General features: G+C 40.0%; 3 protein-coding genes across 3 annotated transcripts; all 3 read right to left on the minus strand.

Moving 5' to 3' along the window:
- Nucleotides 1–9,645: 9,645 nt before the first annotated feature.
- On the minus strand, nt 9,646–52,710 carry CCDC34 (coiled-coil domain containing 34). Its single transcript, XM_061151025.1, has 6 exons — nt 52,332–52,710; nt 47,574–47,709; nt 28,046–28,153; nt 12,706–12,864; nt 12,067–12,208; nt 9,646–10,635 (listed from the first exon to the last, which is right to left on the minus strand). Exons 1-6 carry the CDS (start codon nt 52,667–52,669, stop codon nt 10,421–10,423), a joined length of 1,098 nt encoding a protein of 365 aa, XP_061007008.1. The 5' UTR covers nt 52,670–52,710; the 3' UTR covers nt 9,646–10,420.
- A 3,647-nt stretch (nt 52,711–56,357) lies between these two features.
- Nucleotides 56,358–158,583, minus strand: LGR4 (leucine rich repeat containing G protein-coupled receptor 4). The gene is made up of 18 exons (XM_061151039.1): nt 158,384–158,583; nt 104,037–104,108; nt 86,167–86,238; nt 84,583–84,654; nt 76,818–77,033; nt 75,851–75,922; nt 73,951–74,019; nt 72,784–72,855; nt 72,531–72,602; nt 72,139–72,207; nt 69,257–69,328; nt 68,103–68,168; nt 66,833–66,904; nt 65,090–65,161; nt 64,710–64,835; nt 63,809–63,924; nt 63,459–63,542; nt 56,358–59,552 (listed from the first exon to the last, which is right to left on the minus strand). Exons 1-18 carry the CDS (start codon nt 158,566–158,568, stop codon nt 58,276–58,278), a joined length of 2,856 nt encoding a protein of 951 aa, XP_061007022.1. The 5' UTR covers nt 158,569–158,583; the 3' UTR covers nt 56,358–58,275.
- Nucleotides 158,584–174,166: 15,583 nt separating this feature from the next.
- LIN7C (lin-7 homolog C, crumbs cell polarity complex component) lies at nt 174,167–185,101 on the minus strand. The gene is made up of 5 exons (XM_061151053.1): nt 185,030–185,101; nt 181,546–181,664; nt 181,218–181,289; nt 178,354–178,563; nt 174,167–177,587 (listed from the first exon to the last, which is right to left on the minus strand). The coding sequence occupies exons 1-5, from the start codon at nt 185,064–185,066 to the stop codon at nt 177,432–177,434; spliced, it is 594 nt and encodes a 197-aa protein (XP_061007036.1). The 5' UTR covers nt 185,067–185,101; the 3' UTR covers nt 174,167–177,431.
- Nucleotides 185,102–288,358: the final 103,257 nt, after the last annotated feature.

The following is a 288,358-nucleotide window of genomic DNA, read 5'->3' on the forward strand; positions in this document are numbered from 1 at the left end:
GTCCGATTTGCATTTCTGAGAGGTCAACAGTGACTGAGGATAAGATAAACAGGAGGGAATAAGATACAAGCACTGTGAGCAGATAGGAAACTGGTGGGTGCAGTCATTCACATGAGAAATAACAGGAAGAAGGGATGAGAGATGTCAGATTGGAAAAATATTCAAGACAGTGGTTTCCAAACTTTTCTTCATATTGGAATCTTTGGGGGAGCTTCAGAAAAAGCTTATGATTTCATTGGTCTGGACTTTGGAATTTTTAAAAGCTCCCTGGATGATTCTAATGTACGGACACAAGACGGGAATGGTTGATTCATGGAGTAGAATCAGCAGAAATCAGTGACCGATTAGACAGAGTTGAGAATGTGGGAGAGGCATGTGAGGGATGGCTGAAGCCTGGGATTCTAGCACTGGGCACCTGGCAGAGTTGGGAGAATAGGACCAAGGCCTGACCCCTACCCAAGCCTCAGCTTGCAATTGAAAGTGCTTTTAGAATTGTCAAGCATGTCACAATACAGCAATGTATGTTCCTTTTCAATTGTGTTGTGACTCTAACACTTGGGGAAAACAGTAACTGCCAAGGCCACCCTTCCCACATGCTGGTCCCTCCCGACCAAACATGGCAGGGCTTCTAAGGTCGATCAGTAACCGCAGTTGTGGACTTCTCTGCAGGGCAGTTAGGAGTGGGGGATTCACTGTCCTCACTAAACTTTTCTTAGAACTGCAGTGCAACCTAAGATCCTTCCTTCCCTCTCTCCTCCACAGCGGTCAGACCTACATCATGGTGTGATAGCTTTCCTGGCCAACTCTGAATCCTTCCCTGTTTTCTCTCATAGGCTATTACTCAAATAATCCCTTGCCTAATTATGTCTTGGTGTCTATTTCTCAGAATCCAAACTAACATAAGATTATAACTTTATTAAATTTTAATTTTTCTCTTTGAATCTTAATGAAATACGGGAAACAACTCTCCCTCATTTCAGCCAAAGACAACCTAAATAAGTTTCCAAGGAGCACATTGGCAGCACTTCAAATTTAATTAGGCAAACCAACCTAGCCAGAAAAAAACCAAGACATACCAAGACTTTCCCTCATCAGAGTCACATGGAAGATTTCTGCAGTCTTAACAAAGAAACCAATTACATTAAAGTCTCCACATCTTGAAACGACTGACATCCCATAAAACATACACGTATCTGAAAGTACTTCTGCAACTTTCAAAGACCAAATGTTTCATAAAGCATTGGCAAAAAATGGCACCACAATGCAGAAAACATCACAGGGAGAATTCCACGAAGAATTCTCCTTAATTATGCAACTTGTTAGAAAATTTGTAGCCTCATATACTGCCAGGAAGTATGTTACTTCTACCCATAAGTAAGTACACATAAGTAAATGATATATGAAGCATCTTCCATGTGTCAAACATTGTACAAGGTACTTTACATGGTATACTAATCCTAGCAACCGACTTATGGAGAAAGGATTATTAAGTCCTTTTTTTTTTTTTTTTTAAGAAGAAAAAACTGAGGCTTAGAGAGGTGGAGATACATCTAGTTCCCATGGCCTAGGTACCAGAGCATATATTCAAACTCAGGGGGATCTCTATTGCTCCCTGCAGTCAGGCTGCCTTCTGGCAGAAGTTGGACATAGCCCATAGGAAGGCTTCCTGAAAGCAGTAGTTTCTAGGTCACATTCTATGAAGGAAGGGACGTTGCCCTCATCATCCTTACCAGGGAATAAGCAGTGACCTAGGTCCACACTCTAAAAATACAAAAATGAACCACACAGAATAATAGAAGCCTGGAGCAGAAAAGAGCCTTCAAGATCATCTAATGTTAGACAGTGAAAGAATCTGAGAATTTCCTCTAGATTATGAGACAGACATCTTTTAGATTTACCTCTGTGAACACTTTGCATCTCAGCCTGTACCCGGAGGGGAAAGCCCTTGGCTGATGGAGTGGGAGGTACAAACCGGTAGGCGCTGGATGGCTGTTTGGGTAAATTTATTCAAACTAAGGAAACATTCTGCTCCCACGCTACCCTGCATGGTGGCCACCAAAGAGAAACAAAGATGGCTCCAATCTCCTTCTGGCCCTTGGGTGGTTCTCAGGACTCGAGTTGGTGGCAGGGGACAAGCTCCTCCTTTTTTCCAGGTTCCTATGCTACTTCTATCAGCTGAGAGCATAAGAGTGAGAAGAGGAAGGGAGGTGGCTCTGTGGTTTCAGGGAAAGAAAAGGGCAGTGTTCCTTGCTGACTTTTTTCTCCTGCCCATGAGCTTTCTCCCTACTGACAGATAATTGAGTATTTTCCCTTCTCCACTGCTCCTACCTCCCCTTCCAATTTTAAAAGGAAATTCAAGATACCACCACCCTTTCTGAAAAATTTTCTTTCTCAGGCAGGCTGCCATTATCAACAGTAGTAGGTAAATATTCACTATAAAGCTACTTTGTATTTTTTTTTTTTTCTCAAGCCAACTTATGAATTTAATTTAGAATATTAATGGACATGGTAAACACTTGAATATATGTTGTGTTTTCTTTTTTGGATCAAAAAAAATTAAGTTTAAGACATAAAGTATAATTTATGAGCATAAACTACTCGAAGCTTTGTTATGCACCTGGGCCATGGGTAGCAGGAGAAGAAAGTCTGAAAGTCCAGTCTTTGAATTGCTAATGAGATCACCAGTGGTTTATTTTTTAAATAAACAGCCCCATCTGTATTCAGATGCTGAGGCCACAGAGGGTGCATTTTTATCATCAAACTTTAAGGTTTACTTTCCCATGGAAGTATAAAGATTTTCTTTAGAAATGACTAAGATTTTAGAAATTTCCCTTGTAACCTTGTAGCTGTGTGTTCATGTATATGAGCCATCTGAAAGCCCCTTTGATGTTCAAAAGCTCTCATATCACCTGTCCTTGGTCTTGGAAAGAAAGGTTACACATGGAATCACCATTGTTCTAAACCCATTTCTTACTCTCCAGCGCCAACATGATTAAATGCTGAGCCTTGTTTATTCGGGCTATTTATTTGAGCCTGCAGTCAAAACTGAGTCTCAGCTTAATCACTTCCTCCTGATAGTTTTTCCTGACCCCAATAAAGGTTAGTTTCCTCCTGAGGTAGCCTCAAAGCTTGTGTTTTAGGATAAGGACTGGTTTACTGGTCATCTCCACTAGACTATAAGCTCTGACAGATTCAAGATTAGGCCTTGAATTAGGTGTTGACCACTGCATCCCAGAATCTAGCAGTGCTAGAAATGCAATAAACACTAGTGGAATAAGCAAACAGAAGGCTTCCCATATTCCATCCAAACCCTTAGGCAGCATTTAAAAAATAATTTTATCTTTATTTACCGCTCTGCTGGGTCTTCGTTGCTGTGTGGGCTTTTCTCTAGTTGTGGCGGGTGGGGGCTACTCTTTGCAGTTTGCGGTTTCTCACTGCAGTGGTGTCTCTTGTCGTGGATCAGGGGCTCCACGGCATTTGGGCTTCAGCAGCTGTGGTGCATGGGCTCAATAGTTGCGGTTCCTGGGCTCCAAAGCACAGGCTCAATAGTTATGGTGCACGGGCTTAGCTGTTCCAGGGCATGTGGGATCTTCCTGGATCAGGGTTTGAACCTGTGTCTCCTGCATTGGCAGGTGGATTCTCTGCCACTGAGCCCCCAGGGAAGCCCCACAGCATTTGATATAATAGAACCATGAACTCTGCCTTAAAACTTCCCTGTCTCACAGTGAGAGCACCTCCTTGTACCCTCTTCCTGCCTTCCCCATTGATTTCCCAGTGGCTTCTCCTCTTCTTTATATCCAAATCCCTACATTTTAAAATTGAAGTATAGATGATGCATAATGTTATAGGTGTACAATATGGTGATTCACAATTTTATGTTCCATTTATAATTATTATGAAATGTATAGTATATCCTGCATACTGTACAATATATCCTTGTAGCTTATTTTATACGTAATGGTTTATTCCTCTTTCTCCTCTCCTCGCTTCCCTCTCTTGACTGGTAACCACTAATTTGCTCTCTGTATCTCTGAGTTGCCTCCTTTTTTGTTATAGTTCCTAGTTTGCTGTATATTTTAGATTCTACACATAAGTGATATCATACAATGTTTGCCTTTCTCTAATTTTACAGCATGGTGCCCCCAATTTCATTCATGTTGCTACAGGTGACAAAATTTCATTCATTTTTTATGGTTTTTTTATGTGTGTGTGTATACCATATTTTTATCCAATCATTGCTTGATGGACATTTAGGTTGCTTCCATACCTGGGCAACTGAAAATAATTCTGCCATGAACACTCAGGGGCATGTTTATTTTTTAATTAGTGGTTTTTTTTTCAAAAATATATACAAAGGAGTGGAATTGCTGGGTATATTTAGAAATTAATGGTATTTGGAGGGCCCTCCACAGTTTTCTATAGTGGCTGCATCAATTTACATTCCCCAAAACAGTGTCCTAGGGTTCCCTTTTGTCTATATCCTCACCAGTATTTGTTACTTGTGTTCTTTTTGATAAAAGCCATTCTGATCTGATGTGATATTTCACTGTGGTTTTGATCTACACTTTCCTGCAATGTTGACCCTACTATTCATGTGCATGAATATTTTTGAACCAGTCATGGAACAATGAACTGGTTCAAAATTTGGGAAAGGAATATGTCAAGGTTGTATATTGTCACCCTGCTTATTTAACTTACATGCAGAGTACATCATGTGAAATGCCAGGCTAGATGAAGCACAAGCTGAAACCAAAATTGCTGGGAGAAATATCAATAACCGCAGATATGCACATGATACTACCCTTACAACAGAAAGCAAAGAGGAACTAAAGAGCCTCTTGATGAAGGTAAAAGAGGAGAGTGAAAAAGCTGGCTTAAAACTCAACATTCAAAAAACAAAGATCATGGCATCTGGTCCCATCACTTCATGGCAAATAGACAGGAAAACATGGAAACAGTGACAGATTTTATTTTCTTGAGCTCCAAAATCACTGCAGACAGTGACTGAAGCCATGAAATTAAAAGACGCTTGCTCCTTGGAAGAAAAGCTATTACCAACCTGGACAGCATATTAAAAAGCAGAGACATTACTTTGCCAACAAAGGTCCACATTGTCAAAGCCATGGCTTTTTCCTAATCATGTATGGATGTGAGAGTTGGACCATAAAGAAGGCGAAGTGTCAAAGAATAGATGCTTTTGAACTGTGGTGTTGGAGAAGAGGTTATTGATATTTCTCCCAGCAATCTTAATTCCAGTTTGTGCTTCCTCCAGACCAGCGTTTCTCATGATGTACTCTGCATATAAGTTAAATAAGCAGGGTGACAATATACAGCCTTGATGTACTCCTTTCCCAACTTGAAACCAGTCTGTTGTTCCATGTCCAGTTCTAACTGTTGCTTCCTGATCTACAGAAGATTTCTCAGGAGGCAGGTAAGGTGGTCTGGTATTCCAATCTCTTTAAGAATCTTCCAGTTTCTTGTGATTCACACAGTCAAAGGCTTAAGCATAGTCAATGAAGCAGATGTTTTTCTGGAATTCTCTTGCAAGCTTTTTCTATGATCCAACGATTTTGGCAATTTGATCTCTGGTTCCTCTAAATCCAGCGTGCACATCTAGGAGTTCTTGGTTCAAGTACTGTTGAAGCCTAGCTTGAAGGATTTTGAGCATTACCTTGATAGCATGTGAAATGAGTGCAATTATGTGGTAATTTGAACATACTTTGGCATTGCCTTTCTTTGGGACTGGAATGAAAACTGACTTTGTCCAGTGCTGTGGCCGTTGCTGAGTTTCCCAAATTTGCTGGCATACCACATAGAGCACTTTCACAGCAGCACCTTTTAGGATCTGAAACAGCTTACCTGGAATTCCAGCACCTCCACTAGCTTTGTTCATAGTGATGCTTCCTTAAGGCCCACTTGACTTCACACCGCAGGTCTGGTCTAGGTGAGTGATCACACCATCATGGTTATCTGGGTCAATAAGGTGTTTTTTGCACAGTTCTGGGTACTCTTGCCACCTCTTCTTAATCTCTTCTGCTTCTTTGAGGTCCATACCGTTTCTGTCCTTTACTGTGCCCATCTTTGAATGAAATCTTCCTTTGGTATCTCTAATTCTCTTAAAGATATCTCCCGTCTTTCCCAGTCTATTGTTTTCCTCTATTTCTTTGGATTGGACATTTAAGAAGGCTTTCTTATCTCTCCTTGCTATTCTTTGGAACTCAGCATTCAAATGGGTATATCTTTCCTTTTCTCCTTTGCCTTTCACTTCTGTTCTTTTCACAGCTATTTGTAAGGCCTCCTCAGACAACCATTTTGCCTTGTGTTTCTTTTTCTTGGGGATAGTTTTGGTCACCGCCTGCTGTACGTTACGAGCCTCCATTCAGAGTTCTTCAGGCACTCTGTCTATCAGATCTAGTCCCTTGAATCTATTTGTCACTTCCCCTGTATAATCATAAGGGATTTGATTTGGGTCATACCTGAATGGTCTAGTGATTTTCTCTACATTTTTCACTTTAAGTCTGAATTTGGCAATAAGGAGTTCATGATCTGAGCCACAGTCAGCTCCCAGTCTTGTTTTTGCCAACTGTTCGGAGCGTCCCCATCTTTGGCTGCAAAGAATATAATCAATCTGATTTTGGTATTGGCCATCTGGTGATGTCCATGTATAGTGTTGTCTCTTGCACTGTTGGAAGAGGGTGTCTTCTATGACCCATGCTTTCTCTTGGCAAAACTCTATTAGCCTTTGCCCTGCGCTTCATTTTGTACTCTAAAGTCAAACCTGTTTCTCCAAGTATCTCTTGACTTCCTACTTTTGCATTCCAGTCCCCTATGATGAAAAGGACATCTTTTTGTGGTATTAGTTCTAGAAGGTCTCGTAGGTCTTCATAGAACCATTCAATTTCAGCTTCTTCGGCGTTAGTGACTGAGGCATAGACTTGGATTACTGTGATGTTGAATGCTTTGCCTTGGAAACAAACCGAGCTCATTTTGCTGTTTTTGAGATTGCATCCAAGTACTACATTTTGGACTCTTATTGACTATGAGGGTTACTCTGTTTCTTCTAAGGGATTCTTGCCCATAGTAGTAGATATAATGGTCATCTGCATGTGAGCTTCTTGATATTTCTCCTGGCAATCTTGATTCCAGCTTGTGAGTTATCCAGCGCGGCATTTCCCATGATGTACTCTGCATATAAGTTAAATAAGCAGGGTGACAGTATACAGCCTTGATGTACTCCTTTCCCAATTTTGAACCAGTCTGTTGTTCCATGCCCAGTTCTAACTATTGCTTCTTGACCTGCGTACAGGTTTCTCAGGAGGCAGGTAAAGTAGTCTGGTATTCCTATCTCTTAAGAATCTTCTGCAGTTTGTTGTGATTCACTCAGTTAAAGGCTGTAGCATAGTCAATGAAGCAGTAGTAGATGTTTTCCTAGGATTCTCTTATTTTTGGTGTGATCCAGTGGATGTTGGTAACTTGATCTCTGGTTCCTCTACCTTTCCTAAATCCAGTTTGTACATTTGGAAGTTCCTGGTTCATGTACTGCTGAAGCCTCGCTTGAAGGCCTTTGAGCATGCTAGCATACCTTGCTAGCATGTGAAATGAGTGCAATTGTGCAGTAGTTTGAACTTTCTTTGGCATTGCCTTTCTTTGGGATTTATCCCACTACTCTGTTTTATTTTTTTTATAGCACCCAGAGACAAATAATTTGTTTACATATTTTAATATCTGTTCCTTATCACTGTCATATAATAACTTTTGGGCAGCAGGGATCCTCTCCTATTCACAGATGAACCTTTGACATCTAGAATACTAACGTGCACAGCATTCAGTAAATACTTACCAATGCAATTTGAAGACATCTTCACTTTTTGCCCTTAGCACAGTTGTTAATGAAGTTCACCCTAAGTGCTAACAAGTTAACTTATTTTTGATATATCAAGAGTCAAGATTGGTATGTTAACCAAAGTCAGGTATTATGTAAATCAATGATCACTAAAGAAAGAATACTGGTGCATCTTATCAGAATTGTCACCATCCAAAAAGAAACAAACTTGCATTTTTTGGTACTTCCACATATTTTACATTCCCACAGTAAGCTTCTATAAATTAGATAAGGTATTGAACATTGAAAAAAACAAGGTACCTTTGAGATAAGCAAACATAAAGCCAGGTCTGTAATGCCTGTATTCTTTTCTACCAGATCACGAATTTGCTGACGCTATAGGTTATCTAGATATTTTAGAGCAGTTCCAATCAAAGTAGTAGTAGAAGTCAAAGAGACAGTTTAAAAACCTCAATAGAACTTTCAAATATTGTTACTATAGTTTAGAATGCCTATTATACCAAGTATCTTGACTTTAAGAAAAACTGATTCCATTTAAAAACACTAATCTAGTATTCGGTGTATTGACTGAAGAAGTCTTTGATTGAACACAAATGGACTTTCAGTAATAAATGTTTGGCAGTCAAACATCTTTTAAAAATGAACCATTTCGGTAATAAAACAGGTTATAACAAGTCCACAGGATCAAGCCCAAATTCTGCAGTATACACAGCCTTTTTACTCTGAGCCCTGCTTCTTCCCCAGCTACTTCTTATCACATGTTCATGAATGTGGTCAGCCTCATAACCATCTAGAAAATTCCTGCTTATCTTTCACCAACTCAAATGTTACCTTCTCTCTGTAGTTTTTCTTAATCCTGTCTCAAGCTGAGCTATCTTCTATCTGTGTTTCCAGTTGAATTCTGAGAATGATTTTAAGTAAACAGTATTATAGCATTTACTCTGTTTTCCTGGCTAGGTTACAAATGCTTGCCAGATAAAATATATCATTCCAATTGCTAAATCAATATGCAAACATCTGCCTCACATGTTCAACTAATATTGGTCAAACTAATACTGACTGAATGAAAAGTGTTAGTAGGATTAAGGTTATATCTAAAAAGAGCCTAAACGACTTAATCTGCTGTGTGAAAATAAAGATTGTTTTTTAGATAGAACAACTATATCTAAAACCCCCAGGAATACTGGCCTATGTATGCTATTTTTCACATGCAAGTTTATTGCTACCCTGGCAAATTCTATAGTCTCAGTACACAGGTGAATTTAGTTGAGTAGAATGATCACCTGGAAGTTGCACTGTATCTAAGAGGTTATGAGAAGGATGGTCAGGTCTCTAAATTTCAGCAACATTTTGACGCAACAAACTCGACTGATTTCCTCCTAAACTGTTCTCCACTTAGAAGTGAAAAAAATAAAACAAAACCAAATGAAGATGGCTGAATTGAATGATCATTCAGGCTGAGTGCTCAATCCTTATGGGGCTCACAGACGTACATGAACAAGAAATTTTTTTAAAAGTGCATTTTTCTAGATTTCTGATGATATGAATATCCTTCAAAAGATCCCATTGCTGTTTCCTGGCATTGACCAATACCACTGCAGGTTAATCACCAAAAACTTGGTAGATGACTAACCTCACAGAAACATGGAATGTATTCTAAATAAGAATCACTTTTAAATGAACTTACTGAACTTTTATATTGCCACCACAAATGTTCATTTCTTGATGGCCCCCTAAAAAAAGATACAGACTTTTAAAATTTAATAAGGGCTGAGTGTTATTTTAGTAATCTTTTGATCTACTTTCCTTAACAAGTATTTATTAATAAAGATTTTTTATTTCAACTTTAGTAAAACATGACTTAACATTTTACATTAAAAAATAAAGCAGACATTCCTAATTTCAAAATTAACAACCTAATTATAATGTGTAAGTATACGTACAAAGTATAGCAAAATATATTAGTGTCCAAAGATTACTACAATCAATTAAGATTGAGAGCCCAAAACAATGTTTGTAAATGTCCTTTCAAAACCCAACTCTCCATTACCAAACATGATTCCAGTTAGTGATTTACAAATATTTATAGAGGGAAAAACATACTAAAAGTCATCAACAAAGGCTGTTTTTGATTGCTCCAGGATTCTAACTTATTTTAGATTCTTCTAAGAATTGTTTTGAGCATACAGTTTAGAAATGCTTGTTTCAATGACTTATTCTTACTATGTTCATAAACACAAACACATAATGTGTGTATGAAAGAATACATGAAAAATTGTTTTATTGGTACTTAGAGGGTAGTTTTAATATAAGCTAAATATAAACACAATTGTTAGATATTCTGTCACTTATCTTGCAAAACAATATTCCAAGATCAACCTTGAAGCATTTATAAAAATAAAAATGAATAAAATATCTTCCTAAATTAACTCTAAGGACTCCATATACAAATGCAAAAATGTGAACTTAACAATAATACATCAAATGCTGAGCTACTAATAGTAGAGCAACAAAACAACAATTTCTGATGTTAAAATTAAGTGGCTCCAGGTAAAAGCATGCAATTTCCCACATCTACTATCTTTGTATTCTGCATAGAGTTCCAAGGCAAAGATTGCTTCTAGCTTTATGCATTACCAGAGAGGATGCCCTATGAGGCTGGCTTATCACAGGCCTTTTAGTCTTCTTTCCTGATAGATCCTTCACTTCTTTAGAAGGAGGCATAGGAATTGGTTTCCATGGAATTGGGTTATAAAAGGCTGGTTCTGGATAAGAATTCCCACTGTAAAAACCTAAAATTATTTAAAAATCAGAATAAAACAAGAAAAACTTTTTGAGATCAAAGAAACTATTTTAAAATTCATAGAAAAATGTTAAAATGTTAAAAGGGCAAAAATATCACTGACAAACCTGACTCATTTAAAACTTGAACTCAAATATTTTCAAACAATGCTTTTCAAATACAGTTAATATTGTAGTATAAGTTAAAATATAAATGACAATTCTGAAAATTCAAAGAACATTAATGTTCAAAACTAAAAACTCATATAAAATTTCTTCTAAGAAGTTAATTTTAGAACCCTTAAATTGAACAAAATCTTCATTTTCTTATTTCAGTCTAGGAAACTTCTGATTATGTACTAGTTTCCCCTAGATGGACACTAAAGCTTGCAGGAAAAAACGTATGTTGCATATGTAGCTAAAGTGAATCAAGACTGTGGTTCAGAACCACTGAAATTCTAAATCATTGTCGCTCATTAAGCAGATTTCATACACTCTAGTTTTGTAATTAAGAGCAGTAGGGCATTTTCAGACTATGATGTTTATTATAATACTTATTTAAACACAAATTTGGTAAAATAATCCATTATTTAGCAATTAAGTTCTAGTCAATACATATATTCCATCTAGGTTTTAACTTTACTATCCAATCGTTTTGTTGAAACCACTACTTATTTCAAACAAGAGAGCAAAATAAAGGAGCAGACTCTGCTCAGTAGCTGTAATGGATGACCTCTGTGACATGTGGGAGAGGCCTAAATCCTGACAGAAGGAATGTGTCATTCAGACACTGGCAACCCACTTTGACTGCATACATATGTCAACACACACTTCACCACGATGGTCAAAACAAAGTCTGGAATATGTTCTATTGTGTGAACAAAACAGAATGGGAGTATTTTTAATAATAAATCACTTAAACAAGTGAAGGCAGCTGTCAGCAAGGTATGAGCTTCCAATGTGGAAGTACAAAGGAAAACACACATTGCCATTTATAATCAGACCCAGCCAAAAAAGCCAACCAGGTCTGTGTCTGGCTGGTGTGCCATCTAGTATTCCACCCTGCAAAAATAATGAGCCAAAGACACTGGGAACTCTGCCTCAGAGAGGCTTAGAAAAGGGAAAGAAAATGACCCCTTAAATATATCCTGATTAAGGCTTTAAGATCCAAGGAATGTAAAAATTTTACTTATTTCTTAACGTTAGAAATCATTACTTTGCAGTTTTGCCACTGTTGCCTTTAAAATGTATCTGATTTTAGAGAATGACAACAAATTTGTAGTATCTCCACAGGAACACAATATGTTATAATCTTCCAGAAAATAGTAATTTGAAAGAAAAATGATTTTTACACACTTCTATTTCTGTCAAAAGGAAACATAATGTATAATATTCGCTCCTGCAAGCCATATTTATGTAAGCCACATAACATAAAAACCAACCTGTGAGTTTTCCATTGGCATAACCATAGCTCTTTGCAGCTGGACGAGGTTTATTTTTTGCATTTTCCAACCATTCCTTAAACTTTTTTTCTGCTATTTCCTTTTTCTCCTGTAATTCAGCCTGCCGTTGTTTTTCTTTTTCCTTAAAATGACAAGACCAAAGAATCTCCAGGGATATTCTGTAACTAAAAGTTCTATTCAGAGTCTACTGACTTGCTCCCCAGTAGCTCCCCATCCCAATGGCTTACTGATCAGAAACACTGAATCATATTTCTATAGAGAGCAAAATTTAACATGATCAGGGATGTGATATGAAAGTGGCTGCCTCTCAACAATGATATTAAATCCAAGAAGAAAAAAGCAATTTGTTGTTTTAAAATAGAACAGTAATTTACAATAATGTAATAAAACTTTCCATAAAAGTACACTGAATAATATTTAAAATCATAAACAACAGTAAAAAGCTTGCACCTGACTGCAGGAGTATCAATAGGCTTATTAACAATTTTCACTCTAGCTACATGTATTTATATTACGCTAAGATAATGCCAATTTTCCATTAGAAATTCTTTACACAATATAGTTGGCACATATAAACACCAAGTCATGTATTCTAACTGATCACCTTAGTGAAAATACCTTTTCTTTCTTCTTCTTTTCACATTCTTCAGCATTTTTTTTCTTTAACCATTCTTGGTATTTTTCCTTTGCTTTTTCTTGTAAATGTTCTTTCTCCAGTTCCTTTGCTGCTTTTTCTTTCATTTCTTTATTAATTTTTTGTTCCCTTTCTTTTCTTTTCTTAAATAAAAATGAAGGAATTTTCATTGGAATCTGTAATCATTCTCATACAAGGAAAGTGTTATAGACAGTAATTTTCTAAAAACAGGTGGTAACATAGTGCTTGACACAATGTGGCTTATGAAAATATATAACATGCATGAACTTACCTGACCAATTTTAGTGTACCAACTTGAGTATGTATTTCATGATGGCCTAACAAAGATCTTGTTCAACAAAGTATATTCAGAGCCTGGAACAGTGTTAAGTAAATAGTAGGTGTTCTATAAAGATTTGCTGGATAAATTAGTGAACAGAAATGACAACTTGTTAGACTGTCTTGAATCTTAGTGGTTTTTTTCCTTAATATATATATTTTATTGAAGTATAGTTGACTAACATGTTTCAAGTGCACAGCAAGGCTATTCAGCTATACATATACACATATATTATTTTTGAAATTATTTTCCATTGTAGGTTATTACAAGATATTGACTATAGTTACCTGTGCTATACAGTAAACCTTTGTTGCTTGTTGCATATCTATTTTTTAAAATTAGAAATCTAGCATTCTAGTCATACTAAGTCAAACAAGTGGAATCAAAATGGCATAAATTTTTCAGTTCAGCAAAAATTTGTAAATTTTCTAAAATATATATATATTATACATATTATGAGAAAGAACATCAAAAAAAAAGAAGAGATGAAGAAATTGGAAAACAAACTAAATGAAATGGGAACCCTGAATATGAAACAGAAAAAGTGAACAAACTAGATAAAAGTAAAAGATCATCACATAGTCCAGTTGCTTTTAAACATGACTGCTTATTAGAAACATATCTGGAGCTCTGGAGAAAAAAAAAGCAATACCTGGGCATTTGTATTTTTCAAAAAATGGATAATTCTGATTTTAAAAAGTGATTACAGGTTTTTCTATTGAATCCTAGTTTTGGTGATATAGGTTCTATTATTTTTCTGTTGACCAATCATGATACAATGGTATTAAATAATAGCTACATAATCACAACAGTAAAGATGTTTATCAGTTTTCACAATCAACAGCCAGACAAAAAAATAAAAGGTAATTACAACTGCAAGCCATAATTGGAACATGATTAGCTTAACAATATAAAATACATACATACATTTGGGAAGTCAAGCAGAACAATGTGGTAAGTGGAAATGCATACATGCACATGTTTTCATCCACCCAGCCAGTCTGTCTTTTGGTTGGTGCATTCAATCCATTTACATTTAAGGTAATTATCGATACGTATGATCCTGTTACAATTTTCCTAATTGTTTTGGGTTTATTTGCTGTAGGTCTTTTCCTTCTCTGTGTTTCCTGCCTAGAGAAGTTCCTTTAGCAACTGTTGTAAAGCTGGTTTGGTGGGGATAAATTCTCTTAATTTTTGCTTGTCTGGAAAGCTTTTGAGTTCTCCATCAAAACTGAATGGGTCTTGGTATTCTTGGTCGTATGTTCTTCCCTTTCATCACTTTATATCATGCTATTCCTTCTGGCTTTTAGCATTTCTATTGAGAATCAGCTGACAGCCTGATGAGAGTTCCCTTGTACATCATTTGTCATTTTCCCCTGTTGCTTTTAACATTTATCTCTGTCTTTATTTTTGTCAGTCTGATTACTCTGTGTCTCGGTGTGTCCTCCTTGGGTTCATCCTGCTTGGGACTCTCTGTGTTTCCTGGGCTTGATTGAATATTTCCTTTCCCACGTTATAGAATTTTTCAGCTATTATCTCTTCAAATATTTTCTCAGGAACTTTTTCTCTCTTCTACTTCTGGGACCCTTAAAATATGAATGTTGGTGTGTTTAAGGTTGTCCCAGAGGTCTCTTAGGCTGTCTTCATTTCTTTTCATTCTTTTTTTTTTTTTTTTATATTCTGTTTTGTGGCAATGATTTCCATCATTCTGTCCTCCAGGTCATTCATCCATTCTTCTGCCTCAGTTACTTTGCTGTTGATTCCTTCTATTGTATTATTTATCTCTATTTGTTTTTTAGTTGTTATAGGTCTTTAGTAAACATTTCTTGCATGTTCTTCATTGTTTTCCCCAGATCCTGGATCATCTTCACTACCATTATTCTGAATTCTTTTTCTGGAAGGTTGCCTATCTCCACTTCATTTAGTTGCTTTTCTGGGGTTTTATCCTGGCCCTTCACCTGGGACATAACTTTCTGCTTTTTCATAGTGATTGACTTTCTGTAATATGGTTTTTGTTTTAGCTACTGTGGGATTGTGCTTCTTGCTTCTTCTGTCTACCCTCTGATGGATGAGGCTAAGAGACTTGTGTAAGCTTCCTGATGGGAGGGACTGGCAGTGGGAAAAACTGGGTCTTGCTCTGCTGAGCAGGACCTCGCTCAGTAAAGCTTTAATCCAATTATCTGCTGATGGGTAGGGTTGCACTCCCTCCCTGTCAGTTGTCTGGCCTGAGGCAACTCAGCCCTGGGGTCTACAGGCTGTACCGTAGGTTTAATGGAGAAGTCCAAGAGGGTTTACACCAAGGGGGGCCTTCCTGGCCTGCTGCTGCCAGTGCCCCTGTCCCTGGGGTGAGAGCCTCCTGACCCAGGCCTCTGCAGGAGGCCCTCCAACACTAAGCAGGTGGTTTTGGTTTAGTTTCCTGTGGGATCACTGCTCCTTTCCCTCTGGCTCTTGGTGCATGCAAGGTTTTGTTCATGCCTTCCAAGACTGGAGTCTGTTTCTCCCAGTTCTGTGGAAATCCCATAATTAAATCCCGCTGACCTTCAAGGCCAGATTCCCTGGGGATTCCCAGTCCCTTTGTCAGATCCTCAGGCTGGGAAGCCTGACATGGGGTTCAGAACCTTCACAACAGTGGGAGAACTTCTTTGGTATTATTGTTCTCCAGTTTGTGGATCACCCACCCGGCAGGTATGGGATTTGATTTTATTGTGATTGTGCCCTCCCTATCACTCGCTGTGGCTTCTTTGTCTTTTGACATGGGGTATCCGTTTTTGGTGGTTCCAGCATCCTCCTGTCTATGGTCGTTCAACAGCTAGTTGTAATTCTGGGGCTCTTGCAGGACGAGATGAATGCACATTTTTCTACTCTGCCATCTTGAACCAGAAGCCTGAATCTTAGTGTTTCTTAATGGATGTCTACCCTCACTCTAAAATAGGAGCCACATAGGTATATATTTCCCAGACAGTTTGCCAATACTTGGATAAATCTTCACCACAAAAGAGTTACAAAGGACAAATTTTAGCCCATTAAATACTGTTATAAAGGCACATACAGACAAATCTCTGGCTATGCAATTCTTGTTAGTCTTACACAGATCAAGAGTTGGCAAATTATGGCCTTCAGGCCTAATATGGTCCATTACCACCTGTATTTGTAATAAAAGTTTTATTGAAATGTGGCCATACATATTTATTTACATATTTATTGTCTATGGCTGCTACTGCACCACAACAGCAGAGTTAAATAGTTACAACAGAGAATGTATGGTCCACAAAGCCTAAAACTTTATTTGACCCTTTGCAGAAAAAAACCTGACACGGATTCTAACTGAATATTTTTTCCTTTTCTCACTCAAAAGATAATCTTCCAACACAGTGAAATTCTAAACAACTAATAACATGGCTAGCTCTCTTTATCAAAGGTTTAGAAAATAATCTGCAAGGCATAAAGTGTACATAATATGAATGCCATATATATCACCCTTCATGGAGCAGAGAAATATGAGCCAAGAAATTCTTCCCTTGAAAGCATCTTGTAGAATACTTCAATACAAGCAATTCAAATAAGATCCAAGTAACAAACATCAGTTATATTCAACAAATGTGCAGTGCTGTGCAAGAAAAAGTGAAAGTGAAAGTCACTCAGTCATGTCTGACTCTTTGCGACTCCATGAACTACACAGTCCAGGGAATTCTCCAGGCCAGAATACTGGAGTGGGTAGCCTTTCCCTTCTCCAGGGGATATTCCCAACCCAGGGATAGAACCCAGGTCTCCCGCACTGCAGGCAGATTCTTTACCAGCTGAACCACCAGGGAAGCCCAAGTATACTGGAGGGGGTAAGCCTATCCCTTCTCCAGTGGATCTTCCTGACCCAGGAATCAAACCAGGGTCTCCTGCATTGCAGGCAGGTTCTTTACCAGCTGAGCACCAGGGAAGCTCCTGTGCAAGAAAGGCAAGGATTAAAAATCAAAGCTCAGGAATCCCCTGGCAGTTCAGGGTTAAGGCTTTGAGCTTTCACGCTGAGGGTGCAGGTTTAACCCCTGGCTGGGGCACTAAAGGTCCCCCAGACCTCGCGCCAAGGCCAAAAAAAGGAAAGAAAATCAGAGCCCATCATTCCCCAAGTTGCTATATTTCCTTACTGTTGGGCAGCCAATACCTGTAAAAGGAAATCCTTTCTTGCTGAGAACTCAATATCCATTGAAATAACACTGGAATTTAACTACTTTCTACAGTCAGAAAATCCACAAGATTAAAAAGGATCTTGCAGCTCTATCTGACTCATAAGACTCCTCCACAAGCTCATCAGCAAGGAGTCATCCAGTCTCTACACTATTTTCAATTTTTGACAGCTAACATTTATTCAGTGCTAACTCTGCCTGTTACTATTCTGTACATTGTATACATATACACCATGTCAGCTAATTCTTAAAACCACAATATGAGGAAGATACTATTAAAATCTCATTTTATAAATGAGGAAACTAAGGCACAAAGAAGTTAAGTAATTTGCCCAAGGTCACACAAATGGTAAATTAAAGATCACTACAGATCTCTCATAAACATATGAGATAACACTGAAAACAACTTTTTTTTGGCCAATAAATCCAATTTAAATGAGACATTAAAATTCCTTAAAAATACACCACTTTTCAAAACTGATTCAAAAAGAAATAGAGTAACTGAAGTAACTATTATAAGTAATTCTACTTAGTAAAAATAATTGAGAATTAAAAACTTTCATATAAAGAGAACTCCAGTAACCAGACAGTGTAGTACTGCCATAGATCAAATGACCAGAACAGAGTCTAGAAATAGACCCAAATATATTGCTCAATTAATTTTAAATGAAAGTGCCAAGATAACTGAATAGGGAAAAAGATTATCTTTCAATAGTGTTAGAATAACTGGATATCCACACCCTAAAAAAATGAACCTTGACCCTTAATGCATGCTATCATTAAAATTAACTCAAAATACAAACACAGGCAAATGCTGAAGTTATAAAACCTCTAGAAGAAAAAATGGAGAATATTTTTACAACCTTGGCACAGGCAAACATTTCTTCAACAGAAAGCAAAACCCACAAACTATAAAAGAAAAAACTGAAATACAGAGCCTACCAAAAATTTTGTTTTTGCTCTTAAAAAAAATACCATTAAAAATTAAATGGAGGAAATATTTACATTACATGTTACAGGACTTAAAGGAATATAAAAAGAACTCTTACAACTTACTATTAAGACACACAAAATGGGTAAAAGTTTAAACACAAAACAAACAGAAACTCCACAAGAGACAGAGAAATAGTCAATAGTGTTATGGGCTGAAATCTGCCCAGCCAAAATTCATATATTAAAGCTCTAATCCTCAATGTACTGGCTTTTGTTTGGTTTTAATTGGAGTATGAGTGATTTATAATGCTGTTCAGTTTCAGGTGAACAGATGAGTGATTCAGCTCTACATGGACATACACCGTTTTTTAGGTTCTTTTCTCACACAGGTTATCACAGAATTTGAGTATGGTCCTCTGTGTTACACAGTAGGTCCTTATTATATATAGTAGCACGTGTATGTTAGTTCTAAGCTGCTGATTTACTGTCCAACCCCCAGGTTTTACCTTTGGTAACCACAACTTTGTTTTCAAAATCTGTAAGTCTGTTTCTGTTTAGTAGTAAGTTCATTTGTGTCTTTTAAAAAAATTTTGATTCAACATATGAAAATATGTAAATCTTTAGGTCCGAGCATGTTGTTTCAAACAGCATTATTTTATTCTTTTTTATGACTGAGTAATATTCCATTGTAAATATATACCACATCTTCTTTATCCATTCATCTGTCAATCGACATTTAGGTTGCTTCCACATCTTGGCTATTGTAAATAGTGCTGCAGTGAACACTGGGGTACATGTATCATTTCAAATTATGATTTTATTCAGATATATGCCCAGGAGTGGAACTGTTGTATCATACAGTAGTTCTGTTACTAGTTGTTTTTTTAAGGAACCTCCCGTACTGTTCTCCACAGTGGTTGTACCAATTTACAGTCCTACCAACAGTGTAGGCGGATTCTCTTTTCTCCACACCCTCTTCAGTATTTTTATTTGTAGACTTTTTGATGATGGCCATTGTGACTGGTGTGAGGTGATATCTCATTTGTAGTTTGGATTTGCATTTCTCTGATAATTAGTGATGTTAAGCATCTTTTCCTGTGCTTTTTCACAATCTGTGTATCTTCTTGGGAGAAATGTGGCTGGCACAGGTGATTCTCAGGTCTGTGAGAATCACTTGGGGCCATCTATATATCTTCTTTCAGTCTGTATGTGTCCCTAGATCTGAAGCAGATCTCTTATAGATAGCGTATATAAGGGTCTTATTTTTGTATTGATTCAGGCTGTCTTTTGGTTGGAGCATTTAATTCATTTACATTTAAGGTAATTATCAACATGTATTAATAGGTTCTTATTGCCATTTTGTTAATTGTTTTAGATGAGTTTCTGTTGGTCTTTTTTCTTTCCTTCCTCTTTTGTTCTCTTGTGATCTGATGACTAACTTCAGTGTTGTGTTTGGATTCCTTTTTCTTTTTTGTATATCTCTTGTAAATTTTCAGTTTTTGATTCCCATGAGATTTTGATATAGCAGTCTATACATATATAAGATTGTTTTATGTTCCTAGTCTTTTAATTTCAAAATGCATTTCCAATATCCTCCATTTGTACTGTCCTCACAATTGCTGGTTATGGTATCATATTTGTGTGTGGATGATTTCCTATCTTTACTGTAGTTTGCCTTTACTGGTGAGCTCTCCCATTCATAATTCTGTTTCTAGTTGTTGCCTTCTATTTTTCTCCTAGAGAAGTTCCTTTGGCATTTGTTGTAAAGCTGGTTTGGTGGTACTGACTTCTCTTAAATTTTGCTTGTCTGTAAAACTTTTGATCTCTTCGTCAAATCTGAATGACAGCCTTGCTGGGTAGAATATTCTTGGTTATAGGTTTTTCCCTTTCATCAATTTGAATATACCATGGCATTCCCTTCTGGCCTGCAGAGTTTCTGCTGAAAAATCAGCTGATAACCTTATGAGGATTCCCTTGTTGCTTTTCCCTTGTTTCTTCTAATATTTTCACTTTGTTTTAATTTACGTCAGTTTGATTAATAGGTGTCTTGGCATGTTCCTCCTTGGTATAAGCTGGGACTCTCTGTGCTTCTTGGATTTGAGTGGCTGTTTCCTTCCCATGTTAGGGAAGTTTTCAGCTATTTTCTCTTCAAATATTTTCTCAAGCCCCCTCTCTCTTCTCCTCCTGGGACCCTTATGATGCAAATATTCATGCTTTTAATGTTGGCCCAGTGGTCTCCGAGACTGTCCTTCCTTTCATTCTTTTTTCCTTTGCTCCGTTCCACAAGAGTGATTTCCAACACTCCATCTTCCAGCTCACTAAATTCATTTTTCCGCCTCAATTATTGTGCTATTGATTCCTTCTCTTGTATTTTTCATTCTAGTTATTATATTTTTCATCTCTGTTCTTTAAATCTTCTTGCTCTTCATTAAATATCTTTTTGTATCTTCTTAATCTGTGCCTCCATTCTTTTTCCAAATTCTGGGATCATCTTTACTATCATTACACTAAATTCTTTTTCAGGTAGGTTGCCTATCTCCATCTAGATGTCTTGTGGGTTTTTATCTTGGTCCTTCATCTGGAACATATTTCTCTGCTCTCATTTTTGTCTGACTTTCTGTGTTTGTGGTCTCCTTTCTGCTGGCTGCAGGATTTTAGCTCGTCTTACTTCTGGGGCTTGCCCACTGGTGGGAAGAGTTGGGTGTGTCTCTCTGGTGAGCAAAGCCATGTCAAACTGTGTTCAGAGGGAGCTGTGAGCTCAGTACAGCTTTAGATAATTTGTCTGCTGATGGGTAGCACTGTGTTCCTATCCTGCTGGCTGTCTGGCCTGAGGCATTCCAGCACTGGAGCCTGTAGGTTGTTGGATAGGGCCAAGCCTTGATGTCAAAATGGTGACCTCTGTGAGAGCTCATACCAATCAATACTCTCCCGGACCACTGCCTCCAGTGTCCGTGCCCCCAGCTCAGTGATCTGTGGCCAACCCTCACCTCCCCAGGAGACTCTCCAAGACTCACAGGGAGGTCTAGCCCAACCTCTTCTGCTTTGTGTGGATCCCAGTGTGTGTGAGCCCTCCAAGAGTGGAGTCTCTGTTTCACCCAGTCCTGTGGAGCTCTTGCACTCAAGCCCGCTGTTCTTCAAATCCAAGTGCTCTGGAGGGCTTCCACCTCCTGATGCCAGACCCTCAGCCTCAGGAGACTAAGATGGGGCTTAGGACTTTCACTCTGGCAGGAGAACCTCTGCAATGTAACTATTTTGCAGTTTGTGGGTCTCTCACTCATGATGTCACTAAAGCATCTCTTATTGTCTCTTTTCACTTCTTCTGTGTCTCTGAATGTAAAATACCCTCTCTGGTAGTTTCCAGTCTTCTTTGTCAGTGGTTGCTCAACAGTTTGTTGTGCTTTTGGTGTTTTCATGAGAGTAGGTGAGCTCAAGTCCTTCTGCTCGGCCATCTTTTCCGGAATCAAGGGGCTGCTTTTAGTTTGGATGTCTGCTGTCTCTCTCCTCAGGATGAGCTGGATGTTATCCCCTTGATATGGGGGGTGCAGGCGTAGCAGCCCTTGCACACTCCCGGGACAGCAGGGGCAGTGCCTGGCATCAGCCTGCAGATCTCATAGTGGTTGCCCAAGCCTGCCTCTGGAGCCTACCATGGCCGTGATAATCGCGCCCACTCCCAGAGCTTCTGTGAGGTGGTGTCCTGTTGCCTGGGAGCACTTATAGGGGGAAAAGCTCTCATGGTAACTGTCCCCCCACCTTTGTGTGCTGCTAGAAATGGCACCTTGTCTCTCAGGCAGGTGCTGGCTGCTACTGAGCACACCCTCAGGTACCACAGTCCACCCTCTTCAGGCTGTCTCCACACAGCCTACCCTGATCTTTTCCCTGGATCTGATCTCTGAAGCCTGGGCTTCAGCCCCCAGCCCTCTCCTGTATCAACAGAGGAGCATATTAGGCTGCAGGACACAGGGCAGTGATGCTGACCTTCTGTGCAGGTTACTCTCCATTTTGCCTTCTGCAAACCAGCTGCTGCGCTCTCCTCCTAGGCTTGAGTGTCCCTCTGCACCCAGGCTGATCCCCTGGTGAAGGCTCTCCCCAGGGTATGGGAATCTTTCCTCATTCATAGCTCCCTCCTGGGGGCGCAAGCCTGTCCCGATTCCTTTCCTTCCCTTTTTCCTTTGTCCTACCTGGTCACGTGGAGGCTTTCTTGTCCTTTGGATGCCTGAGGTCTTCTGCTGGCATTCACTAGATGTTCTGAGTAAGTCACTCCACTTACTGAGGTGTTAATACTTTTGTGAGAGTAGTGAGCTCCCCTACTCCTCCTCCACAATCGTGATCCCCTGGCCTGATGTTGTATTTTGAGATAGGACTTTTAAGTCACTCAATCTGTGGTATTTTTTTATGACAGCCCCAGTAGACTAATAGAATAAACGTATGAAAAGATGTTAAATATCATTAGATTTCAGGAAAATGGAAATGAAAACAATGACATACTGCTGCTACTTAGCCAGTCATGTCTGACTGTCTGTGATCTTATGGACTGTAGCCTGCCAGGCTCCTCTGCCCATGGAATTTTCCAGGTAAGAACACTGGAATGGAGTGCCATTTCTTACTCTAGGGGATCTTCCCGATCCAGGGATTGAACCTGCATTTCCTGCACTTGCAGACAGATTCTTTACCACTAGTGCCTCCTGGGAAGCCCAATGACATACTACATGTAACAGAATGATTTAAAATGAGAAAGACTGAGAATCTGGCAAGGATATGGTACACTTGGAACTGTCAGATATTAGTGGCAGGAATATAAAATGGCAGAAGCACTTTATAAGAAATTGCCAATTTTTTTTTTAACTTAAAAACCTACCATACAACCCAGCAATTCAGTTCCTAGGCATCTACCCAAGAGAAATGAAAGCAAGTATCAACAAAAAGACTTGTACATAAGTGGTCACAGAATTTTACTCATATCTCCAAACTGAAAACAACCTAATTATCCATCAGCTAGTGAATGGATACATAATTTGTGACACTGAGCAATAAAAAGGAACAATCTTAATACAAGAAATATTAGTAATTTTTTAAAAACAAAAGTAGCCTGGGACTACCCTGGTGGTACAGTGGATAAGAATCTGCCTGCAGGGGACACAGGTTTGACCCCTGGTCCGGGAGGATTCCACTTGCAGAGGAGTAACTAAGCCCATGAGCCACAACTACTGAGCCTGCTGGCCCGAAAGCCCGCACTCTGCAATAAGAGAAGCCACTGCAATGAGAAGCCCATACACTGCAACAGACAGTAGCCCCTGCTTGCCACAACTAGAGAAAGCTCATGCACAGCAATGAAGACAGAACACAACCAAAAATAAAAATATTTTTTTTAAAAAGTAGCCTGATGCTAAGGAATATACATTTAGTGACTCTATCTGAAATTCTAGAAAAGGCAGGTCTTATCTATAGGAACAGAAAGCAGATCGATGGCTTCCTTGGAGCTGGGGTTAGTTGGGGGTTAGGAAGCAGGGGTTAAATGCAAAGGAGCACAACGGAGCTTTTTGGAGTGAAGAAAGAGTTCTCTCTTTTGACTGTGGTGCTAGTTTTACAGGTACATATCTTGTCACACCTCATCAAACTTAAAATAGGTGTATTTTATTGTATGTAAATTATAGCTCAATGAAGTTGATTTTAAAACATCATCAGGCTCTCTGCAGCATTTAAACTGCAGAAGAGGGAATGGAATGTCTTTAGTTAGCAAAAGGATACCAGAACAGGCACTCAGAGAGAAGTACCGAGAGGCAACAGCCAGCCACTAAGTGGCTTCAGATTTTCTGGCACTCCATTTCTATACCACACAGAGCACAACAATCAATCTTCCTTTTTTTTTTTTTTTTTTTAAAGATGGTGCCTTGAGAGAACCTTTGTTTCTTCCAACTAAAGGAAACTAACAAACCTGAATTTCTATTTTGATTCCTTCAATAGTACCTGGCACATAATAAAAGTGTTGAAGGCATGAATGAGAACTGATGACAGTTATCAATCATATGCTTGTTGGCTTGAATTAATTTTTTACATTAAAAAGCAGTTCCTTGGTTTAAAAAAAAAAACTTTAAAAATAAATTTACTTTTAATTCTCAATGAAGGCAAATACCCTTTTACAAAATATGTGGTAACACACAGTAAAAAACAATCTAAAAAATAAATTAGTATGACAACACAAATATCAGAGTTCCAGATGAGACAAGCCCTTTATTTGAAAAAAGATTTACAATAAAAGAAACCAGTCACAATAAAAGAAACCAGCTTTGTTAATGGATACATAAATTCTTTTTGTCTGATTTTTTGATAGAACACAGTGAAAATGACTTAGAGAAAATAATGCCACAGATATAGCTAAAACGTGAATGAGGCTGGAGGCAGCAGAGGACCACACACCATGAAATGTAAACAGAGGAGAAAAAAGCTAGATGCCAGACAGGAAGAGAAGAACCAGAGAGCAGTCTTTACAAATAGAGGTAAATGTAACCAAGCCTGAAATAAGAAATCTGAGAGTTCTTAAAGAAAAAAAAAAAAAAGAGTATCCTAATTATTCCTTAGCATGCATAAGAATTCTGCAGAATAATTTAATTTTAATTTCTCAAGGTTCATTTTTAAACTCTTCTCAACCTTATGGAATCTTACGTTTGCTAATTAGTGATTTATGTCAGGACAAGCCATTTCCCTCCAAAAGAAAAGAAATTTTTTTCTCAAATAATTGGATTAGATCTACCACCACTAATTAAAACAGGGAATGTATCATCTCTGCATTCTTAGACAAACAACAACTATGTTTGATTGGCATGGTAAAATGAGCTTAATGGAGTCAGAAGATAAGAGAAGCTTTTAGAGGAGAGAATATACTTATACAATACACACAAAACTGTTTTATAATTATACACTTCAAAAAAGTATCACTCAAGGCTTAGTAGTGGTCACACAGGCTTATTTTGATTTTGGCATTTATTCACAAAGAACTCTCTTATTGTATTACGGGATATAGCAAACTTTAAAAAATAATTTACTTAAGAACAAATATATTTATGGTTATAACACACACGTCTAGTCAATTCCTTCTTACAATACTTGGATGAAGAATGCTATGCAATCTTCAATTTACTGGGGAAGTATTTACTAGGTACTCTTATTAATAACACTAGGCATTACATTCAACAATAGCTAGGAACCAAAAATTAGAAATAAGTTAAAACTTTTGGTTTACAATTTCAACATCTAACTGCATTCATGAAGCTGGACATCAATAATAAAAGCAGTACCATTCCAAATATGCAAAAACTCACAACAGGAAACAAAGTGATAAGATAAATATGTTTTAAATTTCTAACCTGTGATCCAATACAAGAATGTATTAAAATTCAAAGGAAGATGATACATTCATTCATTCAATAATTTATCACCTCCAAAATGCTCTGTATATGTTTGCACAGTACTCTCCCAATTCGACCCACCCTGCCCTTCCCCACTGTGTGCACAGGTCTGTTCTCTGTACGTCAGACAGCCGGTGGGAATTTCCTGTGTGACACGGGGGGCTCAACCCAGAGCTCTGTGACAACCTAGAGGGCTGGGATGGGGTAGGAAACGGGAGGGAAGTTCACAAGGGAGATGACATATGTATACCTGTGGCCGATTCATGTTGATGTATGGCAGAAAAAGCATTATGTCAGATCTTACACTAGATAAAAAGTAATACAAAAATAACTCCTTAGTTGCAAAACAGAGACTCACAGAGAACAAACTTATGGCCTCCGGAGGGGATGAATGGGGGGAAGGGATGTTAGCCAGTTTGGGATGGACATGCACACACTGCTGTATTTTAAGTGGATAGCCAACAAGGACCTACTGTATAGGGAACAAGGAACTCTGCTCAATGTTATGTGGCAGACTGGACGTGAGGGGAGTTTGGGGGAGAATGGTTACCTAAATATGTATGGTTGAGTCTCTTTGCTGTTCACCAGAAACTACCACAACATTGTTAATCAGCTATACCCCAATACAAAATAGAAAGTTAAAAAGAGGGGGGAACCACCTAAAAAATAACTCCTATCCTGAAGAGTCTTAAAATTACATGAGAACTGAAGACATATGCATAATACAAAGCAGCCACAAAATATATACACAATACATGGCAGTATATGATAAAGTGATGTCAATTAAACAAGGATTCAGAGAAGAAAAGAATTTCCAGCATGTGATCAGAGAATACTTCATGTAGGAAATACTCTGAGTTGGATAACAAAAAGAGGTGAGTGAAAATCGGCTCAGTCGTTTCCAACTGTTTGTGACCTCATGGACCAGGCTCCTCTGTCCACGGAATTCTCCAGCAAGAATACCGGAGTGGGTAGCCACTTCCTTCTACAGGGGAACTTCCCAACCCAGGGGCTGAACCTGGGTCTCCTGCACTGCAGGCAGATTCTTTACCGTCTGAGCCACCAAAGGTAGGGGGGAAAATGTGATAAGATCCCACATCGAGGAGATAATTATTTAAAAAGGTAAGAAATAGAACAGAAATGTTCTCAAAAGTTCTTGTGAACGTATCCCTAGGGGCTGGGGAGCACAATCCAAAGCCCAATATTTCTTTGAATTCTATTGTGTATTTTAAAAATACTATAAAATTTATGTTCTATACTATTAAATATCTGTGCTTGCTTTAACATAAAAATAACATTCTTCTTCTCAATATTTTCTAGCAAAACTAATACGCCAAGAAGATGGGCCATGCTTATCCTGAACGTGTTCCCCATAGATGCCAGTCAGAGGCTGCTAGTGTGGAATGAAGAATAGCACGGGTGAAGGAGACATGGTTCAGAGAGCAGAATTTAACCAGCCAGGTATTTAACCAGCCAGGCCAGAACAGTTCAAATGTTATTCAGAGGAGAGTAGGGAATGACAAAAGATGTATTTTTGAACTGAGGAATGACATTTGGCTTTTTGGCAAGATTTCTCTGGCAAGGATACAGAGGATGAAGTCAAATCTTGGGTGGCTTTTAAGCATCAAGATACTGATTTATCTGCTGGATAACTGAACAAAGAGGCACAAATCCCTGCCCTCATGGGGCTTACATTCCAGTATGGGAAATAAACAATGAAGTGAAGTGAAAGTCTCTCAGTCATATCCGAATCTGAGACACCATGGACTGTAGCCCACAGGCTCCTCTGTCCATGGAATCTTCAGGCAAGAATACTGGAGTGGGTAGCCATTCCCTTCTCCAGGAGATCTTCCTGACCCAGGGATCCAACCCAGGTCTCTTGCATTACAGGTAGATTCTTTACCATCTGAGCCACCAAGCAAGCTAATAAACAAAAAATAAACTGAAAAATGTAATGAGTCCAGGCAAGAAGAAAGCACAAACAGGAGAGAGGTGATCATAAAGGAAAGCCATCGGCAATTAGAAACAAGAGAATTCCAATTACGTCTTGGTGCCTGAGAAGCTACACTAAGGTCAGAAATCAAGGAGTCAGGATGATGGTTCTGTCAGAGAAGAATGGGTAAAAATGGGTTATTTTAGATTTGCAGGCCCAGAGGTGCCTACATACTGAAGAGGTGAAAATCCAAGGCTCTGAGAGGTCAGTTCTGGAGATAACAGACTTCATGACTACCTGCAACCACATCCAAATGGAAGCCACATGATGGAAAAGGGAGAGAGCAGAAAGCAAAGGACAAAAGATCTGACAGATGTCCCTGGTGGGGAGAGGGCTGGGGTGGGGTGGGGAGGGGGCAGAAACTAGGTCAGAAAAGAAAGAATCTAAGAGAAAATGAGAAATACGTGGGTAATGACTAGCAGTAACAGGATGAAGACTATAAATGAGATGCAGTATGTGTGTGCCCTTTTTTCTCCTTACCTGTTCATTCTTTTTCTGAACCCATTCCTTGTGCTTTTCTTCAGCAATTATCTTTCTCTTTTCACGATCTTCCACTTCTTTCTTTTTTTCTAGCTGTTGATTTAATTCCTATAGATTTTATTCAAACAAAAGGCAACATTTAATAGAAGTATTCAACCTTGCATATTAAAAATAAACGTCTGAGGTTAACTGAATTAAACAAGAATATAGTATCCTTTATAGAAATACACCATTAGTGACAATAACTTACTTAAGTAACTAGTTTATGATGAAAGGAAAGCACTGGTAAAAAGTATAAGTCATTTTTTAGAAATGCAAATAATTGCTTGGCAGCAAAACACTAGTTTCTTAGACTAAACTTCAGCTAAATTACCCTCATTGAAATCAACTTTCCCACACATAAATTTTGGCATCACCGTATGCTACTGGCAGAAGCTCAAGAGAGTTACAACTTTTTTACAGTTATAAAAAGCTTCTAGATTCTTGATGAAGATAAAGGATAGGAATTAAATAATCCCTAAATTAAACTTTTAATTCAGAGTTATACCAAAGAAGAAATGTAAAGAAGCCATTCAATTTTTTAAAGGGAGTTAAAAAAAAAAGGATCCAGATTTTCGTTCACTGATTTTATAGCTGTTGGAGTGTAAAACAAAACCACATTCATATCCTAGATGGTTTAACTGCCTTGCTGTCACTCGAATCGACACGTTTGGGCATTTCCTCAGGAGAAAGAATGTGGGAAGTATGGCCAAATAAAACTACAAGCTGAATGCCACCACTCTGTCACTCATCAGTTAAATTACTGCATTAGCTGAGAATGCTGTTCAAACTAGACTCCTAGGACTCTACTACCATAATTACCAGTTATTTTCCTTCTCTCTCCTTAGATACCAGCAATCGGATACTTTTACATGTCTTCCACTGGACCTTGCTCCCCATCCTCATGCCTCCCTTTCCCAACGACCTACTTACCTCAGCAATGGGTGGCAGTGGGAAGGACATTTTTTCAACTCTCAGACAATTCCAGTGTGTTAAATGAAACGAAGATAAAACTTGACATCAAGAACATTTCTTATGCATTTTAGAACAACTGGTCTCAGGATACCTGTCTTCCATGATCTCTCATCCCCAAATCCTTCAGCATAGGTAACAGCTGTCCTCACTCATTCAGTCTTCCAACTTTTCAACACTGTACTCCCCTACCCACCAAGTTAAATATCCATCTTGGTTTTTAAAGGATTCTTCATTACCTCTGTGGCTGCTATCCCTTGATTATCCACTTAATTTTTTTTTTTTTTTTTAATGGAGCACCTACTATAATGATAGCAAGAACTGAGGTGCAGGGATGAAATTCCAGAAGTCTCTGACCTAATCTGATTCTGTATACACAAAAGAATTAAGTGCTATGTTGTGAGGTACTGTGTAGAATAAGAGGTCAGAAAAGGAAAAGGAAGATGAGAGGAGAGAGTATGAGAGTACTTTTACCGAAGTAGTAAAAGAAAAAAAAAAAAGCACCATGAGAGGAACAATGAGGAAATAGCTTGACTACAAGGGGGAGGAGAGATGACTAGAAACTCAGAGTGTGGTATTAATACTAACTAGACAGGAAAAGGTCTTTTGAGACAGGAAGAGTAAATTAAACACTGTGGAGCAGGAATATTTGGCAAAGGGAATGATTCAGAACTCTTAATGAGAAAGGATGAAAACTGCATTTGAAGGGATCAGAACTATTCTGAGGGAGACAGACTAGGAGGTTGCCACAGTATATGAGTCAGAAGGAGATATATATGAGTCTGGACTTGGGTCAGAAAACAAGGAGAGGATATACTTCTATGTGTATGAGAGGCCAGATATAGATTTGACAACCACATTTTCCAAAAAAAGTCTTAAAATTTTATCATAAAGAAAAGTAATGATTTAAATATACAACTAAAACTAGGATTGATTACTTTTATGAACCCTTTCAGATTCTTCATATAATTAAGCTCAGAAGTAAGGAAAAAAATCAGACTTTGTATTCTGAATTTATGGTTCACAAATTTTAAAGTTGCTATAAGAGCTAAAGATGAAGGAAGGGTCAGAAGTATCTAGAAAATGCTGCCATTGACCCAAACAGTGCTCTAATCTCAGGGTGTCTGTTCAAGTAATTTGCCACCTCAGAATACACATCACATTCTGAGAAACAACCCTTCTTCCAAGGCTGGCCCCTCTTAGAATTTCCCACCCTGAATGCCTCCATCTGTTTGCCACCAAAGCAAGTCTCTACCAGACACTGCTGGAGCCTTTTCTCATAAGGCCCTATGTCGTCTTCTGGTACACCACTGAATTTCAACAGAATTATGCATCTTCCCACAGAGTCAACACTTGATTACAGGAAACCAAAATCCAAAGAGGATCCTATACATGGATTTGTTATTTCAATAACTTTTGCCAACTAAGGTAATAATCAGAAAAACTGAGTTTCTAAGTCTCACCAACTCTATATCCTGCTCTATTCCTTAAGCACTGATGAATGAAAAGGGCAAAAGCAAGATGGTGGGGAAAAAAAAAAACCTGGATTATTCACAAATTAGATAACTTTTATAGTTTAGAACAGACTGTACTAAAATGTTAAAGCAAATGTTAAAAACAAAAATTATCCAGAGGCCATAGAGAATTTAGGTCAGTCTGCTAAAGAATTTTTTTTAAATAATAAAATTTAAGTAAAATTTATATGCCCTACAAAAAACAATATACTAGCTTTTCACAATACTAATGTTAGATATTTACTATTTTTATCACTTCAACAGTTACAAATATTAAAAAAAAACCCATAAACATAATTTTGATGCGTTAACTCAATCTTACAGGGACATGTGAAACAAATCAAAACATTGCTGAAATCAAATTTATGAAAGGCGATGAACTTTTTAATGATTTAACTACCTTTAAATTTTCCTTTAAGATTTCAAGGAAGAATATATGAAAACCAGTGTACACTTAAAATTAAACACTGGGTCTGACCCATTTATTTCTAAAATGTGCCTTGGTATTGTGGAAAGAACACTTATTAAGTTGGAAGTCAAAAGAACCAGGATCCAGTCCCAGTTTTGTCACTAACTGAAACACTGGCAAAGCTACTCTCTGGCCTTCATCTTTTAATAGGGTTCTGAGATGAATTGTTCCTTGTGGTTAAAAATCTGAGACTTTAATGATATGACTTATAAATAAACCAGAGAATACAGTAAATAAGAACAGAAAAGTAAGGAAAGCATGACTTAGAAAATTAAAAGGAAAGGCATGAAAAAAAAAAATGTGAATACCACAATAGCTCAAAATAAGTTTATACCAAAGTGAGTAATTTATCTGTATGTTATAATATCTTTGGAATGACTGATAGTTAAGACTCATGCTAACATACTTTAACTGCTTCAGAATTAAGTAATGATGTAGCCATACGAAATGTCCAGCTACTAAATATATGAAAAGGTTTTAATCTTTCAACCAATTATACTCTGCTACATGCTTAATCACTGAGGTAGGAACTTTTCTTATTCATTATTCTAAACTGTTCTCAAGTCTTCAGCAGTTATTATCATCTCCTTTAACACATAACAACAACTGACTTTTACTAAGTGATTCCTATATATTAGGCCACATCCTGCTGTTCACTTAGTTCCCAAAACACTATGAGGTGAATGTCACTCTCCCCTTTCACTGATAATTCGGCAGAGAGAGGTTAAAGATCCAAGATCTTAGTTTTGAATCCAGGATGTACGACTTAAGAATTCATGCTTTTAACCACTCTTAATATTGTCTAACATCTGGCTTATAGATGAAGATACTGAGGCTCAGAGAAGCAAGACTAGAATTTCAGCCTAGTTCCATGTTATTTCAAAGTTCAGAGTTTCTTATAATTTCTGTAATTTAATTACATTCATTCATGGTATGCTGACTCTAAAAATGGCTTGAAGTGACCCTCCGTTTCTTAGGATAACAAGTGACTTCTAGTGAGGCTGGAGATAAAGCTAAATAACATAAACTGAGCTCCACAATACCACTGATTCACTAGATCAGTGTTTTGCAAAACTGTGAGTCTACAATCAATGCATAGGTTATGATTAGCTTTAAAAAAAATTAGCATATTTCCAAGTTCTCCACAAAATTAAGATATTTCAGATATGTACATAAGTGTATATATGTATGCATTTGTGTGACATGAAGAAAAGTAGATTTCTCAGTGTGAACAAATATTTTGAAAGCTACTAAATTAAATAATTCCAATAGTCATGTATGGATGTGAGAGTTGGACCATAAAAAAGGCTGAGAGCCAAAGAACTGATGCTTTTGAATTGTGGTGCTGGAGAAGACTCTTGAGAATCCCTCGGACAGCAAGGAGATCAAACTAGTCAATTCCAAAGGAAATCAAGTCCTAAATATTCACTGGAAAGATTGATGCTGAGGCTGAAACTCCAATAGTTTGGCCACGTGATGCGAAGAGCCAATTCATTGGAAGAGACTCTGATGCTGGGAAAAACTGAGGGCAAGAGAGAAGGGAGCAATAGAGGATGAGATGGTTGGATGGCATCACTGACTCAATGGACATGAGTTTGAGCAAACTCAGGGACAGTGAAGGACAGAAGAAGCCTGGCGTGCTGCAGTTCATGGGGTCACAAAGAGCAGGACTTAGCAACTGAACAACAACAACAAACTAAACAATGGAATTAGTAATGTTAAAACTTAAGATTGAAGTAAGAAAATTAAGTCTGGGGCCTTAATAACAAATGAATTCTGAAAATAAATGAAAAAGCATTAAGAAGGCTATGACTAAAGAGAGAGGCCAAGATGGTGGAGTAGAAAAGCCCTGGGCTCACCTTTTCTCATGAGTACAGCAAAAACCACAACTGTCTACAAAAAAACTGTAGATGAAAAAGACTGGAACCTAAAGACACAAAGAAGGAACCATAACGAGACCGGTAGGAGGGACAGACTCATATTACCCCCGAGGATGGGCAACCCACAAAGTAGAGAATAAGTATACTGCAGAGGCTCTTTCACAGGAATGAGAGTTCTGAGCCCCATGTAAGGCTCCAAGCCTTGCAGTCCAGCACTAGGAAGACAAGTCCTGAGAACATTTGGCTTTCAAGGTCAGTGGACTTACTTGCATGAGCCCCACAGAACTAGGGGAAAAGAGATTTCATTCTTAAAGGGCACATACAAAATATCATGTACAATGGGACCAAGGGCAAAAGCAGTAATCTGAAATTAGCTTGGGCCAGACCTACCTACTGGTCTTGGAGAGTCCTCTAGGCAGGCATGAGGTGGCTGTGACTAACCCAGGGACATGGACACTGGTGACAGGCATAGTTGGGGCATTCAGCTGCATGAGCTGATGGCGGCTGCCATCTTGGCTCACTATCGCCAAGACCTGGACCCACCCAACGGTCTGTAGGATGCCTTAGGCCAAACAACTAACTGAACAGAGACACAGCCTCACCCACCAACAGGCTGCTTAAAGACTTCCTGAGCTCACAGTCACCACCAGACAAGGCCCTAAACATAGATTTCCTCACCAGGGGGCCAAGAACTCAGTCTGGGCCCTTTGCACTGGGAAGCTCACACGAGCCTCTCGACCACCCTACACACCAGCAGGGCAGACACCAGAAGCAAAAAACTATACCACAGCTTGCACACTGAGTCCAGCAACAGCAGGTCAGACCCTACCCTGGGACCAGCTGGGCACTGGCCCTGCCCACGAGCAGGCCAACAACCTTTGGGACACCCAGGCCCCATATCCAACTGTGTCAGGAACCAGCCTCCAACACCAATCATCTAAAATGAGCTCTGGGATCCCTAGGCCCTAAAGCCAGGCTCGAGGATGCAGTTCTGCCGGCCAGTGGTCCTGCACTAACCCCAGGATCTGGCTTCACCTGCCAATAGGTGGGCAACAGCCCCAGAGTCTTCAGGATCCTAACTCTAGCCACCAGTGAGCCAGCACTCCCCAGGGTTCTGCAACAGCTGCCTCATGGCCAGCTGACACTAAAGAGTAGCCAGCAGCATTCACACAAGGCAGTGCCTGGCACCCAACCAGACTAGCAGCCAACCAAGCCTACCAGACCACTCACAGTCAGCCTGCCACAGCAGAAGGGCCTGTGCAGGTATACGGCTTAGCTAACAGGAGGAGAAGGCACTGCTGGAACAAGAAAGACATCTCCTACAGAAGGCCACTACTCCAAAGTCCAGAAAGGTAACGGAGCTGCCACATACACAAAAATACAAATACCAACATAGACAAAATGAGACACCACAGAAATATGTTCCAGATGAAGGAAAAAGATAAAACCCCAAAAGCAGAACTAAGTGAAGAGGAGACAGGCAATCTACCTGAGAAAAAGTTCACAGTAGGATCGTAAAGATGAGGGAAAGAATTGGGAAGAAAATGGATGCACAGAGAGAGAGAAGTCAGAATTTTTTTTAACAAAGAGAAAACATAAAGAACAGCTGAACAGAGGTGAAGAATACAATAATTGAAATAAAAAATACACTAGAAGGAAACAACAGTACACTAAATGACATGGAAAAATGAACTGGTGAGCTGGATGACTGAGTAGTGAAAATCACTGCCATTAAACAGACATCTGGGACAACATCAAGCATACAAATCCTCATACTATAGGGGTCACTGGAGGATAAGATAGAAAGGGCCAGAGGAAATATTTGAAGATGTAATAGCTGAAAACTTCCCTAACCTCAGAAAGAAAAATGTCACACAAGCCCAAAAAGTGCAGAGTTGTCTCATACAGGATAAACCTAGAGGAACACACTAAAACACATTGTAACCAAAATGACAAATATTAAACACAGAATATTAAAAGTGGCAAATAACATACAAAGGAACTCCCATAAGGTTATCAGCTGAGTTTTTGGCAGAAATTCTGCAGGCCAGAAGGGAGTGTCATGATATATTTAAAGTAATGAAAGGGGAAAACCTACAACCAAGAATGCTATACCCAGCAAACCTCTCATTCAGATTAGATGGCAAAATCAAAAGCTTTTCAGACAAACAAAAGTTAAGAGGATTCAGCACTACCAAGCCAGCATTACAACAAATGTTAAAGAAACTTCTCTAGGCAAAAAAGAAAAGGCCACTACTAGAATCAAGAAAATTACAAAATGAAAAGGCTCATTGGTAAAGACAAACATACAGTAAAGATAAGAATCCATTCACAAAGTCAGTAGTGAGGTTACAAGACAGGAGTAATAAAGTTATCTGTATCCACAATGAGCAGTTAAGGGATACAAAAACCAATTAGATGTAAAATATTACATCAAAAGCAGTAATCATGAGGGAAGAATACAAATGCAGGGTTTTTTAAATGCATTTGAAATTTAAAAATCTGTAACTTAAAAAAGACTGCTACACAAAAACTTCATGGTAACTGCAAACCAAAAACGCATAATAGATATATATGCAAGAAATAAGATGGAATTCAGACAAAACACTAAAAACAGTCATCAAATCAAAAGAAAAGGGGAAAAAAGACCTACAAAAACAAAAACAATTAACAAAATGGCAATAAGAACATATATATCAATAGCTACCTTAAATGTAAATGGATAATATGCTTCAACCAAAAGACACACAGTGGCTGAATGGATACAAAAACAAGAAGCATACATATGATGTCTACAAAAGGCTCATTTCAGAATCAGAGATGCACGCAGACTGAAGGTAAGGGAATGGAAAAACATATTCCCTGCAGATGGAAATCAAAAGAGAGCCAGAGTAGCCATACTCATATCAGACAAAACAGGCTTTAAAAGTAAAGAGACAAAGAAGGATACTACATTATAATCAAGGGGTCAATCTCAGAAGTAAGATATAACAATGGAAAATACATATGCACCCAAAATAGGTGCACCTTAACATATAAGGCAACTGTTAATAGCTATAAAAGGAGAAATCAACAGTAACACAATAATAGTGGGGACTTTGAAACTCCACCTATATCACTGGACAGATCATCCATACAGAAAATCCACACAGACCATTAAAGATATATTAGACCAGACAGCCTTAATTGATATTTATAAAACATTCCATTGAGAGCATCAGACTACACATTCTTCTCAAGGGCACATGGAATATTCTCCAGGGTAGATCACATGCTAGTCCAAAAAGCAAACCTCAGTAAATTTAAGAAAACTGAAATCATATCAAGCATTTTTTCTAGTCACAACACTAAGAGATTAGAAATCAACTATAAGAAAGAAAACAAAAAAACACAAATACGTGAAGCCTAACAACATGTTACTAAACAACTAATAACACTGAATAAATAAAAGAGAAAATTAGGGGAAAAAAACCTAGAGACAAACAAAAACAAAAACATGATGATCCAAAAGCTCTGAAGCTTTCTGCTGAAACAAAAGCAGTCATAAGAGGAAAGTTCATAGTGACACAACTGTACCTTAGGAAACAAGAAATATCTCAAACAACCTAATCTTACACCTAAAGCAACTGGAGAAAGAACAACAAACAAAACACAAAGGAAAGAAATTAAATAGATCAGAATAGAAATAAATGAAATAAACATGAAGAAATCAATTAAAAAAAAGATCAATGAAACTAAAAGTTGGTTCTTTGAAAAGATAACAAAATTGATTTAGCCAGACTCATCAAGAAAAATGAGAGGGATTTCCCTGGTGGTCCAGCAGCAAAGACTCCACACTCCCAAAACAGGCAGACTTGCTGCGGGAACTAGATCCCACACGCCGAGTTTACATGCCACAAGTAAAGGGTTTGCATACCACAACTAAAGATCCTGTATGCTGAAATAAAGACCTGGCATGCTGAAATAAATATTTTTTAAGAAGAAAGAAAGAATAAAAAGATAGAGGGCTGAATTCAATAAAATTAGAAAAGAAAAAGAAATCACAACTGACAAATACAGAAGTACAAAGGATCACAAGAGACTACAATAAGCAACTATATGTCAATAAAATGGACAACCTAGAAGAAATGAGCAAATTCTTAGGTACAATCTTGCAAGACTGAACCGGAAGAAATAAAAAACATGAACAGATCAATCACAAGTACTGAAATTCAAAACCATGATTTAAAAACTCCCAACAAACAAAAGTCGGGACAAGATGAATTCACAGGTGAATTCTTTAGTATTAAACATTTGTGGCTGTTTAGTCACTAAGTCATGTCCTCCTCTTTTGTGACCCCCATGGACTGTAGTCCACCAGGCTCCTCTATCCATGGGATTTCTCAGGCAAGAATACTGGAGCGGGTTGCCATTTCCTTCTCCAGAGGATCTTCTCAACACAGGGTCAAATCCAAGTCTCCTGCATTGGCAGGCAGATTCTTTACCACTGAGTAAACATGTAAAAAGAGAGTAAAGAGTTAAACTAATCTTTCTCAAACTATTCGAAAAAAACTGAAGAGGAGGGAACACTCCCAAACTCATTCTATGAGGCCACCAAATACCAAAACTAGACAATGATACCACCAAAAAAAACTTACAGGCCAATATCACTGATGAACATAGATGCAAAATCCTCATCAAAATATAAGCAAACCAAATCCAGCAACACATTGAAAGGATCATGCATCAAGATCAAGTGAGATTACCCCAGAGATGCAAGAATTTTTCAATAACTGCAAATAGTGTTAACATTAACAAATTGAAAACTAACAACCATATTATCATCTTAACAGATGCAGAAAAATCATTTGATAAAATTCAACATTCATTTATGATAAAAAAAAACTCTCTAGAAAATGTGCTTAGAAGGAACCTACCTCAACATATTAAAGGTCATATATGATAAACCCACAACTAACATCATACTCAACAGTGAAAAGCTGAAAGCATTTCCTCTAAGATTAGGAACAAGATAAGAATGACCACTCTTGTCACTTATTCAACAGAGTTTTGGAAGTCCTAGCCATAGTAATCAGAGAAGAAAAAAAAATTAATCCAAACTGGAAAAGTAGCAGTAAAGCTGTCACTGCAGATGACACAAGACTACACCTAGAAAACTCTAAAGATGCTACCAGAAAACTACTAGAGCTCAGCAAGGAATTCAGCAAAGTTGCAGAATACAAAATTAATACACAGAAATCACTTGAATTTCTATACACTAACAATGAACTATCAGAAAGAAAAATTCAGGAAGCAGTCCCATTTACCATCCCATCAAAAAGAAATAAAATACCTTGGAGTAAATTTTCCTAAGGGGGCAAAAGACCTTTGCTCTGAAAACTGTAAGAACCTGATGAAAGAAATTGAAGATGACACAAAGAGGGAAAGATATACCAAAAGTATGTTGTTGGATTGGAAGAATCAGTATTGACCAATTGATTATACTATCCAAAGCAATCCACAGATTCAATTCAATCCCTATCAAATTATCAATGACACTGTTCACAGAATCACATCAAACAGTTTTAAAATTTGTATGGAAATACAAAAGACCCCAAAGAGTCAACAAAATCTTGATAAAGAAAAATGTGGCTAGAAGAATCAGGCTCCATGACTTTAGACTGTACTACAAAGTCACAGTAATAAAAACAGTATAATACCTGAACAAAACCAGAACTACAGATCAACGGAACAGGACAGAAATCCAAGAAATAAACCCACACACCTATGGTCAATTAATCTATGACAAAGAAAGTCTTTAATATATAATGGAGAAAAAGTCTATTCAGTAAGTGGTGGTGGGAAAACTTGACAGCTACATGTAAAAGAATGAAATTACAACAATCTCTAACATCATATACAAAAATAAACTCAAAATGGATTAAAGACCTAAATATAAGACTGGATACTATAAAACTCTTAGAGGAAAAGAAAGGCAGAACACTCACTGACATAAACTGCAGCAAGCTTTTTTTCAATCCACCTCCTAGAATAATGAAAATAAAAACAAAAAGAAACAAAAAGCACCTAATTAAACTTAAAAGCTTTTGCACAGCAAAGGAAATCATGAACAACAAAAAACCACACAGAATGAGAGAAAATATTTGTAAGCAAATTGACCAACAAGGGATTAATTGCCAAAATATATAAACAGCTCATGTAGCTCAATAACAAAAACTAAATATATAAACCAATCAAAAAATGAATGGAAGATCTCAATAGACATTTCTCCAAAAAAGACATACAGAAAGCCAAAAAAGCACATGAAAAGATATTCAACATCACTAATTATTACAGAAATGCAAAATCAAAGCTACAATGAGGTATACCTAATACCAGTTGGAATGGCCATGATCAACAGGCTGAAGCATCATCAATAAACGCTGGAGAGGGTGTGGAGAAAAGGAAACCCTCCTACTCCGTTGGTGGAAATGTAAATTGATACAACTACTATCACAAACAGTATGGAGGTATCTTAAAAAACTAAAAATATAATCATGTGACCTACCAATCCGATTGTTAGGCATATAATCAGAGAAAACCATACTTTACAAAGATACTTGCACCCAATGTTCACTGCAGCACTATTTACAATAGCCAAGACACGGAGGCAACCTAAATGTCCATTGACAAATGGTGCTGCTGCTGCTGCTAAGTCACTTCAGTCATGTCCGACTCTGTGCGGCCCCATAGACGGCAGCTTACCAGGCTCCCCCATCCCTGGGATTCTCCAGGCAAGAACACTGGAGTGGGTTGCCATTTCCTTCTCCAATGCATGAAAGTGAAAAGTGAAAGTGAAGTCACTCATTCGTGTCCAACTCTTAGCGACCCCATGGACTGCAGCCCACCAGGCTCCTCTGCCCATGGGATTTTCCATGCAAGAGTACTGGAGTGGAGTGCCATTGCTTTCTCCACCAATGACAAATGAATGGATAAAAAAAGAGGTAGTACATATACACGATGGGATATTACTCAGCTACATAAAAGAGTGAAATAATGCCATTTGAAGCAACATGGATGAACCTAGAGATTATCATTTCAAGTGAAGCAAGTTAGACTGAGAAAGACAAATATATGATATCACTTATATGTGGAATCTAATAAAAAAGATGATACAAATGGACTTATTTACAAAACAGAAACAGAGTCACAGTCTTTTGAAAACAAACTTATGGTTACCAAAGGGGAAAGAATAGGGGAAGGGATAAATTAGGAGACTGGGGTTAACAGTCTCCTAATTTATATACACGCTAGAATATTCAAAATAGCGATCAACAAGCATCTACTGTATAGCACAGGGAAATTTACCCAAAACTGTGTAATAATTTATAGGGGAAAGAATCAGAAAGAGAATGAATATAAAGTATAACTAAACCACTTTGCTGTACACTTGAAACTAACACAACGTTGTGAATCAACTATACCCCATAAAAAACAAAGAATAAAAATTAAGGATCAGACACCATAATCAAGGAATACTTTTCCCAGCTATCCAAGGACTTTCGAATATCCACAAATCAATTTGATACACCCCACTAACAAATTAAATGATAAAAGCTTTATGATCATCTCAGTAGATGAAGAAAAATCTTCCGATTAAATAAAACATCCTTTAAAAAAAAAAAAAAACTCTCTAGAAACTGGGCATGGAGGGAACATACCTTCAACATAATAAAGGCCATGTGTGACAAACCCTTTCATCAAGAGCCTCTTGATGAAAGTGAAAGGGGAGAGTGAAAAAGTTGGCTTAAAACTCAACATTCAAAAAACGAAGATGGCAGCATCCAGGCCCATCACTTCATGGCAAATAGATGGGAAAACAATGGAAACAGTGACAGACTTTATTTCTGGGGGCTTCAAAATCACTGCAGATGGTGACTGCACCTATGAAATTAAAAGATGCTTGCTCCCTGGAAGAAAAGCTATGACCAACCTAGACAGCATATTAAAAAGCAGAGACATTACTTTGCCAACAAAGGTCCATCGAGTCAAAGCTATGGTTTTTCCAGTAGTCATGTATGGATGTGAGAGTTGGATTATAAAGAAAGCTGAATGCCAAAGAATTGATGCTTCGAGTTGGCGAAGACTCTCAAGAGTCCCCTGGACTCCCCGCAAGGAGACTCAACCAGTCCATCCTAAAGGAAATCAGTCCTGAATATTAATTGGAAGGACTGATGCTGAAGCTGAAACTCCAATACTTTGGCCACCTGATTGGAAGAATTGACTCACTGGAAAAGACCCTGATGCTGGGAAAAACTGAAGGTGGGAGAAGAAGGGGACAACAGAGGATGAGATGGTTAAACGGCATCATTGACTCAATGGACATGAGTTTGAGCAAGCTCTGGGAGTTGGTGATGGACAGGGAAGCCTGGTGTGCTGCAGTACATGGGGTCACACAGCGTTGGACACGACTGAGCGATGGAACTGAACTGAATGACAAACCCACAGTTAACATCATACAAAATGGTGAAGATCAGGAAGAAAACAAGGATGTCCATTCTTGCCACTTTTATTCAACACAGTTTGGAAGTCCTTGACATAGTAATCAGATAAGAAAATGAAAGAGAAAAAAGGGGAGGGGGATTTGAATTGGAAAGGAAGACATAAACTGTCACTGCTAATGACAAGATATTATACATAGAAAACCCTAAAGATGCTATTATACCAGAAAACTACTAGAGCTCAATGAATTCAGTAAAGTTGTGGACACAAAATTATTATACAAAAATCAGTTGCATGTCTATATACAAACAAGGAATTATCAGAAAGTGGAATTAAGGAAACAATCTCACTTTCCATCACATCAGGAAGAAAAAAATACCTAGGAATAAGCCTACCCAAGGAGGCAAAAGACCTGTATTCTGAAAAGTATAAGACATTGATGAAAGATACAAAAATGACACAAACATATTGAAAGATACACTGTGTTCTCTGATTGCAAGAATCAATATTGTTAAAATCGCCATATTACCTTAGGGAATCTAAAGATTCAATGCAATCCCTATCAAATTACAAATGGCATTTTTCAAAGAACAACAACAACAAAATTAAATTTATATGAAAATACAAAAGGCCCTGAATAGCCAAAACGATCTTGAGAAAACAGAACAGAGCTCGAGGACTATGCTCCCTGATTTCTGACTATACTACAAAGCCACAGCAATCAAAACAGTACTGCACTGCGGCAGAAACAGACTCAGAGCCACAGAAGAGAAGAGGCTGAGGAATAAACCAAAATACCTAGGGTCAATTAATGTATGACACAAGAGGCAAGAATACACAATGAAGACATTCCTTCAGTAAGTGCTGCTGGGAAAACTGGATAGCTATCTGTAGATAAATAAAATTAGACCATTCTCTGATACGATATACAAAAATTAACTCAAAATGGATTAAAGACCTAAATGTAAAGCCAGATACTATAAAAACTCTTAGAGGAAAATGTAGGTAGAACACTCTTTGATATAAATTGCAGCAATATTTTTTTAGATCCATCTTTTACAGTAATGGAAATACTAAGCAAAATGTAGTAATAAGCAAAAGCAATTGTTTAAACTTAAAACCTTCTGTACATCAAAGGAAATCATACACAAAATGAAAAGACAACTCACAGAATGAGAGAAAATATTTGCACCTGATACAACCAATAAGGGATTCATTTCGAAAATATATACAAAGCTCATATAGCTTAAAATAAAACAAAAAGAAACAACCAAATCAAAATATGGACAGAAAATCTAAACAGACCTTCTCCAAAGATATAAAGATGGCCAGCAGATACATGAAAAGATGCTCAAAATCATTAATTATAGAAAAATAAAAATCAAAACGACAATAACATATAACCTCACACTGATCAGAATGGCCATCATCAAAAAGACTACAAATAATAGATGCTAGAGAAGATGTGGAGGAAAAGGAGAGAATAGAATAGAGAGAGAGAGAATAGAGAGGAGAATAGAATTGTTGGGGAGAATAGAATTGGCGTCCCCACTATGGAGAACAGTATGGAGGTTCCTTAAGTAAAAATTGAGTTGCCCGCAATTCCGCTCCTGGGTATATATCCAGAAAAGATGAAAACTCAAATCTGAAAAGATAACACATCCCAATGTTCACAGCAGCACTATTTACAATAGCCAAGACATGGAAGCAATCTAAATTGTTCATCAACAGATGTGTGGAAAAAGAAGATGTGGGGGGTGTGTGTATACACACACCAAGGGGGTATTACTCAGCAATAAAAATAAATGAAATGCCATCTGTAGCAACATGGATGGACCTAGAGATTCACTAAGTGAAGACAGACAGACTCGGAAAGACAAATATCATATGATACCACTTATATGCAGAATCTTGAAAAATGATACAAATGAATGTATCAGTCTGGTTAAAAGGTTTATTCAGGTTTTCCATAAAATGTTATGGAAAAATCCAAATGAAATTTTTTGGCCAGAACAATATTTACAAAACAGAAATACACAGAAAACAAATCCATAGTTACCAAAGGGAAGGCAGGGGGAGGGAAAGATGTGAAGTTTAATTTTAATATACACACTACTATATACAAAACACATTAACAGCAAGGATTTACTACATAACAGAGGCAGTTATAACCAGTATCTTATAATAACCTAAAAGCAAAATGCTTGTCTGAGGAAGCCTTACGAATAGCTGAGAAAAGAAGAGAAGCTAAAGGCAAAGGAGAAAGGGAAAGATACAAGCATTTGAATGCAGCATTCCAAAGAATAGCCAGCAGAGATAAATAATAAAGTCTTCCTCAGTGATCAGTGCAAAGAAATAAAGGAAAACAACAGAATGGGAAAGACGGGAGATCTCTTCAAGAAAATTAGAGACACCAAGGGAACATTTCATGCAAAGATGGGCACAATAAAGGACAGAAATGGTATGGACCTAACAGAAGCAGAAGATATTAAGAAGAGGTGGCAAGAATACACAGAAGAACTATACATAAAAGATCTTCATGACCCAGATAACCACAATGGTATCACTCACCTAGAGCCAGACATCCTGGAATGCAAAGTCAAGGGGGCCTTAGGAAAGCATCACTATGAACAAAGCTAGTGGAGGTGATGGAATTCCATTTGAGCTATTTCAAATCCTAACAGATGATGCTGTGAAAGTGCTGCATTCCATATGCCAGCAAATTTGGAAAACTCAGCAGTGGCCACAAGACTGGAAAAGGTCAGTTTCTATTCCGATCCCAAAGAAAGGCAGTGTCAAAGAATGTTCAAACTACTGCACAATTGCACTCATCTCACACGCTAGTAAAGTAATGCTCAAAATTCTCCAAGACAGCCTTCAACAGTTTGTGAACTATAAACTTCCAGATGTTCAAGCTGGATTTAGAAAAGGCAGAGGAACCAGAGATCAAATTGCCAACATCCGTTGGATCATCGAAAAAGCAAGACAGTTCCAGAAAAACATCTATTTCTGCTTTACTGACTACACCAAAGTTTTTGACTGTGTGGAATACAACAAACTGTGGGAAATTCTTAAAGAGATGGGAATACCAGACCACCTGATCTGTCTCCTGAGAAATATGTACGCAGGTCAAAAAGCAACAGGTAGAACATGGAACAACAGACTGGTTCCAAAACGGGAAAGGAGTACATCAAGGCTGTATATTGTCACCCTGCTTATTTAACTTATATGCAGAGTACATCTTGAGAAACACTGGGCTAGATGAAGCACAAGCTGGAATCAAGATTGCCGGGAGAAATATCAATAACCTCAGATATGCAGATGACACCATCCTTATGGCAGAAAGTGAAGAATTAAAGAGCCTCTTGAGAAAGTGAAAGAGGAAAGTGAAAAATTTGGCTTAAAGCTCAACATTCAGAAAACTAAGATCAAGGCATCTGGTCCCATCACTTCAATGGCAAAGAGATGGGGAAGCAATGGAAACAGTGATAGATTTCATTTTCCTGGGCTCCAAAATCACTGAAGATGACTGCAGCCATGAAATTAAAAGATGCTTGCTCCTTGGAAGAAAAGCTATGACCGACCTAGACAGCATATTGAAAGCAGAGACATCACTTTGCCAACAAAGTTCCGTCTAGTCAAAGCTATGGTTTTTCCAGTAGTCATGTATGGATGTGAGAGTTGGACTATAAAGAAAGCTGAGTGCTGAAGAATTGATGCTTCTGAACTGTGGTATTGCAGAAGACTCTTGAGAGTCCCTTGGACTGCAAGGAGATCAAACCAGTCCATCCTAAAGGAAATCAATCCTGAAGATTCATTGGAAGGGCTGATGTTGAAGGTGAAACTCCAATACTTTGGCTATCTGATGCAAAGAACTGACTCACTACAAAAGACCCTGATGCTGGGAAAGAATGAAGGCGGGAGGAGAAGGGGATTAGAGAGGATGAGGTGGTTGGAGGGCATCACCGACTCAATGGACATGAGTCTGAGTAAGCTCCAGGAGTTGGTGATGGACAGGGAAGTCTGGCATGCTGCAGTCCATGGGGTTACACAGAGTCGGACACGACTGAGCGACTGAACTGAAAACAGAAAAGAATCTAAAAATGTATGTGTGTGTGTGTGTGTGTGTGTAAAGAGAGGCTTCAATGTATATGTGTGTGTGTGTGTGTGTGTGTGTGTGTGTGTGTGTGTGTGTGTGTGTGTGTGTGTGTAAAGAGAGGCTTCCCAGGTGGCTCAGTGGTGAAGAATCCGCCTGCCAATGCAGGAGACGCAGGAGACATGGGTTTGATCCCTGGGTCAGGAAGATCCCCTGCAGGAGGAAATGGCAACTCCAGTATTCTTGCCTGAAAAATCCCGTGGACAGAAGGGCCTGGCATGTTACAGCCCATGGGGTCACAAAGAGTCAAATACCACTGAGCAACTGAGCACACATGCATGCATATATCTATAAACTGAATCAGCTTGCTATAATATATCTGAAACTAACACAACACTGTAAATCAACTATATTTCAATTTAAAAGATGGAAAAAAAGACTGTGACTAGCAATGATATCAATAACACCACCAATAAAATCACTAGCTATCCTTACACTTTGTCTCATTTAATCCTCTAAAAAACTGTGACTGGGTAGTATTATTTTATCTTTACTGTAAAGATGAGGAAATTGAAGTGTAAAAGTTTAAATAAGCCTATCTGACATCAAACCATTAGGTTTTTCTCAAGTCCTAGCCCTTCTAAGTAGAAACAAGCACTACAGTGTGCTTTTCCAGGAATAAATTTATATTTAGAATACAGAGTATACTGCAGTAGGGAAAAAGCAGAATGTATTGGTTTCTACAATTATCTGAATCATGTCAAGAGCCTGGCTAGAAAGCCATCACAGAAAGAACTAGTTTCAAAACTGAAATGGAAAATTTACTCCAAAAAGATCATGGAGGGCAAAGCTTTAATTCCAAGGATTTTTACAGCAATAGGGATACTAATAGGTTAGTTGTTGTTTTTATCACTGTGTTTTTATTTTGTGACCCCCATGGGCCGTAGCCCACCAGGTTCTTTTGTCCATGGGATTTCCCAGGCAATAATTCTGGAGTGGGTATTGCCATTTCCTTCTCTAGGGGATCTTCCCAACCTAGGAATCGAACCCATGTCTCCTGCATTGGCAGGTGGATGAGCCACCCGGGCGCCCCTAACAGATGAGACTAAACTTAAACACACAACAATAGTGAACAGGTTAATTATGTTCTATTATACATATGATACATTTTAAATATATTTTAATAATCAGCCATTTTAAAATGATATGAAAATATTTAATGATATAGAAACATATTAATAATGTAATAGGCAGAAAAAAAACAGGTTACAAAAGAGTGATTCTATTTATTAAAAACAAGATATATCCCTCACCATGCGCATCTACCTGGTTTCTGTGTTTGGACAGAGAGAATTCAGATAACCCAGATACTGGAGGATTTCAAACTACCCAAATCTATTTGGCTGCTAGGTTCTAAAGAGCAAATAGTAAGAGTTGAAAGAATGACGGATTCATGTGAAAATGTATTTTTTTGAGTTTGGAGAGGGAGAGTTCAGAGAGAATTAAAAATAGAAAAATGTCCAGAAGCGAGGCAGGGAGGTAAAGAGAAACTAAGAAAACCTGAAAGCCCCTCACACTTCCTTCTCCCAGCACAAATCACTCTGGGGCACAAGCTCTGAATCGTATAGGGTAGACTTCCTGCCTCTACCTCAGTTTTTATTTCTCTCCTCTCTTAAAAATTTTACCTAATATATGAGGCTGACTGTACCTTAGTTAAACATACATATGGTAACTCTCTGTACGAATATACATTTGCACGTATGTTTTAAAAAAATTTACAGAGAAGAAAATCTGGAAGGCTACACGCCATACTACTAACATTAGTTGTTTTCAGGGAACGAGGTTGATTTTAATTTTCCAAATTATGCTTAGCTGTATTTTCCAAATGTTCTTATAATCTGCAACACGTATCATTTCCCCAGTAAGCTATAAACATGGATATAGCAAACTGATACCAAAATATGCTAAAACTTTGTGGTGAGGGATAATAACATCCTGATAATAACATTCTGATTTTGACAACAGCTCAACTTTGTGAGCTTGTGGATTAAGTAGAAAGAAGACTGTCTAGTTTTACCTCTAGAGCCTTCTGTTGCAGACGGTCACGTTCTACTTTTTCTTTGCCAACAAACCACACTTCCCACGGTGTCAGGCTGCCTTCTGGTAAGTGCACCTGCTTCTGTTCTTCTTGGTTATCTTCGGATCCAACCGTACTATTACAAAAGAGAGGATACTATAGACCTTGCACTCAAAGCTCTTTTACTTAGCAGTCAAAATGATTTAGCTGCACAATAAAAGTAGAATTCCATGATACACTGACAATACTGTGATTTTTATATGTAAATGTACACTTAAGAAACTAAGAACAAAAGAGCCCATTGTTTAAATTAGTTTATCCTTTAGACAGCCTCTGAACTCTCTCGTCTTCTAAAATCACACTCCGTCCACTTGCCTTAATTACAGTAATTTTTTTCATTCTAAAACATCTTATGCCTGGACAACTAATTACAACACATGATCCTAACCAAATCCTGGTGCAGACTTCTCCCTTTTCCTCCCTTAAGTAGTTCACAAGGAAAGAATACATATCTACACAGTGAGGACGGTAATGCCAATGTGGTTAACAATTACGGTTTTGGTGTGAAGGGTGGACAGAGTTCTTTACACCCTCGATTTTTCTGTAAGCTTGAAGTTGTTTTGAAATAAAAAGGTACATAAAATATACGGCCTTGTGTTCTTTAATGGTTTGGTGGACTCCATTTTGCCAGTTCTCAGACAAAGTGGCCACAACTTCCCCAGAGTTGTCAGTCTCTCTCTTCTGGGTACATGGGAAAGGAACCATTCACTCAAGCTCAACAGCAAAGGGAAAGGGAAGTACTTGTGAGTACATATATACATAAAGAACACAAGGCCTTGGCCAGGTACAAGGCTCCCATAGGAAAAGTTGAACCATTAGTGCCCATGGATAGAAAGGTTGTACAGGACATGAGGCAGCTAGAGAAAGACTGGGTTATTATAGATTTAGCCCCTCTTTGTCTCTTTAACATTCCTGCTTCAGGCAACCAACTGCTTCCCCTACGGCATGCTCAGCTTTTTCTGCCTTGTAACTTCCATTTACTTGTTGTTGGTGGTGGTTTTTTCCCCTATTTTTCCATTCATTCATGCAATTAGGGAATTTGTGTTCTAGTGGGAAAGGAACATTGTTGGTATGTTGTTTACATCCTATATCTGTCTGGCAGAACACTACCTCATCCTCCCATAGCTTCCCTGGTCATGAAGGTGCTGATGAGGCCCACTCAAAGGCATTTCAGGCTAGATCTTACTCCTGAGCTCCAAACTTGTATTTTCTACCACTGGATAGATGGCTTCACTTAAATATCAAACTCAATCAATACAAAACAAATCTAGTCATTTACCACTCACTCACTACCCTCCTCCTATAATTCTACCTCAGAGAAGAGTATCAACACTCACCCAGTTAGCCAAGCTGGAAACACAGATCTTTGACTCCTGCTCCCTAACCACATTTGGTACCGCTCCCTCCCACACCTATACAATTCAGTTCAGTTGCTCAGTCGTGTCCGACTCCTTGTGACCCCATGGACTGCAGCACGCCTGGCTTCCCTGTCCACCACCAACAACCAGAACTTGCTCAAACTCATGTCCATTGAGTCGGTGATGCCATCCAACCATCTCATCCTCTCTAATCCCCTTCTCCTTCCGCCTTCATTCTTTCCCAGCATCAGGGTCTTTTCCAATGAGTCAGTTCTTCCAATCAGGTGGCCAGGAGTTTCAGCATCAGCATCAGCGTCATCAAGAAATTCAGGACTGATTTTCTTTAGGATGGACTGGTTGGATCTCCTTGCAGTCAAGGGTCTGTCAAGAGTCTTTTCCAACACCACAGTTCAAAAGCATCAACTCTTTGGCGTTCAGCTTTCTTTATAGTCCAATTCTCACATCCATACATGACTACTGGAAAAAACCATAGCTTTGACTAGATGGACCTTTGCTGGTAAAGTAATGTCTCTGCTTTTTAAGATGCTGTCTAGGTTGGTCATAGCTTTTCTTCCAAGGAGCAAACATCTTTTAATTTCATGGCTGCAGTCACCATCTGCAGTGATTTTGGAGCCCAAGAAAATAAAGTCTGTCACTGTTTTCATTGTTTTCCCATCTATTTGCTATGAAGTGATGGGACCAGATGCCATGATCTTAGTTTTCTGAATGTTGAGTTTTAAGCCAGCCTTTTCACTCTCCTCTTTCACTTTCAAGAGGCGCTTTAGCTTTTCTTCCCTTTCTGCCATAAGGTGGTGTCATCTGCATATTTGAGGTTATTGATATTTCTACCAGCAATCTTGATTCCAGCTTGTGCTGCTTCCAGCCCAGCGTTTCTCATGATGCACTCTGCATATAAGTTAAATAAGTAGGGTGACAATATACAGCCTTGCCATACTCCTTTCCCTATTTGGAACTAGTCTGTTGGTCCATGTCCAGTTCTAACTGTTGCTTCTTGACCTGCATACAGATTTCTCAGGAAGCCCCAACTATCAGGGCCCCAACCAAAGGTAAGAGGTAGAGAGGTGGAATAAGGAAATGTTCTAAACACTTCTCTTTCCTGAAAAGAGGTGATTGATTTTCTGAAGTATTTGAGAACAATCACCACATCTATCTGTTCTCTAGGAAGTGGGAAATAAACACTCCTTCAGTAGGTGTTTAGTGAACACCTCACAGGCATCTGACACTTCCCACACACAGGCCTGACAATGCCTGCATTTTTTCCAGACCACGTCCTACCTATTGCTTTGAATCAGAGGGGATGAACTATGATAAGGAAGGCAGCTAGAGCCCTGGGGTGTTACCAGTTCATTTGGGCTTTGGCTGAGGTTTCACATAAATACAACTAGCTCAAAAAAAAAAAAAAAAGAAAAAAAAATACAACTAGCTCCTCCCGTGGTGAGCTCCATTTGGTCAGGGCTTTGGCTCTCGAAAGCTAATGCAAGGTCTCAGCAGCAGAGTTGTGGATGGCCTCTGGATAGCCATCATTCCCTGGGTTGCTCAACTGTCTACATAGCTTAGTCCTGCTGATTAAGCTCAGGAGTTATTTTCCAAAACCTTAAAATATATTTTAAAAATCATTGGGACCAGGAATTCCCTGTTGGTCCAGGGGCTAAAACTATACTCCCAATGTAGGGCACCCAGGTTCAATCTCTGGTCAGGGAACTATATCCCACATGCTGCAACTAAGATCAAAGATCCTTTGTGCCACAACAAAGACCCAGGGCAGCCAAATAAATAATAAATGTCTTCGTAAAAATTACTGGGACCAACTCAGTCCTGAAGAATCTGTACAAAGGCCCACATGAAAAAGGACTCTTTTGAAACTGTTTCTTGTTGCTACAAACTGTGTGGACAAGTGGCTTGCTTGCTTACTGTTACTGATCTCCATTCCTACCAATGTACTTACTATTACTCTCCTTCTTAAGAGACTCACTGTTACAACTGTGTACGTGAGTCATTTCATATGGCTTCATATTCAATTTACTCACCCCAGGCATGCATGCCTTACAGCAACAGAGGCTAAATGGTTGCCTACACATAAAGCATGGGTTCTCTGGTCTGTGTTTCTTAGATCTCCTGTATAGTGCCTTGTGCAGCCTGACAATCAGAACCTTGTAAATGCTTTCTGAAGTTGACATAATGAGTCTACCTCCAAATGCACCTGCATCACCAAGCCTCTCTCAGAAAAAGATATTCCTGAAAGGATAGGCCCTTTGCTCGTATTTCTTCCCAACAATAGGCATGTAGCATAGGCAAGAGAAAACATGATCAGTATACCCTGGTATTAGGCCCAGCTCCTCTAATGACTAGGTGGAAGCCTTCGAATTAGACTTTTTATTTGTCTTCTGAGCCACAGTTTTGTTATCTGTAAAATGAATGGCTTGACCTAGGCTTTAATTCCAAGAGAGTAGAGACCACGCCTGTCTTATTTATAGGCCCTTACCTGGTGGCTCACATACTAAAGAATCTGCCTGCAATGTGGAAGACCTGGGTTCGATCCCTGGGAAGATCTCCTGGATGAGAGCATGGCAACCCACTCCAGGATTCTTGCCTGGAGAATCCCCATGGGTAGAGGAGCCTGGTGGGCTACAGTCCATGGGGTCGCAAAGAGTGGGAGACGACTGAGCGACTAAGCATGTATGGCACAAACTAAATGTTTGCTGAAAGAACTGTAGAAATAAATTAAGATGACTTTAATAATCCCTTTGATTCTAGCATTCAATGGCTTCTACTCTTAGTAACTGTTAAGAGCAGCCCTGACATTGTCTCTGTATGCTGAAGTCATTGCTAACCTCAAAGCTTCAGCTTTTAATCTATGACATAAAAAGTATACTGCTTACTACAACCTACTTCACTGACAACCAGACTTTTTTCATACTCGCTACAGGTACTACTAAGATGCAGTAAACCACATGTGGGTGTTAAAGATTTGAAAAAGAGTTCTAGTGTCCCCACTTTGACTTTTGAGTCTTCATAAAATGCCTGAAACTGTACCAATTTCGTGTGTTTAATGCTCGCTGCTTGTGTGTTTAGGTGTATTTCTCTGGGGAGGAAGATTGTAGCAACCATCACACACTCAGGAAAAGGGACTAAGAACGATGGAAAAATCTGTAGTCATGAGTAAGAACCGGCCCAAGACTCTGGGCCAAAAGGAGCAGCACCTGCGGCTGCAAGTGCCCGCGCTGCCTTTTGAGAGGGAAGACAGGAGGGTATCTGGTCGCCAGACGAAGGTACTTAGTGGGGTCTAAGGAATCTTGAGGGGCCTGTATCTCGGATTTACCTGGTGCACCCCTGTAACTCCACTCCTCTCAGGCTCTCCACCTTGGCCTCTGAGTCATAAGCATCTTCGTCCACATCTTCCTCCTCCTCCCCGTCACCATCGTCGTGGTCAAACGGGAAGCTCTGGTGGCCGAGGGGAGACAACAGCGATAGGGTGGAATTGCTGCAGCTCAGCGGTGGCGACAGCGAGCATACCTCCACCGCCTCTAGGCCCGGCCCCCGGGGGCCTGCCATGAGAACAGAGAAGCCCGAGGAGGGCCGAGACCCGGACCTGCAGTCGGCCATGAAACGGGGTTCGAGAAGGGGAGAAGCAAGCCCCCACCGCCCTGCGGCCCACATCTGGCCCGCCAAGTTCAAACCGGCGGAGCGGCGGCCGGGACGTGCTCTCCCAGAAGGCCTTGCGCGCGCCGGCGCGGCCAATCCGGGAGGGCGCGGACTTCGCGTTGCCATGGCGACGCGTGGAGGCCTCCTGGGCTTTGTCCCGGCCTTCAGAGAGTGGCTTCCTGCTCCCGGCAGTCTTTTGGGTGCCCTCCCTCCTTCCCAGCCTGGATCTGCGCTGCTGCTTGTGAATTAACCTCGCGCTCGGCTCTCGCTCGCAGACGAGGTCCCCCCTCCCGGCTCACAGCCAGGAGGGCCCGTCCGTTGTTTGCTGTGGTTCGTTTGGTACAGAAAATGTGCTGTTACTGAATAAGGCAGATTCTTTAAAGGGGAAAGTGGCAGAAGCCAAAACTACCCCCATATCATTACAAGGTCAGGGTTACAGGGATCGGTCACGATTTCTCTCAGCACATGGCCACACACGGCTGTATTTTAGGAAAAGGGGTGGGGGGCGAAATGTATCCAAGTTTACAAGTGTATCTAAAGATACACTTCTGGTACAGTTTCTCATTGTTTTTGGTCGTACCTCGTCTGCCTAGCATCACCTCGTCTTCCTGGCATCTTACAGGAACTTGCTTATTCAGGTGAATATATATAAACATATATATGTATAAGTCCTTGCTTATACAGAGCCTCTCTGAAGCATCTAGTGTACTGGGGTCTGTAAGCACTGGAGATATAAAAAATAAAAGCCCTGCAGTCCTTACTCTTTCCTAGTGAAGAGTCATACCTTTAAAATATCATGTGATATGTATGCTATGAAGAATGAAAAAAATTTGTGGGACTTAGAAAGGAGCACTCTCCTCTCAGGGACTGAGGGTGGGGATGAAGGTAGTAAGGGAGAGGTAATAGACACTGAAGCTAGTTGCTTTATTCATGCTAATAAACGGGCTTTGTCCAGGTCATAATGCATATTGCTAGTAGAAATATCACACAATGAAAACAGACAGTGGCTAAAACAGCACACAAGATTTGTCATTGACCAAGGAGTGATACAAAATCTTTGATGACATTTAGATCTGCAAAAATTGACACCAAAGAATTATATACAGTAGAAATAATAGTAACCGAGGGCGATTTATAGTTAATAAAATATGATATGGTTAAAACTATTTAAATAGAATGTAAACTTTGTTAAAATTTTCAGTAAAAATAATGAAAATGGAAGAAAACAAGCAATTTAAATGAGTGATGAAATTGATGGAGGAAAAATGGCTTGAGTTTTCATTCTCTTACCTAATTATTCAATAGTGTCATGGCTGGTTAAAACCTTTTAGGTGAGGATCTTTGGAATTAATAAATTAATTGATTGATGCAAAACAGCATCACCCTGGGTCACTTTAGGGCTTCATAAGGCAGTAAACTTGAGAAGCTGTTCCCAACAAACATCACCCCATATTACGGAAACATAGTAGGAAAACAAGTTTCAGCATGAAAGGACCTGGATTTGAATCCGTGGTTTTTCTCTTATTTGCTAGGTTTCCCTCAGTAAGTTTCCTTGGAGAAGGAAATAGCTACCCACTCCCATATTCTTGCCTGGGAAATCCCAGGATAGAGGAGCCTGGTGGGCTACAGTCTATAGTGTCACAGAGAGTTGGCCACAACTGAGCGACTAACACACAACATCACCTAAATAAGCTGTTTGGCCTTTCCAAGTCCTTACTCACTCCTCTGTAAAATAGGGAAATTCTGTAATCTGTTTCCCAGTTATATCATCTTATTAATTCTCAAGACTTCTAGCGCAGGATCAGACAAGAGAAAATGGCCAGTGGTAACTTATGTCATATAAGCTCCAAAACTTTCCCAGTCTAACCTCTTACTATGGGAATCTAAAATGTTTTAAACAAATTATGCGCTTTCCTGGATGCCTCAGAATCATTCAATTCATGACCAAGTATTGCATTATGTTGTAACAACTCTGGAACTATGAGGCAAAGAGCCACTAGTGTTGGTGCTTGAACATAATCAAAACCTGTGTTCTTGTTTCTTACAGTGCCTTTTCATTACTGGGACTGAGAAACCATAATCAAGTTTGGTAGAATTATATAAAATGTATAAATAAGGTCAAAAGAAGGCCTCTCCCTTAAGTTTCAGGATGTTGACTTAGTTACTTCTCTCCTTAATACTCATTTATATATTTATTTTCACTTTCATGGTATATTGGGTATAATTTCAGTTTTTTTGATTGGCATTGTAATCTTGTGTAAGTGAAAAGAGAAACCTTTGCTTGAAAATCTGTTACAAAAGTAACATTATTACCAGTGAGTCCTAAGGCAATATATTATACCTCTTAAAAAAATGTAGCCCTAGACATATTGAAACATTTTCAGATGAAACAAAATGTCTAGGATTTGCTTCAGTGTAATCCAAGGGGCAGAGGGATTCCAGAAGATGAGTGAATGGGATGAAGAAGAAATGACATTTACCACGTGCTCTTGACAACTGCCAAAGTTGGATGATGGGTATGGGCAGTGAGGGCCAAGAGCGTAGGAGGAGGGGTAATTACAGTATTACTTTTGGTTATGGAAATTCCAAATATATACTGAAGTTTAAACAAAAACAAAACAAACAAAAACAAAAAAATTAAGGGGAACTGGGTGCTGGTTTGGGCTCTAATTTGCTGTATGTGTCAGGTATTCACTTAAATTTCATTAGGCCGTCTATTTTCCCATCTGTAAAATGAGGGCTTGATGTTTATGAATACTGAGTTAGCTCTAAGCACAACAGTCCCTCCTTATCCACGAGGGTCCCAAACTCCCAGTGGATGCCCGAAACTGCAGATAGTACCAAGCCCTACAAATACCATGTTTTTTCCTGCAGTTTTTTTTTTAAATAAACTTTTTTTTTTTTTTTTGTATTGGGGTACAACCAGTTAGCAATGTTGTGATAGTTTCAGGTGAACACTGAAGGGACTCAGCCATACATATACATGGATCCATTCTTCCTCAAACTCCCCTCCTATCCAGCCTGCCACATAACATCAAGCAGAGTTCCCTGTGCTATAGAGTAGGTCTTTATTGGTTATCCATTTTAAATATAGCAGTTTTATTTATTAGTTAGGCACCGTAAGAGAATATCCATATTACCAGCATCACTATTCTCGTGCTTTGGGGCCATTACTTGGACACAAGCGCTGAGAGTCAGAGATGGCTACTAAGTGACTAACGGACTGCAAACCCTGGACAAGGGATGTTTCAGAACAGAACAGTGCAAGATTTCATCACACTACTCAGAAGGGCACACAATTTAAAACTTATGAGTTTATTTCTAGAACTTTCCATTTTAATTTTCCATTTTTGGACCACAGTTGACTATGGGCAATTAAAACTATGGAAAATGAAACCTTGGATAAGATAAGAAAGGGAGGACTGTTGCATTTTGGCAATTGACTGTATCTGGAATATGCATTTTTTTTTTTAATCATTTGCTTTTAAATAACATCTAATTGAAGGTATCCTCTTAAATTTCATAGTTTGTTTTCCATGAGTATTTTCAGACTTAAGATACAATAAAACCTTACTTCTAAATTTCAGCAGTGTTCTTCCAACATTTCTTCTAGAACGCTTAAAAATATTTTACTTCAATTTGCTTAGTTTAACACTAAAAGAAATTCATTAATATACTTAGTTATAAATTAAGGCAAAATAGATTGCTTTCCAGAAAGTTTAATGATTCAACACACTGCATACAATATTTCCTATCATGTATAACACAGTTTACCACATATTTTAAATATCTGCTATTCTATTATTTAAATGAATGCAATGGAAGTATTCAGTAACATGACTTTTGAAGAAAAAAACTTTTAGCTAGATTTTTTTTACCAAGTTATGATTTAATATTTATCAGATGTGTAAATATACAAACATGATGGCAATTTAAAAAACTTGTGAATAGTTGGCCTTACAAAATTACAACACACTGTAAATAAATCCCTCCCACATTTTATACAAACTACATGATTTTGATATACAAAGATTCTGTTTTTATTACACTGACAATGTACAACCAAGAGTATTTACAATGCAAAAAGTATATAAACCACAATTTAACATTCTGCTACTGGCAGCCACTATAGTTTAGGAGGTAGCTTTAATTAAACAAAATGAACAGAAGCCACATTTCCCAACTTGTGTTCTAAAAATAATTTACATAAGATAAAAATTCATTATATGCACATTATATACAGTTTAATTATTAAACTGCAATCTAGCTTAATGTTTTTTAGTATCTCATGAACAACTAATATGGCAGTGGATTTGCTATTGATTTAGCATACTGTTCAAAAAATGTACTGAACATTTATAACGTTAAGACTCCATATAATCAAACGTCCATAGATGACTATCAAGTAGAATTTTTAATTTTTAAAGACATAGGCCTAAGCTTTATGCCTTTTTTTTTTCCTTAGTGACATATTTATCTTGTCTCACAAGAACAGTTTCAGAGCTGTTGCACAGGCTCTTGTAAATCAAAGGAAGGGAAAATATATGGTAGCTTCCAGGTAAGAGCATAGGTTCAGGAGAATCCAGCTCACTAAGAAATAAAGGTAAGTGCTTTGGGTCATAATTACTCCTGATTTCTTCCACCTTAGTAAAACCATTTGCCACAATTTACTTTCTGTACAATTCAAGCTACAGGTAGATCACATACCAACTGAACTGGAAAATACTGATAGAGCCAATGATATTATGAAGAGTTTTATCCACAAGAACATTATACGGAGTCATCAAATCCCTAAGATACTTTTAAAATCCTCTGTTAGTAGTTTAGCCAAATCTACGAAAATCACACAGCAATGAGCCCTTTACTTTTTTCTAATAGTATGATCACAAAGCACTGAAGAAAAAATTACTGTGATCGAAACAAAGCAATGCACAATGACTGAAGACAAATGTGTTCAGTTACTCTTTTAAAAATCTAACAGTTGTTAATATTGTTTTAAAAACATCTTCAGGTTTTAGATGTAAATCTCTTACACAAAATTGATGATTCTATTATGTCAGAGATGGATTAGAAAAATGCAAGAATTTAGTGCCTACATCCACTCTCACAGTCCTGTCTGGGAAACGATCCCCCCCACCCCCTTTTTTTTTTTTGGCCCTGCAGTAAGTTGTCCTGAGATTAATGATGAAACATTAGGTAAAATTAGCAAGCCTCGTTCTTCAATTACATAAAATCACCGTTTAAAATATTCTTAAAAAATATTAACAGCTGTTCTCTATCTTGTGCTTAATTCAGAAACAGGTATAAATTTGCTCCTTATGGATCAGAAAAACCCAACGTTATATTGCTACGATATACATAAAATCGTTTTCAAGTTAACTATTTGTTTCAAATAGACTACACATTGTTTGGACACTGCATTCTGTCATCAATCGGTAGTTCAGGCACTTGTCCTTCGCAAAGGTCTGGTTGAAGAAATAACCTGCCACCTTTCTCCTTCTTCTAAGTGACACCAGGCAGTGATCACTGAAGTGCTTCCCAGATGAGAGATCAGACTAGGGTTCATGCTTATAAACACCGTGATTTTGCTTCATGGGAGAAACAGTTACAAACACATGGATTCAGTCTTTAACTCTTGGGAGATTATAGGCATAGCGCACCAAAGGGAATCCTCGACTCTGATAGAAGCAGGCTCGTCCGCAAGCCTGAACCTGGTCAGAACTGTCGGAAACAAAGGAATCTTCTTCATCCGCATAATCAGAGTGGGCGGACTGCGTGCCACAGTCGGACCAATAGCCGTCCGGCCTTTGGCAAGAACCCACCGTCAAGGCAGGACAGCTGTGTGATTTTATTAAGTGTTTGCAGGACACGGGCTTTGTCAACAGGAAGGCTTCGCAGCAGTCACACACAGTCAGGTTGCCCTGCAGATGTGAGTACATGCTGCAGTCGTAGTAGAAATCCTGCTCCATGCAACCAGCCTGGCTGCTGATGGAAACCGAAGCCGATCCGCTTTTCTTGGCAACATGGCGCTTCAGTAACTTCCAGTCTTCTTTAAACTTTGGGTTGAAGAAGACATAGAGGACTGGATTCAGGCAAGCAGGCAATGGGAAAAATATCAGAGTAACAGACTTCATTATTTCGGGGCTGATCGAGATGGCAGTGATCAATGGCGCGAACGAGAAAAACGCAACGGGGCAGAAAAAGATGCAGTTGGTGAAGATGAGCCAAGCGACATGCTTAATCATGCTAGAGTGTGAGTTCTCAGAAAGGTCTTCTTTTTCCAAGTTGCAGTAGAGTTTAGTGTAGATAATGGCCATTAATAAAAATGCTAGTGAGTTTAACAGCACTAAAGTTACGGTAAACCCTAACGATGGGGTTTCTCCGGTGGGAAACGGCAAGCACAGAGGGGATGCGGAATACTCCCCTCTGTGGAAAAGGGGGAAACAGCCTGCCACTGCGGCCCCCAGAAAAGCCAAAAGGGCAGCAATCCGGAACTGTTTGAGGTGATTGCTTTTCCCATTTTTCATCATATCTTTTGCAGATAAGCTTCTTTCGACGGCTGCTAACATTAATAAAAATATGGCGCTTTCTGAGGAGAAAACGGCAAGAAACCCAGCTATTTTGCAACCACTGCCTATCTCCCACCAAATGCCAAATTCGGCAAATCGGCCCCAGGACACAGCATCCAGAAAAGTTAAGATTCCGGTATAAGCTCCCATGAATAAGTTAGACACAGAAATCAGGCCTATGAACAATTTGGAGGAAGGCACTGATGTACAAGATGCAAATGTTGTTAAAATGACAAGCAGGTTGAAAAACAATGCAACCAAGAAAATGAACCACACAGTAAGACGGATCATCCAACTTCCCAGCAAGTATTCGCAGGGCTTAAAAGCACCTAAAATGAAAGAGAGAAAAGACAGTTTATAAAAGACTATCTTCCATAAGATATGGCTTGAGAAACTATTAATAGAGTAATTAATCTACTACCAAAGTGAATTGACCCAAACTGAAAAGATTATCATTTCTTAGGCATCTAATCACTGGACTAGGCTATTTAAAAATTTATTTTAATATGTCATCTTAATATGTATTTTATTAACTACTTGACAAAGTCATACAGTGATATTTAAAGGAAAATTTTCACTTTTTCTCATACTGAAGTTAATATACATAGCACAGTGACTAGTATGTGAAAGTTACTTCATATGGGGCTTGGAATCAGATAAACTAGGGTTTGAGTTTAGGGTTTGTAACTTGCCGCCTTTAAGAGGGCAGCTTAAACCTCTATAAATTTCACTTTCCCTCTTGTGGATAATAACACCTATTTCATAGCATTGTGTAGCTTAAGTAAAATTACACACACAAGGTAACAGGCTACTGGGTACATAGTTGGACTTCAAAAAATGTTAGGTCCTTATCTTCTTTCTTCCCAGTTCCTAATATACTTTATACTAATTATATATGATATGTATATGTAACATATATTTTATACACATTTCTTACAGCCTTCAAAGGCAATCTGATGAAGCAGGCTAAGACAAATAGAATTATTCCCATTTTTCATGCAGAGATTTCAAAGTGTTTGGTAAACCTGACAGAGGTCATTGAACAAAATAGTACAGTGAGAGCTAAATTACATTGATGTTAACAAATCATGTAAAACTATGTCCAATAACACCCTGCATCACTTAAACTAGAACTGCAAGAACAAATTTAGTAGCTGAGTTGCATGTTCTAGCAACTGACTTTGGCGTGCTAGTTATGTCCCAAATGACAACTGTTTCATTTAAAGGTTAGTAAAGAAAAACAAAATGTTGTCCGCAGAGCACAAGAAAATGTGTTTGATACATCCTGTAAAGCATCTTTATCACTGAGATAGTCACAGACCTAACAAGCCAGAGCTCCACTATTTATATCGATTTGACTGAAGAAACTTACAAAAAAAATTCTTTTCTAGTTAATTTTTTTATTTCCCCCTCAGGGAAGTGTGAAGAGGAAGCTTTTGCCTTTATCTCTGAATCTGAACTCATCCTTCTACAAGGAACAAGGAGTAGCTCACATCACCCGGGAGAATAGGACACCCTTTGGAATGTGTTTGAATAGTGGGTGGAATTACTTCCCTCAAAGGCCTGGGAAGTCAGTTCCACTCCTCTGTCTTGGAAACCTGCTGCCTCCTCCAGTTTTAAAAGAATCAACCTGCCTGACTTCAGACTCTACTACAAAGCCACAGTCATCAAGACAGTATGGTACTGGCACAAAGACAGAAATATAGATCAGTGGAACAGAATAGAAAGCCCAGAGATAAATCCACGAACTTATGGACACCTTATCTTTGACAAAGGAGGCAAGGATATACAATGGAAAAAAGACAACCTCTTTAACAAGTGGTGCTGGGAAAACTGGTCAACCACTTGTAAAAGAATGAAACTAGAACACTTTCTAACACCATACACAAAAATAAACTCAAAATGGATTAAAGATCTAAATGTAAGACCAGAAACTATAAAACTCCTAGAGGAGAACATAGGCAAAACACTCTCCGACATAAATCACAGCAAGATCCTCTATGACCCACCTCCCAGAATATTGGAAATAAAAGCAAAACTAAACAAATGGGACCTAATGAAACTTAAAAGCTTTTGCACTACAAAGGAAACTATAAGGTGAAAAGACAGCCCTCAGATTGGGAGAAAATAATAGCAAATGAAGAAACAGACAAAGGATTAATCTCAAAAATATACAAGCAACTCCTGCAGCTCAATTCCAGAAAAATAAATGACCCAATCAAAAAATGGGCCAAAGAACTAAACAGACATTTCTCCAAAGAAGACATACAGATGGCTAACAAACACATGAAAAGATGCTCAACATCACTCATTATTAGAGAAATGCAAATCAAAACCACAATGAGGTACCATTACACGCCAGTCAGGATGGCTGCTATCCGAAAGTCTACAAGCAATAAATGCTGGAGAGGGTGTGGAGAAAAGGGAACCCTCTTACACTGTTGGTGGGAATGCAAACTAGTACAGCCGCTATGGAAAACAGTGTGGAGATTTCTTAAAAAACTGGAAATAGAACTGCCATATGACCCAGCAATCCCACTTCTGGGCATACACACTGAGGAAACCAGATCTGAAAGAGACACGTGCACCCCAATGTTCATCGCAGCACTGTTTATAATAGCCAGGACATGGAAGCAACCTAGATGCCCATCAGCAGATGAATGGATAAGGAAGCTGTGGTACATATACACCATGGAATATTACTCAGCCATTAAAAAGAATTCATTTGAACCAGTCCTAACGAGATGGATGAAACTGGAGCCCCTTATACAGAGTGAAGTAAGCCAGAAAGATAAAGAACATTACAGCATACTGACACATATATATGGAATTTAGAAAGATGGTAACGATAACCCTATATGCAAAACAGAAAAAGAGACACAGAAATACAGAACAGACTTTTGAACTCTGTGGGAGAAGGTGAGGGTGGGATATTTCAAAAGAACAGCGTATATACTATCTATGGTGAAACAGATCACCAGCCCAGGTGGGATGCCTGAGACAAGTGCTCGGGCCTGGTGCACTGGGAAGACCCAGAGGAATCGGGTGGAGAGGGAGGTGGGAGGGGGGATCGGGATGGGGAATACATGTAAATCCATGGCTGATTCATATCAATGTATGACAAAACCCACTGAAATGTTGTGAAGTAATTAGCCTCCAACTAATAAAAAATAAATAAATAAATAAAAGAAGGTCCCTGCTCTCCTCACTTCCTGCTTCTGTGTCAGCACATGGCTGTCTCTGTGTTACTACATCGGAGTGGAGTTGGGGAAATAGGTTTGCCATTCACTCCTACTGCCACCTGGGGAGATGAGCTCAGACCACCTTTCCTCCTGGCTGACCCCCAAAGTTTAAAATCAGAGAGAAAGAAATGAAATCTCTGCATATTCAGGTCTAGACTCCCCTTTAATAAAGACTTTCCATTCCTTAAGTCCAATACAAAAACTCCAGCAAACAAGTGAGTGAACTACAGCCCTGGACTTGTAACAATCAATTACCTTTTATAGATTTTATAAATGATTCTGGTCAACCTCATTCACTCATCTGATTGCTATAAACTTATTCTCTACACCAGGAACTGTGCTAAGTATTAAAAGAACACATACACAACCTCTGAAGAAGCTCACCAATTCAGTAGTAATCATTAAAGAATCCATAATACTTATGATTCTGAGTTACAAAATTAATGTTCAGAACATCCTGTGTGATTAAACAGGTATCTACTTCATAGCACACAACTTAGCCATTTAAAAATTTTTTAACAGTAAAATTATAAATCCATCTTCTCTGGTAGATTAGGCAGGGTATCACAGTCATGACCTAATACTAAATTGTGGTGTCAGTTTAGTAACTCTCCCAAGTCTACTAAAGTTCAGTGAAGTAAAATAGAAAAGTAGACAAGGTTGCATTTAAAAAATAAAAGGATAACACTAAAAGTCTTTATAGACCAGTAACTTCTAGAACTATCCCAGGGTTAAAGTTGCATGAAGAAAATACCTCTCCATCCTCAATGTGTGTAACCCCCATCTGGGAAGCTTGTTAACACGAAGATTCTGAGTCACTGGGTCTGGCCCAAGATTCTGCAAGAGATGCCTAAGCTCCCGGTATACAGACCACAGGTGAACCAGGTCTTATGAAATCATCTGGTCCTACTCCTGTTACAGAAATCACATTTATCCCCAGAAGTTTTAGATACATTTGCCTAATGTTCGTTTAAAGCAAGAAACTGTGCTTACCTGTCGAGGGTGTGCAGTGGATAATGACTTGACTGTGCTCCTCATTTTCAGCACTGCTGGTGACACCTGCCACATCACTGAGACCTGAGCATAAAATACAAACGGTTCAATTCAAGCTGCAGTCAGATTAAAAGAGTAAAACACTTTTCTGGCAGTGTTTTCTCTTGTACATGATTTAAGTTCAGTGTGCACCACACTTAATAACATATTAAAGATGTCAGGAACACAGTACACAAAAGCCACTTTTTCTCCACAGATTTCATATTGATCCCTCACAAACTGATTACAATAACACAGACTTTGACTAATGCCGTAAAGAGTGTTCTGTTTTTAAAAGTTCATGCACTTGCCTTTATCCTTTGAGCCGCTGTGGTCTTGCAGGCTGTTATCTTCTGTGTTTGAATGTGCATAAGAGTCACAACCCCAAAATGCACAGCACTGATAAGCATATGGTACAGATAAAGACCTGGAAAAAAATGGCAAAATCTATACTGAAATACCAACTTCACAGACATGCTTTTGTTTTGTGAAAAGTAAATACTTTAAACTAGTCCTTATCCTCTCTGGACTTAGTTTCCTCATTTGTTAAAAACAAAGGCTCTAGTATCAGGGGACACCATGAGTTTCTCCAATTAGATAAGGTATGCTTTGAAAAACTGAATTTGAATCAAGCCATCTTTAAAGCTTAATAGCAATACAGCAATTTAAAGAAAAATCTTATCAGACTTCTTTTATAAATGAGTTAACCACACCCATTGTATCATATGAAACTGGTAGTTTCATTTAAAATTAATGTTCCAGGTCATTTGTGACTTTACACCATTAAGTGAATTCACATTCTCATAGAAGTATAATGAAAATACTTATTCTCTTCTCCCATGATAATATTCCCAAGCGCTCTCCCTACTATATCTAAGGAGGTTCCCCGCTCTGTCTCTATGAAGTATTATCACAATGTATCAGTTTTCTGTAGGCTCACAAGTGGTTTCTGCTATCTTGTTGCAAATGATAAATCCCATTATACATAAAACCATTCTGATGAAGAGCTATATTATCTCCTTGACAGCATCACAGGCTGCAGTTCATGTTCTCAACAGCAATGGAATAGTGCTCTATTTTTTTCCAAATTTGTGAGGATTGAGGTTGAAAATCTGGGAACCACAGCAAGAAAAAAACAAAACAAAACAGGATACTCTATAATCTGAAGGCCTACCAATCCTTCCAGAAAAAAGAAAAATAAGAAAAACACACCTGAGATTAACAAAGTCTTTTGCTGCCAAGGCTTCTTTCAGTTTGAAGTTGCCCACAAGTTTCAGTTGATTTAGCCCATTTAGGCCTTCCGTTGGAAATGAAGTTAATTCATTGAAACTTACATCTCTAAAAATGTGAATAAGACTTCAAATTAACTCCTAAAACACAAGTCTGTACATGTATTAACATCATAAATATTAGAGCTTTAAGGAAGTTTAGGTGAGGAAAAACCATTTCAGAAGCTGTCACGACGACATCATAGAAGGTTAGCCTTTATACAAAGGAACACTCAACAGAAAGACTAGTTGGGAAGCCAATGCTAACACACAAGTTTCTGTAGACTATTCACTACTTTCATGATATTGTTGCATGAAACTTACAAGTTCGTTATTGACCCAAGCTTGGCGAAAGCTCTGTCATCAATTTCATGGATCAGGTTTCTACTAAGATCTCTGCAATTACAAAAATAAATTGTTAACTCCTTTCAAATAAACTCGAAATGCAATTACTTTGACTACACTTTAGGATCTGCTGCAGTCATAGTTTCCCTGATAAAATCACAAAGATCTTTAATCCTGTTCAACAACATTTTTAATATTTATGTCGAAGGCCTCCCCTTAACAACAATCTATTTCTTGGAATGTGTTCCAGGGAGGAGTGATTTCAGTTGGCATCTGTTTCAAAACAGTTGTGAATTTTCTCCTCCTTATCGTTCTGGTACCAGTTCAAAAATACAAATGATATGATATAGCTTCTGGTACTATTAACTAGGTGAGGAGAAGCATAGCTCCTGACAAAGCTGAAAATAAAAACAGGCTTAGTGTTGTTTGCCTTCTCAAAGGTTAGTGATAAGGCCCTTCGGGAAGACAAAGAATCAATATGCAAACAAGAGCATTCCAGAAGGGCTTCAGATATCATTCTTCCCCCAAGCAGGAAAAAAAATCCCTATCAACACCAGAGCCACATACATTTAGGAACACACCCTGTGGAATTCTGATATTACAGAATTAATAGAACAGAGAAGTGATCTGCAGTCACACTTACACAGAGCCCTAATGGAAATTTAAAGATAGGGTAAATTCATTCCGTGACACATCTCCTGGATAACAGGAAAATTCGACAGACTTGGTTCCAAATCGTGACAAAGCAGGGCAGCTTTGCACGTTGTCACTTACCGGAGCTCTGGAAGTGACTGCATCTGGGAGTCAGTCCCTTTGCCTACTACTGCCCTGACCCCCAGGAAGCCTATCTGCCACAAGGCAAGATCCAGAAACCCAACTACCAATAAAGTGTTTTTCTAGTAGAACACGTGTGATTTCTTAATGGGGATCTATCGGAAAACATGATATATTAGTATCTGTAATTTCAATTCACTGTCAATGTTTCCAGTTTTCTTCTATATTAAAAAAAAAAAATGTTTCCTAATTAAGTGTATTGTGTCTTCTGTATTGCACGAAGGCAGTGACACGGTCTGTCTTAGTCATCTCTATATTCCCAAGTGCTTAATAGAGTACGAGGAACAAAGACGTCCTCAAATACAAATCACCTTTTAAATGAATGTGTGTGCTGTGTGTTAGCTGTGTTTGTGATGATGGACACCAGTACAGGGGTCAGCAAACCTCTTCTGTAGAGCCCCAGATAGTAAATATTCTTCACCTCTGGGGGTCACATGGTCTCTACTTCAACTATATGACTATGCCATAGCATGGTGAAAACAGCTCTAGACAATACTTAACCAAAGGACATGGCTGTGTCCCAGTGAAACTTAATTGACAGAAACAGTAAGCAGGTTGACTGTGACCCACAGGCTATGGTGCCCACCCATCACCTAAAGAACTGGCAAACTTCATTTCTATGACTTGAAAATACACAAGGTGCATTTCTCAAGCTATACACGTTATATTCTTTTGACTCACAAATCTCATAAATTAGCTAAGGTTAAAAAAAAAAAAAAAACCACTGAAAAGAAATTAAAGTACCACATGGTAAAGTTTGAAAAATAGTATTTATGCATAATAAATCTTATATTTAAATATATTTACTAACATGGGAATTGTAATGATATATTAATTTACAGCTTGACAACAATTTTATTTGCCTCTGATAATCATAGAGGAACTTACAGAATCTTTAGGGATGTCAGGCCTTGAAAAGTATCTTCCTTTATTTGGTGGATCTGATTTCGCTGCAAAGAACTAAAAAAAGAATAAGATGAAAGGTTAAAAAAAAGAGAAAAACAAGGGAAAATATTTCCTATATTGAAAAATAACATTTCTTAATTAACTTTTTCGAAGTTTAAATATTCATTTACAAGTAACACTAACTGATCTTGTTGAAAGTAAAGAGAACTGTTGTTGCCTCATCCAGAGGATGAAAGGACTAGAATAATGGGTATTACGCCCAAAATGAAACTAACAGTTAAGGTACACTATCTAAATTCCTCACCAACTCCACTCAGGAGTGAGAGCAGGAAAACAACACAGTGAGAAAGGACCCAAGACACTATCAAGCCTTCAAAAGATATGGAATAACATTAATTGTACATGACTAAGTGAAAGAAGAGAGTCTAGAAAAGCTACATACTTGAAAAGCTAAATATTGTGATTCCAACGAAATGACATTTTGGAAAAGCCAAAATGATGGCGTCAAGAAAAAAAACAGTTGTTCCCAAATCTTAGGGTGGTGAAATGACTCTGTATAATACTATAATATGAACATATGTCATTATACATTTGTCCAAATCCATAGAATATTCAATACTAACTAACCCTAATTAAACTATGCATTCAGGGTGATAAGGATGTGTCAGTAGAGGTTCATAAATTATAACAGAGTCCTATTCTGGTGGGGAATGTTGACTCTGGGTAGGCCATGTACATATGAAGGCAGGGAATATAGGAAATCTCTGTACCTTTTGTTCAATACTGTTGTGAATTTAAAGCTGCTCAGAAAAATAAAGTCTATTAGAAAAAAAAAAGGACCCAAGACAACATAACCATGTCAAGTAGGCAAGTACTGCAGAAAGAAGGTCAGAGGAAGGAGGAGATATTATAAAACATGGGAGTATTAGTTCCTCCCTTTCTCAACCTCCCAGTCAACTCCCGCCAGAGCTGTATTATAAAGCTGCATGGCAGACATCCACACCTGGACCAGCTTTTGTTTGGCTGGTTTTTCCTACTGCCCTCCTCCCATACAGTCCCACAGATTGCCTGACAGACAGGTGCCCAGTGCTAGCCACATGAACACACCTGGTGTCACTGACCATTTATTCACAGGAACACCTGATTATATGAATTTCTAAGACCTTAATGTGAGTCATTTATTTACAATAGGAAAGGCTCAATGAATTAACAGTAGACCATAGTAAAAAGAGTCAGTCAAAGACCAACTTACATTTCTTCCAGAGCATGGCAACCATTAAAGCTTGGAAGGTCTTTTATACTGTTGTAAGACAAGTCCCTTAAAACAATGCAAACGGAAAATGATCAATTAATTTTGTTATCAGAATACTATATTAAGACAGCTGTACTCAGAAGCATCAAAAACAATGCTAAGATCTGTTATAAAGAGATATGGCTGAACAAGAAAAGAAACTTTGTTTTCCTTATACTTGTAAGCTTTCCAGAGTACCTTAGAGACAGAACAAGCTTAAGATGGGCAAATGTTGAGTGCATAGTATTGAGTATAGACACTATAAAATATTTTAAAACATTAAGAATATAAAATAAATATGAAAAATACAGTACAGGAAATACACAAAAATTATGTTCACTTGGTAGAGATATCGATTTTTTAATTTATAATTTTATAATACTGTTATACCATAAATAATGCCCATGTTATTTAATTAAAAAGCTAGAAGAGGAGTGGTGTGTAAACTCATATTTTAAAAAATACTTATATTAAATAAAAAATGGGGACCAGTTAGCTCTGTTAATCCCAGTGCAGTTTTCCCTCAATGATATCATTGTGTTTGATACCCCATGACACCATTTAATTACTTGCTTGCTTGGTCAGTCACTTATTTTGTTAGTATCTCTTGCCACTGAACACAACTTAGTAACTTAACTGTTTTTGTGACATTTTTACATGTTTTATTTACTTTTAATTTTCAGGGCAGCTTCGAGATTTTGGAAAGCTCCACTGCTTAGTTGGTTCCCAATCCAAAAAAGATTTGGGCTCTTACTCAGGTTATGGTGAAAGAGCTGCATACAGAGAGGTAACTACCCTGGGGCAACTAGAATAAGGATGAGGGGTCAGGATAAAAGAAAAGAAATCAAGAAAGAGCCCAGTATGGTTTCACTTTATTCAAAGTAGAGTCACAAGATGGGAGATATACACTAACTGTAAAACAAAATTCAAATAAACTTTACCTACCTAGGGGGATACCAGAATACCTGCTCATTTCCATGAAGGGAATGAATAAGAAATAACTAAATAATTATACCATAATGTCACCCAATGAAAACAGTTTATTAAAAACAAAACTCAACCTATGTGAAATACATAAAAGAAAAGCAGGAGACGGGAAGAGGAATCCAACTTACAAAGTCCTAAGTTTCTTCTGTTCCTGGCACAAATTACTGGATATGCTGCTTATCTTCGTACCTGTCAAGGTCCTGTGGAGAAACATTGTTTGTCTAAGAAATGATTCAAGTTGAGATGATAAACAAAATGCTATTCTCAGAGAGAAAAGTACATGTTCACATATTTCCATATGGACCATAGTCTATGTATCCCACTGCCTAACTACTCCCTAACGTGGGAAAAGGAATGAACCCTCTAATGCAGAAAAGTTTTGTGATAAGATGTTCATAGTGTCCAGAGGATAAGCTTGAGTTCTCATGTGGTTCAACAGAAAAAAACAAATCCATAGTTATAGCTGACTATGGTCACCTGCAAGTCTGTCACCCCCTCACACCCAAAATATTTGAAACTAAGTTATTATCCTGACCCCCAAATCTTGATTCTGTCTACTATTTCAATCAACCTGACTCAATATTCTGAAATTTTCTTTTAATCCCTGTATGATCAGGCCCCTCAAGATGGCTGCTCTCTTGCTCTCTGTATCATCCCAGCCCAACCAGTACCTGCTTCACCTACATGCTACTCACATAACTGGCCTTCCTACATACTTGTCCTAGGCCTGGGACAGTGAAGGGCGTGCCCCTCTGCTGGTTTCCCTGGTAACGGATGAGCCAACCTGATGTCTATTCCTATCAATATAACTGGTAATCTCCCCTTCCCCTCCACCACCCTGGGGAGCAAAAACTGCATCATGTCCTGTCAGCTGGGCGCTGGTGGGGTGTTGCTCCAGGATCCTGCTTCAGACATGTAAGCTCCCCCCATTCATTAAACCACTGATGTCTCTATTGCTGACACTGGGCTCTTTCTCCAGTCTTGAAGCTGGGCAAGTGCAGGCCCTAAAGACCTGTGGGGGGCAGCCCAGTAATCCATCCTCCCTTTCTATGTCCCCATCTGCACTCAACCATCAGTTTCTGTTTTATCTTCTTCTGTAGATCTCAGCATCTGACCCTTTTCATTTTTACTGCTACTATGCAGATCAAGGATGAAATGATGCAGACAGGGATGGAGGAATCTCAGGCCATACGGAGGAATTCCAGGGATGGATTGAAGACACAGAACTCTCATAGCTAAATGTGCTCATTTAGCAAAGTAGAGTATTCCCATGGCCTCCTCACTATTCTAGCTCTAGTATTCTCTTCTTACCCTCTTCACACCACCTCATCCAATATTTTTAACATCTCCAACCTGCCTTGAGAGTTGAATTTAAACTCCTTGGCTCAATGCTTCCTGACTTCTTTTCTTACACTTTGGCACACATGAAAATTGTAACCTATGCAGCATACTTGTGGTCCCTGTGGCAGAGACCCTAGCCACGTCAGACCCCACGTGGCTTCTGGAGGGCTGAGGTCATCAAGATCTTACATCCACCTGCAAACTAGTCATAGGCCACCCATTGAGAAGCTCCACCATAACCAAAGATCAGTGTTCAAGGTTTGTCATTTTAAAATTAAAAGCCCAACAATTTTCCAAATTTCTCCATATCATTCCCCATACTATTATAAACAAGTCTAGCTATATTTGATCATCTGTATGTCATACTTAGGCTTCCTAGATGGCTCAGTAGTAGAGAATCTGCCTGCCAATGCAGGAGATGAAGGAGATGCAGGTTCATTCCCTGGGTGGGGAAGATCCCCTGGAAAAGGAAATGGCAACCCACTCTAGTATTCTTGCCAAAGAAATCCCATGGACAGAGGACCCTCGTGGACTATAGTCCCTGGAGTTACAAAAGAGCTGGACATGACTTAGCAACTGAGCACACACGCAGGCTATCAGTTCAGTTCAGTTGCTCAGTTGTGTCCAACTCTTTGCGACCCCATGGACTGCAGCACGCCAGGCTTCCCTGTCCATCACCAACTCCCAGAGCTTGCTCAAACTCATGTCCATCAAGTCAGTGATGCCATCCAACCATCTCATCTTCTGTCATCCCCTTCTCCTCCCACCTTCATTCTTTTCCAGTATCAAGGTCTTTCCCAATGAGTCAGTTCTTCGCATCAGGTGGCCAAAGTATTGGAGTTTCAGCTTCAGCATCAGTCCTTCCAATTAATATTCAGGATTTCTTTTAGGATTGACTGGTTTGATCTCCTTGCAGTCCAAGGGACTCTCAGGAGTCTTCTCCAACATCACAGTTCAAAAACATCAATTCTTCAGCACTCAATTTTCTTTATAGTCCAACTCTCACATCCATACATGACTACTGGAAAAACCATAGCTTTGACTCAATGGACCTTTGTTGACAAAGTAATGTCTCTGATTTTTAATATGCTGTCTAGGTTGATCATAGCTTTTCTTCCAAGGAGCAAGCATATTTTAATTTCATGGATGCAGTCACCATCTGCAGTGATTTTGAAGCCCCCAAAAATAAAGTCTCTCGCTGTTTCCATTGTTTTTTCCATATATTTGCCATGAAGTGATGGCATGCATGCCATACTCAAGTAATTTTCAGTATTCCCCATTTCACTAACGCTTGCTTTTCTAAATAAAAGACCCAGCTCGGTGAAATCCAATTTTGAAGCATTTCACCTCTTCCATAAAGCCTTTTCTGATAGCTTACATGGACTATTCCACTTCTGAACTCCTAAAGCACTGCTTCTAATCTGGTGCTTACTTACTGCCTTATATTCTCAGAGACTTTTGCAGATTCTACCTCCACATACTAGGCAAAACTCTACCTGAGTTGACTGATTCCAAACCCAATACCATCCATCTCTATGCATGATATTCACAAAGCAAGGATGTAGGAATCAACATTAACTCATTATCATCACCAAAAGCACTGGCAACCTACTAGCAGGCCAGTGTTGTGTTATCTTTACACACCCTCGCTTCAAAGAGCCACACTTACAAACTCTCCAGACGGACAGTTCCAGTCAGGTTGGGGAACCGCTGCACCATGCTTGCACCACGAATGACTCTTTAAGAAATTGTGAGAGAAAAAGTGATTTAAAATAAAGAAATTTCATAGATAATATTTTAAACTTATTTTTGAACCCGCTTAAAATTACAATACCACTATACCTAAAAAGAAGATTAGTTTCTGAAAATGTGATCATTTTGACCAGGTGTTCATGAATAAATAAGAACCACTGTAAATTTGGGGAACTGTCTTTTGGATTTCCACCCAAGGCAAAGAAAATAAAAGATACTGTTTTCTGGAGTTCTAATAATAAATTCTAGTTTTCCATTAAAGCAATGGTATAAATATTCAGGTTGTTTTTAAATTTCTATAATACTTACAAGGAATGTAGTTCAGACAAATTGTGAAATGCTGAGTTCCCCACAAAAGATAGAGGATTATCATACAAATGTCTGTAAAAATAGCCAAAAAAACAAAGTTTCCATGTGTTCACAAGCACTTCAACACTCAATCTATGTTCACAAAGTTAATATATCCAACAGCCTGAATTTTCATTCTTCATCCAGATGTTTAGCCTTATACAGACACTGCTTTACATGATTACATATCAAAAGAAAATTTCAAACTACTTACATAGTTTTTAAGAGTGGATTACCATCAAATGCTCCATCAGGGATAACAGAAATAGAATTACTATGAAATAACCTACAAAGATAGAAGAAAAATATTTTGAAATGCTTATCCTCTTGTGAAATAAGTTAAAACCCAAATATCTATTACTATTCAGTAGTATATAAAATATAACTAATAACAACTACATTAACAACTACATAAAAATTTCAACAATGTGATGAAACCAAATTTTTAATTCCAGCTCATCTTTTCCAGGACCATACCTAATTCTCTCTAAACCCACTGCTTAACCTATTATTGCTTCCCTGGTGGCTCAGACGATAAAGTGTCTGCCTGCAATGCGGGAGACCCGCGTTCGATCCCTGGGTTGGGAAGATCCCCTGGAGAAGGAAATGGCAACCCACTCCAGTACTCTTGCCTGGAGAATCCCATGGACAGAGGAGCCTGGCGGGCTACAGTCCACGGGGTCGCAAAGAGTCGGACACGACTGAGCGACTTCACTTTCTTTCTCTTATATACTTTTAGCTTGCTTCATCCTCAAAGAACTTTAGACTGCAAGAATCATAGGTACTCTAACCTCAAAATCCCTCTCATCATTGCCTCCATTTAGTTTTTAAGCAACGCATCTCGGAATATTAGCCATCAACTGATGACACACAATCTCAATTATACCATGGGCATTCTTATCTCTGACCTTGACAAATCCAACATCTAAAATGCCCCCTCATCTCTCATTTATCTAAACATTTCCATTCTTTCAAGTCCAGTCAAATTCCTTCTCTTTGGTGATGTCTTTTCCAATGACCCCAAGCCTCAATGAGGTCTTTTTCTGGAGTGATTTATTGATCCTATTCATTCAGCATTTATTTCCACCTAGAGACTACTCTTTGTCTGTCTTACATAGTCAGCCTCCTCAATGGGACCAAGACCACAGCTCCCACAAAGCAGAGACTATATGTTATGGCTTGTTTCACTAGAATCCAGACTTACACAGTAATATATGCTCAAAACTGTCCAGGTTAGCTGACATAATCCAGTCTGTATCATTATATGTGTGTGTGTGTGTATTATGGAACATGCAATGGAACAACAATGTTCTAAAATCTCACTGTCTAAATTGTGAGTTCTAGGGATATTAAGGCATAGAGAGAGGAAAGCAATACTCACAGCTCTTTTAGGCTGGGGAGAGCTTTAATAGCCTGAGGAAATTCCCCCAAATTATTATAGTTCAAGTCCCTAGAAAAAATTAGGAAAATATGTAAGCACACTGAAGAGGGGTCACAATTTATAAGGCAATTTGATATAAATAAATATATATATTTTAAATCACATCCTCTGGATGGTAATCTTTCTTTGCCAACAACTGTCATTCCATTTAATTAAATTTACACTTTTTCTTAAATATTGAATACAGAAAAGAATCTTAATTCTTCACTTTTAAACATTTTTTACAACTTTATTTCACTTAATTTACCATAAAAATATTGGGATTTTAGTGTCTTTTTTATTTTTTAAACTTATTTTTAATTGAAGGATAATGATGCTTTAAGTCAACAACTCTAAAAGTTCAAAGAATTCTCAGAATCACATATTACTGGTGCATTAAATAAACAAATCAACTGAATGGCAGTTTTCCATAAAATAGAATGTATTGACTATCCATTTATACATGACAATAGCCTGAAACTGAGGTTTCTATTTGAGGTTTAGAGTAAAATTCTGGTATGAGGGTGGGTAGCTGACTGACCTCAGCCCTACTATCAGCAGGATAAGGAGAAGGACTAAGATGGGTTCATACAACTACAGTACTCAAGTACGTTAAAAATTGTTGAAAAAGTTGCATTAATTAGGAGAGAGAATAGCCATAGTGATCTGTACTTTTAAAAAATCTTAATTCTGAGTGTATTTAAACTTTCATTTCATTTAACCTAGAGAGAATGTTCACATATGATCAGCGACTGATTTCAGAATGAAAATAAACAAACACCCAGCTCCTTGGAGACCTATTTTATTCTCCTTTACTACATAGAAAAAAGTGGTAAATTAAAAAAATCAACTGGGAAGAAAATGTTTAATTTTAATATAATTGGAATAATATACACAGTTTAGGATCAAAAGGCTGGCCCAGTCTTCTTTTCCACTGGCATTTATATACTTAGGAAAGAAGAACTGGGTTTATCAGTTCTTCAAGAGCTTTCACTTTCAAATATCCACTGATGTTTATATCCTTTAGTGGTTTAAACAGGAAAGTGAATTAATAAAGTACTAAAAGATTTTAAGTCTTCTCATTGATTAACAGTTAACCAAAAAGTCAATTAAACAAAATACTGATATTACAAACCCTAAACATTTCAATCAGGTGTTACTTAACCATCTAGCTGGGACATTCTCTGAATCATTCACTATACCACAATGGGAAATACTAAAAATCTCCTAATAAAGGCCACTAATAAAATCAAAACAACAAATATAAATGTCCTAGTCTTGTTTACACACAGCTGCGTCATGTCTTTTGCTCATATCATGGTACAGTGGACAGTTGAAACAGCCAGAATTCCCAAATGCTCTAACAGAAACAACAACAAAAGTATCCTAAGCAAAATGGAAACCTTTTATTGCATTTAGCAGATAAAAGTTGAGACAGTATTCAAGCCCACTGTTAACAATTAGCAAGACAGCTGAGATCATGGAGAAAACAAAGAAACAAACCAGCTTTTCCAGAATCAATTTTATAAGGTTCCAAGTTCCAAAACTGTCTATCATACATTATAAAAGAACCAAAATTTCTGAAATGGTATATAGCTTGGCAAACTCAGCTGTTTTTACCATGTCCTTTTGGAAGAAATATCAAGCTCATTCTTGTGCAACTTTTTAACCAGAAACCTAGATTAGCTTTCATGACTGTGTTAGCTGAAGGCAAGACTTTAGTCGTACATTAAAACAAATTAATTATTATAGCAAATTAATAATGAGCTGAACTCAAGACCATTACTTTTTTCTGCAGTGAAATGCCCAATTGCACCATCAACATCTCAAATGTAATTATCCAAAGCAGAAATAAACTTACAAGGTCTCCAGGTTATCAAGTCCATCAAAACAGTGTTGACCCAGGCTTTTAATTTTATTGTTATGAAGATGCCTATGGAAAAAAGCATCAGGTTCATCAAAACAGTGTTGACCCAGGCTTTTAATTTTATTGTTATGAAGATGTCTATAGAAAAAAGCATGACTTTCTCATGACCTAGTAGCAACTATTATCATGTTTAGATGTCAAAATTGGTAGTGCTTAAAGGAATGGTGCAGCTGAACACTGCAACACTAATAGAAAACAAACAGCATTGAGTAGATATCTCTTGATAAACACTGTACAAACTCAGATTCACTGAACCTCCTGTGTTAGAAACATCGCTCTAGGGCAGAAAGGTTACACACATGGAAGATTCTTGAGAAGTTACCCAAAACTAAAGTTCTGATGCACTTTTAATTATATGAAGTGAAACTTTGATGAATTCTCCCATGAGGAGGTGGGGCAAATGTCAGCTTCATAAGGAAGAATTAGAAACAGATTTTACAAGAAATGCCACTTAATTATGTTCAAGTTTTCGAAGATTAAAAACAACAGAGACTCACATACTCCTTGAATAGACAAGTTGGTAAAGAAACATGAAATATCACTGAAACTTGTTTTCTATGCGCGTCTCCAAAAGAATTCTGCTTCTTTTATCACTGAATGCACAGCTGGGACACAAAAAGCCATACAAGGGTTTGCTACATGACCCACTTTCTTCTCCTGACTACAAATGGCCATTTAACTTAGATTCAACTGTTCTCATTAGCCATTCATTTTTAAATTATCCTGATCTGTATTTTAAAAAGTCAGCACATGTAATTTTGTAAAAAAGGCAGCTTCCCCAAACACCAACTCTCCAAGAACACAATTCAGTGATGTTCTTTCAAAACAATTTTCCACAAGAACTCTGCTTCTGCCCCCAATTTAACACAAATATATGGTGTTAAAAAGGGTAGATACTTACAGAACCACCAGGCTGGACAGGTTGGTAAAGGCAAAGTCGGGGATGCTGGAGATCTTGTTGAGTGCCAAGGTCAGCGCCTGCAGGGTGGGCAGGTTGCTGAGCGGATGCACTGGTACCTCCGTCAAGCTGTTGTCATCCAGCCACAGATGCCGCAACTGAGTGAGCCCCTCAAAGCTGTCCTCGGGCACCGAGGTGATATGGTTGGCATCCAAACGCCTGACAGAAACAACAACCGCCTTCAGCAACGATTCTAGTGGAATGAGTCAAGCCAAGTCACACAACCACTCAGAGTTCCAAAAAAAATAAGTTACAAAAATGACCATAGCCACCGCATTCTTGATTTCTTTCATTTTACTAGAAGTTCTTCCCAAATCTAATGTTTCTAAGACCAGGATGTGAGAGTCAGTTGTTTCCCTTCCTTCATAATAAAGAGATGTGTAAAAATCTGAATTTTTGGCTAAGCATAATTGTATGAAAGAAAGACATGCTTATATATATATATATCTCAAGGTGCTGTCTTAGGGGCTGCAGTCCTCATTTTGCCCCAGATAAAACTTAAATTGCAATTCTCAAAAAAAGAAAAAGAAAGGAACCATAAATCTCAAGCTTGAATTTTATGTTACAGAAGGCACTTTATCAAAAATACAGAAAAACAAGAAGAAACTAGGCTGAGCAAATAAACTACTTTACTTACAAATAAAATATTTGATATTAAATTAAATTGCTATTCTGACTTGGTACCAAAGGGGAAAAAGAACATAATTTTAAAAAGTTTTTTTTCTGTATCAACAAACAATTTCATTAGATTCTCAACAATCCTTATTGTGCTTGTGGCTTTTGAGTCACTTCAATTTTTCCCAAAATTTTGGAACTAAGGACACTTTACTAGTAGGATTACTCATTTTTAAAAGTTAAATTCCCATCTGAAAATCTGAGAAAACTAGTCCTAAATGTTAGTGTTGATGCAATCAGGCATAATTGTTGGAATAACTGCTTTTAAACACAAAGATAAGCTAGTAATTAATATGTTGAGGAACTGCATGCCCTGGGCAAATCTCAATTTTTTTCACAAATCCCTTGTTGATATATCTTCACTACTTAAATCCATGTCTTAAAGGCTTAGACCTCTTGGTGAAAATTAGTGAACACACACACACACACACAAACACACAAAATGGGTGCAAGGTCAAAATGGCAGCCTGTTTTTGACTAAATCAACTTTGGCAGCTTTCAAGTTCAGGAAGTTCTGACTTCAGAGTGGTTTTCATGCTTCCAGTTTCTCTATGCAGCTCTAGGTTCGGATCCTGCCATAATTGTCCCTTTTCCTCCATGCAAGTGCTGAGCCCCTGCTCCCAACTAAGTGCCCCAGACCCAGATGCAGTCTCCTTCCCAAAGGCAGACTGGTCGAGGTCAAAGACCCTTGCTCCTGGTGAGGATCTGATGGTAGCTTCCTTTTTGGTAGTCAAGATAACTGGAAGAGCACTATAAAGGGGAGAGCTCCAGAAACTGAGCAGCTGCCTTAAGAATCCACTTAGAAACAAAGAGTTTTAGGCTTGTTTATTCCATGGAGTTTCTAGAACCTACCCTTGAGAAGAGACAGGCATCCTTTATGTAACAGACTGGTAAAGTACTGGCTACAGAATTGCTTAGCAGATCCACTTTACTGAGTAGACAGCAGTGTGTTCACACACACACACACACACACACACACACACACACACAGATGCATACGTTTCACAGACTCAAGGTACTTCTATTTAGGGAGAGAGAGAGATATTTTGGGTGGAGGGGAATTAAGGACATTTATTTCACATTCAGACATCTGTACATTTTCTATAAATAAGGTGGAACTGAAATACAACCATATAATTAACCATATGATGTCACTAAATCATGCAATTAAATTCTCCTTGTAGCTAATCTGTCTGCAATTCATTCAACACATGTAAACTGAGGATCTTGTTAGGCGCAAAAAAGTAAAAATGGTGCATGCATGAGGAAGATTATATAATATAATTAACACACTGAAAAATGATTACAAAGTGCTTACAAAGTGTTATGAAGTAAATAAACAGGGTACTGAGATAAGGATGAGCAGGGGCTGCAGGGGAGGGCAGCTTCTGAAAATGTATTGAATAGGAAAAGCATCTCTAAGAAGGTACCATAAACAGATCCAGACCAAGGGGTCAAGAAAGGTGGGCAAGGAGTGTTTGAGGCAATGCAAACAGTGAGGGCAGAGACTCAGTAGCAGAAACCAGCTGGTGTGGTCCCAGCAACTCCCAGAAGGTTCTAGTGACTAGAACACAGCAGGAAGAGAGTGGCGGGACCAGGGAGACCCAGATGGGATGCAAATGAGGGCCAGATGACGCAGACCCCTGGAGGCCAGGTGAGGAGTTTGGATTATATTTTAAGCACAAATTGAGATCCCTCCCCGGTTTCTCAGCATCATAATAGTTTAAAAGTGTAAACTGTTTATGTTGTAATAATGAGATAATCATTAACATTCACGAAAATAATGAGCAATGCTCCCCACACATACAACACTCCATTGGCATTAAGTCCTCTCTGTAAGTGTTAAGCAAAATAACTACTAGGGATGAAATGTACAACACAATAAACATAATTAACCCTGTTGTATGTTATATATGAAAGTTGTCAAGATGGTAAATCCTAAGAGTTCTCATCACAAGGAAAAAACGTTTTTTCTATTTCAAGTATCTATATGAGATGATGGATTTTCACTAAACTTACTGGGGTATTATTGGGTTGGCCAAAAAGTTGACTCTGAGTTTTCCATAAGATGTATGTTAAGTCAAATCATTATGCTGTACACTTTAAAATTATAAAGTGCTGTATGTCAATTATATCTCAATAAAACTGGAAGGAAAAAAGATGTGGAAAAACACTATAAGAAAAGTTGTCCAGGCCTTTTAAACAAAAGTCCAGTGTTACACACACCACTTAGGCTCCCACCGAATGCTGTGCCACACCCCACCAAAGAAAAGGGGTGGTCTTCACTGAGCAAGATAACTAGGTGAGTTTTGAGCTAAGAACAGTAATGAAACTACCTTCTATGCAAAGCAACTATAAACAATAAATGCACAGACACAATTTTCTCTGTTAAAAATTTCCCCAAATTATAAAGTCAGCCATAAGAGATCAAAAGGAAGAACTTTGGGAAATGGAAACCTTAAATAAAAAGTTAATGAGAAAAAGGGATTTGGGGTGACTCAATGGTTAATCCTTATGCCTCAATTCACATGGGTGTTGGTGGCACACCCAGAAATATAATGAATTTGCACTTACACCAAGATCAATGTTTCTCAGAGAAATGGTCTTAGAAAAGTGTGCATTTGTACCAATGATCTACGCTATTAAAATTCATCATAATTAATAGACCAAAAAAAAAACCCTAATTCTTTCAATAGTGGCAGTAAATAGCATTAGCTGTCTCACAAAGTGAAGAGATTATGTAGCTTAAGTTATTTTACCATTTCAACTCCATTTGGCAAGATAACTATTACTTTATTTAAGTGCACTTCAATTGTTAAACAGTTAACAATGTATTGACTGAATTCCCTTACTATTTTTGTCTTTAAAATGAGCTTCTATTCCCTATTCTCAAAAGTCTGTTTTATATTTTACTGAGACTCACATAGTTTTTTTCTCTTGCCTTAAATGAAATGACAGTAACAATTCTATGTGTATTTTCTGATGAATGTCTATGCTACCATAAACATATACGTGTTCTATATAATCAAAAGCTCCCCCTTTTTCTCTCTATTCATTTACCAATAATATAAGCATTAAAGTATTATATTCTGTTACCAGTTTAAAATATTTAAGAACTTTTGTTATGGTAGAAAACCTAGGAAATTTAGTCATTGAAATCTTTTAATAGTTAATGTGAGTGAGAATGACTGTAAAGAAAAAATTTTTCTAAATTCTAGCAGAACAAATTCTGACTTGTCATTTAAATATCCTACTCAGGCAATGCTTTAGCCATTTTCATGGCTTCATGGAGGGCTGTTAGGTGAGCTTTTCATTAATATCTACAATTCACTTTCAGCTTTTACAGCCATCATCACCCACTTGAATCAAACCACTTCTGGTCAATTTCAAGCCCTAATGAACTTTGCTCCTTCTAAGCACTATTTCAAAACCATAAGGAAATCTTTCATGTAATTCAGGTCTGAAGATCAGATTTTCAAACTGACTCAAGTGCTGATAAGACTGTTTTACACCAGGACAGAATTTCAATTGTATCTAACTTGACCACTACACCCACTATGCTAACAAACCCATGAATGTTTCCTTCTTAAATAAAACAGCCCTGACATATAGCTCCTTGTATTTCTGATACGCTATGAATTTAAAAAAAAAAAAAAAAAAAGCCTCAGTGCCTTTATTAAAAAAAATAGTTTAACTCCTCTCCTTACCCCAACCTCCCATCCCAATTTTGGACATAACTTAAACTATGCAACGCACTTAGTGGTGATGAGCACAATATGCTTGGTTTAAAACATTACTTTTAGAGGGAAAAACCTACGATTTCTGTGAAAAATACTTTAAACCACCTAAATTACCAAAGATGTCATGTATATTTTAATGCACTTAAGGATGACAAAGCAGGGAAAAAAATCTATTTGCGTATTTTCTTGGTAGTTTTTCTAACATTCAAAGATTTTAGCCTTTTCTTTTTCAGCCTTCCAGCTAGACAAAAGGATTGAATATTTTGATCATTAAGTCTTGGGAAATAAGAACAATTCTATATGAAGGTTCTGAAGAAAAACCAATTCTGAAGAAGCAAGAGAAAATGAGATCTACTTAAAATGTCTAATGAATTCAGATCCAAGGAAGGTGAGATGGTTCTCTCTGTATACTTCTCTCTGAGGTTAGAAATGGTGTGGAGGCAGTGAAGTCACGTTCTTTAAAGGAACTCACTCCAATCTGTTCACAAAAAGAAACTATTCAGAATCCTATTCAATTAGTTATGACAAATTCTTATATTCCATAACTTGGCATATGGGTGAAATGAGCTACTTAACAAATTTCTACCCTCAATAAATTTATATTGAAACCAGAACTTAAATGGTCAGTACCCTAGATACTTTTTTATGATATTAGATATATTTTAAAGTTTGGCCTTTATAGCATACGTTATGCTTTATTAGTATATATTTTCATTTTCACATTCACTGCCCATTAAATATCAAAATACCTAAAGTCAAAGGTAATCTATAATTTACAATTTCCAGTGATATGCTTTTGGTTCAGTTAAAAATTATTTTATATTAGCCAGTGGAGGGGACGAGCCGGTCAATCATTTTCACCTAAGTCTTCCCTAGCTCACCTGCATTTCTACTAATGCTTACATTAATAGTTATTTCAAAGGGCAATTTAAAAACCTATGGGATAGATTAGTATACAAATATGTGATGTGGTGACAACCTAATTTTATAGCCCAGAACACCTAAGTAAGGTCTCTACTCCAGTTTTTCACTTAGTGATTCTCAGAACTTCTGTATACACAAGGATGATCAGGGTAAATTTTTTAAAATACAGCTTCTTGGACCCTACCTTTAGAGACCCAATATCATGACTCCTGGGATACAGCCCAAGAATCTGTATTCTAGCTATATCCCCCTAGTGATTCTGTTGTGGGTGGTCCAAGTGCCACACTTCGAGAAACTAGGCCTTAGTCCCACTGTATTTAGTATTAGGACATGAACTGAAGCAATGCAAACTTGTGTTCACTACTGTAGTAGAATAAGAAACAATGAAATTGCTTGTTATAAAGAATACTTCTTCATTACTTTCAGAGGATTCCTTCACCTAGGTAGGCAAGTTGGGTAATCTAGCAATCGAAAGAACAGATGAAACAGTCATCACCATGATTACTATTAATAGATTCTACAAATGTTTATTGAGCAACTTACTACAGCTCATATATTGTTGAAAGTGCTTTTCACGCATGAAAGTACATGGTAGGTAATAAGCAAACGACTCACAGAGAATTTTAAATAACCTGTCCAACATCACACAGCTAACAAGTGGCAAGAGTGGGGATTCAAAACCAGACAGGCCTGTTCCAGAATTCTAATTAATCTGAACTTATCTGAATTCCTTTTGAGAGCAATATAAATATTCTGACAGATAAATACGTGAAGAGCTTCTCTTAATCTTGGGAAAAGACTACAATAACCACATGCTTCAGTTCAATGCTTCTCAATCTCTTCTAAAATCTAGTCACTGAAGACAGAGAAACTAGATCTTTTAAGTCAGGAACGAGGAGGCTGGACACTAGTCCACAACATTCTAGTTATGGATGCATTCTAGTTATGAATAAATATTTGTCTATTTAACATAAATATGGTTGTTTCTTTAGACTCTTCTGTGGGTTTGCACAGGTCCCTGATACTACTGTTGCTTACCTGATCCCCCCTCTAGCAAGCACTGGGGTATGCATACCCAAACCACAGAGTCAATGACTCCCATTCTCCAGGTTCACATACACACACACGTACATTTATATGTGAAACAATGCAGACAAGAATAAAGTGAAGTGCTACATGAAAAAGCTTTTGAAAATAGTGGCTATTTTCATGGTTAAAATCAAGAGCTGAAATCTTTTTTTTACTGAAAAGTGGTGGAGTCGCTCAGTTGTGTCCAACTGTTTGTGACCCCATGGACTATATAGCCCACCAGACTCCTCCATCCATGGGATTTTCCAGGCAGTAGTACTGGAGTGGGTTGCCATTTCCTTCTCCAGGGGATCTGCCCAACCCAGGGATCAAACCCAGGTCTCCCACATTGTAGACAGACGCTTTACCATCTGAGTCACCAGGGAAGTCAATACTTTTTAACGAAGTATGACTGATTTACTGTTGTGCTACCTTCTGGTATACAAAAAGGTGATTCAGTTATATATACATATATTTCTTATTCATATACATTTCATATATTTTTCCATTAGGCTTCCCAGGTGGCGCTAGTGGTAAAGAACCCATCAGCCAATGCAGGAAATGTAAGAGATGCGGGTTAGTTCAGTTCAGTGCTTCTCAATCTTTTCTAAAATCTAGTCCCTGGGTCAGGAAGATCTCCTGGAGGAGGAAATGGCAACCCACTCCAGTATTCTTGCCTGGAGAATTCCATGGATAGAGGAGCCTGGTGGACTATGGTCCATAGGGTTGCAAACAGTTGGACACTACTGAAGCAACTTAGCATGCACAGTTTATTATAGCATATTGAATATAATTCCCTATGCTATATAGCAGGACCTTGTTGTTGAAGAGCTGAAATCTTGAATATTCCACATCAAGCCAACTTTGCCTCAGAAAAAAAAAAAAAAACAAGAAGACACACAGGCAATTAAACTGCCATCCCTTACACGTGTTCAATGTCCACTGATAAAGATCTATAATCACTGTGCTCTAATGATCATTACCACCCGAAACAGAAACCTCTCTGTGGCTGTTTCTTCAGTGTCATGGCACAAAACTCCAGGACTTCAGTACACACATAACCCTGACTCCAGAGAGAGTGTAATAACCTGCCACATGCAACCTTGTAGCTTTCTCCCAGCCTTGGAGATGATAGGATATTTCAAAGGACATTTCAGTAACAGCAACCAGTCATTCCCATTTTTATCCTAAATGAGAGGGTACATCTCTTCTTTCTCTAGGATTCCAGTTCTTTACATAGTTAGCAGTCAGAGTGGTCTCCTAATGATGCAAGGATACAGAAAACAAAAAAGTTTACTTACAAAGACTGCAAAGCGCTCAGTCCTCGAATGGCTTCACTGGGTACTGTTTTCAACTGGTTGTTCTGGAGGGTTCTGGAAGGAAAACTTGGGTTAGTGAATAAGAAGCAATTGTGACCATTTTTTCTTAGAAGAATTTAAAACCATTTCTTTAAAAAAAAAAAAATCTTTCCAGGAGTCAAGGTGGAACTCATCTAAGATAAGAAAATTGCCAAAGAGTAAGAGGCATTTGTTGTTAAAGCCAGAAATATAATAGACTGCTGTCCCAAGCCATCTCCTAACACAGACCTGCTGGATCATCTGGGATTGTTTTGTCACTCTTTCTCGGAAATTAAGACACCCTAATTAATATTCATCACTGAGGTACCATGAGTGTTAACTGGGACATATAACAGGTTAACTGGGAGGTAAGGACTTTCCTGGTGGCTCAGTGGTAAAGAATCCACTTGCAATGCAGGAGAAGTGGGTTTGGGTCAGGGAGATCCCCTGGAGAAGGAAATGGCAACCCACTCTAGTATTTTTGCTTGGGAAATCATGGACAGCGGAGCCTGGTGCTACAGTTCACAGGGTTGCAAAAGAGTTGGACAGGACTTAGTGACTAAACAACAACAGAGCAAGCAAACCCACTAGAATCCCTACTGCCTGGAATAAAGCGTTATTCCAGAAAAAAAGCATCTGGAAGAAAGCAGAGTCCAGAAACATGGACATTAGAAAACAACAATCCTGCAAAGAGGACAGCAGATTCTGAACTCTTATGAACAGTGGCCATGTCCTCAGTGAATACAGGGCTGAAGCAGAACTAAAGCTTTGATTATCTAATTATCGCCAACCTGGAGAATGGAGGTATAAATCAGTAATGAAAATGAAGTCTTTGCTATTTTTGCCTAATGCCCTTCCTGGTCACATTAATAAAATGACTACCTGATTAGAATCACCACCACAGAATGGAATGGAAAAAGGCCCATCTAACTCACTGAACCAGAGAGGTTGAGTGACTTACAGATGCTTATCCAGAGAGGTAGCAGCAAAATGGGGCTGGTAGTCGATTCACCCGCTCTCCAATCTGCCAACCTCCAAGCTCCTGCCCACTGCCAGGAATGTATTTCCTGATCCCTCACAGGCTATGTAAATCATAGGCACCTCAATTTCCTTTAGTTCTAAAATGATTTTTACCATTTGGAGCTCTTGTAAGCCTTTTTGCCTTTAGGGTCATCAAACTCAAAATTCTTATAGCTATTAATATAACAAAAGTAGAGACAATGGCAGGGGGTGGAGAGAAGTTGAAACAAAGCTTGCCAGTGAAGTTTAAATATGATTTTGATTCAATGCTTTAGCTACACATAAAGCCTAACATTCAACTGTAATGCACCGGAGGTCAGAATACCTATTATTTAGACGTTAACTTTTGTTATCTAGACCCAAGTTTGCCTAAATCACCCTCTAGCCTCCCACACTACCCATTGGCCTCTCCTTAAATCTTTTAATCCTGAACCTAAAGAAACTGTGCTTAACCTAGCTCCAAGCATGTTGACTACGCAAAAAGAAAATACACAGCCAGCTGTGAAACTCTAAAATTGCATTACTTACAGAACTTTGAGTTCTTTCAACCCCGACAAGGCCTTTGGGTGGATAAAAGAAAGGTCGTTGCCAGCCAATCGTCTAGAAAAAAAAAAGTAGCAAGAGAAAAATAGTAACTCAGATTCTTAAAATTCAGAACTCACAATAACCCAATCTGCTACTGAAGCTGTACATTAAACATCTTTCAAACCTAACTGACATTAAACATGGACTTAAACCTTTGCTAAAGCGATCCCAAGGTTCTTCCAATGAGATAAATGCCTCTAGAATTTTTTTTTTTAACTCCAATACAATAATTGAAACAGGCACATTTTTATTCTGGTGAGGTCAAGCAAGCCAAAACACATTAGACCAAATTAAGTTTGCTATTCGTGGTCACTCTCTGCAGCTTGCAGTGTTTTCCAAGTGCCTCACAAACACAGACCCCTGGTATGCAGCAGACAGGAGCTTTATACCATCAGAGCAAGGAGGAATGAATGCCTTCGGGAGGCATCCTGTTACCTCTCCATAACCAAGGGCAGCATATTCCATGCAAAAGAGAAGCAAAAACTGAAAGTCACTCTAAGCTTTCCAAACAAAAGCATATTTTAAAAAACTAATAAATTTTTTCCTAAGGAAATTTCAAAGTGACAAATTTAACTTTGAGTTAAGAGTGAAGTAAGAGAAGGAAAAGAGTTCCTTGAGTCCTTTGGTAAGAAAGGCACACACAATTCAGACTGAGCCCCACGATTCAGACTGAGCCTCACTTTTTCTGCCATGTTCCCAGACACTCAGACATGAGAGGAAAAGTTGGACAGAAAACTTCAGGGAGAAGCAGGAAGCAGGACAGCAACTCATATGAGTAACTTATAAACAGGTGAATTGGAGGCAGATTTAAGTACAGCTGACCCTTGAAAACCAGCAGGTCTGAACTGCATGGGTCCCCATCCATGCATTTCTTTTCCAATAGTACATACTATTGTACCACATAGCCCATGGTTGGTAGAATCCTTGGATGTGGAGGAACCTTGGATAAGGGGTGGGGGTGACTATAAATTATCAGTAGATTTACTCATGTTCTTCAAGGGTCAGCTGTACTGACTTAAAAATGATAGTTGTGTGCCCAGATGATTACACATAGGACTTTTCCAATTTCCTGGTTCCATCAGGGGGACTCTCCCAAGCAATGAGATTTTATATGTATGATTTTTTTTTTTTTTTTTTTTAATGCTCTCCCCTTCACATCTTGGGATCACAGTCATCAAGTCATATTATTTTCTCCTTGACGGGGTCTATTTCTATTGTCTTTTCTCTTCTTTCTGTAAACACAGTGCCCCCCCTAACCCTGAGCCTTAGTCAGCAATTCATTCACTGATTAACAAACAAGTGCTATTCAGCCCCAGGGAGATGACATCCTCTTCTTAGACTTCAGGTTCTCCCCACTTCAATTTGCTCTCAGACACCCCGATTCTAGGACATAAAGATGGCTCTTTTACCCTTCGTAACCTTGAAGTCACACAGATGTGAAACTACTTTTTAGATGCAATATTCTCTCTTGAAATTTTCGTCCCAGTTAAAATACAAATAGCCCTGGAAAGGATAACACTTGATCGTTTCTTAGTACTAACACAGTAATTGGGATGGAAGATGTGTGTGTGTTGGGGGGAGTGGGAAAGTGAAAGAGGACTCAGAAACCCAAAAAGTGAGTGTGTAGAATTATTTCTTCAATGGCAAGGACAACCATGCCAAGTTCCCAGGCAGTGCTACAGTTTGAACACAAAAGTTCATGCTCCTCAACTAAATCCTCCCTGGGAAGCTGTCTCATCCTGCATAGTTTCTCACAAGGCACCCTAGCACCTAAGCTCTAAACTGCATGCCCTTCAAGGGCAACCCTCAATCCAGGCTCACAACAGTTTACTGCAGACCATCAGCCTCATGGCCTTTCAACTCTCAGGTGAAAAGGACTGGAGAAGATGCTGTTAAGATTTTTCAATGCTTGTATTTAAAACTATTCCTGGAGACTTCCCTGGTGGTCCAGTGGTTGAGAATCTGCCTTCCAATGCAGGGGACACAGGTTCGATCCCTGGTTGGGAAACTAAGATCCCACATGCCACAGCTAAGACCCAATGCAGCCAAATAAATAAATGTTTAAAAAATAAAACCACCCCTCCCCAGCAAACAATCTGAGTTCTGAACTAGCCAGCTTCACCACTGTATCTTTAAATGCTTCACCTCATGACCTAAAATGCTTCACCTCATGACCTAACCTTCACCCCTTAAATTCCTGACTCCAGTGTGAGTGGTGCCGAGTTGCTCAGTTGTGTCCAACTCTTTGCGACCCCGTGGACTGTAGCCCTTCAGGCTCTTCTGTTCATGGAATTCTCCAGGCAAGAATACTGGAGTGGTAGCCATTCCCTTCTCCAGGGGATCTTCCTGACCCAGAGACCAAATCCTGCGTCTCGTGTCTCTTGCATTGGCAGGTGGGTTCTTTACCACTAGCACCACCTGTGTAACTTCCCTCAAAATCTTCAGTTCTTACCATAAACAAGCCTTGTGTGGTCATTAAACAGGCTGTCTTCTACTCATTGTTTCTAGCGCGTTAGTCTTATAGGCCAAATACAAAAGCTTCCAAGAACAGGTCTTGCATTTCACAATTCTGTCGCCACCCACAAGTGTGTCAACCCAATAGTCAGAAACTGCATTCTCAGCATGTCCTCCCTGAAAACAGACAGCATCCCAGAGTCTACCTGAGTGCAGGCTTAGGACAAGCCCTCTGAGGGGGGTGGCTTTCTATACCCCAGACTCACGCATTACATTCAACTGATAATCCTCAGGGCTGTAAGGCAGTGTTCAAAAGGTCACACTTCATAAGATCGAATTGGACCATAAGGACTAGAAGGGAGAACAGATTCCATGTCCCCAGGGTGGCAAGTAACCATTATCTGAAAGATCAGCTTTAAAAAGCTGAATCCACCAAAAAACACACTCTGTAAACAGACCAAGGCTGTCATAGAATTTTATCTCTAATATTGGTTTTGAATGTTCTCCTATCTATTGGCTTTCCTTGAGGAGTTCAGTCTATTGTATTGAAAAGAGGGTTTTTACAAAGTGTGATTACCTTTATTTGTCCACAGAAAAGAGTGCTGAACCACAACAGCCAAAATATGTGCTTCCCTTCCCCAACGATCTGCCTCTTTATAAACCCTGGGAAAACTAAAGGAGCCTAACCTCTAAAAGCAGGCTCCTCACACTACTCTGATTGCTTGGTTCCTTAAAAGAGTAAACAGATCAAGTAGAGCCTTCGGGAATGCATCTACCCATGTTTACCAAGCAGCTGGGTTAATGAATAATAAACACAGCAGCTTAATAAAGCCTCTGCAGCTTCAGCAACTGTTCCCTCCCAAGTCTCTTTACATTTTGCTTATTTTACAAAGCCAGTACTTCTTTTTTCCCCCTAGTATTTCTTACAGTAGACCCCATGGATGCCTCATGTCCAAAAACTCACACCCAGGAGAGACCAAAGTGAATAAAGAACAGGGTTAGGGACAAAGTCCCAAACTCTGGAAGGAAAAGCCTACTATGTCCTGTGCCCACAGTAGTTGCAGGCACTGAGTTAGGTGGTTTACATTCTTGTCTTTCAATCTTCTCCGGACAGGGCCCTACTTCTCTGGGTCCCTGAGAGGTTAGGTGACTCGGCAGAAGTCACACAGCGGGTAAGCAGAGGGGCCAGCATTCCAGTTTTCTCTCGCCTGGCTGGCTCCGAGGCTTATCTGCGTGCTTCGGCAATTCGATGCCTCTGGTGTGTCACCAAGAAGTTGGGAAATAATTCCCAGAGGTGAAACACAGTGGACCTGGGCGAGTTAATAGTCTTGGTTGAGGAGCAACAACTCTCAGCAGAGCAGAGCTCACAGCAGGGGCGGCGGCATCAGGAGCTCAGAATTGCAATTATGGAGGAATTTCCAACAGATCAACGGGGCATCCTCCCCACAGTCAGAGATGAGCAGTGGCAAAGTGGGGTAAGATGGGATCCCTGGGTGGCTAAGAGTGGCAGGCAGCAAGCCCTAAACTCACTCCGACTCTGTTTAGGATACAAAGCACTCTCCACTGTAGTTTTCCTCAGTCAGCAAAGAATCCGCCTGCGATGCAGGAGATACAGAAGACATGGATTCAACCCCTGGGTCAGGAAGAGTCCCTGGAGGAGGAAATGGCAACTCATTCCAGTAATCTTGCCTGGAAAATCTCATGGACGGAGGAGCCTAGCAGGCTACAGTCCAAAGGCTTGCAAAGAGGCACCGCTGAGCGAACAAGCACACTGCACGCTGAGGACAGAGAGAAGGCTGATCTCGAGGAAATATCTGTCACCCATGACCCTCTGTGAGCAAAGGCCGGCTCCTTCCCTTTCTTGATCTGCACTGGTCTGTGCTACACCCAATAGTTTTCTCTGCATCTCACTTCATGAGGACCTACTGGCTGGCTCCATAAAATTTTTAATTAGGTAAATGATGATATTTGTATCCTTTACTATTATTGTGATGATTATGAGGCACTAAAGAAAAAAGAAGAAAAAACTTCATTACCATGAGAACAGAGGAATAAAATGAAAAGTGGTACCATATTCTGCTGCTAATGGTAGGCAGTCCCAGACATCACCACCCCTCCTCCCCCTGTCTGCACCCCCTTCCCCCCACTGCAGCTCATCAGTCTCCAAAACCCAGAGAGAACCCCACGGAAGGTCTCAATCCATCCATTCTTACTTTTCCTGCTTTGCCACCTAAGTCTAGACCCTCATTTTCTTCCTCCTGGATTACTGCCATGCACCTCCATGAGATTGTTGCCTCAAACCACTTCATTGTAATACTGGGAGATCTAAATCTTAAAAAGCACAACTGAGCATTTCCCCAAATGCTTCCCCCGCCCCCCACAACTGAATCAGCTAGACCTTCAGCATGATCCTCTCCTCCTTTCTCACCTTATTCCTGAATGTTCCTTGTAGCCTATGTTTTAGCAACACCCTGCTTTCCCACCTCAGATCTGCTCATGGCACTGCCTCCATCTGAAATATCCCCACTCCAGTCTCTGCCAGCTGAAAACCTTATTCATCATCACTGCAAGCTGGATGTTACCATCAGTGTGGAACTACTACGATATCCCCTTCCCTGGATTCCACAGATTATCTTAGATGAAGCTCTCTCATTGGGTGCATTTTATTTTGCCTCTGGCTATTATTTAGTTGGCGCATCTCCTTCAACTGGATTTAGGCACCTTATGGACAGGACTAGGTCATATTCATTTTGGATCCTCTTGTGTGGGACCGTCGATGAAATAGACACTTGGTATTTGCTGTAATGCCTCAACTAAGCCCCAATCTAAGACCAGATTCAAGAAAAGGGAACACTGCTACTTTAGGAATGGGGAAAAGCTGACTCATGAGCTTCACTTTTCTGCATGTTTTCTTCTCTTGTTTAGTTGCTACCCCGCCCCCCCCCGCCCCCCCCACTCCCCTCCATTCTAACAGGACAGAACTACTTGGCTTGATCTGAAAGTGTTATGGTAACAGTGTTCTTTCTTAACATGCTCTGGTGGTATATTTTCTTAAGGAAGAGGGGTGGACCTTGAACATGAGAACACTGGTCCCCTGATCAATAGTGTTATCTCAACACAGGCTGGGGTTGTGCACACGATCACACAGAATTAAAACGAGTCCAGCAGGACTTCCAATGGGGACACGGTCTACCTCAAGGCAACTCCCATTTATTCTGCTTGTTACAACAGTCCCAGCAGCAGAGAGGGAGAGGAGAGGGACAGAGAGAGGGTGGAGGACAGGGAAACAGCCCCCATTAGCCCTCCGCACTCCCATCAGACTTGGAACTGTTCCAGGAAACAGGATACAAGTGGCTCAGTGTATAATGTCTTTCTGAGTCTGTTTTGGGTGCATTTATTATTCATAAGGACCAAGGATTCACATTAGGGGCTCCTTCCAGGGGAGGCTAGAGTTGGCAATTATATTCTTGATTCTTAATGCACATGCTACATGATATTTTCTATCTGCCAACCCTCCCAGAAGTAGGAAAGCAGGACTGACCCTGGTTAAATGGACACTGATCCACGGTCATCCATGCCAGGGGGTTCATACCTTCATGAGATGTGCTGAATTAGACTGAGATTTCTTCACTTGGGAAGCGGTTTAAAAGAAACACGAGGGGCGGGTGTGAACGAGAGGGTACACCAATTGGTGTTATGTCTCTGAGAAGTGCCTGGATTTAGGTTTCTTCTTGTCTGGGACAAAAATGTCATTGTAGCCTTTTGGCTGGAATTCCAGCTGAGAAACAGTCGGGTAAGGACTGCGCTATCCACACTCACTAGACACATGGACCGAGCTGGGGGAGGGCGGAGAAGGGGTCAGAAGCTTCCAGCAGCTGTTGTGAGGAGCCATGGGGAGGAGCGCGCAGAGGGCGGCAGCCCAACTGCAGCAGGAAGGCCCAGGCCCGAGCACGCTCCGCACGCAGACAATAGCCAGCCTGGCTCGTGGCACTTTCTGACACCTGGAGGAAGGGTCCCGGCCGGAGGGTACAGAGCCACAGCCTCCCAGCCACTCCTGTACCTCCTGCTCCTCCGCAGAGGTGGCCAGCAGATGGTCTGACCTTGTGGCAAGTCCTGAGAGAAAACAACTGTGAGCACCACCCTTCCCTCCAGGGGGGCCCCATTGATTTAACCCTCCCTCCCCCCGTGGCCAGGGCTCCTTGCCTCCCTCACCATTTCTTCCCACAGCTATGGGTCCCCACCCGGCAGAGATGCATTCAAAGCCACATACACGATCTCTCGCAGATGGGACCCAAACACCTCCAGGCTGCCCCTCCCGCGATGCCATTAAATTCTCTCAAGTGGGTGGATCTGCACGGCGTCACGCTCAGTGCCAAGTACAACAGACGCAACCATCAGCCCATGACTCTGCCCTCGGAGATGGCGTTTCCAGTTCAACACTGAACTGGGCAAGGAAGGCCACGGGAGAGCGTCCAACAGGAGGTGAGCAACCGTCTCCTATTAAATATAATTGGACATCAGCAAAACCCAAAATGTATGCAACAGTTTTGAAAGGAAAAAAAAAAAACTTATAATGCATACCTCTAATAAGTCCTTAATCATCTATTTATTTGTTTCTTAAGGCCCTACTATGGGCTCAGAACTCTGCTGGCTCCTGTGAAAAATTAAGAACTCAAGTGGGGTGGGGGGGTGGAGACTTCCTTATATTAAAAAAAAAAAAAAAGACAAAACACTGGCAATCTACTGATTACGACTCCAGTGGTGGGAACTCGGGCTCAATCCCTGGTTGGGGAACTAAGATCTCATGCTGAGCAGGGTGGCCAAATATTAAAAAAAAAAGAAGAAAGAAACGGACTGTTCCCTGTTAGGGATATTTGGTATCAGTACATCTTAACAAAAACTAACATTTGTGTAACAGTTTACATTGTCATTACCCTACTATGCCATAGTGGGCCTGCTCTTATTTTTTTTTTAAACAGATGAGAAAAGTGAGCCTCTGTTTCCTCTGTGCTTTGTCTAAATTCCTACAGCATAGCTAAAGAATGTAAATCTTAGAAACAGCATAAGGTAATCAAAATAAAATAATGGAAACTCTAGAAACAGAACCATGTTGTTTTGTGTTATTTTCTACAAATGACTTTCAAAGGACCAAAGTATATGGCTCTTTTCCTAGCGAATACAGAAGGCCAGCAATTGACTAGCATCCTTGATAGGTCTCCTTGGACATGCTTCCTACCAAGGTTAAATAAACGTTATTTGATACAGTTGATCAGAGAGTCCCGAATCCACTAATAAAGTTTTACCCTATTTCTTCTCATACCAGGGAAGAATTTTATACTTTCATATAACTCTCATGGAAGTATATATAAAAATTAAGTATGTTTTATAAACATGCCTGTACTAAGAACTCTCATTATGAAAATTCCCAAGGTTTTTAATGTAGTCTTCCTTCACAAAGAAGGGGAAAACTATTTCATATATATATATATATGTGATATTACATATTTGTGTTTAAATGCACAAAAAGAAAAGCAGCAATGCTTAATCAAAAATAAGCTTGTCCTTGCTAAAACTCAGGCTACAGCCCATTTAGAACTCCACCATATACTAAAAGAGCTTTATTCAATTCAAAGAAACTTAAGTTCTCCCGGCACCCACGACCCTTTTGTATCTGCCACTTCCTTGTACAGTCAGTAACCCATAGAAGGCTTTATTTTATAGGCAAATCAATAAAAACCCTGGCAATAGTTACAATTTCCTGAGCAAAGTTTATCCTGACAACCCAGTCATTTATCTTCTGGCACTAAACAGAGAATATCCACCCAGATGAGGAAACATGTTATAGTGTAAGAAAAAAATGGATCGCTAACATAACCAACAAATGCTGACCTTCTACTATAAGCCAAGTACCATGGTAGGGCGAAGTAAGGACTGAATTTTCCCAAGACATTTCTCATTTCTTTTAAATAAGGATAATGCATTAAACATAAACCTTCAATGGAAAGAAGTTTTTATATAGGCTGATAAGGTTTATTACTCAGTAAACTCAAAATAAGAAGAGATCCTTTGTCTTAACCCCTCCCTCAATTTCAAATTCTAAAATGTGGTCACTGTCACCAAAGGTCACATGCAGCAGAACGGTGACAATAGGTGCTGTGCTTAAAGGAGAGTCTGTGGAATTGGACAGACAGGTGTGGACTGACACCTAGAAAGCGAAATAACAAGGCATTCAATCCAGCGCTAAGTGGGGAGGAGCAGAGAAGGTACAAGAGGAATCTGGATAAGCAAGACCAAGGAAGGCCTTTTAATAGCAGAAGGGGCTCCAAATAGACTAGATAAAATGAGTAAGATGTGACTAGGAGAGAGAGGAACCATGGCACGTACTGTTGGTTGCCTACCAAATACCCAGCCATGCCTTCCTGGCAGAGCTTAGGTTTGTTCAAATGTGACTCATCTCCATGAGTAAATTCTGATTGGTCTTAACCAATCATGCTGAGAAAAGAAATTACATATATATACTAAGAGAAGAGAAGTATAAACAACAAAATGTTAACCATAGGTATTTCCTGTGGTAAGATACAGGTCATTATTTTTCCTCCCTTCTCTTTATCTTTCTGCGTGTCCAGATTTTAAAAATTGAGTATCCATTAATTTTAGGATTATTTCCTTACAAAGCCAAGTACTTCAATGATACAAGTATTTTTAGCATGTCTAATATAATCTTCTTTGATGTATACATAAAAGCCAACAGGGGCAAATAATGTACAAATTCTGAATTAAAATTCTACTACAGAATAAATCATGGCTTGGCTAAGAGTGGACAATACATGAAAGAAATGACTGTGCCTATTTCCTTACTGGAAAATTCAATCATGATCGTAGAATATTAAAGACATTTTCACTTACTTGTAGACAGTACTACTTTTAGTCAAAGAACAAATAATTAGCTTTGATTAAAATAGGTAAATGCGCCAGCAAATTGTGGTTTCATTAGCCTCTCTACACTTTCTGAATTCCATGTCAAACACTGTAACAATGAACCGTTGATTCTCCTGCTTGATTTCCCCTAGTTGCTTATGAAATACTAATTTAAACCCCAATTCTGAGTATATCACATGTCCTATTGCCTCTACTTCTAAGCTGGTAAGCACTGTAAGACAAAGTTTCAGAGCTTGTTGGTTCCACTGTAAGTTCTCTGGGAGGCTTCTTCTCCACTCCAGGTGGTCCCAGCGAGGATAAGTTGAGGACCCAGGATGGACCATACCAACCCAAAGAGGAGAGTGACTGGTTCAAGGACAGGCATGTGGGACTGGTCTGGCCAACTAAAGTCCTCCGGGGATTTTGCTGCTAAAAGCAAAAAGGAAGATTTTACATGTTCATCTCAGATCTCAAGATGCAAAAAGACTTATGTGGGGCTGTTGAAGGTTATTTTACCCACTATATGGACACAGGCTATTTACCACAGGAAAGAACAAAATAAAAAACACAAACATAGAGACAACTGAAGCTGAGAAATAGAAAGCATGAGAAAACTCTCACAACTGTGAAACCCCGAGATCCAGGACCATCTGAAGCCAACTCCATCTCTAGACTTCCTAGATTCCCCTGAAACAATAAACTATGATACCTCAGCTGGGGTTCCGTCTCTTACACCCTGTAGACTCCTGTCAGGTAACAGACATATGTCAAACAGCATCTTCTCTCTAAAAACTAGGAACTACCTACTAGCCATCCCCAAACGCCTGCTTTAAGATGAACAGAATTCTTTACCCTAAAGGCACTCTCACAAACCTCAGTAGAGAGGACTCTTAAAAAAAAAAAAAATTAAATGCAAGGCTTTTTTGTCATGATCTGGCTGTGGGCACCTTTCTCCAGCATGTCAATGTTGATCCTTCATTTCTTGTGAAAAACCTCCCCTCCCACAGCTCCCAGAGCACGGTTCTGCCCTAGTCATCCTGCTCCTCTGGCTCTTGGTCTTCTTCCCACACCCTGATTCAAGTGTTGCCCAATGAGTTGTCTTTGGCCCCCTTCCCTTTCCTTCTGCCCTCTCTCCTTTGGCAAGCTCTTCTACCTAATGTTTCCAGTAATCCCCTCAAAATAAAAGACTCTAAAATCTATACTGGTGAAACTCCATCCTAGAATCCCCACCCATCCATCTCAAGTCTTGACTCCACATCTGTATTTCCAGATGTCCCTATGCCTCTCTCACCTAAAATCAAGCTGTATATTCAGAACTGCATGTACTATCTTCTCTTCTGGACCAATTTCTCTTACTGCATGGTCTTTAGTTTTATCAAAACACCACCAAACTCTTGGTAATCTACAAGTGAAGTGCTGGACTGGACTTCCCTGGTGGTCCAGTGGTTAAGACTCCATGCTCCCAATGCAGGGTGGCCTGGGTTCAATCCCTGGTCGGGGAACTAGATCCCACAAGCCTCAACTAAGAGTTTGATTGCTGCAACTAAAGATCCCACATGCTGCAACCACAAAAATAAATAAATACAATAAAAGTGAAGTGTATTGACGACACCCCCTGCCACCCCAGGTGAGATGTCCTCTTGAGTCTATTCACATAACACCTTAGGCCAAGTTCCCTCTTCCATCTTACTATCTTTCATCTACCTGAGTTCAGAGTCTCACAATTCTCACCTGGACTACGGCCATTATCATCTTCATCTGTTTCCCTGCACTCACTGAGTCCCAACACATCCTACTCTGTACTGAGATTACATTGATATGATGGAAGGTCACATCTGACCAAGTCATTTCCTAGCTCAAAATTCCATAGCCACATAACACCTGACCCTCCTCCACGGGTCTGCCAAGAAATGTCCTCGGCCTGGCCTTCGACTCCTTTCAAGGTTTCCTTCCCAGAATTTCCTCTCAGAAATCCTTTCTAAAATCAAACCAAACACAGCACTCCTACGTCCTGTCCCAGTCTATTTCCATATCTTTGCTCATCCTCCTCTTTCCACATCTCCTCATGATTAACTCCTGCCATCCCTGGGGGCTCTCCCTAGAAATGCCAACTCTTTGATGAGGCCTTCCTTAATCTTTTTTTGCTATAAGTTATTTCCCTTCCTTTCTCCTTTGAACTCCCACAACTCTACTACACCATTCATCTCTCTTGAAGGCAAGAACCCCAGTTGACTCCAACAACGCACACAGGGCTTTACCTAACACAAGTTTGATGAATCAATGAATTGTCTAATCAAGCCTTTCCTTGTCCTTTTCACATCTACACTGTCAGATGTGGGACTGAAATCAGACCCGTTACTAACAAGCTATGTGACCTGGGGAAATCAACCTCAGGAAAAACTCAGCTTCCTCATCACCAAAATGGGAATACATATAGCCCAGGGAGTTTTATGAGTTCAAACAAAACAATCCTTGCTCTAGGAGGACCTGTCTAGTACACAGAAGGTCCAGTTAGTACCGGGTCCCTCCCATTTCTCTTCTCACCCTTAAACAGAATCTGAGAGGTCCCCACATTACACACGGGGAACGGTGTGAGTCAGAGAGCACCCATGTGCCTCTGTGAGATGACTATGTAGTTTCCAGCAGCAAATGTAGGGATCTTCGCTACCAACTCATCCTACCAAGGCACTATAAAGTGGAACAAGAGAATTCCAAGAAAATATTTTTAACTGTTAAATATCACAGTTAAATTTATCAAAAATCACAGGGGGAAATTATTGCAGTTGAAAAAGCTTATCTGAGCAGCCTTCATCAAGGGAGTAAACGTTAAGTGAGTCAAATGTTAGTTTAGAAGCAAAGGAAACTCCTTGTAAATACTGGAAGAGAACAGAGTCTGCTACTTTCTAGAGCTCTAGACAACCCAGTAAGACTATTTGAGACTCTGCATCTCAGATATGAAAGGTGATAGGACATAGTGGACACGGCCTTGAACTAGGTGGGTCTAATTCTGGCTCACATGCATACTAACTGTAGTACTTGGCACATGTCACTCATCTACTGTTGAGCCTTAATAGTCTCATCTATAAAATGGTATGGATAGAACAGAAAACCTCATTATAGGAAGATCTCTTTGTTAATAAGTTTTCTGTTCAATGACCTTACTAAGGGATATGTTGGGTAGCCAACCATCTTTGACAGTTATCTTGGGACATACTTAGCATTGTAGATGAGAGTAAATAGGTGTACTCTTAAGCTTCCTTCCAATCCTATGAGACAGTATCACAGCTTGGAAATTAAGATGAAATACTTGAATCAGATCGACATGAATTCAGATCCTGGCTCTGCTATTTACTATATGACCTAGTGAGTTTTTCACCTCTCTAAAGCCTCCTTGTCCACATCTATAAATCAGCATGATAATATATAAGAATATTGTGAGCATTAAACCAGATTATATGCTCTAAGTTTTTTAGTATATAATAAACTCTCAATAAATGTTGGCTGCCATTATTATTGCTATTGAACCCTAAAATAACTTCCTTTTGCCAGGCTTGACCAATTTTAATTATATGGAGTAACTCAAATAAAGACCATAAAACATAGTCTTAGAAAATCAGAATGGATTAGCAAGACATAGCAACCAGGTGCAACTTGTGGTTCTAAATGTATCCTGAACCAGAATTTTACATTTTTCCTTTTTGCTAAAGAATACTACTGGATTAGCTATCAAATCTGAATAAGAATTACAAACCAAATAATACATAGGAATCTATTTCTGTTTGACAACTGCACTGCAGTTATTTAAACAAATATCCTTGTGGTTTGGGGATAAACAATGCACTATTTAGAAGTAAAGGAGAATTCAATGATTGCAACTTACTTTCAAATCGTTCTGAAAAAAATGTACACACATTTTATACTGTCTGCATGTACGTGTGTATGTGTGTACACAACTATTGGCTAAAGTATTTATAACTTTTAATTTTAACCCACTCTTTATTTTCCTGTTCAAATTACTTACTAGTTCTTTTCTGTAAAGTAATATCTCTACTAGGAATTAATTGTCCTACAGACCCACCTGCCCCAAAAACACAAGTACTCGGAGACCTAATTTTCACTTTAGCATTGTGAAGAGTTCCAAAGTCAAAGTACATTTTGAAACAGAACTAGCCTAGTCTTATAGTATGCATTAAACAATAACTGTGCAAGTGCCAAAGCTGGCAACAGTTTCCACTGCTGTTGCAACATCTAAGCTCAAAGTAACATTCATGGATTTCTCAGTGGGAGCCTATGGAAAAGCAGTTGGAAATTCCTTCTGCTGTTTCTAATTAAATCAATTTCACAACTCCACGTTTCAGCCATTCCCTAAATGGCTACCAATGCCCTGACAGGTCTTAAGGACAGCCAAAATACTACGACACTAACGTGTAGTATGGGGGCTTCCCTGGTGGCTCAGTAGTAAAGAATCCATCTGCTAATGCAGGAGACCCAAGAGACCCAGGCTCGAAAGATCCCCTGGAGTAGGAAATGGCAACCGGCTTCAGTATTCTTGCCTGAAAAACTACAGGGACAGGGGAGCCTGGTGGGCTACAGTCCATGGGGTCACAAAGAGTCAGATATGATGGAGTGACTGAGCACACAGCATCACATCAGACACCATCTTTGTGGATGCTAAATTAATATTTTCCAAAAATTCTGCCTTTCCTTTCACATCACTAACAGAAATCTACATGGGCCTATTCTAACTCCCATCTCCAAGCTAAACAACCTCTCCCCCAAATACTTCAAAAAGACAGCAATGTTTAATAGGATTAGTGAAATTTACATTACTCATGTCAATGTAGTACTTCATGGTCACAAAGCACTTTTACATAAATAATTCCCACTTCCCTTTATAATACTACTGAGAAGAGTCCGATTTCAAAGAGTAGGAAATTGAGATATGAAAATCAATAGACTGTTTCAAGACTATACATTTTATGTATTGAATTTAGGGTCAGATCCTATGTTTTTGGATTCCCAGAGAAAGGTGGGGGGCGGGGAATCAGTGAATGGCATCTAGTCATTCAGGGAAAAAAAAAATCCTAGTCGCTTCCCTATCACTTACCCTCATACACAATTCAACTCCTTCAGGATAAAGTCTAAACTCCTTAGCTTAAAAAGTCCCTTGGGGATCTAGCCTCATCTCCTCACATTTCTCTACCTTTCAATACTTCACATTTCTCTATTTCAGTTGCAATAACTATCATCTTGTGTCCTAACGCTTCTGAAATGTCTACCTTGGCGCCGTTGCACATGCTGTAAGGTTCTTCCTGGAGCACCCTTACGACCCATCCTCACCTAGCTAATTCTCATGTGTCCTTCAAGACTCAGCTGAAGCTATCCTGGAAAGCCTTTCCCTAATCCTCCAGTCTCAAGAAACAGGTTGCTTCAGGCTTCCGCTGACCCTGCACACACTTGGACCATCTTCACCACGCCACGCCAAGTGTTCGCGCCACCTCTTCCTCTGGACCCTTGCTGTCCAAACGAACTTTCTGCAGCGATGGAAACTGGCTACATCTGCACAGACCATCACAAGATTCACTAGCCACAGGTGGTTACTGAGCACTTGAAAGATGGCTGGCTCCGCTAAAAAACTGAGCATTTATTTTAGTTTTAATTATTTTAAGTCTAGATTTAAATAAACATCTGTGGCTAGTGGCTATGGTACTGGACAGCACAGCTCTAGACAAACTGTCAACTCCAAGGGCAAAGACCACACTTAACTTGTCTTGGTGTCCCTGACACCCACCATAGGACCCAGCACAGAGCAGGATTTCGTGTTTGTCGAAAGAACAACTGAATGCGTAAACATCTATAAACACTTCTTAAGTTGGGAACTGATTCCACCCAATACTCCCAGCATTCTGGATTATCATATAAAATTCAGCCAAACCGGTCACATCATGCAAAGCACACCTCATTAAATATTGTGGGAAAAAAAAAAAAGCCCTCAGTAAATCACTCATTTCTGTTCCGGGTACTTCAGCTTCACAATCACTCTTAAATGACTTCCAGATGACTTTTGGACAAAGGGTGATGCTGTTTCTGAAATATTACAATACTCCTGGCAGCATCATTTTGGAATGTCAAACTCAGCTACGGTGTTTTGTAAAGAAAATTACGGGCTTTTTACCCTGATTCTATTAACATGGAAAAGAAATTCCCTCAAATGCCTGTAAGTATTCCCAGCATATGAAAGACTATTCTGAAGGACTCTTTAAAATTAATCATCAGCACTCCTGACCAAATTCATTTCTGAAATCCCATACAGTATTTGGAGGAGCTGTACGGACTTCACAGGATGGGCTTCCTCGCTGCCATAAGCAGAATGTGAAGCGAACAAAACCTCGCTAACAAAGGGCTGGCAGTCAAATCCAATTTGGTTCCAATTAAAACTCTCAGTTGACAGAATTTGTGAGCTTGATATATGCTTGGTCATTTGAGATTTTTACGAAATCCAAGATGCGAACTTCACAAAGCAGAGATTAGCCAGGGTGGACTCCATATCCGGGCGCTCACCACCAATTCCTCCAAGGGGACTGGCTGACAGTCACAGGCATTGATGACGTGGTGCACACACATGGTTTCCCAGAACAAGGAGGGCGTCTCCATTTCTCACCCAGCGCGTCTCATATCTCTGGGGGTGATCCAACAGCTGAACCCGTGCTCATGAATGGCCTTTCACTGTGTGATTACTTCTGTAAAGGGAGACTAATCCTAAAGGCTGAAACTATATGTGAAATGAAAAGAAATGGGTGGGGCATCCTTGAGCTTGATTGGGAGGGTGGGAATTGGGGGGCTTCAAATACACAGCTCACTGCTTTTTCATTCACTGCAAATGTCTAATTAAAAACAAAGAGCTTTTTCTTACAAAAGAATTAATTTCACTCAAGGAAAAAAAACAAACAAACAGGCAAAAATAAAGTAAAACATACATTGAAACCTTGTAACCCATGACAACAACTGGTATACAAGCTGCTGCTCCCTGCCTCCCCCCACCTTAAGCACTTTTAAAATGATGAAATAAATACCAGCCAGCATTTACACAACACTCACTCTGCTTCATGCACTGTCCTAAGTATTTAACATCTATTTTAATTCATTCTGTCTTATCTGCACCTTATAGACAAAGAAACTGAACTGAGGGAGGTTAAATAACTTGACCCAGTTCACAAGCTTGGAAGTGGCAAAGAACCTCTGTCCAACTTTTGCTGTGGGAACATTACGTTCAATTAAGTAGTGTGGGAAGAAAAACTTCTCCTTAACCTCACTAAATCCTTAACTGCTGTTTCAACAGAGTCAGAAACTGGGAGCACAACCTGCTTGTCTTATTTTCGATTCCTAGTCCCCACGTGTAGGGAGGGGCCAACCTAAGATAGGAGAGACAGTCCCTGACTTGGATCTAAAACTCAACAGCTGGCTGTAGGGCACAATCTGTAATATGAATTTAGATTCCTTCAGGGCTACAGCTCTTTGATGTTCTTACCATCAAACTGTCACCTTCTTGCCTCTACATATTACATAATCCATTAGCTTAGCTGTTTTTAAAGCCCTCCATTTAATTCAAGTCAACTATGACTTTATTTTATTTTTCTGAATTCTTAAAAACTATTGATCGTTGCCAATTCCTATAAAATCTAAAAGTGCTTATTTTGATGATGAACTTTAAATAAGTATGGCGAGAAAAACAAAATGGAGGTTACAGGTGGAAAGAACTTCTCCCCCATGTAAGCTGTTAAATTGGAAATACGAGATGACACTGCCAAGTTCAGACACAGGCTTAACATGAAAGGTGTTCTCAGAGACCTGAAGGAGGCTCCATGTCTTCGCCCCACTCCCAAAGACCACCTGCCCATGTCCAAGGAGACAAGTTTTCTGCTGGCTCACTTTGAGGTCATCTGCTGCATCAAGACTCTGAAATGCTGTAGATTATTCTTTACGGTTCTGTTGCCCACACAGCAACTCCTGCGGCAATCATGGTAATTACATAGCAGCCTTGTTATCTTGGGATAGCGCTGTAATTAACCTGTGTCACTGCCTCATTCGTGGTCATAACAATTGCAGCAAAAAAGGCCCATGGAAGTAGCATTTTTCATCCTGACTTTCAAAAATAACCTCATTTAAGCACATAGTTGCTATTCATGTTCACAGTAACTTTATCAGAAATAAAATAGTTTAACTTTCCTCTTTAAAAAAAAAAAATAAATAACTTCAGTGATCACACTTCTTAAAAACTCAAGTCTTTTTCCCCAAAACACATGGTTTCCACTATACTGAGGCCACTGAACCCAGTTCTCTGAGTGTCCCCTGAGAAACAGCAGACAATCTCTGTTGTGAGAATTTCCAAAGAGAGAATGAGAAATACTCAAATAAAAAACAGTTCTCAAAAGGATACTTACAACTCCTCTAGAAAAGGGAAGTTCTTAAATGCATCTTCTGGTAACTGAGTAATGTTATTCATGCTGATATCCCTGGAAAACATAAAGTTAAGAAGATGGTTAACTATGTGATATTAGACTTAAAGCACTTAATTCAACAGAAAAATAATTAGGTGATAAAATTTTGTAAAGAAGCAAGAAAAATGAGCATAGAAGACAGACAGGAATAGTCATAATTTAGCTTCAGAATGCAGTGTTAAGAAAACAGGAAAGTTCAATGTTTTATTAAAAAGTATACCCCATCATTTATGCTATACGCAGATCCTGGGCTTTTGCCCTTTAAGTATTCTTGGAAAAAAATGTCTCCAACTACCTACAATGAGTGAGCTGGTGTGGCCTTTCAGGGCTCGGGTATTCAAAGTACTCTGTACCTGACAAAAATAAACAAATGAATACCCAGAACTTGATAAAAGAGATCTATGGGTGCGGGTGGCTTCTTAAGCCACTGTCAGGGATAATAAAACAGGTCCTAACTGTACCCCAGTCATATTTTCTGCAAAACCTATAAAAGTCCTCCAGGTAATAGTTGTAAGTAGATTTCATTTTTAGCCTATGAATAGACGCGGGCTGCAAACAAGTGCGTACATGACAGGTATGTGGTCCACTTCCAGTTTTTCCTTAAAGAGACAGCAGCAAGGAGGGTACCCACTTGTCAATATAAGTCAACAATTAACTAGTTCAAGCAGCTGGAAAAAACCCTTTATTAGCTATTTTCTTCTTCTCTGACAGCTGCCTTTTGGACTGGCTTTCTCCTTCCACACTCTGCTTAATCTGGACAGTGTGATACGCAGGTGAAGGCAGCCTCACCAGGGACAGTCCCTGCAGGCTCTGGGTTGCCCGCCTCACCCAGGTGCCCCTGCCTCTTTTGTGGTTGTTGCTGCTGCTCTGTCGCTAAGTTATGTCTGACTCTTTTGCAACCCCACGTACTGTAGCTTGCCAGGCTCCTCTGTCCATGGGATTCTCCAGGCGGAAATACTGGAGTGGGTTGCCATTTCCTTCTCCAGGGGATCTTCCTGACCCAGGGATCAATACTGCATCTCCCGCATTGGCAGGTGGATTCTTCACCACTGAGCCACCAAGGAAGCCTGCCCCTGCCTTTTTATCTGTTGTTAAATTCTGAGGTTCAGCCCACAGGTCTCTCCTTTCTATAAAGCACCATAAAAATTCACCCATGTGACTTTCCCATGACTGGATCAGACAAATGGGTCTAAGAAGGTGGACGAGAAATCAAGCACCCAGAAACCAGCTGACAATAATACCACTTTCTTTTCCTTACTCTGATCAGGTAAAATTTTCCTTTAAAGGACAGTGAGTGTCAATGTAGGTCAGTCCCTTCTCCCCACCTTTCCTCTCACCAACAGTTAAAAGTGGAATTTGCTTTCCTTCTTACTAGCCTTTCTCAAGGCATGTTTGGGAAATGTCTTGGCTTGGGAATAAAAATAACAATGCAGGAGCAAAAACAGCAGTAGCAGCTGACATGTCGCGAATACCGATCAGAGGATAAGACTGCACGTTGATCTCATTCTACGAAGGGGGAAACTGAGGCTTCCTGGGGCAAAAGAACCTCCCTGAGGCCACCAGCAAGTGGTGTAACAGGACACGTGAGTTGGAGTCCAAGATCTTAACTCCAAACTTTGAGTCTTCTAAAACATCATTTGGACCCTGCTACTTCACTCCAGTGGTAGTCAGGACATACAGCAAATCCTGAGCCCAACCACGGTTAAAAAGGGGGGGACACTGCCCCCAAGACCTTGGCAAGATAATCAGGGGATCTCAGGAACAGCGCTTCTGCTTGAAAATAATAATAATTATAAAACTATAAATAGCTTTAGCTATTGAAGAAACAAAATTCTGAAAATTCTCTGGAGATGAATCCTCTGACCAAAGGGATTCACATGCATTCCAAAGTTGTCTATCATTAAAAACAACTCAAATTCTACTAAAGATAATTTATAAGAAAACAAAATTAATACACTTTTCTAGGAATTATTATTTTTAAATACAGGCCCTGATACTAATTTAGTTAGCTATTATTATCCCTGGGGAAGGGGAGGGGGGAACCTTTCATTTCTCATAAACACTGGAGCAACATCCTAGAAACAGCACCCCAATAGGGATCAGAAGGAATACTGTTTAATCCTGGGCCTTGGTTTGCTTATCTGTAAAATGGTGGGGGCGGGGAGCTACACTGATGCACCCCGGGATGCACTGGGGTGCATCCTGTCCTGACATATACTTCTGTGATTCACTTTTTTTTGGTAGTTTTCATGGAGGGGCTCACCCTCCTTGATGAAAATACAGGAGGTTCACCTGATAGAAAAGGCAGCTTTCTGAAAAGTGACCATAAGGCAACATTTAAAGACTCCTGGTTTATCATTAGAAAACAACTGAACCACTTCCACTGGAAACACAGTTCCGTTCAGTCGCTCAGTCGTGTCCGACTCTGCGACCCCATGGACCGCAGCACACCAGGCCTCCCTGTCCATCACCAACTCCCAGAGTTTACTCAAACTCACGTCCGTTGAGTCAGTGATGCCATCCAACCATCTCATCCTTTGTCACATTTACCTTTAACCAAAACACATTTACCTTTAACCAATAAAATCATTCTTAAGAATACAACAAAACTTTCATTAATCACACGGAAAAGCAAAATAGTAAGTAAGCAGTAATTCTGCAAAATATCACAAATTTGGTGTTCTTTAGTCATTCCAATAAAAGGGAAAAGGAAGACAACCATAATTTATTTCTTTCCGGAAGGAGGTACTCCATACCATTTCCTCTAAATTTGCATGTGCATGTGCTCAGTCGTGTCTGACACTCTGTGACACGTGGACTGCAGTCCACCAGGCTCCTCTGTCCGTGGGTTTTCCTAGGCAAGAATACTGGACAAGGTTGCCATTTCCTCCTCCAGAGGATCTTCCCGAACGAGGGATCAAACCCATGTCTCCTGCATTGGCAGGTGAATTCTCTTACCACTGAGCCACCTGGGAAGCCCTTCCTCTAAGTTTGGGACACCTGAATTCAGGTAAGCATCACAGCAACAGAAAAACTGACTAATTGCCTCAGCAGAAAAAGACACATAATTATAAAAGAATTTACACCACACTCTTCCCTGAATTCCAATTTTGTAAAATGCATACACCTATATAACTCTCTCATTTCCCGCCCCCCCCCCCACCAAGAGTAACAAGACATAACAGGTAGTTTTGCTGTGAGCTATACATGCAATTAGTGGGACTCCATATTTACAAACTAATATGTGTTAAACACACTTGGTGAGGTTTTGTTTTTTTTTTTTTTCTCCCAAAGCTTCAGAGTCAGAAGCAACACTTGTTTCCAAACTGATCTGAATTTCATATACTATCTTTTTAGGTGTTTTCCTTCATATTTTCTAGGCCTCACTTACAAAGCATTTGCAAGTAAGGAGGAGAAAAAGAAAAGAAAGGGAGGGGGGACCTGCAAGATGTAATCTCCAGAGAAGCTCTGGAAACATGTGGTTACAGAGTATAAGGTGGGTGGGTACTCATTTAAAATAATGAGGGCTAATGGTGATAAACAACCTACAAGCCCCAAGAGTAGATTCCAGACTTGACATCACCAACACCAGCAAGAGAGCTCAAGGCTTCGGATTCTGGGGGTGATGACTTAACTGTAACAATTTACAAATGGAAGCCCTAAGCCAATAATTACAAATATATTGGGCTCATGGGCCTATAAATTACTAAAGTACATAAGTAAAAGAAAATGGCACAGAAAACTTTTAGCTAGAAGATAACACCCCTAGGTCAGTCCTTTGACATTCATGAGGAGCAACACAATCTTGCCAGGAACATCTGTAGTTAAACCCGGAGATTTGCAATCCTGGGTTCCTATGAAGAAAATAAGTATAAGGTAGAAAACAAAATAATCTTATGAGGTCCGAGACCACCAACTCAAAAGCCTCCAAAGAGTGATTTCAAGAGAACAGATGGCCTTACTTGGAGCCAACCCGGCATAGATGGAAGGACACAGGCCTCAAAGATTAAGGCTTTCCTATGGATTCACCAGCATTAGCTGTGTGATCTTGGGCAAGCTGGTCATCTTTTCTGAGCCCTGGCTTCTTCATTTAGATAAAGGAGGCAGTAGTAACTAAAGCCTATAGCATCCTGTGAAGACCAGAAAATGTTAAGTCACGTTGCTGTTTTTTAGCCAATAAATCGTGTGGACTTATTACAGACCCCATGGACTGTAGCCCATGAGGCTCCTCTGTCTATGGGACTTCCCAGGCAAGAAAACTGCAGTGGGTAGCCGTATCTTGCTCCAGGGTATCTTCCTAACCCAGGGATCGAACCTGCATCTCCTGCATTGGCAGGTGGATTCTTTACCACTGAGCCACCAGGGAAGCCCAGCGTCAAGTCACATATAAAAAGCTAAATAATTAACAGGTGTTATGTCATCATTGTCCATGTTTTACTGCTCCTGGAAGCTATGTGAATCCACTGGACTGAGAGCCAGCAGCCGAGCACCTCACTGCCTTCGGTGGTCCTCTTTTCCAGAAAAGAAACCACTTTTACACAATGGAAATACTAAATGGTGCAGAAGGTCGAGAACCTGGAGTTGTTCCTAACTACAAAACTGGATTCTAAACTCCAGAATTCCAGGAGTCAAAGATGTTGAGATAGAAGAGCTCTTTGAGATCAAAGAACTCTGTTTTAAAAAAAGTAAATTGTTGAGGCTTGGCTGTTGACAGAGAAGGAAGGGAGACAGGGAGAGAAGGAGGTAGGAAATTACCTTCTCATAGGAAAATTGTTAGAAGTACAGGAAAGATAAGAGCCATTTTTAAATGGCTTTGCGCCAGGAGGACTTTGCACCATAAGCTTTGAAGCAGGGGACAGAACCCAGAACTTTTACTTAACAGGGGAAATGCCTGAATGCATGTTTTCTATACATACTGGTTCCATAACAGTTTTCTTTATAATTTTGGCCTCTCAAGGTATACTAACTGGGACAGGGCACATGCACATCACAGCCAATGTAATACTCCCCAATTTTTACAACAGGGATCAAAACTGCAAAAGCACATCACCCCACTAGGAAAATACAGGTGAAACCTCCAACACCAGCAGCCACCAACTTCAAAATTAACACTGAAAGGGTGCAATTGTTTAATTGAAACTGCTAAATCTCCCCAGTGGTTAAACTATCTTTTTTCCGCTCATAAAATTCACTAATGCTAAAGCATCTACTGACTAGAGAGGAACATCATGTTTCAACAAGGTGCCTTTTAAAATCCCTGTAAAATGCTCCCAAAGCGAGCCCAACCTGTTTGCTGATGGCCCAGAGTGTACCACCGCGGACTTCGCCACCGCAAGATTGCTGGTCTGGGCCTTTTGCCATGGGGTTATTTAATTTTAAATATACTGTGATTGACCCAATGTAATCTAACTTTGAATAAACCCTCCTATTTGTGTTAGATAAAATTGCACTTTTGCTGCCACGGTGTTAGTAATAACGCAAATATTACCCGGCCATATGAGAAGTCGATAAGTCATGTTTAATAAATTACAAACAGCTTCTACAAAACACATCATTCTCTAATATGTTCTCCAGAAAATGGTGGTGATGTCCTGAAACTCAGCAGACATATGCTGATAATGATAAAGAACTAATACTATTCCAATGACTTTTCGAGGGTTTTATCATCCACCAAAAAGTTTCAGGCCCACAGATGTCTACTGTTTCAACAAAACCAAAAAATGAAAGCTAAACTTAAATGTCCCTGTTGGGACACACTGGAGGGGAAGGTCACTCTCACAGAGAAGCAATGTAGACACACACACACACCACCAAGGTTCTAGACAAGGCATATGAAGAGTTTAATTTCCTTTTTTTCTCCCTCAGGGTTTGTTTATCTATTCAGCTGTACCAGGCCTTAGTTGCAGCATGTGGGATCTAGTTCCCTGACCAGGGATTGAACCCAGGTCCCACGCATTGGGAGCTCAGTCATGGCCATTGGACCACTAGGGAAATCCCAAGTTTAATTTCTTTTCTGACGGGATTCTGAACCTTTGGGCAAGTGATCTCTTTCACTCACCATTTTTATAACAACAAAGTAACCTATATTCACTGTTTTTAAAGCACTGAAATACAGAGAAAACCATCAACAATATCAATACCCAGGAATAGCCACTGTCTTATTTTATGGGAGACATTACAGGTTCTTTTTCTATGGATGGTATATATTTTCACCAATATGAAATGCTATCATTCTGAACATGTGTATCTCTTGACACTTATGATTCTTCACTTGCAAAATGGAAAAAAAATTCTCTGAAAATATCTTTTAAGGAAAGCCTATTTAATATATACCTCGATGCTATTTTTGGCAGGCCATACATCTTGAGAGGGATCCCCTTTGCACTTGGAAATCACTGTGCCAAAAAGAAAAGAGATAAGTCTCTTTTCCAGAGACAAGGAGATACCCTGTCACCTATTTAACAAACATGTACAAAGCACCCATATAAGGGCAAGGCACTGTGCTAGGATGGTGAAGTTTTTATATCAAAAGATAGGTTCACAGTTCTCATACTTTCTTTTAATTAAAATTCATCAGTCTGCTCTATTCTTACCTGGCTATTACTGCTGAAGACATTGTTGCAACGTGCAATTAAATTTAACCTTTCTAAAATGCATTCTTGCATTTTGGAAACAAGAACAGCTACATATGTGTAAAGATACTGCTCTCTAATTACACTGCAGAAATGGGGCCAAAATGGGATGGGAGCCGTTTTAGTCAGAGTTTGCTCTGAGATATTTTTTGACCTTATGTGTTTTCTCACTGCTAGATGGCATCATGGACACCCTTCTGATGCCGCATAAAATGTTTCCACTCCCATTTTGGGCAGCAGGATAAATTGGCTCCATATTATCTGGCATCTTCCCTGGTGTTTCAAGCACAAAGGCTCAGTGCTTCCCAGCAGAAAGAATCCAAAATGTGATTTCTTGAGCCTTGCAATCCTTAAGAGGTGAATTGCTAAAATAACTATGTGAAACTGTCAGTTGCTCAGATGTGTCTGACTCTTTGTGATCCCTGTGGACTGTAGCCCACAGCTGCTTTGTCCATGAAATTCTCCAGGCAAGAATACTGGAGTGGGTTGCCATTCTCTTCTCCAGGGGATCTTCCCAATCCAGGGATTGAACCTGGGTCTTCTCCATTACAGGCAGATTCTTTACTGTCTGAGCCACGAGGGCAGCCCACAACCATAACTGACACAAAAATAGATGTTAATTATCGCCAAGAAGAGTTACCATCTTGTAAAGTCATTGTCTATATAAGGTACTTGAATATCCTAGTATACAGTCTTCAAATCTTAAAAAAATAAAATAAAAATACAGTAAAAAGTTTTGGCTATAGGAGATGTAGAGAAAAATGCTGAATTCATCTTATAATCATCTACTTCCATGGATGAAAACCCCTTTCAGCATTTTTAAAGACTTTCAAAGCTCTATTGCCACTGTTAAGAAAATTAAAAAATACAAAACAAACTGGAAGACAACATTTGCAAAACACATCTGGGATAAAGGATTGTATTTATAACCTGGAAAGAACTCTCAAAAGTCAACAAAAAATCTGATTTTTCAGTGGGCAAAAGGTTTGAATAGGCACTTCACCTATTACACAATGACAAAAGATTACACAAATGGCAAAAAGCATATAAAAAGATGTTCAACGTTGGTCATTAGCGAAATGCAAATTAAATCACAATAAGATAGCACTCAGCTATTAGAATGGCTAAAATGCAAAATGATGGACTGGGAAGCCTGGCATGCTGCAGTCCATGGGGTTGCAAAGAGTAGGACACGACTGAGCAACTGAACTGAACTGAACTGAAAATGCAAAAAAATAAAAAATAAACTGACAGTAACAAGTGCTGGCAAGGATATAGACAAACTGGAACTCTCACACACTGTTAGTGGCACAACCACTCTGGAAAACAGTATGGCAGTTTCTTATAAAATTAAACATACACTTATGACCATGAACAAGGTATAAATGGATGGGAGAGGAGAAAGGTTGACGACGAAGGGAAATGCAAGAACTTTTTTGTCCCAATGGAAATGGTCTATACCTTGATTTGCATGGTGTGGTTACATGGTTGCATACATTTATCACAACTCTCAGAACTGTACACTAAAAAGTAGAAGTACATACTTTATGTAAATTAAACCTCAAGGCCTATGTTGGCCTTCACGAAGAAGTATATGTATGCAATATTATCTCTTCACGTTTCTCCCACAGGACAAAGAATTCATCCTGAGGCTAGAGGTCCTCTTTTCCAACCCTGCCCCAAAACCAAACAACATGATGCACAGCACTGGTTTGGCTTGACAGTCAGGAAACCTACGGGATTTTTGTTTTTGATTTGCCTTTTTGGTGTGGTTTTGGTTGTTTTTCCAGCCTCTGCTATCTATCTGGAGGGCACTGGACCAAGTCTCTTCATTCTTTCTTTATTGAGCACCTGTTAGGATTGTGACTGACTGTGTGCTGGGTCCCAGATAGATAAAGACAGGAAAGATTATCCTAAGGGTGCTCTGCAATAACAAAGCAACAAATAAATACCTGATCTGCGTGGTACAGCAAGGGAAGATGGTCAGCCTAACTGGAGCCAGAGAGAGGCTTCCAGACGCAGGGCAGTGGTACTGAGGTAGAAAGGGCAGATATTCCTTTATAGAGAGCTGCTATTTCAATCTGTTCGGTTCAGTTCAGTTCAATTGCTCAGTTGTGCCAAACTCTGTGACCCCATGAACTGCAGCACGCCAGGCCTCTCTGTCTATCACCAACTCTCGGAGTCCACCCAAACCCATGTCCATCGAGTTGGTGATGCCATCCAACCATCTCATCCTGTGTCGTCCCCTTCTCCTCCTGCCTTCAATCTTTCCCAGCATCAGGGTCTTTTCAAATGAGTCAGCTCTTCACATCAGGTGGCCAAAGTACTGGAGTTTCAGCTTCAACATCAGTCCTTCCAATGAACACCCAGGACTGGTCTCCTTTAGGATGGGCTGGTTGGATCTCCTTGCAGTCCAAGGGACTCAAGAGTCTTCTCCAACACCACAGTTCAAAAGCCTCAATTTTTCGGTGTTCAGCTTTCTTTATAGTCCAATTCTCACATCCATACATGACCACTGGAAAAACCATAGCCTTGACTAGATGGACCTTTGTTGGCAAAGTAATGTCTCTGCTTTTTAATATGCTGTCTAGGTTGGTCATAACTTTCCTTCCAAGGAGTAAGCGTCTTTTCATTTCATTGCTGCAATCACCATCTGCAGTGATTTTGGAGCCCAGAAAAATAAAGTCAGCCACTGTTTCCACTGTTTCCCCATCTATTTCCCATGAAGTGATGGGACTGTATGCCAGGATCTTAGTTTTCTGAATGTTGAGCTTTAAGCCACCTTTTTCACTCTCCTCTTTCACTTTCATCAAGAGGCTCTTTCGTTCCTCTTCACTTTCTGCCATAATGGTGGTGTCATCTGCATATCTGAGGTTATTGATATTTCTCCTGGCAATCTTGATTCCAGCTTGTGCTTCCTCCAGCCCAGTGTTTCTCATGATGTACTCTGCATATAAGTTAAATAAATAAGCACAGTGACAATATACAGCCTTGACGTACTCCTTTTCCTGTTTGAAACCAGTCTGTTGTTCTATGTCCAGTTCTAACTGTTGCTTCCTGACTTGCATACTGGTTTCTCAAGAGGCAGGTCAGGTGGTCTGGTATTCCCATCTCTTTCAGAATCTTCCACAGTTTATTGTGATCCACACAGTCAAAGGCTTTGGCATAGTCAATAAGCAGAAATAGATATTTTTCTGGAACTCTCTTGCTTTTTCAATGATCCAGCAGATGTAGGCAATTTGATCTCTGGTTCCTCTGCCTTTTCTAAAACTAGCTTGAATATCTGGAAGTTCACAGTTCACGTATTGTTGAAGCCTGACTTGAAGAATTTTGAGCATTAGTTTACTAGCGTGTGAGATGAGTGCAATTGTGCGGTAGTTTGAGCATTCTTTGGCATTGCCTTTCTTCGGGATTGGAATGGAAACTGACCTTTTCCAGTCCTGTGGCCACAGCTGAGTTTCCCAAATTTGCTGGCATACTGAGTGTAGCACTTTCACAGCATCATTTTTTAGGATTTGAAATAGTTCAACTGGAATTCCATCACCTCCACTAGCTTTGTTCGTAGACAGTGGGAATATGTTAAATGAGATAAAACTAGAGGGGTCAACAAAATAAAACTATACAGGAATTGAAGTACTGAAGCAGAATGGATATAACTGGCAAGAGAAGCTACCAAGACAAGCAGAAAATACATCCCCAAAGGCCTTTGTGAATGACTTCAAGGAATCACAACTTTATTCCAAAAGCATGGGAAGCTACTAGAGGAAAAATGTCACATTTTGTCACATTAGCATGTCACATTTGCTGTAGAAAGATCATTCTAGCAGCCATCTACTGCCATGGGACAGAAGGAAGGGAAGTTAGGAAGAAGAAATTCCAGCTCCTCTGGAACTCAGCTTCCTCTTCTGTAAAATATCCTGTACTTGCTAACTTCGAAGGTCCTTTTAAAATCTATCATTATGACTTCTACTTCGACATTCCTGCTCCTGCACATTCCATGCATAATTAGTAGAAAATAAGAAACCCTGTGATTCACGTTTTTCCTATATGTGCAGGCTACATTTGCTTATGTTAGCAAGTGTGTGTAGCAAGTGTGTGTGTCAGGACAGACTTAAACATACCCCCTTCAGAATTACAAGGGTTCAGCAATTAAGAAAGACGCATGACTTCATTTCCAAAGGTAATATTTTATGCCGTAATTGTTTATGGTCTCGGTGAAGCAATACAGTCTAGGAGACACTGAAGGGTGTGTTCTTCAAGGAGATGCTAACCCAACAAGGTAGAAGACAGACAGAGCAAAACAGTAGTGTGTAAATATCATACTGCAACAAAAGTCATGTTTCACTTACGTTTTACATCCTCAAAAGAGTAACTTTAAAAAATAAAGCCAGTTAGGCTAATTCAATATCTTTTCTAATACTGAAAGAAGTTCTGACTGTTTTTGAGGTTTTTTGCTTTTTGTCATTTTAAACACAGCCTGTTTTCAAGTGTGAGATGTGCCCTAAAGAGGAAAACATAAAATGTTCTAAATCTAGAGTAATGTTTACTAAATGGCAAAGAACAATTGAACACCAAAGACAAAAAGAACATTATTTTCTTTTGTATAGTTTGAATGAGGACCCCTAGCATCTGGCATCACATGGAATAGACAAGGGTTAAACTGTAATATTCCTTGTTTTCTTGCTACTTAACGGGCATTCTCAGGCATTCTCTGGGTGTCAACAGCTGTTCTGGTAACTCTAACGATGACAAAACAGTGCTCATTACCGGCCAAGACACACAAACAAAATGCTATTTCAATAGTCCATTTAACATCAACAAGAAGCATTGTAAGGATTGTCGTCTGGGCTGATTGGAAACACTCAATTACTTCATCCTAGCAGACAAAATGCACTATTCATAAAGAAATCAATCCCACAGCATTTATTATGGTAAATATTCTAATTAACTAAACGGTTGTGTTTTATTATGGCTACACTTATTAACACCACTGATAGGAAAACATTACTTCATGGTCCTTGCCTTTAAACATGCACACCCACCCACGAAAACTGTTTAGATGCATATTTTTTAAAACTTCAGCTCACAACCAATTAAGGGATGGTGAAATCACTTTAATGGGTCATAGCCAACTTTTTTTTTCAACTAAAATATGAAGGAATAGAGAATAAAATAGAAAAACATCAGAATGCATCAAATGTAATAAAGGTAAGTACTGTCTCAGGAAATTTTGTTTCAGCAGATGTGGGCTTCGGTCTTCCTGATTCATAAACATAGTTTAGTTTCAAGTTCACATATACTGTCCGTGTGATATAGTGAGAACCATCAGTTCAAGAACTTGGCTATTCAAGCCAAATCTTTTTATTCCTCCTGCCAAATGGAGTCAAAACTACAGCTGCTTTCCCAGCACCATCAGGTAGAATGGATATAAGTAACCTTTAAAGTAGTACCTTTAAGTACGCCCCAGTACCGTCATGCTTTAGTGACCGGTTTTCTAAAACAGACAGTAGCAGTTTGAGAGAATGTCACAATGGGCTACCCTGAACTTTCTTCATTTAAAAAAAAGGGCGGGGGGGAGAAGCTGTTAGTATAGATAAGTGGCAAAGATTTTTTTAAATAATAATTCTATTACCAAAATCAGAAAAAAAATTGTACTTTTAGCCCCACCCCCTGATATCTGGGGAGGTGAGAGGGGCTGCTGATTTGAGTTCAACCATGTGTGGCCAATGGTTTAATCAATCACACCTATGTGATGGAGCCACCAAAAAACCCCTAAATGAGGAGGTTTGGAAAGCTTCTGAGCTTTTAACATATCCACGTGCTGAGAGGGTCACGACCCCCACCAACTCCACAGGGACAGAAGCTTCTGTGCTCCAGGCCTTTCGGAACTTCATCCTGTGTACCTCTTCATCTGGCTTTTCATTTTAAATCCTTTATAATAAACCAGGGATAATAAAAATAAACAAATAAATTTTTAAAAATTAAAAATACATACTGGCACACACTTAAAACACTGTATTACACTATTACTTTTCAACTGTTTGAACATTACTGTCCATAAATCAGCTGAGTTTGCTAAATTTCTATTTGGTCACCCTGGGCTCTGGGGCTTCCCTGGCGGCTCAGCAGTAGAGAATTCGCTTGCCAGTGCGGAAGATGGGTTCAATCCGCGGGTTCAATCCCTGGGTCAGGAAGATTCCCTGGAGAAGGGAATGGCTACACTCTCCAGTACTCTTGCCTGGAGAATTCCATGGACAGAGAAGCCAGGTGGGCTACAGCCTATGGGGTCGCAAAGAGTCAGATATGACTGAGCGGCTAAACAACGTCAGCAAACCACACCCTGGGCTCTATCCAGATTTCTAGAAGTAGATAACAGCACGATAAATTTTCACTTACTGTGCATAACATGTTTATAAATAATCTGACAAAACCATGCTTTACTAATGTAGAGATTTAAAGGTTTAAAACAACAGTAACAAAAAACTACACTCCAGTAAATCCCTTCCAAGGCCCCAAATCCAAGAGGCACTTCCCAATAAGCACTGTCTGCACATCCAGTCATCAGCCTGGGCAATAGGAATTCCCATTTCCAAGACACTGAGGCACTGACCTCATTATGTTGAGGCAAGAGGAAAATTTCAAACCATGAGGCAGCTTACACCCCAAGGCCAGCTGCCAACGGTCAAGGCCTGAACCCAGGGGCAGACGCTGGGGTTTCACCATCCCTACAATGATGGTTCTGTGGGGCAATCGCTTCCCTTCAAGCCAGGAGGCACACAATACCACCCCCAAACACACACTACACACTCTCTCTCTTCTCCTCTCTGATGGCCATTTTTTTAAAAGGCTTGTAAAATGTATTCTATCCTTAGAGGAATGACTCAAAATTGTAACTGGGATGACTCAATCATTTCTGTTGGACTATTAGACAACAGACATTGATGATGACGGTTTATAAAAAGTCATTCAAGATATTCCCTTGGGAATGACTTACAAGTCATTAAAAGTCAATACAGAAGAAGCCAGGCAATCAAACCTGAGATGATCCTGGATCTTTGGGTGCAAATACTCTCAACTCTGAGGTTTTGTAATACTTCTGGACAGCTCCGTTTTTTACAAGTCTTCACTTTCTAAAAAGTCTGGGACACACAACACTTGACTGTCCTTTTGAATTTTGCAATCATTATGGGTAATACGGTCCTTTGTTTTTCTAACTTGGACAGAAAACAATGGGCTACCCTGAAATCTATTTAACAAAACAAGAGAGACACACACACTAGGAACCCCAAAGCACAGTACTCTGTAATGACCTACATGGGAAAAGAATCTAAAGAAGAATGGATATATGTGTATGTATAACTGATTCACTTTGTTGTACACCTGAAACTCACACAATATTGTAAATCAACTATACTCAAATAGAAATTAGAAAACAAAAAAAAAAAAAAGGCATGATGGATAATTTAAAAAAAAGTTATTGCTTTAGAATGTCCATCTAATAAAATCTCTCAATTCTACAGTTGACTAAATGTTTTATTGAAGCAGTTTTGTTACTACATTGGAAAGTTGAGAAGAAATAATGTCTTAGAAAATAAATTCCTATAAGGAAGAGGATATTTAATGCCCTTGACCTCCAGGGAAATCGGGCACACACTTCTGACTCATTTGTGCATCAGTGCAGGCGTGCACACACACATGCACGTGCACACACACAAACACACTCTCTCTGCATAAAGAGCTGAACCATAATTAAGGCATGTTTAAGATTAGGAGGTCAATTCAGATATCAATAAGGTGGTTGACAACACATTCTAGCCTGCCTTCGACAATTCCAGTTTACATCTATTGTTTCAGCGTAATTATTAATAGTGCTCCTTTTCACTTTCAAAGGTAAGGTCATCTGGATGATAAATTGAATCATCATCCATTAATAGCCATAGGTATGAGTGAACAGTGTTGAATGAGTTGCGATGGGAAGAAGTGGAAATCTTGGTTTGGATTGCCTTGGGGAGGGCTTAAATAAAAGGCTAATTCCTCATTTGTATAATGTCATGAGAAAAATAATAACATGGAAAACATCTCATTGAACATCTGTAGCATTTGTAAATTATCACTTTGATCAATTTCTTGCTCTTCCACTTAGACCTTATGCTCCATGAGGGCAGGGCCTGTGTTTTGCTCCTGACAGTATCCCAAGTCTTGAGTTCAATGTGTGGTCAATGTTTAATGAATGACACGGCAGACACTACATTAAATGCTTTATCAGTCGTGTAACAAGCCCTTACTTAGCATTTCCCAAAAAAGAGAAATGTTTAAGAAGGCTTAATTTCCCAACTATCTAAAGATAGTCAAAGACCTGGCTGGCTGCAGGAGAAAAGAAAGGAGGAGGCACATAAAATATCTTCATCCTGACAACTGACATTTGATCTGCTCCTGGGACAGACATCACGAGCACACTGCTTATGGCCAGCAAAGAGCATTAACGACAGATTTCCTCCCAAAGTCTACTGCTATAACAAGTAATAACCTTACATGCAAACACATTTGGGGGAAAGAGGGAAGGCGTTCATTTCAATACAAGTCCCTGGGTTTAAAAATAGCTTGGGAGGAATGATTAAAATTGGATTTCAGTAACTAATTTTTCTTCTTCAAAAATTCAAAATACAGGCTTTGTCCTATAAATAGCATCTCACAGAACCACTGAACTAGAAAGCAGAGTGGTTAAAAGTTTCTCCCAGAAGCCTGACCAAGAGCCCTGTGTTTGAACACAGCTCTGCTAGCTCACTGGCTGTATAACCCTCAGCAAAATCCCTTAATTTCTCTGTACCTTGCTTTCTTCAAGCATCAGTGGGGAGAACACTTCTGACTTTAGAATGTCGCTGTGAAGATTAAAGGATGGAACCTCTAGCCAGGGCCCAGTGCAGTTTCCTAGCCCACAGCAAGCAATGAAAGTCAGCCATTATTACTTTTACTATTATCATCATTTCTCATCACCATCTGATCTAACCATCTCATTTTAATAATGAGGCAACTAAGGCCCAGAGGGGTTAAATTTAATTCATCAAAGAAACCAAGATCAGAATTAAAAAGATAAATCCTGATTCAGGGTTCCTTTTATTACTCTAAACTGGAAAATACTGCTATAATATTTTAACTGTATGCTCTGGGACTGGGGAAAATAACTTCCCCAGAAACATATTCAATGGTGCTTAGACTCTAAAGTTAGCAGGTAAGAGCTGACTGAACCCCTCAACTGTAGCTCAACTAATGAGCAAGTGAGACAACCAAAACACAGAAAGAGACAAACCAACGTGTGAAAAGTCTCTTCTTATATATTAAGGATGCTAGTCCTTGAAGAAGTCGTAAGTTTAAAATGAGGCCAGGAATTCCCTGGAGATCCCAGTCATCAGGGGTCCCGTGCTTCCACTGCTGGGAGCATGGGTCAGATTCCTGGTCACGGACCTAAGACCCTACACGCCTTGCTGCACCGTAAGCAGGCAAGCAAACAAGTATGTAAATAAATAAATAAAATCAAGCAAAATTGTAAAATGAAATTCTGGACACCTTTTTGGCTGGGTTGATATGTTCAGTTTTATGTAAAGAGCTCACAGTTTGTTGTTCAGAGTAACTTTACTGGCTTGCTGGTTAAAACATTCCCTCTTAGCTTGGGGAGAGAGGAAGGAGCCGGATGCAAATCAGGTAAGAAGGGAGCAAGGGCAGGACTTCCTGGATGCTAAAGAAACAGCCCGCGTGAAGGGCAGAGCTGTTCCAGAAACAGCAAGTCCGCTGGCCGGGCTGGGATGCAGAGTTCACAGGTCGGGGCAAACCCAGAAGGATAATAACACAGCTTCACATTACAGAGCACACTGAATGTCCATATACTAAAGAATTTGAGGACAGAAACAAGGAGTCATGGAAAATTGTTTAAGGAACATAAAGAAGGCTGCTTTGCAAAGAAATTCTAGTGGATGGGCACCATGTTTACTATCTCTAGACCTTTCCGAGGACCTTTATTGAAATTGTACACTGTCACACTGTTGCTGGCCCGTGCTTAATGGGGTCAGAAGCAGCATTGCCATGAAACGGATTGCTATGGATATTGTAAGAATTCGATGAGGTTATGATTCATGAAGCCACACAGTATTCTCTTCATCAGAGCCCTTGGGAAAAAGTTCTCTCTGAGCTCCATTCCAAGAACAGCTGTGATTCTCCTGCACAGGGCATCCTTTCTATCATATAGACAATGTGCAACCACAGAAATGGATTCTCTCTCCCTCTCCCCATCAGCTACTAAGATTCTCTGAGCCAAAACTGTAACCTTCCCTTTCGCAAATGTGTATACAGTAGATGGGTCGCTTCAGGAATTCCTGTCTTCAGTTGGTATTTTCCATTCCTAACTAAGGGGTAGTGGACAAGTCTTCTAGCCACTTACTTTATATTTTCTCTTAAGCATTTTTGTAAAAGTTATCTTGGATACTTTTTGGAAAAAAGAGGCTAACACTAGTATTTGGTGAGCATGTGTTTGGCACGTCTCTATGTGTCTGGCACTCAGAAGTCAACAAATGCACAAGCCCATTTGGGTGGTTTTGTAAAAGGGTGATCATAGAAGCGAGAAGGTTGAAGGGGAGAGACACAACAGCACAAGAGCCAGGAGGAAAAGCAAGAAAAGAGCCCCCTCAGAGGCAGAACCAACAGAACACAGTGATTAGAGGTTGCCACTGCTGCTGCTGCTAAGTCACTTCAGTTGTGTCCGACTCTGTGCGACCCCATAGACGGCAGCCCACCAGGCTCTGCTATCCCTGGGATTCTCCAGGCCAAGAACAATGGAGTGGGCTGCCATTTCCCTCTCCAAAGCATGAAGGTGAAAAGTGAAAGTGAAGTCACTCATTCGTGTCCAACTCTTAGCGACCCCATAGACGGCAGCTCGCCAGGCTCCTCCGTCCATGGGATTTTCCAGGCAAGAGTACTGGGGTGGGGTGCCATCGCCTTCTCCAAGTAGAGGTTGGGGGAAAGGAAAAGTTGAACCTTGAAGAGGACACTGAGGTTTTTTCCTTTTCACTCATGGATCTGGGAGAAGGGTCCTGCCATCAGTTGGGGACCTAACAGGAGGGTAGCGTGTTGGCTCTATCAGGTTGTGTGGTATTCTGTATTGGATGGTACCAAATGCCAGCCTAGAACTGAGGCACGATGTCAGGGAGGGGGAAAGACAAGGGAGAATGGAAACTCCAGAGTGGGTGACACTGCCCAGAGAGGATGAACAGAAATAAAAATGGCTGAGAGGCAAGGGTTTAGAAATAACCCAGGGAGACACGTATACAGACGGCTGAGTCCCTTCGCTGCTCACCTGAAACTATCATGACTGTTAGTTAGCTATACCCCAGGACAAAATAAAAAGTTTAAAAAAAAATAAATAACTCAACTGGAGGAACAGAAGGAGGAAGGGAATGATCGAGAAGAGAAGGAAAGAATCTGAAGGAAAAGCTTCTAAGAGATCAAGTAAACACACTGTCCGATGCTGCTACGTAATCAGGAAGTAGATTAGCCACAGGATTTGGTAATTAGATCATTTGTCAATAGACTTATCATAGCATAAATCTCATAAATACTAACCATGACTAGAAGTAGTGTTGTTTTTTTTTTTTCTTCTTCTAATTTTGGCTCCAGGAATAGAACAAAGAAAGGGAAAGAATTTCCTGAGGTAACTGGGCAAGATTTAAAAGAGAAAAGGAAAAGAAACACAAGGTGTAGAAAGGATGTGCGTAAACATGTGAGAAAGAGACCGCCTGAGGTGGAACTGACTGGGCTAGGATGCTGGGAGATGAGGAGAGGGGACCTACAACATGACTATTCCTCCCGCTGGGATGAGGGGCAGGAGAGGGAGAGGGGGGTGGGACCCCCAGCAGAGAGCAGGTGGGGCTCCCGGCTGACCATTCCCTGGGGTGCAGCAGTGCAGACAGAGCCCCAGATGTCCACGACATGCTGGCATCTGTCCCTTCGTCCTCTAAGTCCAGAAGTGTTGATTCCAGGCTCACTCTCAGCTGAGTGTACTCCTCCCGCTCCTACAAGCACCTCACAACTACACTTCTCTTTCCTCATGTGTTTTCCCAGCTGTTTCTCAGCTACAGTCATTAATTCAAACACACCATCACTTAAGTGCCAATCAAAGCTCCATTGAGATCTAAGAAGAACAATAGTGTGCTTATATGCACAGTCTATTAATTTAAATTACCAGTTGAGTCACTACATGCCAACAATTAAGCAATGACACACACACACAGATTATACTCCACATGAATATAGCTGCACCAGAGATCTCAGAGAATGAGTTGTCCTGGATAGCCAAGTTTTCCAGATAGCTGAGGGTCTGCCCTTGGGGAGGACAGGGCATTTGGGGGAGGGGATGCCAGCATTCAAATAACTTTTGATGATGACTTTTTAATATATTCCTTGTCCTTCTCTGCTTTCTCAAACAGCACATATAAGATATAATTTAACTGTTTCATGGGACTCTGCAATGAGCATCCATTGCCGGGATAAACCACCAGACACAAAGAGACAGACACATTCCTCTAGCTCCTGGCTGTTTCTTCCTCACCCTCATCGAAGCCACCCCCATCCGTCACAGACCACTGCAGCAGCCTCCAATCTGGTCTCCCTGCCTCCATGCTTCTCTTTTTCCAATTCAACCTGCAACTTAGCAGCCTAAGCAAGGAAATAGTTTATGCCACTTGTCTCCTTACACAGCCCTACATGACTTGTCCCCTGGATCCTCCCCAACCTCATTCCAAAAGATTCACTCCTCTGCCACCAGCTCACCCAAGCTCCTTTCTATTCACCACTCTAAGGCGCTTTCCCAGCTCCCCTCAGGGCAGGCTTAATCTCATCTTCTGGGTTCATTTCAAAGGTCAACCCTTAGCCCTATGACAGTGGCTTCCAGTTCACTCTCTCACCACCCAGTTTATTTTCTCTTTCTAGCTCTTATCATTTAAATAACCTCATTTTTTATCTTTTCATTTACTCTATTTTGGCCACAACGCGTGGCAGGTGGGATCTTAATTCCCCAAACAAGGATGGAATCTGCGCCCCCTGTTTGGGAAGGCAGAGTTTTAACCACTGGACCACCTGGAGAAATCCTTTCAATTATTTTTTAAAACTCTCACATAGCACTTACTACATGCCAGCCCCAGCACTCAACCTGGAGTCCTCAAAGTGTGGTCCAGCATCACTTAGGAATCTGACAGAGAGGCACACTCTTGGGTTCTACTCCAGACCTACTAATCGGACACTCCAGGATGTTAACAAGCTCTCTGGTGACTGTGATGCACAGTCAAAGGTGAGAGCCACTGTAGTGCATTATATTATGGGGCCTGCTTAGGTAGTCATGGTCTTCCTCAGCAGAAATGAACATTTATGAGGGCAAAGATCTAGTCTGTCTTGGTCACCACCCATCTTTTCATTCCTAGTCCAGGACCTAACCCATTGTGGGGACTTCAAGGTAGGAAGCCTATTGTTATTCAATTCCCCAAAGACACTGGCTGAGCTCCAATACCTCTTCCTTCTGCTTCCTTCTGTATTCTCCCCCATATTTCTTAGCACTCAGGATACAAGGATTATCTCTTTGTAGATCTGACCAAGCCAGGCAAGGTGACCAACCCTCAGAGCATTCTGGCCACATTATAGGAGCATACCAGTCTCAGGCGGTCAAACATAATGGGTAAAAAGCTATTAACAGCTTTGCAACAAGGCTGCTAGGGTTCAAATCCAGGCTCCACCATGTATTAGCTGCATGAACTTCCACAAACTTCATCAACTTCTGTGCTTCAGCTTCCTCATCTAAAAAACAATGAATAAGGCACCTACCTCAGAAGGCTGCTGGGAGAAGCACATAAGGTAATACATGTAAAGTGCTGAGATCGTGCCTGTTGTACAAAAAGGACTCCATACTCACACATACACATCACACCCTGCCAGTTAGCAGGCCGTGGACTTTAGCAAGCTCTTGGCCATGGTAGTTCGGGGGTCTATATAGCAGAGCACTGCCACTCTCTCATAGACAAAAGATAAAAAGATATTCCACATACCAGGAGCACCGATCCTACTTAAGATGGGCTATCTCTACTGTTCCCTAAATACCTCTCCCACATCGACTTTTCCATCTCCACACTCTCTCCCCAGCCCCCATTTTTGACTATGTGTTCAAGTTGCTTAGAAACAAAACAAGTACAGCGGTACCTTGGTATCCAAGGGGTTGGTTCCTGGACCCATGGTGGACGCCAAAATCCACAGAAGCGCACATCCCTGAGTCTGACCCCTCTGCATCTGCAGATTCAACGAACTTCAACCATAAACATGGTACAAGATCAGTGTTTGGTTGAATCCGAGGATGTGGGATCCATGGATTGGGAGGGCCAACTGTATTTGCCTAAAACATTAAAAATTTTTCTGGTAGAAAACTTGAATTGTATAACAATTGAATGCAGCTGCACAGAGGCAATAAAGCAACAAGATTTGGAGAGCAGGAAAGTGGTTGATCTACACCAGCCCAGGCTGGACGCATGAGACAAGTGCTCAGGCCTGGTGCACTGGGAAGACCCAGAGGAATCGGGTGGAGAGGGAGGTGGGAGGGGGGATCGGGATGGGGAATACATGTAAATCCATGGCTGATTCATGTCAATGTATGACAAAAACCACTAGAATACTGTAAAGTAATTAGCCTCCAACTAATAAAAATAAATGGGAAAAAAAAAAAAAAGAAATAGAAAGTGGTTGATCTACTCTAGATAAGTTTCCCCTGGAGAAGGTCGGAAGGTAAAATTCAAGAAGGAAGATCCTGCAAAAGCAGCCCATGTTTGCTCTTCAGATGATATAAACAGGGGAAGACAAAGAAAACCAGAAAACATGAAAGATTAACTGGCAGGCATCAAAGGAGTTTTGTAGATACACACAGCTTACTTACAGAGCAACAAGTATCTTAGTCACTGAGAATATCCAAGAGCATCATTCAGCGAACCACTGACAAGCCAGCATCCTTGCTCAAGAACTTGCAGGAGCTCCCTGTTCCTCATGGTGCCAGGTTTAAACTCTCCTCTGCCCACTGGAAGTTGAGACTCTCTATCAGCTGACATCACCTTCACCTTCTTTTTCCTCTCACATTTCACCTACACACACCTGTTCTGATTATGTCCTCCCCGCTCAGACCCCTGAGCCCCATCCCCTCCCCGCCACTGGGGACTAAACCTTTCCCACTTCTGTCCACAGGGGACAGTGATTCTCAGAACACGAGGCCAGCACGTAACCTGTCAGCGAGACACAGTGAGACCACAGATATTCAAGTTCACCTTGGAGCAACTTGACGAAGTACTTTCATGCCTTCAATCAAACAATAACAACTTTAGGTTTGTAATTTTCCATTTTAGTTTTTTTCTTTTTTCTGCTCCATGCGGCTTGTGCGTGCAGCTTATAGAATTTCAGGTCCCCAACCAGGGACTGAACGCACATCCTTGGCAGTGAAAGTGCAGTCCTAACCACTGGACTGCCGAGGGATTCGCTATTTTCCTAAAAGTTAATCATTATTATATTTTACAAAAGTATTGAGCCACACTGAATTGGTGGAAATTTAAAGAACAAAACTGGCCTAGCACCACAGATATTTTAAGAAATGCTGCAGTAACGTGCATCACGGGACACACTTCTACTCTTTTCTCCTACAACCTACTCTAATTATCAGCAAGGTCACCTATAAAATACCCTCCCTGAACAATCCCACTCAATGTAGACCTCCTTCCCAAAGTTTGTACCCATCATTGTCTCAGCTGCTGGAAATTCTGTAAGGAACTAAACAGAAAGACAAAACTAATCACTTGTAAATTCCTTGTGCTGAGGAGCCCTGTTTTATTTGTTTAACACTTCTCTGCACCAGTGCAGAGCACAGAGGCAGCACAGCATTGCAGTTCAACACCTGGACCAAAACCAGATTCAAAATGGAACCCAGTTCCCAAGGGCCATCACCAAACACTGGCCACGTGGCCCAAGACAAGTCCCTCAACTCGTCTGCATTTCCGGTTTCTCTTCTGTGATGTGAGGCTGACATGGTATGCAAAGCCTTCCCAACTCTAAAGTTAAATGATGTCTGTCTGTTCTTAAAAAGGCTCCCAGGTTCCTCACGGGCAAATGGGAAGGCGTCTGCCTCCACAAGGCTGGGGAGGTACAAAAGCATTTTGCAAACTATAGAGGCCGAGTGAACTTGAGGATTACTACTATTGCTCTGTGTATACTAAGGCGCCCAGGCAGAATGCATGAGCTAAATACAGAGACTTCATGTAGCCTGCCTCCAAAACTGAAGGCTGGGATGGTGAGGGGCCTCAAAATTCTGACTAGGGGAGCCACAGAAAATACAGGCTATCTGGGTCTGGAGAAGATGAGCAGGAAGTGAGGAAATGAAGAGCCCTCACGGAGATCAGAGAAGATGTAGATGGGCGAAGTAGGTACAACGAACAGATGCAATAGACGGGAAAGGAAGGAGGAAAGAAAATTTCCAATTGTCTTATATAGGCTTAGTGTTGTGTCCCCTTGTAATATTTATAACAACTCTGGCCTTAAGTGCCCAAGGTAAAATAAAATTTGGAAAAAAAAAAAATTTTGGAGTAGAAGCCTTCAGTCTTTCCATTATACTACATCTGTGAGGCAGAGAATATCACAACATATAACATAAAAGGTCACTGCTAATGCTTTAGAGTTGCTCAGTAAGAGAAGCCACTGCATCGTTGCTGGAGATCTTGGGCAATGGCTAGAAGGCCATCTGTCAAAGACACAAGAGAGGATGCCTAGCATGAGTTCAACTCTCAGAATTCTGGTACCTGAAATCAGCAGAACTTCCAACTCTACCCCTTAAAAACCCATGCAACTATCTATAAAACATCTATTATAAGAATATGGGGGGCATTTAATAACAAAATAAGCCAAAAGGACGTAATCATAGAATAAAAGATGGTCCTTTAACATGGGGATTCCCAGGCTCCGAGATCTAATGCCTGATGACCTGAGGTGTTCATGTAACAATAATAGAAATAAAGTGCACAATAAATTTAATAGTCTTGAATCATCCTCAAACCAGCCCCCTCACCCCATCTGTAGAAAAAATGCCTTCCACGAAACCAGTCCCTGGTCCTCAGTTGGGGACCACTGCTTTAAGATGGCTAAAAGACTTACTTAAAAATCAGAGAATTACCCCTAGCTTTCATATTTCACCATGCAATTTGTCACAGAGGCTGGGGGGGGACCAACACCATTATCTCAGATGAACTTTCTGACTACTTACAACTTTTAAGTAGTTTTTGAAGGATCAGTTTTTCAAGGATCAAATTCTAATAACAGTATCACCCTTTTTAGATAATATGCTTTGACCAAATGCCACTTTTACTAATCAACACTACTTCCAATGATAAAAAGAGCTGGCATTCAGTGCCAGGAGCTATAACAAATGATTTGGACACCTTATTCTCACAACGATCCTAAGAAGCAGGTACCATGACTATTTTCATTTTCCAGAATTGGCAATGCAACTGTCTGAGTATCAAGCCAGGATTTGAACACCCAGACAGCTTGTCTCCAAAACCCTGTCTCCAAAATCACTACACCATCTAAGGCTTAAAATACACACACACCCTGAAACTAACACAATATTGTAAATCAACTATACTTCAATAAAAATTAAAAAATTAAGTACATACACACAACTATCAGGCACTAACAAATTATTTTAAGAAATGTTCTAAAACCATTTACTTATCCAGGAAATTTATCCTATAAGAATGGGAATGTCCTTTGGTTTGGTAGAAGGTGAGGCACTTTATAATTAAAACATTTACTGCATTGTTTTTCCACCATAGTTTTTCATCATATATGTGGGGGAAAAAAAGACAAACAAACAGAAAAATCTCAGGAAAATAAATCATGAGAGCAGTAAAGATGTTTTCTAAGAGCCCTACAATTTTCATAATTACAGTTTACGACACTGTAGTGAAAATCACTAGAGAAGCATTTGCCCTTGTCACAGGTGTTAACTTAATATTGTTTGCTCAAAATGTTATCATGCAAATCACATTCCTGTAAGTAACTCCAGGACTACATACCACGTGTCTGCAAATCCTGTATCTATGTGATGAACTTCCTGCTTGGCTGTCCACTGCAACCAGAAGAAGGGGGTGGGTGGGGCAGGGTGTTGAAAGGAGGCTGACGGGGTGAGTGTCGGGTGACACTAAAAACTTGGCACACATCTGTCTGTTTGGTTTGATTACTAACTAGTTTTAATTTCAAATAATACCCCCGTGCTTTATTTTGGTTCTTCTGCTATTTCTACCCAATATGTAGACAGCAACACAAGCCATTAAAAAGTTGGGATGGATCTAAAATCTGGGGGATGGCAAAAATGAAATGCTTGGCCCAGCGTGCAAACTGCCACTAATGTGGCTGCACCAGGACAACCAATGTAAACATGTAAGTCAGTCCAAATATACACACACTCCTCTTTATTTTAAAACTGATTTTACATCTTAGTAATTTCTTCCTTAAAAATAGCCAAGACACCATAAGGTCTCGGCCAATTTTTTAAATTAAATTGCTATTTTGAAAAGAAATCATAATTAGCCATGTGTGGTGGATAGATCCACAACACACTGCTATTTTCTAGTGTTGAAAAAAGTTTCAAAGTGGTGCATCCATTCCAACCAATGTATATCTATAATGGGTGCTTTTTACAGTCCTTGCCCTGAGTTAATTCCTGGAGAAATGGAGTTTTACATACTTGCACACTAGACAACAGTAGTTGGTCCAAGATGCTTAGGAAGAGGCTGAATTCCAAGTATTTTGTAACTTTGTTCCCACAAAGACCCTTAGACTTGTCCTGATTTCCAACTAAAGTGTATGGTCAAACATACCTACAGGAACAGTTTGGAAGGGTGTGTGTGTGCCTGCTAAGTCGCTTCAGTTGTGCCCAACTCTTTGTGACTGCAGCCCTCCAGACTCCTCTGTTCACGGGATTCTCCAGTCAAGAATACTGGAGTGGGTTGCTATGCCCTCCTGTAGGGGATCTTCCCAACCCAGGGATCGAAACCACGTCTCTTACATCTCCTGCATTGGCAGGTGGGTTCTTCACCATTCTTTAGTGCCACATGGGAAGCCCAGTTTGGAAGGGTAAGAAGGCAATCTCTCATGTATCTAGATTACCTGAAAGCAGAGGATCTCCCAGTGTGCTCTCAGGATCAGCATCACCCAGGGATGAATTAGAAATGCAAATCATTGGGCTACACTGCTGAATTGGAAACTTTGGGAGTGCAGCCCAGCTATCTGAGTTTTACTAACCCTCCTGGTGATTCAAATGCACATTTGGGTAGCACCACTAAGAACCAATGCCTAGGTCTTACTTTTATATCATTTAAATTTCACAACAACCTTGTGAGGCAGACAAACCTGGGATGGTATCCCTTTTTAAAAATGGTGAAACTGAGGTCCAAAATCACTGCAGATGGTGACTGCAGCCATGAAATTAAAAGACGCGCTCACTCCTTGGAAGGAAAGTTATGACCAACCTAGACAGCACATTAAGAAGCAGAGACATTAATTTGCCAACAAAGGTCCGTCTAGTCAAGGCTATGGTTTTTCCAGTGGTCATGTACGGATGTGAGAGCTGGACTATAAAGAAAGCTGAGCATGAAGAATTGATGCTTTTGAACTGTGGTGTTGGAGAAGACTCCTGAGAGTCCTTTGGACTGCAAGGAGATCCAACCAGTCCATCCTAAAGGAGATCAGTCCTGGGTGTTCATTGGAAGGACTGATGCTGAAGCTGAAACTCCAATACTTTGGCCACCTGATGCAAAGAGCTGACTCATTTCAAAAGACCCTGGTGCTGGGAAAGATTGAGGGCAGGAGGAGAAGGGGGCAACAGAAGATGAGATGGTTGGATGGCATCACCGACTCGATGGACATGGGTTTGGGTGGACTCCAGGAGTTGGTGATGAACAGGGAGGCCTGGTGTGCTGCGATTCATGCGGTCACAAAGAGTCGGACACGACTGAGCGACTGAACTGAACTGAGGCCCAGAGCAGTCACCTGATTTACCTCAAGTGATACAGCTCAGGAAATGGTTAGAATAAATTAGTTTTTTTTTTAATCAAGTCATGTGAATTACATTACAGGTAATGTAATTAGGATCATACATGTGAGGGGCTACAAAAAAAATTGGGGATCACATAGCCAAGTAGCCTTATTATACAGATGAGGCAACAAGAGCTCAGAGCAGTTCTGACATCTGAGTAAGACCACACAGCATCATGATGGAGAGCTCCTTCTCCATCAAGTCATCCATCCGAGCAGTGAGCCTCTAATAATTACCCAGCTCCTCAAATGATGAGTCACTTTTTATTGCCCTGAGGTTCATGTGATAAGTATTTAGTTTGAGACCTATTAGGTATTTCACACACACACAAAAAAAAGTCCAGCACTGACGACTAAATAAACTGTTCTCATCATTAAACAAAAAGTCACCTTTGATAAGACAACAGGATGAAAAGATAGAGAGAGAGACTGAAGGAATGGCTGGTGGAACTTAATCTAACCAGAAATGAATAAATGATGGAGAAAAAAGTAAAAGGATCCAGGAACTTGAGAACTTAATGAGGTTGAAAAATCTGAGTAGTGACAGTCATGGAGACACTCAGCTAAATATTTTAATAACAACAGGTATGGTCAAGAGGTATTTAGCAACTTGGGGTGTTAGCAAGGTCCAGGCTGTGGCCACGGGAGGGAATGGCTACAGTGGAGCTGATCGGGGCTCACCGTTTTGATGGGGAGAAATGAAATGAGAGGCAAGTGTGTTAGAAGGCCTACATGGGATAAATGATGACTTGTGAGAGTGTAGGGGTAGCAGAAATGAGAAGACCCTGAGCTTAGCACCTAATGCTTTAGAGGGAGCCAAGAGAGAAGTCAGTTGATGACAGTCCTAAGGGAGGGTTCAGAACTGAAGGTCATGTACCACAGACCGAACAGAGGTTGTAAGTGAAGAGGGAAGCCTGATGACCTCCAGTCCAGGCAAGAGCGTCAATGTTACTCTCTTAATGGTGTGGGAAGATGAGCAGCATCTAACCAAAAGGCTGCAGGCAAGCAGGGTCCTCAGGAGAGAACCAGTGAAGAGGCTGAGGATGCAGGAAAGTGCATCAATCTGAGAAGGAGAGCTAGAGAGAACATGGGGAAAAGGTTCAGAATGGAACAGAGGAATGGGGAACCAAGTCATGGGAGAAGAGACACATGACCCAGCCCAAACACCACCTCTTCGGAGAAGTCTCTAATCACAGCAAAATTACTCTCCCATGGGGATGAAAATCTATGCCAACAACCCAGTGGACCTCAAACCAAACTTCAATATTAAAAAGCTTGTCCAAATGAAACTTAATCTCATTACACAACGAGATTATCTACATTGCCATAAAATTGTATTTTATTTTGTGGTACAATGTGGGGGACCTCACCCTTCCTTTTTAATATAGTGATTTCTACATAGTTCTTCAGAACCACCTATGAGGTAATCATCTTCCAAACAAACCTGCAAAGTGGAAAGTGAGTTAAGTGTTATTACCACTATGTTGCCAATAAAGAAGCACAGAAGTTAAGTGACTTTCCTGGGGTTACTGAGCAAGACAGAGCCAGGCCTGAAAGGACTTCTAAATGAATTACGACAATGGTTCTCAAAGAGTGAGTCAATATTCCAGGATGTTCTCAGATGGTTTACAAAGCAGGGAGGAGTCACACTGATTCTGTCCTAGACCAAGGATTAAGAGAGCGTTGCAGAAGGAAGCCATTTATTCTCATCAAATTATCCTTGAAAACTCAACCCTCTGCTACTAGAAAATCTGCTAAGAAAAAAACAAATTGGGTAAAAAGCAGTTACTGAACTCCTGCCCCTTGGCTTCAGATTTAGGTATGAGGTGACTCCTCAGAACTAAAAATGGAAAGAGAATTAGCGCAGATCAAACATGTATTACTGAACCAAACTTGGGTCTGCTGGTCCGCCACGCAGCAGAGCCAATCTACTGATACCAGGTTGTGGTGAAGGAAAGTACAGAGTTTATTGCAGGGCGCCACGCAAGGAGAATGACAGATAGTGCTCAAAAGACATAAACTCCCCACTGGCTTTCAGGAGGGTTTTTAAAGCAATATTTGGAGTGAAGGCTGCAACTTGTGAGCTTTCTTCTGACTGGCTGGTGATGAAAAGGTAACGGGGTCGTGATGTTTTTGGAATCTTCACCATCAACCTCCTGGTTCCAACCAGTCTGGTGTCTAAGTGGTTGTGGTTAGCACATAGTCACCATGTTCCACCTGAATGACAGTCTAGTTTCTACAGAACAACTCAAAGATAGATGTCAGATTGTTATGTATATCCCTTGAGGAGGAACTAGGACTCTGTTTTATTGCTCACGATTGTTCAAGCTATCAATACTTTTCTAGTTTAATCTCTTCTCCTTCGCTTTTGCACTCCCTCACTTCCCTGATAGTGACTGCTTGAGTCTGTTCTTTGGAATTCAGGCAAGGCCTAGGAGACTAAAGTCTTTTTCTTACAAATAAGAAAAGGGGGAACAAGGAGGGGCTTTTGTATCCAGGAGGGCCAGGAAGAGTCCTGCTCAGTTTCAGTCCCCACTTTTTTTTCAGTTCAGTTCAGTCGCTCAGTCGTGTCCGACTCTTTGCGACCCCAAGGACTGCAGCACGCCAGGTTTCCCTGTCTATCACCAACTCCTGGAGCTTACTCAAACTCATGTCCATCGAGTCAGTGATGCCATCCAACCATCTCATCTTCCGTCATCCCTTTCTCCTCCTGCCTTCAATCTTTCCCAGCATCAGAGTCTTTTCCAATGAGTCAGTTCTTCCAATCAGGTGGTCAGAGTATTGGAATTTCAGCTTCAGCATCAGTCCTTCCAATGGATATTCAGGACTGATTTCCTTTAGGATTGACTGGTTGGATGTCCTTTCAGTCCAAGAGACTCTCAAGAGTCTTCTCCAACCCCACAGTTCAAAAGCATCAATTCTTCGGCACTCAGCTTTCTTTATAGTCCAACTCTCACATCCATACATGATGACCGGAAAAACCACAGCTTTGACTGGACGGACCTTTGTTGGCAAAGTTATGTCTCTGCTTTTTAATATGCTGTCTAGGTTGGGCATAGCTTTTCTTCCAAGGAGTAAGCGTCTTTTAATTTCACGGTTGCAGTCACCATCTGCAGTGATTTTGGAGCCCCTTTTCTTTGATACTCTAAAATTCAAGGGCAGCACAAGAAAGGGCATAAAGTTTTGGAGTGAGAAGTTAATCATAAACTCAGCAGGAGGACTAGGTTTTAGGGGGACTCAGTTTCACATTTCCTATGGACCAGGCACTGTACTAGACACATAGGAGGTTCAATTCATTTCATTCTCACAACTACTCTGAGAGACAGACATTGTTAACTCCAACTAGGGGAATAAACTGAGGTTCACCAAGTTTAAGAAACTTGCCTAGGGAGACTGGAGATGGTGACTTGTCCAGTACACCAGGATCCTGAAAAGATAAAAATGAAGACCTAGAGTCTTAATGAAGGAAATCAGAGCTGACCCTGGTGCCCCAAGCCACATCTCCTGCCCCATTATCTAAGAGTGTATCAGGAGAAAGTGGATCCTGAGTGCTGACACCTGTGCCCCTCCCCTAGCTCTACCCCATTATTTCACATTCATTTAATACCAAGGCTCATGGGACATTCCTCCCAAGTTACATTACTATTACAGGAAGTAAGAGAGCCTGGAAATTTAAACCAATGAGTAGGTGGTCTCTAAGACTCATCTGCCCCACTTAAGTAGCTGATGTATCAAAATAGCTTGAGATCCAGGCAACACCACTCCATCTTCCATTAATTACTCTGCAACTTTAACAAATAAGGGAGGGGGAGGAGTTATTAAAATTAAAATAGGGAAGAGTTGAAGCAGCCTACATATGTACATGTTAACAAATAGCTGACATAACTTTAATGTCGGAATCTCATACCTAAAAAAAAGCTGGGCAACCCACTCCAGTATTCGTGCCTGGAAAATCCCATGGACAGATGAGCTTGGTGGGCTACAGTCCATGAGGTCACAAAGAGTCAGACATGACTGAGCAACTGCACACACATGTACATGTATCACACACACACAAGTACACATAGATATTATTTTTAAAAAGAGAACTGAGGAACAGCTAGAACATGAAAATCACCCTTTCATGATAAATTCCAGGGCATATTCATCACAGGAGTCAGACAGATTTTGTTTTCCAGCACATAGTTCTATAAAAATAAACTGTCATCACAACATCCTTGTGGTAGTAAAAGGCCATATTTGCCTGCAGTTAAATCCAACAGCAGCTGCTCTATGGAAAAAGACGGCCCAATAATTGGCTTCTTTCACCTCTGTTAATCACGAACAAAAGTGTCATTCAGTTTCAAAATGGACAAAATGCTCCAATGGATGGTCAGCTAGCTGAGCCAATGGGGTGGAATAACAATAACCCTGTAGCATTTTCCTTTTTCCTTTTGTTTGGTCTTTCAAAGCCCTTAATTAAGACCTGCACAAAGCTCCCCTGCAGGCCTTTTTCAATGAGGCATTACACGCCTGTTTTCTTGTATTTAAAGAAAAAAAAATAGCAGGGATTTTCTGAGACACATTAAACAGAATACACAATTTCCATTTATTTGCAACTGAAATACTGTTAAAATTTTAGAGCTTAAATATTATCATCAGTAACAAAGCAAGTTCTTTGCATTGCAGGCTTGGGGAATGGAGGCTGAAGGAGGGGCTGTTTAGAGGGGATGGGGGGGGGGGCAGATGTGTGGAAAGCAGGGGCTAAAGCAGAAGTGCTGTGCAACAATTTCTCCAGAAATAAAACCGTTAGCAGATCTCATTTAGAAAGATCTAGACTGGGCTCCTAAACCTTTCATTAGCTTCACATATACACAATGAAGGAAACAGCAAAACTCAAGAGGTATTCTTAAAGCAAACAGCCAGACAACAGAGACAAAAAGTTGGAATTGAAACTGCTTCTTACAAACTCCTTAAACATCACAGAGGAAAAGATAAAACCTTTTTACAGTTAAGCAATCTGGGTAAGAACTTTGTGCAGTTCTATAACTGATCTCTGCCTTTCTCTCGCCCTCATTTTCCCCCCCTATCCTGGCTTTAACAAATCTTCACATATCATGGTGGATAAGCATCAGAATGTCTAGCTTTTTAAAAATCTCCATAGCCTAATTAACTTTTCATTATTCAATTTTCTTCTTGCACAACTTAAAAAAGGCCGTTGTGTTCATTTTTAAATGCTCTGAAATATAATCTTTCCGGGTTGGAGGCTGTTCTCAAAGTACCTAGTCCTGCCCATAATTTGTTCCCCTTCTCTCCCCCTCTCACAAATATCCTGAGTGACAGCTTAATGTGACAGCTTTCTCGCCACAATTCACTGAAGGGGAGTGGCAGGTAGGGTTCTCAGAGAATAAATACCTAACAAAGCCATCATTCTGGGGAGTTACTTCCAAACTGTCAATCCAATCCATCAAGTCGAATGTGCTCCACTATTCTCTTGTAAATGTGCTTATTTCAAACAGGGCAGAACTCGGGCAGCTGCCCCACAGAAGACTAAATGACCCAACTCAAATGTCACCTCTCCTGCGAAGCCTTCCAGCTCCCCAAGGCAGAGCAAGATCCCTTCCTTTCTGCTCCCACACCTCTTTGTTCACCAGCCCCGCCCCCGCCATGGCACTCCCACGCTGTATTTTATTTGTGTTTATGTCTGTCTCCACCACCAAACCGGATCACCCATGGTTGATCTGCAAGCCAGCGTGGTTGAGTGGAGGAGGGCGCATGTTCTGCAGTAAGACTACTGAGTTCAAATCCTGGTTAGAGATGAGAAAACATATGACCCTGAACATGTGACTTAAGCATTTTGCGCTTCAGTGTTCTGAGCTTAAAACTGGGATAAAGAATACCATTCCATACAGCTGTTGTGATGATCATCAAGTGAACTTGCAGATGTGAAGTTTGCTAAATGCTTGGCACACACAGGAGCCTGGTCAATGTTAAAACAGGAAACATCATTATTTTCTCTCCTCCCGCCATGAAGACTGTGGCATGGTTGGAAGCATATGCACACACTCAATGTTCATTGAATCAACTTTTCCTAAGCGTATTAATTTACTAATAAAATGTCAATTTCCAAAGGCAATCTTTCTCAGGCTTTAAACGTACTCAACATTGAAGAGTATGTTATGCACCAGGCACAAACATAGGCAAGGGAAGAGCTCAAGAGATGATGAGTGAGACTTAATTCCTACCTTCATGGAGCTTATAAGCAATTCTGAGCATGAGGCATCTGGAGATACATCTCTCTGATACTAATGGCCGAGGTTATGCTTTCACAATGTATTTGCCTGACCCGAATTTTCTCAACAGTGCAGCATGTATTACATCATCCAGTGTTTAAGAGACTTATGTATAACAATGTGTCTCATTTTACGAAGGGAAGAGGAAGGAAGAAGGATGTTGTATTTCACATATTTCAATGAAGCCTGTAATTCTCACTAATCTTCATGCTAATATAGCACGTGCGCTGGTTCCGGGTCTACGGCCTGTCCTAAGACAATAGACACTGCTCTCTGGAGCCCTGGAAGAGTCAAAACTACTTAGGCATGCAATTTAAAAATTTGGGTCAGGAGCAAATGCCTAGCAAAATTATTGTTTCCGTCAGGCTCTTTTCAAAGACTTCGCTGTTAAATACAGAATCACTTGTTTAAGTGTTGTAATTCTAGGAAGACCTACTTTAGTGAAATCATTGCTAATTAAAAACCACTGTTAAATTAAAATAAAACAGTGTGCTAGTTGTCATTTAGCTGAAAAGAAGTTTATGGAAACAAAATGATTTTGCTACACTTTTGCCCAGGACCCAGTTTCTTCTGTTGTAAAACACTAACTTCATGAGAGTCTGAATAAATGCATGAAAGTTACCAACAAATGCCTGCATGTGACAATGTCAGGCAGATTTCCTGTATCCCATTCTCTTTAAAGGAGAGTAATAACTGAGAAACAGAAATTAACTCCTTAAACCAAACACTGGAGCAAGCCCCCTGCAAGCACGCGGGGGCACTAACTACTTCTTCCTTGGTCACCAGATTAGACCACTAGCAAACATCTTTTTTCACTCTCTCATGGATATTGCAAACTCAAAACAACCCACCATAATTAATTTTGGTGCTTCTCTTATTTTTCCATGGAAATATGCAAATTATGGGGAAAAACTCAACCTAGTTGACAATATCTGATGACAGGTTAACTAATCTCTACTAATAAATCAAACTGTGTCAAGCCTTTGTTTCATCATCCAAGAGAAAGTTGTGTCCAGCATCTTAACACTGTCCAGATATTTACTGGCTGTCTGTACAATAATCAATGCCTGCTTAAATATAATGAATCCTTAATAATTCCTGAGAGTTTAAAATGAGTACTGTTGAATTTATTATAGTAGCAGGATAATCAAAGTTTAGCATAAATCTATCTGAATCATCATGTGAAATTTTGAAAGTATCATTTATGAGCAAAATTTTGTTACTTGAGATGCTACTTAAGAGAAATCAAATGGTAAATGTCTAAACTATTTTAAACTCTCAAAAAACTCTAGAAACTATACTGCAGGAGGGCTTCAATTTTCTGCCATGCTTCCTGACCAATTTTTTAACAATTGGAATGGCTTTATTAGCTATTCAGTAAGTATTCCTTCTGAAGAATTAACGCTTTTGAATTGTGGTGCTGGAGAAGACTCCTGAAAGTCCCTTGGATAGCAAGGAGATCAAACCAGTCAATCCTAAAGGAAACCAACCCTAAATATTCATTGGAAGGACTGACGCTGAAGCTGAAACTCCAATATTTTGGCCACCTGATGTGAAGAGCTGATTCACTGGAAGAGACCCTGATGTGGGAAAGCTTGAGGGCAAGAAAAGGGGACAACAGAGAACAAGATGGATGGATGGCATCACCAACTCAATGGACACGACTTTGAGCAAACTCCAGGAGATAGTGAAGGAGAGGGAAGCCTTGCAGTCCATCAGGATGCAGAGTCGGACATGACTTAGTGACTGAACAAGTATGCCTTCTACTTACTCCTTCTATTAGCAAAACGAGTTGGTTCTCCTAACAACCAACATTTAGGGCAAAAATGTCCTGTAAGCATGGAAACTGAAATTGTTTATTGATACATAAACCTCCCTTAAAAACATCTTTAACTAGTCAGATACATGTGATATTCTCTGTTCTAACAGTGTAGCCCTACCCAAAACAGACTGGCATACAAGCAAATTTATTGTAAAATATCCAAAGGCCCATGATACCATTGTTATTTGAGAACTTCTCTGAGAAAAACTGAGCAGTTAACATTGTTTACATAAATGGGAAGGGGTAGAATTTTGAAGCTGGGAGACAGGGACCCGGGGAGGACAGTTCTAAAACCATGCTGCCCCCAAAAAATAAATAAATAAATAAAACCACGCTGCCCTCTGTGTGCATGCTCAGTCGCTCAGTCACGTCCAATTCTTTGCGTCCCCATGGATTATAGCCCACCAGACTCCTCTGTTCATGGAATTCTCCAAGCAGGAACACTGGAGAGGGGATCTTCCCCACCCAGGGATCAAATTCGCATCTCCTGTGTCTCCTGCATTGCAGGCGGATTCTTACCACTGCACCACCTGGGAAGCGCCATGCTGCCCACTCCCCACACACCAAAGTGACATTAAACCATTTAAGCCTTGGTAAGTGTCTATAGAGACATGGGCATATTACTCTACATGAAACAAAGTCCTAGGTAGAATTAATACTATTTCTCCTGGCAGAATATTTTCAATTCCTGGCAACCAATAGACACTTTCAACTCCACAAACTTCCACGTGGGAAATGAAACAGAACTTCGTATCTGTTGTTGCTATGAAATTAAAAATAATAACAATACTCCCGTGGAAAATTTTTCATGCACCTCCATTCCATGCTTTAGGGTCCTAGATATAACTAAACATATTAAAAACTAAACAAAGACATCTCTTTGCCAACCCTGCACAGTTTTCATCCTGAAGGTCTGAGCCTCATCTTGACAGTGACCTCTATACATAATGATCTCTATACTGTGACTACAACAACACATGACTGCCTCACAAAACACTTCTTAAAAGTATTCAAGTTTGCTTTTAAGAGTCTAATCTTACTTTCAAAGTTGGCATAACCGCTCACTTAAAATAAGAGAATGTTAACTTGAAAAAGAGAGGCTGCAAGAGAATTATTTAATGCCATTTAGTCATCAACTTCTCTGCCTGCAACTTCAGACAAATGCATCGCACCACTGCTCTAATGAAGAGCATCTACCAGGCACATCACACAAGAACTGAGGCCTAAGTCACTATGTCAAAGGTATAAATTATGATCCAAAGACAGCTCCAGGCACTGCTGAGCTTGGAATTGCTTGCTGAGCAACCATGTTGTTTCAAACAAACCCAATGCTTAAGAGGCTAAAGGGCAGTGGAGGCAATTATTGAAAGGAAATTTCTCCACTAGGCCAGAAAGGAATAATTAAGCCTTTGCATGCTAAATCACATCACTGGGGTTGACAATGAAGTAATCAAGTGTAAATGGTGACAAAGCCCATCTATAGGACTCATGAAAGGAAATTAAGGTTGTGGGTAATCTAAACTATTATTGCTTAAATACCACAAAAATTAGTCCTGAAAACTTCATTCATTTATCCTCTCTTTATACAAATGTGTGTGCTTTTTGTGGGAGGCAAGAAATTGGTTAATCCAGCAATTAAGGCAAATATACTGAATCATCTGAAGTAAAACACCACTCAGCTGCTAATTCACAGGCAGAAATCCAACATGATTCCCCACAATGCTTAGAATGGACCAAGTGCTCAGTAATGAAGGACCTTGATAACAGGAGACGCATATGGGATTTATTCAAATAGATGGCTAAAACCATCTAAGGGATAAATCTAATACATACTTTATATATTACACTTCCTATGCTGCAGGGCATAGAAGAGCATTCACACACACACAAACACACGCACAGAGCGAGGTGGAAAGTGGGGAGACAACCTTAGGGAGAAACATGGAGGACAGGCCCATCATATCCAAAAACTGCTCAACAGCAATTAAAACTGGCTAAGCTCCAAAGGGAGCAAAATACTGTGGATCTGACGGTTAAAAGGTCTAGATTCAGACTTCAGCTCTGCAACCTCAGGTTATTATGTCACCTCAGAGACAGTTTCCTTATCTTATTTCAGAAGGAAGGAGAAGACCAAGATTTCTACTAAGGTTTCTCAAGATTCTAAACTGATCTGGTGCAGTTGTTGTTATTGTTGGAAATAATCTTAAGACTCACCAAAAGTTGCAAAAATAGTACAGAGGTTCCTATGCATCCTTCACCCAGATTTCCCAATGGCAACATCTGACGTGACCAGAATACATTAGCTAAACCAGGAAATCTACTTGGGTACAACACTATAGTGGGCTTCCCTGCTAGCTCGGCTGGTAAAGAATCTGCCTGCAATGCAGGAGACCCTGGTTCGATTCCTGGGTTGGGAAGATAATCTGAAGGGATAGGCTACTCACTCCAGTATTCTTGGGCTTCCCTTGGCTCAGATGGAAAAGAATCCACCTGTAATGCAGGATACTTCGGTTCCATCCCTTGGCTGGGAAGATCCCCTAGAGGAGGGGATATCTTGATTTCTAGCACAGAAAGTCCTACATCTCAGAACTCAAAAAGTCCCATTTGGGCAACCCTGATGGTTCAGATGGCAAAGAAACCGCCTGCAATGTGGGAGACCTGGGTTCAATCCCTGGGTTGGGAAGATCCCCTGGAGAAGGGAACGGCTACCCACTCCAATGTTCTGGCCTGGAGAATTCCATGGGCCTCAAAGGAGCCTGGCAGGCTACAGTCTACTGGGTCACAAAGACTGAGCAACTTTCACTGTCACAACACTATTATCTTAAACAACAGACCCTACTCAGATTCCACAACTTTTTATATGCACTCATTTTTTAAACCACAAGTATGAATTCATATAATCACCACTGCAGTCACTATAAGGAACTGCTCCCTCACCACATAAAAACAAAAATATGGGCATATTACTCTACTTGAAACAAAGCCCTGGATAGAATGAATACTTTCAATTCCTCCCGGTAAAATATTTCCAATTCCTTGCAGAAAATAGACACCTTCAATTCCACAAACTTGGAAAATGAATATTAAAACCTCCCATAATGTTGTGGCTGTGCAATAAAAAATATTGTCAAGGAAAACTCTGCTCTCACCTCTAATCCTCACTTTAGGGCACTAGATATAACTACATGCTCAGTCATGTCTGACTCTTTGTGACCCTATGGATTGTAGCCCGCGAGGCTCCTCTGTCCATGGGATTTTCCAGGCAAGAATACTTGAGGGGTTGCCATTTCCTCCTCCAGGGGATCTTCCTAACCCAAGGATCAAACCTGTGTCTCCTTCATTGCAGGCAAATTCTTTTACCACTTGAGCCACTGGGGAAGCCCAGATGCAACTACACCTATGCTAAAAACTAAATGAAATAAAGACTTCTCTTTGCCATCACCGCCCCCCACTCCCTCCTGTACCTCTTTAGTCTCACTGTTCTCCCACCTCTAACCCAAGCCACCACTGACCAATTCTCCATCACTCTAAAATTCTGTCATTTCTAGGCTGTTTTAAATGGGATCATGCAGCAGATGTAACCTTGAGATTGGTTTTTGCCCAGCATAACACCCATGGGAACTGTCCATGCTGGTGCATGTATCAACAGTTGGCTATCTCACTGCTGTGTAGTAGTCCACTGTATTGATATACCAGTTTATTATAGCATGTGCAAATGCACACACTGCACATAATCTTTTTATGTTTTAACTAAATTATAATTATGGGGTGGGGAGGAACTTTTAAAATCTAGTTTTGCCATTGCTTAAGATGGATCCATATTCCAACAGATACTGACTGACTCTCTTAATCAGTAATTACCTTAATCACCCTGGGATTCAAGGCTTCCCTGACAAGCCTTAAATAGTGAGTCGCCTTCATCCAGTTTTATTTTTCTTAATAGTACTTAATATTAGCTCATCTTGTATATTTATTGTGTTTATTTTTTTACTGTCTACTACCACCCCTACCCCAGCCCAAGACAGCTAAGTTACATAAAGAGAGGGACACTGTCAGATATTGTCAGGTATCTGACAATATCTGAGTCTCCATCTCCAAGAACAATTCTTAATACTTAAGAAATACGTGCTGAACAAATTAATTTTTAAAGCAATGACTTATTATCTCAATAAGTAATTATTACTTTAGAGCTTATTTCGTGAACCATTATACCAATATTAACAGCTCTCAGAAAATAGTTTGAACTGATAAAATTATTCACACAAAACTGTTTCAGTCACCTCACCTACAATTTCAATCAAGTACTGGACCCTGAAAGACTGGACAATAAACGAGGGAGAAGCACAGACAACCTTACCATCCAACAAGCATAAGCCACAGGTAACACAAGTCAAGTCTCATTAAATATTAAAGATTTACATAATCAAAGAAAAGACCATCTACTCTGATAACATACTTCCTTCTCCTTTGTTTTGTCAACATACACTGGAAGGCTACCAATGGTTCTCGGCAAGTCATACAACTAAATGCAACTGGATTTCTTCCAGGTTAAATGGAGAACGTGAGCCAGACCAACTGTCTTCTACCAGTTCTTAAAAGAAGTGAACTTTCAAGAAAGGAGGGAAGGTCAGAAAAATATCAGCACAAATTTGGTTATGATTCATGTAGTTGCAATGCTGAAAAAATACTAAATAGATACAAGAGCTTGAAACATGTAAATATATGTGTGTGTATGTAAATATACATATATGTGTGTGAAAGTGAAAGTGTTAGTGGCTCAGTCCTGTCTGACCCTTTGCACCCCATGGACTGTAGCCTGCCAGGCTTCCTGTCCATGAGATTTCCCAGGCAAGAATACTGGAGCGAGTTCCCATTTCCTTCTCCAGGGGATCCTTCCAACCTAGCGATCAAACCTGCATCTCCTGCACTGCAGGTGGATTCTTTACTATCTAAGCCATATAAATACATGTAAATGCAGCCTCTTTGCTGAGTGGCTCATAAAACACACAAGATTTTTAGGACCATCGCACCAGAGACCTTTAAGATTTAGAAGGGTCTGAACCTACATTCTAAGGAGCTGAGATGAGAACACTTCAAGCAGAGAACAAACCGATTTAATCTCTCCAGAACTACCTCATCTATAAAACAAGTAGTTCATGATATCCACCATACAAAGATAAATGCCTACCTCTAAGAAGAGGACTAAATGACACTGTCCTATATAGTCCAACCAAATAATCCTGGTCTGAAAAAGCAAGATCCAACATCTCATCCACAAAACCTCACTTATTACCTGTGTACCCTCACCTCCCCCCCCACCCCCGGGGTTTCTTCATCTATCAAATGGAAAATAAAAGCATGTGCTTTAGAGGGCTGATAGGAGTATTAAATAGATAATACATGCAAAGGCGCTTTACCCAATGTCTGGTATTCAATGACATTTGTTATTTTTAGCATCTATGTTCATAACAAGATGATGATAATGGTTTATTTGTATGGCAAGACAGACCATGAAGCAGCTCTTCATGACAAAGAATGCAACTTCAGCGAAATAAAACTGCAAAATGCTTCCAGAAGACCACCTGCAGGGTTACCAGGTAAATGACTCTCCAAGCTGGGGGCTGGTACATTCAAAATCAAAACTGTGGCCACAGATTCGGTCGTGAGCAGCCCTGCTGCTAAAGGAAAGAGCACACAGATTCAAACAGGAACCTACTCAGTCTGTAAAATATTAACAGCTTAATAAACATCAGCTCACAATCCAAAAACACGGTGTTCAATTCAACTGAAGAGTACCAGCTAAATTAATACCAAGCTGACTACATGAAATGCCTTGAGGGGGGAAAAAAAGGCTCATGGGTGATTCACTTTTATGCTGACTTCCCTATAAAAACATCTTCAACAGGAGAGGCAGGAAATTCCAGTGAGTGAAAGGGGGCAGCTATATGGAAACCATCATATTGCACACTTTGCTTTCTAATTTATTTCAGGGTTTTGGTTTAAAAAAGCACACTCAGAAATTTGTTTCTCCTTAAGAAACCAAAAAGTGAATATGCTAACGGATCTGATCCTCATATACCATTCGAGGGAATTCCACAAAAAAATGATCAAGCCAAAAGACACACAACTAATATTTATTTTTCTGACATGGAAAAACACTATTAACATAGAAAACGATGTGAAAGCTTTTAAACAAAGATGTACAAAAAGCAAGGAGACCAAGTGAGGGAGACTTTTTTTTTTTTAATTCTGCTATGAATAAAACATAATTTTACCTGGTAAATTGATTTTTTTTTTTTTTTTTTTTTGGCCAAGCTGTATGGCATACAGGATCTTAATTTCCTAAGGGATCAAACCCATGCCCACTGCAGTGGAAGTGTGGAATCTTAACCACTGGACTTCCAGGGAAGTCCTGAATTGACTTCTGAACATAAGTTACTCCTAAATCAAGTGACAGTCTCTCACTGCATGTACACATGTACATGTGTACACTTTTTGAGGATGCTTAATTTTCAATTCTGTTTTTTTCCCCCAGTAATAATCTGGAGCTTCTCACCATTTCTTATAAATTTTAACCTTTCCCTTTTCTGAAACTGTGAACTCTCCAAGTTAACTACAGGATGGACAAGTAAATACCAAACACCAACTACCACCCACAAACTGGGATGTCAGCACAAGTTACCTAACCCTTCCCAACTTCGTTTGCTCAGCCATAAAATGGGAACCAAGCCACATGTAGCATGCCAAATACACAAGAAGGCCTAGCAATTCCTTACCAAATTTCCATTTTTTTGAATCGGACTTTCCAAACACAAATGCACTAATAATGCAAAGTTTTTTCACTGTCAGCAAAACGCTCCACTTTTGGTCTCATTTCTACACGAATCCTTGGGGTATCATAGTTAACTGCTGGGTATCAAAAAGAAGGCTAAGAATTCTACTCTGGTAAAGCACAGACATTTAAACATAACCAATCTTTAGCGACTTCTGCAAATGCCACATACACACCATGTTAACAATATATTGAGGCTATAAGTAATTAGGGATATCAAACCTCTAAGACATTAAAATCTAGACCAACGTTTTCTTACTAACGTATACTTACCATATGCTCCAGAAGTTCACTTCTAGGTATTTATACAAGTGAAATGAAAACCTCTACATGTTCATACAAAACCTCTATATGAATATTCATAATGGCTTTATTCTCCTTACTGTCAAGAACTAGACAAACAGCAGAGGTCCCTCAACTGTGGAATTGATAAAAGAATTGTGGTACACCAATATAATGGAATACCAGGGAAGCTGTGGTGGCTCAGATGATAAAGAATCTGCCTGCAATGCAGGAGACACAGGTTCAATCCCTGGCTCGGGAAGATCCCCTTGAGAAGAAAATGGCAACTCACTCCAGTATTCTTGCTTGAAGAATTCCATGGACAGAGGAGCCTGGAGGGCTATAGTCCATGGAGCTGCAGTCAGACAAAACTGAGTGACTAACACACTACTCTACTAAATATAATGAATACTCCTTGGCAATAAAAAGGAATATTACATATAGATATGCAACAAGACGCTAACAACATGGTAGAATCTCAAACGCATTATGATAAGTCAAAGAAGCCAGGCACAAGACTATAATCTGTTACTTTCCATCTATGTGATGTTCTGGTAAATGCAAAATAATATGCGACCCAAGACAGAAGAGAGATCATCAGTTGCCAGGGACCAGAAGTGGGGAGAGAGGTTGACTACCAAGGGCACGGGGTGAGTGACGGGAATGTTCTAGATCTAAACAGTGTTGGTGGTTGTATTCCTGTATACTAGAAAGGGTGAGCTTTTAAGGTTGAGAGGTTTAGGAGAGTTTTCCCTATGAATTCACAGTTATGAAGATCAGTTAAGCAGTCAAAGAAGGACGACGGAACACTGGAGATTATACCAGTTATTTTAGAAGAAACATACAGAGTCACTAACAGAAAGCAAGGGGAACCTCAAATAGACTCATACATGAATAATCGGAAAACCAAAAGTTTTTAAAATATAAGCTCCCAAGAACTTTTTAAATGTAACTTTCCAAATTTAAAGGAAATCTATTATAATCAAGAACTACAAAAGGAATTAATATAAGAAAATGTGAGAGGCAGAAATGTCTTTTAGCATGTTGTTTTACAGCAAATGTTCAGTAATGAGCACAAGAACCATCAGAAATATCTTCTACATAGTTGAGTCCCTTTGCGGTCCACATGAAACTATCACAACATTGCTAATTGGCTATACTTCAATATAAAATTTAAAAAATTTTTAAAAAGGAAATACCTTCTAAATGAGATGTATACATTTAAATATTTGCCTCTATCAGGGATAAAACAGGGATAAAACTCACTTCCTTTTCAAGCTATCATCCACTCTTGACAAAACCAGCCAGCACATCTAAGAAACAATAGAACTAGAAATTCAAGCTCGGGTAACTTAAGGGCTGGAAAGGACCCTGATGAAATGTATGTCATTATTTCCTCCGCTGAACTCGTGAATCTTCTCATCTTTGGTGTCATAGGGTGTTGCTGTTTTCCAACCCCCTTCTGCAATGCCACATCAGCCAGGGTAGTGCCAAGGGCAAATTCTTTTAATGCAGAAGAAGACCTGAAAAAGACGGCAGTTGATTTACCCCTCTTTTCCACATTCTTGGCCCTCTCCTGCTACACCTGCTGACAAGCCTCCACACTGTGGATTCAGATGCTACAAAGCAAAGCCGTTAATGCTCGCTGAACTGAGACCAAGGCCTCAGTAGAAGCTGGCGCTATGCAACAGAAACCTTAAAGGTCAATGTGGTGGGCCTTGGCTAGCAGGAGAATGATCAATGGACCTCCTTCTGCAGATTGACAAGAAGATAAACATCAAGGCAGACAGTCCTCAAGGCACGTTCTATCGTTCCATCCATCAAACGGACGCCACATATCAAACCTGGGAGAACAGCCTTGAAACAGTCCGAACACACACACAGATTCCCTTTGGTGAAATAACTGATCCAGTAGAAAACCCCACTATGGAAGCTGGTCATATAAACTTAATTCAAACGAATATTAGACACTGATTTATCCGAAACACTAGATTTCCTTTCCACAGAATGTAATGGGACTTTGGAAAACACAGTCTGATTGCTAACAGCAGAGCCTGTGGTTAGCACACAAACTTGCCAACTTACCATGAAGGATGAAGCCTTCTGCTGCATGCCCTCACAGCCCCAGACTGTTTGTAAAGGGCAGGGATGAAATATTCCATATGTTTTCTTTGTCAGTGACATGGCTATTGAAAGCAAGGCCATGGTAGTCTCCCTGCTGAGGGACTGGGTCAAGCTATTCATGTGTAACCAGGCAGATGTCAAGATGGTAATGGGAAAAACATCTTAAACATTTTTTTTTTTTTTTAAAGAAAGAGACTGGGTAGAAAATGCACAACTGTATTTGAAACACTCAGCCAATCTAAATAGGTTGTTAGCACTTTTGCATGTGTTAGCTGCTGCTCTGGCTTTACAATTCATTTTCAAATCAGAGCTAAACTGAAACCCAGAAAAGTTTTTAAGGTTTCTGAGAAAGATTTAAGTGTGCTTACCAAGAATGTCATATAACTTTTGAGCAATGTGTGAAAGATTTTAAGGAAGGGATTTTAGTTCTAAAATTACTTCAAGGATAATAAGCTTTTCTTTATCCATAAAACACAAGCATTGGTCTCAAACATTAAAAAATAAAAACAAAACACAGGTATCCAATAACAAGTAAAATATCAAAGTAATTAAAAGAGAAAGTAATCTTATAATCTGCATATTGTTCCAAAGTGATATGAAGAGACAAGAATCCAGCTTAACTGTCAAACCTGAACAAATCTTATCCATCCCTAACATGGAAAGTGATGAGAAACTGCTTGGGCCCTCACTGGCATGAGGTTTCTTAAAAAGTTAAGCGTTCCTGCATGAAAATGCTCAGTGTTCAGAAGTCTGGAAGTAGAAAATTAGTGTCTAGAGATTACATCTTCTCCCCTGGTGGTCAAATGGTTAAGAATCCACCTGCCAATACAGAGGACACATGTTGGATCCCTGGTCTGGGAAGATTCCACACGCAGTGGAGCAGCTAAGCCCACAGTGCACAACCACTGAACCCGCGCGCCACAACACGAGAAGTCACTGCAGTGAGAAACCCACGCACCACAACCAAAGGGAGCCCCCACTAGAGGAAACCCTCATGCAGCAACGAAGGCCCTGCACAGCCAATAATTAATGAATTAAAACAGAAATAAAGATAACACTGACACTGTCTCAGGTTACCTGCCCATTTGCTATGAGGAGAAACAAGGTATCCCCCTATCAGGAGAGCATCCTTTGACTTGACCAGCCATCTCAGGGAAGCAATGGCCAGCCAGAGACTAAGGCAAGAAAAGCATGATTTTCCCTGAGCTCTCTCCTCTAGACAAACTGTAACCTCCAATGATTGCTTTCTTGTTGCAAAGGAAACAGCACCACCTACAAGAAGGGATCTTGATAAAAACATACGCACTGTTCTTTCTCCACCAGGATCTTTACAGTTTCCTGAATGAAAAGTTGGCCAGCCAAGGAGACATTTTCCCATTAGTATGAGGGCTCACTGTGAAGTCTCCAACAGGCTATGAACCCGATATACATTCAAAGAACCGGAGAAACAGAGTTTAGAATTCTAAATCTAAATGACTTAAAGGGACAGCACACATAGACAATTGCTTAGTCACTCCCCAAACAAATGACAACATAATGTAATGGGTCCTTCAGTTCAGTTCAGTCGCTCAGTCATGTCCGACTCTGCAACCCCATGGACTGCAGCACGCCAGGCCTCCCTGTCCATCACCAACTCCCGGAGTTTACTCAAACCCATGTCCATCAAGTCGGTGATGCCATCCTGCCATCTCATCCTCTGTCATCCCCCTCTCCTCCTGCTTTCAATCTTTCCCAGCATCAGGGTCTTTTCAAATGAGTCAGTGCTTCGCATCAGGTGGCCAAAGTATTGGAGTTTCAGCTTCAGCATCACTACTTCCAATGAATATTCAGGACTGATTTCCTTTAGGATGGACTGGTTGGATCTCCTTGCAGTCCAAGGGATTCTCTTGCAGTCACTCAAATAGGTTATGCTGAAATTTCTTACGTATGACCCTTGAAGTCAAGTGAACTCCTTTTGCAGATGGAAAAGCCGATGTCCCAAGGGATTAAGTGATATCCCCAGGACTTCCCTGGTGAATATCAGGGAAGCTTCCAGGGGTAAAGAATCTGCCTGCCAATGCAGGGGACATTGATCCCTAGTCCAGCAAGATCCCACATGCTGCAGAGCAGCTAAGCCTGTGCTTCACAACTACTGAGCATGCATGCCTAGAGCCTGTGCTCTGCAACAAGAGAAGCCAAGAGTCGCCCCCACTTGCTGCAAATGGAGACAGCCCACTCAGCAACTAAGACTCAGTGCAGCCAAAAATAAATAAATAATTTTTTTTTTATTCTTAAAAAAAAAAGTGATCTCTCCAAGTGCGCAGATTGAGGATCTTAGAGGTCTTGATTCCTGGAAACCACACTCTCAAAAATAAAACCATTTTTGAAGTCTTGTTCATAAAAATAGGTGCATAAAAAGAATACTGGAGAGTAGACAGTGACATAAAATGTTGGATTATGAGACCACGGATTCAAAACAACCTGGGGGAGAACAGAAAGCCAACCTGAAAAGTTTTTCTTTGTGACAAAGACAAGAAAACATTAAGATTTTAAAACACACCCCACTAATCAAACAAGATGAACTAGCAGTAGCACCAAATAGATGAGAAGTGGGATTATGATAAACCGCTAAGTACCAGTTAGTAAATCCACGTGTAATGTTTTTATAAAAAGTGAAAGCGCTAGTCAGTCAGTCATGACTGACTCTTGGAGACCCCATGGGCTGTAGCTCACCAGGCTCCCCTGTCCATGGGATTCTCCAGGCAAGAATACTGGAGTGGGTTGCCATTTCCTTCTCCAGGGGATCTTCCCAACCCAGGGTTTGAACCTTGGTCTCCTGCCTTGCAGGCAGATTCTTTACCATCTGAGCCACCAGGGAAATCAAGCTTTAAAACATGATACTAAATGTTAAAATGCATTGAATATTCCTGTCTTAACTCTGATCAAATTGTAGAATTCTGTACATGCTTGATATGAGATAAGGAGAGCCTGAAGAGGAGGTCTCCTCTCTCCTGAGAAAAATCTAGTCTGCCAAGCCCTTCTCATAGTATCCATATTTATATATTTATATACTTTCTCTGAGGGCCTTTTAGCATGAAGCTTACCCGGTAGGTAAATAGGTAAAGCCAGAAGTTAATCAACATCATAGCCCAATCCCCACTGTTTCAGAGAGAAGACTGACAAATTGGAAGCACACCTCCTACCTTGCACTTCCAAACAAGAAGCGTGAATAAGAGTGAAACTTCTAATGGCCAACTGTCTACCTCGCTGGAAAACAGCTCCAGTCAAGCTCTTGAGGGCAGTCAGATGTCACTTGTATTCGGTGACTCTGTGGCCTGTATGTACTGAGAGCTCCATGTGGGCACTCAGACCCTGGGGGGAATGGACAAGTGGGGCCCCAAGCAATCCTGGGCGCATTCCTCAGTCATGCTTCCCACAGCACCAAGGGAAAGATGCCATCTCCTTGCCACAGTTATGTTGCTCTACCTGGGAAGGAAAATTTCCCCACAGAAAACTTCAAAAATATACAGGAACAGGGAGAATCCAACTTATGATTTTTCTGGATCCCAGGCTCTGAAATTCAGACTCAAAGAATAAAAATATTCTGCTGTAAGTGTGCATTTCCATTCTTTTAATGGTTAACTTTATATTTAAAACGTTGTTTTTAAAAAGCTATATTCTCCTAGGGTAAAAATTAAGGGGGGGGGGGGGAAGCTAACTCAAGGGGATTACTTAACTTTTATCCCATAATAGATTAAATATGCTTTCCCACTACATGTTTTCTCACTAGCACAGACAGCAGACGAGACTGGGATCTAAACGTATACCCAGCCTTGGTCCAGCTGCCTCCCAAAATATCTATGGTTTACATTTCCTTACAAGGATATTCTTATATTCTTAATGGGCCAACATTCTGCCAAGAGGGGTGGTTCAATGTTTTTCCCACAAGATCTTGCAGGACAGTAAAGCTAAGAGAACTATAAAAATATATTTTTTTAATGTTTGTTTTTGAAACCTATACTCTTAGATGGGCATTCCTGAACCCCAATCATTTGCATTTAAAATAAGAGATGCCAAATGACAAATCTTACTGCAGGGGTGGAGGGACTAGGCTAGCATGCTCGTTTAACTAGTAAAATATGCAACGATATCAAAACATGCTTTAGAGACTAAAAACAACCACCCATTCAGAGTTTTAACTGCCTGTACATGACACACAATACTTCTATACATTTGCTAAAAACAGTCCCAGCCATATACAAAGTTTAATCACAAATATTTGTCTATGGGTGAGTGATTTCAGAGTATACTACAAGATAACCACATCTTGCCATTTAAAGGGGGTATTTGAGTAGTAACTTACTCAAGTCTTTAGAAAGTTGAGATGTTACTAAATGTATATGAACTAGAAAATCATTTTTAAACTCAGTTTTGAATTCATTCAATTTCAAACAACAGAGCAGATACCTGGCCTGCTGTCTGCCCATCAAGTGTTGAAACACAAAAGAAATGTCTGGAAAGGCAAACAAATTAGTTATTGTGTAAGAATACTGATTTGTTAAATGCCCTCGCTTTTTTTTTCTTCACTGACAGACTTTAAAGCTAAAGTATTTTATTATCCTCAATGAATCTTTCGAAAAACTACACTTCACTGAACATAACTGGGGGGTGGGGTGGGGAGGAAAAAATTAGCCATACCCTTGTCTACATAGGAAAACAGGCTTTTGGCATTGCCAAAAACTTGAAGGCTGCAGGAGGCAATTAAAGAGCAAGCTAGATAATACATTTCTAAACTCAAAACCTTGATCTCTAGTTTAAAGAAAAAGAAAAGAAAAGCTGTCTTATCAAGTTACATTAGTTACATTTTTCAGAGTTAAAGGCACATTGGGGAGGGTTTAACTTTTAACCCAGGTGTACTGATAAATACTGAGCTTTTATGGAAATATATCTTTTTTTTAAAGAGAAAAAGTGAGAAACAGTCTTAGAAAAATTTCAAAGAATCACTAGAAGAGTCTTACAACCTTACTTGCTTGATAATCTACACAGATTCAGAGAGATTGCAAGCAGTGAGAGCCATTAGTCACCAATATCCATTATTTCTTGATAAGAAAAATGGGAATAAAAGGATAAATAAGCATAACCAAGGAGACCAAAGACCGAAATCCAAACTTGCAGGCTGTCTCAGTGCTTTCTACGACTATAAAGATGACTAAAATAAGAATCCAAGAGATAACCTGACAGAGGCCAAGAAAATGCCCAAACTTGCCTGGATCCACCTCCTAGTACAGAACTTTGATCTTCCCTAAGAGATTAAGTTGTCAAATGTTACCTTACGACTCTACTGGTAAGAGCCAAGTACCTGGACATTGAATGCTTGTGATACCGTAACTGTCATTAGATCGAGTTGGACTGAGAATCATAAAATACTCGTGGTTACCACAAGCCTTCAGGAGCCCCAGAAGGAGAGTCACTGGTTTATATCCTGGGTACAACTCAGACCACACCCAGCACATTGTTGCCTTGTGAGGCAGTGAGTTTCCCAGTCAATGGATACATTCCAGTCAAGTTGGACAATTGGAGAAGTTTTCTGGGGGGGAGAGGGGGGAAGATTCCAGGATTGAGACACCTACACTGCTCTTAACACTAGAGAGGGAATCAGACAAACGTACTGGGGGAAAAAAAATCAAATCAGATAGAAAGAAAACTCTTGGCAGTAAGAGTTGTTTACCTCCTTATTCTCAGGTGAAGAAACCAAGGCCCTGAAGGGCTAAGTATATCACTGCTCAAGGTCACCTGTGTGATTTACTGACAGATCTGGAAACCAACTCTCCGTATTCCCAGAATGCTCTTTTCTCTTGAATTGAAAGAGAATCCAGCAGTTCACTAGTTTGTGAAATGAAGGACTTGTACTTAAAGATATTCATATACTGCCCTTGTTTAGAACAGAATTCCCTGGTATATAACACAAATACTTCTCTAGAAAGACAGACCACAGAAAATAAGCTAACAGTGAAATTTACAGACAGTAATTGAGACATCAAGATAGCAAGACTGGACCATCAAAAAAGGCATAAACATTTAGCCACTGATCACTGACCTGCCGGGGAATACAACTAATGTTAGAGGAAACATAAGAAAATACTTTCAAATAATACTATTAAAAGAAAGGTGCTTGGTATCATGAAAAAGGTACACCTTAGGGAAGAATTTGAGATGATGCTTCCCAAAGAAGAAAAAAACAACAGATTATTTTTTAAAACCCTTCAAAGCCCCTCAGGTAACCATCAATTTTATACAGAAAGCTGGCTAACCTGCCTCTGAACAGGGTACGCACACTGAGAAGGCTGGAGAGATTATGACTAATTACATGGAAGTGAGGACGTTGAGTAACTTTTTGTACAGTATCCAAATTACTGAAACAGGGTGATTTTATTTTCCAAGTGGGAAGCCATACCGACAGGAAACAAGCGGGGCTATTCTACCCCAGCAAAGTGCCTTAGCTAGTCAGGCATTCTGTAACAAGTCTCCATGGCAAATTTCCTAACACACACTTCTAAACACAAAGAACTCTTCCTCAGAGTGAGTGGCAATAAATAGGCTTGTGCAACTTCAACTAGAAGGATATTCAGATCCTTCTGGGATCTTTTCATGAAAGCAGCAGAACGCTATAGTCACCTTGCCATCCTAAAATTGTGAAAGGATTAAAAATCACAGAACATTTGGAAGCTACAAGCAGCCTAAATAGGACCTACCGAATCCAGTGACTTCATTTTTCAAATGAAAAACTGTCACCTGCCTCCCAAAAAAAAAAGGTAAAATGACTTGCCGAAGGCCACCCAATTACTGAGTAGCATGGTAAGAACTACGGTCAAGGGCTCAAACCTACCACTCTCTCCACAAAGCCAGAAACAGCCTTTATAATCCTAAAACTATGCACCAGATATAACGTAGGATGTGGAAATTTGTGTCCCTACAGGTCTCAAATTTTGTGGCCACACAAACCAGAGAACTTACAATCACAATCCCTTCCCCACCTCCACTGTGACTTCATCTCTTTATCTCCCCATCAAGAATCTTGGAACACAGGTGACTAAGACGGACCTTATTAGATCTAATAGAGGAATAACCTTGAATCTTTTTGATTAAAAATACACGTTGGAATTTTAATACTAGTCAGAGGACTTCCTTTCAAACATCTCAGGGTGAAGTGTGCCAAGCCATTGCACTGTGACACAGGATGGGGAACTGCTGCTGCGAAATATAAATAATCACTACAGGTGCAGCCGATGCTGTGAACACAAGAATCTCATCAACAATGCTGAGGATTACATCTGACTTTGCCCCTAGACTTGGATAAAGCAGCTTTTGGCAGGAAATAGACACTGTTAGACTGAACAAGTTTAAACGAGCCTAAAGGAGAAGAAGCAGGTAGCCTCACTCCGGGGCCTTCTCAGATATGGACAAAAGGCTAAATGCTGAGAATGCGGAGTTTGGCAATCCCGTGTGGGAATGAGGGCTGAATTCCAATCCCCAATTCTGCCCCTTGGTGTGCCCTGAAGTCCTTATTTATTCACTGCAACATTTTTAAAGAGCTTCCTGTGTTCTGGGCTCTGTGCACTCCAAGTTGAATAAAATAAAATCCCTGCTCTGTCGACCAAGAGTCTCCAATATGGGATGTGTACACCCCTGAGTGAGGTGAAGATGAGACACCACTGAGGAGGGACAAGAAAATACAAGAAGTGATTTAAAATTAGAGTCTCATCATTTTGACTTCTATTTTTGTGATTACCATTTTACGGATAACCAAATAGGCCTTGGTGCCCATGCTCCAGAAATTAGAAAATCGGTCAATCAAAGTTGGGGACACTTGATCTAGTCCCTTGGTGTGTAGCTTAGTCTCACCAAAGCTGTGATGGGACAGCAAATCAGAAGTACTTGCAAACAGACCACAGGTAATTGCAAGATGTCTTGTAAGATCAACTGGAACGGGCAGATCATGGCATCCGCCCCTCCCCAGTGTGGCTTTTGAGGTCACTGATTTTCCAAAATGCAAATATACCGCCCTTGAGAAGCCCTTTATTTGCACTGGTCATATAACATATAATTTTAAGGGTGAAATGGAGAGTATTCAGGTGAAATAAGGAGTTGTCGGGTGTATAACTACTCTACAGGTCACGAAGGGAAGAAGAAAATGTAACACAAGTGCCCACTACCACAACTCAGAAAGTGCTATGATGATGCTAGTTTAGGCAATCTGATCTGGACTGGTGCCAATTATCTTCATGTTTCCCAAGCCATCCACAGTCACTTGCATAAGGCTCAAAGTCAAAAACAGAACATTTCACTACCTTTGGTGAATTCTAAAGAAAGAGGTCTGATGCTCTATAGCAAGGAGTGCGCTCTCATAAAAATGTGATATTTCTTTGTGCTTTCTAGGTAATAATGTAAAACAGCCCTTTTCCTTACAGAGCAGGCAAGTCTAGTCATTAAAACTCAAGGAATCTGCTCAACAAGTTCTTTCCAACTGGTCAAAATAGTAAAAATATGCTTTTCTCTCGGGCTTGAAAGAAGTTTCAGGAAAAGGCACCTCTTCTGCAATGAATTCCCTAAAAGTTTCAAGAGGTCTTGGGGGGAAAAAAACAGCCCCATCCCCTCCACCTAGTCTTCTTTCCTTCTCCTCTCCCCACTCCCGCCCAAACTTTTCCACATAATGTATCTTTTGTAGGCTAAATGCTCCTCACTGCAAAGTTAACATTTTTCACTGAAAAGTTAAATTTCACCTTATTGCAGGAAAATGACTTCAAATATGTAACTTCAACCTGAAAGGAGGGGGATTAAAAAAAGAGAAGGGGCTGGTGGTGGCCAAAGAATGAGACAGGTTCCAAGGCAACTGGCCACAATACTCAAAAAACAAAGCAAAAACACCCACTGGCAGACGGGCAAGCAGAACAGTTCCCACCACCCACCTGGAGGCAGCAATACTCTGGCCTGAATAGAGAGGCTTCTCCATGGGGGTCTGCTCTTTCTTTTCAACTGTCTAGGTCTAAGAGATCTCCCTCCGGAGCTATAAGGTAAAAGGAAATCCCCTTTACCCAAGGCCTTTCAGAACCCCTTTCTCTCTCAAACAGTTCTTTCCCTGCCCTTGATTTAATCTGCCACACAGCACAACACAAGGAAGAACAGGAGCCTACACCAACCCCAGCGCTCAATTATCCTATTCTTTCTCTGCGGGGGCCATCTGCCAACGCCACCTCCAGCACCTATTTCAGATTCTTTTCTGAAGCGACTGTCTAAAAGCAGAGACTGTCCCCATTTGCGGAGAGGGTCTGTGGAAGTCAGAACCATTTGAGCGACTTCCCCAACCTCCGGGAGCTCCAAAGAAAAATTCTCCTGGTTAAGCAACAACAGAAAACGGCTACCTTTCGAGACGGGCAGAGCTTATGCTCTGGCACTTTCATTTTCCTCCAATATCCTGTACTTCAGGTCAGCATTCCTTCTCTAAAAGGCCTTGTTGGGTAAGAAGACTAATACGCCCAAAGAAACCTGCAATTTCCCTCCCTTCTCCCTTGTTTTGGCCTGGCTTCCCCGCGCGCTCCAGAACCCAGGGCGCTGGCTGATGAGTCCGGAGTGTAAGTGGACCCAGGTGCCAGGTTGCTCTCCCCGGACAGGGCCAAACAGGAAGGCCACTGGCCCTGACTACCGTACAGGTGTTTCTTCTCCCCACATGCTGGAACCCGGGAGGCTCCAGGTGCTTCCCCACGAAAACCGCCTCGGTCTCAGACTCGGGCCAAGTTCGAGGCGCCCTCACCCCTAACGCTTGCAAAGCTCTTGCCAGCTGAGCAGGGGGCCCGGGTGAGAAAAGAAAGTCGCGTGGAAAGGTTGCCAAGGGCAAGCGTTTCCAGATTCCTCTTTCCTCCTCGGCCCCAGATGCACTTGAGAGTTGGGGGGGGGGGGGGGGCGGGGGCTGGTGATCGTGCCCTAAAAGTCTGGGAAAAAGAGCTACACAGGTCTCGGACCCGGATTGGCAAAGCTTGGAAAACCCGTGGCGCCGGAGTGAGTGCCAAGGAGGTGCCGGCGCCCCCAGCCCCACCTCGGCACACTACGGGATGGGGGGGGGGGGGCGGGGAGGGATGCGATCCGACACTGGCTCCGCCCCCCGGCGCCCCCTCCCCCGGCGCCCCTCAGCCCGCACTCACAGCAATTGGGTGAAAGCGCTGAGCCCCTCGGGCACGGCCGTCAGCCCCTTCCCGGAGCAGTCCACCCGACGGTCGCCGTCGCAGCTACAGGGCGCCGCGCAGAGAGGCGGCGCCGCGCCGCTGGGCTCGGCCGAGCCGCGCAGCCCCAGGGCGAGGAAGCAGAGCAACCCCAGCGGGCCCGGCATTGCGGCGGCCGCCACCCGCGCCGGCCTCTCCCGCGGCGCAGCTCGCTCGGCGCGCCTCCGCTGCCCTCCGACGCCCCCCGCCGCCCCGGGCGGCAGGCCTGCGGGTTGGGCCGGGGGCTCTCCTCTCTCGGCAGTCACGCGGGCTCGGCTCCTTCAACAGTCCGCCGCAGCAGCGCAGGGACGCGGCGCTCCGGAGTTTCGCCCTTCCCGCTGCTCCATGGAAGCGCAGAGGCAGCCCCAGGTCCTCTCGCGGCTCAGGCCAGCCGGCCCGGCCGGGCGCAGCTGCGGGGGCCGCGCTCTGCCATCGCACCCGCCTCCCGGTCCCCGGCCTCCCGCCGCAGCCGCTCTTCAAGGTTGCGGAGCGCAGACTTCAGCCATGCCGGCCCCTCGCCCCAGCCCCCGCCCGGCTCTCGCACAAACACCCGGGCTCTTTCTCGCTCTTCTCGCAGCCACGGCTCGATCTCCTCCCGTCCTTTTTCCCTTCTAGGGTTGCACGCTCGGGTTCCCAAGCCCCCAGCCGCTGGGTTATGCAAATCACTTAGGTACATGCAAAACTAACCCCTCTCCCGGAGCGCCATTGGCCGGGGGAGGTTTCTAGCTCATTACTATGCGAGGAGGGGAGCCGCCATTGGCCGAGAGTGGACCAGAAGGGCGTGTTTATCGGGCGTGAGTGACAAGGTGGTGGTGGTGGTGGTTCTACGCAGAAATCCCTGACTTGGCTCGATTTGCGTTGCAGGTTATGGATTGAAGGTAGAAGGATCAATCTGGGTTTTCCCTCCCCCACTCGTTTTCTTCCCCCTGCAGAAATTGGATCTCCTAAATTGGACGACCTGAAAAGTAGAAATTGACTCCAGCATTGTTAAGTTTCAAATGACTCTGTGCTGCTCCAAATGGTGAGGACTCTGGGAGCTGTGCAAATGGGAAAAAGATTAAAGAGAAGGGGAAAAGCTTCTCTTAATCTGTCATAAATATTTAAGTTTCACCTATATACTAAAATTAAAACAGTGTATCCCCCACGAACCTCTCCCTTCACCTAACATCTTGATACCTATCTCCATATGCACTGGGTAGCTAAGTCTTAGCAATTAGCCATCCAAGATATAGAGTTTTGGTGACGCCCAACTCAGACTGCTTTAAAATCCTGGAACACAGGGATCTTGTTAGAGTCAACAGAAGTGATGTTTCTGAACACTGGACAATTTCTCCAGACAACGAAACATTTGAGTGCTAGTAACTACCCTTGAGAAGCCAGCAACAACTTTGGTGTTAAGTGATTATCAGCATTCCTTCCTCTTCTGGACTTTTGTGGCAAAATAGACTCCACGTTATTAGTATTGTTGTTTGTACCAACTACTGCTTTATAGGCACCTCCTTTCTTGCTGTCCACTATGATTTTGAGTTATTTTTCTCAATTTTGAAGACATTTCCCACAAATACTTTAAAGTAGGCAGAGTTAAAAATTTCAGTCATCAAGTTGATTACTCATGTCATATAAGTAAAATTAAAGAAACTGGAAATAAGTTGATGCAGACCCGAGAAGTTTACATGAAAATTTTCCATCATCTTTACATTCAGGAGTTTATCTTTTAAAATAATGCCAGTTGGGCATATGAGTAACAATAAATTCTTGTTTGACATGCTTGACAGTCAAATAAATACAGATATGCCTTGAATTTAAGTTTTAGGAATGACCTGTTTCCTATAGTTGTAGGTTTGAAAGAGAATTTAAAGGTAGATGGACAACCCTCTGGTTTTATGGATAAGAAATCGGAAGCTTAAAGGTACTGTGCTCTGTCCAATATAATCACAGAACAGCTCCTGGGCTCCTGGTTCCTTGTATGGTACCCTTGGAGCCTTCTCTAAACTGGATTCCATTGTCTAAATCACTTCCATTATTTGCTGGCAACTCTCAGGAGCAAGTGAAAACTGTTAATTTTGTTTCTTTGATTCCTTTAACACTTCTCTTTCATTACAACAGAATTTTCTTGCCAAGATATCATTATCTTCTTTTTTTTTATAACAATAATATGTTATACTGATTGATCTTATTTTGGCCAAATAACTCGTTTCCTTTCTTTAAACTTTGGTAAGCATAAGAATCACATGCAAAACTTGATTAAAACTGCAAAGCATCCTAATAGTCTTTGATGCCTCGAAATCAACATTTTGATGGATGTCAAGTTGGGAACTTTATCCTTTGCTTTCACAGAATAAGATCTTAGGGCTGGGAACATAAGTGAAAGGAGAGATTTGGATTTTGGAAAAGGGAGATATATATATTTTATTGAATAATACATTTCTATTATCTAGGAGATGAAGAAGGTAAGAAAAGACGATTCAAATTTGCAGCTTGTCCAAGAAGACAAAATACCAGGAACAAAGAACATGGATAGAGAAAAAAAAAAGAGGTAAGATATGTTAAAGTCTTAGTGTTTCGTATAGTTGCTACATTATGTATGCTTTGCTTTAAACTAGCCAATTAGTCTTTGCTTCTTGGATAAGATGCACCAAGAGAGGAAAAAAACACACCCTGATTTTTAAGATACTATCCCAGATAACTAGAGAAAAATGATCAGCTTTTCCATAACCCTTAAGGACCTGGAAAGATATCTAGATGAACCAAAATTTGATGACAGACAAGAGATAAACTTAATAGAGACTCTGCCTGCAGACTGGTTCTTCTTTCTAGCTTTTCATGCCATAGATGAGTAAATAGGTAGCATCCACTGGCTTGATAAGAGGAAGTGGAGCAATGAAGGAGGCATCCCTTCCTGGTGATGCTTACCTTGGGGCTTTTGGGCAAAGGGTACAGGGTGTGTTGACTCATGGACAAGCTGGACTTTGGTCCCACTCACACTCTCACCCATTCTTACAAATACAGACCTATTCAAATGTATGCTTCTGCAGGCTGCTCTATTAAGGAAACAAAAACTGAGAGATTGTGAGGGTTCTCTGGGAGTACAGTCACGACTGAATTAAAAGTCCTCGAATGTACAGAATTTCACTTTTTATAAAATGCTTCCAAATTACAAAAGAACAAAAATCTAAGTTCACAGCAGTCAGCTTAAGAAATACAGTGTTACAAATGTAGCTGAATTCCCTTTGTACTCCTCCCCAATCATATTCCTTTCCTTCTTTCTTTCCCTGGGAAGTAAGCCCTTGCCTAAACTTCATCATTAATGCCCATGCATATTTTCATGCTTTTTGTATGTGTGCATCCCTAAAAAGAACATCATTCTGTATTCTTCAGCAACTTGTTTTCTTCAACCTGTGAGCTTTGTCCATGTTCATGAACTATGTGCTATTGTTAATTCATTTTCATTACTACATATTATTCCATTTAAAAATATACTCAGTATTTATTTGTCCATTCTATTTAAACTTATTTGTGTTTTTTTTCTAACAATACTACCATGAATATTCTTGTTCAAGTTTCCTTTTTCATATATGCAAGAGATTCTCTAAAAGGTATTTTCCTTTATATATGTGTGTGTCTAGGAGTGGAATTGCTGGGTCATAGCTTAGGTACCAGAGAAGGCAATGGCACCCCACTCCAGTACTCTTGCCTGGAAAATCCCATGGACAGAGGAGCCTGGTAGGCTGCAGTCCATGGGGTTGCTAAGAGTCGGGCACAACTGAGCAACTTCACTTTCACTTTTCATTTTCATGCATTGGAGAAAGAAATGGCAACCCACTCCAGTATTCTTGCCTGGAGAATCCCAGGGACAGAGGAGCCTGGTGGGCTGCCATCTATGGGGTCGCACAGAGTCAGACACGACTGAATCGACTTAGCAGCAGCAGCAGCAGCTTAGGGACACTCACACACTCACCATTACTGGATGTCAAATGGCTTTCCAAAGTGACTGTACTTACTTGTCCTTCCTTCAGCAGAGAATAAGAAACCCCATTATTCTACTTCCTACCGATAATAATGTTTTAAGACTTAAATATTTGTGAATCTGATGCACACCGAATAAAATCAAAGTGTAGTTTAAATTGAATTTCCCTGATTACAGCTGCATCTTCTCATATATTTATTGGGCATTTGGTGTGCTCTTCTATGCACTGCCTATTCGTTTCCTCTGCCTGTTTGTTTTCTGTTGAGTTGCTTGTATTTGTTTTTCTAGTTTAGGGCCAGATAGTAAATATTTGAAGCCTTGTGGACCACATGGTCTCTGTCATAACTATTCAACTCTGCCATTGTAGCACAAAAGCAACCATAAATGATACGTAAGCAAATAGATGTGGCTGTGTTCCGGTAAAACTTTTTTTTTTTTTGGGCAAAAACACATGTTGGACTAGTTCTGGCCCATGGGCCATACAGTTTCCCAACCCTGTTTTATAGGTGCTAATCCTTTATTGAAATCTAATTATTTTTTAAAACCATTTGTAGGATTATGTAAAATTCAGAAGGACACGCCTCAAATGTAACCATCTTTCCTTGCCTGTTGACATTAAGCACTTTTAAACTTCTGGTCTCTGTGGTGAGTTCATGGTGAAGATTATATTGCAGAATGAGCCCTGAAGAGTCCATTGCAAGCTTAAACATGCCCCTCTTTCTAGAATGAATGGTGTACAAGTTGTCCTGGATGCTTAGGGTTTATCGTACCTCCCATCCAAAAGACACCCCAAATATTGACCTGATGCAATCACATGATGGGTGAATAAAAGGTGTTGACTTTATGAAAGCATCCATGCCAAACCCACCGCCCAATGTTAGAAACACCCAGTGTTTTGTTGTTGTTGTTTGGTTGCTAAGTCGTGTCTGACTCTTTGCAACCCCATGAACTGGGCTCACCAGGCTCCTCTGTCCATGGGGTTCTCCAGGCACGAATACTGGAGTGGGTTGCCATTTCCTTCTCCAGGGGATCTTCCTAATCCAGGGGTCCAACCCACAACTCCTGCAGTGCAAGCAGATTCTTTATCACTGAGCCACCAGCGAAGCCCCAGAAGCTGTTTATGTTATTAAAATTATGTATGTATCTACACATACATATTTATGGGTTTTTAATATGTACACATACATACATAAACACTTCAAAACATAATAGATTCAGGAAATAAGGAAAGGATATCAAGTCTAATCCCTACCCCTCAGACAACTGATATGTCCCTACTCTAACAACTGAGTCCTCAAGGTAAATGCTTGTTTCTATGCTCTGCTGCCTCCACATCTGCATCCAGGGCTCTGGGCTGGTGGAACTCCCACACTGGGCCCCAGAGACTTGCAGTCTTAGTGTCTCACTTACTTGTCCTTTTCTTTGGAGTCTCAAATGTCTCTAGAGTGGTACTGTTTTGCACAGGAAATAGCATCTATTTTTTTAGGGATAATTTTAAACTACAATGATTATCTTGAATCACACACAGAAAATAAAAATATCAAATTGTTGAAAAATTAAAAATATCTTTTTAAGCTATACAAGTGGTCAGACTTGGGCTTCTGGGACCTCCTTCCTCTGCCACCTGTGTAGAACTGATGGACTTTGGCATGTGACAACTGGCAGTAAGGTTTCTGGTGTGACTGAAGACCTTTCTTGAAACCAGCCCTTTTCAAAACGTCACCCCAAAATTTCTTAGTTTCTTGACCTGGTCAAATATCCTGAAGTCAGATGTCCTTTTCAGTACTTTAAAAGGCTTGTATTGACCCTAAACTTCAAAATATTAGGACAAGTATCAGAAATATTTTCCTATACATAATATACCTAATATATATTCTTAACCCTTTCTAAGTCTGATTTTCTTTTCCTGGTATTTCCATTTCAAATCTAACCCAAGAAGAGAATGAGAGTCAGTGCAACAATTTCTGAATTACACAACTGCTCATAGATCCCGAGGTCCGAGTAATAATAATCTACTAATCTACATAATCTACTAATGATAAACAAAATGAGGCAAAAAAAAAAAAAATTAAATGAGCATTAAAGCAGCCAGGCATTATCACAGAAAAGTAAAGGGAGATAAATCAGAGTAGAAAACTGTGAAGATTATCACCTAGTCATGCTGAGCATTTGGCCAGGCCAAAGTTTGAACACAGAGTTCAGACATAGAATGTGGTTCCTTTTCACTCCCTCAAAATTCCAAATAGAACTTGAAATATTTTGGAAAGACCGTAACATGAGACAATTATTTCAAAGAACTACATGCAAAGTCTCTGAAACCCATAAAGGACATGGACAGAAAACCAGCACTTGGGGTGGGGTGTGGGGCTGAAGACAGTTCTACTGCTGAAGTGTATCCTCGAAAGCTCTTCCTTGTCTACAAGAATATATATGCGAAGAAATCTAGGAAAGAAAGCAGTGAGAGATTGTAGACTCAAGGAGAAGTTGTGGGAGGAGGTGGAAAGAATACATTCTGTAGATTGTCTTTCTTTTCCTGTTCTGGCTCCTAATGCTGTCTCAAAAAAGACTTCTTGGGTAAACACATCTTAAGTAATTTCCTTTCTTCTTGTCTAACAACAGCTACCATCACTCTCTTCGGATTAAAAGGAGTGGCAATCAGAATGAAAATTTTAACAATCCCAAGGTTTCTGAAAATGTCTTTAAAATAATTTCAAAAATAAAAATTCTGAGAAAATTGCTCTAAAAATTCAGACAACCTACCAACCATCTATAATTCTCAAGATTACCTTGGAAAGAGGCAAAGCAAGGGAGGGTTTGGAGACTGGATTGAGGGGGTTGGACATTAGGGTGATGACAAAAATGCTTTCTTGGGGTCTGGTTGATAAAATCTGGCACTATTTATTACACACTTTTTTTTTTGCCTCAGGTTAGTGTTAAAATATATGAATTCAGTTCATAGAATACATATGAGGAAAGTTAAAAATTTTCAATATGAAAGAGAAAATGGAGGACCTTGAGGTGTTAGGGAAACCCATTATATTCACTTTTCCGGTTTGTTCCTTTTAGTCCAAAATAACACAAACTTGTCAAGCTTTTCAACATTTGTGGGGAGTTTCCCCCCGCAAGGAATAGTTACCATACATCTAACACCTCAGACTCTACTGTCTTCGGGACTGAGCAGTTTCGAACAATTCACAGGTAAGTCAGTTGGAGAAGACTTCAGACATACAAATTCCACCTCCATTGATTCTGATATAGTAGGTCTGGGATGGGGCCTGAGAGTCTCAGTATTTTAAAAGTTCCGACTCTGATGTAACTTGCCACCCAAATTTATGAGTCTCTGCTACAGGATTGTTTGGGTCCTTTGAGAAGCAGACACACATATAGGATTGCTTATGCAAAAGATTCATGAGGGGAAATGTTAGTGAAGAAACATGGGGAGGGAAGTACGGGAGACTTTTAGAGCCCTGAGATCTTATGATGCAAGTTTGACTCCAGGTCAGAGAGGAAAGGAAGGAAGAGTGGTTGGATGAGTCTCTGATGGCGGTGCAGTTTCATCAAAGCTCGGTAAGTCCAATGGGGAGACCCTAAGACCAACTCACCCGTCAGAGGAGTCCCGTGCCTCCTGCCTTAGTTTTTCTGCTGCACTCAGTCATTGACTGGGACCAGCCTCTGGGAGCTATGGTGAAGAACTTCCCAGCAGGACTGTTAGTCAGTTAGTCTCCCTATAGTCAGAGATTGGTAAGGTGCATTTTCTTGGCAGCCTCAAAATAGAAGGTATGATTTGGAGTCCCACCTGTCAAGCAGCTTACAATTCAACTTATAGAATTAAGAAATTTAGGCTTGAAAAGGACCTTAACATCTGTTTAAGCACCTAAGGCTTAAAAATGTTCAACAGCATCTCTGCTTCTTCTGGGTATGTCTAGAGTCAGCATTAGGGCTTCCCTGTTGGCTCAGACAGTAAAGGATCCACCTACAATCCAGAAGACCCTGGGTCCAGAGGATTCCCCTAGACAGAGGCATGGCAACCCACTCCAGTATTCTAGCCTGGAGAACTCCATGGACAGAGGAGCCTGGTGGGCTACAGTCCATGGGGTCGCAAAAAGTTGGACACAACTGAGCGACTAACACCTCACACATGGTCAGGGTATTCACACCCTCATTGGGGGTTGACTCCATCTTTGGATGGTTCTGGCTGTTAGAAAGTTCTGTCTTATGTTGTGCCAAACTTCCTTCTTGATACTTGTGAAATCCTCAGAAATAGAAGGAACTTTGGAGATTACCAGTTAAATCTCATTTACCAGAGAGAAATCAGACCCACAGAGGATAACTGAATTACCAGAGGCAGCATACCTAGTCACCAGCAGAACTGGAGCTAATATCTAGGTCAATTGCTCATTCCACTCTATATTTGGCTTGACAATGTATTGTTAATTTGCAAGGAAAGGAGAACATTAAAAAAAAAGTTTAGTGTCATAGAAAGCAGGTTAATCGCAATACCTCAGTTTTTGATTTATTTAAAGGAAATTACCAGGTGCCTCTGAAATGAATTAAAAAAAAAATCTTTTGGTCACACCTCATGTCATGTGAGATCTTAGTTCCCTAACCCAGGATTGAACCCACACCCTCTGCATTTGAAGTGTGAAATCTTAGCCACCAGGGAAGTCCCTGAAAAAATTTTTCTTTTGATTAAACATGCTGTTTGAATTTGGGTGAAGATAATCAAAAGATGTAAAGCTGAAAATAATTTCCAGCCAACTAAAGTTGTTCATACTTAGTAGAAGGATCAAAACAATGCTGAATCAATTGTAATCCTCTCCCACCCCAGAAAACCTATACTGAATAGTAGATATTTATGTAATTTATTTAGGTTTGTTTTCTTTTAGAATGTGTTTAGAAACTTTTCTTCCCACAAGGCTTTGATTTCATAAAATACATAGAAATACTAATCTGGGGCTTTAAAGAAAAGGTTGAGTACATTTTAAAACTTAGGCCTGATCCCTGGTAGTTCAGCTGGTAAAGAATCCACCAGCAATGTGGGAGACCTGAGTTTGATCCCTGGGTTGGGAAGATCCCCTGGAATAAGAAATGGCAACTTGTCCCAGTTCTCTTCCCTGGAAAATTCCATGGACAGAGGACCCTGGTGGGCAACAGTCCACGGGGTAGCCAAGAGTCATCAGATATGACCGAGTGCTTCACTTCACCAATCTTTAGTTAGCAAGAACTATTAATACTAGAAAATTCTTACATAGTATCAACAGCACTTTGGTGCCACCTTGTGGTAGAACATAAAAAGGTAGGAGGAAGAGGTTCTAGTTACAGAAGGAGGGGGAAAAAGAGGGATGTGTGTGTTAATGACTCCCTTAATCAAAGTATTCATATTATAAAATGTCACATTGAATTTTAAAAATTCAAATTTTGCCAATGTTTGCAATTTTTAAGAATTAATTGTTTAACATGGTTTAAAACTTTGTGTTTTAATTCTGTTTCCAACATTACTTACATGTTTACATGTTTATCTGGCTAGAATGACACCACACTTTCGAGGTTTAACCTCTATCTCTAGTGGTTACTTCTAACTGCTTCCATTGGAAGCACTCACAACATGGGAGATTGGTAAGTGGGAAGAAGGAAGAAGCATTTCTCTCTCATATCTGCCCTTCTGGGGATGGTATCTAGGGCACAAACAAGCTCTGCCCCTGAAGAATGGTCATGATGAGAATTCAGTCATGGTCCAGATGCAGAGGGTTGATGTGGCGAATTTGAGAAGCACGTTTTCTTAAGCCTAAGGTATGTATGCCTGCCCCGTCTTTAACAGAAAGTAGGCTCCTGGAGGCAAGGGCTTTGTGTTTGTTCTCGACTGCACCCCTACCCTCTAGAACGTGACTGGCACAGAAAAGATATTCAATAAATATGTGAAGTAAGAACAAATAAATAATAAAGGTGGTATCTTGGCCCACATCGGCCAGTTCATTTAATTCCTGCCACATTCAGAACCATAGAGGGGAAAAGAAACACTCTTTACTGGGCCCTATCAAAACACGTTTCCCAGATATTTACATGGGTGACTCTTCGGTTCACACCATTCAGGTTCAGATTCATCTCTTCAGAGAGGCGTCTCCTGTCCTCTCTGTAAAATAGCACCACTGTGTTCTTTCACGTCATTCTCTCGGCAAGTATGGATTGGACTGTCTGCCACATGCCAGGCACTGTTCTCAGCTGAGTTTATGGAGGAAACAGAACAGAGGCCTACCTTGCCCTCAAGAAGTTTATGATTTTGCCGAAGTAGTGGGCTGACAAAATAGACAAATACGTCATCAGATTTCAGGCAGAAGGAACATCAAGTGTAAAGGCCTGTCATGTTGAAGAAAGGGAAGGGTTGAAATGGAGAGGGGAAAGAGTGGAGGACTTCAGAGGGAGGCATATAGTATGGACTGGGGGTGTTATGGTGAGGTGCTTAGATTTATATTCTAACTATGGTGGGGAGTCAGTGTTTATGTTAAGGGTAATTTTATAGAAGAGGATCATCAGTACAGAGCAGGTGCTTAAAAATTAATACTAGTACTCAGTCATTGCAAGCATTATGTGAAATACTGTATGGAGGTTGGTGCAGTATAGAAGTTCAAAGGAAAATAAAAAAAACTAGCTGCTTAGATATGGTGGGTCCATGTCTCTCAGCCCACCTCGGACAGCCCAGAGAAAAGGGATGGTAGCATCAATGGTTTTGAACCTCAACGAGTGATTTAATGTTGCTGAGTCTTTTCTCCTTGGCTTTCATCCTTCTTGCCCTCCTGGACTTCTTAACACTGATTACCACCCAAAAGTATGTTGCTTTCTTGTTCCTGGGTGTGTGTGTGTGTGTCTGTGTGTGTGTGTGTGTGTATGACACAGGACTCCAGCTCAAAAAAGAAAAAAAGATATATATGTATGTATAACTGAATCATTTTGCTATACACCTGAAACTGACACAACATTGTACATTAACTTTTTTTTTTTTTTAAGTCGCTCAGTCATGTCCGACTCTTTGAGACCCCATGGACTATATAGTCCATGGAATTCTCCAGACCAGAATACTGGAGTGGGTAGCCTTTCCCTTCTCCAGGCTGTCTTCCCAACCCAGGGATCTAATCCAGGTCTCCTGCAATGCAGGTGGATTCTTTACCAGCTGAGCCACAAGGGAAACCCAAGAATACTGGAGTGGGTAGCCTATCCCTTCTCCAGTGGATCTTCCCAATCCAGGAATCAAACCAGGGGTCTCCTGCATTGCAGGTGGATTCTTTACCAATTGAGCTATCAGGAAAGCCCACATTACTCTATACTTCAATTAAAAGAAAAGCTATTGGGAATTCTCTTGGCAGTCCCAGTGGTTAGGACTCTACACTTTCACTGCCATGGCCCCAGATTCAATCCCTGGTTGGTTAGGAAACTAAGATCCTGCAAGCTGCATGGCTCAGTCAAAAAAAAAAAAAAAAAAATGTGTATAGAATGGGTAAACAAGATCCTACCATATAGCACAGGAACTATATTCAATGTGATAAACCATGATTGAAAAGAATATGAAAATTTTTTACATTTATGTCTGACCGAATCACTTGGTATACAGCAGAAATTAACATTGTAAATTAACTACAATAAGTTTGTCTAAAAATGAATGTAGGGAGGGGGCTTACTTCCCTGGTGGTCCTGTGGCTGACTCTGTTTCTACTGCCGGGGGCAGGAGTTCAATCCGTGGTTGGAGAACCAAGATACCGCATGCCGTGTGGTGTGTCAAAATAGCAAGAATAGGTGAGAAGAAAAAACCAGTTAAAAGTGCACTTGTGGTGCTGTGGAAAAAGTATGGGCTTTGAAAACAAATTTGAGATTGAATCTTGGCCATGTTGATCACTAACTGTATGATTTTGGAAAAACTATTTGAGCTGATTCTGTGAAAGTTACGTGCACCTATCTTAATGCATGCCATCACTGTTATCGTTTTTATATGGTTCCAGGGTAAGTTCTTTTTCTACTTGCAGATTTATGAAAAGTCAGTCAATTCACCAGGGTATACAAGTCACCATATTGTGCTAGGAGATGGGGGAATAAATGTGAACAATACAGTAGTGATCCTTCTTGCTGTCACTGGAACTTAAATTCTAATACGAAAGCATGAGTAAGCACATAATATAAACAAAGAAGGGCTTTTCAGGTGGCTCAGTGGTTAAAAGATCCTCCTGCCAATGCAAGAGACATGAGTTCAAACCCTGGGTCAGGAAGATCCCCTGGAGGAGGAAATGGCAACCCACTCCAGTATTCTTGCCTGGAGAACTCCATGGACAAAGGAGCCTGGCAGGCTACAGTTTGTGGGGTTGCAAAGAGTTGGTCACAACTTAGCAACTGAACAACAATAATAAACAAGGAAACAAAGTGTTGCCATATTAGCAGAGGATGAGGAACCTACCTACCTTTAGATGGAACAGATAGTGACTCCAGCTTATACCTGAATGAGGAGCAGCCAGCCAGGGGAAGAACCAGAGAGTGAGCTTTCCAATGAGGGAACTGGTATGGAATAGAGCAACTGCAATGCTGAGATGAGATGAGATTTGAGAGGAAGGAGGGAATGGATTATGCAAGACCTTTTAAATCATGGCAAGGGATCTGGATTTTATCCTAAGCACAATAGAAAGTTTTAAGGAAAGAACGCAATCAGTTATGACTGAAATAATGCTTTGCATCAGGCATGCATAAGGAGCCAGCACAAACCTTTACGGGGTGAAACACCCCTGGCCAGAGACAAATGCTCATCACATTCCCATCAGAACAAGAGCCATGCAGAAATGCCTCTCTTCAGTGCTGAATATTTTTGCCACTGCAAACTCCTGGAAAGTCCTTGAACTGAGAAAGATACAGCCAATGCAATAACTGGCAACCTAAAATGGGGAAAAACCCAAGTTCTGAGGGGCTGATGAGCCCAGGAGGCCACTTGAGGCACAGGTCAATTACAGATGCATACATGTTTTAAGAAAGCATTTCAACCACAGCAGAGAACCCCTCCCCTCGCTCCCAGAGGCCAGGAGTCTTACCCTTTCTTCACCAAAACCATTTCCAATGAGACCCTCTGACTGTACACAGGAGCCACATTTTGCTTCAGCACCCATTTTCAATAGCGACGCCACCAGAATCTGGGTTCTTATGTATCTGCTTTCCAGGGCTGCCATAATCAAGTACCACATACCAGGTGCCTTAAAGAAATTCACTGTTTCAGTTTTGGAGGCTGGAGTCCCAGATCAAGGTATCCAGAGTCGGTTACTTCTCAGGGCTCAGGCAGAGAACCTGCTCATGCCTCTCCTTGTTTCTGGGGTTAGTTGTATTAACAGAACTATCACCCCAGTCTCTGCCTTCATCTTTCCATGTGTTCTCCCTGTGTGTGTCCAAATTCTCCTTTCCTTATAAGGACACCAGCCATTCTGGAATTGGGCCCACCCCAATCATCACACTTTAATCATTTCTAAAGACCTTATCTCCAAATAAAATCACATTCTGAGGGATTAAGGTGCCAACATATCTTTTGAGGGTAGGGAAAACAGACAATTCAATCCATAATATAACACAAAGTCAAAAGTTAGCATCTAAACTCTGGGTTCAATGTACATCAAATAAGAGATACCAGAAATAAAAATTTTCCTAGGGCTATTTCATGCTTTCAGTTTGCACTTCCTTGCCAAATAAAAACAAAATTAAAGGTTTGAGTTTTTGTTACTCTCTGATGAAATGCAGTAACTGTCACATAAAGGGACTCATGTGTCACCAATGGCTACAATTTTTTAATCTGATTGTTTAGAACAATTCTGGAGAGACTTAGAATCCTTCCAAGCTTTCTCTCCTAAACTTCTAAAAGGACCAAATCAGATCCTGACTGTGTCCAAAACACACGTTTTTATAGCTGATAAGAATCAGGAGAGCTTACACACAACTTGTTGGTGTGAAGTGCTTGTGCTTTTTAAAATATATTTAAATCAAAATAAAGTTGACAAATGGAATCTGTATGAATTTACTTTTGCTCTGTATATAAAGTCCTAAATATTTCATCAGGCTTTTTGCCAACAAAGAAATAAATGTAAAAAAAAATCTGGGTCACCACTTCATCATATTAAAGGTAGAATAATCAATGATAATGAACATAACAAAACCAGAATTTAAAAATTTATAGAGAACGCTATTCTGGTCTACTGAAATTTTGAAGAAATTGAGGGCTAACAATGTGTTCACTGTACCCTCAATTGCCCGTATATTTTTATGCCTTTAAAAAGTTCACTACGGTGAATTATGCCTTGTGTTGTCTGAGGCCCATTCCAGCAATTCATTTATCTTCAGGTCATATCCTCCCTACAAATTGCTTTTCTGATTAACAAATCTCTTACTGGGACTTATTTCTTATAAGTTTCATTCTGAATGTGACCTCAACCCTACATCCCCCAAACTCCACTTTATTTTAGAATTCCGAGTTTCTTTGATCAGAGTGAAATCTGAAAATCCTGTAAATCTTGTTTACTTTCAAGCATAATTTAAAGGTTAGTTATCTAATCTTCCAGGCATCAAAAATAGGAACTCGCTGGACTCCCCTGGTGGTCCAATGGTTAAGAATCCACATGCTAATGCAGGGCATACAGGTTTGATCCCTGGTCTGATCAGATCCTGGTCCTGGTCCTTTGATCCCTGGTCCCACATGCTGAGAACTAAGCCCGGGCACCACAACTCCTGAGCCGGTGCTCTAGAGCCCACGTTCCACAAGAGAAGCCACCAAAATGAAAAGCCTGCGCACTGCAGCCAGGATCAGTCCCTGCTCTTGGAAACTACACAAAGCCTGCGCGCAGGCAATGAACGAGCAACCGAAAGTAAAAAATAAGAACTTGCTAATTTTAATTATTTGGCCAAAAAACCATAATTAGCCTCCAACTAATAAAAATAAATGAAAAAAAAAAAATTTATTTGGCCACAATGTCTCCCTTTAGCTAGATAAGGCCCTAAAGCTGTCATACACAAAAGTAACAGCAAACAGAAACAGCACTTACTATGCAGGCCCTTTTCTAAGGGCCTTACAGGTCACAATACGACACAGGCATCCTCCTACACAGACAGATGAAGGAACTGATAAGGCACAGAGCGGTAACCTGCAGAAGGTTACAGTCGTGGTCAATCTACAATTCCAATCAGGGTTGTCAGGCTCTAGATTCTGTGCTTCAATCACATGCCAGACAGCCTCTCTTAAAATAATACAACAGAATCTTTATTCTCTCCAGTTATATTTTAGGAAAGGCAAAGCAAAATGTAGGAATTTTAAGTTTCATTCCAGCAACCACCTGAGTATGCTTTTACCTCCTTTACGTTATTGTATATATATCTTTCGGAAACACAATGATTGTGTAGTTACATCATTTTTTTTTAAATCCAAAGAACAAAAATATAACTAATATAAATTTATTTTAATAAGCCCTAGAATCACAATTGATAAATGAAGTCACCCACTGAAAAAGTGTTAAATCTATTTTGGCTACTATATTCCTTTACTTCAAACTTAAAGTAGAAGCATATTGTTTATTGATGCTTTTAAAAACTATATCCATATACAAATTAGTCTGGAAGTTCTTGAAAATTAATGAACAAGCACTTTTCCACTATTTCATCATTACAGAACTACAACAACCTTTGAAGAAACACTATTAGTGACATTTTGGACAATAAAAAGTATAAAACCAGACTGTTAACAAAGGAACAACAAAATATAAGTTAGAAAATTCATAAATGTACATTTATTCAGGAAATACAATTACTAGAGTCCTTGATATTTCAATGATCATTCCACATAATAAAATATTCACAACACATAGTCTTGTAAGTCTACACCAAGTCATGCTGACATTCTTTTCAGATAAGCCATAGCCATTTCTTCTATTAGATGCTATAATATCCACTTATATTGTAAACAAAGTACTTGAGCCAAACTATTTAAGTACTTGAGCAAAGCAACTTTCAAAAATTTAGAAGAGGAAGACAACGATTTAAAAAAAAACACATCTGAATCATCAAACCCCAAAGAATGAGGCCACTGTAACCTAGTGTTATACTAATGGATAAAATGGCCATATTAAGACAGTTTGTAATTATCAATGAAAATATTATTAAATATCATCTGCAATTTTTAAACATGCTTTCTCAAATAACAGACATTTATTTTTGAAAGTTTTAAAGGCAAAGAGGGCAGAAAGGTGACAGACATTAAAAACTTACATTCAAAATACTAGCAGATTTTATTTAAAAAAAGAAAGAAAAAGTTAAGCTGTAGTTACTTCCCCATTAAGGAATGCCAAGTACCTTTTATTCCTAAAGAGATGATTACGAAATATAACTGACCCTTACATGTGTAGCTATTTAGTAGTAGCTGTAAACTGAATTATTCTGACGCTTCCAAACAGAGTCCAGTGTAATGAAACCATGTTATAAAGGGGGAAACAAGTGGTCCTCAACCCTAGATATCCTTTAGAACCATTTGGAAAGCTTTGAAAAAATAAGCATCTGGCCCCACCTCAGAAATTACAATTTAGTTGGTATGGGGTAGGACTCAAGTGTCATTACCTTTTTGAAGGCCTGCAGGGTGTTCTAACATGCAGCTAAGGTTGAGAATCACTAAGTCAACTCATTTTGAAATACCAAGAAAATAAACGGAAACTGGGGAGGGAAGATAACTTATATTTATAATTTATAAATCAAATACCTATTATTTACTTACGATGTCTTAGTTATGTTCATAAACCATACATTTGTAAGATGAAAACTCCCCTCATTTCCTCATTATACTAAACCACTATCATACATCTTTGCCACTGAATGACTGCATTTTTCTATGGTCATGATTTAAAATTCTGGGATACACTATGAAAACTGCATTAAAGAAAATAAACTACTGCTACTCATGCTCAACAGGAGCAGGCAAAACTACTGTATTTGGCTCTTTTAAGCTATCCATATTTTAAAAATTATAAATAAGTGCCAACCCACACAAAGAACAGATTGTGGATTACTGTAGAAGAAACAAAAAATAGCTTACTCAACTTACTAAGTTTCAACACCAAAAAAGATTTAACTTGGCTGAAAGTTCTGAAACAGCTGAGATACTGAACCAGGAAGCTATAATTTATAATGAAATGTTGACACACCCTTAAAAGCTACTGCAGCTGTAGCAATACTAAAATAAGATTTCTTCAGGGTTTACTTACCCTGTAATGCAAGAATACAAGCACAACAATAATATTAGTTTTTATATGCACCGATACCTCTCTTTAACATATAAAGCTCTACAACAAATACCTCTAATAATTTTACATTTAAATTAAGTCCATAATTCTTCTACCCTACTTTGGTCTCAACATTTTAAAAACATCAATTAATTTTGGAAATATACAATTCAACAACATGATCCTATCAATAACAAGCACGTTTTGTAGTGGACTAAAGACACATTCAACCATGCAATCCAGTGTTCAATACCTAAAAGATAAATAACAATGCTGATTGATTTTAATTCTGAAATCACTGAAAACTGGAATAATCTTTTTAAGACTCACAGTGCTCACAAACATGCAGAAAAAGATACACATTTCTATTCTTCCTGAAGGAATGTCACAAAATGCCCACTCTTTACACAGGGTTGATAATTATTCTAAAGTCCTTATATATTTCAATCCATTATTTTCTTTCTAGCACCTGTCACTTAAAATTTTTAAAAGCCAAATGTTCCTGTAAGTTGTGTCTGAATATGTTCCTTAACTCTTAATTTTTGCCTTTAAAAAGACTTCAGTCACAGTCATCCACCGATAGCTGCCTTTCAGTAAAACAGTGACATCCAGTGGACAAATGCAAGTATCTCAGAATTCTCATCATTACATTTCAATCATAAGAATCACGACTTTAATCTAACAATTTTAATGTGAATGAGTTCTTACTCATTTTCACAAAGTGTATGCAGATTCTTATGAAATGCATCACATCATAATTTCTATGTATCTTAACCATATCTTTCTTTTTCTTACTTAGTATCAATTCTTTAAATTGAGCTATAACTCTTGAGGCTGGTGAGGTTAAAGGTATTATTTTTTCTCCTTTGCTATATCCCATCACAAACCAACTGGCTTATCTCTAGGAATGGAAGGATGAAAAATAAGATATATTTAAATAACAATGAATAGCATTAAAAAAATTTGCAAAAGAAACCTAAACCTTTTTTGCATTTGTAATTTATGATATAGTTGAATATAAACAGAAAGATGTAATCAGTAATGCAAACAATCAAATTACATTCTCTTGCCTCACTGCTCAAATATTATGAAAGAATACATATTTTAGCAATGATTGTATCAGTGTTTAAAAACTTTTATAAATCAGTACAAACAAATATTCTTTATATATTATGTTTAAATAAAAGTAAAAATCTTCCACTGTGCTGAGTTATAATTTACCATTGATTATATTATGTGTGTGTTTCAAATATAAAACACAGCAGTGATGTTAACAATGAATTGATAGTGTAATGAACTGCTGAGACTGTTACGTGTAATTTCTTGGAAAAGCATAAAGAAATGTTACAGGTTAAAAAAAAAAAAAGAATGGAGAACTGTTCTTTTTAAATAAGCAAATAAAGAAAACCTTTTTTCCTAAAAAAAGATTTAAGAATGTAAAAGTACATTTTAATATTAAAAAAGCATTTTTAAAAATCTATAACAACTTTATGACAAAATCTGCATTTGTTGAAAAAGGCCTGTAAAAACAGCAGGACAGAACTGCCCTCATTACCTTTTTACTTTTTCTAGTCAGAAAAAAGTGTATGCATCTCTGGAACCATAAATGATGTTAAAATAGGTATTTATAAAATGGCAAGGAGGATTTCACGGGAAGTTTGTTGTTTTTACAATCATTGGCATTGTGGCCATCAGTAGGTCACAAGTAAAACTTCTCTAGCTAAAAGCAAAATGGAATAGAAAGGTTTTAACTGCATTAGGTCTGTTGCCTGCGTTTTGCTGATCGCATTTTTTCAAAGCGTGATTCCATTTCTTCCAAGACCTTGGGTGTGTACCGCACTACTAATTTAACCTTTCCTTGAGCTGCTTTCAGCAGTTCTACAGCTTTTTCATGATGCTCTCCTTCAACACTCTACGAAAAAACAAACCACAGACAGAAACACAATTAATATCTATGTTTTGTACGTTAAACTCGAAATGAAAAACGTTTAAAACACATACAAATAAAAAAATTTTAATGTTACAGCATTTCAAACTATAAACCTATGAAGTAGTCCTGCTTTGTCACTTTAATCAGTGTAAAATTGTCTGCTAAATCATATTCTGTCTGCAGTCCAGGAACTGGTTTTTAAGTTCTAAATACCTAGCATATCAACCTACATGCCCTATTATCTCAATAGGTCAGAAGTAAATCAAGCCATTGCTATTTGATAAAGTTAAACTGAGGAGAGGCTTTCGATTTAATGTACTACCTTAACTACTAAAGAGCTTAGTAACTTCATAAAAATCACACTAAGCACTGCTAAGTTACATTGGAAAGAAGCAAAACACACACAAAGTGCTTCAAAAAGTATCACTTCACTAAAGAGCAGTGCCTAAGAGTCTTCCAAGAGGTTTCTAAACTACAAAGCTTCTTGGTCTTTCCCTGCATGTTCTGTTTCTGACTTTCCGGTAAAGAATCTGCCTGCAATGCAGGAGACCTGGGTTCGATCCCTGGGTTGGGAAGATCTCCTGGAAGAGGGCATGGCCACCCACTCCAGTACTCTTGCCTGGAGAATCCCCATGGACAGAGGAGTGTGGCAGGCTACAGTCCATGGGGGTCACAGAGTCAGGCACAACTGTTTCTATAACTCAAATACACCCCCAAGTGGTCAAGTAGAAATAAAATGCATCCCTACCACTCCATTAACAGAAAGGAGCTGATCTCCTCGCTTGAGGCCCCCATGTCTATCAGCAATTCCACCTGGAATTATTCGAGAGATATAGATTGGAGAGTTTTGCTCTTTGCCTCCCATAATATTGAACCCAAGGCCTTCTTCTGTTTTTGGTAGCTCAACAACTCGAGGATGAGAATGCCCTTCGCTGGCAGCAAACGCAGCAACGGTAGCCTGAAAGAAAATTTTATATATTTAAAAAAAATAGGACCTTTGTTTACTTCACTCTTTTGTCCCTTTTTAAAAACCACTTTTCCTTCTTTCTTTTTTAAATTATGAGGGTATGGTAACACATTTACAGCAGATTTGAAAAATATGGAACCAAGTTACATACAGTCTCACTATATATTTTTTAAGTAGATTAAGATTTTTAGTTGAAGTTTCAATATCAAACTCTCAAAAACTAATAGAATGATAGAAAAGTAGGAGATAGTAGACCTGAAAAGCACTATGAATGGATTGAACATAATTAAGATTTATACAATTTTCACACAATAGCAGAATATAAATTCAAGTTTCCATAGACTATAAACCAGTAGACAGCTGAAACATATCCAGGGACATAAAACAAAATACAAAAATTTCATGGTCTAAAGGTACTGAAATCATAAGAGTGTGTTCTCTTATCACCATGGAATCACAGTGATACTGATAATTAGAAATCAGTATCAAATTAAAAACCACTTTTGAAGTAAGTATTTTGATGTCTGAATGTCCACAAATTTACTGACAGTGAAGGTAAGCTAAGTAGATAGTGTTTTTAAGAGGACGACTGGAAAGCTTCCTCTGGGATTATGCAGTGTTGAGGTCGTTCAGGTCACTCCCGGTCCCGCCCGTGCCCAGAACTGCTGTGCAGTGCCTGGCAAGCAGGCCTCGCCGGGGATGAACTGTGCACGCTAACAGGAAGAACCCACCCTCGGGGCTGGTCGGCCTGGTACGCTCAGGGGTGTGGGCTGGCACAACCCGGGTGACCTGAATGCAGCAGGCGCCCTTTCACGCAGTCACTCTGGCTGCCGTGCCACTCGCACTGTGTATGAACCCGTACAGAGCCGCATCTTTCAAATCTAGACCAATTCAGAGGAATTCTAACACAAGGCTGAGGATTCAGGTTTCATTTTGCTTTTAAATGTAATTCAGTAATCTGGTACTATTTTTTACTATTAGATCAGGGTATATGAGAAACATGGGAACGAAGAGAGAAAATCAAGATTTGCTGAATACTCTAAGCTCTTAAAGAGGCTTCATTTTATAGATAATGGAACTAAGGCTCAGAAGTTCAGGAGGCTGTGAAAGTCAGGAATTAAACCCAAGTTTTAATTGTTTTTTCCTACTCGGTCAAACAATACCCACATGACTCAACAGAGAATCCAATATTGCCTTTTGTGAATCAGTTAACTATCAATGAATAGTTACCTGCTAATGACTAGTTTCAGTGTAAGTCACCTACTACTGACAGTAACTTATTCTAACCACATGTGATGAGACGGCTAGATAGCATCATGGCTTCAAAGGACATGAATCTGAGTAAACTCCAGGAGATTGAGGAGGACAGAGACGCCTGGCATGTTACAGTCCATGGGGTTGTAAAGAGTCAGACACAAATGACTGACTGAACCACCACCACCACAGATGATGGACAGAGATCAGTGCTTGAATTATTTGAGGAAAACACTGGTACAGAAAAATACATAAAACCTGCTCCCTGTAGCTCTGAGGAGGTAACCTGCTATTTGCAGAGAGTTAAGGTTAAGTGAATGGCAACATAGGGGAGTACCTCAGATCTACCATTTACTATTTGTGTGATTTGAAGCAAGTAATCGAATTTGATGCTTCCTCACCAATAAAATGAGACTAATAATCCATACCTCAGAATTTTGATGAATATTTACATAATGATATATATATTACCTGGTCCCATCACCTCATGGGAAATAGATGGGGAGACAGTGGAAACAATGTCAGACCTTTTTTGGGCTCCAGAATCACTGCAGATGGTGACTGCAGCCATGAAATTAAAAGATGCTTACTCCTCTGAAGGAAAGTTATGACCAACCTAGATAGCATATTAAAAGTCAGAGACATTATCTTGCCAACAAAGGTCCGTTTGGTCAAGGCTATGGTTTTTCCAGTGGTCATATATGGATGAGAGAGTTGGACTGTGAAGAAAACTGAGCGCCGAAAAATTGATGCTTTTGAACTGTGGTGTTGGAGAAGACTCTTGAGAGTCCCTTGGACTGCAAGGAGATCCAACCAGTGCATCGTGAAGGAGATAAGTCCTGGGTGTTCATTGGAAGGACTGATGCTGAAGCTGAAACTCCAGTGCTCTGGCCACCGCATGCAAAGAGTTGACTCACTGGAAAAGACCCTGATGCTGGGAGGGATTGGGGTCAGGAGGAGAAGGGGACGACAGAGGATGAGATGGCTGGATGGCATCACCGACTTGATGGGCATGAGTCTGAGTAAACTCCAGGAGTTTGTGATGGACAGGGAGGCCTGGCTTGCTGCAATTCATGGGGTCGCAAAGAGTCGGACATGGCTGAGTGACTGAACTTCAGAACTGAACTGATATATATTACCTACAGCAACCACATATTATATATATGTATTATTTGTGTGTAAATATATTTTAATGTATCATCTAGACTGCATAAAATGTGTTTTGTAAAGCCAATTAAAAAGTCCTGCTTTTTAGTAATTGAGTTTAGTGTGGCTTGAAAGGCACTATTTGTTAGTTTTTAAAATAAGTCTATTATGAAACTAATAACTTCACATTTTAAACCTCTAATTTGTGATGAATCCTCTCACTTTCAGTAAATGAAAAAACGTACCTTCGCAGTTGCATTAGCTCTCACTTCAGGACTGCTACTGATGTCCACAGTCTCATAGACATGTTCATATACCTGCAAAACCCAAAGTTATCACTGTGATTTTAAATCTCAAAATATAACACGCTTGAGTTCTTTTTAAAGTTAATGAATGTGTCAAAATTTCAGAAAAAGTTATGCATCTTTATACCACGTTTTTCTGTTAGAAATTCCAAAAATGAGAGGGGTGGGTTCTAAAGTTAACTTTAAGAAACTACAAACCCAAATTGCAGAATGTTATCTTACCCTAAATAATGCAAGTTTATAGTCAATTTTAATCCCATTTACTTACCTCTCTTACAGCATTGCAGAATTCACTCTGAAGGACTCTTTGTAGAGCCTGAAGTTTCTGTGGTGGTACCTCTCCACTTCTTTGCAGTTTTTCCAACAATTCAATTGCTCTACAAATATCTAGAGTTAAACAAACACACACCGATAGATAATTTTCTCTAAATGCCTCTGTAACAGCGCAGCATTAGGATTTATTCCTCAATGGCTAACAAAAAATATATAGAACACAGAGGAAAAAAGCCTAAGAGTATGAGCTTGTGTGTATGGGGGTTCATTTTACAGCAGATTAGGAAGAAAAACTGATGCTGAACATGCATAAAATCTGAAAAACCATATCTTTAAGAGACACAGGAAAACAAATATAAAGTCCTAAACGTCACAGGAAAGAACTGGAGCTCAAATGTGACAGACACATGAACACTGTAGTACTTCAGAAAAGCTGACAGCATTATCAGAAGCTACTCAGTCAATAAAAATTTACCTATCATCAATAGTAACCAAAGTGCTGAGCAGTATAAAATGCCATGTGCTAATGAAGTCACTATTTCCCAAAAGAAAACTTAATATATATGTACCTACAAAAACTCTTCAATAACATGTGCAGTTAGTTACTGGCAGCAACACAATTTAAAACAATACTACAAATGAGTAAAATTAACTGGTCTGCTTTCAACTTAGGATCATCACACAGTGTTTTAATTAAGACAAGCTCAGTCAAATACATGTTTACAAAATACAAAGCAATTAGTTTGTAAGTCTGGTATCAGTAACAGCTGGGTGATCTTGGGCAAGTAACTTAAACTCCTTGTGTCTGTTTTCCACTATAAAATGGAAACAACAGTATCTCCCTTATAAGAATTACATGACCAATGAAACAAAAAAACATGGTAAGGGCCTGGCATGTGGCAAGCATAAATGTTATGTTACATTAGCACCAATTAATAAGAAACATTAAGATGTTCTACACTTTTATAGACATATATTAAGCATGTTAGGCAGTTCTCATTGGGAGTGTCAGGAAAAGTGTTTTACAAATTAAGAAACTTTTACAAGATTCATCATGTTTCATACTATTTCTCCCCTGATTTTTTTTTTTAACAGTGTTTGTACCACAGGGGGCTAGAGTACTTATTATTCTAAAGTTCCTTCCCTCCTTTTGTATTAAGCGGAAGAAATTCCAAATTTTCTATTATACTAGAGGATTGGAACTCTTCTCTTTATAGAATCAGTATAGCTGTCTTTGTTTGCAACTGGAAAATTAGGAATAAATGTAGTGAAGCAAGAAGTAGATTTTTCAATTTCAGGTAATAGAAGCTCACTGCTGCTAAGTCACTTCAGTCGCGTCCGACTCTGCACAACCCCATAGATGGCAGCCCACCAGGCTCCCCCGTCCCTGTGAGTCTCCAGGCAAGAACACTGGAGTGGATTGCCATTTCCTTCTCCAAGGCATGAAAGTGAAAAGTGAAAGTGAAGTTGCTCAGTTGTGTCCGACTCTTCACGACCCCATGGACTGCAGCCTACCAGGCTCCTCCATCCATGGGATTTTCCAGGCAAGAGTACTGGAGTGGGGTGCCATTGCCTTCTCCGAATAGAAGCTTAAACTGATGTTAATCCAATGCAGTGGAAAAAAACTTTCCCCTTTCTCATCTCCCACCATCAGAATAGCTGGTGAATGCGGAGTGCTGGTTCATCAAATATTCTGACCTACAAAATTATAATATACAAGCTATATGAAAATTTCCAACTAACAAAAAATTGAAAAAGTAAAATAGTCTTTACCGAACCTAAACTGTACCCAGTATGTTCTCAAATGTGTTCCACTAAATCTTGTTTCAATGTCTGTGAAGGCATTCAGGATCTTGATCATATGAACTAATTTTATACTATAGGATTGCTGGGAGAGCTTCTTAATAGAATCTGTTAAACAGAATGCTAAGTCAGAATCAGAGTGGATGTAATCTTTCTTATCCTACTAAATGGCATCCACTAATAGCTTATCCTCAGGTTCTAAGCACTCTTACTGTGCAACTGAAATGAACTCTGAAACAGGAGAAAACAAAAAGTCATGACTACCAAAACTAAATGCCAGAGGTGAAGCTTCACATTTTGTACTGCACTTAACAATACAAAAGACTGCCAACATGCTAGAATTCTACAACTAGTTTTCAAAGAAAAACACCTACTCCAGTTAACACCAGACAAATCTGTTCCCATCTACAAAGCACAGTGTCATTGTGCTTGGAAGAACATGTCACAGTCTTAGGCCTAACTTAGCAAATCTTCCCAGAGTAAGCTGCTACTCTGTCAAAAGGATACTTTAATTAATGGTCTGGTGGGCTGGAGGAAAACATTACTTGTAAAGAGACTTACAAATAGTGAATACCACAAGGAATAAATAATGTTAAGTGTGCATGGGTCTGTGTAAAGGTATGAGGAAAGACTCCAAAATTCAATTCTAAAAATGTACCTCTTTTTAGAGCAGAAGCTACTTAAATATTCAGACTGTAAATGCAAATGTTAATATTTACAAGATACTGTCAATCTCCATCTTATACTTTGTTTACTACTAGTACTCGAAATGTCTAGTTTTACTTTTTGACTCTTACTGATGACTTCTAATGCAGGTGCCAAGAGTATACTTGAAATTATATGAAATAAAGAATTTGGGGAAGAGTGGAATGCTAAAAAACTGCAACAGTACGCTTTTAGGCTCATAGTCTTTTACTTCACTGGCTTTTCGGTTTTTAACTACTTAGCAGAACAGGTTTTATTTTCCTTGACAGCCTGCTCTAAAAAGCAAGCAATCAACCAGTTAGCAATCTTAGGATTTGTAATGAAGAATGCTGCTGCACTTTAACGTAATTTACAATTACTATTCTTTCTAGTTGTGCAACCTTCTTTCCAGGACCACAGCAGAAGGATTGTTTATAAAGCACCTTCTCCGTACCCGGAGGGGCACCACAGTCAGGAAATATCCCCAATATGTATACAAGCGAGGTTGTGGTGGAAGTAATGATGGCATTTGTGCCTAAATAAGAGGGGGTTTGGTGGGAACGCGCTGCTTGTCCCGGCTGGGTGAGTGAAGGCGGGGACACCGTGTATGAACGCGTCAATACGGGCAGGGCGGGTAGTCTGCCCGAACTGGGCGTGGGATATTTGCTCAGCTTGACACGTCTCTGAACGCAAAGTAGGCCGTAACAACCCAGGGAGCGGGTATACAGTGTGTGTCTGCGAATGCAGACAGGTGGTGGTGAGCTATGCTGTACTCCAGGACAGTCCATGTGAACACAAAGGGGGTCTCAGGATCAGTCAAGAGCGTCCAGCCCCCTCCCCAGGCCCGGCGCATCGACATCTGTGGCCACAGGCGCCAGAGCGAGGGAAAGCCTGGTTCGGGGTCTCGGAGCTTGGTCCACTCGCCCCCTTGGACGACAAGGCACTCCCCTACCTCCTCCGCCCACGTCGGTCCCAGGCTCGGCCCCACTCACCCCTCTCCAGTCGCACAGGTTCCCCCAGGGCCGCCATCTTCTCTCTCTGCCTGCAGACCCACAGGAAGTGACGACAGAGGGGCTGCGGTGGAGGGGCGGAGCCTAGCGGAGCCGGGAGCAGGGCCGTCCAGTATCGCGAGAGCGGGAGAGGTGGCTCTGGGCCTCGTCGAGTTTTCCCGAGGTAGAGAATGGGTGGGCTTCCCAGGCTAATCTTGTGTTGCACTTCAGTAGTCTTAAGATTCTGAAATCCATCGGCCAGGTATAGTTGAAAAGAGTTCCTTTCCCGGCTCTTGCCCCATTCCTGGGGATTCGAGCCATTTTCTTTTCCCTTGGAACCCTTGGTTTCACAAGGTAGAGTCTGGACTCTAGTTCCAGCTTGACTGTTCGGGGCTCTGTGAGCTTGGAGTGCTCACTTATCGGGTTTTTTTTTGTTTTTTTTTTTTTGGCCTCAGTTTATCCCTCTGTCCTACATAGGAGTTCTGTGTCTGAGTTCTTAACATTCTTAAGCAATGAGATTGGCTGGTGGTTAGTTGCTCAGTCCTGTTCAACTCTTTGCAATTCCATGGACTGTAGCCCACCAGGTTCCTCTGTCCATGGGATTTTCCAGTCAAGAATACTGGAGTGGGTTGCCATTTCTTTCTCCAGGGGATCTCCTCCACCCAGGGATGGAACCTGCAGCTTCCTGCATTGGCAGTTGGATTCTTTACCACTGAGCCACCAGGGAAGCCCCTAAAATGACATATTAGGAATCAAGTAATATTCTTAATACATTATAGATTCTTAGGGCCACTTTTGAAATTTTCTTGAACCAAGAAAGCTTTAGTCTTTAAGTGATATATTAATTTGCTCAGTATTTAGATTCCACTAACATTTATTCGAGTGCTAGTCTATGCTGATAATCAGTTGGGTGCTTTCACAAACAGCTTTTCAACAGTTCTTGACAGGATTGTTTTAGCAACTTCCTAGTTGCCCCCATCCACTGTTTCCATTCAACATAATATTTTCTTCTAGTCCATCATGAATGCCACCATCACATGTTTTGTTTTCCCCTTCAAAATTTTCAGTGGCTTCTACCTTTGTTTCCTGTTTCTAAAGTTGTGGGTGTGCTCATTCGTGTCCAACTCTTTTCAGGCCCATGGACTGTAGCCTGCCAGGCTTCTCTGTCCACAGAATTTTCCAGGCAAGAATACTGGGACAAGTTGCCATTTCCTACTCCAGGGGATCCTTGGGACCCAGTAATCAAACCCATGTCTCTTGCGTTGGCGTGCATATTCTTTACTACTGCATTGCTTGGGAAGCCCAAAGCTTTGTGTACTATGAGCCTAACTCATCTGTTGAACCTAATTTTTCTTTATCCCTCAAATGGAGTAGATACTCCAGTAGAGGAGGAATATTCAAAACCATGTTTCTCCTTGTTTCCAAGTCTTCATTTGTGTTTTCTTAAATGGATTGCCCTTCCCCATCTCCTCTGGCTGTCTAGGCTATATACATCCTCAGACTGAACCCATCCTCCAGGGCTATGAAGACATGTCACTTCTACTAAGCTTCCCTTTCTCCATCCTCTTCACCTTATTGGTTCCTAATGGATCTTATAGCCTGCAAAAGCATTCACATATTTATTTCTTGTTCATTGTTGTTATTTGTTGTCACAAATGTTCAACAAATGTTTATTAAATGCTTAATGTCTGTCAGACACCTTGCTAGGTACTAAGAATGCTATGTGGAGAAAGACAAATGCAGACATTCAAAGATTTTCTTTTCTTCCATCCTCTAACTCCTCTCCTTTGATAACTCTATTTACATGTATATTCCCTTGCCTGACATTGTTTACAGCTCACTAATACTCTGTTCATTTTAGCTTTTCAGGGTTTCTGTTTCCTTTTTTCAACATAAAATATTCTTAGTCCCATCTAGCTCATTTTTCATCTCAGATATTGTCTTTTTTATCTTCAGCAGTTTGATTTAGGGGTTTGTGTGTGTGTGTGTGTGTGTGTTTGGATTTTCCATGTACTCACTTAACATGCTCAATATTTCCTCTAGCTTCTTGAACATATAAAGTAAAATTATAATGACAATTTTAATGTCTTTGTCTACTAAGTCTGTCATCTGTGCTATTTCTATTGATTTTTCTCTTAATTATGGCTTATGCATGCATACTAAGTTGCTTCAGTTATGTCCAACTCTTCGCTGTCCTGTGGACCATAGCCTTCTGTCCGTGAGATTCTCCAGACAAGAATACTGGAGTGGGTTGCCATGCCCTCCTCCAGGGATCTTCCTGACCCAGGGATTGAACCCTCATCTCTTGCATCTCCTGCATTGGCAGGCAGGTTCTTTTTCCACTAGCCAAACCTAGGAAGCCCATAGTTTCTTGCCTCTTGCATGATTGGTAACTCACTAAATAAGTAAGGCTAAACATTGTGAAATTCACATTTGGGGCAGCTAGATATTTTTATACTTGTATAAATATTTTTTGAGATTTGTTTTGAAATGTAGATGGGACACTTAAAAATAATTTTGTTTTTTGAGGCTTAATATTAAGCTTTGTTAAATGGAACCAGTTCAGTCTTTTGTGAAGGGCTAATTGTGTTCCACCTCTGAGGAAATAAATACCCTTCTAAGTTCTTTACCTCATGCCACATGAATTGTGAGGTTCTACTCTGATTGGCAGGGGTTTTCCAGGTGGCACTAGTGGTAAAGAATCTGCCTGCCAATGCAGGAGATGCAAGAGACACAGGTTCAGCCCCTCTGTATGGAAGATCCTCTGCAGAAGGAAATGGCAACCTGCTCCAGTATTCTTGCCTGGAAAATCCCATGGACAGAGGAGCCTGGCAGGCTACAGTCCCTGGAATCACAAAGAGTTGGGCATGACTGAGCACACATTCGCACACACGCATGCACACACACACACACACACACACACTGATTAGCAGGAGTAGGAACTAGTCGCATGAGCTGGAATTGTGGCTGGTTTGCCTTGTTCCTTTTGAATGATTCCCTGCCCTTGGTAATTTCTTAATAACATATCATCATCATAAAATTTCTGAATTCCAGGGATAAGTAGAAGATCCTCAAAGTTTTCAGAGAGAATGAAAGGAATAAAAAGTCACATTCTAAAGACCTGGGACTCAGAACACTACAGATGGCTAATTATTTGAAGCATAGGTAAGGAAGAAAAAGTATTAGGAGCTACTTCTGAGTGGAGAAACTATGATTCAAATTAATTAACACATTTATATTCAACACACAAAGTAAATGAAAGGATCAGTTAATATGTGAGGCTCTAAAATATCCTTCCCTAATTCATATATCTTTGAGATTTAGAGTTAGGAGAGGTCTAGAGAGTTCCAGTTCCTACACTTTGCCGAAGAGAAGACTGATCACTGTTCTGCATCGCGAAGGAGGCAGAGCTGCTTTTGTTCTTATGGTTCTGCTGATTATTAAATCAGCCAGCTTCCTAATCAAGAATTACTCTTCCTGTGGAAGCACTCTTCATCACCTGTTGCTTGCTCACATTACTTCCTGTCTTACAGATGAAGAGGAACACTCAAATTAGAATAGGAAGTCTGAGTCTAGACAAATCCCAGTGAAAGCTAAGTTATGCAAATATCATGTTTGTATAAGAAATGAAAGTCCTAAGTAGGTTGTAGGTATGAGAACTTTCTTAAGACACTGCAAGAAGAATGTACTAAGACGGCATCAATTAAGAGAAAGCTGGAGTGGGTGGGAACATTGGGGATGGGAGGCTACCTGGGGAACCTAGGAAAGTAGAAAGTCGTATGAGGAAGTCAGACACTCCCAGTGGAAGGTTTTACTTTTTCATTGCCTGTTGAATTGTATACAAATAGGCACTAGTATATAGAATACATATTTAAAAGAGTTACATCTTATTACAGAGTAAAACGTTACTCTTACTTAAAGCGACCTATTCAGGCTTCTATAGGTACAATTAAAGTCTCAGTTTTCTTTCTTTTTCTAACTGAGTTTCTATAATACTTCAGAAAAGCAAAATTTTAGACAAATGGCTTCCTTTATTTGAAGTGAAAGTGAAGTGTCATATGTGAAATAGCTTGCATTTTAAATAATATATGAAAACACTTGGTCTAATCAATTAAACACCACAATATGGGGAAATCTCTTCAAGAATATTTTTAGAAAGGAATTTTTCTTGGTCACAGATCTTAGCTCAGAACACAAAAACTCCATCTCAGAGTACCAGAAATCTAAGGTAAACCCTACTTGTTATTAGAATGAGTTGCAGATTATATTAAAATGTAAGGGTTTACTTTTTTTAATGTCAGTTGTTTCATCATCACTCTACAGTACATGTAAAAGCACAGATTGATGCATTTTTCTGGCATCTTCCTGACGCACCCTTGCCCTAAATAAATCTGTTTGCCAGGATCTTGTCGCTTAAATTAGCCATCTCACTCTTGGTCCTGCCAACACAGGCAATTGTGCCAGTGTTCTCAGCATTTACTGGCACATGAGCTGTTGCCTTTTCTTTGGCGTTCTATGTGTACCTAAGGCCATCATCTTTCCTTCACAAGACAGCAGTCTGGCTTATGTGTCACTGAGACAGACTTCAGAATTGTTTGGACTCACTCTGGCTCTCTCCAGGGTATGCATCCTGCACAATGTATTTTCAGGCACACAATATATTGTTCAGAATTTGTCGTGCACAAACTTGCAGATTGGCAGAGCCACCTGCCAAAGATAAGAACCTTTTAAGTTGTTGTCAAACGTCATAAAATGTGTTCCATGATTAATTTTGTGGGCACAGATCGGTTTTTGCATAGAGTCCAAAATTTGGGATATGTCACAGTGACTAAATGGCACCGGCATGCTGAATGAATTTGGAATTTGTTTTCTCAAGTGTGGGAGCAAGCACACAGATGGGCTTGGATCCAGTGGTGCTGCTTGGAATTCTCATTATAGCAATGATGTCACTTGTCACGTGGACTGGGTGATAATGCTGCCAAGTTATGGACAAAGAAAGGCAAATAACAAAGTACAGAGGCCAGGGGAGAGGATTTAGGTAGCACAGGAAGCTCTCACTATTAGCTGACCTCTGCTCAAATGACATAAACATTGTGTCAGGGCTGCCAAGAATAAACTCTAGAAATACAAGCTGGGAAGGAAAATTCCAACTAAAAGGACTTTGTAAGAAGGTCCTATATAACCTAAATCTTCACTTCACAGACAAGATCATTGAAAACAAACATGCCCTTACTTTTTTGATCAGTCTCTGAAAACAAATCTTTGAGCTGCAAGCAAACTCAAAACCAAACCAAAACCAAGACATTTTGCTTTATAAGAAAAGCTTTGTGGACACAAAAGAGTCAGCAACCCTGCTGGGAGATGGAAAAACAAAAATTTATGTTGGCAAAGAAATACCAAGTTTGCACATCAGAATTATCTACAGGGCTTTAAAAATAGTACATCTGTTGTGTAGCTAAAGCAGTACTTAGAGGGAAATTTATAGCTATAAAAGCTTATGTTAAAAATGAAGAAAGACCTGAAATCAAAAACCTAACCTTTTCTCTTAAGAGGTTCAAAAAAGAAGAGCAAACTAAATCCAAAGTAAGTAGAAGGAAAGAAAAATAAATATTAGAGAATTAAAAATATACATATATACACACATATGTGTTCATATACATATATATGAATAAAATAAATGAAAATCTGGCTCCTTGCAAAGATCAAGAATGTTGACAGACCTTTAGGTAGACTGATAGGAGAAGATGGGAGAAGATTTAAATTACTAAAATCAAGAATAAAAGAGGGAACATTACCATCGACCTCATAAAAGAGTAAAGAGAATACTATGAACAACTATTCATATACATATTTACTTACTGTATATTATATAGAAATAATATCTTTATTAATGCCATCTAAGTTAGCTAATTTGTGATATGTATAACAGTGTGGATGAGTGTGTGTATGTGTATATATCTGTTTTTTCAATGCTAGAGGCCTATCACATAAATTTTGATTCAGAAAGTCTCAAGTTCAAAAGGAACATTTTTATTTGGTGGTTTTTGTAATGTGTTCTCTTTCCTGAGAACAACTGAACTAATGCATAGTAGTTATTCAAAAATATTGTTGAATTACAATTGAATATGTATTAGTTAATATAGGTGCAGCTACATATAAACACAAAACTTCAAAATAGCTGTGCATTTAAAGTAAGTAAAAGAAATCCAGAAATATGTAATTTGGGGCAAGTGTTTTATTTTGAATGACAAAGGGCCCAGTTAAGAATCTCAACTGTGTCCCTTTGGGAAAAAGAGGAAAAAGAATGCTGGGATAAGCCTCTAGAACAAAGGTCCACAACCATTTTGGCACCAGAACAAGTTTTGTGGAAGACGATTTTTCCACAGACTGAGGGGTGCAGGGTGGTTTTGAGATGATTCAAGGGCATTACATTTATTGTGCAGTCTATATTATTATTACATCAGCTCCACCTAATTATCAGGAATTAGATCCAGAGGTTGGGGACCCTTAGGCTGGAAAATTTGCCAAAGCATACCACAACTTTCAAAACCTAACTTTAAACTTAGTTCCCGGAGGAACTAGTTTGATAGATTGATAGAATTGATAGAATCTAGGTTGATAGATTAATTTTTTTCCCATTAGAAAATTTATAATTAATTTAATTTATTAATTAATTCAAAAGAATTTACTCAGCAAGTGATGTGAGAAAAAAAGGTCAGATATGCTCCTACCAAGCAATTTGGACAATGAAATCTACACAAATGAAACAATCCAGAAACGCTTTCTACCAGCATTTACTGAAGCACTATGTTTTACGATTTGGCCCACTATATATTTAGATTTAAGCTTTGAAAAAATCATTTAGTCAGCAAACTGACTTAAACTAAAATTTTCATTGAAATGAACCACATGACTATGTTAGCAAAAATTGAGTCTGAAAATTAACATTTATTCTATTACAAACTATTCCAAAATGTGAAGACTTAAAAACAAAGAAACAAACAAAAAAAATCCCAAACTCTCCAGAATCCATTGTTTGTAAAACTTCTTTTAACTTGTTAGGTATAGACAGAACTTTGCAAAACAGCATGAGAATAATTAGCTTCTCAATCTTTCAACTGATGTGTCCATCAAATGGCTAGTTAGGGACTACAGCCTTTATCACATCAAGTCTGCAAACATGTCCCGATTACCACTAAACAGCCTCTTGATGAAGGTGAAAGAGGAGGGTGGGAAAGCTGGCTTAAAACTAAACATTGAAAAAAATTAAGATATGGCATCCAGTCCCATCACTTCATGGCAAATAGAAGGGGAAAAAGTAGAAACAGTGACAGATTCTATTTTCTTGGGCTTCAAAATCACTGCAGATGGTGACTGCAGTCAAGAGATTAAAAGATGCTTGCTCCTTGGAAGAAAAGCTATGACAAACCTAGATAGCACATCAAAAAGCAGAGATATTACTTTGCCAACAAAGGTCTGTATAGTCAAAGCTATGGTTTTTCCAATAGTCATGTACGCATGTGACAGTTGGACCATAAAGAAGGCTGAGAGTCAAAGAATTAATGCTTTCAAATTGGAGTGCTGGGGAAGACTCTTGAGTGTCCTTTGGATAGCAAGGAGGTCAAACCAGTCAATCCTAAAGGAAATCAGCCCTGAATATTCATTGGAAGGACTGATGCTGAAGCTGAAGCTCTCACGCTTTGGCCAGCTGATGCAAAGAGCTGACTCATTGGAAAAGACCCTGTAGCTGGGAAAGATTGAAGGCAGGAGGAGACGGGGGCAACAGACGATGAGATGTTTGGATGGATCACTGACTCAATGGACATGAGTTTGAGCAAACTCTGGGAGATAGTGAAGGACAGAAAAGTCTGGCATGCTGCAGTCCATGCAGTTGCAAAGAGTTGGACACAACTTAGTGACTGAACAACAACAAGGCACTATAGTAAGGCATTATACTGAGTCCTAGAGATACCAGGAAGATGCATCCTGCTTTCGCAGAGGTCACAAAACCCAATGAAAGGGGATATCGGCATAGACATCAGATCAACCCCAGAATCAAAAAGACAGATGGTGCTAAATGTTTTTATTTTTTTTAATAATGCCTCCTCTCAGTTCATTTTTTTTCCTTCTTAATTTAATTTGGCTGTACCAGGTTTTAGTTGTGGCACTCAGGCTCTTTAGTTGTGATATATGGGACCTAATTCCCCGACCAGGGATTGAACCAAGCGCCTTGCACTAGGAGTGCAGAGTCTTAGCCACCAGACCACTAGGTTGTTGCTGTTGTGCAGTCTCTCAGTTGTGTCCGACTCTCTGTGACCACATGGACTGCAGCACGCCAGGCTTCCCTGTCCTTCACTGACTCCCGGAGCTTGCTCAGACTCATGTCCATTGAGTCAGTGATGCCATCCAAATATCTCATCCTCTGTCATACCCTTTTCCTCCTGCCTTCAATCTTTCCCAGCATCAGGGTCTTTTCCAAGGAGCTGGCTCTGCACATCAGGTGGTCAAAGTATTGGAGCTTCAGCTTCAGCATCAGCCCCTCCAGTGAATATTCAGGATTGATTTCCTTTGGGATTGATGGTTTGATCTCCTTGCAGTCCAGGGGACTTTCAAGAATCTTCTCCTACTCAAAGGCATCAATTCCTGGAGAAGGGAATGGCAAACAGTTCAGCATTCTTGCCTTGAAAACCCCATGAACAGTATGAAAAGACCACCAGGGAAGTTCCCTAAATATTATCATTTCTGTTATTATTGCTTTAGATGCATGGGTTTTAATAGAGTAATGTTGTATAGTAAAGAGTGGGATAAAGTGATTTCTCATCAAGGATAACCAGAAAAAAAAAAAAAATCAAAGAGCAGGGGTTCTCAAACAGAGGCTATTTTGGAGCCCAGAGAACATTTGACAGCGTCTGGAGATATTTTTAATTGTCACGACTGCAGATGGTGGGATGGGGGTGAAGATTGCTACTGGCATCTAGCGGGTAGAGGCCGGAGATGCTGCTTTAGCATCTTACAATGTGCAGGACAGCCCCCTCAATGAAGAATTATCCAGCACAAAATGTGAATGGTGTGAGACCGAGAAACTCAGTTCTAGCAAGAAGGAAGCGTTTGTTGAGAAAGGATCAGAATGTTGACAAGTGGGTAATTGGGGAATGGGAATGAAAGAGAGCTATGTGAACAGAGTCAGGCAGGGAAGAAAACATACTCCCTGTTTAGGAAATGAGGAGGGCTTCAGTGGGAGTATGGATATGCACCTGGGGTTAGGTGGGGGTGGATGAAAATGAGGGCTAATATTTAGGCTGAGGTGGGGACTTCCCTGGTGGTCCAGTGGATAAGACTCCACACTTCTACTGCAGGGGGCACAGGTTTGATCCCTGTGCCACAGGGATCTTGCAAGCCACATGGCCGCTCCTCACTCAGATTTAGGCTGAGGTGGATTGTGGGGGCTCCTGAATGCTTGGGTTTATTTTTTGAGCTAGAGTGAGCCATCAGAAGATCTTAAAAGCTGAACAACTACAATTAAAACTATATTTTAGAAATATAAACAGAGGAAGAAACCTATATTCTCACAGCAGATAGTAAGAAAATTCCTTTGAGAGGGTCACCTTTGTTTGAGCATTGTCTGTCAAGCTCCGATTTTTAGAAAGTGCCAACACCGCAAGAACGGAGAAATTCCACATAATTGGACCAGGGTGAGGTGGTATGAGGTGATATAGGATGGGCAGTGACATGAGAAGGGACAAAAGGGTAGGGGAGAAAGACCCTGCTGAATTTTTTACTCTGAAATCCTTCCCCGCGGCTTCTGAAGCTACAGTAATATTTACAAAAATCACAACATGCTTGTTACCTTTGGATTTCCTGTGGAAGATGACTTTTGGGGGGGTTGAAAGCACAGGATGGTGAGAATAGGACCCCAGTGGTTAGAAACGGGGCAAAGGATTTGGATGCCTCTGTAATAAGCAATTTCATCACCGACTCCTTCCTTTCATGTTCTGTAGTCTTGCTGCTCACATCTGCTCATGCTCCCCTAACAGTCCAATGTTTACCTGCCCTTCTTTCTCCATGACTTGCTTTTCTTCTCTGATCACCCTTTGAAGCCCACTTCTAAAGGTCTAGTCCCGGTACTGCACTTTTACATTACCAATATTGTATTGTATTTACCAACATATTTGTTTTCTCCAATCAGATAGTTAATTAGGTTAGGTTCAGTAGGAGGATAGGAATGGTATTTCATTCTTCTTTGACTCTCCAGCAGGTCGCAAAGTATCTGTCTTGTTACCCAAGCTCAGTGATCATTCATTGTATGAAATGTGGGTGAGGCTGGTGAGTGGTAGAAAGACTGTAGCTCTGGACTTAGCTTGCTTTTACATGGCTGTTGTTAAAATGATACTTTCCCTTCTTATTAATTTTCTGTTTTGAACTTCATCTCCCAGCTTAAATATTTCCTTCCAATGGATGATATTCTATCAGGGGGAAAAAACCCATAGTATGGTGTTAAGCCTGAGTGAATGGACTAAAATCATGTTTCAATATGCTTTTTAGAAAGCTTTTGTGTTATTAATTTAACATCGACCTGCTTATTAAGATCCCATTATTAAGGAAATGATTGTAAAAATCATTAAGAACATTTCTACAAATCTAAGCCACTGAGTCATCTTGCTGGTTCTCAATGAGCTTGGGCTGAATATCCCCCATTCAGAATAGTAGGTAAAATTTTGTTTTTCTAATCATTAGTAAACATTTATCCATGGGCTGATTTTTATGTATTTTTGTTGTTGATAATGTAAAGAAGGTTCTATATAGGAACAGCTGCTGTACATTTGGGACAGTGCCCAGGTATGGTTTTTGAAGACCCTTTCCCAAAACATCTTTCCCCACTGGTGGCATGCAGGGTCTCTGGTCTCAACACAAATATTTCCACTGAGTTAAAGCATGAAGCCTCTAGTCATATCCCTGCCTTTTGGATTAGAGTATAACTCTTGTGGTATCAACAACCTGTATTTGGAATGTGAATTTGGAGTGGAATTCTGGAGCTAGAGGTAGGGGAGATGTCTCTTGCGTTGTCATTGCTTCTACCAGATCAAGTTTTCCTTTCCCTTAAATAACTTTGGTGTGAAGTTTGTGACATCATTACTAGGTACCCCTCATTATTGCTGTCATCTGCTGACTTGAGGACACTCCCCACATTCCTTACAGATTTAAGCTCTGAGCTCACCCTCGCTTATTCCAATAATAAGCCTATGATAATTCTTAGATCCAAGTAAATGATCATTTTGATACTCTGGCCTCTGACTCCCATGACCTCTTCTCCTCTAATGACCTCCTTCTCTCTCAACCTCATTCACTCATTCCGACCCCCTCCCCCCAGAATGGACCTCTCATTCCCCTCCCCTAGACATTGTTCTTAGCAGTAACTGCTATCTCCCATATTTTACTCCCAAGCATCCCACTCTAGGACCCCCACTTCATATCCTTTCAGTTTTCTGTCCCTCCCACTCTGACTTGAAAATACTTAGACCAGATAATTCATTGTCCTACTCACTGTCCATGCCCCACATATCCTAATTTACCTCCTCATCCATCCTAGATTTTATAGTTTATCCTAATAACCACTTATATTACACACCAGCTCCTGGACACTTCTCTTACTTATTTGTCCGTCTTCGGCAAAACTCCAATCCTGGTTATCTACAACTCTTTCCCACTCTGCACTTGTTCCCTGGCTGCTGAACTTGGCTAGAGGAAAACACCCAGTGTTGCTGCATGGTCTTACTTTAAATTCATGAATCAGTAAATTCAAGTGGGCACAGCAATTCTAACTCATTTCCCCAGCCTATTCACTTTTACTTCACAAACAAGATTTCAAACCTTCTCTCCCTTCAAACTCTCAACACTTTCTCTTTCTTCATCATTCTCATCTAATGACCTTGATTCTTTTTTCACTGACAAAATGGAAATAATGAGAAGTGGTTTTCCAAGTGCTGCTTCCACCACTTCTGCCAACCTACTAGCATCTATGCGCATGTTCCATCTGCCATTCCGTTACTCTGAGCATGCCCCTCCCCTTAGCCACCAGTCTCAGAACCCCATATCTACTCAAGGAGATTGGTAATTTTTCTCCAGAAGTTTTGGAAATGCTCTCTATTCTTCTTTATAAGTGCATTTCCATCAGCATATAAACATGCTATACTTTTCATATTAATATGCTCTCCCTTGATTCAATGTTTCCCTCCAGCCACCTGCCCATTTCTCTTATTCCCAGTCCCATGGACAGAAGAGCCTGGTGGGTTACAGTCCATGGGGTTGCAAAGAGTTGGATATAACTAAGCATACAGGCAGGCGTGTGCACGCGTGCGCGCGCACACACACACACCCCTACACCATTCTGCCAAAACAGCCCAGGTCAATATCTTCAGCAATTTTCATGTTGTCAAAGCTAATTGTCAATGCTCAGCCCTCATCTCACTTGAAACAATTGACCATTCCCTTTTTTGGAATGTTTTCTTCATTTGATTTCTGGGACATCACCTCTGGAGTCTTCTCTGACCTCACTGGACACCTTTCAGTCATCTTTAATGGTTCCCCTTTTTTAAAAAAAGAAGATTTATTTGCTTATGACTGCGAGGGGTGTTAGTCGCTACATCCAGGCTTTCTCCAGCTGCCGAGAGCGGGGTCTCTGTATGGTTGCAGTGCACAGACTTTTCACTGTGGTGGCTTCTCCCGTTGTGGAGCAGAGGCTCTAGACACATGAGCTTCAGCAGTTGCAGCACTCAGGCTCTGTAGTTGTGGCATTCAAGCTATAGATCATGAGCTCAGTCATTGTGGTGCATGGGCTTAGTCGCCCCTCGGCATGTGGGATCTTCCTGGAGCAGAGATTGAACCCATATCCCCTGTGTTGGCAGGCAAATTTAAAAAAAAAAAAAAGTTATTTATTTATTTTTAGCTGCACTGGGTTTTGTTGCTTTGCTAGCCTTTCTCTAGTTGTGGCGAGCAGGGGCTACTCTTTATTACAGGGTGCAGCAGGCAAACTCTCATGCACCACACCATCAGGGAAGTCCTAATGGTTCCTTTTTATCTCCCTGGGCTCTTAATTTTGTAAGTTCCCTAGAATTCTACCCTTAAACTTCTTTTGTTCTTTGTCTACTCTTACTGTCTAGATGATCTTCTCCAGGCTTATAACTACATCCTAAGCTATATTAGCATCGTCTGGTAGAAATATAATGTGAGCTACAAATTGTTTTAGATATAATTTTGAATTTTCTAGCTGCCTCTTTTAAAAAAGTGAAAAGAAACAGGTTAGATTACTTTAATAACATATATTATTTAGCTAAATTGTGGCCAATATTTTAACATATCAATATGTAATCAATCTTAAATTATTAATTAGATGTTTTCCATTCCTATTTTCATACTAACACTTTGAGATCCAGTGTGCATTCTACACTTAGAGCACATCTCAATTTGGATGAGCCATTTTTTTTTTAAGGACTTGTTTTTTTAATCGAAATATGATTAATTTACAAGTTTCAAGTGTACTGCAAAGTGATTCATATATATTCCTCTTCAGATTTTTTCCCATTAAAGGTTACTACAAGATATTGAATATAGTTCCCCTTGCAACAACAGTAGGTCCTTGTTGTTTACCTGTCTTATATATAGTATTGTGTTATGTCGATCCTAAACTTCTAATTTACCCCTTCTCCCCACTGTTATCCCTTGGACAAGCCAGATTTTAAGGGCTCAGTAACCACAGTGGCTACTGTATTGAACAGCATGGTTGTCCATAGATGACGAATACTGGCTTTTATTGAGCGAGATGAAGAGTCATTGGAAAGTTTCAAGGAGGGAAATAACTTGATTTTTTTCTAGAAGATCATTCTGGCTGCTGAGTTAAAAATAGACCAGATGGGAGCCAGGAGGAACCAGATAGATCAGGTAAGAGGCTAAATGTTTGAAAAAGAGGAGGACACTGGGGAAATTATACTTTAGGAAATATAACAAGTGGTTATATTTTGAAGGTAGAACAAAAAGGATTTTCAGATGGATGTTACAGAAAGTAAGGAGACCAGAGTGACTCCTGGACTTTTTTGGTTCGTTTTTTTAAATAGCGGTATAGTTGATTTACAATGTTGTGTTAATTTCAGGTGTACAACAAAATGAATCAGTTATACATAGATCCACTCTTTTTTTAGATTATTTTCCCACATAGGTCATTACAGAGTACTGAGTTCTTTGTGCTGTATAGTAGGTCCTTTATTACTTATGTGTCCAACTCTTTGCGAACTCTTGGACTGTAACCCACCAGGCTCCTCTATCCATGGAATTCTCCAGGCAAGAACATTGGTGTGTGTAGCCATTTCCTTCTCCAGGGACTTTATATATAGTAGTATGTATATATCAATCCCAATCTCCCAATCTATCTGTCCCTCCTGGGTTTTTGATCTGAGCTGCTGGAAGAATGGCAAGGACAGACCTGTCTTTAAGCAAGGGGAAGGGAAACTGAAGATGAGCATGTTTGGAGAAGGCAGATTGGTAGCTCAATTCTGGATTTGTCAAGTGTGAGTTTTCTATTAGACAAATAGAAAAGAGAAGAAGATAGTTTCAAATAGTGATATATGTCATGAAAAAAAGAGAACAGCTGTAGAATGACTAGGGAGGTGCTCCTTGGGTGGGCTTATCAGTGGGAGCATCTCTGAGTCAGGAGCAGTTGAGCTGAGTCTGGAATGATGAAGCAAAAATCTGAATGAAAAGCATTTCCATCAGAGGGTACTGTGAAAACAAAAATCCTGAGGCAGGAACGTCTGAGGAAGAGAAAAACAGACAATGTGTCTGAGGTGAGTACAATGGAAAGATGGAGGTGGGGGTGGGGGCAGCCATCCAGCACCTCGTCAGATGTGGTGGAGGAGCTGGGGTTCTGTTTTACGTGCACTGGGAAGCTTCTGGGAGGTTTCAAGCTAGACGTGGCATGATCTGATTTATGTTTCACTAAGAAAACTCTGGCTCCTAAGTGGTGAATGGATTTATATTATATTACATTAATTATTATCATTATTCTTATTATAGGGGATGAAAGTAAAAGCAAGGAGAACAATCAGAAGCTTTTCCAGTAACTGGCTAAGACTTTATGGCTCTTCCCATGGCACAGCTCTACCTGTTTTGTGCTAAGTCTTTTCCTGAGTACAAGCAATTTCTGGTGGTCAAAAATGAATATTCCTCATCTCTCTATCCTCCCCCATGCCCAGCACTGTGTCCTGCTCAAATTTGTTGTTGTTCAGTTGGTAGTCAGTTCAGTTCAGTCACTCAGTCGTGTCCAACTCTTTGTGAGCCCATGGACTGCAGCACACCAGGCTTCCCTGTCCATCACCAGTTCCCAGAGCTTGCTCAAACTCCTGTCCATTGAGTCAGTGATGCCGTCCAACCATCTCATCCTCTGTTGTCCCCTTCTCTTGCTATCAATCTTTTCCAGCATCAGGGTCTTTTCCAATGAGTCAGTTCTTTGCATCAGGTGGCCAAGGTACTGGAGTTTCAGCTTCAGCACCAGTCCTTCCAATGCTGATCTCCTCTAGGATTGGTTTGATCTCCTTGCAGTCCAAGGGACTCTCAAGAGTCTTCTCCAACACCACAGTTTGAAAGCATCAATTCTTCGGAAGTCAGCCTTCTTTTTGGTCCAACTCTCACATCGATACATGAGTACTGGAAAAACCATAGGCTTGACTAGCAAACCTTTGTCGGCAAAGTGATATCAAGACTCAATGTGTATTGCCAAGTGCATTATAAGGCTCTACTCATCAAGGCTCAAAAGCAATTTTTGCACATATTTGTCTTTCTTATATGTTTACATTTTGTCTGTCTCTTAATTGAAACTCAATAACTATTGTTGGTGTGGGGCAAGACCTCTCTTCAGATAAGCGATTTACTGAAAGGGACCTTGAAGAGCCAGAGGTAGTAGAGAGAGTGTTGGCCTTGCACAGGTGGAAGGTAGGGGGAAGTCAGGGAAGGTGGGACGTGTGGAAAGGAGAAAAGTGGGTAGAGACCCCAACCTTGAGCATGTCGGAGACAGATCTGACCTGGTCTTTAATTTGGCCCAGAGCTGGCCTGCATCCACGGGTGGTGATGTGATCCCTCTGTGTGGGAATGACTGAAACAGTTTGATTATCACGGGACCATAATCCATCATCCAAATCCTTCATTAAGAAAGTGTTGCTGCTCAGCCTTGTTCAAAACCAAGCCTAGAGGGATTTGCCATCCAGCATCAAAATTCTCTCTGCTGATACTGATGCTGCAAGTCCCAGCAAACTCAGGACAGCAGGCTGAATCCAAGCTTTCTGGCACTCTTCCTTTCCTGGCTGGGACAGATGTCCTCGGGCCTAATAGCAGCCTGGTAGAGGGCTGAAGACTGGGCTGACTCTCAGCTTTGCTGCATGTACTGGGTTTGAGTTTGATTCTATCCCATAGATGTCTGCAGACCAGAAGGATGACATTTTGGCACTGAGATAGAAACCCAGGTGTCTGGCTGGTTTTCAGTCTCAAAAGGCTTGTTCTTTTCCTTTAAGTCTCTTCAGCCCTTTGGAATTCATCTCTCATCACCAAGAAGTTCCATTGCCTTTAGATTAGGGATCTACACCCACAAATGATGATCCACTGGACTCTGATCCTTGGCATCGGAGCAGAGCCAACAGAGCCGGTTACAAATTCATAGTTAATTACAGAGTGTAATCACAGCAGATCCAAGTTTGGAGACACCCTACTTTGTTATCATTTGGGATCTGAGATGTGTATAAAAATGCTTTTTATTTTTATTTATTTATTTTTTAAATGCTTTTTAAAAGCATGCCATTTTTTTTTTTTTTTTTCTTATTAGGATATGGGGGTTTGGACTAGCCCCATTATGCTGTTATTTAATCATGCCTTTTCTGAGGAGGGAGGAAAGGAAAAGATGTTCCTTTTTCTCTCAACAATTACTCTCATTTCTGCATTAAGAGGGTGGAAACTCTGTTCCTCCCTCATCCCCTTCAGGCAAAGAGTCCATGGCTCAGATTCACAAAGGCTGTTGATTTTGCCTTTAGGTTGCCTTGCTCTGTTTTTCCCCTTCTCTGCTGCTCCTTAATACAATAGGTAAGTTCTTTTAGCCAACACTCCCTAAGGGTGGGGTAAGAAAAGCAATCCACTTAAGGTTTTTTGTTTGTTTTTTTTTTTTAAGCTTTGGGTGATCAGCTTTTATATTCACCAAACTCAGCCAGGCTGGTGGCATATTTTCCTTTGTCGTTACATCTGAGCTGAACTTAGAGTTTAAATGGTGCCAGAATGGATCATATCGCTTGCATCCTTGTGCTTACATTTTTGTAAGGAACTGCAAAACATTCCAGGTTCGAGAGCCAAAAATCCCCTGGAAGAGGGCTTGCATGGAGATGTCACTGCTGCCATATTAGCCACTCCCTTCTTTGCTAAACACTTGCGTTTCTTACGTACTGCCCCATCCCCACAGAGCAGCAGTCCTCAACATTTTTGGCACCAGAAACCAGTTTCTTGGAAGGCAATTTTTCCATGGACTGGTGGGTGGAAGGGGGATGGTTTTGGGAATGATTCTCTTAAGAAGTGTGCAACTAGATCCCTTGCACATACAGTTCTCAGTAGGGTTTGCATTCCTATGAGAATCTATTGCCCTGGCTTATCTGACAGGAGGTGGAGCTCAGGCAGTAAAGTGAGTGATTGAAGTGGCTGTAAATACAGATGGATCTTCACTTGCTTGCCACTCACCCCCTGTTGTACGCTTGGTCCCTAATGGACCACAGAGCAGTACTGGTCTATGGCCCGGGGGTTGGGGACCCCTGTCCCAGAGAGCTGATGAGATGCTAATATCATTCTTGCCCATCACCTCCCTCTTTTGTGAGAGAGTCAACACTTTCCCTTTCCTACCACACCCTCCCATTCATACTTTCTTGCTTTACAACCTGAGCCTCAGTTTCCTCATAAGAATAACAGGGATAATAAGAAATAACTGGCATGCTACATGCCACAGAGTTGTTGAGGATCCAATGAGATCATGGCTATGAAAGCGCTTTATTTCTACAAATGTAAACCACTGTCACTATCATTTGCTTACTGTCCTTCGTTAGCCAGTGTTAGACAGGAAGAAATTTTCCTCTACCCTTCTGGGGTTCTTCTAGCTATTCTAAGAATTAAACTGACATGAGACAGGTTAATGGGAGAAAATCAGATAAAAGTTTAACAACATCAAACCAGTCAATCCTAAAGGAAATTGACTCTGAATATTCACGGGAAGGATTGTTGCTGAAGCTCCAATACTTCAACCACCTAATGTGAAGAGGTGACTCATTGGAAAAGACCCTGATGTTGGGAAAGATTCAAGGCAAAAGGTGAAGGGGGTGGCAGAGGTTGAGATGGCTGGATAGCATCATTGACTCAATGGACAAGAATCTGAGCAGACTCTGGGAGACAGTGGAGGACTGGAAGCCTAACGTGCTACAGCCCACAGAGTTGCAGAGAAGCAGACAGGACTTAGCAACTGAACAACAACAACAAATGCGTGGGAGAGACCCAAGAGAATTGGGTAACTTGCAAAATGGCTGAAACTCTTACCTTAAATAACATATTCAGCTGAAGACAAAGGACCATGTTGGGGTTAGTGGTTTAGGACTTCAAAGGGGAAGAAGACAACTGACATGGAGATGGAAAAGCAAATGTTTAGTAAACCCATGTTTGCTCGGCATGAAAAGAAGATGGGATACAGTGAGGGATTTTAACAGGCAGACTTTGCTTGGTTCCTTTCTGTCTATATATTTAATTTATGCTATAGTGCAGGGGTCCCCAACCTCTGGGCCACAGATGGGTACCAGTCCTTGGCCTGTTAGGAACTGGGATGGGGGGCACACAGCAGGAGGTGAGCAGAAAGCAAGAGAATGAAGGTTCACCTGCTGCTCCCCATCGCTCCCATGACCACCTGAACCACACGCCACATCCCGCCCTCCCACCCTCGGTTCTGTAGAAAAATTGTTGTTCATGAAACCAGTCCCTGGTGCCAAAATGGTTGGGGACCACAGCTACATAGTATTATATTGTGACCGCTCCCTTCCTGGAAAAGGTCCTCTATCTACATTCTTTTGGCAGTTAGGGGAAAGGTCAAATCTTCTTCTTGAGCCTTTTGGGTTTTCATGTGAAATAATCCACATGCCAAAGAAACACTTTGAGGAGGCAAACTTTGCTCACCTACACTAGCTCCATGATGTAGCTTACCTTGTGTTACGAAGGTGGAAGCTCTATGGGTCCTGGTAAGTTGAGGGCCATTTCAAAGCCCTGAGAAAAGGACCAGATATGAAAGCATATAAAAAAAACTTCTTGTTGCATGGTTCATTCACTTACTATGCATGTTATTTATATTCTTTTCACCCAGGCATGGGTTGAATGTGGCTGCCTGGACTGTGAAATAAAAGGCAGCATCATAAGTCCTTTGGGGATCAAGCTTTTCCATCCAAATGGCCACCACTCAAAATTGGATTTCCCCTTGATTTTCAATAAATGGAGAACAACAGAATGTGATTTGTTCTAATTATATAGCAACAGGAATTCTAAGCATTGCTTTACAAATAGCTGCTTTTATATCATACTAATGAGTTTCGAGGGGAAGCATTCTGAGCCATTGTAGCATATTCTTTGTTTTCTCTATTTTATCCCCTTGTGGAAGATGGATAAACTGAGGGCATGAAGATGAATGTAAACTCTCCAAAGCCGTAGAATTATTGGCTGAGCTATGACAGCTTCTCACCTCCTTCTTCATTTACACATTTTGAATGTTTTCTACAAGCTTGATAAAGTATAATTAAGGCTATGTTTACAGTTACACTGACTTTTACTTTATTTTTGGTGAGTGTTCACTGTAGGTTTCTGAGGACTTAAAGCCACCTGCTAAAAGCTGCATTCTCTGTCCTGGAAAGAATATTTAACCACTTCTACCAAGTCAGATCTGCTGGGTGAGGTGCGTTCTGACACAAGAAAAAGCACAAGGAAGTGGTATTTATCAGTGTCTACTCTATGTGGGGTCTCATGCTAGGCTCTTTAGACAGGTCATTTTATTTAATCCTCACATCAAGTCCACAAATTATGTAAAATTATTTTCATTTTACTGACAAGTGCACTGAGGCAAGTAAGTTACATCTCTAGGACTTCTCTACCTATGAAATATTTAATTCCCTAGATGTTCTGGTCTATGGCATTTACATTTTGAACTATTTATAATCTTTTCAAAATTATAGTCACATCTCTCCCCACTTGACAGACCCCACTGTCTTTGATTTAAAAAAAGAAAAGGATACCCTCCATTTACAAAGTAGTAGTTCAGTTCAGTTCAGTTGCTCGGTTATGTCCAACTCTTTGCGACCCCATGGACTGCAGCACACCAGTCTTCCCTGTCCATCACCAACTCCCAGAGTTTACTCAAACACGTGTCCATCCAACCATCTTATCCTCTGTCGTCCCCTTCTCATCCTGCCTTCAATCTTTCCCAGCATCAGAGACTTTTCAAATGAGTCAGTTCTTTGCATCAGGTGGCCAAAGTATTGGAGTTTCAGTGTCAGCATCAGTCCTTCCAATGAATATTCAGGACTGATTTCCTTTAGGATGGACTGGTTGGATCTCCTTGCAGTCCAAGGGACTCTCAAGAGTCTTCTCCAACACCACAGTTCAAAAGTATCAATTCTTTGATGCTCAGCTTTCTTTATAGTCCAACTCTCACATCCATACATGACTAATGGAAAAACCATAGCTTTGACTAGATGGACCTTTGCTGGCAAAGTAATGTCTCTGTTTTTTAATATGCTGTCTAGGTTGGTCATAACTTTTCTTCCAAGGAGCAAGAAGTAGAGACTTAAGTTATATTTTAAAAGTTAAATATAACTCTGCAAAAATGCTAGTAATATAAATAATTTATTAATAATTTTTCATCAAATACAAAGATAAAATATTAGTGGTCCTGCATATATAATTTTGTGAAGACTTAGCCATTTTAATTAGGATTCACATTAAATATTTCAGACTGCATTTTATGGTTTTAATAGAGTATGCAAATAGTACTTCTCATTATTCCTTGAATTAAAAGATTCCTTGGGTACAAAGATTTCCGTGTGGCTGGGAAACTACCAGAATGCACGCTGATGAGTACACTGAGGCAGTACAGAGACAGTCCTGCGGGCTGAAGCCTTCATTTCTGAAGTCCCAGCAGTGTTTGTATCTGCCTCTTCCCAGATGAGAAGGTTGTATTATCTTTGCTCAAGGTAAGCCCTTAGTGTTACCTTTCTCAGTCAAATCTGAGTCACTTACCCACTTTGAGTACTGAGCCGCCACCCCCTAGTGGAAACTTGCAAATGACATCTGTACCTAGAAACTGAAGGGCAGAAAAGCAGATGGACTACCACCTTTTCAATTGTTTCCTGGGGAGGGGAAGAGAAAACTATAATTTGTTGCACAAATACTCCGTGCCTGGCTTTCCAAATGACATTACCTGATTTACATCTCATAACAATTCTGCAAGGAAGATAGAATTATCCCCAATTTTTTCAACAAGAAGTGGTTTAAATATCTCACTCAAAAGTTATATGGAGGCCCAGATTTTAACTGAGATCAGTAGTATTTTTCTGCTACAGGTATATATATCAGTAGTTCCTCGTTGTGGGGGAACAATTATCAGGATTTTCTTCACAGAAGAGTTATCAAATACAATAGGACAAGTAACTTTTGAAAATAATATGAAACAGCAAGGACCTACTGTGTACCATAGGAAACTATATTCAGTATCTTGTAATAACCTATGATAGAAAAGAATCTAAAAATACACATATATAAAGAATACATACATATCATGCATATTCCTGTGTATCTCTCTCTTTATAATCCAGGTCTCCTGCATTGCAGGCGGATTCTTTACCAGCTGAGCCACAAGGGAAGCCCAAGAATATTGGAGTGGGTAGACTAACCCTTCTCCAGTGGATCTTCCTGACCCAGGAATCGAACCAGGGAGGGTCTCCTGCATTGCAGATGGATTCTTTACCAACTGAGCTATCAGGGAATAAATCAACTATACTTCAATTAAAAATAGTAATATGAAAATAAAAAATGTTTATGGAAACAATTTCTAGCCCATTGTTGGACTTTTTTGAAGTTCTTGGTTAGTATTATATAAGCCTCTTACCAATTCATTCTATTTTCTCCCTTCTGCCGTCAGCTGGAGCTACTGTATAAAAGCCAGTCACTTAGACGTCAAGGTATAATGCTGGAATATGGAGCTAGACTGCCTTTGCCTACAAATAGCTTGGGATAAACCCTGGAAAATCACATTGAGAAACGCAGTGTCATAGAGGGTTAAGTAGCTTCCCAGGTGACACTAGTTGTAAAGAACCCACCTGCCAATGCAGGAACCCTAAGAGATGCAGGTTCGATCCCTGGGTTGGGAAGATCCCCTGGAGGAGGGTACAGCAACCCACTCCAGTGTTCTTGCCTTGAAGACCCCATGGACAGAGGAGCCTGGCAGGCTATGGTCCATAGGGAAACAGAGTCAGACACAACTGAAGTGACTTACCAAGCAAGCAAACAAGAGGGTTAAGTAGCTGAATTTAGCTATTTAGTATTTATGTGATTTGGGACAATTCATGTTGACTTTCACCCCAGTTTTGTTAGTTGCAAAATGCAGATAACAGTACCAATCTTGTGGGGATCATCATAGTGAGAATTAAATGTTAAGAGCTTAGTACAGAGTCCACCATATAATATATACTCCAAACATGGTCATTAATATCACTCTTAGTTATTATTACTCATTTTAAAATTGGTGTCACAGCCGAGGGGATGATCAATTCCTTATAATTACAATTCATATTATTTTCCATCATTGTATCAATATATTCACACATCACCTAGCATAAATGTTACTTGACTCCCCATGCCTTGCTGTATGATTTTGGGGTGGTTTGGATCTTGTATAGTTAGGGGTTTATTATATCATTGAGCTTAAAAATGACCAGAGCATTCTCTCTTGCAGGGATTAGGATCACATCTGTTTCATATTTGTTTCATCATCTGAGCTCCTTTGTTACGTCAGTCACCCAGTAAGGCTGGTATCCCAGGGAATGACAGAGAACAAAGGGCAAGTTTCTCTTGGATAAAATGTACTAGCTCACCAGGAGGTAGCTTCATTATGGTGGGGGTTAAGATGGCACCCACTCATGAAGGCACTGTGCTTCAAGATCAATGGAAGGTGCTAAAGGTGTATTTTTGAGGTGGGTTGGATCCTTGTGGGCAAGAGCAGTGTCTTCTAATATGCATTCTGCAGACTTCTTGTCTTTTGTAGATTAAGTTTCCATGGTCAAGTAAGCATGGGAAACATACTGCGCTGTATTTCTTTCTCACATTAGGGAGTCATAATGCATTTGAGACATTTAAGGCTCTAAAAATAATGTAGGAATCAACCCTTCTTCTATTTATGCCTAATCATGAGTAATTTCCTCATTTTCCCCATGAAAATGTTTTTAAAAAGATTTGGGGCAACATACATATATAAAATTTGGAGATGAGCAAAATAATGAGTCTATTTATACTGTCTACTATACAGTCCATGGAATTCTCCAGGCCAGAATATTGGAGTGGGTAGCCTTTCCCTTCTCCAGGGGATCTTCCCAATTCAGGGATCGAACCCAAATCTTCCCACATTGCAGGCAGACTCTTTACCAGCTGAGCCACAAGGAAAGCCCAAGAATATTGGAGTGGGTAGCCTATCCTTTCTCCAGCGGATCTTCCCGACCCAGGAATCGAACTGTGGTCTCCTGCATTGCAGGCGGATTCTTTTACCAACTAAGCTATCAGGGAAGCTCACATATGTAAAATTTGGAGATGAGTGAAATAGTTTCTACTTATTTAATTTATAAATTTAGATAACATAGGTATTCATAATGACATATCATAGAAAAATATTTATTCAAAAATATTGCTTTTGTGAACTCAGATTTTACCACCCTTTCTCCTTGGGGTCTCAGCACTGACTACCCAATGCAATCTCCCTGGAGGTTTAAATACTTCATGATGCCGCCTGGAAACATTTAGGTCAGAATCTCTGGGATTGGACACCAGGCATTAGTGATTTGCAAAATCTTCCCTAGGGTTGAAAGAATTAAAACCGCTTATGTCATCCTTCTGAAAATGTGAAGAGTAGTGACCTATTAGAAGGGTTGGGTCTGAACTGAGAAAGCATCTGTAAAATGCCCTGTTTCTTTAAGTATCTCGCCTGCACCCCCAGTCGCTCCTAATATCACCATTATAGAGTTAGACACAGGAAGCCCTGGCGTAGCCCCAGCACAGAAGCTGAATGCTTCCGATTGGATGAGACATTACTGGTAATGGGCAGTCTCATTTCTGAATTGAATTTGAGTGCTGGGAAAGCATATTGGCTAACGTTTCAGTCCTTTGGTTGAATCTATATATTTAACAACAAATGCTGGCTCTTGGGGCTACACAATTCTCATCTCTTTCCATTTCCCCTCACTAGAACAAGCTTCCTCTATGTAATTTTTTAACTTTTTATTTTGTATCGGGGTATAGACGATTCACAATGTTGTGATAGTTTCAGGTGAGCAACAAAGGGACTCAGTATACATATACATGTATCCATTCTGCTTCAAATTCCTCCTCAACCCACCCCCCATACAGGCTGCCACATAACATTGAGCAGAGTTCCACATGCTATATAGCAGGTGCTCATTGTTTATCCATTTTAAAATATAGCAATGTGTACATGTCCATCCCAAACTCCCTAACTACGCCTTCCCTCTGTCCTTACCCCTGGTCACCATAGGTTCACTCTTTAAGTCTGTGACCTCTATGTATTATTTCCTCCGATGGGGAGAAAACTGGCAGTGATCCTTCTCTTCAGCTATAGGCTGTCTCTCTGTGAATTGTAAGAAGGCAAAAGAGAGAGTAGGTAGTAAAGATGAGAATCCTTCTCCTATGAAGGTAGCCTGTTCCAAAGGCAGTCAGTTTTAGAGATGAAAACCAACAGTACCAGTGGGGAGCAGTAATAATACCTTGCAGGGGTAGGATGTGTTATAACTTTTAAAACCCTTGGGTATTCATCACTTTTCCATTGTACATTTCAAAGAGATTGATGGAACAAATATCGATAACCTCATTTAGGGTGAAGAAACAACAGAGATGCTGTTGATGAATCAGTTCCCCAAGAGCACAAGGACAAGAACCGAGGTGGGACTAGTACCTGGATCTTCAGGTATTACTCACCTTGAGCAGCATTAAAGGTCATATGATCCCAGGAGTCCTCAGATCTGCCTATTCACTAGAACAGGCTTGTAAGATTATAAAATAATACAATTACTTAAACTCACCTGGGGGCCTCTAACTCAAAAGGACTGGAGCTCGGGGAAGCTGTCATTTAAAATAATTTCCCTGTAGGTGTTCTCAATTCTGATTAAACTTTACAATCACCTGGAGGCTTTTAAAAATAAATCCTCTTGTTCAGATTGTACCCAAGACCAATCAAAACAGAAGTTCTAGTGTTGGTACCCAACATCAGGTTTTGCAAATATTCCCAGGTAATTTCAATGTGCCACCAAGCCTGGGAAACACTACTCTAGACCAGAATTTTACAAACTCTTTTTTCCCTGAATTTCATCACAGCAAGTAGGGAAAGACAAGTGTAGAATCGGGAGTGAAAAGACCAGCATTCAAGTTCTGTTTCTGCCTTTTGGGAAAATCACTTCATCTCTGAGTCTCAGTTTTCTATTTTATCAAATGCAGAAAATGATAGTACTTTCCTTGCAGAGATACAAGGGGAAGTAGATGAGATAATGGGCACGAAGTCACAAGGTACCACCAGTTATCAGCTATTCCTATCACTTTCCAAAGAGCGCCTTTAAAGAAGATGTGTTCTTTTCACCAGCTGTTCCCTTTGTGTCCGAAGGGCCCATCCTCAACCTTACAGAGAGTTAGACCTCTAGGGAGCAGAGCTGCATCTGTGTAAATTTCCACTCATAAAAGAAGGTTTGGAGATTGGAAGGATGTCCTCCAGGCTTCTTTTCGCTATTGCTGTCAGCATGCTCAGCACACTGGAGTTATGAATCTGCCAGTTTGCTAAATGTTTACTCAGAAGGGCAATTTTGTTTTCATAATACAGAAACACTTTAGCTATCACTGTTCACCTTCCCCAATTCTCCATCTAGCTCGAGTTCCCCTGAATGTGCCCCCAAACACCTCTTGTTTAGTCCCATTCAGCAAATTAGGGCAGGTTCTAGTATGTGTTTATTATCCAGTAAATGCTGAGTTCACTGTAACCCAGGCCCACTGGAGAACAAATAGAGAACAAATAAACCCATACCATAAACACCCACTCCTTGGCCTAACAATTTGTACTGGTTAGAATGGAATCTTCTAATATTAGGAATGGTAGCGTGAGTATCATTTCATAATGGCAAACACAGGCAAATGCAATCCTGAAATTATGGATGACTCAGTGTCAGAGGAACTCTTGAATCATCTTGGTCAACCCCCTAGATTCATGGGATGGGGAAACTTTTGCACCAAACGAATACTGCGCTATTAGCCTTCTGATTGTTACTGCCAGCTTTGTCTTGACCACATCAGATATATTTTTAAAACTCTTACAATTCCCTCCTCACTAAGTAAAATATTTGTGTGTGTGTGAATACCTTGCTCTTATCTATTATATATTTCCTGGCTTCTTTTGCAAACTACACAATGAGTTGAAGACACAGATTACATCTTACTTCTCTTAAATAAACTAGTACCTGACTCATAATACCTTTTCCTCTGACTGATGTGGGAAGCCATTGGAGAACTGGATCTGATTGATGTTTAAAAGCATCCTTCTGGCTGTGTGATAAGAACAGTGGATGGGAGGGTAGGGGTGGAAGTGAGAAAACCAGTTAGGAAGTTATGTCAATAGTACAGGTGGCCCAGACCATGACGATGGAGGAGGTGGAGGTAGTAGAGAAGGAAGAAGTCTGGATACATTTTGAAGGTAGAAGTAATGGGATTTGCTCTCAGATTGACTGAGTCATTAGGAGCATTAAAAATTACTCCAAGTTGTTTGATCTAAACAGCTGAGGGGATGGACAGATGGGGTTGCCAGTAATTGAGATGAAAACACCCAACAGAGAGGATTTGTGGTGAAAAGGAAGATGATATGTGTCTGTCTCTATCTCTCTGCCTGTCTATCTAATAAGACCAATATTATATATGTGATCAAAATACAGAATAAATAATTTGCTGATAGTCTCATAGCTAATATGCAGTGATTTGGCATTTAAAGTATTTTAGACGTCAAACCCCCTACCCAACTAGGCCCTTCTCATATATGCATTATCACTTTTAAGTCTCACAATGACTTTATCCCCATTTTTCAGTTTAAAAAACTGAAGTTCAGAGAGATCAAGTAACTGGCTTTAGCCATGTTAAGAGAGAAAGCAGGGATTCAAATTTGGTTTTTGACTCTCACGCCTATAATTTCTATGAAATTATCCTCCCTATTATCTATAACTTACAGCAGGGCTCCTCACCCTCCAGGATCTAATGCTTGATGATCTGAGGTGGAACTGTTGTAATAATAACAGAAGTAAAAGTGCACAACAAATGTAATGCCCTTGAATCATTCAAAAACCCTTCTTCCTCCCCTTGGTCAGTGGAAAAATTGTCTTTCACGAAACTGGTCCTTGGGACCAAAAAGGTTGGGGACTACTACCTTATAGGATAGTGGCAGAAATTAAATGTATGTACCCAGTACATACAATGTCTGACACATTGTAAGTTTTAAATAAAGAATGACTATTGCTGATTGATGTAGATTTCATCTGTATACATATTGTGTTTCCCCCAAAGGAACTGTTTTAAGTTTATTAAAACATAAGGCTTAAAGTAATTCTTTTGTAGCCTCAAACACACCAGAAATATTTATTAATAGTTACTGAGTGAATCACAAAGTGTGCGACTGAAACAGTTACAAACAACATACCATGGACATTTTCACAATGAATATGGGTGTTTCCTAGTAGAAGAGACATAAAAGTAGGAGTGTGTGTGACTGAAGATCATACATGGGGTTACCAGAGTGCCTTTTCGTAAAAAAGATAGAAAGCCTTGCAGACGAGGCCACCACTCTGCTGCAGAGAATGCTTTGTCCTTTGCTCCCAAACAACTCTTATCTATTATAACTCTAATTAATTTTGCACTGGACTATCTAGAGTTTTCCCATTTGGAATCACTTTGTTCCCCTCTTTCAAATGAGGTGATGGGTTCATTAATTTACCAATATCTTGCCTGTGTTCAAATTAAATATGATGCACCCTAAGACCAGGTCTGAGTATTTTTCTACCACACAAAATTTTCCACAAAAGTTTTTAAAAACAAGTAGCATTATATTCTCATCTAAGAAGAAAGTTCTCAAATCAGTAACCTAGACTTTCGTTAAAAAGAAAAAAAACTAGAAAAACAGGAATAAAATAAACCCAAAGAAAGCAGAAAGAAAGAAATAATAAAGGTAAGAGCAGAGATCAATGAAATTAAAAACAGAAAATAGAGGAAGACACTAAAAAAAAAATGGCTGATTTGCTGAGATTAGTAACATTGACAAGCCTTTAGTGAAACTAACAGAAAAAAAAATAGATAAGATATAAATTATCAATATTAGGAATGAAAGAGGAGGGATATCACTACAGATCCCATAGACATTAAAGAGGTATTAAGGGGATGCTAAAAACAACTCTACTGACATAAATTTGAACACGTAAATGGAATAGAATAATTCCTTGAAAACAACACACTACCAAAACTCACTCAAGATGAAATAGATAACTCAAGTAATTCTGTAAAAGTTTAAAAAATTGAATTTGTGGTTAAAAGTTTCAAAAAAAGCAATCTTCAGGCACAGATGGTTGCACTGGCACATTCTACCAAATATTTAAAGAAGAATTAATGCCAATTCTATACGATCTCTTCCAGAAATTAGAGAACACTCTCAGCTCAGTTTATAGGCCAGCATTACCAAGTTACCAAACTTAGACAAAGATAGTACTACAATAAAACAAACAAAAAACCACTGCAGGCCAAATATACCTCATGACCATAAATGCAATAAAGCTCCGTAAAATACCATATTAAGAAACTGAATATAAAGAAGAACAATCATATGATCATATCAGATACAGAATCAGCATTTGACAAAATTCAGCATCCATTCATAAGAAAGACTCTCGGCAGGCTAGGAATAGAAGGAAACTTTCTTAACCTAATAAAAGGCACCTAGAGAAATGCCTAGCTAACATCATACTTAATGGTGAAACACTGAATGCTTTTTCCCCTAAAAGTATGAACTATGGAAAGATATCCATTTTCAATACTCAACATTTTATTGGATATCTTAGTCAGTATAATGTAAGAAATAAAGGCAAGAATATTTTCAGATGCCAAGATTTCCATGCAGAAAATTCCAAGGGGAATCCACAAAAGAATTCCTACACTAGTAAGTGAATTTAAGTAGATTGCAGGATGTAAAGTCAACATTGTGTTCGACAACTAGGACATCACTGTAATGTGAAAAGATTTCCAGAGTAAGAGCCAGAGGGACATAGCTTTAGGAGTGAATGAAAAGTAAGGGAGCATCTTCAGAAAGTCTTGGCTTACTTCAGTTTGGATTCTTGAATAAGGTTTTGGTGTGAAGATTACTCTCATCTCAAATCACCAAGCCAAGCTAAATCAGAATTTCAGTGAAGCTTTGCATTTCTGGCAAAACATGAAGCCAAGTAATAATTATGTGTGTTTAGGGTTTAGACACAATCCTTTTCTTTTTTTTCCTGAATTAGCAGTCAATTCAGCACTGCTAATTGAGCACTGACAGTGTTGCAGACAATGAAAGATGTTAAAGATGTACAAGAAATTACAGCCCAGTTTGTTTAACCTATCCTCTTCACTTGAAAGATGAAGAAACGGAGACTCAGAAATGAAGCAATTTGGCCAAGATTGTGCTTAATCTGTTTCCCTCCTCTCCCACTATGTATTTTGCTAGTTCTTATATTTTTCCCTTTACATAACGCTCTTCTCCACCACAAGTATAGTATATACATACAGTAGATACTCATAGCCTATTTTGGTCCTTTTCTAAGTGGATTTTGTGTAGCTGGGTGAACCAGAAATTTATGGGGAAAGGGGATTACTGTCTCTGGCAGTAAATGGGCAACAGATTCAGTGTGGACAGGGCATGAGTGTAGTCTTGATGGATTCATGCGTGCGTGCTCAGTTTATCAGTCGTGTCCAGCTCTTTGCAACTCCATGGACTGTAGTCCACCAGGCTTCTCTGTCCATGGGATTCTCCAGGCAAGAATACTGGAATGGGTTGCCAGTTCCTCCTCCAGGGGATTTTCCCGACCCAGGGATCGAACCCGGAATTCCTTGCACTGGCAGGCAGAGTCTTTATCACTGAGCCACCTGGGAAGCCCCTGATGGATTCATAGACTTGGTATCAACAGGAAGAAGAGGTCCAGGTACACTCAGAAGCATTGCAGGTTCTGTTGCAGATCACTACAATAAAGTAAATATCACAATAAAGTGAGTACATGATTTTTTGGCTTCCTGATGCATATAAAAGTTATGTTTACACTATATTATAGTGTATTAAGTATGCAATGGCATTATGTCTAAGAAATTTGCATGCTTTAATTAAAAAACACTTTAATGATAAAAAATGCTAACCATCATCTGAAAATGCAAGGTTGACATGAACCTTCCATTTGTATTAAAAAAAAATGCAATATCTGTGAAGTGCAAAAAGCAAAGTGTAATAATATGGGGTAAGCTTGTGCAAGGATATGGACAAGCATAAAAAATAATATTAAAAAAATATGTATTGATGGATTTATTCGGCCATGCCAGGTCTTAGTTGCAGCACATAGGATCTTTTTTGTGGCATGCCTGATCTTTCGTTGGCATCCAAGTTCTTCATTGCAGTGTGCGGGCTTCTCTCTAGTCGTGGTGTGTGGGCTCAGTAGCTGTGGCGTGGGCTTAGTTGCTCTGTGGCATGTGGGATCTTAGTTCACAACCGAGGGATTAGACCTGTGTCCCCTGCATTGAGAGGCAGATTCTTAACCACTGGATCTCAGGGAAGTTCCCAGACTGCCTTTTGAAAGCAAAACAAGGCCTTTGGCAGAAAAATATTGTGAATGATATGTATACATGAACAGATATTTGATTCTTCCCCTGCTGCTGCTGCTGCTAAGTCACTTCAGTTGTGTCTGACTCTGTGTGACCCCATAGACGGCAGCCCACCAGGCTCCCCTGTCCCTGGGATTCTCCAGGCAAGAACACTGGAGTGGGTTGCCATTTCCTTCTCCAATGTATGAAAATGAAAAGCGAAAGTGAAGTTTCTTGGTCGTGTCCGACTCTTCGCGACGCTATGGACTGTAGCTTACCAGGCTCCTCCGTCCATGGGATTTTCAAGGCAAGAGTACTGGAGTGGGTTGCCATTTCCTTCTCCGATTCTCCCCCTAACTGGATACTATCTTTCTATCCATCTTTGCTAAAACACTGAAAGTTTCTGTGGTTTACTCTCATAAGAGAGATTGTTCCTTTAATGCAATTCCAAATAGTATTTTGGGGGAACATTGTTGGAAGAATTTTGCTAAAAGATATCTTGGTGAGGGGAAATGGATAACCCTCAATGACAGACTATATTGATAAGTGTAGTGAATACACGTGTGAATTCAAGTTAAATGGTGAATCTCTTGCTTGAGTTCCTTGGTGCCTACAAGATGCATAACCTTAAATAAATGTCCTGACCTCTCTAAGCCTCAGTTTGCTCTGCTATAACATAGATGACGTGTAAATACTGAAAAGAATACATAGGATGTCCTTCATATAGGACCAGGCTTATTAAATGACTGACTTAATGAATGTTAGGTTTTATTTTTATTATTAATCAGGACTGCAGCTCTCTTCTGTAGGAAATGGTTGAAGATGATATAAGCCAACATTTTTGGACACAAATAGTTCCTGTTTTTTGTAAATGGATCTTTATGTGAGTTAAGCTGGCATGACTAGGCTTCTCACTGGGAATTGGAGATGTATTTAGAGTTGAATACAAAAGCCTGAGCTCAAATGGGATAAATGATGAGAGAATACTAAAGATATAAATGGACAGACACTCTACTAGGGGGCTGGGGGTGGGGCAGAGGCATTATTTGACACATAACATCAATGTCCCCAGTAGACTGGACCAGTGGGAGGAGGGGAGATGGGGTGGCAGTTATTACTGTCAAAGAGGCCTGGAAGCAGAGAGCAGGGTGATCCTGATCTAATTTCTTTAGGATGATGAGGATTATAATGTTCTAAGAGATTACTCCAGCTTCCAGAGAGAAAGTAGCCAGATCTCATCTTCCTGTCCCTGAGAATTTATGGCATTGGATGCCACCTTTCCAGTGCTTTTTTTTTTTTTTAAGATTTTTTTTATGTGGACCAGTTTTTTTAGAGGTCTTTATTGAATTTGTTACAATATTGTTTCCATTTTGTGTTTTGTTTTTTTTGCTACCAGACATGTGGAATCTCAGCTCCCCAACCAGGGATAGAACCCATACCCCCTGCATTGGAAGCATGGGGTTTTAACCACTGGACCACCAGGGAAGTCTCTTTCCAATTCTTTTTATTCATCCATTCCTTTTAAAAAAATTCCTTGAAAACTAAGGTGACAAGATTAGAGGTGAATATGGTCACTTCATGTGTTTGCTGTAGATTTGTTCTTGGACTCTGAAGTAGGAAGGTGATGGGGTGGGGAGTGAAATTTGTATTCTTTTCATCAATTGCTGCTCTCTCTTGGAAGTTTAATGTATGTGTGCTTACATATGGATGTACCCGGACAAAAGATGTTCTACAAAATTCATTTATGAGGGCTCATAGTTGCATTGCTTAGAAAAATGTCTGGCCCAGTCACGTTTTTTTAAGTTTTTTTTTTTATGGGATTTGTAAAAAATTGTGTGTCAGCACAGTTACTTCTCCCCTCAAAGTAAAGTTCCTGGGTAGATCAGGAGCTCATTAAGAAGCCCCAGTGGTCCTCAGCTCCAACTGGACTGTAAACTCAGCTCTACAACTTTAAAAAAATATGTGCCTGGCCTGGGCTCCCCTCCAGAACATTTAAATTAGACTCTCCAGAAGTAATTTCCTTTAACTTACTCAAAGAATCTAAGATTCTAAAAAATAGAATTGGCATAACATTTCTGTTTCTTACAACAAAATTCTTGGTATAATGAATCTTCCCTGAATAACTTTTAGAGTATTAAAATTTTGCAAACTTTGACCTAGCATATCAGTCCTGAAGAACAGGGCAGAAGGAAATGGTCCTAGATACATGCAAAAATTTATCAACCATGAGTCACTGAAGCCATGTTTTTAATGTTAATTGTAAAAATTGTAAACTCCTTAAATGTGTAACAATGGGAGGTTTTTTTTTTTTAAGTTATGATACAACCATTTAATGGGCTACTTTGCAGCTATTAAAATAAGGTTATGAGAAATACTTAATACATACAAGATGCATACAATTCCATTAAGAGAAAGAAAGATGTTATGTGATATGCACAGTGAGGAGTACTTTGTAAAAAAGGACATTATATAAATAGAAAAAAGTGGAGGAATATATTCTAAAATAGTAACATTTATAAGATGATAGGATGGAAAATAAGATGATTTTTATAGTCTTCTAGGCTTAACATTTTCTACATCAAGCATAGATTGTTTTTTATAATGAGAAACAGTCTTAATATTATTTTTATGATGAGAAAAATGTTGTTGAGTCAAACACAGTTATAGAAATCTAAAGGAGATTTATATGAAAACATTGCTCTGTGGAGTCACTCAGTTCGTGTTTAAAGTAACTCACATTTCTCATTTTGTATATGTTACCTGTGTGGATGGATTCCACAGGTAAAATTACCTTACAGTAACAGCTTAGGGAGATCCAACCAGTCCATCCTAAAGGAAATCAGTTCTGAATATTCATTGGAAGGACTGATGTTGAAGCTGAAACTCCAATACTTTCGCCACCTGATGCAAATAACTGACTCATTTGAAAAGACCCTGATGCTGAGAAAGATTGAAGGCGGGAGGAGAAGGTGATGACAGAGGATGAGGTGGTTGGATGGCATCACTGACTCAATGAACATGAGTTTGAGTAAACTCCGGGAGTTGGTGATGGACAGGGAAGCCTGGTGTGCTGCAGTCCATGGGGTCGCAAAGAGTCGGACACGACTGAGCGACTGAACTGAACTGAGCTACTTAGAATTTTCTCTGAAGGTAATCATAGGCAGATCCATAACATCACCCTGATTTAGAATGGAGAGTCTGGAACAATGACTTAATTTGGCAAAGAGAGAGAAAGATGGGATTTTTATGCTCCATGATTGGTTTTTGCAGTTTTTCTGAATTAATAGGCTGCTTTCTTCCTTAATGATTTGTAATTAGGAACAGCTGCTCCGTTCACAAGGTCTCTTCCTCCAACTCCCCACCCTTGGAAGTTACATCTATCTTTGTAGTGAAGAAATGGGTAGAAAAGATAAGGAGGGCTGGCAAATTTATATATGTCTACTCTGTCTTATTTTTTTAATAGTATTCCACTTTAAAACACAAAAGTGGGGATTTCCCTGGTGGTCCAGTGGTTAAGACTCTGCCACTGGAGGTGGCAGGTTTGATTCCTGGTCAGGGAACTAGAGCTCATAAGCTACAGTTAAGAGCCCACAGGCCACAACAGATATCCTGAACATGGCAACAAGGACCCAGTGCAGCAAAATAAATAAATAAACTCTAAAACACGAAGGTGAAGTGTCCTGTGGGAGAACTGGATGTGGTGGTAGAGCATTAGCATCTTCCTATAAAATGCCTTTCAACATTCGATTGAGAAAACACAGTAATGTTAATTGACTGGGCAATTGATGTAAACAATCATATTAATAAAAATGAGCACACTCCCTTCTCCCAAACCAACTAGCGTTCAGATCAGCTAAGAAGCCAAGGATGAGTTCAAGGCTGCATTGTCTGAGGGCATATCCCTGTCCTGTGTGAGAAGAGGAAATAAGGAGTGCTTGATCTTACTAACTTTGTAGGCTAAAATGAGAACATATTCTCACTCCTTTGTATTGATATACGCTTCTTAGTTGTATATGTTTAAAAAAATTTTTTTTAAATATTTTATTTGGCTGAGCCAGGTCTCCCTTGTGGCATGTGGGATCTAGTTCCCTCACTAAGGATAAAATCTCAGGCCCCCTGCATTGGAAGCAGGGAGTCTTAGCCACTGGAACACCAGTCTTAGTTATGTATGTGGAGATCAGCTTATTCCCAAACTGATGGAACCAGAAAGCCCCCATGACCCCTCTCTCAAAGGGAATGGTGTATCTCAATGGGAATGGTGTATCTCAAAGGGGTGGGCCTCTGCTGATACCTTGAGGAGTTGCTGAAAACTTCCCCAATCTCACCTCCCCACGGTCACTACCACCCCACTAGTGGAGACTGGGTGAGCTTTGACTGTTGAAGATGAATCTTGGAAATCATCTGCCTACTCGTGTAACTTCCCAGATGACGAAGCTCGCGCCAGGTTAGCCAAGAACACCCAGAGTAGGAATGGTGGAATTCAGATTTTGCTAAGCCCGTGTTCTTCAAGTGATTTCTTTCCCCCATACAGAAGACGGGCAGAACTGTAGGGAAGAAGACAGTGTCTGTCCCCCCAAACTCAAGGGCTGATGTGAGATCTCATAGAGTAGTCACTGAGGGGAAAAAAAAGGGGGAAATGGCAGGGGAGAGGGATTGAGGGGAGCAGAACAGCACAGGGGTGTGGTGTGGGGTGACCAGGTCAGCCTGGGGTGATGGGGGCTCAGATGGGGAGAGAGGGCCAACTATGAGAATGTAAGGGAAGATTTTACCACATTTGGATATAGGCCAGCTTCCTCTCTTCTTTGCTAAATTAAATGAAATAAAAAGCCCTTGGCACCATCCCTAACATTTGGTAGAGCCTTGGTACACAGGAGCTATTACTAACCACAGACTGGACATATACAAGCTACAAGTGAGAGAGTCCCTACACTTGAATAAGCCTTAATGAGTCTGCCATGACCCCATTGTTACACTGATTCTATGTTTTTGTGGGGCTGACACAGAGCTAAAGGCATATCAAAATATATTTTAAAGATACGATGATAACATATTTTTAGAACATATTAATACTTGCCTTTAAAAATGTTGCTTTATCATCCTCTGTCAACATATGTACATGTATACATACACACTCAAATCTCCTATATATGCACAAGGCATGTTTGCATTATCTAGAAGTAGATACACATATACTAAGCTATCATCAATTTTATATGTACTTAAGGCCACATGAGTTTTATCTAGGTATATCTCTCTATAATGTACTATATGTCTATATGTAAATCTATATATTATTCTTTCACCAATCATGAATTTCTGGCTACCACAGGAAATGGTCTGTGTATTTATGACCAATACAAGTACAAAAGATTTTATATATTTAAATCACATCAGTACATAGTCTATGAATAAAAATGACATAACTTAAAATATAGCCTTTGACATTTACATAATGCCTTCATGGTTTTTGAATAAAAACTGATCTATACATTCATTTTGGGGAAATAAGTTTTATAAATGTGATAAATGAGTTTTTTCCCCCTCAGTCCTTAAAATGACAGTGTAAGGAAATGGGATTTCTTTTGCCTGAAGATGAAACTACCCGAGGGGTATAATATTTCCAGAATGGATATTATAGAAGTGGTGGGAAGCTGCTGTATTTCATTTCCAATGAAGCCACAAGAACATGATTGTAGCAGGAAGTTGTGGTTTGGGCTTTAAAATGCCTTTCCTGTGAGGTAGCATAAAAGGAATTTATGTATTCTCTCTCTCTCTTTTTTTTCTGTCTCAAAAAGGCAATCAGTTATCTGAGATTAATTAAGTCAGCCTATTCTGCAGCTCTGTTTTAAGAAGAAATGTCTCCATCCTTCTCTCAATAATCTCTGTTGAGGTGGTGGGTGGGTGTAGGAGGCTAGTTTTATGTCACCATGACCCTGGTACTATTTTCTTGTCCCCCAGGAACACCAGCTGATGGGATCAGAGGTGGGAATAGTAACCAAGGGGAACCAATCAGAAAAGTCTGAGACATCATGTGGGCTGGCATTAAAATATGAGCTGGACCTATCCTATTTACTTTCTCAAGAAATTGCTAGAATGTTTGCAAATGAAGCAATTAAGGGATTAATCCCCAACACATGCAAACAGCTCAACCAACTCAATATCAAAAAAACAAATGACCCAATCAAAAAATGGGCATAAGTTCTAAATAGACATTTCTCCAAAGAAGATACACTGATGGCCAAAAAGCATGTGAAAAGATGCTCAACACTGCTAATTATTAGAGAAATGCAAATCTAAACTACAGTGAGTTATCACCTGAAACCAGTCAGAAGGGTCATCCTCAAAAAGTCTATAAACAAAAAAATTCAGGAGAGGGTGTGGAGAAAAGGGAACCCTCCTACACTGCTGCTGGGGAATGTAATTTGGTGCAGCCACTATGGAGAACAGCATATGGGGGTTCCTTAAAAAGCTAAAAATAGAGCTATCATATGACACAGCAATCCCACTCCTAGGCATATATCCAGAGAAAACATAATCTGAAAAGATGCATGCACCTCAATGTTCATTGCAGCACTCTTTATAATAGCCAGGACGTGGAAGCACCTAAATGTCCATCGACAGACAAATGGATGAAGGAGATGTGGCACATATATACAATGGAATAATACCCATAAAAAGGGATGAAATAGTTCCATTTGCAGATATGTGGATGGACTGAGAGACAGTCATATGGAGTGAAGTAAGTCAGAAAGAGAAAAACAAATATTGTATAATATTGCTTATAGGTGGAATCCAGAAAATTGGTACAATGTGAACTTATTGGCAAGGCAGAAATAAGTACACAGGTGTAGAGAACAAACTCACAGTCATGAAGGAGGGAAAGAGGAGGGGGGTGAATTGGGAGATTGGGATTGACATCTGTGCACTACTATGTATAAAATAGATAAATAATGAGAACCTACTCTTTAGCACAGGGAACTCTACTCATTGTTCTATGGTGACCTTAAATGGGAAGGAAATCTAAAAAAGAGTGAATATATGTGTATGTGTAACTGATTTACTTTGCTTTACAGCAGAAACTAACACAACATTGCAAAGCAACTATACTCCAATAAAATTTTGAAAAGAAAACAATAAATAAAACAACTATGAATGGCAAAAAAGAACACAATAGAAGACATGCATTTTAACAATGGCCACAGATGTTGAAAAGAAGCCATTAAATAGATGAGGGTTGTGACCAGCCATTTACTTTTATTTTTTTGGTGAATGTATCCTTGTAGTTTATTTTATGTATAATAGTTTGTACCTTTAACCTGTTACCCCTGTATTGTCCCTTTCCCTTTCCTCTCCCCCACTGGTCACCACTTGCTCTCTGTAGCTGTGAATCTGCTTCTTTAAATATATTTAAATCTAAATAAAATTAAATTGAGAAAGAACCAGATATCAACTTCCTCAGAATTTCTCTCAATCTCACAAGCAATATTCACAAACGCAGCCCTTCCAGCTTCAGTTCTCTAGTTCAGTTCAGTTCAGTCGCTCAGTCGTGTCTGACTCTTTGCGACCCCGTGAACCGCAGCAGCCAGGCTGCCCTGTCCATCACCAACTCCCGGACAGCCATTTACTTTAAAAAAAAAAAGAAAAAGAAAAAAAGCAGGCAATGAGTAAGCAGAGGAAATGATGGCTAAAAAAAAGGAGTTTGAATAGATGGGGAGAGAAAATTAGTAAGCGTGTTCACGTGACTGAGAGAGCTTCCTAATTCACGATGCTTTTCCCAGACTATTGTCAAGCACCCTACCCCCTTCCTCCTGAAGGAACTTGAGTCTCTGTATCAGTTGGATGATTTTGGCCACAAGGAATAGAAAAGCCAACTGAAGTTGATTTAAGCTAGGGACTATTTATTATCTCACATAATACAATGTATGGAGACCAGGATGTTTTTAGGGATGGTTCTGTGATGTCATCATAGACAGAATTTCATTCTATAAAGACAGAATATATAGTATAGCTATTTGCTATACTCAACATCTTGGCTTGATGTTGAATGTCAAGCCTTGTTCCATCATTGATGCCAGATTCCTTTAACAGCACCATTTATCAACCTTATTTTCTCAGAGATATATCCTCCAGAACCTCCTAAATGGCACCGATATGGACTAATTTCTCTCTAGACTCCCCCACCCAGTTGCCATCCTGAAGTTGAATACCCTGCTTTCCAGATTTCTTGTCTTCAATTCTCTTGGTTTATTCCCTTGGTAGAGTAAATCCTCTAGTAGCTTTCAGAGATAGGGTACATGGGAAATACATTTTTTGAGACTTTGAATAGTTGCAAATATTGTGTTGTATTCTAATATTTAATAGTTTGGCTGGGTATACAGTTTGTAATTTTCAGTGAGAGATTTGAAGACTCTACAACCTCCCAGCTTCCTATGTTACTGTAGGGAAATCAAATGTCATTTTGTTTCTTGTTCCTTAATATATAATATGATTTCCTCCACCTCTATAACAAACTCTCTTTATCCCCAGTGCTTTGAAATTTCATGATGATATGTCAATGTCTTAGCGTGGACCTATTTTTATTATTTGGCACTTAGTAGGACACTGGACTTCCCTGGTAGCTCAACTGGTAAAGAATCTACCTGCAATGCAGGAGACACTGGTTCAATTCCTGGGTCAGGAAGATCCTCTGGAGAAGGGATAGGCTACCCCCTCCAGTGTTCTTGGTGGCTACCCCCTCCAGTATTCCTGGTGGCTCAGACAGTAAAAAATCTGCCTGCAATGTGGGAGACCTGGCTTCGATCCCTTGGTTGGGAAGATCCCCTGCAGGAGAGCATGCAACCCACTCTAGTATTCTTGCCTGGAGAATCCCCATGAACAGAGGGGCCTGGTGGGTGATAGTCCATGGGATCACAAAGAGCTGGACATGACTGAGTGACTCAGCCCAGCCCAGCCCAGCACAGGACCCTGGAAACTCATAACCTCTGATAATGGGATTTTTTAAAAAGTTATTCTTTCATGTTATGGCCCACTCAGTTTTCTTTCTCTTTTCTAGAACTTTGTTATTTGGGCACTGTACATTTTTTGCTCTACTATTGCCCTTCCTCTGTCCACCTTTGTTTTACTTTTTGCTCTATTTTTAGGAAGATTTCCTCAGTTTTAAAATCTAATCCTTTTATTGAAAACTCTCTCACTTTTAATTTTCAAGAGGTATTTTTTTGTCCTTCGAATCTCTCCCTCATTTCTTTTGTAAAAAATAGAATTTTGTTCTTTTTATCTAGAGGCAAAATATACTCTTACCTCTCTGAGGACATCAGTTACAGTTCCTTGAAGTTTTCTCCCTATATCATAGCTGTCTCTTCCAAACTGTGTTTCCATATTTGCTTTGAACTCTGTTCTTCATGTTAGAGACTTCCTCTTATGATCCTTTACAGGCTGCTGCTGCTAAGTCACTTCAGTCGTGTCCAACTCTGTGACCCTATAGACGACAGCCCACCAGGCTCCCCCGTCCCTGGGATTCTCCAGGCAAGAACACTGGAGTGGGTTGCCATATCTTTCTCCAATGCGTGAAAGTGAAGGTGAAAGTGAAGTCGCTCAGTCGTGTCCGACCCTTAGCGACCCCATGGACTGCAGCCCACCAGGCTCCTCCATCCATGGGATTCTCCAGGCAAGAGTACTGGAGTGGGGTGCCATTGCCTTTACAGTCTAAGCTTAGTTAAGTGTGGGCTGCTAAAAAGCTAGTTGAAATTCTTTACACATAACTGGATCTTATTAACTGAGAGCTTCAATGCTGTGTGATCTGGCAGGGAAGATTTACTGGAGGAATCCTTGATAATATGATTTTTTTTTTTTTTCCCTTTTTCTTGGCAAGATAGATTACCCAGAGAAGAATCCTGCCTGGAGGTTATAATTCTGGGGCTACCAGCATGTTGGGAACGCTACTTGTGGAAGAGGTCTGAGACTCTCAAGAATGAGTATGTAGAATTTCACTTGATTTCCTTGGTATGCCCCACCTCACCCCCATCTTCAACTTTGCTTGGTGTTTCCTAAATGAGAGGTTCTCTGTCCCCTTCTGGAAAGTAACCTGTTAGCGTAGGGAGAGGTAATTAGATGTACAGAGGGGATTTTAGATGTCTCTTTTTCCCCCTTTAACAGATTTTTCAAACTTCCTTTGTTTTCAGCCTGGTCTTTACCTCTATGACCAGAATTTCTTCCTTTTTCTAATGTTTTTGAGAATTCTTGTGAAACTGATTTTTTTTTCTCAACTTTCTCCACTGATGGCTTGGGATTCTTAGGATTCTTAGATGTGCAGTGGGTTCCTACTTTTAAGTGTTTAGCATTTAAAATTTTGTTGGTCTTCTATCCTACTTTCCTTGTTCTTACAGATTTATCCTTTAAAGAAAATTTCTTTACTGACACTTTTGACCATGCCACATGGCATGTGGGATATTAGTTCCCCACAAAGGATTCAACTGGAACCCCCTGATTTCAAAACACAGAGTCTTAATCACTGCACAGCCAGGGAAGTACCTCATTATTGTCTTTTTAGTGGGACTTTGGAAGTAACCAGTGGTGAATACATGTGTTCAATCCACCAACTTTATGGAGAATCCTGTAAGACATCTCTTTTTAAGAATGAAGACATTTTCCCAGAAATTTCCCCACTAGACTTATTCTTTCATTGGTCAGAATGGGGCTACCTGCTAAAACCTAAACCAGTCACTGACAAGGGGAATGATGTCACTTAGATTGTCTTATACAAACTGTAGTTCATTCCTTGGGGGTAAGGAGTTCCTTCCCTTATCCTTTTCTATGGAGTGTGAAAAACAAGAGTGCTATTCAAAATACTCAGCATCAGATATAGCCTGGCACCTACCAATCAGAATGGAGACACTGCCTAATCAGAGCAAATGAAACCCTATGGATACCCAAGGGGAATCTGATTCAGCCAACAAGGAAGGAAATGAAAGCAGATTTGTGCAGGTCCTCAAGGATGGCTGCAAAATCCTCTGTTCCTGGCACCTAAACAGCAATCAGAGGAGAGAAAGCACAGAACTGCTTTGGTGTGAGTGCTGTCCTCAGTTCTCTCTGACTCTTTGTGATCCCATGGCCGGTAGCTTGCCAGGTTCCTCTGTCCATGGGATTTTCCAGGCAAGAATACTGGAATGGGTTGCTATTTCCTACTCCAAGGGATCTTCCTGACCCAGAGACAGAACCCATGACTCTTGTGTCTCCTACATTGGCTCTTCACCACTGAGCCACTTGGAAAGACTAAGTCACTTCAGAAGGGTCATCCCAGCCTATAAATTGTCAACTCAAAGAGAATTGCTCCCTTTCATAATTTTTTCTTAGAGCAATCTACCAACCTGAACTGGACACCAGGGGGCTAGAATAAGTAAGTACAAATTACAGAGTTGAGGCAATTTCCAATTCTGGCATAACAGAAGGTTTTATGGACAAGGTTGCTCCAAGCCTTTAAGAATGAACTTCGGAAGAAAGGTTTTGCCTCAGAGGAGTTTACAGCTAATCAGCTTCATCTCATTTGCCAGCTCTTGCTTGATGATGTCTGTCTAAAAGACTAGCCTGGGTAGAACTCTGGGACCTGACTGGGATCAGCTGGAAAGAGCACTGTGTTCATTTAGCCATTTGAGTGTGGGTATTGTTATGGGTAGTGGGAGCACACAGGCTGTGTGTTTTCTCTCTTCTTTCAGACCATTCCCATGTGGGTCAAAATTTCATGGAATTACCTGAGCTGGAGGCTTCCAGTTGCAAATTGTATCTAGGACAAGGAGATTATCTTTCTTCTTGGATGACGTTCTCAGTCAGGGAAGAAGAGCCTCCTGGAGGAAAAGATCTTAGTGTTTTGCTCTTATCAGGGTCAAAGGATAAAGAAGCTTTGTTGAGCTTCATCTTGAGAAGGAAGCTAGAAGACAGAGGGTGTTTCAGTTACTCTGAAATGAAACATGGATGAAGAACCGTAAAAAGTCTCCGGAGCTCTGTGACTCACAATACCAAGTTGACTCTGTTTGTTTCCTGGAGCTAATTAGCAGTCAAACAACTTGTGTGTTTGAGGTCACCAAATATGACTGTGGGTAGGGAGAGTGACTATCCTTGAAGCAACATGATTCAAAGGATGGAGTGGGTGGTGACAGTTATCACAGGAGAGGAAAGCAGGTTGAATCTCTGGCCCCTACCATAAAGAGGAAAGAGAATGTAAGGAAAGGCTAGGAAGGAGCTTTGGGCTGAGTAATAGAAAGGTTCTCATGGAGGTTTCCAAAGATAGTGCATTGTGCTCTTTGATGCATGTTCTTACTGCAATAACATGCAATCCTCTGACTTCTCTGTGGGTGAGGTGCAGCTGATATTTTTAGCTCTGTTTTCCTAATAAGTAAATTAATTTTCAGAGAAGGTAAAGTCACCCAAAGTACACAGCTTGATAGAATTTGGTCCAAGACTAGAAACAAGTCCACCTTACAGGTCAGGGCTATCTCTCTGTGTCTTAATGCCATTAGGGACCTAAAACAGCACTTCCTGGTCTAGAGACTGTCTAGGAGTGCGAGTGTGAGTAAGGAAGAGTGTTCTAAGCAGAAGAAACAGCCCTTGGAAAGCCCTGAGGAAGGAGGAAGCTGATGCTTTCCAAGATCCAAAAGCAAGCTGGTAAGATGAGAGCAAGGGAAGCCACATGACATTGGTGTGAGTTAAGGCTAAAATATGTAGCAGAGGACAGATTGGGAGGGTCCCTGAGGGCTAGTTTCCACTTCTTCAGCTAGACCTGCCTACCTCCATCAGGAGATTCCCTCCTAAATAGCATCAGCAAGCTCTCTTCTTGGGTCTTTTGTTACAGAAAATGGTACCAATCTTTGAGTCACTGGTGGCAGGCTTGGGGGAGGACATGGGATTATTGTAAGTACATAACTCTTTTGGACACCAATCAGTCTGAATAAATAACACTCTTCACCCTTATGTATTATTTTTTCAAACAAATAAAGATACTATAATGAATAAAACTAAAATTCATTTCAAAGGACTCCTGAGTTGTTAGGAGCTTTGAGTTAGTATGTGTAAGAATCCTCTGTCTTTGGCCCCATCGGCCTGTGACAACAAATACAGTTGCAACTCCTTTTGCTTTACAAATTGTGCCTTGAAAAGTGCCCTACTCAAAATACATCCAGTTATTCTGAGTGTTTGCATCAGAACAGGATAGGTCTCTTGGGTTTCTCATCTTGTCTCCACACTGTTTTTTCTGCTCTGCTTCCCTTTTGGTTCACTTCACCTCCAACCCAACTCTGTCCATTCCCATCCTCCACGACCCCACCACCACCTTGATGTCTTCCCGTCATTCATGTCTCCTCTGCTATCTTCGCTCATTCCCGTTGGTCATGTCAGCATCACTACTGTTGGGTGCAAAGGCTCAAATAATTTGCCTCCTGCTTGTACTGGAAGACCGGCATTACCTCCTGAGATTAGAGGGTGGTCTTGGGCCGGACCTCCCCGCCAGCTACCATCATCTGCGCTCTGCATCTACAGTTGCAGTCGATGTAACTAGTACCAGCACAGATGCCCATTGAAAGCAAAGGTGCCTCCTACCCTCTCCCAGCCTCCTGCCTTGTACCAGGACAACTTGCTCTCAGCAATGGAACTTCTCTGACTGTCTCCACACAAAGAATTGCAGTCCAACTGGCTCTGCAGAAAGAGAGGAAGCTTTTTATTGCTGTAGTCCAGGCGTCAGCACACTATGACTCAGGGGCCAAATCCATTGTCTGTCTGTTTTTTGTAAACAAAATTTTCCTGGAGTACAACTACATTCCTTTATTTACATATTGTTTATAACTGCTTTCGCACTAGAGTGGCAGAATGGAAAGGTTGTGATAGAGGCAGTACGGCCTGCAAAGCGAAACATATTTGCTATCTGAGTCTTTACAGGAAAAAGTTGGCCAGCTCTTTATCTAGTCATTAGGTCTGCCATATTTTCTGCCTGGAGAGTTACTTCAGCCCAGTATGAGCATCATTTCCTTCAGTGGAAAATTATATTCCTCCTTGCTAAGGTATGTTCTTGTCTCATGGATGCCACTTAACAATCTCATTCTGAAAATGGATGATTTTTCTAAAAGCTGTGCTTTTCAGTCTTATCGATGGCAACCTTGTTATTTGTACTTTTTGTATGAATGAGCAATAATGTTAACACAATCATGTTAATAGTTTTGTTACCAGTCATCTACCTTACTATCTATCCATTTATGTATCATATCTACATAAACATAATTTGAATTACATATACACATATACATCTGTGTAACATTTTCATACAAAAATATGACTAACTTTATTGACTGAACACTGAAATCAGAGATATTATTGCTTCAAAGGTTTTCATTATTTATTTAACAACTCTTCTATTATTGTATCTTTAGGTAGATCTCAAATTTAAACTTCTCCATGCTAACTTATATTTTCTCCATAAAGACTTCATTTTCACTCCAGCAGAAGTCCTTGGAAGGCTCCCATTGGCCCGTCTATGATCTCGTGACCATCAGTGGAGAAGTACTACGTATAGGGAATGATGTTGTTGTTCAGTTTCTCAGTTGTGTAACTGTGTATAGGGAATAGCATTTTCTAATTGATCATGTTGGGGGTCAAAGGCCAACATTGAAATTTGAATTTGGAGTCAGCCCCACACAATATGAACTAAAAAAAGAAAGGACTCTTGTACAAGATAAGTCCTCTGTTGTTGTTAAGTCGCTAAGTCGTGTCTAACTCTTTGCGACCCCATGGACTGCAACACACCATACTCTCCTATCCTTCACTATCTCCCAGAATTTGCTCGAATTCATGTCCATTGAGTTGGTGATGCTATCTAACCATCCCATTGTCTGCTGTCCCCTTCTCCTTTTGTCATCAATCTTTCCCAGCATCAGGGTCTCTTCCAGAGAGTCGGCTCTTTGCATCAAATGGTCAAAGTAATGGAGCTTCAGCTTCAGCATCAGTCCATATTTTAGGGAACAAATTTAGTTCCAAATCCTTCCTTTCAGTTCACATGGTTATTTTGTCAGTACTTAAGATGTGCTGAGCCAATTCCAAGATATAACAAACATAAAAGGTAGGTAGCTATCCTGTGGCTTCATGATCTTAAAAATGCCAATTCTGTGCTTTTTTTTCACTTATCTAAACTTTTTGAGGATATTTTCATGGAATGAGAGGTAATAACTCTCTCCTACTCTCCCCTCTAGAGTTCTTTCTCTGTTCATCCTGTATGCTTGTGTGCTGATGATTCCAAAATTTAGTTTCCATCCTGTAATCCACAGTGTATTCACTGCCCACGGAATTTCTCCAGTTGGATATTCCCCAAATACTTAAAGTCCAATCTATTTAAAAACTGAACCATTTGCTTTATTGCTCCTTTTCCTTTTCTTCCTCCCATATTCTCTGTACTGATGAATGGCCCCATCAATCACCTTTTCAAATAAGCAAAAGTGTGAGAGTCATCCTGAAGTCATAAAATCTTCCTATATTTTTATGCTACAGTCTATCAGGATTCTGTCTCTTAAATACATTTTTAAAATTCCTTATCTCTCCTACATTCTTCCTTCCTTAGTTCAGTCTTTTTAGGTTTCACAATGACTAGTCATTTCCTGGCTTCTCCCTTTGCTTTAGTCTTGGTATGACTTAATCCTTCAAGGAGAGAACCAACTGACCATCATCTTCCTATCCTGTTAGGAACTGATGTGAGGTGGCCATGTGGCGATTCCTTGTTGAATATACGTTCAATTCTAAATAAAGAGGACAGTCAGGGCTGCATGTGTCTCTTCCTTCTGATACTCCTTCTGAATTAAGGTTTTCTCTTATCAATATTTTCCTTCTGGGTTTTAGAGAATTCCTCCAGTGCTATGGAACAGTGGTCCCCAATCTTTTTGGCACCAGCGACCAGTCTCACGGAAGACAATTTTTCCACAGATCCAGGGTGGGTGGGGGAGACAGTTCAGGCAGTAATGTTAGAGATGGGGAGTGATAGATGAAGCTTCACTCATTTGCCTGCCACTCACCTCCCGCTGTGTGGCCCGGTTCCTAACAGGTTGAAGACTGGCATACTTATCTATGGCCTAGGGGTGGAGGACCTCTGCTATGGAAGACCCTCAAATGAGGTTTTTATTAAGATTCTGAGAAGATTGGAAGCTCTTTTAAAATAAAAGCTGTAGCTTTTCCACAAGCACTGTTATGGCTCACTTTGGGAGGTGGGAAGGCCTTCTGCTGGGGTGAGAATACAAGTCAGGCTCCTGAATTTTCATGACGGAATGTCAGTCTTGCCACCTGACAGCCTAAAACATATGCCTAAAGCATATGGAACTCTTTTCAATCAACACAGTGTCTTCACTTCCTCTAAAGAGCTCAATCTTGGCCTGACTGATACTCAGCCCTGTCAAAAAGCTTAGCTGAGAAGAGTGATATTTGAGGGATATTTGAAGCTGGTTAGTCTCTACATTTTAGCCTTAAACCAAGTTAAAATTTTGTTTGGACTACAGCTCTAATTTCATTAGAAATGTCATCACTGGATAACATTTAAGTAATATGCTCTCTGGTTTTAGGCAGGGATGGTAAAGACATGTCTACTTTTGAAGATCCACCTCTAAAGTATTTTTCAATTATCTTACAAATGTATCATTAACAAAAAAATGTTTCTAAAGAAGTGGAATTTTTTTATTTTAAGTAATTAGAGCTATACTGGTTCTGTTCAAGACGAAGTTTTGATCTTTGACCCACTCCCTTCCTCTGGGAGTAACAGTTATAAAAAAAAAAAAATTATAGTAAAAGAGAAAATTTAAATGACAATAACACTCTAAAGAATCAAAGAAATGTTTCTTTGGATCAGAAAGAGAACAGAAATACAAACCAACAGGTGGGGCCACTCCTGAGGTTCTGCTGAATTCTAACTTTGTAAAAAGGCAGAGGCAACTAGAATAACTCTCATGGAGTCATAAGCTATTAAGATGTCAAGCAAGGGGGATTAGACCTGGGGTCATTCTTTAAAGTTAGGGTATAAGGTATCATTCCATGAAAGGAAGCTTACAAAAATAACCCCTCTTGCCTACCACCACCTGAGTATCCAGAAAAGTAAGATGCAGACACAGTTTTGAAGCCAGGATGTTAGCCAAAAGACCTTTGCCTCAGTGACCCGTGCTTACCCCTATCCCATTAGCATGTCCCTATGGGGCAAAATACCTGATGTATCTTGATCTAGATAAAGATCTAGCTCTAGCTTGGAAGCTTACCAGGATTGGGTGGGGGCAATTGAAAAACCACCAGCAGTGGCGAGGGGGGCGGGGGGAGGGGAATAAAGAAGGACAGAAGGAGGAAGAAACTCCTAAATAACTGACAAAACTTCTTCCTACTCAAGAGAAGCCTGAAAACCTAAATTTCATTATTCATGAAGAAAAAAATGCTAAGAAAAGATAGCCATCAAAATATTGATAATTATAATGAATAAACCATTCATTCTTTTCCAGATGAAGTGAAAATAATAGAACAACTGAAAAAGTTTTTTATGACCAACCTAGACAGCATATTAAAAAGCAGAGACATTACTTTGCCAACAAAGGTCTGTCTAGTCAAGGCTATGGTTTTTCCAGTAGTCATGTATGGATGTGAGAGTTGGACTATAAAGAAAGTTGAGCGCTGAAGAATTGATGTTTTTGAACTGTGGTGTTGGAGAAGACTCTTGAGAGTCCCTTGGACTGCAAAGAGATCCAGCCAGTCCATCCTGAAGGAGATAAGTCCTGGGTGTTCATTGGAAGCACTGATGCTGAAGCTGAAACTCCAATACTTTGGCCACCTGATGTGAAGAGCTGACTCATTTGAAAAGACCCTGATACTGGGAAAGATTGGGGGCAGGAGGAGAAGGGGACAACAGAGGATGAGATGGTTGGATGGCATCATTGACTCAATGGACATGGGTTTGGATCGACTCCAGGAGTTGGTGATGGACAGGGAGGCCTGGCGTGCTGCAGTTCATGGGGTAGCAAAGAGTCAGACATGACTGAGTGACTGAACTGAACTGAACTGAAACAATAACAGTCATATCTAAATACAGTCTATTAGAAATTCTGGAAATAAAATTGCATAATCTTTAGAGAAGGCACAATCAAAGCAATTAAGTAGTAAAGCAAAAAAGTAGAACTGAGAAATTTGTGGAAAAAAGCAGTTTGAATAAATGGAGGGTAGACTGAGGAGGTCTAGAAGAAGCTCCAAAAAAATTAGAATAGAGGAAAGAGTGGAGAAGCAATAGATGAATAGATCCTGGTAAGCACTTTTTCAGTGCTGAAAATCTTCAGATTAAAAATGTAATCCATGTTCTAAGAAGGATACATTAAAATAAATGTGTGCCTAGATGTATCATAACAAAATTAAAAATATATAGAAAATAATAAAATTTATTAGTGAAAAATCAGATTCTTACAGGAATGACCATTAGATAGGCAGCTGACTTCCCACTGGCAACTACAGATACCAGGTAAAAGTGGAGCTATATTTACAAATTGCTGAGGAAAAAAAAAAATCACTCTCAATCTAGACTCTCATGCCTGGCTAAAAAACCTGAGAGTAAAATATCAACATCAGTTCTGAGACTTAAACACAATAAAACTTTCCTGCACACAGCTAGGCCAATTAATCTTTGACAAAGGAGCCAAGAATACACAATACAGAAAAGACAGTCTCTTCAACAAATGGTGTTAGGAAAGCTGGACAGCTGCATGTAAATCAATAAAGTTAGAACACTCCCTCACACCAGAAACAAAAACAAACTCAAATTAGCTCAAAGACTTAAATATAAGACATGACGCCATAAAACCCCTAGAAGAGAACGCAGGTAAAACATTCTCTAACATAAACAGTACCAATGTTTTCTTATGTCAATCTCCCAAGGCAATAGAAATAAAAGCAAAAATAAACAATTGGGACCTCTTCAAACTTATAAGCTTTTATACACCAAAGGAAACCATAAACAAAACCAAAAGACAACTTACAGACTAGGAGAAAATATTTGCAAATGATGCAACTGACAAGGACCTAATTTCCAAAGTATACAAAGAGCTCATACAACCCAATGACTAAAAAACAAGCAACCCAACCAAACAATGAGCAGAAGATCTAAATAGACATTTCTCCAAAGAAGACACACAGATGGCCAATGGGTACATGAAAAGATGCTCAACATAACTAATTATTGGAGAAATGTAAATCAAAACTACAATGAGGTATCACCTGGAGAAGATATAGAGAAAGGAGAACCCTCCTACACAGTTGGTGAGAACGTAAATTGGTATAACCACTATGGAAAACATTCTGGAGGTTCCTCAAAAAAAATAAAAATAGAGTTGCCATATGATTTAGCAATCACTAGGCATATATTCAGAGAAAACTATAATTTTCTATGTTTATAGAAAGCTGCTATTCTTATAGCAGAAAGAAAAGAAAGAAGAAAGAAACTGAAGGCACTCAGTCATGTCTGACTCTTTGCGACCCCATGGACTGTAGCCCACCAGGCTCCTCCGTTCATGGGATTCTCCAGGCAAGAATACTGGAGTGGGTGGCCATTTCCTTCTCCAGGGGATCTTCCTGACCCAGGGATCGAACCCAAGTCTCCTGCATTGCAGGCAGATGCTTTAACCTCTGAGCCACCAGGGAAGCAGCACTATCTACAAATAGCCAAGATATAGAAACTAAATGTCCATTGACAGAGCAATAGATGATGACAATAAGGTACAGATGGAGTACTACTCAGCCATAAAAGGAATAAAAAATATCATTTGTAGCAACATGAAAGGACCTAGAAATTATCATACTAAATGAAGTAATTCAGAAAGAGAAAGACAAATACCATATGATATTACTTATATGTAGAATCTAAACTATAACACAAATGAGCCCATCTATGAAGCAGAAATAGACAGACACAGAGAACAGTCTTGTGGTTGCCAAGGTGGGGGGTGGAGGATGGACAAACTGAGAGTTTGAGATGCAAATTTGAGATAATACATACAGCCAATGCAATTTTTGAGATGCAAATAGATGCAAACTATTATATAGAGAATGGAAAAATAATAAGGTCCTACTGTAGAGCACAGGGAATTAGATTCCATATCCTCTGATAAACCATAATGGAAATATGAAAAAAACATATATTTATGTATAACTGAATCATTTTGCTATATAGTAGAAATTAATACACATTGTAAATAATTCTAATAAAAATAGTTGCTTAAAAAAAGACTTTCCTGGAAAGAAAAAAATTTCCTTCTCAGTAATGTCTTCTCACAGCATCATTCCCTTGGACACATGCTGAGTTAAGATATATGTGAAATGTTACATATTAAGAGACAATTATCTGCATTATTTACTGTGAAATTTTTGATTGGTGGGAGTCCATCTGGACTGAGGTTCCTGTAAATGAGTGTACAAGCCTTGGGTCTGTGTGACAGGAACAAAATAAAAGACTGATGGGAAACCAAGGCACTAGCCTCTCTGAGCCAAGTTAAACCACATGCATGTTGAAGGTACCCCTATTTGTTGCACACATCCTGTTCAGGTAAGAGGAGAAATAAGAAGCTATGTACATATATAGCTCAGGGCCTCCCCAATGAGAAGAAAACTATCTCTCCTGAATTGTTCTATAAATCTAAATAAATGTAATAATACATTCAATCTTACTGTGTTATGTGGGTTATGTGAGTTTGATTTCCTAACTTGTGATCACTGCTAATATACACTCATTAAAAAGAAATACAAATATTTTTCTACATACCAAGATAAAGGAAATTTTTCACTCACAAGCCATCCTGAAAGAACTAGGAAAGATATGATTTAGCAAAAAGAAAATTGAACTCAGAGAGGAAGACTGTGATGCAAACAGAGAAACTGAAAAGAGTCAATGAAGTAGAATCCAAAAAAGTGAAATTAATCTGTAAACAACAGTAATAGAAAAAGGAATCTTCACTGGATACTTGTTGTTTTATAATAATATTTTTGTCTTGTTTGAAATGAGGATAAAGATACTGATGCTGAATGATTTTATACTCTTCTTGAAACACTTATAAACTATCTTTAAAATTTAAGAACTACCATTAAAGGGAGAGACATTACTTTGCCAACAAAGGTCCCTCTAGTCAAGGCTATGGTTTTTCCAGTGGTCATGTATGGATGTGAGAGTTGGACTGAAAGAAAGAAAGCTGAGCACCGAAGAACTGATGCTTTTGAACTGTGGTGTTGGAGAAGACTCTTGAGAGTCCCTTGGACTGCAAGGAGATCCAACTAGTCCATCCTAAAGGAGATCAGTCCTGGGTGTTCATTGGAAGGACTGATGCTGAAGCTGAAACTCCAATACTTTGGCTATCTCATGTGAAGGGTTGACTCATTGGAAAAGAGCCTGATGCCGGGAGGGATTGGGGGCAGGAGGAGAAGGGGACGACAGAGGATGAGATGGCTGGATGGCATCGCAGACTCGATGGACATGGGTTTGGGTGGACTCCAGAAGTTGGTGATGGACAGGGAGGCCTAGAATGCTGCGGTTCATGGGGTCGCAAAGAGTCAGACACGACTGAGCGACTGAACTGAACTGAATTAAAGGGATGAAATCGTCTTGACAGCTTTCAAATTCACTGAGAAAAAAAAGAGAAAACAAAATTTTAGTAGTTCATCAGAAAGTAGGAAAGGTAACCAGAGTAACTAGAAGAAAAATGAAAGGGTAGAGTTAGATAACCAGTGTGTTTCCCTTTTTTCCATGGCTGTCAGGAAGCCAAGATAAATTTTTTTTCTCAACTATTTCATCCTGTGTTCCTAATATGTTTTGTCTTTCCTTCTACAAAATAAATTTTCATCTTTTTAACCTTCATTTTAAATATCTACATATTCAAGTTAATTTTCTTTTTGTATTAAAATCGTAGAATTTTGGACCTGGGAAAATTCTTAGGCATATTCTTGTCCAGGGATTAAAAAGCAAAGCAAATATAGTATTGTGATCTTATCTGTGCTTAAGGCTGACATTACTAATTAAATATAGTGTTTCTTCTCACTAATCATGGTCTCAGAGGACTTCTCAACATGTCTTCCTATTTCATTTTGTTGGCTTGAGAGATGAAACCTATTTACCAATCCAGATAGAGTCCAATTATGTCTTTGACAGAGGAAGAAGCTGAAACAGGGAAAAGTGAGGCAACTTGCCCAAGGTCACATAAAAACTGAGAGGAGAACTAAGCTTACCAAGTCCAGTGTTTCCTCTTCGACATCAGACTGAGACAATAAATCCCGGAGATGTCCTCCAGTCAAAGACATTTCTAGAAACCCTAAGAATTTTGTGATTACTCTTGAAATCTTATTTTTAACTCTATTAAAAAAAAAATCAGTTGTAGTCTTCAATTCTGGATATGATAGGGGAGACACATTCCATTTTACTCTTCCCACTAATCACAAAAAATAAACCCTGACAAAATACATAAGCCTGGGACTTCCCTGATGGTCCACTGGTTAAGACTTGTGCTTCCAGTGCAGGAAGTGTGGGTTTGATCTCTGGTCAGGGAGCAAAGATCCCACATGCTTTGTGGCCAAAAAACCAAAACCTAAAAAAAAATCCCAGAAACAATATTGTAACAAATTGAATAAAGACTTAGAAAAATAGAAAAAAAAAAATATAAGCCTGAAAAATGGAGGAAGAGATGGTAGATTGCCTAGGGACCTCAGGACTTGGGGAATTTCCTGAAAGTGAATCCTCTGTGGCTTTTTCTTGCCTCCTATTTGTCCTGTCCTTGGAACTAGAAAAAGCCTACAACCTGGAAACAGGTGCAGACAAAAAAAAAAAAGCCTCAAATGCAGCTGGGACTTTCCAGCCAAAGAGTTGTGAAAAGTTCTTTATGAAAACTAAGGCCTCCCATCCAAGTACTAACCAGGCCCGACCCTGCTTAGCTTCCGAGATCAGACGAGATCGGGCGCGTTCAGGGAGGGTCGGAAACCTTCACCCATATTTGTCTGCTCTCAAGGTGCATACCTTGAGCAACCCATGCCCCTCTTCTACCCTGACGGGCACTGCAGGGGAGAGTCCATGGGCAGGACCCTGTTGTCCAGACACCTTGCAATAAGGAGGCAGTGGTCTTCCCCTGCAAACTTGTGGGTAGAATTTGGACATTCACCCCTCTGTTAGTCTGCTTGGGCTGCCATAACAGAATACTGCAGACTGGGTGATTTAAGCAACAGAAATTTATTTTCTCATACTTCTGGAGGCTAGAAGTGCAAATTCATGCCAGCAGGGTTGGTTTCTGGGAGGTCTCTATTCCTGCCTTGCAGAAAGCTGCCTTCCTCACTGTGTCTCCACGTGACTTTTTTTCCATACATGTGCAGAGAGAAAAGGAGTCTCTTCCTCTTTTTTTTTTTTCTCTTCCTCTTCTTAAAAAGACACTAGTCATATTGGATTCCCTAGTGGCTCAGTCAGTAAAGAGTCTGCTTGCTATGCAGGGACCCAAGTTTGATCCCTGGGTTGGGAAGATCTCCTGGAGAAGGGAATGGCAACCCACTCCAGTATTCTTGCCTGGAGAATTCCATGGACAGAGGAGCCTGGTGGGATAGTTTATGGAGTCACAAAGAGTCGGACACAACTGACCGACTGACGCACACAGTCCCATTGGATTAGGGTTCCACACTTACAACGTCACTTAACCTCAGTTACCCCATCGAAGCCCTATCTCCAAACACAATTATACTGAGGGTTAGGAGTTCAACATATTGGTTGCGGGTGAGCACAATTCAGTCCATAACACACACTGTTCTTCAGTAATGAAGAGGTGACCCTCCCCAGTGCAACCTGTCTGTGGAACCCTGACCTCCATCCCTGTCTTGCACTAGAGAGGAAACAAAATTGTTGTTTCATTTCATCAGAAATAAAATTTTTTGTTTTTTGTAAAATGCCTGCTAAAAAGGATGAAAAAGCAAGCCACAGACTGAGAGAAAATATCTTCCCATCACATCTCTGTTAATGAATTTGTATTCAGAATACAAAAATAACTCTCATAACAGTAAGAAAAGAAACAATCCAATTAGAATATCAGTAAAAGACTTGCATGGACACTTATCTGAAGAGGACATACTGAAAAAGTGTTCAATGTCATAAGCCTCTTTGAAATTGCAAATTAAAGCTTTATGCACTATTACACACATATCAGAATAACAAAAATAAATAATACCAATAGTGCCATATGCTGATGGGAAGTATAGAATGGTATAGACATTTCAGGAAAAGTTTGACAGCTTTCTGTTAAGTTAAACATACACAAACCATATGACTCAGCAAAAGAGAAGTTAGATTCACAACTCCAAATGTCCTACAGCAAGTGAATGCATAAACAAATTGTGGTACAGCTTATACTATGGAATAATACCCAGCAAGAAAATGGAATTAATTACATTTGACAATCTAGGTGAATTTTAAAGAAACTATGCTGAGTGAAAGAAGCCAACCTCAAAGGGCAATATATGTTGAATTTCCATTTATATAATATTCCTGAAGCAATAAAATCATATGGTGAAGCAGGTAGTGTTTGCCAGGTGTTAGCTTTGGGGATAGGATATGACTAACCTAAGGCATAAACCAAGGGAGTTTCTTTGTATTGACAGAACTGTTCTGTATCCTTAACATGGTGATGGTTACATCACTGATAGAATCACACACTTGTACCCACCTCCCACCCCTCCACACACACACACAAGTCCATGCAAAAACTGGTGAAATCCAAATAAGTTATTTTCCTGAGCATAGTGTTGTACCCAGGTTAATTTATTGGTTTTGGTAATGCACTATGGTTATGTAAGATAAAAATTGGGTAAGGGTACATCAGAGTTCTATGCACTGCTTCTAGAATCTCTTGTAAGTGTAAACCTTTTCCAAAATAAGAAGCTGTAATTTAAAAAAAAATCAATTGTAACAAATTTTTGAAAATATTCTAGTCTCAAACCTGGAAAACCACTGCTCTTATCTGCTATCTAACACTAGAAAATATCTGCAGGGAAAGTACCTAGAGGCAGAAATAAAGGCCTGTCCTAGCTACTCAACATTCTTTTTGTCTGCTTAGAGCTTAGGAGAATAAAGCACAAAAGAGGAAATGGTTGCTTGAGACAATTATGGCAGTTGAGGTAGGATGGTTTTTATGTACCAACTCTCTGAGGATAAATCCCATTTGCTCCTTGTAGAATGACCTCATATTGTATTATGAATTTTTCTTGCTAGGTTTTCACATCTATATTCATACAACACCTTATTCTAGGCAGTCTTCACTTGAATATTATTTTTGTTACAATATCATGCTTCAAAAAGCTCTTTGCTATCATTTTGGTCAGTTAATTGAGAGCTAAACTGAAGGGAAACCTACATGTTTAAAATAAGCTTTTGTAAAAGTTGGAGCCGACACGCTTTTCACTATTTTTCTTACCCTAATACCTCATTAGCGTTATCACATTCCTGAGATACCTAAAATAGTTAGAAGTGTAAAAAGCACAGTATTGAGAGACCTTGCAAGCCTGCTTTGTGAAGCTCTCAAAAAATGTTAACTGGGAAGTACATAAAACAATTCTATTTGTCAGGGTCCAGGTCATGGGAAATACATCTGTTTGCATTTGTAGAGTGTCATAGCAAAAAGTAGCGTGCAGTTACATCATCTGCTAAGCATGTATATCACAAATTGCTTGAAAGCAATCATCATAATTTTCTGGGTCCCACCAAAATGTTATGATTAAACAGCCACAACAGAGGCTGTGCCCAGAAGGCCCCGCTTTTGTTCTGAGTTGGGTTTATTTGAAGAAAATGGAATGTGATTTTAATAAGAAGCCAGGGCTGGCTCTGTCTCTTCAACTCATTAGGCGGCTGTAAAGTGCAAGAGGCAGGAGGGTGGCGGCAGGGGTGGGGTGTGGGCAGGCAAGGGGGAGGCTTGTAAGTTCCACATGACACCCTGGGGCTTGACAAGGGAAGAGGGGGTGACAGGTGCAGTGGAGACAGATGAAGTCCTCCATCAGATGAGTCTCATGGGGTTGGAGCCCTAGCCTTCAGGGCAAAGAACTCTCCAAGGGTGGGGAGGGGGTACACTCCATCATAGTCAAAAATTCCAGTGATACATTGTTCATGAGAAAAATCAGACAAGGCAATTACAGAAAAGAGCAGGAAGCCACCTCTGTCTTCCAATCAGATTTTCAATATTTAACCATCACCTCCGAAGTACTGTTGGGCTCAGTGAATTATGCAGTATCCACAGGCTGTCCAAGGAGATTTGCTCTTAATAATGGATTTTGCATCACAGATGAATAGAGCTTTATAGTCATCTCTCTTTCCTGTGGTTACTTCTGCCTAATTTGCATTTTCACCTGTGACTTTGGCTTTATTATAAGAAATGTGAAAATATGAAGAATTCTCTCTTATGACCATGGTGCAATAGTGCCCAAACTGGTTGATCCTATGTTAATTAAAATGCTTGTTTGGGTATTTTGTTCTCACTTGAATGCAGGGCTTCAAATATACAAGTCATATCCAGTCAAGTTCAAATGTGCTCTTTTGCTTGGAAGAATAAAAACTGGCACTGGCCTGCTAGGAGCTGAAGGTGACAAAATGGAAACAGGTGTAGCTGAGATGGAGCAAATGAAAAGTGGGAATCCAAGCACATAGAAACAGAGAGTAGAATGGTGGTTACCAGGGGCTGGTGGGTCGGGCCTTGGGGAGATGTTGGTCAAAGGGTGCAAATTTGTAGTTAGAAGATAAACACTGGAGATCTAATGCACAGCATAGTAATTATAGTCAGCAATATTATATTGTATACGTTAGAGTTGCTAAGAGACTAGACCTTAAGTGCTCTCAACACCTAATGCTACAGTGGTAAAACTGTAGTCATATTGCAGTATATAGATGTATCCAATAAATTCATTGTACAGCCTAAACTTACACAGTTATATGTCAATTACATCTAAGTTAAAATAATTGGTTGTTTGACATTAGAAAGAAACAATGGAAAAAATAAATAGTGGGAGCCTGGGGCATTTCTCAAAACAGTACTGCTGCAAGTGTGGCTGGGAACTGCCTACTGTCCTGTGAGTGGTTTTGATGCTATAGGGAGGTCATTCCTTGGAGCACATTACTCTCAGGCTGTAGGGGTACGGGTGACGAGCTTTCTTCCTGCAGAAGGAGAATGCTCACTTGTGAAGGGACTGCCTGGGTTTTGGCTTTTTCTAGGCACAATGTGTTAGGATTTCCAGATGTTAAGGATGTTAATTTCCAGGCATTAAGGATGTTGTAATGAACTCTGCTTTCTAAGGCTTCTGATCCTTAAATATAATTCAAGGAAAGTAGTGGCTTATTTTCATCTGTGTATATTCTCATGCCTTTATTTATCTTTTTTCAGTTTTCTTTGGATATAGTTGACCTGTAACATTGTGTAAGTTTAAGGTGTTGATTTGATAACTTATACATTGTAAAATGATTTCCACTGTGGTTTAGCTAACACCTTTATCATTACACATAATTACCATTTCTTTTTTTTGTGTGGTGAAAACATTTAAGATCTACTCTCTTAGCAACTTTCAAACCCATAATAGAGTATTATTAAGTATAATGACCATGCTGTATGTTAGATTGTAGGACTTACTCATCTTATAACTTTCACTTAAACTTTAGTCAAAAGTTTGTACTTTTGACTAAAATCTCCTCATCTCCCCAGTCCCTGGAAACCACCACTCTGCTCTGTGTTTTTATGATTTTGGCTTTTTTAGAGTCCATATATATGTAAGTGATATCATACAGTATTTAGGATTTGTCTTTCTCTGACTTATTTCAATTAGCATAATGCTCTCCAAGTTCATCCATGGACACTGAGGTGGCTTCCATATTTTGACAACTGTTTATAGTGCTGCTAGGAACATTGAGGTGCGTGTATTTTTTCAAATTAGTGTTTTGTGTTTTTTTTTTCAGATACATACCCAGGTGTGGAATTGCTGGGGCATACGGTAGTTCTATTTTAAGTTTTAGCATAACGCCCTTAAGTTGCATCCATATTGTGGCAAATGGCAGGATTTCCTTCCTTCTCATGGCTGAGTAGTTTTCCATTGTATGTATATATACCGCATCTCCTTTGTCCACTCATCTGTTGATGGAAACTTAATTTGTTTCCATATTGCAAATAATGCTGCAAGAAACATGGCAGCTCATGACTTTATTAAGGCTGTGCTAGGAAAAGGGGAGGACACCTATATAATGATCAGTCTTCTTTCCTTCCTTCCTCTCTCCCTCCCTCAGCAGAACTTTTTGAGTGCCAGCTATGTGGTGGATAGGTACCATGCTAGGCTCTGGGGAAATCAAAGCTAACAAGATTCAGGCTCTGTCCAAGGGACAATTTTATTATCTAGAGTGAAATACAGAAAAATAAGTAAGCAACTGCAACCCAGCGTAATAAGTGGAACAGCATCTTATGAGGATAATGATAACAACAATAAGGATTTAAATTCATTAAATATCCTCACAACTATGCCTTGAGCCAGGGACTAATACTACTCCTATTTTACTAGTGAAAAGCTTGAGGTTTCATCAATTTTGCAAGTTCATGCACTTAGCAAGTGCCAAGCTGGAATTTGGATCTTGGCCCGTGGAATTTGGATTCTGTCTGAGAAGTCATAGAATTTGAGAACTTTGACGCTAATCAGTTGTGCGGGAAAACACGGTGATGGGAATGTGCAGCTAACACAGGCTTGGAAGATCCAGTGGGTGGTCAGGGAAGGCTTCTTAGACGAAGTTACAGCTAATCTGAGAACTGAAGAAAGATTGATAGTGGAAAGAATAAGACCTGAAAAATAAGATAAATTTAGGTCTGAAACCTGCCTATCTCCACTGCCTAGTTTGGGTGAAGTTTTGACTTCTCAGCCTTAACTGCCTTATCTAATGAGGCTGATATTATCCTCACTTGCGGATTGTTGAAATGAGACAGCATACTTGAAAGTTCTAGCATAGGGCTTGGCATTAGGAAGATACTTGGTAACTGTTTCTTTTCTACACTATGCCAAGAAATAATATTTTGCATTTCACTGTGTGCCAGGGAACATGTGATCTGCATTAACCCCAATGCCATGGAATAATTGAGATAGTTTAAAATTAGAGTGTAGAATACATATTCTACTTTTTATTAGCACTAGCCCTTACTATTTCCTTGGTTACTTGGGGGTGTTTCATTTATCTGCTTGCTTAACAACTCATTTGGCTATTACTGGATATATTTTAAGATAAACACTCATGGAGGAAAAAAGATGTTTGGCTATTTCTCAAAAATAACAGAGTCCAAAAGGAACGTTTATCAAAACAATTGAAAAAAATCTCTGTGATTGGTTGCTGAGATAAAAAGAAGACATGAATCTAAAACATAATCAACTTGCTAATTGATTCTCAAGTTCATGGCCATTTGTAACATTTTAAAAAAAATGTATACTTTAGGATAGAATCACTTCCAGATGTCAGAAACTCCTCCACACCATTTAATAAAACATTAGATGCTGTTGAAACTGATGCAATTAGTTTAGGACAAATGGATGCAGATACTTCAAGATGGGCAGTTCCTAGCAAGATTCATATTTATCATTAAAAATTTTTTCTCTTGTGTGTCAAATCAGCTAATGACGTCACCATTCTCTTCACTGCTCAGGCTAAAAACTTTGAGTGATTTGTCTCCTGTTTTAAATCAGCTGTTAAACATGGTAGGCACATTGGCAGGCCCAACTCTTATCCTATGGTGTAACACATTCTCTACCCTTTCCCCCCTTTTTTTTCTTTTGTGACTGCATCACGTGGCATGTGTGATGTAGGATCTTAGTTCCCTGACCAGGGATTGAACCCATGCCCCTGCAGTAGAAGTGTGGAATCTTAACCACTGGACCACCAGGGAAGTCACAATAATCCCTTGAGTGTAGGGAGGACCTATGAATAGATGGATGTCACTCCACTGATTAGCTTACATTATATTGGCACAGGGCTTCCCAGGGGGCACTAGTGGTTGCCTGTCAATGCAGGAGACATAAGAAATGCAGGTTCGATCCCTGGTTGGGAAGATCCTCTAAAGGAGGGCATGGAAACCCACTCCACTGTTCTTGCCTGGAGAATCCCACGGACAGAGGAGCCTGGAGGACTATAGTCCATGGGGTTGCAGAGTCAGACAGACTGAAGGGATGACGCACAATCCAGGTGACCTTAGAGGTAGAGTCTTTCCCGGATAAGAACTTATCGAGCCTCCAGCTAAGAACACAGACCAACTGACACTTCAGCCGTAGCCCGTGAGACCCTGAGCAGAGACTTAGCTAAGCTGGGTCTCATGCCCAGACTCATGACCCATAGAAAGTGAGATAACACATGTGTATTGCTTTAAGTGAACTAATTGCCTTAATTTGTTATACAGCAGAGAAAATGATCCCCCAGTTCCTCTAATTCTCCCTTTCCAATGTCTTTACTGATCCCCTTTTCTGTACTGTCATTGACCTCGTGCCTGTCATCTGAACTAAGGACTTCCTAACCAGTCTTTCAGCTATCAGCTTCTCACTTTTCCAGGAAATTTATTGCCCCTATATTTTATCTTCCAGAAAGTTTTGATTATGTCTCCCTCTCAAAAAATGTTCCTTGCTCCCACTTTCTCCACAATCAAGGATGTACAGTTTAGTCACTTTTGCCATAGGTTTTGGATTTAGAGAACTCCGGATTTGAATCTAAATTCTCACATTTAACTAGCTGTGTGAACTTGGGTATGTTAATAAATCTCTTTAAGTCTCAGTCTGCCAAGTGGAAATCCTAATTATATCATTCTTCTAGGGTTATTGTAAGAATTAAGTGAGATAATGCATATAGTTTCTATTAGCTATGTGTGCTCAGTTCATAACTATCATTGTGGTTATTATTGAATTAAATCCAAACTCCTTATTCTGGTATTAAGAGTCATTGATGATCTTCAATAACTTTCTCAGTCACATTTCCTTCTATATCTTTCCACAAATTACACTCATCAGCCACACCAGTCTAATCAATGTACTTGAAATTCTTGGTTTCATATTAGGCAATCCATTTTTTTCCAGTGTTTATTTTCTTCCTGCCATTCTACAGCTATCCAAATTCCACAGATTATTTGAGGCTCAGCCTTTATGAGACCTTCTCTCTGACCAGTGGAAATCTTTAGCTGGCACCCACTGCTATCACCACACTGCATATTCAATGACTGTGTATATTCTGATTTATCAGAGGTCTGTTCTGATTGGTAGTATAGGTGGTTGTGGTTTTAGTAATCCTACCTACAGTCCTTCCCTTTCTTTGATCTCTTAAAATCAAAGAAAAAAAAATCTTAAAATTATTATTTCCTCTCTTTGTGTTCCTGCAGCAATTTTCTTGAACCTATGTGTAGTATTTCAAACTATATTTTGGACTTCACCCTGCTCACATGATTGTCTTCCTCACTGTATAAAAAGAAGGGGTCATCTTTAGAGTCTCAGTTCACTAGGCACATAATAAATGCTCAAATCCTTATTGGATGATTAAGAAGTAGTTTCATTGGCCTACTTGTCTGTCTTCAGAGGGATAGAGCAAATTTTTATAGTGGATGATGTCTACTAATGGTTGACTGGCTTCAGCAGCACCTTATTTGGCTTAAATAATTAAATATTCTTCACAAGAAAGCATCAAAGTAAACTACATATGATTTATAAAACACAATAAAATTTATAAAGATGTGGATTGCCAATTTATTTAAATGAGCATATCTCTATCTTCATATCAGTGTTTCTTTGTCAGAATAACTTCAGCAATTGATTTCTGCAACAAATTTTTTATGTCAAGCAATTGCATTTATCATCCTCAAAAAAACCTGACACAACACTGTGTCAATGGAACTGGAGATTTGAGTCCATGTAAAGTAGGAACTATGTTTTATTTCTCTTCTAACCCATCTTTTGGTACATACTCTCTTGGCCTGGCTTCTTCTTCTCTTTCCAGCTGAACACCATTCTTGCTGGGAAATGTAGGTTTCAAAGAGAAAACACACAGCTCTGCCTTCTCTTTTTCATCTGGTAACTTTGTATGTGTGTGTATGTGTGTGTTAGCCTCTCAGTCATGTCCGACTCTTTGCAACACCATGCTCCTCTTGTCCACAGAATTCTCCAGGCAAGAATACTGGAGTGGGTTGCCATTCCCTTCTCCAGGGGATCTTCCTGACCCAAGAATCAAACCCCGGCATCCTGCATTGCAGGCAAATTCTTTACTGTCTGAGCCACCAGGTAAGCCCAGTAACTTTGTATAATAGTCCCCAAAGAGCACACGTATTCTGTTCCACATCTTCTTCCCAAAAAAATGTAGCTGAAGAAATCTTATCTTTAGAAATATAACTTCATTTCCTCTGAGCACTATTCTTTTAAAACTCCATCCTTAGAGGTTTGTGATAGCCTTTCGTTTTCATTCTTAGTCATATCCTCCTTTATTCCACGTTCTATTCATTTTAAATCTGAGCTGTCTAGTTTCTTTCATGAACTTACTTCTTCCTTAGAATTTGAGAATGTGTGTGTGTGTGTGTGTGTGTGTGTGTGTGCGCGTGCATTTTAAAAAATGCTTACTATTTATCAAACACAGTACTAGGTAATTTACATGAATTTTCTTAGTTAATTCTCCCAAGAAAACTATGGCATATATAATTACTACCTCTTTTTTTTTTTTAATACAAGTTTAGAAGTTAAACGATTTCCCCAGGCACGTTGTGCTTTTCATACTATTCTTATTTTGCAAAGGACAGCCGAGATTTGGAGAGGTTAAACATTTTGCTCAATGTCCCACAACTAGCAAATGGCATACCTGGCATCCAAACCTATATTTTTCTTGAGTCTGTAGTCAGAGCTCTTACATTCTGTGCTATAACCCCTTCTTTTCCTTTGAAGCTTTGACATCTGCTTCTTAAAATCTTCAGTGCACATCAGCCTCTTCCCTGTATTTCTTTCCCTTATTACAAATTCCAAGATGATGTGGTAACCATTTAGTTCTTCCTTGTTAGAGAAAAGGTGGTCCAAAATATTAGTCTCTTTGTTTCTGTTATTTCTGAGATACTTTCAGTAAGTAAAACAATGTTTAACCACCTTACTTTGAGCTGTAAAAGAATCCCAGTAGATGTCAAGAGAGTTGAGATTGCTCATCAATGTAAAACTTGCCTCTGCGTGAGTTTTGTCATGGAGGCAGTCCATCATTTTAGTATATGATAGTTCCCTAAGACTGTGCAGGAAATCAGATGGACAGATATTAAACAGCAGACTTGGACATTAAAATGGAGGACTATTTCCAGAATAATAAAAAATTCTTAATTATACCACAGTTTTTGATTTTAAAAGTTGAGCGTTTCTGCTTTCTTACATATTTTAATATTTTTTTTCCTTTACAACTAAGCATCAACTGGAGAGCTTAATCCCCATGATCTCAACTGAATGCAAAGAACTGCTACTTTTAAAAATTATTTATTTATTTATTTTTTGGCTGCACTGAGTCTTCATTGCATGTGCTTTCTCTAGCAGCAGTGAGCAAGGGCTACCCTCTAGCTACACACAAAGGATTCTCATTGCAGTATTGTTACAGAGCATGGGCTCTAGGGCACACGAGCTCAGAAGTTGCACCCCTGGGCTCTAGAGCACAGGCTCAATAGTTATGGTACATGGGCTTAGTTGCTCTGTGGCATGTGGGATCTTCTTAGATTAGGGACCAAACCCATGTCTCCTACATTGATAGCCAGATTCTTTACCACTAAGCCACCAGGGAAGTCCAAGAATTGCTATTTTTCTGAAATGATTTATGGCTTCAATCTTGGTTTTAGTTGTGCTAAGCTTATGAGAAATATACTTATTAATAGCATTGATACTAATCTTTCTATTTCCCATTCACATTTTAGAGGATAACCACAAAGATATAATAGAATACTCAAATAATTGCACAAACACTCTAGTAAGGGCAAAGGTGGCTACATAGCTGAAAATAGGCTGTTTCGGTGAACCAACAGGCAATGTGATAGCTTGCAACATTTGTTGTAAAGCTCATAGATAAATGTCCAAGTTCAACATAAAAAGGTAAGGTGAAGAGTCTCAAACTGTAATTATGAAAACCCAGTGTTGCTAGTTTATTTTAAGAAGGCATAATTACCTGTAACTTCCATTCTATTAAGCAAGTAATAGCATGCTTCCATAACTATCAATTGTTTCTTATTTTATCCTCGCTGAAATGGTTTTCCCTCTTCCACTGTCAAGTTTAAGAATCCCCACTAATCTTGTGCCTCATTTATCCTGGGACTTTCTCCCTTCCTTTTATATTTCATCCATTTCTTTCCAAGAAGATATTCCCTTTGGCTCTCATATTCTTGACATGTGTTTTACCAAATATCAAGAATGCCTATAAGTTATAATTACTTTCTTAAAAATCACATTTTTGTTATCTGTTTTAGTCAATATTATTTATTAGCAACTAACACATTGCTTAAGAAAAGGCTTATTGGAAGGGAACAGGAATGGCTCACTAAAACTTAGGATAAGAAGTAAAGCTGAACTTTTTGAGGGTCCAAAACCAGCACTTGCAAAACCAAGAGACAAGTAGTTGCTCTCTGTCTCTGTGGGGTTACGGGCTACTAACTTGGTGGTTAGGTCCTTTGCTTTTATAGGAGCCAAAACCAATGAGCCATTCTCAGAATGGTTCAAAGATCTCATGGGATGCTTTTCCATTATTCTTGTAAATAAATATTTTTATCATTGTTAACTTTTCACGACCTCCAATAATTTACTAGATATGCATAAAGTCCCCCTTTAGGTATCACTGTCTTGTTGTGGTGAAGGGGCTTGTGTAACTCCATGAAGCTATGAGCCATGTCATGCAGGGCCACCCGAGATGGATGGCTTATATCAGAGAGTTCTGACAACATGTGATCCACTGGATGAGGGAATGGCAAACCACCCCAGCACACTTCTTATGAGAACCTCATGAACTGTATAAAAGGTAAAAAACATATGACACCAAAAGATGAGTCACCCAGGTCTTACGATGTGCAATATGCTACTGGGGAAGAGCGGAGGAGAATTACCTTTAGCACCAGAATGAATGAAGTAGCTGGGCCAAAGCAGGTACATTGCTCAGTTATGGATATGTCTGGTGGCAAAAGTAAAATCTGATGCTGCAAAGAACAGTATTGTATAGGGACCTGGAATGTTAGGTCCATGAATCAAGGAAAATTGGTTGTGGTCAAGCAGGAGATGGTAAGAACAAACATCGACATCCTAGGAATCAATGAACTAAAATGGACGGGAATGGGTGAATTTAATTCAGATGACCATTATATCTATTACTGTGGGCAAGAATCTCATAGAAGAAATGGAGTAGCCCTCATAATCAACAAAAGTCCAAAATCTGGTACTTGGCTGCAACCTCAAAAATGACAGAATGGTCTTGGTTCATTTCCAAGGCAAGCCATTCAACATCAAGTAATCCAAGTCTATGCCCCTACAACCAATGCTGAAGAAGCTGAAGTTGATCAGTTCTAGGAAGACCTAGAAGACCTCCTAGAACTATCACCTCAAAAAGATGTTCTATTCATCATCAGGGATTGGAAAGTAGGAAGTCAAGATATACCCAGAGAAAGGCAAGTTCAGCCATAGAGAACAAAATGAAGCAGGGCAAAGACTAACTGAATTCTGCCGAGAGAATGCGCGAGTCATAGCAAACAGCCCTTTTCAACAACACGAGGCCCCTTTACACAGCGACATCACCAAGTGGGCAATACCAAAATCAAATTGATTGCATTCTTTGTAGCCGAAGATGGAGAAGCTGTGTACAGTCAGCAAAAACAAGACCTGGAGCTCACTGTGGCTAAGATCATAAGCTTCTCATAGCAAAATTTAGGCTTAAACTAAAGAAAACTGGGAAAAACACTAGGCCAGACAGGTATGACTTAAATCAAATCCCCATATGAATTTGCAGTAGGGGAAACAAATAGATTCAAGGGATGAGATCCAGTTAACAGTGTGCCTGAAAAACTATGGACAGAGGTCCTTAATATTGTATAGGAGGTGGCAAACAAAACCATCCCAAGGAAAAAGAAAAGCAAGAAGGCAAAGTGGTTATCTAAGGAGGCTTTACAAATAGTGGAAGAATGAAGAGAAGTAAAAAGCAAGGAAGAGAGGGAAAGATGCATCCAATTTTCAAAGAATAGCTAGAAGAAACGAGAAGGCCTTCTTCAATCAACAGTGCTTAATAATAGAAGAAAGCAACAAAAGGGGAAAGACTAGAGATCTCATCAGGAAACTAGAGATCTCATTGGAAACATCAAGGGAGAAATCCACCCAAAGATGGGCACAATAAAGGATAAAAATGGTAGAGACCTAGTAGACGCTGAAGAGATCAAGAAGAGATGGAAGGAATACCTGGAAGAACTGTATAAAAAGATCTTAATGAACCAGATTACTATGATGGTGTGGTTAGTGACCCAGAGCCAGACATTCGGGAGTGCGAGGTCAAGTGGGCTTTAAGAACCACTGCTGTTAATAAAGCTAGTGAATGCAATGAAATTCCAACAGTTATTCAAATCCCTAAAGGATGATGCCATCAAGGTTTTGTGTTCATTATTTCAGCAAATCTGGAAGACCCAGAAGTGGCCACAGGACTGGAAAAGGTCAATCATCATCCCAGTCTGCAAGAAGGGTCGTACCAAAGAATGTGCTAACCACTGGGCTACTGCACTCATCTCCCATGCTAGTAAGGTCATGCTTAAAATCTTATATGCTAGGCTTGACTATTATGCAAACCAAGAACTTCCAGGTGTCTGAGCTGGGTTTAGAAAAGGAAGAGGAACTAGAGATCAAATTACCAACATTTGCTGGATTATAGAGAAAGCAAGGGAATTTCAGAAAGACATCTATCTCTGTTTCACTGACTACGCTAAAGCCTTTGGCTGTGTGGATCATGACAAACTGTGGAAAGCCCTTAGAGAGATGAAAATACCAGATCATCTTACCTGTTTCCTGAGAAACCTGTATGCAAGTCAAGAAACAACAGTTAGAACCCTGTGTGGAATGACTGATTGATAGAAGATTGAGAAAGAAGTACGACAGGGCTGTCTGCCGTCACCCTGTTTGTTTAACCTATATGCTGAGCACATCCTGAGGAATGCCGGGCTCGATGACTTACAAGCTGGAATCAAAACAGGCAGGAGAAACATCAGTAACCTCAGATATGCAGATGATACCACTCTAATGGCAGAAATTGAAGAGAAACTAAAGAGCCTCTTGATGAGGGTGAAGGAGGAAAGTGAAAGAGCTGGCTTAAGACTAAATATTCGAAAAACTAAGATCATGGCGTCTGGCCCCATTACTGCATGGCAAATAGAAGGGAAAAGGCGGAAGTAGTGACAGATTTCTTCCTCTTAAGCTCCAAATCACTGCGGATGGTGACTGCAGCCATGAAATCAGAAGACGATTGTTTCTTGGCAGGAAAGTGATGACAAACCTAGACAGTGTGTTGAAAAGCAGAGACATTACTCTGCCAACAAAGGTCCCTATAGTCAAGGCTATGGCTTCCCAGTGGTCACGTGTGGTTGTGAGAGCTGGACCATAAAGAAGGCAGAGCGCCAAAGAATTGGTGCCTTCAAACTGTGGTGCTGGAGAAGACTCCTGAAATTTCCTTGGACAGCAAAGAGATCAAACCAATCAACATTAAGGGAGATCAACCCTGAATATTCACTGGAAGGACTGATGCTGGAGCTTCAGCTCCAGTATTTTGGTCATCTGATGCAAACAGGCTACTCATTGGAAAAGTCCCTGATGCTGGGAAAGATTGAGGGCAGAAGGAGAAGAGGTCATCAGAGGGTGAGATGGCTGGATGGCATCATCAATGCAATGAACATGAACATGGGCAAACTTCAGGAGATGGTGACGGACAGGGAAGCCTGGCATGCTGCAGTCCATGGGGTCACAAAGAATTGCACATGATTGGGCAACTGAACAATAACATACATAATGTCATCTATCTAATATATACTGAATAAATGTGTGTTGAATAAATAAATGTTATACCTATTACAGTGCTGTTGCATATTCCTTCTTGGATGTCAAAAAGATGTGACAGTGACATTCGTCACTCCATTGACTGAGGATTTATTTGACTGATCTGGCACTGAATCTTTGTGTTTCCTGCAGATCTTAATTTTCCATATAGTGCATGAAAGTCTTAGAAGATCAAATAATACTAGTTCAGGATAATTATCTTAGAAAATCATTTTTCTTTGAAAACCAGGCTTCCTGATTTGAAAAAAAAAATGATTTTTGTTTTTTGTTTTTTTAATAATTTAACAGTTTGATTTAAAGATTTGAATTAAGGAAATCTTTGTAAGGGTAAACTTCGTTAAAAAAGCTAGATGGTACAAATTCCAACTCTACTTGAGTGCCAAAAACCTAATGCTTTAAGACACCCTGATGGTGAGACAAGGTCAATAAAAGCTGGAGGAAACAGTAAGCAAAAAAAAAAAAGAAAAAAAACAAAACAAACAAACAAACAGTAAGTAGTTCCTTGGCAAAACTGTCATATCAAATCCTCCCTGTCTCGGATTTCTTCCTCCACCTAGTGTTCCTGATCAGGCTTGGTCCCTGGGACCCTGATTCATGGACCTGCTATTCTCAGCATCTTTATCAAGTCCTTTCTGATTTCTAAACTCTTGCAGTTCTATTCTCAGCTCTAGTTTCTTTCTCTAGAACTTATCTTTAAATATCTCTTGGCTTCCTTCTGTAAAAATACTAATTGTGACCCAACTACATGAGTTAGCTCCTCCTCCCACGCTACAGATGAAGACTGGTTTCTGATCACACATTCTTGTGACAAATTCAGTCCCCTCTTGTGAGGGTACAGTATTAATCATTAGCATATTCCCAAGCCTGTGTTCTTGTATCTGCTCTAATGAAGAAATACAGCTCATTTATTACTATTAACATCAATGGCAGAGTTACCATATAATGTATTGCCTCCACTAGGAAATATCTGAGACTGAAAGGAAGCACTAGTAACAATTGCTCAGGAGTAACAGGTACCCGTCAAGGTTGCTGGGTAAACTGGAAGTATTTGTTACCCTAATCATTGGTGATCATCTGGTTCCTCTAAGAAAAAAACTTTCCATTGAGATTCATTTACTTTTCTTGATGTGTTTACATCTCTCTTGCTGCTGCAGCTGCTGCCTCTCTTGGACTTTGCTAATTTTTGGAAACGAGTGATTTAAGAAATAGGTTAAGGACCAGACTTTTTGAAGTGCTCTTTAAAAGCAAACAAAGAACCATTCCAAGGGCCTTAGACATTCAAAAATGAGGAATATTTGACATTTCATTAGTTATTGGACAGGGACACTTTTCTTTTTAAAATAAAGAATTGATTATAGTGTCAGAAGGAGTTAAATACTTCTTTCTTCATTCACGAGTAATTATCAGCTTCTTTACATGAAACCTTAGCTTCTTTTGAAAAGCCTCTGTAACTTGGTCCAGTAAGGACTGTAATTTAAAGTTCTTTTATAGAAACATACATTAAAAATTAACTAAGTAGTTTAGCCTCTTTTGTGTAGCAATTTCCAGACTTCTAAGTTTAGGAGGATTCTTTATATTCACATATATAATAATAGAGTGTTTAAATTGATATGTATCCCCCAAACCATCTTAATCTCCAACACAGCAGCATAGCTGAATATTTGTGTGCTCAGCTGCTCAGTCGTGTCCAATTCTTTGCAACCCCGTAAGCTATAGCCTGTTAGGTTCCTCCATCCATGGAATTTTTCAGGCAAGAATACTGGAGTGGGTTTCCATGCCCTCCTCCAGGGGATCTTCCTGACCCAGGGATCGAACCTGTGTCTCCTGTGTCTCCTGCATTGCAGGCAGATTCTTTACCAGCTGAGTCATGGGGAAAACCCATAGCTGAATATTTGGGGAGCTTAAAAATTACTTCCATCTTTCCTATTTCCAGAAATTCTGATTTAAGCAGTCTGAGATGGGTCCCAGGCATAGACATTAAAAAAAAAAAAAAAAATGCCCAGGGGGATTTAAATGAGCGGTTGGGAACAAGGACCTCTGATTTCATTCAACTCTTTCATTTTCCACCTGAGAAAATTGAGGCCCTCTTACTTCATCTGTCACTGTGGGTTAACAATCCACATATCCCTGTGAATTGTGAGAGGTTTTCAAAAGGGCTCTGTGAATGTGACATCACCTTCTTTATTTAGAACTGATCACAATTTTTATGGCTTTCAACAGATGTCTTGGTTTCTTGAATTATCCTTTCGCGTCATGGGGCTTCTAAGGCACTTGCTGCCAAAGAGCCGGAAGGTATGTCTCTTTTTTTCATTTTCCAGGTAGTAGAGCATATTTTAGCTTTTCATTTCTTGCCAGAGCTTTTGCTTCAATTTCTTCATGTATCTTTTTTGTCCACTGAAGTTTGTCATTTAACACTTTAGACTATGTGGATTGTATCCCTGAAGATCTCACAACTTCAAACATAATTTTCTCTTACCTTTATGCTTGAGTGATAGTTTAGCTTGGGGGTTGGCAAACTATGACTCATGGGTCACATCCAGTTGGCTTTTTGTAAATAAAGTTTTATTGGCACACAACAAAACCCATTCATTTATATATTGTATATGACTGCTTTCAGGCATAAGAGTAGAGTTGTGACAGAGACTGCATCAACCACAAAGCTGAAGGTATTTACTACTAGTCCTTTACTGAAAATGCTTTCTGACCCCTCCTTTAGCTGGTTTTAACTCCTTGATCAGCAAGGTGTTTGTAGGCATTACTCCATTATCTTCTAATGTTAAATGATGCTGTGGGGATGTCAGAGGTCAACTTCATTCCCATCCACCCTTCCTTTACCTACATGATTGGGCTTTTTTGTCTGGATGCCCAAAGGATACTTTTCTTTGAAATCCAGTAACTTCTAGGCTATGTCTTGGTGTCAATTTTTAAGATTTATTTTCTTGGAATACTATATTTGACTCATTTTTGCTTATTTTTTTTAATGCTATCTTGTTTGTATACAGAACTGAACATCTGTAATCCAAAAAGACCAATTATACACATTTTTATCTAACTTTGGCTTTTATGGTGCTGTCTTTTTTCAAATTTATTTTATTTTGCTCATTTTTTACCCCCATCCTCAGTATACCCAACAGTATTCACAATATTTCTATCTATTCTTTCCTTCCTTGACTGTTGCTTTCTGCTTTAAGATAGTTAAAAGTCATTAAATTCTTGGGGTATATGGCAATATGTTCGATCATAAGTTTATCTGCTTGATAGCAACATTTTTGGTAAATGATCGTCATCTGCCATTTTTTTCTCTTTCTTTCCTTTTTTTTTTTTTTTCTTGTAATATCTTTATGTTGTTTGTGTGCTGGTTCCTTTTTAATGACTAGTTACCTCTGAACAAGATTCAGTTCTTTCTGGACTAGCCACTTGCAGGAGGTTCATAGAGACAAAACAAGGTTATATTTTTGAGTTATAAAGAATTCTTTCTAGTTCACAGTTGTGGTAGAAACTACTAACTGCATTCTCCAACATCCATTTCTTTCTTCTGCAATAACAGGAACCAGATTCTGTTCGTTGTCATTGTGCCCAGCCAAAACTCTCAAGTTCCCAGCTTTCTTTATAGCTGGCTATGGTCAGACAGATAGACGAAAGCTCTATCTATGTAAAGCAAGTGTTGAGTGTGGGTTCCAGATAAGCTCCTTAAAAGTGAGAAGAGAATAAGGCCTTCTTCCTTACTGCTGTAGCCTGAAATATAGATGTAATGACTGCTGCTCCAGAAGCCATCTTAAACCATGAGATACCTTGAAGACAAAATCCACAGAAGGAAGCAGAGCAGAAAGTTAGGAACCAGGTTCCCTTATGAGACCATGAAGATGTTGTACAAACACTATTTTTGAAATTCTTTAAATGAGAAAGAAATAATCATCTGTCATATTAAAGTTGGTTTCTGTTATATAGCTGAGCATTATGTTAATTGATAACAGTAGTAAAACATCCCTCAGGTTTGAATGAATGAATGCATGTGGCTATGCACAAGAGTAGATTTTGCCTTTGTTTTTTCACTGCTAGGAAAAGCTGATAGCTGGCCATTTACATCTTCTCTACTTTGCTTCATCTTACCATATATTGCTTCCTGTTAAAAGGTCACATTTGTGTGGTTCTGCTTTCAGCCCATTTCCCTACTTCTCCAAGCTGACAAATGAAGGACCAAAGAAGCTTCCATTACAAGCCTGCATGTTCCATGTTTATTGTTCAAACAAGGAACTGCTGGCTTCTCTCCTCAGGGTCTCCCATTTCTTAGGAGAACAGCGCTCTAAGATTTTGCCTTAGCTTGCATTTCCAGGTGGGTCCTGGCCTTATCTTGTTACTGGCCTCCGTGGTGGTTTTTGCTTTGAGAATCCCCTTCCTCCCATATCTTGGTTCAGATCTCTAGCTGTTTCCTAGTTTTGTCAGAGATGGAACTTGCATTCCTATTATCCTATTTCTTGCTGGAGGGCAACTTCTCAGAAAACAAGGTACACTGAAGTCTTTACTCCTCTATTTTAAAACCAGAAGTCTCTTTGTTTTTATTTTTAAAATAACATTTTTATAAATTATAAAAGAATGTATGCTCCTTATGGAAATGTTAGAAAATGCAGAAAAATTTAAAAAAAAAATGAAGGGAAAATTACTAATTTCACCAGTCTAAACTTCTGTTAAGATTTTAGAGAACATTCTTTCAAATTTTCTTTCAATCTCTCTATCTATAAATATATTGATAAATAGAATTTATGTGTGTATATATACACACTTTTCACACACATGTTATTTTTTAACCTATTTATTTAGCTTTTGGGGAATATGACAGATTTTTATTGAATAGTCTACAATATTATTTTTAATTGCTCTTTGGCATTCTAATATATGAATATAACATAAGTTTTATTAACCAGTCCCTTAGCTTTGGGCAGTAATCTTTTCCACACATTGGCTATTATATATAATGCTGCAACACATTTTTTTTTAACCTAAAAAATGAGCTAAGTATTTTTTTTTTCACATTTCCTTAGTAAAATCTTTATATGGTAAAATTTCAGCTCAGGTCAAATGGTCATTCATTATAAATCAGTAGTGGAGTAAGAGGTTCTTCTTCTTATTCAAGGTCATGATGATGCATAACAGTAAATGGGAGCCTGTATGTGTGTTTAATAGCATTGGACTCTAAAAGGTCTGCAGCCCGCCAGGTTCCTCTGTCCATGGATTTTTCAGGTAAGAATAGTGGAGTGGGTTGTCATTTTTTCCTCCAGGGGATATTCCCTACCCAGGGATTGAATCCACATCTCCTGTGTCTCCTGCATTGCAAGTGGATTCTTTACCCACTGAGCCAGCAGGGAAGCCCAGGGTTCACCATTGCTCCAGCCCCACTAGAGTTGAGGCAATGCTCTTCCACACCACGACAGACTCAGGCTGACGCTCTGTGTATGCACAGAGGCACAGAAGGCCACAGGCTGCCAAGGACTGCGATACCTGCCCTGCTGGGGATTCCTAATCTGTAAAGGCCTCCTCTGTCTACCATGGGGGTCCTTTGAAAAAGTCTTTAAAGGAATTTTAAATTTACAGAAGAGTTGCAACCACATACAGAGTCCCCTCATCCTGCATTTCTTAAGATAACCATCTTATATAACATAGTATAAGGATCAAGAACAGAGTATTATCACCAGCACTATACTGGCAGCTCAGCTGTCAGACCCTGTTTGAATGTCACAACTGGACGACTAAACAATAACAATTTTTCCCATTAATGTCCTTTTTCTGTCCCAGGGATCCTGATGATGATCCCACCCTCTCTTTAGTTGTTACTTCTTCGTCTCTTATAGTCTGTAACAGTTCCTTGGTCTTTCCTTCTCTTTTCTGACTTTGGTATTTTTGACAAGTGCTGATCAGTGGCTGTGTAGGATGTCACTCAATTTAAATTTGTCTGCTATTTTTCTATGATTAGATTGAGGCCATGCATTTTTGGCAAGAATACTACAAAAATGCTTTCGTATCTTTTCTCAGTGCATCCTATCAAGGGGTTCAATGATGTCGATATGTATTATTGCTGCTGACATTTTTACCTTGATTACTTGGTTAAGTTGGTGTCTGACCAGTTCTTTCACTGTCAAGTTATTACCTTTCCCTTTGTAATTAATAAGCATCTTGGGAGAGATACTTTCAGATTATGCAAATTCTATTCCTCCTCAAACTTTTGCCCAGTAATTTTGGCATCCATCAGTGTGTCTTGTCTGAAACAATTTCTCTGATGTTTGTCTAATGGTGATTCTATTATTTTCCTCTTTCCTTCCATGTTTATCAATTGGAGTTTATTGTGAGAGACAGCAATCTCATTCCGCCATTTATTTATTATGTCTGTATGGAGACATAGGTATCTATTTTATTCTATGGATTAAAATCTAATAATAACATTATTGGGCTTCCCTGGAGGCTCAGCAGTAAAGAATCCTCCAGCAATGCAGGAGATACAGGACATGTGAGTTCGATCCCTGGGTCAGGAAGATCCCCTGAAGAAGGGAATGACTACCTGTTCCAGTATTCTAGCCCGGAGAATTCCATAGACAGAGGAGCCTGGTGGGCTACAACCCATAGGGTCACAAAGAGTCGGACACAACTGAAGTGACTGAGCACCCAATATCATTATTAGATAACATCATGGACTCAACGGACATGAGTATGAACAAACTCCAGGAGAAAGTGAAGGACAGGGAAGTTTGGTGTGCTGCAGTCCATAGGGTCACAAAGAGCCAGACAAGACTTAGCAACTGAACAACAACAATATCATTATTTGTTGTTCAAATTATGCTTTAGTCATTGGGAGCTTCTTCAAGTTGCCTCCTGTTTTCTTCCACATGTTCCCATCTTAATTTCAACAGTTTCTTACTAGCTGTCACCATAAGTTCCAGGATCATCTTGTGTTTACCCTGCCCCCGATTTGAAATCAACTGCTCTCCTAAGAGTTTGTGTTTTTAGAGATCAAGATTTGGGCAATGGGTGTGTTCATTATTCCATGGTGTGTGTGCTCAGTCATGTCTGACTCTTTGTGACCCCCTGGACTAGAGCACGCCAGGCTCCTCTCTACTGGGTTATTGCTTCCAGGCCTTCACAGCAGACAGAGCTAGAAAATTTATTATGAACCAACATACATATATATATTTCTGTATTTATCTGCTTACATATATAGTAAAGCCCATGAATCTATGCTGATACCTTTGATTACACTCCAAACCACAGGGTTTATTCTTATATTCATTTGTCCTTATTTACAACTTCTTTTCCCAACAATAAGAAACACAGTTCTTATTACCTACAATTTATCTACTTATTTGTTAAATTCTAGTGTATGCTTCAGAATTTCTAGACCTTACCCCTGTGAGAAACACTTTCACTAACTAGATTAGAGGATCTATGCTATTGCCTTTGGGTTTTGAATAATCCATTCAAAGCCTTTCCCTACACTGAGGTTAAAGAGGAATTTACCTGTGGTTTCTTTCAGTATTTGTATGATTTCATTATTTTACATTTAGAGACCTAATCCATTTGGAGTTTATTAATATAAATGATATGAGATATGGTTTAATATGATTATGATGTGGAATAAACATCCACAAAATATTTAATGGATTATTATGATTATGATTATCTTGGGGAAGTGAGCCATGGTAAAGTTAGGAAAACTGAAATCACATCGAGCATCTTCTCCAACCATAACACTATGAGATTAGAAATGAGCTACAAGGAAAAAAGCTGAAAAACAAACATGTGGAGGCTAAACCATATGCTAATAAACAGCCAGTGAGTCACTGAAGAAATCAAAGAGGAAATAGAAAAATACCTAGAGACAAATGAAAGCAAAACCATGATGATCCAAAACCCATGGCATGTGGCAAAAGCAGTCCTAAGAGGGAAGTTTATAGCAATACAGTTTTACCTCAGGAAACAAGAAAAATTTCAAATAAACAACCTTACCTTATACCTAAAGCAACTATGGAGAACAGTTTGGAGCTTCCTTAAAAAAACTAAAAATAGAGCTACCCATATGACCCAGCAATTCCACTCCTGTGCGTATATACAGATAAAGCCATAATTTAAAAACACACATGCACCCAGTGTTCATGCCAGCACTGTTTACAATAGCCAAGACATGGAAGCAACCTACATGTCCATCAACAGAGGAATGGATAAAGAAGATGTGGGTCATATACACAGTGGGATCAGCCATAAAAAAGAAAATAATGCCATTTGCAACAACATGGAGAGACCTGGGGAGTGTCATACTAAGTGAAGTTAAGTCAGACAGATAAAAACAAATATCATATGATATCACTCATATGTGGAATCTTAAAAAATATATTTATTAACAAGACAGAAGCAGACTCATAGACTTAGAGAACAAACTGATGTGTACCGAAGGGGAAAGGTGAGGGGTGATAAATTAGGAGTTTGTAATTAACATACACAAACTATTATATAAAAAATAGATAACCAACAAGAACCTACTGTATAGCACAGGGAAATCTACTCAATACTCTGTAATAATTTAAATGGGAAAAGAATTTTAAAAAGAATAGACTTGTGTACATGTATATCTGAATCACTTTGCTGTACATCTGAAACTAACAGAGATTGTAAATCAACTATCAGTTCAGTTCAGTCACTCAGTCGTGTCTGACTCTTTGCGACCCCATGAATCGCAGCACGCCAGGCCTCCCTGTCCATCACCAACTCCCAGAGTTTACTCAAACTCATGCCCATCAAGTCGGTGATGCCATCCAGCCATCGCATCCTCTGTCGTCCCCTTCTCCTCCTGCCCCCAACCCCTCCTAGCATCAGGGTCTTTTCCAATGAGTCAACTCTTCACATGAGGTGGCCAAAGTACTGGAGTTTCAGTTTCAGCATCAGTCCTTCCAATGAACACCCAGGACTTATCTCCTTCACGATGCACTGATTGGATCTCCTTGCAGTCCAAGGGACTCTCAAGAGTCTTCTCCAACACCACAGTTCAAAAGCATCAATTTTTCGGCCCTCAGCTTTCTTCACAGTCCAACTCTCACATCCATACATGACTGCTGGAAAAACCATAACCTTGACCAGACGGACCTTTGTTGGCAAAGTAATGTCTCTGCTTTTTAATATGCTATCTAGGTTGGTCATAACTTTCCTTCCAAGGAGTAAGTGTCTTTTAATTTCATGGCTGCAATCACCATCCGCAGTGATTTTGGAGCCCAAAAAAATGAAGTCTGACACTGTTTCCACTGTCTCCCCATCTATCTCCCATGAAGTGATGGGACCAGATGCCATGATCTTAGTTTTCTGAATGTTGAGCTTTAAGCCAACTTTTTCACTCTCCTCTTTCACTTTCATCAAGAGGCTTTTTAGTTCCTCTTCACTTTATGTCATATGGGTGGTGTCATCTACATATCTGAGGTTATTGATATTTCTCTCAGCAATCTTCATTCCAGCTTGTGCTTCTTCCAGCCCAGCGTTTCTCATGATGTACTCTGCATATAAGTTCTATAAGCAGGGTGACAATATACAGCCTTGACGTACTCCTTTTTCTATTTGGAACCAGTCTGTTGTTCCATGTCCAGTTCTAACTGTTGCTTCCTGACCTGCACACAGGTTTCTCAAGAGGCAGGTCAGATGGCCTAGTATTCCCGTCTCCTTCAGAAATTTCCAGTTTATTGTGATCCACACAGTCAAAGGCTTTGGTGTAGTCAATAAAGCAGAAATAGATGTTTTTCTGGAACTCTCTTGCTTTTTCGATGATCCAGCGGATATTGGCAATTTGATCTCTGGTTCCTCTGCCTTTTCTAAAACCAGCTTGAACATCTGGAAGTTCTCGGTTCATGTATTGCTGAAGCCTGGCTTGGAGAATTTTGAGCATTACTTTACTAGCGTGTGAGATGAGTGCAATTGTGTGGTAGTTTGAGCATTCTTTGGGATTGCCTTTCTTAGGGATTGGAATGAAAGCGGACCTTTTCCAGTCCTGTGGCCACTGCTGAGTTTCCCAAATTTGCTGGCACATTGAATGCAACACTTTCACAGCATCATCTTTCAGGATTTGAAGTAGTTCAACTGGAATTCCATCACCTCCACTAGCTTTGTTCATAGTGATGTTTTCTAAGGCCCACTTGACTTCACATTCCAGGATGTCTGGCTCTGATCACACCATTGTGATTATCTGGGTCATGAAGATCTTTTTTGTACAGTTCTTCTGTGTATTCTTGCCACCTCTTCTTAATATCTTCTGCTTCTGTTAGGTCCATACGATTTCTGTCCTTTTTGAACCCATCTTTGCCTGAAATGTTCCCTTGATATCTCTAATTTTCTTGAAGAGATCTCTAGTCTTTCCCATTCTGTTGTTTTCCTCTATTTCTTTGCATTGATCGCTGAGGAAGGCTTTCTTATCTCTCCTGGCTATTCTTTGGAACTCTGCATTCAAATGGGAATATCTTTCCTTTTCTCCTTTGCTGTTCACTTCTCTTCTTTTCACAGCTATTTGTAAGGCCTCCTCAGACAGCCATTTTGCCTTTTTGCATTTCTTTTCCATGGGGAAGGTCTTGATCCCTTTCTCCTGTACAATGTCACGAACCTCCGTCCATAGTTCATCAGGCTCTCTGTCTATCAGATCTAGTCCCTTAAATCTATTTCTCACTCCCACTGTATAATCATAAAGGATTTGATTTAGGTCATGCCTTAATGGTCTAGTGGTTTTCCCTACTTTCTTCAGTTTAAGTCTGAATTTGGCAATAAGGAGTTCATGATCTGAGCCACAGTCAGCGCCTGGTCTTATTTTCTCTGACTGTATAGAGTTTTTCCATCTTTGGCTGAAAAGAATATAATCAATCTGATTTCAGTGTTGACCATCTGGGTGATGTCCATGTGTAGAGTCTTCTCTTGTGTTGTTGGAAGACGGTGTTTGCTATGACCAGTGCGTTCTCTTGGCAAAACTCTATTAGCCTTTGCCCTGCTTCATTCCGTACTCCAAGGCCTAATTTGCCTGTTCCTCCAGGTGTTTCTTGACTTCCTACTTTTGCATTCCAGTCCCCATAATGAAAAGGACATCTTTTTTGGGTGTTAGTTCTAAAAGGTCTTGTAGGTCTTCATAGAACCATACAACTTCAGCTTCTTCAGCATTACTGGTTGGGGCATAGGCTTGGATTACCGTGATATTGAATGGTTTGCCTTGGAAACGAACAGAGATCATTCTGTCATTTTTGAGATTGCATCCAAATACTGCATTTCAGACTCTTTTGTTGACCATGATGGCTACTCCATTTCTTGTAAGGGATTCCTGCCCACAGTAGTAGATATAATGGTCATCTGAGTTAAATTCACCCATTCCAGTCCATTTTAGTTCGCTAACTCCTAGAATGTTGACATTCACTCTTGCCATCTCCTGTTTGACCACTTCCAATTTGCCTTGATTCATGGACCTAACATTCCAGGTTCCTATGCAATATTGCTCTTCACAGCATCAGACCTTGCTTCTATCACCAGTCACATCCATAACTGGGTATTGTACTCCAATATAAAATAAAAAAAGTTTTAAAAGTCTCCCTCACCATGGGTGCTGGCCATTGATGGTGATGACTGTTTTGCTCACAGTACCTGGTACAGAATAAATTCTCAATGTACGCTTGCTGCAGAAACGAATGAATGCATGCAGGCTTGTCATTCTCCAGTTGTTCCCTTCTGAGAGCCACTGTTAATTTAGTACTCAGGTCACATGCTCCGAGGTGACCAATAAATGGGACCCCAGGAGACACAGAAGTCATGGGAGTTACACTCGTGTTTTTTGTCACTGATGCCAGTTTCACTCATGGCTCCAGGGAGGTCTGATGCAGGGAAAGAGGCAGGTTGGGAAGAAACGGGAGGGATGGGTGGTGGTCTCTAATAGTTGTTCCCTTAGACTTGGCACCTCTCTTGTAAACCTCATCACACTTATTACCTATTAAGTATCATCTTGTTCAATGTCTTATTTTCCTGTCATACAAATGTTCCCTGGGAGTGAAGACTATGTCTTCTTTACTTATTGCTATATCACAAACACTTAGAATAGTGTCTAGAACATACTAGGTACTCAATAAATATTTGTCAAATAAATGAATAAAATGTGGCCTAGACTTTTTGTGCCCAGTAAAGTAGCATGTGAGGTATCAGGACACATAACATACGGTTTCCACCTTCAAGTAGCCTGCAACATAGGTGTGGATATTTAGGAACACACAAAACTCTAATACACAGCTGAAGAGAGACTTCACATCAGGTAAAAAGTTTAAACCTTTGTTCCTAGTGAGTTGCCTGTGACCAGTGCTTCCATGACCAATAAAAATTGCTCTCTTCTACAAAAAAAATATAATGCCATTTGCAGCAACATGGATCAATTTAGAGATTATCATACAAAGTGAAATAAGTCAGAGAAAGAGAAATATCTTATATCACTTGAATCTAAAAAATGATACAGATGAGCTTATTTACAAAACAGAAACTGACTCCCAGACTTAGACAACAAATTTATGGTTACCTAAGGTGAAAGGTCTGTGTGATCAGATTGGCTAGTTGTCTGTGATTGTGGTCTCCATCTGTCTGCCCTCTGATGCCCTCTCTCGGTGCCTACCATCTTACTTGGGTTTCTCTTACCTTGGACGTGGGGTATCTCTTCACAGCTGCTCCAGCAAAGCGCAGCCGCCGCCCCTTACCTTGGACGTGGGGAAGCTCCTCTCGGCCGCACTGACTTTATTTTTCTGGGCTCCAAAATCACTGCAGATGGTGATTGCAGCCATGAAATTAAATGACGCTTACTCCTTGGAAGGAAAGTTATGACCAACCTAGACAGCATATTAAAAAGCAGAGACATTACTTTGTCAACAACGGTCCATCTAGTCAAGGCTATGGTTTTTCCAGTGGTCATGTATGGATGTGAGAGTTGGACTATAAAGAAAGCTGAATACTGAAGAATTGACGTTTTTGAAATGTGGTGTTGGAGAAGACTCTTGAGAGTCCCTTGGAGTGCAAGGAGATCCAACCAGTCCATCCTAAAGGAGATCAGTCCTGGGTGTTCATTGGTAGGACTGATTTTGAAGCTGAAACTCCAATACTTTGGCCACCTCATGTGAAGAGCTGACTCATTTGAAAAGACCCTGATGCTGGGAAATATTGAGGGCAGGAGGAGAAGGGGACAACAGAGGATGAGATGATTCGATGGCATCACCGACTCTATGAACATGGGTTTGGGTGAACTCCGGGAGTTGGTGATGGACTGGGGGGCCTGGTGTGCTGCAGTTCATGGGATCCCAAAGAGTCAGACAGACTGAGCGAATGAACTGAACTGAAGGGGAAATGTGGGGGGAGGGATAAATTAAGAGTTTGGGGTTAACATGTACATACTACTATATATAAAATAGATAATCAATATGGACCTATTATATAGCACAAGGAACTTTACTCAATATTCTGTAACAATCTGGGAAAAGAATTTGAAAAAGAAATATAAATTGGTTTGCTGTACACCTGAAACTAACATTACATAAATCAACTATACTCCAACGTAAAATAAAAATTAAATTAAAAAATCTTCTAATAGTGAAAGAACATAGGACTGAAATAAAGTCCAGGATATAATCTCTTAACCTCTCCAGGATTCTGTTTCCTCATCTGTGGAATATAAGTGGATTTGGACACTGGAGTAATGACTGATAAGAAACTTTCTCATAAAATTCTTAGAAAATGTAAATTGCACGGTGAATATACAAAGAGAATAGGTGAGCAAGCATTTTCAGCCCAAAGATGTTTCAAAAATACATTATCACAAGGCTGCCCCAACAATGGACCATATCTCACATAATCACATATTGAACTATATGTGAGCCTAAAACATGTAAAAGGAATATTTAAAAAGTTTTCATACAACACAAAATAAATCCCTGAGAAATTAGAGAACAATATCTTGGCTAAAGAAAGGAGTAGTTGATATTAGTTGAACTGTATATATTCGGAAATTTAATGATGATTACAATTGAATACAAGAAAGACATAAGGAAGGGCACGGGCTGCTTTCAATCAGGAGAGTGTGTTATGCTTGGAGCCATGAGAATTACGTGTGAGTGGTCAGGGTGCTGAGAGAATGGAACTGAAATGGGCTGTCAAGATTGCATGAATGATTAATGTGTAAGTGCAGTGATGTGGATCAGAACATATCGCACATTTGATTGAGTGGAAAAAGCGTGTGTGTAGGGGGGAACCCAGTATGTATATGTGTACATGGGTCTGTTTTAATATCATGTATTAATAGACACTAGCCAGATCCATTAAGAGGTTGTCACCAAGACTCATCAATTTTTCTTACATTATATTTCTTGTATCCATGCTTCTTTTTCATTTCCTCTTCCTTTTCCATAGTTTAAACCCAACATTTCATGTCTTGGCATGAATTTTGCAATAGTCTCCCAATTAATCAACATGTCAATCTTCACCAAATCAAATTGACCACACCTAATGCCTCCAAGACTATTTCTAAAGCATCTCTTTAATTATGTCACTCTTCTATCTCAACCCCATATTCTCCTTCTCCCTATTCCCACAAAATGGCCCAGAACAAGTGGGTTTCAAACTGTGTTCCAAGTAATACACTTAGTATGCTCCAGAACTAAAAACTGCGTTTATTTTTACTTAGCCATTGTCTTTCCAGCATCTAGCACAATACCTGGGGCAGGATAAGTGTCCAATAATAATTACTAAAATAAATGAATAATGAAGTGACTCTTCAGTTGCCAGGAAATGGAATTAGGGAAGACCAAGAGACTGGATTCTGGGTCCCTGATTTCCTCCCAAATCAAAAGCCCCCTCATTATCTACTAATTATGTTGATAGTCCCAAGTTAAATTTTGTTTGAAAGAGTCCTATTGTTTCAAATTTTTTGTTTTATTTTGAAAACCAATGAACTTTGTATGTGTGTCTATTCCTGCCTTGGAAATAGTTTCATTTGTACCATTTTCCTAGATTTCACATATATGCATTATATAGATTTGCTTTTTTCTTAACTTCACTCTGTATGACATACTCTAGATCCATCCATGTCTACAAATAGCCCTGTTTTGCTCCTGTTAGTGACTGAGTAATATTCCATTGTGTATATAGATACCACATCTTCTTTACCCATTCATCTGTCACTGGAGGGTAGGATAAATTGGAAGATTGGGATTGACATGACATGTCTAAAATAGATATCTAGTGAGAACCTGATATAAAGCACAGGAAGTTCTGCTCAGTGGTTTGTGATGACCTAGATGGATGGGACTCGGGGTGGGCTGAGAGGGAGGTCCAAGAGGGAGGGGATATATGTATACATATGGTTGATTCACTTCAATGTCCAGCAGAGACTAACATAACATTGTAAAGCAATTATATTCCAATTTAAAAAAGGAAAATCAATGAACTAGATAAAAATGTCTTATCTCTTATATTCAGATCCTCAAGTAAATCTTCTAAAATTAAATGTAGAGGATAGCATCAGTTTTTTGCTCAGCAACCCTCCCCTTAACCCCATGGCTCTACGGTTGCCATGTTTGTTCCTATATAATCTTATCCCTGAGAAACAGGTTTTGAGTCAAGCCTGGCCAATTATAATCCTGGACATCCAGACAAGAGTTGATTTGTTTGGGGTTGGGCACCTGACTCCAGCTGAGCTCTTCATTATCCTTTCCTGGGATTTAAAACATTTTTTTAAAAGACAAACAATGCAGTAGCAATCAGTCCTTTTCTGTGGGTGAAAACTGTGGAAGAGATAGAAGCAAAGACACAGAGAGAAAGGGAGATGAGAGACAAAAAGCATCCTGGTGGCCTTTGGACCCCTGGTTCTATATATGTCTTTGTCAAAAGTTCTACGGACGCAGACTCTGAGATGGAGCTGGGGTGGAGTACATTGACTAGGAAGCAGCACTTATAGAAAGGAGGGGAGGAAGCAGGATTGGGTGGAGGGAGAAACTGAACTGCAACTCAAGTCTAAGAAAGCTCTGGCTGACCCCAGAGAGCTCTGTAGCGTGTGTCATCCCTTGGAATGGCCCAGCATAGGCTGAGGTGGCCTGGGCTTTATACTCCCACAGTGACTGGTCGCTGGACATGGGCTGCCCAGGGAAGAGCATGTTCTTGGGTGAGGCAACTCTGTGTAGCTCCGAAGAAGCTGACAGTTGCAGGCTCCCTACAGACCACACTGCCAGCACCTGGAACAACACATCCTTCCTTGAAAGGAATATGGGCCATACATCTTGGGTCCACCAGAGGCACATCTTCAGTCTATCTTCCTTCTGCTTGATGTTCAACTCTTTCTTTTGATTATGGGACACACTCCATTATGCTGTCAACACATTTTGATTTTTGCCAAACCAAGGTCAAGGTAGATTTTTACCACTTGCCACCAAGAAAGCTCTAATATCCTCCAGCCAGATCATTCCCCAGAATAACTTCTCTAGACCTTTGGCCTTGAAATGCCTGCATTTTTCTTCTCTACCCACTCACCATGCAACAATAGTTTCCCGAGCATCTACTACGTACCAGACAGGAATCTAACTCCCGCTTTCCAAAAGCTTACGCTGCTGCCCCCCAGCCTTTAGATAGCCTCTCCCTACTGAGGGACCCATAGCTAGTGGCCCTCCTTTGAACACCAGCTGTGTGTGTGTTGCCTCAACCATTCACTCTGCACCACTCTGCCTCTCCCTGGACCCAATTTTCTTTGGGGGAACTGCTTTTGTGACACTGCTCTATGAAATGAAGGGCCTCATTGAGCAATGGGATGAGAAAAGTGCCCAGGGAATTTGTCTTAACCTCTGTTCATTACATTTCTGTGTTCTTTGAGATTCTCAGGGGAAATTTCTTTTCTATCTCAGTCTCCACAGCATGTACAATTCTGAATAACTGCTTGGTGTTGATCTCATGACCCTGTGAACTGTGTAACTGGCTAACTTTCTCCTTTCACAGTAGTTGCTAGAGAGCTGGAGGCAAATCTGTGAGGCCCTCCTAGCCAACCAGTAACATTTGATGTCCATGTGACTAAATGCCGCCTCCAGGTAACTGAGACTGAGGACAAATTTTATTTGTTTAGTTAGGGTTTCTTAAAAATTGAATCTGAATGCCTTCAGGCCAGGCCTATAGTCTCTTGTGCTTATGTGCTTAGTCACTCAGTCATGTCCGACTCTTTGTGACCCCATGAACAGTAGCCCACCACGTTCCTCTGTTCATGGGATCCTTCAGGCAAGAATACCGGAGTGGGTTGCCATTTTCTTCTCCAAGATACAGTCTCTTGGTTGCCACAAACACACCCATTTGTCATTTGAAATATGTATGCTACCTGTTTGCTCCCTAAAAGTGTTTGATTTTATGTCTTCAACTGTGGTATGCATTAAAAAAATTAATGGTGTGTTTAATTTGTGTGTGCACACATGCTCAGTTGTGTCCAACTCTTTCCACCCCATGGACTGTAGCCTGCCAGGCTCCTCTGTCCATGGAATTTTCCAGGCAAGAATACTGGAACGGGTTGCCATTTCCTATTCCAAGGTATCTTCCCAACCCAGGGATTGAACCTACATCTCTTACATCTCTTGTATTGGCAGGTGGGTTCTTTACCACTGTGTCACCCAGGAAACCCATAACCTACACACATCCCATATACTTGAAATCATCTCTATATTATTTATAATACCTAATACAATGTCAATACTATGTAAATAGTTCTAAATACAATGTAAATAGTTGTCAGTTCTAGGCAAACTCAAGTTTTGCTTTTTGGAACTTTCTAGGTCCCTCCCCCCATATTTACCATAGATGGTTCATTGAATCCACAGTTGGTTGAATCTGGAGACATGAACACCAGATAGGAGGGCTGACTGTCCTAAAACAGGCAAGGAGGAAGCACACAAACTGAGGAATGGCTTTCTCTTCTCCCCTCCTTCCTCTCCTAGCCTCGCTGCTGATCTTGGCAGGGGGATTGGAGGGGCAAGCACTGTGGTATCAGAGGAGTCTAAGCTTATGGCTGCTTTAACGTTCAGACATTTCCCAATATTCAAATTCACTGAGAAATGCTTTTAAACTTAAAAAAAAAAAAAATAGAGATCCAATTCCACGCTTGGAGGGAAAACCTTTAAACACCAACCTAAAAAAAGAAGCTTTGCAAAGAACCTGTATAGAGAGCCAGGTTGTCCCAGGAGGTGAGGTTAGACGAGGCTGATGACTTTGCCACGTATAATTAAAGCGTGTTAAAAGTCTTTCCAACTTCTGTTGCAGCAGGCCTGGGGAATTCTCCCACGTGCAGCCACACTTTTGATTGAGGGTGTTAACTCCAAAAAGCTCTTGTGAAACGACTGCTAGGGTGGAGTGAGGCTGGGCTAGAGCCACACAGCAACACAGCTTCCCCTAGAAGCCATTAGATTCTGGAGAAGTTGGAAGCAAGTTCAGAGGCATCTAATCCAACTGGTAGAGGCCAAGGCGACCTCTCACTGTCCAGTGGCTTCCATCCTCTGCAGGAGCTGATGCCAGGATGGGAGTCAGCCCTGTGGTTAGAAGAGTCTATTTTATTGAGAATGAAGCATTACTCTCTGTGATGATTGCCTTTGCATTGTGATTTGCCTTAACATACTGTGAATGAAAAATATTGCCTGCCATATTAGTGAACAAAGGATGCTGCAGCCATCAAGCCATCATGGTACATGTCAATGGTGAGCCCTGAAGCAACACAGGATGGAAACAGGATGCCCGCCATTGAGCCATCAGCGACTGCAGCCAACCCCGTCCCTCAACAATGCACCCTGAGAAGACTCAGGATGAGAAAGCACAGGATATTGGCCCTAGATAGCTGAGGTGCACATCAAAGAAATGATTTCAGTGAGCCCAGACTCTTGTATCTTCTCATACATAGAAAAGTGCTAAACTCTGTAACTTCTTTAATTAACAATCATTTTTTGATGTTCTGGCTACCTGGTCTTTGTTGCAAAAGCTCCTATAATATTCTGGGCTCCTCCCTTCCCTTCTTTGGAGCAGCTTCTTAGAGCTATCTAAGAGGCTGTGTCCCAGGCTTAAGTCCTCAGTTTTGTCCCCCAAATAAAACCTAATTCTCAAGTTTCAGATTGTGCATTTTTTTTCAGTCACAATACATATCTAATCCTAAATATATGTACTCAGCTGGTCCTCACTTGGCCAGGATTTAAAGGGACCTGAAAATGGGATGGGGTGGTTTCCATGACGCAGGAGGGGTTCAGGCTGCTGGAGAAAACAGGTCTAAACGAGACTGGGCAGAGGTAACCTGCAGGAGCAGTGGGGGCAACAGCTCTGTAGTGGGGCGGGCAGCCAGCATGCAGCAGGAGAGAGCTGGGTGATACCCAGAAACAGGCTGAGAAAAGGTCCAGTGGACTGACCTTGCGTCCCCTGGGATCTCCCCCAGTCTGCTGCCTCAGGCATCAGAATTCACTGAGTGCTGGGCTAGATGTTCAGTCAGTTCAGTTCAGTTCAGTTGCTCAGTCGTGTCCGACTCTCTGCAACCCCATGGACTGCAGCACGCCAGGCTTCCCTGTCCATCACCAACTCCCGGAGTTCACCCAAACTCATGTCCATTGAGTCAGTGATGCCATCCAACCATCTCATCCTCTGTCATCCCCTTCTACTCCCGCCTTCAATATTTCTCAGCATCAGGGTCTTTTCAAATGAGTCAGCTCTTCGCATGAGGTGGCCAAAGTATTGGAGTTTCAGCTTCAACATCAGTCCTTCCAATGAATATTCAGGGCTGATCTCCTTTAGGATGGACTGGTTGGATCTCCTTGCACTCCAAGGGACTCTCAAGAGTCTTCTCCAACACCACAGTTCAAAAACGTCAATTCTTCAGTGTTCAGCTTTCTTTATAGTCCAACTCTCACATCCATACATGACTATTGGAAAAACCATAGCCTTGACTGGATGGACCGTTGTTGACAAAGTAATGTCTCTGCTTTTTAATATGCTAAGTTGGTCATAACTTTTCTTCAAGGAGTAACTGTCTTTTAATTTCATGGCGCAGTCACCATCTGCAGTGATTTTGGAGCCCCCTCCAAAATAAAGTCTGTCACTGTTTCTACTGTTTCTCCATCTATTTGCCATGAAGTGATGGGACCAGATGCCATGATCTTAGTTTACTGAATGTTGAGCTTTAAGCCAACTTTTTCACTCTCCGCTTTCACTTTCATCAAGAGGCTCTTTAGTTCTTCTTCACTTTTTGCCATAAGGGTGGTGTCATCTGCGTATTAGGAAACCTTAATCTGATCCCAGCTCATCTATACTAGTTCAGCTACCTTGGGAAGATCAATTAAGCTCATCATATGTCAGTTTCTCATCTGTAAAACTGGGTTAAAAATGCCTAAACTTTCTACTTTGTAGGACTCTCTCAAGGATCAGATGGGATAATGCACATAAATTTTAGTAATGATGAAGGGCTTTAAAGCACATATATGGGGTAATATGACCCATCTCTGCTTCGATTTTACTTTCCTGCCTTTAATTTTCTTTGTATTATGTCAAAACTTATTTACAATCTTCTGTATAATGTTAAATCATACATTTCAAGGTGCATCCTATTCTTTTTGAAATATGATGTACAATAAATATAAACAGCCACAAAATACTTAATGGATAGTTATGATTACTGTTGTCTTGGGGAAACATACTAGGGGAATTATACATGGAATATATTATACAGAAAATAAATTATGCATGGAATACATTACATATAAAATATATTGTATAGAGACTATATTAGAGAAAGAATATATTAGGGAATATGTTATAGAATCTATTATACTATATTATATTCTGATCTAGGCTTTTCTGTAAACACTTTAAAAGTGCTACTTTCTCTACTAACTGGGGAACTCCTTTACCTTGAGACACATGCCTCACCCAGTTCTGTAAAAAGGAAAATTCACCAGGAGTTGCTGCCGAGTCCTTGTCCCCAGAAGGAGCGGGCTCACCTATCTCAGCACCAGGAGAGCCATTTGCCCCGCCTCTGAGGTGAGGTCTGTCCGTGAGGGGGTGCAGCCCAATGTGTGGCTTCCTTTTACTCTCTCTGTTTTACAATCGTCACCTGTAGAGTCCTCGGTAGACCTGACTGGCCTTCTCAATTCCTACCCACACCTGTGTGAGGTGAGGCAGGCCTGCTTTTCTGGGGCGGGTGGTTAAAGCAGGCCCTGGGAGACGTGTGTGGTGGGAGGCACAGGCTAGAGGCAAACAGACCTAACTGAAGGCAGTTCCCCAAGGTATCCGGGGCCGCACTACTTGTTTGGTCTTGGGCAGTTTAAACTCTCTGAGTCTCAGTTTTCTCATCTACAAAGTGGGGAAAATAATAGCAGCTACAAAACTAAGTTTTACTAATAATAAAGGTATTAAACTGTGGCACCCTTACCCATCTTTTTGTCATTAATAAACTATTCCCCCCACACACACCCTCTCACGTGAGTAAATCTACAACCCGAGCATGGCTCAAAAGAAAACATTTTGTGTTATGTGAAAAGAGGAATTTAGATGAAATTTTTCCCTATAATATTTGAAGTCTGTTTTCTGAATCTCGAAATTAAATATTCTTAGGACCTTCAGAGGTAAATGAAAACACAATTATGTCATTCTAAACCAAAAAGGTGGCTATGACCTCTTGGTGTCTGATTTTAAAAAGCTGTGAGGACTAAGCCAGTTAGCTGTCATTCTAATCAGGATTCAAGCCTAGCTGGGGAATATGAGTGAATATGATTCACGTGCAGGCTCTGAACCCAACAGGTGGTAAGCTGAGCCTCAACAAAAACTTTATTAAAGAAAACCACCCCTCCTCCACCCTTCACTCACATGGGAATTGCACCTAGCACTTGGTTCTTGCCCTTTTTATGCACACATCATGACATTTATAATTTCACTCAACACGGCTGGATGAAGATGATCCTCTCTCAACTTACAAAGACCCACTTTATAAGAAATATAAGAGGAAGGGTGGAGTAAGATTTAATGACTGCTACCAAATGCATTCACTTAGAACTGTCACTCTCCTTGCTACTCTGGTTCCTGGAATTGCACCTGAGATCCAAACCTTTAGGTTCACTAGTACCTGCAAAGACTTTGAGGCAAGTGCAAATATCATGCACTGTTCACAATACATGGGAACACTTACATGCATGTATATATGGCCCACCGGTTCCAAGGCCCTCCGTGAACTTTGCCCCACTTCCCCCTCCCACCTCTTCCTGTCCCACTCCGCCCCAGATCGCCTGGCTCCAGCCAGCCAGGCCTTCCAGTTCAAGGGAAGTAAAGCTTGTCTTGCCTCAGGATATTTACACTTGCAATCTTTTCTTTTTTTTAAGTCAATCTTTTATGGTCGGTTTACAACATTGTGTTAGTTTCTACGGTACAGCAAAATGAATCAGCCATGCGTATACATATTTGTCATTGTTGTTTAGTCGCTAAGTCGTGTCTGACTCTTTCGAGATCCCATGCACTGTAGGCCACCAGGCTCCTCTGTCCTTGGGAATTTTCAGGCAAGAATACTGAGGTGGGTTGCCATTTCCTTCTCCAGAAGATCGTCCTGACCTATGGATCAACCTGCATCTTTTGCATTGCAGGCAGATTCTTCACCACCGAACCACTAGGGAAGCCCACATATACACATATGGGCTCCCTTTCAGGCCTCCTTGCCATTTAGGTCACCACAGAGCATTAAGGAGAGTTCCGTGTGCTATAGAGTATGTTCTAAACATTCTCTGCTGACTCACTCCTCAATAACAAATAACACCTTCTTAGCGAAATATTTCTGGAGGAGGAAACAGCAACCCACTCCGGTATTCTTGACTGGAAAGATCTGGCAGGCTATAGTCCATAGGGTCACAAAGAGTCAGACACGATTGAGCAGCCTAGCAGCAGCAGCAAAATATTTCCTTATTGTCTCTTGGAAGTGGCACACCTCCGGTTTTTCTGTAACACTTCTGTTTTTATTGCTTTCATAGCACTTATCACCGTGTCTCAATGATTTTAATTTCTGGAGGTGACTGAGTGATTTTTAAGATACTACAACACCATAAGATAAGGTACCAGGGACTTCCCTGGTGGTCCAGTGGTTAAAATTTCACCTTGAAATGCAGGGAGTAAGCTAAGATCCCACATGCCTCGTGGCCAAAAAACCAAAACATAAAACAGAAGTGTGCATGTATGCTCAGTCACATCCAACTCTGCGGCCACCTGGACTATCTGTAGCCCACCAGGCTCCCCTGTCCATGGAATTTTCCAGGCAAGAATACTAGAGTGGGTTGCCATTTCTACTCCAGGAAAAAAAAAAAAATGGAAGCAATATTGTAACAATAAAGACTTTAAAATGGTTTGCATAAAAAAAAAAGGTACCAATTTCCAATTATAAAATAAACAGTCTTGGGAATATCATGTACAGCATGGTGACTATATTTAATAATACGGTAATACATACTTGAAGCGGCTGAGAGTAGATCTTAAATATTTTCATCCCAAGAAAAAAAATTTTGTAACTACTTATGATGACAAATGGCAATTAGATTTATTACGGTGATTGTTTCACAATATGTACAAATAACAAATCATTATGTAGTACCCTTTAAACTAACAAGATCTTATAAGTCAATTATACCTAAATAAAAATTAATCAATTTTAAAAGGAAAAAATCATAAGGCACAGAAAACAAAAAACATCATTAATATGCACATCTTGAAATAATCTCATCTATTGATGCATTATTTTGCCTATTCCAATAGAAGGTAAGCCCCATGGAAGTGGGAACATCATTCTTATTTTTCTTTACTATATTGCTAGTGTTTAGGACAATACCTGGTATATAGTAGGTGTTCAATCAATATTTGTTGCGTGAATGAATACTTATGAGCTTCCAGAGTCAGAAACTGTGTGGTCTGCACATTTGTATCTTGTTGTTCAGTTGCTAAATCATGTCAGACTCTTCACAACCCCATGAACTGTAGCATGCCAGGCTCCCCTGTCCTTCACTACCTCCCAGAGTTTGCTCAGATTCATGTCCATTGAGTTGGTGATGCTATCTAACCACATCATCCTCTGCTACCCTCTTCTCCTTTTGCCTTCATTCTTTCCCAGAATCAGGGTCTTTTCCAATGAGTCAACTGTTTGCTTAAGGTGGATGAAGTATTTGAGCTTCAGCTTCAGCATCAGTCCTACCAATGAGTATTCAGGATTGATATCCTTTAAGGATTGACTGGCTTGATCTCCTTGCAGTCCTAGAGACTCTCAAGAGTCTTCTCCAGCACCACAATTCAAAAGCATCCATTCTTCGGTGCTCCACCTTCTTTATGGTCCAACTTTCACATCTGTACATGACTACTGGAAAAATCATAGTTTTGACTATACAGATCTTTGTCAGCAAAGTGATGTCTCTGCTTTTTAATATGCTGTCTAGGTTTGTCATAGCTTTCCTTCCAAGGAGCAAGGGTCTTCTAATCATGGCTTGCAGTCACCATTAGCAGTGATTTTGGAGCCCAAGAAAATAAAATCTGTCACTGTTTTCACAAAAAATAAATAAATAAAAGTAAAAGACACATAAAACTTGTATCTCCTTATCACTCTCCATTCTTACACTTCACCCAGCACAGTGCAAAACACACAGTAACTATTGTAAGTAAAAAGGGTTGTTGAATTCAACTGAACTGAGAATGGTAATAGACCATTTTAATTTGTGTTGTTTCAAATAGTTATAACAAATTTATCCATTTGTTGCAGATGAAGTAGATGGAACGGCACAAAAAATCATGAATTTTGGTGGATGTGGTATTTGGAAGAAATAAGATAAATAGATTCAAGACATATGCCTCTTTAGTCAGGGATTAGCAATAACATCTTCAAATACAGGGCCTTTCCTGATAGCTCAGTTGGTAAAGAATCCACCTACAATGCAGGAGACCCTGGTTCGATCCCAGGGTTGGGAAGATCTGCTGAAGAAGGGATAGACTACCCACTTCAGTATTCTTGGGCTTCCCCTGTGGCTCAGCTGTTAAAGAATCTGCCTGAAATGCAGGAGACCTGAGTTTGAGTCCTGGGTTGGGAAGATCCCCTGGAGAAGGGAAAGGCTACCCACTCCAGTATTCTGGCCTGGAGAATTCCATGGACTGTATAGTCCATGGGGTTGCAAGGAGTCAGATACGACTGAGCGGCTTTCACTTTCACTTCAAATACATTGCACCACAGGTTACAAAGAACCCCGTCATCTCTGCACTCAGAAGGCATTTAAATTAATCTCTTAAAATACAAATACAATATACCAAGACCTTAAAAACATTTATCTCTAGACAGCAGGATTATGAGTATCTTTGTAGTTTTATGCATTTTTCATATTTTCTACAGTTAAACATGCATGATTTTTAAAAAGAGAATAAAAATCATTCACAAAGAAATTAACATTTCAGTTACATTTTATTCTGGTGTCTACCCTAGAACACACCAACAGATTAGTAGAAATAACGAAGGAGCCTAAATTCTGCAGTGTTTTTTCTGAGATCATTCTTTATTTATTAATGTCTCAGAATAAATGTGAATTCTTAAATTATCCTTCATGAAATCTATTCAGAGTTTCCATTAACTCCAGCTAACAAGCGCAGAGCACGTTACCATGTCATGCAAGAACAGAAAATAGCCTGGTAAATTCTCCAGGTCCCCCTACCGATGTCAGCCCTGCCAAGTTCCTTACTGACGTCCTCGAAACTGACATTACCCTTTCATTGATGTCACTGAATCAGGAAGCTGAAAAGCTGTTGCAAAAATGACTGTTTCTATTGCAAAGGTTTAAAACTTTAGAGATTGAAAGGTTAAAGTTAAAAATATGTATTTTAATTTGAACAACAGATGGCATTGGAGTGACTACAAGGCTGAATTAACTCTCGAGGCTCTATGGCTGTTTGTGGAAGGAAAAAAAAAAAAGACAACCAAAACCCTTAAAAAGCCCACACTGGAACACACAGCTCAAGTGCTGGTGACATCAGCAGAATCCCTCTGTTGAATTAGAGTACCGAATTTGGCTGCAGAGCCATCTGTTAGCCTCCAGATAGAATAATTTTCTATGAAATTATACTGCATCATTTTACTAAATGAACCTTTCCAATTTTTAGGACTTCAGCCTCATAGCTTGCTTACCTCCTGAAGTTGCCATGGTTCCCTGAGCCCCTGAGATACACAGGGCTCCTACTTGCTAGAGTCTACCATGGACCGTCCCTTGAGAAGATGTGTCCGGTCCTAGGTCCAGTTCTATGGAAACAGAGTGATATTGGGAATTTCGCAAAGTGTGCTCATCACTCAGCCGTGTCCAACGCTTTGCGACCCCCATGGACTAGAGCTCGCTAGGCTTCTCTGTCCATGGGATTTTCCAGGCAAGAATACTGGAGTGGGTTATTGTCCCCTCCTCCAGTGGATCTTCCTGATCCAGGGATCAAACCCATGTCTCCTGTGTCTCCTGCATTGCAGGCAGATTCTTTACCTGCTGAGCCATTGGGGAAGCCTGTGGAGTTACTTGGAGAAGGTTTATTAGGGCATGCTCTTGCAAGGAAATGAGTAAGGCAGGGTGGGGCAGAGGGGAAAACTAACCTATGAGGTGGTTCCTACTCAGGCTTCCACCATCCTATGAGGAGCTCTGCTGCCAGGAAGCCCCCTCAGATTGTCCCAAATGGAGTCAAGGAAGCTGGCCACTATAACCTCATATCAGTTGTCATCGGACACAGGCTGCTCCCTGAAAGAAAGCATCACCTTGGATGAGAAAGTTCCCTGTAACTGAGACAAGTTCCAGTCAGAGAGTCAGTCAATATAACCAACAACTGAGAGATGAACATCTTGACCCCATAGGGGATCTGAATAAGGCACTCTGGTCTTTATTCCATGCCCACCCACCCAGACCCTTCAGTGACTATGGCATCCATATCCTTGAAAGTCAACTCCTTTCCTCCCTCTCAGCCTTGGCCAAACTTCTTTCCAGTGTCTGAATCGCCTAGGGACAAACCTCGGTTATCTCTAATATTAAGGTACGGATTCAATTATTTATTCTTTGAACACTACCAATCATATGCTGAGAATAAGTCCCCTCTGAATTTCAGGGAATAAGAAGGGGCATTAAGAATTGTTACAGGAAGAAGGAACACCTTGTGTGCGGGCTTGTAGGCAAGAGAGAGCATGGATGAGTTCAGAGAACTGAAAATGGATCAGAACCCAAGAAGGAACATGCTGGGAGCAGAGCAGAAGGAGCTTGTGAAGGGCACTGTCTCCCACACAACAGAGCTTGAGATTTGTCTTGACATCATTCCATCATCCTACCATTGCTTTGGCAAAACACTTTGGTGTCATTGTTGATTCATCTCTTGCACTCAGACCACACATATAGTCAGTCATGAAATCCTATGAGTTCCAAAAAAAGGACAACAATATTTATTTCCTTACTTATTTATTTCTGGTTTTTTCCAGTTCCTTCTTACCACACCCATTACCCCAACTGTGGTCCACGCCTCATCATTTCTTGCCTGGCTGATTGAAATAGTTTCTAACTGTCTCTCTGCTTTTGCCCCTTGCCCCTTGGTAGTCCAATCTCAAGAAGCAACCAGACAGATCTTGCAAATATATTGATTCAGATTTTCTAATGCAGAGTAAAAGCCAAAGTTCTTAGTATAACCTACAAGCTCTGACCTACCTGATTTGTCTCCTCTGCCCCATTCCCCCTCTATTGTATCCCCCTCCTCTCGTTCTGCCCCTGGTCTTGTTGGTCTTTAATAAGCCAGAAATGCTCCGCCTTGGAGACATTTCCTTTTCCTTCTTCTGAGCATGATGCTACCCAAGTGTGGAAACAGCAGGCTCCCTTATGTCTTTCAAGGCTTCACTGAAAAGTCACTCTCCTGGTAATCTTTCCCTGGACATCCTATCTAAAGTTTTAGTCTTCAACCTCAATATTTCACAGCCTCTTTTCTTGTTTGACTTGTAATCAGAACTCTCTATTTATTGCCTATCTCCTACCCCTCACCCCCACAATGAGAGTGTGAGTTTCCTAAAAGCACGACTTTTGTGTACTTTGCTTACTGCTGCATTCCTAGCGCCAACATCAGTGTCTGGCAGATGGTAGATGCCTCAATAATTGCTGGAGAAATGAATAGGGAGGTTTTGAAGATTTTTCAAAGTAGCCAGACAGAGGTAAAGCTTACAAGGCAGTAAATATTTTTATTTTAAAATTTGAGCATACCTAGTGGATGGCTTTCTAAAAGACATTACAACTATGATCTGGGCTTCCCAGGTGGTGCTAGTGATAAAGAACCTGCCTGTCAATGCAGGAGATATGAGAGATGTGGGTTCAATCCCTGGGTCTGGAAGATCCCCTGGAGGAGGACACAGCAACCCACTCCAGGGTTCATGCCTGGAGAATCCCATGGACAGAAGAGCCTGACAGGCTACAGTCCACAGGGTCGCAGAGAGTCGGACACGACTTAAGTGACTGTGCATACACACTGTTATCTGCATTGTTGAATAAACATAATTAGCTCTGTGTGCTAAGTAGGGATGCTTTCGGAAGTTCTTGAGGCGTTTGCCTTTAGTGTTGAATGGCCTTTGCTTATCGTGTCTTTATTCGCTGCGCTGGGTCTTGATTGCTGTATACGGGCTTTTTCTAGTTGTGGTGAATGGGAGCTAATCTCTAGTTGTAGTGCAAGGGCTTCTCATTGTGGTGGCTTCTCTTGTTGCAGAGCACAGGCTCTAGGGTGTAAGGGTTTCAGTAGTTGTGGCATATGGGCTCAGTAATCACAGCTCAAGGGCTCCAGAGTGCAGGCTCAGTAGCTATGGCCCTTGGGCATAGTTGCTTCTCCGTGTGTTGGGTCTTCCTGCATCAGGGATCAAACTGGTGACCTCTGCATTACAAAGGTGGATTCTGAACCACTGGACCACCAGGAAAGCCCATGCTTGTTGTGTGTTGTGTCTGTCTTATAGTTTTCCTACTGTTTCTTCACTTACTAGTAGGCTTTAGTTGTCAATGTGCCGAAGACATCACCAACTTGCCAAACTAGACAAGAACCACAGACATTAGCCCAGCATACTAATAACAATAACCAGAGTCAAAAGTTTCCCCAGTCAACTAGAAATCATAGAGGACTGACAGATAGAATATCTAAATTTTAGTATAGTTACTAATAAGCTAAGTGATATGGGGAAGGGAGAGAACTGATCATTATGAAACTGTCATTGTACTTGATTCACAGATAACTGGAGGATGATTGTATCATGATCATCTTAAAGACAAAAAAAAAAGATGCTACAGACTAAGGGGCTTCCCAGGTGGCACTAGTGGTAAAGAAGCTGCCTGCCAGTGCAGGAGATGCAAAAGACTTGGGTTTGATCCCTGGGTCTGAAGATCTCCTGGAGGAGGGCATGCCAACCCACTCCAGTATTCTCACCTGGAGAATCCCATGGACAGCGAGGAGCCTGGCGGGCTACAGTCCACAGGGCAGCAGAGCTGGACATAACTGAAGCAGCTTGGCATGCAGGGGAAATCGATCTGTTCAAGGTAAGATGGCTTGCCAATAGTACACCCAGGAATGGTCCCAGGTTCCCTGATTCCAAATACTATGAACTCTTTACCATACTGAGGTAGATCACTGCTTATTTTTTTCACAAGAAATGGCTTAAATCAGAGCAATAGCAATAGAAAAGTCTCACGTTTGAGGGGTTGATTGCCTGTAAATATAGTGGTTAAGAGAAGGGTAAACTGTCAAGCAGACTCAGATTAATTTCTTGTTCCAACAACTCATTTGGACACTCTGAGCCGCAGTTTCCTTTTTTGCAAAATGAGAATAACACCACTAATAATAATAGTAATAATAATAATAGCCACATTAAAGGGCTGTTGTGAGTTCTTCTATAATAATGTATATAAACCACTTACCATAATACTTGGCATATAATAAGCACTCAGTAAATGACTACCTTATTGTTACTATTGCCAAAGTGAGTCCTTCCCTTGACACCAGGTACCATTCAGCAAGATGACTTCAAAGGCTTAAGGGTGGAGAGTGAAATAGAAATCAGCTGTGAGCACTGAAGTTGGTGGAAAGGAGATATCATCCCAGCACAACTATAAACATGTACACAATATCAAAATGTAGGAAGAAGCCAGCCATCTTACCCAGCAGGGATAAAGCTCTAGAGTTCCCTGACCTGGGCATCTTGCTTTCACCGGAAAGCTTCCAGCCTGGGCTGCAGTCAGAGTGGGTCTGAGCCATATCTTTTTCAGGCAGGATATTATGTGGATTGGATTACACGGCTGTAAACTGATCAGTGCCTATTCATATGCTGTCAAGCATCTGAGTTCAAACAATTGGACTGTTTTAATAAGATTAGCAACTTGTCCCCTTTTTATATTTTTCTCTCTGCAGGATTTCATTCAGAACAGTTCAGAGAAAAATGCCTTAGGAAAGCAGTAGGATTTCAGGATGCTCCGCATCTTCCATCCTGAGGCAGACACAGCTAAAAATGACCTCTATGTCTGCTGCCCAGAACCACCTATGCACTCAAAGAATGAACCAGAGAAAGCCCAAAGTCACGGGAGTGGTAATACGGACGGGAGGCTAACTAGAATGAGTGTGTATTCTAGTAAATCTCTCAATAATTGGGCATGCAACTCACCCATGGATTGAGAAACAAGCTCCACCTCCAAAGGCTAGAGTGTACCAGATGGCCACATGCCCAATTATGCGGGGCAGAGTTTCATACTTACATAATGCTAAGTGGTTGGTATGAGGGTTGTGGAGCCACGCAGACCTGCTCTCAAATCTCAGTTTCTTTACTTACTAATTTTGAAAATTTGATGAAGTGAGTTAACAGCTCAAACCTTAGTTTCCTTCTCTCCAAAACGGGATAATATGGTAGGTAGATATGATACCTACCTGTGGCAAATGGACGTATGACTACTTATTGTTGTTGTTCAGCTGCTAAGTCATGTCTGACTCTTTGTGACCCTATGACCTGCAGCCTGCCAGGCTTCCCTGTCCATCACCAACTCCTGGAGTCCACCCAAAGCCATGTCCATTAAGTCAGTAATGCCATCCAACCATCTCACCCTCTGTCGTCCCCTTCTCCTCCTGCCCTCAATCTTTCCCAGCATCAGGGTCTTTTCCAATGAATCAGCTCTTTGCATCAGATGGCCAAAGTATTGGAGCTTCAGCTTCAACATTAGTCCTTCCAATAAACATACAGGTTTGATTTCCTTTAGGATTGACTGGTTTGATCTCCTTGCTGTCCAAGGCACTCTGAAGAGTCTTCTCCAGCACCACAATTTGAAAGCATCAATTCTTTGGTACTCAGTTCTCTTTATGGTCCAACTTTCACATCCATACATGACTACTGGAAAAACCATAGTCATATGACTACTTGCTTACTCACAAATAATGGATCCTCCAAGGATTAGTATTATTATTATTAGGTTCTTTTTGGTGGAAAGTGGGTAGCCTGTAAAACTTAAATGTAGGTGAGGGCTGTGGATTTCCTCCTCTAAAATCTGTCAAGTGCTACTTCATGGTGAAAGGAAATCTCAGGCCAAATTCTGTCACAGAATTAGGAATTTTGAATTTAGGCTTTCTCCAGGTATATTCCTAGTAGTGGGATTGCTGGGTCACATTAGGGAACCTCCATACTGTTCTCCACAGTGGCCATACCAAGTTACATGCCCACCAATAGTGTAGGAGGGTTCCCTTTTCTCCACATTCTCTCCAGCATTTATTGTTTGTAGATTTCTTTGACAATGGCCATTCTAACTGGTGTGAGGTGACACCTCATTATAGTTTTGATTTGCATTTCTCTAATAATTAGTGATGTTGAGCATCTTTTCATGTGTTCGTTGTCCATCTATGTCTTCTTTGGAGAGATATCTATTTAGGTCTTCAGCCTTGAATTAAGTTCTCAACTAGAGTTTCTTTGGGGGGAGTTGCATAAGAACGTACAGGCATTAACTTGTTTTATTGAGCTTTATTGCATGCACTTAACAGACACTGCATCTTTTTTTTTTTTTTTTACAAAGTGAAGGTGTGTGGCAACTCTTTGTCAAACAAGTGTATTGGAATCATTTTTCCAACAGGATTTGCTCACTTCTTGTCAGTGTCATATTTTGGTAATCTTTGCAACAATTCAAATGTTTTCATTATTATTATATTTTATTGGTGATCTGTGATTGATGATCTTTGATGTTACCATTGCAAAAAAGATTATGACTTGCTGAAGGCTCAGATGATAGAAGTTTTTGGCAATAAAGTATTTTTTAATTAAGGTTTGTATATATTTAAGACAGTGTGATATTACACATTTAATAGACTATAGTACAATGTAAACATAACTTTTATATGCACTAGGAAACCAAAAAATTCATGTGACTGTATTGTGATACTGCTTTATTGTGGTGGTCTGGAACTGAATCCACAATATCTCCAATGTAAAACAGTTTGGAGTTTCCCTAAAAAAATTAAAAATAGAGCTACCATGTGACCCAGCAATCCCACTACTAGGAATATACCTGGAGAGAGCCTAAATTCAAAATTCATAATTCTGTGACAGAATTTGACCTCAGATTTCCTTTCATCATGAAGTAGCACCTGACAGATTTTGGAGGAGGAAATCCACAGTCCTCAACCATATTTAAGTTTTACAGGCTACCCACTCTCCACCAAAAAGAACCTAATAATAACAATCCTTCGAGGATTCATTATTTGTGAGTAGTCATATTATTTGTGAGTAGTCATATGACTATGGCTTTTTTGGTGGTCATGTACGGATGTGAGAGTTGGACCTTTAAGAAGACTGAGTGCTGAAGAACTGATGCTTTCAAATTGTGGTGCTGGAGAAGACTCCTCAGAGTTCCTTGGACAGCAAGGAAATCAAACCAGTCAATTACAATGTATGTCTGTAATTTCACCCCCCAAACTAATGTGAGTGGGAGCCTATGATTAGGAATTTGGAGTGAGGTGTCCTCCCCACCCCAGCTCCATCTAGCGTCAAGTCTGAGACAGGCCAGGTTTACTTCTCTAACAAGGATGTCAACCTTTGGCATGGGGCCCCTCCTTTATTTGAGAATTTCTGCTTTACTTTCTCATTCTGCATTTTTCCCTTCCAACTTTTCACTGCATATGTGGCCCAATGAAACCAAGGCTTTGAATGACCAGGAATAAGCAATTTCAGCACTAGATTATTTCCTTTTACTGCTGAGTCTAGCCTCAAGGATTGAAAATTCCCTGATAGCTCATTCATGCATTAAAATATATTTTAGCAAGTTAATTAAAAGTTTTAGGTGTTCTATACCTTGAAGGAGTCTCCAAGGACCTAGTCTCTCATGTTGTTGAAATAAAAGTCTATGATTTTTTTGTTTATATCTTTGATTCAGCTGGAATTAATTTTTACATATTCAAGAGTGTGGTAGGGAATGGCTTAATTTTTTCTTAAAGTTATCCAGTTAACCCAATTATTTATTGAATAATTCATAAGATGTCAGTTTTAGAATGCAAATAGTCAACATTCTATAGGGAAAAGAGCAGTAATACAAATATAAGTAAGACATAGTCCCTGTCTTGGAAGACCTTACAGCCCAACGAACAAATGACTGCTATTATTACCATGTGCCAACCTACACTGGATATGATCAACTTCTTGTATCACCAGGGCCATTTGTGCTACACATTCACCACTCTCTCTGGCTCAAAATATCTACAGACACACATGTACTGCTGGGAGTATAATGGAGGATATATTAACAATTTTTTGTCATGTTCTTTGTTGTGTTACTATACATAGTAGATGAGTTTCAGAAATGTTGTATTAAATTTAAATCCTGTTTTGAATTTCCTTGGTAAATTTTCTATTTAAAGGAGTTTTACTTTGAATTATTTTTGAAAATCATTTTGAAGAGTAGATCATGAATCCCTAATTTTTATATGATGCAAATAGAAATTTTCATTTACTAGGTT

This window comes from Dama dama, chromosome 1 (assembly GCF_033118175.1).
Source record: "Dama dama isolate Ldn47 chromosome 1, ASM3311817v1, whole genome shotgun sequence".
NCBI classification, from domain to species: Eukaryota; Metazoa; Chordata; class Mammalia; order Artiodactyla; family Cervidae; genus Dama; species Dama dama.

Excerpts from the sequence above, each read along its gene's own strand:
- CCDC34 (XM_061151025.1), bottom strand. The coding sequence starts at position 52,669 with ATGTGGGCCGCAGGGCGGTGGGGGCTTGCTTCTCCCCTTCTCGAACCC. Across the intron at positions 28,154-47,573 it reads TGCAACAGAAGGCTCTAGAG|GAATTAAATCAACAGCTAGA; the intron begins GTAAAACTAGAC and ends TAAAATCTATAG. Across the intron at positions 12,865-28,045 it reads TTCAGAAAAAGAATGAACAG|AAAAGAAAAGAAAGGGAACA; the intron begins GTAAGGAGAAAA and ends TTTTTATTTAAG.
- LGR4 (XM_061151039.1), bottom strand. The coding sequence starts at position 158,568 with ATGCCGGGCCCGCTGGGGTTGCTCTGCTTCCTCGCCCTGGGGCTGCGC. Across the intron at positions 75,923-76,817 it reads CTGTCCAGCCTGGTGGTTCT|GCATCTTCATAACAATAAAA; the intron begins GTAAGTATCTAC and ends TTTTTTCCATAG. Across the intron at positions 72,856-73,950 it reads CTCCCCAGCCTAAAAGAGCT|GTTATTTCATAGTAATTCTA; the intron begins GTGAGTATTGCT and ends CTATCTTTGTAG.
- LIN7C (XM_061151053.1), bottom strand. The coding sequence starts at position 185,066 with ATGGCGGCCCTGGGGGAACCTGTGCGACTGGAGAGGG. Across the intron at positions 181,665-185,029 it reads ACCTGTGCGACTGGAGAGGG|ATATTTGTAGAGCAATTGAA; the intron begins GTGAGTGGGGCC and ends GTTTAACTCTAG. Across the intron at positions 177,588-178,353 it reads TCCTTTCTGTTAATGGAGTG|AGTGTTGAAGGAGAGCATCA; the intron begins GTAGGGATGCAT and ends GTTTTTTCGTAG.